Below are 288,358 nucleotides of genomic sequence, written 5' to 3' on the forward strand. Positions count from 1 at the left end.
ATTCAACGAAAGGAATTTTTTTTTTGATACAGTCCAGGCAAACTGCTCTTCGCTTGGATTGACGTGATATAGAAACTGATTTGAACGGATTCAGATTCTAGAGGGCCAATCGGACGGTGTATCTTTCAGATAATTCACCAAATTGTGTTTTTCTTAACCAAACTTTTGACAAACATTGAGTTCCCAGTTGTTCCATGGTTTTACAACCCTTTTACAGTATATCTGGAAATCAGATCCTATGTTGATAGTGAAACGTGGTTAAACAATGTGCTTTACCATTCAGCTCACCTGGAGGGGAGGACTGAACTCTTGGGACACTTGAGAAACTGGATGAGGGCACAAAGGAGTAAATAGAGGGAAACCTTGAAAGTTTCTTTCTTTCTTTTTTTTTTAAATATAATTTATTGTCAAATTGGTTTCCATACAACACCCAGTGCTCATCCCAACAAGTGCCCTCCTCCATGCCCATCACCCACCCCCCATCAACCCTCAGTTTGTTCTCAGTCCTTAAGAGTCTCTTATGGTTTGCCTCCCTCCCTCTCTGTAACTTTTTTTTCCCCCTTTCCCCTCCCTGAAAGTTTCTAATTTCAGGGAAGTATTATGTGGAACTCAATGAATCACAAATGTCATGTGTTACAAATTATATTCATTCATTCAGCACCTATTTATTGGATGTCCACTACATGCTAGATTCTATTCTGTGCATTGGAGATATAGCAGTGAGCAAAGCAGAAAAAATTCTCTGCCCTCATGGGTTTGGGGGGTGGGGAAACACGACAGATAAGATACATAAGTAACAGCCAAAAAAGATACACAAGTAACATATTCCAGGGCAATAAATGCTATGGAGAAATACAGATAAGGAAGAGGGATAAGAAGTGGGGGGGGGGGGAGGGGTAGCAGTGGTTTCTATTTTCAAAAACTTGGCCAGAGAAGGCCACATGGAGAAGATACTATTTAAAAAAAAAAAAAGACTTAAGAAGGTAAACTAAGTAGGTCTAATGTAGATATCTGTGAAAGAACACACCTGGCAGAGAAGATAGTGAATCAAAGGCCCTGGGGCAAGCATATTCTTGGCACGTATGAGGAGCCACAAGATCAATGTGTCCAGAGTGACCCAAAGCTGGTAGCAGGCAATGAAGTACAGAGGTGATGAGGTGGGGGTGGGAGGAGGGGAGTGAGAGGGTCCCATAGGGCTTTATACACCATTACAATGACTGACTTTTACTCTGGGAAACGTGGGAAGCCATGGGAGGGTTCTAAAGTAGAGCAGTGACATGGCCCAACTAATATTTTAGCAGATTCATTTGGCTGCTGTTTTAAAAATAGACTGCAGGGTGGCAAGGACAAAAGCAGGGAGACCAGTTAGCCAGCTACTGCATTTCCTGGGTGAGATTACACATTGTGTCCCAGCCATGTCATAATGGCATTTGGGATTAGCTCAAGTGGGGATCTTTCCATGTTGGAAGCTTGGTCATTTTACCCACTCGGGTCTGGGTGAAATCCCCGAAATCCATAACTCTTACAATTTATACAAAGAAATGCTCACTGACTTTAGACAAATTCAGATGTCATCACAAAAGGTGACATATGCTATCTGACACTTGCTTAACTTGGTGCTTGACACCCAGACCCACAAAACCAGCTTAGGTGAGCAGTGGGGACCCCAAGTAAAGTAAAGGCTGGATATTGTCAGAGAGCTGCATGGAACCACTGCTTGCGTAAAGAAAGTAATGATTTAACAACCAGAAGAGGAAGCTGAAAAAGGAAATGGAACCAGTGCCCAGAGTTTTATCTGCTTTGTCCATAAAAGGAAATTGGACATTTCGCAGAAACCTACTCTATACAGTTCACTTTGCTCTGACTCCACATAGATTTATGTTGTCTCATCCACTGTAAGCACAAGTCTGCCATGCAGTGCAATTTTTGTTTGTTTAAATTTCTGAAATTCCGAGATCCACACCAGTTGTCTGCTCATTTTATTTTATTTTTAACTATAGTGTGTTTTTATCATCCCTGTGCCTTTCAGAAAGCAATCATAAGGCTCTAGTATTGTAGGCTAGACAATGTAATGTGCTCTCTGATTTAACTTCAATCCATTTTCTCCTCAATGAGGAATATTTCTTAAAGCTAATGACTTAATGTATTGTTTACATACTAATAGTTACGCCCGGGTCGGCAGGATTTGGGAGACGCCCCAGGGTTGCTGCTGCCTCTTTCCATGTTTTAGATGCTGCTTCTCCATCTTGCACCCTTTTCCACCGACCTTGGACTTGCCTCAGAGACCTTCTCCAGAGACTTTCTCAGGCTCCAGAAACTCACCCCCAATTTCTGGGAGCAAGCATACTCAGTGAACCACCTTACTGTCCTAGGGTTCTTTCTATCCAGTATAATCTTAAATTCTTGCCTTTATGGGTGCCAGTTTTGGAAATAGGCCCACTGATAAAGAACGCTTAACCTCATTATGCATTTTTGGAAATTAGGTGAAAACTTATCATAGCAATAATCCTTTGGGTTCCTAACAACTATGAAGATTTAAACAACTGATAGATTTAATAATAATGAGTAACTTTATTAAAGTTCTCTTTTCTACATTAACCAAAGACTTTTTCATTCTAGATTTGTATATGGTTCCCTTACCTTTTCAAAAGTAACGTGACCTCTGTTTTTTCTCTCAGCCCCTGGGCTTCCCACTTGATTTAATGGCATTAACAGCTCATTGTCTAGAGCTCTGCAGCCCTCTTAAAGTTGATATTAATGTTCCTGGCCTTTGACCACGAATAATTAAATATGCTGCAAACGACTAAATTAGGAAGTATCTATAGGGGATGCCCCACAAGAATGATTCCTGGCAGGATTTGAGGAGCTAGTGGATGTTGTCACACAAGGAATGGTGGCAGCCGTGATGTTGATACCTTCCCATCAGGGTTTTCACTCACTGAGCCAAAAGGCCAGTAAATGCCCCACGTGGGGAAGAGCTCTAGACTCCTGTTCCTGGGTCACATCAGTCAAGAGAATTAAGGGCCTGGAACAAAGTCACAGCCATGTTTAGCCCCACTCCCTGCTTAGTGTTGTTACTGGTGACTTCACTATCAACAGAACACCTTCCTGGGCAGCCAGAGACCTCTCTGTCGCTGTCACCAAGGCCCTGTGGCCCCAGCTTCAGGCATGGTGTTGTACCTGCCCTGCTGGGAGTTGTGCAACTGCACAACAAGGGCAAGGAGCTCCTTGCACTTGGCAAGTACAAGCTGGGTGGTTAGCTCTTGCCTTTCCGCTCTAACTGGGACAACATGGATGTCCCTTCCCTGTTTGACAGTCTTCATTCTGCTATCCCAGGTGTCACCATCCGTTCCAAAGTCCCTTCAACTATTTCTCCAGATCTGCTAGAAATGAGTGCAAATGAGGTTGATGGCAGGCTATCCCCATTCTCTGAGACAAGGCTTTACAGAAAAAAAAAAAAAAAACAAAATTGAAAATCCTTAATCACATAATATAAGGAGGTTCTGTATCCAGGAAGCTAAAAGTATAAAATTCCTCATTATCATTTCAAGGGCACCAAATGGCCCTGGAAATTGGAAAAGTGATACAGAAATCACTGCTTCTCACAAGGCCATGGCCCTTCCCTAACGCAGGTTGGGGTCAGGGCAAATGGTAATTTGCCACTAACTTGTAACTCTGAGCTGCAATGTGCTAGATTTCAGCAGTGGGGTGGGGGGAAGGAAGGTTTCCCGTCCACGCCTCAATAATATGAGAGACTTGGGTCTAGGTACCCCCCTGCTCCCCGCACCCCTTCACTTTCTACCTTGGTGGCCTGATGAGCACCCCATCTGGACTAAGTTTTCCTGCACTCTGGACCTGGGGTGTGGATGGAGTGGGGGTGAAAAGGGCTAGTGAGGAAGGGAAAAGGGAGTGAAGTAGCAGGACGGGAGTGGGTTCTAGCATCCAGGATGTTCTGTGTGCAGTGCCCGGTCTCGGCCTGACCCCACCTCCCAGGGGCAGTGGCTGGCAGGCATGGCTGTTAGGTCATTGTTTCAACCATCGTCTGGCAGGATATGTATGAAAGGCAGTTTGGGGGTGTCAGTGAAATGGATGAGAGTGTACCTGTCTTGACATCGCAGCACTCTGGAGGTAGGTGTCTTCAGAAGGCTGCTGCAGAGAGGGAATGAGACTGTACAGGGAATTGGAGATAAAGATGTGAAATAATCATGGTGTGATCCACGAGACAACAATATGGCTTAACTGGTTTACCTCGTCTTGTAACCCAATGAAGAATAATTTCCATAACCCAATAAATGTTCTAATCATTAAAGTATTAAAGCCTGTATGTACTCTTCACTACTCTTAAAAAAAAATTTGAGGGGCGCCTGGGTGGCGCAGTCGGTTAAGCGTCCGACTTCAGCCAGGTCACGATCTCGCGGTCCGTGAGTTCGAGCCCCGCGTCGGGCTCTGGGCTGATGGCTCAGAGCCTGGAGCCTGTTTCAGATTCTGTGTCTCCCTCTCTCTCTGCCCCTCCCCCGTTCATGCTCTGTCTCTCTCTGTCCCAAAAATAAATAAACGTTGGAAAAAAAAAATAATTTGAGGCTAAGTACACAAATAACTGTGCTATAACAAAGAATGAACTGAGTGCTACAAGAGAGGTACACGGTGGCAGGAGAGAAAGTGTGTTATAAGTGGCTTTGGATCTTGGGAGGTCTCAGTACCTACTAGCTCTGTGGCTACCATGAGGCATTAACCTCTTAGTTTCCTCCTTAGTCAAGTAGGATTTAATAATCTCTATACAACAGAATATTTGTTAGGATCAGAGACAATATATGCAAAGTGCCTGCCACAGTGTCCCAAGTAGCCTGGCCCCTCTACAAATAACTGCTACCACTCTTACGAGAATTTTAAATCAAGCCGTGGATAAAACTTTTGTGTCCCACTTAAATATACCTTCCCTGAATGGGAGCATTCAGAGGAATGGGATCAAGGAATCCCAGAGTTCTAATCGAAAAGGCTTCAAGAGTTTCAGTTAACTTCGTGGAACACACGGCTCGGGTTGGGGACCAGGAGAGAACCTTGGATTTCTATTTGTCTCCGGAGCCACGGTATAGATGGTCAGTAGTTGAGGTCTACATTCGCACCAGCGTGCTAAGCATTTTACATGCACTTTCCCACATTATCTTCACAGTGGTCCTACAAAGCGTGTATCTGTCCCATTACACAGGTAAGAGAATGGAGAATAGAGGTCCAGCAGCTTGCCTAAGCCACCCCAGTGGTGGAATCGGGATTGGGGTTTAAGTCCAACCCTGCAGCCCAAACTCTCAGCCACTACCCTAAAGTCGGCCTCCAGCTACACTGAGCCCAAACAATCCTGCAAGAGGCCGCCTGGCTTCTCCACCGCCGCCCCTTTCAGCGGCTGCCTTACCCGCCGCGTCCCACTCTCTTCCCGCTCTCCCTTTCCTGATTACTTGTCGCTGGGGTTGATGTCACGTCCCCTACTTCCCTCAGATCCTCCCCCACCCCACCCCCCGGGGAAACCGCCCCGATTTACCTGCTGGGACAGGAATTTGGCAGGCTTGCCCGTTCCCTGCGCCCTGCCATCCCCTCATCCTGGGAGACCACTCCCCGCCCCCGGGTCTTCCATCTCCCGGGTCTCTCTTTCCACCCCAAGGCCGCTGGGAACTTCCCCGAATCCCACTCTAGGGCAAGTGCAGAGAGGGGAGGAGAGGAGAGGCGAGGGGTGTTGTGAGTGAGTGTGTGTGTGTGTGTGTGTGTGTGCGCGAGCGCGTGCTTGCGCGCGCTGGACCGGCGGGAGGGAAGAGGCGCCGTATCGCGCGGCTGCGTCACCCGCGCAGTTCAGAAATGGGGCTGACTGGGGTTTCATTGGGGGACGACGACACTTCAGCCTTCGCTGTTTCCCTGAGCCGCTGATTTTCCTGTCTCGCCTGCTAGCGCCCCACAGAATGGCCCTGCCTCGGTTCACTCCTTGCCTTTGTGTGCAACCCTGGGACAGGAAGAAGGGGTGATGGGGAGAAGGGCCAGGTGGCTTGGCCGCCCTCCTGTGCTCCGCGTGGTTTTCACTGTGTCCATTTCGCGAGGTGAAAGCGAGGGTGCAGATGAGGCGACGCTAGCGCGGGGCAGCGAAGGGCGGGCTGGCGGTGCCACCTGCTGAGAGCGCCGCGGGACGCGAGCGGCGGGCAGCACCACCTGCTATAAATAGGCTGCCGAGGACAGGGTGTGCGACCGCACATCCCGCCGCGAGGGCCTTCATCACGCGCGGGGCCCCGAGTCCCCGGAGCCCAGGCGGACGGCGGGCCAGGACCCTGCGTCGGGGCTGGCTGGGGCGGCGTCCCGACACCCCCGCCCCCCACCCTCCGGCCTGGCGGGCTGAGAATGGGCCGTCCCGCAGGGGAGAGGCACGGAGAGGAGGGAGGCCGCGGCGGACCCGCACTGCAGCAGCTGTTGCCCGCGTGGGACTCGCCTGTCCCGGCCGCGCCGCTCGCGCAGAGTCACAAGGCGCAGAGAGGAGGGAGGGAGCACCGCGTCCCCCTCTCAGGTCCCTGGGGACCGAGTTGGGAGATCCCGGCTTCTGCCCTCCCCTCGCCTCCCCCGCGCTCGCCCAGCCGGGGGAGGAGGAAACGCGAGCCGCGCGCAGACACCTCCCCCTCCTCCTCCTCTGCCGCCGCCGCCGCCGCCGGCGCAGCCCCCGCGCCACGGTGCCTGTTGCTGCGGCCGCCGCGGGACCCGCCGGGTCCTCAGCCCGGTGAAGAAGAGGCGGGAGCCGAGCGGAGGGGATCCCGGCCGGCCCCCCGCGGCGGAAAAGCGCAGCGGCCGGGCACGATGGGCGCCCCGCCCGCGCAGTCCGGCCCCACGCCGCCCCCGAGCACCTGCGCGCCCCGGAGGGGCCCCGGGCTCTGAGCGCGCCGCGGCACAGGTAGGTGCTTTCTGGGTCTCCCGCACCGCCCGCGGCATCTCGCCCCCCTCCCCCCGCACCCAGCGCCTGAGCGCCCCGGCCGGCGAAGCTGGAATTCAGCGGCCCAAGGGCGTTCTTGCTGTGCTTGCCGCACGGTGGGCTTCCGGGGTGGGTGGGGTTCATTGCCACCTCCTCGCCCCCTACTTGGACGAAAGTGAAACCTTGAAGTTCATAACCACCCAGGAGCTCCCACGGGCACCTTCCTCCTGCCCCCTTTCACTCCTGCTGGCTCGGTATCCACCCCTCCCGCCAAATATCTCTGGGGCTGTTGTGTTTGTAGGGTGACCGGATCAGGAGGAGAGTGGTCAAAGTGACCCCATATCATCCTTTAAAAGTTAAGGGTACTTTGCAGTAAGTAACTTTGGCAGCTCCACCGGAGCGCACAACATTTCTTTCTATGGGCACATCCTGTACTAGTCATTTTGAAACCCTGCTTAATTGTTTCTAGCAGCTTCCTGATCGGTCTGTGATTATGAGGCTCCTCAAACTTTAGCACACGCTGGTGTTGTTTTAAGAGATTGTTTCCTTTGAAATCCACCTAGAGGTGGCTTTACCTGTTGTTGTTATTTTATTTAAAATATGTTATTCTCTGAAAGTGGCTTAAAAAGGAAAAGAAATTGAAAGTAGTGATTGTTCCTCCCACCGAACAGTTTAATTTTCAGAATGCTTTACATTAATGCATATGTGTAGATGTCTCATTCTTCCTTTTAGATGGTTGGATGATTGCACTTATTAATATACTCAGACTTTAAAAGAGCATTTTGGGATGAACTGGTTTAAATGGCTCACGCCAAGAAACTCCGTTATCTCTACAAATCCAGACTTCAAAACTCTTGGCACTGTACTTAAGCTGAACTGCAGGGATCTTGACAGAAACCCCTTCCTCTGGAAAGCAGACTCTCATTCCCTTCCCAGTTTTGATGCAGTTGGTAAGAGTTGAAGCATAGCCACCCCTGGGTTTTGTTATATTTTCAGAGCCTGCTCTGGGTGGGAGGGGCAGAGGGTGGAAGACTGACTGGAGACCTGTGGTTAAGAGCCTGGGTATCCACCTTGCTAAATGACTCTCCTGTGTTTCTGGGCTCTTCATGTTCTATTACTCTGTTGGGTTAGGGATCCCCGAAGCAGCTAGACTTGTGATGCCTTCTCTTGCTTGGGGTGGAGGTGTTCCGCATGATCAGCTCTTTCCTGAGAATCCTGAAGATTGTCTAAAGGAATAAGAACATTGCATGAAACAGTTTGTATAAAAAAGGATTGACTGCTTTGCAAACAGGTGTTGTAACAACTGTTTGAAATGGAATGCTTATCACAGTCTTGAATCTCCCTGTTTCTCTTCTTTCTTTCTTTCTTTCTTTCTTTCTTTCTTTCTTTCTTTCTCTCTCTCTCTCTCTCTCTCTTTCTCTCTTTCTTTCTTTCTTTCTTTCTTTCTTTCTTTCTTTCTTTCTTTCTTTCTTTCTTTCTTTCTTTCTTTCTTTCTTTCTTTTTCTTCTTTCACCAAGTTACAGGGAAATTAGACCATAAAAAGGGCTTTCTCCTGAGATTTATCTGTAAGTAACCATTGGCATAGTATGAGCTCCTGGATTGTGGACACAGCTGTGAATTAAAGGGTGCATGTGAAATGTTTAGGGGATATTTTCCAAAGTGAACACAAGAGGAGTATCCTGAGACTATTAATTGAGTGCAAGGAGATGTAAAAGGGACTAAGTGTGGCTCACATCAGTAAATAAAATCATCAGGTGATAATTAAAATAAATGTCTTTACATTGATCTGTCCAGGCATTTGCAAACCAGTAAAATGGGGGGAAATTCGTTGGTGTAGTTATAGATTTTATTAACGTCAAATTAAAGTTTTGCAGATGGGACTCCTGCCATAGTCTACCACTGTCTTTCCCATTGAGAGCTCTGGGGATTTCCCTTTCACCATGATAGCATTTCTGGTTGGGTGCAATTGTATCAGTATTGGGATGACTTTTCTCCCCATGACATTGTTTGTCACAGTACTGGAGGCTATGAGGAAGGAGTGAGTGACTCTGAGGAAACTCAGCTTGCCTTTTCTCCCTGATTATCCACCTGTCAACAGACAGTCTTTGTCCTCCATTTCCCGAAAAGGCAGTCTCGACCCGAAAGGCTGCCTCACACTCAAATACATCCTGTTGGAGCCAGGTGTGGGTGGGCGCCTCCTTTCTGCCAGATCTTCTAGGACCTTCCAGGACGTACCGCGGGTAAGCAGTGCTGCGCCAAGCACCCCATTCACGCCAGCTTGTCCAATCATTATGGCGCCAGGAGTAGGGATGCCCGCTTGAGAGGATTCTGTCTTTGAATACGCCTTTAATTTTATCTTGTCAAAATGACAACTCCCTCAGGCCCCTTTTCCTCTTTTCATGGCGGCGTGTCTCGAAGTTCCCCAGCCTCTGTTCTTTACACTCCCCAGATGACCTAAGTCTGCTTATGTGTTGGCATGGTTTGCTTTACCCTTTTCCCTGTTTGCTGGGCTGCACTTCTTAAGTATAATAGCCACGTTAGTCCCAACATGTGACATGTTTTCCAGCCTTTTTCTTTTGTTGAACATTAGAATTTGGAGGATCAGAGTCTGTTCGTTAAAGTGACAGGGAGTCCCTTCGGGGGATAAGCAGTGTTGGGTTTGTAGCCCCCTGGTGATGGCAGAGGATTTAAGTTTTCAGAGCAGAACTGGTGCCTTACCGTTGCCTTTGCTAACTTTTATCTTCATTTTTTCTTTCCTAACCCCACATTCCCCACGTCTGGTTAAAAAGATTTTTTTAGAGACACGAAGGTTTCTATTTTCACAATTTTTGACATTTTCAAGCTGAGATTTCCATTTGATGGGTTCTTAGATTTTAAGGGCAAGTGTCGGTTTTCAGGTTTTGAATGTTTAGAAAAGAATTTGTCATATTTGGGCCATATGAAAAATCACGACACTTGGGTTTCAGTAAAGCTGTGCAGAATGTAGGAAATACGTTTTAGCACCAATAAAGGGGCGTTTAATTTTGAGTAGGCCTGTTTCCTTTGTGACAGGCAGAAGTATTTTTCTCTTAAAAAGAGCGTGTACTGGGACACCTAGCTGACTCGGTCAGAAGAGCATGTGACTCTTGATCTTGGGGTTGTGAGTTTGAGCCCCATGTTGGGCATAGAGATTACTTAAAAATAATATCTTACAAAAATAATATCTTGAAAAAAGAGAGTCTACTTATTTAACAATACATTATTTATGATCAGTAAATCTAAGCTTCCAAAGAAGGTAAGTACTTATGAGATTGTTGTCAAACTTAATGAATTTATACATGTAAAGTTCTTAGAACAGTGCCAGATACATGGTGAGCACACAATGCATATTACTTATTGCTATTATTATATCATACCTTATATAATATATTATTATAGTATACTTATTATATGATACCTTATGTATATAATACCTATATTATAACACAAGGTATAATTTTGACATTAGATTTGGATTAACGAGACCAAGCAAAATTTAGATAGAGAGATATTTTAGAGTTATTCCCTTCTAGAGATGTTTATATCACAAAGAACAGAAATTTGGGCATAAGACAAATCCTACCTTCACCATTAGCCAGGGGATCTTTATAGAAAATGGGGATGATAGGGGCGCCTGGGTGGCTCAGTCGGTTGAGCTACTGACTTCGGCTCAGGTCATGATCTCGCGGTCCGTGAGTTCGAGCCCCGCGTCGGGCTCTGTGCTGACTGCTCAGAGCCTGGAGCCTGTTTCAGATTCTGTGTCTCCCTTTCTCTGACCCTCCCCCATTCATGCTCTGTCTCTCTCTGTCTCAAAAATAAATAAACGTTAAAAAAAATGGGGATGATAAAACATACTTCTCAGAGTTGTAAGAATACAGAAGATCATATATGTAATGTCCCAGAAGAGGTGGTTGGTCAGTAAGTATTCCTCTAGCAAAGTGGTTAAGAGCAAGCACAAAGTCTGGAGTAGAAGAATCTGGGTTCAAAACTTGGTTCTGCCACTTGTTGCTAGTATGACCTTGGGCAACTGACCTTATTTCTCTGTGCCAGCAACTTCTGTCTCATCTCTTTAAGTTGGAGGTGATAATGGTAAAAGTCCATTAGAGTCCTTATTTACATATGATACTAATCGTCTTTATTGTCCGGGGTTGTTGTAAGAGCTAAATCAATTAACAGTCACACAGTAAGTGCTATTATGTGTTAACAATTATTATTATTGGGAGAATAAGTTGAAGCAGCCATGCCGGAGGGAAGTGTATGCATAATCCTTGAAGGCTGCTAGGACCCCCACTCTCACCCCTTCATCCTCTTCCGTAAAGTAGCAGAGAATACAAGAAGTGGCCATGGCATTCTAAAGGACTAGTCTAGTCTTAAATTGGCTCTGATTTATGTAGGAAGGAAGTCATTCAAAACATCAGTACTTTACGTGTCAATTTAGAAAGGTGCATACCGGGGCTGGAGCAGCCTTGGTGATGAAAAGGTTGGATCCGCCAGCTCCAGGAGCTCTGTGTGATGGCTCTGTGAAATCGCCTACCACTCAAAAGATCTTTGGAACTCAAGGGCAATTCCTAGGTAGCAGCACACTGCTCTGATTGGGTGGGATTCGGGGACAAATACTGGAGCCACGCCACAGTGATCTTACTGCATGAGATTAGAGTATTTGGGTAGCAGAATAATTCTGTTCAGCCGTGTTCCCACTCTATCTGGGGTGAAGAACAGAAAAACTAAATAACTGATTTGTAAGGGGAAATGAATAGCTATCTGGGACTCTGCCCATCCTAGGAGTCTCCGACAGCTACTCAGTCTTGGTTGGTTCCTAACTTGGCTTGGAGCTAGAAGCTTCAACATCTCTCCCTCTATCCCTCTCCTTCACCCTCCTCCCCTCCCACCAGCACACTGAGAAGGTAGGGGCTGAGTCTGCAGTGGCGGTGGCATTGCTAGCTTCTGGAAAGTTCCCCGTCATACCCCCTGTGGTTTGCTGGGAGGGCATGGAAAGGGGCTGGGAAAAGAGAGCGTTCCCAGTGGCGGCTTGCTCACTCCCACCATCTCTTTGCTCGCTTCCTGATCAATAAACCCTATTCTTTCTTCATGTACCTCCCCCACATTTGTATTCTTGACAGGAAGATGAAGCAGCTTTCTATCCCCACACAATGTCGGGACATTTGGTATTATACATTGTGAAAATTAGATTTACCAGATTTTAGAGATAGAAGACAACTTGAGGATGATCTTGTTCCATTCTCTTACAAGAATAAATTTGAGATTTGGAGGTTAAGTGACTTGCTTTCACAACTTCACGCTTGAAAGCATTTTCATGAGGAAACTGAGGTTCTTTGCAGTACTTGGATGGCAGTCAGTGATCGGATTGTCCTAATTCTGTCACCCAACTTGGACAAACCACTTAACTTCTCCAGAACCAAGTTTCCTCAGTTCAAATATAAGAGCTTAAAAGAGCTTAAAAGGACATTCCTAGCTCTCAGATTTTATAATTCTAAGTGCATGGGATGTTTGATATAGGATATTTGATCTAGGACTCACTAAGAAGATTATCACAACTGTTCTAATAAAAGAGTATCTTTGTGTTTGGGGTGCCCACCATGTTTATGGACTGTGGTAGGTAGGAGTGGTGTAGAATACAGATGGTCTCTGTAAGGGATAGAGCTTTTACATATGAATCTACGGACAAAAAAACGTAACTAGAAGTCCCCTGGAGTAACAGATCATAGTATTTCTTACTGAGGGTACGATGCACAATGAGGCACAAGAGAGCCCTCTTAGAATAGATGGTTCTATCTGGGAATTACAGTCACATGGCATGCAAATGATGTGGACTGATATGGTTTAAAACACGATCTAATATTATTTGAATAGTTCATCTGTTTCATGGAACTTTTTATTAAAAAGAAGTGCAATTACTCACCTAGTCTAAGTTATCATGAATCTTCTGTCAGCAGAATTTGAATTGATTATAAATAATTATCGTCATCTCTGGGGTAGAACTTATTTTTTTTAAGTTTTATTTATGTAAGGAATCTCTACACCCAATGTGGGGTTCGAACTCATGAGCCTGAGATCAAGAGTTCCATGCTCTTCCAGCTGAGCCAGCCAGCGCTCCCTGGGGTAGAACTTATTATGTGATAGTTTACAAATGGTCTTAAGGACCAATCTATGTTTTACAGGGAAACTAAGAATGTGCCATAGCTGGTTCAAAAATGAAGACTTTAAACATTCAAATAGTTTTGTCAATGACTTGGCAGAACTAATTTGGTGACTGATTATTTACTAAATGTTTGGAATGACTACATTGTGTACATTTTTTACACTAGGTGTATATTGCCTTACAAGAAAACTAAAAATAATTTTGTATATTGTTGCCACCATATTAAGAATTGCCTCATCTACACTAATTGATAGATCTCAGGTCTCTCCTTTGTAATAATTCTAGTACTTCTTTAAACATGTCTTGGGATTAGCGGCTGTCAACAGTTAGAACTTGAACCAGATTCAGTTACAAGAGTGAAGTCGAGCCAGACATTTAATCTCTCACCAGGTGAGAGAGAGAAAAAAGAAGAGAGAGAGAAAACATTTATGGGGTTATATGGACTTCAAGTCTGTTTTCATCAACAGAAGGTTTACTTTAAAAGAGAAGAGATAAGGGAATACATTTCCATGAACTATGTTAGAGCTCTAAAGTATGAGTTTATTTCTGAACTTTTGAACATTTAACATAAAAAACTAGCTCCAAACTGTGTTCAAACCCTATTACAAAAGTGCAATCATTGTATATGCATATATATCACATAGAAAGAGATAGAGTTAAAGAATAGACTTTAGTTCTATGTCAGAAAAGGTTTAGAATTTGAATATTGAATATTCTTAGCTCATACATAGCTGTCTTTTCTCTTATCTCCTCACATGGTGGAAGGGGGCAAGGGAGCACTCTGAGTCTCTATGAGGGCACCAATCCCATTTATAAGGGCTTCAGCCTCATGACCAAATCACCTCTCAAAGGCCTGATTTCCAAATTCTATCACATTGGGGATTACAATTTCAGCATTCAGTCTGTAGCAGTGACCCCTTGGCCTTTGGCTTGGCCAATGAAAGAGCGATGCTGTTTACAGAGACAGAGTTCATGGGAAGGAGGAGAAGTTCTGGGAAGGGGGGAGGTGAGACTGAGTCAGTTTAAAAATAGTAAATTGTGATTGAGGGGCCTCTCGGCTATTCAGATAGGAATATTGAATGGCCTGCCCTCATCTGGATCTCAGGAAGGAGGTTCAATGGGAGACAAACGCACGGGGCTCATCAATGCATATGTGATAGATGATGTTCTTGTGTAGCATTCAAGGGGATGGGTGGAGAATCAGGAACAAACTCTCCCACGCCCACCTGTGATGAGCACCTCAAGCTCTCCAGGTCTCAGTGACCCAGGTCATAACGGTGGCAATACTAGTAGTCTGTAACTGAGACTAAGGTTGGAGATGAAAGTTGTTGTAAAGATGGAATGAGATCACCCCTGCGATGTGCCTGGGTTGCAAAAGTAAGCTGTTAGCAGCAGCAGGAATGTTAGAATGTGGTTGTGGACACCAAGCCATTAGGTAAGACTGTCCAAAGAAAGCAGGTGGAATGAGGAGAGGGGATGGAGTCAAATGGGGAAAAAGCCATCAAGGAACCTGAAAAGAAGCAACCAGAGAAGTAAGATGAGAAACAGAAGGGTTTCAAGCAGGAAGGAGTGGTCCCCAATGAGAAATTCATCAGAAAGGACAAGACACTTAAGGACTATTTTGGCCCCTTTGGATTTCACAGCCAAAGGACACGGGTGACCTTAATGGGAGTAATTTCAATGCACAGGCAGTACATCTGGTCAAAATCCAGATTATAGATGGGCAGTAGGAAGTGGAGACAGTAAGTGTAGACTTTACTGTGAAGAAAGTTGTGTAGGGAAGGAGGAGTTGGGGCTGGAGGTTTGAGGTCAAGGGAAAATGTTTTTTGTGGGTTTTTTGTTGTTGGTGGTGGTTTTTTTTTAGATAGAGGAGACTTCATTCACTTGTTTATAATGTTACTGAGACTCTATTCTGAGCCAGACACTGCCAGGCACTGGGGACAACAATGGTGAATCAGATAGATGCAGTGTGTAGGTGCTCAGGGAGAACATGAGAGAAGAAGATCCAGCGAGCGGATGAGGAAGGATGACAATTGAGATCCTGTAGACAAGTCAGCTCTATACAGAAGGATTTTGTTACCAGTGGAACAAGAAGGCGTTAGCATACATCGAATGCGTTTGTTGAAAATCACCTGTAGGGAGGTGGGGGGGAAGCAGGTGAGAGACTTTGGGTCTCCTGGAAACAGCATCTTCTTTTTTTTTAATGTTTTTTTATGTTTTACTTTATTTTTGAGAGGTGGGGGAGGGGCAGAGAGAGAGGGAGACACAGAATCTGAAGCAGTTCCAGGCTCTGAGCTATCAGCACAGAGCCTGACGCGGGGCTTGAACCCACAAACACTGAGATCATGACCTGAGTCGAAGTCCGAGGGTTAATCGACTGAGCCACCCAGGTGCCCCTGGAAACAGCATCTTCTATTGATGAGGAGAGTGTGCACATGATGGCTTATAATACATGAATTAAATGAAACAAGATTTATGGCGATATTTGGAGCATAACTGGCACCAATTACATGTTAATGGAATTTGAATTCTTGTTCAGAACCTCTGGACTATGTCAGGGAGAGCCCTTTAAAACTTAAGCGGTATCATAATTGAAAAGGTCAGTTGTTGAAAACTGGTCTGGTTCAGTAGACTATGATAATGGTTAGCTGATATTTTTTCTCTCAAGATTACTTTTTTGGGGGGGTAGAATCACCACTACTGAATTTGATTATCTTTAAAAAATTCCTTTTAGGGACACCTGGCTGGCTCAGTCCATAGAGCATGTGACTCTTGATCTCGGGGGCTTGAGTTCAAGCCCCACATTGGGCATAGAGATTACTTTAAAAAAATTCCTTGAAATATATGTTGATAGAACAGGGTTTAAAAGTATCTGAGCAGGACTGTATTGCTTTCTGTCCTGCTTGCTTCTGCTGGCTCTATGAGGCTTTCGTTTCACAGGAGTTTCCCGGTGGGCTCTTTGTAACCCGTATTGAGTGTGACAGTTATGGCCTTCTCAGATTGTATATGAAGCACAATTTCAGGGCACCTCTTTCTAGGCAAAGCAGATTGTTCGTACTAATATCCGTTTCTGCCTGCGTTTGGGTTTCGGGCTTTTAAGTTCTTCTGAAATAATAACTCTCTGAAAGTAGCTGTTGCTGTGATTTCATTAAATTCTAATGCCTCTATTTTTCTCCCGCAGGATTCTGCCTCAGAAGCACATAAAGTAGATTGCTCGTTCTAAAGTAGAAAACAGTGGCAACGTTTTGCTGAGCTTCCAGACCTTTCCCAAAATGGAACCAATAACATTCACGGCGAGGAGACATCTGTTTCCTAACGAGGCCTCAGTGGACTTCGGCCTGCAGCTGGTCGGCTCCTTGCCTGTGCACGCTCTGACCACCATGCCGATGCTGCCGTGGGTCGTGGCTGAGGTGCGAAGGCTCAGCGGGCAGTCCTCCAAAAAGGAGCCTGGTACCAAGCAGGTCCGGCTTTGTGTTTCACCCTCCGGATTGAGATGTGAACCCGAGCCGGGCAGAAGTCAACAGTGGGATCCACTGATCTGTTCCAGCATCTTCGAGTGTAAGCCCCAGCATGTTCACAAACTGATCCACAACAGCCACGATCCAAGTTACTTTGCTTGTCTGATTAAGGACAATGCAGGCAGCCAGCAGAGTATCTGCTACGTGTTCAAGGCCGACGATCAAACAAAAGTAAGTGGAAGTGGGGGTGAAAACGATGAAGGGGTCGCAAGATGGGTTTTCATTGTTTGGGGGTCATGACACTTACTTTACATAGACTGGGATAAACACGATAACGCGGTGGTTATACATAGATTATTTCACCGGGTTTTTCGTTTGTGGGGATCATTTCTTTGCGGTTTTAAAGAACATTTGATAACAGATATCAAGAATTATAAATTTACGAGTTCAAAAATTCAACAGAGAACTCGGTCTCAACTTATAAATAAGAGCTGAAATGTTAGGCTTCAGATCATTTAAGGTATGTGCTCTAAAGCAGTGCTTCTCAAACAGAAATGTGCACATGAATCGCCTGGGACCTTGTTAAAATGCAAAGTTAGGTCCAGGAGGTCTGGGATGGACCGACCGTAAGACTGCATTTCTAACAAGCTGCCAGGTGATGCTGATGCTGCTTCTTTGCAGATTGCAGTTTGAGTAGCAAATTCTAGATCAGTGAGCTCCACATCGTTGACCCTATTAATAAAAATATATTTATTTAGAAGCTGTAGGGGCACCTGGGTAACTCATCGGTTAGGTGTCTGACTCTTGATTTCGGCTCAGGTCATGATCTCATGGTTCGTGAGTTTGAGCGCTGCGTCAGGCTCCGCACTGACAGCACAGAGCCTGCTGAGGATTCTCTCTCTCCCCCCTCTCTCTGCCCCTCCCCCGAGCGCTCTCTCTCGCTCTCTCTCTCGCACTCTCAGAAATAAATAAGTTAATTAAAAAAAAAAAGAAGCTGTGTAAGGATATATTAGCCAATTTCCCAAGGTATCACGTTCACTTAGGCAAAGACCATTGACAGGAATAGTGGATATGAATCCAAGTTTTGCTACTTTCGGGTTTTGTGTGTGTGTGTTTGCCAACTTTATGGCAACTGGTCAACTGGTTATTGTTATATCTCACAACGTGGCTGAGAAAAATGTCCTATGAGAAATGGTAACAATATCATCAGGTCTGTAACCTTCCTGTGTATTGGAGCTTGTGCTGTCGTTACGTCTTGCGGCCCTGTGCAGGACTCACTTAAAGTCACTTGTCCTTTTCGTGAGGGTTAGTTTAGGTAAAATTGAAAATCTAATCCCTACGGCCGCTTTCTCAGTTGGGCCCATATGAGCTGCACTTGGGTATAGCCTATGGAAAGCAAACAGGTGAGGGCCCCAGTGCTGACTAACCCCGTGAGCTGGGGAGTGTCCATGGCAGGCCTTGCATCCCTGTGTGGCTGTCTGCCACGCACACCGAATGAGGAGGCCGGTGTCAGTCATGTGCTAAATGTCAGGAAATAGAAATAGAAATGCTAATGTTTTTCTCCCTGCACCCTACTGGGTTTGGTTTTGTTTTGTTCTGTTTTGTGTGTGGTTTCTTTTGTTTGTCTTGCATTTTGGGGGGGGGGGAGCAGTTTCTGCACACCCTCCAGAGTGTAGAAACTTCCTTTAGAAATTAATATTCTTGGTGACTAAGTAGATTTGTAGAGATTCACTTTTGTTTGTTCACACCTTGGTTCTTTCACTCATTCGTTCGGTGAGTGCTGCTCCAGGGACCATGCAAGAGGGTATTAGTCCAGTTTGGAAGGAAGGCAGAAGGAGCGATTGGTAAATACCACGTGGCCGGTGCACGGGTCATGGTGGGCGACAGCACGGAACCTAACACGCCGGCATGTAATGAAGGTCTTTGTCAATAAAGGCTAATTTGCAGCTTAAATCCGCTATTTTACCCACAGAATTGGATATCTCCTTGTTAATAAATCATTTAATGTTATTGTCCATGCATTTCAGGTAGACAGGATGGCATTCCAGTACAGAGGTTCAGAGGGGACCAAATTCCAGTCCCATCTGCCACTTATAAATTGGGTGACCATAGGCAACACCAAGCCTGTTTTCTCATCTGTAAAATGGGGATAATTATTGTGTCTATCTCATCGAGTTGCTGGGGGGACCAAATGAGCTAGAAGAGGACCTTAGCCCTATGGCCATAAAAAATTTTCATTGAAGAAAGTTTTACCAGAAGCAGATTATATGCTCATTTCACTTCAAGTCTTAGGTAACGGGAAAAAGGAGACCGAGATGAGTGTCTTCAGTTCCCAAGATCCTGGTCATCCATGAGCAACATTTTTATAAACTAGATACTTTAAAAATGGGATAAATAAACTTAATGGTTCCTATTATTTGGGCAGACTCCAAAATGTAAATTGAAGGACTGAACAGCCTGTACCCCAGGCCAGTTCTATATAAGGACTGAATTTCCTTGGGGAGAGTTTTCTCATGGAGGAGTTGTTCAGCACTTCACACTTTTGACTCTTTCCCAAATTTTTTTACAGCCATCTGAGAACAGGCTTCTGGCCAGTCATTCAGGTACCTGATGGGAAGAAGAGATTTAGAACTAAATTCCGTAATTGGAGCTTCCAGTCTTGCTGAAAGTAGACAACTGGCCTGACTCCGTGTTCTGAAAAGCCATGGTAGAAATATGAATTAGTTCTTGAGTTATTTTTGGCTTGCATTCCCATTTTTCCAAACACAGATTGCCAGTACTCAGAGTAATAGACTGCTGTCACCCTGTTCCTTTTGTGAAAGGGTAATTTGTACCAGAGGTACCTCAATCAGTGATCCGCTTTTGTGGGAAACTGAATGGCAAGCGAGATTAGCCCTGATTCTCCATCTGGCCTGATAGCTTTTATGTTCTTGGGACACCTCTGGCACTGAATCTCATAGTAGAGGATTATCTGCTGTAGGATCACGTTAACCTATGTCATCGTTTCTCGTGATTTTTGGTAACATTTGCTCGGTGAAATAATTCTTGAGATCAAGGCCTCTTCTAAACAGACGAGATCACTTTCGGTTGTGCCTGCCAGGGGAGAGATATGTGCATTTACTGCCAGGGTCATAAGCACAAAACTACTATTTGAGAGAAAACCCTTTGAGAGCATATAAATTAGCTTGCTGAAGTGTGTCTAGGGAGAAGAGGCATATAAAGGAAACATTTTTAGAACACAAGATGAATATATATGAATACATATTAGAATGAATATATATTAGAATATAATCAACATGTTCCACAGAGAAATGCTTCTGCGATCAAAATGCGTTAGGGTAGCATGTCCAACTTTTTGATACGAGGACCCCGTTTCAGTCTTAAAAAATTGTTGAAGATCCCAAAGAGGATGAATGTGGTTTCTATTAATAACTACTGTGTTAGAAATTAAAACTGAGAAATGATAAAGGAACTAATTTCGTAAAAAGTAATAAGCCCCTTATGTGTTAGCATAAATAACAATTTTGTGGGGTACCTGGGTGGCTCAGTCGGTTAAGCATCCGGCTCTTGGTTTTGGTTTAGGTCATGATCTTGTGGCTTTGTGGGTTCAGGCCCCACATCGGGCTCAGTGCTAATAGTACAGAGCCTGCTTGGGATTCTCTCTCTTTTTCTGCCCCTCCTCTGCTCTCTCTATCCCTCTGTCTCTCAAAATAAATAAACTTAAAAAAAATACTATTTTTGTGAAAACTATATGGTTTCCAAAAATATTTAATGATAAGAGTGACATAGTTTTACTTCTTTTTTTTCCCCCCAAATCTTTTTTGTGTGGATTAATAGACAAACTACTGGATTCTCAGCTGCTTCTCCATTCATTCTGTTGTGATATGTTGTTTTGGTTGAGTATATAAAGAAAATTTGTCCTCATGCAGATATGTGGTAGGAAAATGGAAAAACATTTTATACCCTTCTTAGAAAATTGTGGATATATATGTTTTTAATGTTCTATTATTTTGGGGGGAGAGAGAAAGAGAGAGTGTGAGCGAAGGAGGGACAGAGAGAGAGGGAAACACAATCTGAAGCAGGCTGCAGGCTCTGAGCTGTCAGCACAGAGCCTGACGCGGGGATCGAACCCACAAACCATGAGATCATGACCTGAACGGAAGACGACACTAAACTGACTGAGCCACCCAGGCGCCCCCATGTGTTTTACTACTATACCAAAACTTGACAAGTGGTAATTTCTTACAGGTTAGATGCAATATGATATCTGAAACTGTATCAGAGCAGTTTTGTACTTTGTTATTTTAAAATCCATTGGTCTGTCCTGTACTTTAATGAATGTTTTAAGAATGTATGATTGTGTAACATCACGCATTGATTATTTGGAAGACATTGGTTCACTGAGTTATATAGACCATACTCTGAGAACCAGGCTTTTAGGAAAGCTGTCTTTTCTATTTCACTCTCGAGTTGTACATGAGTCCATTAAATCACCAAATTTATTGGGCCATAGATTACATTTTCTTCATAACATCCCTCAGAACACATGTGAACACCGTGGCATAGGTTCTGGGTTGAAGTATAGTTTTGAGATTGGGCCCATGGTAGGAAATGAAAACATCCATTCTGGAAAACAGGTGGTTGCAATGGATGACCCTCGCTAGGTCTTTCCCCCTCCACATCACAAAGAAATCAAGAATTCTGTCCAGTCTCAGCCCTTGAAAAAACATAGTCTAGGAAAATTGTCTCGAGATTCTTTCTTCCAGTTCTTCAGCTTTCTCTTCTATGAAAATCTGTACTCAGAAGAACATCAAATTCACCACTCACTTGAGTTTTACTTGAGATCATTCATTAGAATATTTTTATTTCTATCCTTTTCATTATTTATGGGCTGAAAAAACTCTGCTTCCTTGAAAGAGACTTTCCATCACTGAGTTACAGGTAGTGTAAGTACTGGGGCTTCTGAATGGTCTGTTGCTGTTTTATGTCAATAGGAAGAAAGAATGGATTTTGAGAGGGGAATGGTGGGGACTATGGAGATGGTAATAAATGGAGAAGTGTAGGTTGGTGTGCAGGTGAAGGGAGAGGACAGCTGGTGTGGGACCCACAGTAAGTGAGTGATTGGGTACATGAGAGCAGTTTTGCTGAGTGCCCACTGGTTTTTTGTTTGTTTGTTTGTTTTTCTGACTGATTTTCCTCCTCTATTAGAATATTTCCTGACTTTTCAAACACTGTTCTTGACTCTCCTCAGATTCTGATCTTCTGGATGCTGTGTCCTGTCTGGGCCCAGCATGGGTGTTTCATAATTGTGACGGGACACATATCATTAATGCGGGAGTGCTCATGGACTTCCCCTTCTCTACCCTGCCTCAGAGAATCTGCCAGAATCTTGCTAGCCTTATTCCTCACTCTTCCAAAGAGGAAGTGTTATTTCTTACTGCGAGACAGGCCAAGTTGATCTCCCGTAATAAAGTGCTAAAACTCTATGGGTGAGGAGGAGGGGGAAAGTGTGGGAAGGGAGCATGGGGTTGGGGGTAGAGTAATTGCATGAACTTATAGAAGTAGAAGTGTAGAAAAAGTAGACTTCTAGAAAGAAGTTTGCTTGTAGAAGAGGACTTTTTTGGGGTTAAGCATCCTACTCTTGATTTCGACTCAGGTCATGATCTCACAGTTGTGAGATTGAGCCCTGCTTCAGGCTCTGCACTTAGCATGGTGCCTGCTTGGGATCCTCGGTCTCCCTCTCTCTCTGCCCCTTGCTCCCTCAAAAATAAATACACTTAAAAAAAAAGAAGAAGACTTTATTAAATATTGCTGAGGAAGATGTATTTGAGAGGAGGTCAGTGTCCTTTGAGAGAATGGGTTTCCTTTCCTATGATTTTTGGCATCTAAACTGCATGTCTATTTTTTTTGAGAGACAGAGCACAAGCAGGGGAGGGGCAGAGAGAGAGAGGGAGACCCAGAATCTGAAGCAGGCTCCAGGCTCCAGGCTGTCAGCCCAGAGCCCGACACGGGGCTTGAACCCACAAACTGTGAGTTCATGACCCTGAGCCGGAGTCAGACACTTAACCAACTGAGCCATCCGGGTACCCCTAAACTGCATTTCTTGACTGTGACACATACCAGAGACTGAACCCCATGGGACTCCCTTACCACTAATATTAAGAATACTTAACTATTTGCAGACTTAAGAGCAATACATATTTCCTTTTAAAATTTCCAGCGAAGAACCAGTGTATTCTTCCATGATGCCCTGTGAGGATGTTGGCTCTCTCACTAACCCGTGGGTTTCAGAGCCACCTCACCCAGCCTGTCTGGATTAGCTTATGTTACATGTTCAGTGAAGAGGCGGTCTGCATTTTCTTTCCTGTGATTAGCAGGACTGAGACTTCAGTCCCCTATATAAAGGGCCAGAGTTGCTTTGGCTGAGTTTTATGATTTAGTCTAATACTTTGTCGGAATTTGACTTTTGACTGTAGCTTTGTTTTGGTTGCATTTTGTCCATTACTGATTTGTCTTCGTAATTCCCCATCTGCTTGGAGTTTCACGTTAATCGTTTAAAATCGGCCTCAGTGACTTCAGGATTTTCAGTCGAGTCCGGCTTCCATCGCGTCTCCAGCATGGCTATTGGATTTGCCAGCTCATGACTTTCTTTCTTTGCTAGAGTGACGATGGAAATTATGACACTGAGCTGGAGCGTTTTGTTCCTGAGGGTGATGATTCAACACAGGATTCCTTTCAAGATATTCCTATCTGTTGCCCTTCCTGTATTTGATTTTCAGAATTTCTAAATTTCAGACATTAGTCTTTTTTGCTCCTCAGGGGATGGTTCTGAGCAGGTTTTGTTGTGCAGATTTTGGAGGACTGTTTAATCTATGTTAAATTCCTGCCGGGCGTCTTTAATCCTCTTCTGGTTTATTATGTAAGGTTTCATTTGGGGTCCCACTCGGCAGCTATGACTCAGTGCGTGGTTGCCTGGAACAGTGTATCCGTCAGCTAATCAACACTTGACCGTCCGTCACGCTAGACAGAAGTCAGTTGCTGGGTGCAAAGGTTGGCAAGGATTCTTTTTCGTCTATAAAAAGAGTGTCCCGGACTGCATGAACTCCAAAGTATTTGTTGGAGGGGTTGGGTTCATGACACGGGATTGATTACATAATTTATTTTTGACTTTGAAAAATGAGTCTGAGGGCTTCAGAAGCATCCACCTTGTGATGGATGCTTAATTTTTTAAAAACTGTTTGTTTTTCAATGCATATCACTTTAGATAGCTTTGCATTTTCGCCATGTGCTTTGAGTTTGATAATTACTTTTTAATATAAACCTGTTCCTAAGAATAGAGTTTACAAGTATCTTGAACCTAAAGTTGACTGGTGTCTTAAAAGGATTTATTTATAGCCTAGACCTTTCCTGTCCAGTGCCGTAATCAGTAGCCATATGTGGCTTTTGAGCACTTGCAGTGTGGCTAGTCTGAATTGAGATGTGCTGTAAGTGTCAGAACATAGTGGATTTCAAAGACTTTCTTTGAAAAAAAGGACTTGAAATATCTCAATAATTCTCCATATTGATTACATGTTGAAATGATATTTTGAATACATCGGTTAAACAAAACATTATACTAGAATTAATTTCACCTGTTCATTTTACTTTCTTTCATATGCCTACTAGAAAATTTATAATTACATATGAGGCACCAGGAAGGCCCAGTCAGTTCAGCATCTGACTCTTGGTTTGGGCTCAAGTCATGATCTCACAGTTCGTGAGATTGAGCCCCGGATCGGGCTCTGTGCGGACAGTGTGGAGCCTGCTTGGGATTCTCTCTCTCTCTCTCTCTCTCTCTCTCTCTCTCTCATGCACACTCTCTCAACATAAATAAATAACATTAAAATTACATATGTAGCTTGTACCCTTTCTGCTAGTCAGCACTGGACTAGGCCAGCTACCTAGGAGTATTTCCAGAAATAATCTGAACATTCATCACAGAGTGACTCCAGAGTTTCCCCCTTTTCTTTGCTGCCTTCTTTTTTTAATGATATAATTTTGCTCAAAGTTCTTCTGAAAAAAAAATCATATTCAAAACTGTATCTATTTTTTTTTGAGGTGGTATCTTATCATAGTTTTTTTTTAATTTTTTATTTTTTAAAATTTACATCCAAATTAGCATCCAGTGCAACAATGATTTCAAGAGTAGATTCCTTAATGCCCCTTACCCATTTAGCTCATCTCCCCTCCCACAACCCCTCCAGCCACCCTCAGTTTGTTCTCCATATTTATGAGTCTCTTCTGTTTTGTCCCCCTCCCTGTTTTTATATTATTTTTGCTTCCCTTCCCTTATGTTCATCTGTTTTGCTCATAAAGTCCTCATATGAGTGAAGTCATATGATTTTTGTCTTTCTCTGACTGACCAACTTCACTTCGCATAATACCCTCCAGTTCCATCCACGTAGTTGCAAATGGCAAGACTTCATTCTTTTTGATTGCCGAGTAATACTCCATTGTATATATATCCCACATCTTCTTTATCCATTCATCTATCAATGGACAGTTGGGCTCTTTCCCTTCTTTGGCTATTGTTGATAGTACGGCTATAAACATGGGGGTGCGTGTGTCCCTTGGAAAAACTGTATCTATTTTTAACTCTAGATGTGTATTGCAATGAACAAGAGCCCTGTGAGCCATGAGTATGGGACATACTGGAAGAGATAAATCTCTTCTTTCTACTTTGTCTTTCTTTCTTCTTCTTCTTCTTCTTTTTTTTTTTAATACTTTTCCTGCCTCTGAATACTCACGCATCTGCTCCACTAATTGTTGCCTGTGAGCCTGAACCAACAACCAGAGCAGGCCACGTGTAGAGCTGGCCTGGCTCCGAGAGCCTCAGAAGAGGCCAGATGGCAGGTGGGGCTTTGGGGAGGAGCTAACACAGGACACGTGAGAGAAGAGGCGGCCTCGAGTGGTGCCATCACTGAGGTGGGACCCTGTGTCTGACCGAGCACTTTAAATGTGACTTCTTGACAACCCAGTCCTGCAGAAACACTCTTAGTTGCTTTAGTTCCGGGCAGTGTGTCAGAAGCCATGATTTCTTGTGGTCGAGTGATGTAGGTATTTGAAATGTTGCAGATGGAACATTAATCCATGCGCTGGAAGGCTCCCAACATGTCCTGTACTTGGCTGGGTGCTCTGGTACAAAATCAAGTAAGATAAGATTGCCCCCTCAAGAGGTATAAGGATGTTTTTCTGTTCTGATTGCTGCACTTCCAGGAGTTCGCAACATCTGTAAGTTATAGAAGACAACCTGGGGGGAGATCAGGAGGAGGTCTAGTGGAAGTGCCTGCAGTTATTTGAAAAGCTGACATATATATCCAAAAAGCAATAGACAAATTATAAATTGCTCTGGAGGGCAGAAGTAGGAACAGTAGACATTTGTAAAGAGACGGATCTTTGGCCCTTCCTAGTAATGATAGGCAACTAATTATGTTTAATTATTTTTAATGTTTATTTTTGAGAGAGAGAGAGACAGACAGGCAGATAGAGTATGAGCGCAGAGGGTCAGAGAGAGGGAGACACAGAATTGGAAACAGGCTCTAGGCTCCGAGCTGTCGGCACAGAGCCCGACATGGGGCTCGAACCCATGGACGGTGAGATCATTACCTGAGCCAACATTGGATGCTTAACCAACTGAGCCACCCAGGCGTCCCGATAGGCAACTAATTATTAAAGGGTCTGTATTGAGCAATGGATGTGGATGGATTTTGTCCCAAGGAGATTTCACCTGCAAGTCTGGTTCTTGCTCCTCCTCCGGTTTCTACACCTCCTGTTTACGAGGAATGTAGTCCTGACAGTGTTCACCTTTCCTTTCAGACAACTGACTGGCTCCTAAATCTATTTTACATTGCAGTGAAGTTGTTCCCTGTAGTGTCTGTTTGTCATAGCTCTGGCTTCTGGAAGGACTCCGAGTGAATGTATTTTCCATGGGACATTTGAATGGGTTTTAAAGACCCATTAGGAGTTTTCCAGGTGAATGAGTTGGGTACAGATCGAATGGACGTTCTAGGTAGAGGATACGGGGTGTGCCAAGCCACAGCAGGACAAGGGAATGTGGAGGCACCTGCTGTGGCTGGGGCTGCTGTGATTAGAGTTTTGCAAGTTGCAGGGTCTGAGATGAGACTGGGAGGAAAGGCTGGGGACAGATTTTATGGGGCTTTGTACACCATGCTGAGGGGGTTGGATATTCTTCTTGAGAAGGTTGCTATTTAGAGGCATTGATCAGGGAGAGTGAGGTGACTGGGCTTGTGTTTAGATTTTGGAGAGGAGGAAGGGTGGAGGAATGAGAGATGAAGCCGATCAGTGAGGAGGCTATTGCTGTAGTGAGCGGGAAAGCTCAAAGGATGTCTTGACCCAGGGAGCCTGGCTGGCTTGGTCGGCGAAGCTTGCAGCTCTTAATCTCAGGTCCTGAGTTTGAGTCCCACACTGGGCAGAGGGGTTATTCACACAAATAAATGAGAAGTGTCTTGATCCGTAAGTATGATGTGAAGGGACTTGTTCTGGTGGAACCAAGTTGATGTCTTCGATCATTTTCCCCCTCTGGAAAAATGAATAGTTTAAAATTTTTTTTATGTTTATTTATTTTTGAGAGAGAGACAGAGTGAGAGTGGGGGAGGGTCAGAGAGCGAGGGAGACACAGACTCTGAAGCAGGCTCCAGGCTCCGAGCTGTCAGCCCAGAACCTGACGCAGGGCTCAAACTCATAGACTGCGAGATCATGACCCACGCTGAAGTTGGACGCTTAACCGTCTGAGTGACCCAGGTGGCCCTGGAAAAATTAATAGTTTAATTTAATAGTTTATTGGTCTCTCCTGGACAAGAAAGTCACATTCTGATTTGCTGTCCTATTGATGCTGACCTGCCTGGTTCCTAAGGAATGATAAGAAGAGTAACATAGAAGTAAAATTTTGATCTGGTTGTGCTTAGACTTCTAAAAATATATATCCTCCTCTCTCCCATCTTAAAAACAAACCCTGCACTGACCCCATATCCCAATCCAACTTCCTGCAGTTACTGGCCCAATTTTCTGCTCCAGTTTTTTTTTTTTTTAAGTTTATTTATTTATTTTGAGTGAGAGAGGGGGAGAGAATCCCAAGCAGGCTCTGTGCTGTCAGCACACAACCTGACACGGGGCTCGAACTCATGAACCGTGAGATCATGACCTGAGCCAAAGTCAAGCGTCAGATGCCCAACCAACTGAGCCACCCAGGCGCGCCTTCTGCTCTGTTTGTTAAGAGCTGTCGTGGTGGTGCCTTCACTTTCACTCACCCATTTTCTCCTCTTACCAATTGGCCTTCTGTCCTGATCATTCTGCTAAAAGGCTCATATCAAGTCACCAGCCACCTCCAGCTTCTGAGATCTGGTGATCCCGTCACTGCTTCTGTCATCCAATTTCTCGGTAGCTTTTGGCATAGTTGGCAAGATAGCATTTCTTCTATCTTGAAACACTCTCTTCTCTTGGCTTTTGGAGAACTATACCCTTCTGTTTCCCTTTCACTTCAATAGTGGTTTCCACCCAGACCCCTGTGTTTGTTCTTCCTCTGCTTCTCAATTCTGAGTTTTGTTTTGTTTTAATACTTTATCTTTAAGAAATCTCTACATCCAATATGGGGCTTGAACTCACAACCCCAAGATCAAGAACCACATGCTCTACTGGTTGAGCCAGCCAGGCACCCCTCAATTCTGAGTTTTATGTTCCCTAAGTCTCAGTCTTCTACATTTCTCTTTTCGGTCCTCTTTCTGGATGAGCTCATCCAGTCTCATAGTGTTAAATATCACCTGTTTGGTGCCGACTCCCAAAAGTGAACCTATTGCTTCCAACTCGCTGATGACTTACAGACTTGTCTAACCAGCTGCCAACTTGACTTGTCTACGTGGCTGTTTCATAGGCATCTCAAACTCAACCTAGTTAAAAAAGAACTTTCCTCCCTACCAACCTGTTGCTTCCTCAGCCTTCTGCCGCTTGAATGTGGCAATGACAGTCGCTCCAGCCAAAATCTAGTTGTCTTTTTCCATTTTCTTCACATTCTCTTTTGAATTATTCAGGACCTGTCCCAAATCTGCCGCTTCTCTGATTCCATTGCTAACCCCTGAGCTCCAGGCCCCATCATCTCTCATCTGGACTGGTGTAGTACTTCCTAACTGTTCTCCCTGTTTCTGTCCTTGCTACTTTCTCCACCAGCCAGTCATCCAGAGAGAACCTGGAAGCACTTTTAGAAAACCTATGAATTCATGGCACTTCCCTGCCTAAAACCTCTCTTGTAACTTTCCCCTATGTATAAACTTGAATCCCGTGTCCTTGCTGGGGCGTACCATGTGGGCCTTGTTCCTCACATTCTTTCCAGTGCTGTCTGGAGCCCAGCCACCCTGGTGTTCGTATTCCTAAAACATGACAGCCCAATTCTTCACTCAGGGTCACTGCATTTATTGTTGCCTCTGCCTGGAAGATTCTGCTAGTTCCCTAGACCATGATGGAGTTGGTTTAAACCTTATCCTCTGGCCACCCCGTTAAAAGTACCCCCACACTAATCACTGTGACTTCATCTGCTTTTTATGTCTTCATAATACTTATTAGCATCTGAAATTATCTTGTTTGTTGATAGGCTTCCTTGTTTACCATCTCCTCACCTGCCTAAACTCCTAAGAGAACAGGACAGGGCCTCTGCCTATCTTGTTCATTGCCAGACCTGGGCACCCAGAACAGTGCCTGGCACATAATGGGAACTTCATGAATGAATGAAGTGAGTGAGTGAATGAATGGGGGAGTGAGTGAATGTTATCTTTTTGTGGTCATTCTTGGGGATGTGATTCTCCTTTCTGTTTTTGATTTTTTAACCCAATCTCCTCTGGAAACCCCATGTGCAGCCATATTTGTTTATTTTCCTGTTTCGCCTTTCCTCTCTCATGAGGACAGATTTCTCTTTGTTCAGTCAGGATTTTGTTCTCAGATACTGTCCCTCTCTCCCCAGCCCTCCTGAGCTTCTTTCCTCCCAGTCTTTGTTCATAAAATGGTATTCATTGGCTCTCAGCTCTTTGAAATCTGTGTAGTTCTCATCCTTGCTTTTTATGAACTCAAAATTTTCTTGGCATTTATTGGTCACTATTGTGGGAAAGATTTCATGAATATTGAGCAGTCTATTACTGAGGAACTTTTTCTTGTGTGTAAGGTAAATCCTTTTAGCAGTGACTTGAGCCCATTTTTTTGTAGAAGTCTTTGTTTTCCAGAATAAATAGTTTTTCCGATTATAGAGGCAATAATGTGAAATGTAAAAAAAAAAAAAAATTAAGACAAAAGTGTTAAAATTTAAAGATCCCCCTTAATCCTACCTCCTAGAGAGAAACTAATATGAACAGATTGGCATATATTCTTATTGATATTATTTTTTATTACATAAAAAATTTTTCTGTGTGGAATTAATTTATGTATTCATTTTGACCATTTCTTTTTTAAGTCTGTGCTCTTTGTCTCTCTACATATATACGTATATATATATATATATATATATATAATAGAAATGAATACACACACAGATACAACTATAAATGTAGATATACCTTAGACACTTTTCATGGCAGTTAAAATACATCTTTTGAGTGATTGCACAGTTGTATCAGCAAGGAAAAAGGAAGGGTTGGTTTCATAACTGTGGCACAGCCGCTCTTGGGTGACAGCATCATCTTTGGTTAGCTTTGATGAGCCATTGTCATTATAAAAAGAAAACATAGACAGGATGGGCTGCAAGTGACTCAGAGATGTCTAATCTGCTTAGCATAAGAAACAAACAAGATTTTGGAGCAACAAAAGCAAAAATAAGCAGTTGGGATCGCATCAAACTAAAAAGCTTCTGCACAGCAAAGGAAACCACTAACAACAAAATGGAAACCTGTGGACAGGGAGAAAGTATTTGCAAATCACATATCTGATGAGGGGTTAATATCTAGAAAATATAATGAACTCCTACAACTCAAGAGCAAAAAACCAATTTGATTAAAAAAATGGGTAGAGGAACTGAATAGACGATTTTCTAAAGAAGTCATACAAAAGGCCAACAACATGAAAAAGTACTCAATGTACAGGGAAGTACAAATCAAAACACAATCCTAAAGATGTCACCTCACACCTGTTAGCACGGCGATCATCAAAAAGACAAGAGATAACTAGTGTTGGCAAGGATGTGGCGAAAAGGGGTTCCTTGAACATTATTAGTGGGAATGTAAACTGGCACGGCCACTATAGAAAACATATGGAGGTTCACCAAAAAATTAAAAATAGAATTACCTGGGATCCAGCTATTCTACTTCTGGATATATATATACATATATATACATATACATACACATGTATGTGTGTATGTATATGTATATATATGTGTATATGTACATATGTGTGTATGTATGTATATATACGTATATGTATGTATATGTGTATATATATATATACACACACACACACACACACACACACACACACACATATATATATAAAATAAAAACAGGATCTCAAAGAGCTGTCTGCACTTCTGTGTTCATTGCAGGATTCTTCACAATAGCCAAGGCACGGAAGCAGCATGGAAACAACTAGGTCTCCATTGGGTAAATGGATGAAGAAGTTGTGAGATGTGTTGATAAAGAGTTGTGTGTGTGTGTGTGTGTATACATATATAATATGTAATGGAATATTACATATACAATATGCATCACATAATATATAATGCATAATATATAATATTATGCAGCCATGAGAAAGGAAATCCTGTCATTTGTGACAACATGGATGGACCTTGAGGCCATGATGCTAAGTGAAATTAAGTCAAACAGAGGAAGACAAATACCATATGATATATGATATCACTTAAAAAGCTAAAAGCATAGAAACAGAATAGAATGGTGGTTACAAGGGGCTGGGCGTAGAGGAAATGGGGAAATGGGGTCAAAGAGTATAAACTTCCAGTTATAAGGTAAGTTCTAGTGATCTAATGTATGGCATGGTGATTGCAGTTAATAACACTGTTGTGTACTTAAAAGATTCTAACGGAGTAGAACTTAAATGTTCTCACCCCTAAAGAAATGGTAATTATCTGGTGAGATGGAGGTATTAACTAATGGGATGCTATGCTTTTCTATGGTGGTGATCATTTTGCAATAGATAAGTGCATCAAATCAATACCTTGTACACCTTAAACTTACACAGTGTTAAATGTCAATGATATCTCTGTAATGCTGGGACAAAAAGATACACGAGAACAATGAAAAAATAAAGTGAAATAAAATAATAAAAGACAAGACAGGAACCACAAAGGGTTTGGAGAAAGCCAGGCCTCAATACCGAAGTATGGGAAGCTGAGGCCAATTTTCAGCGGAAGAATTGGGGGAATGGCCAAAGTCTTCTAAGAACAGGAGGTCAGATATTAGTTTTTAGTTAGCCGCAGTGGTATATTATGTTGCAGTAATATATCTCACTCCTCTCTCACCATGGCCTCTGCTTGCTGATATCCCCAAATAGCTATTAGCGTCTACTACACAAAGAGGTCGTGTGAATATCATTTGGGGAAATCAAAGGACAGCGGCTATGTGGTCTGTCTGCACAAAGTGAGCAGGGAAAGGATGAGTGATAAGAGTGATAGGAGGTAGGACAGGAAAGAGAGCCAGTGGTTGCTGGGGTCTGGAAGCTAGAACAGAGGGAGCAGAATGAGCCATGGACTCTCAAGAACCCCCTGGAGAGTTTGCGATGGATGCTGGCCTTCTCTTTCCCCACGAGAAGAGATTTTGATCCAATTGTTTAATCTCTCAAGTGACAGAATGGACCCTGCTGCTTATCTGGTCTATATATGGATGTACCATAATTTAGCCAGCCCTTATGAATAGTCATTTAGACTTTCCCTATTTTTATTATATAGTTTTTTCTGCAACAAAAACCTTGTGCAGCTTTGTATCTGCTTCTAAACAGAAATAGTTAATTCATAGAGATTAATAGAAACTATGCTGCCTCCTCAAAAAAAAAAATGTTTTTGGTGATCCCCTCAGCAGCAGTCATGGCTTGGAGCCCATAGCTGCCCTGTGCTACCTCTGTGATGCTAAATTTCAAACCAGAGATTACATTTTAATTATGATGGCATGTCTTGATGAGATTCAGAGCTTTGAAAAACAACTGGAGACAAGTCGCACATGCAAGTGAATAAATGTCACATCCATGTGATTTCCATTCTCAGAGCTTGATTTATGACACTTGGACTTCTGAAACCTGTTCTTGCCTTTCTCCTTCCACGGTATTATGGATTTTCTGAGGATTGCTTATAATAAATGAGGTCACTACCACTGACTTTTACAAGAGGAGATAAAGCTGTATATTCCATTTGTGCTTTATGAAGCAAGTAAAATTATATTAAACAAGATTTTATATTTTTCTTTCTTGGCTTTTATGTCTTCAATAGTGAATAAACCAATGTCATCGTGGAGTGGTTCTGGCGTCTTCTTTGTAAGGTTAGCCTACAGTTTTTGATCAGTATCCAAAACCCAGATGTACAAAAAGCATACTTCATCTATCAACTAATTGTAAATGACGCTTTTATTTTTATAAGTACACAATATATGCTATTTTAAAATTTCTTATTACATCCTCATATATATAACTTTTAAAAAATGTTAATTAGTATAATTCAACGTAATTGTCAAATAACTTTTCTTTTAAGGTTTTAGTTGATATTTTACTTGTAACAAAATGTCAAACAGGGAGAAAAGATGTGAAAGAAAATGATTCCTATCTAGACGCTTGAAGACTTATTCCTCACCCCCCACACATACACCTTTTTTTTAATAAGAAATGTGCATTTTAGAAATAAAAGGTTCAAAAGAAGAAACAGACCAAAGAATTTTGAGGCCATAGATTTTAATTTGATCAGACAGTTTCTATACAGTTAACTATACTGGGAAAAGAACATCTACTCCTATTTGAAACTCAAAATGTGATCACTAGTTAAAAATGCATTGCATATTTCTCAAAATAAATACAATAATGTAAATTCAGAATCTGCTATATCATCTGTTTCATAGTTGAGATATGTGAATTTCCTCCTCTTTTGACTCTTATCAGTGCTGAGTGATTACATTAAATTATCTATACGGACTTTTTTTTTTTTTTAAGTTTACTTATTTGTTTTGAGAGAAAGGTGGGGGGAGCAGGGAAGGGGAAGGGAGAGAGTATCCCAAGCAGGCTCTGCACTGTCAGTGCAGAGCCCAATACAGGGCTCAGACTCACGAACCATGAGATCATGACCTGAGCTGAAACCAAGAGTCAGATGCTTAACTGACTGAGCCACCCAGGTGCCCCATCTATACTGACTTTTGAAAGTTAACAAATCATTTTCATCACAAGCAGAATGGTCGTATTGAGCTTTGCTATGACTGGTGCGGATTGATTTCATTCAGGAAACATTACCTGAACATGTACTATATGTCAGACACTGTGCTAGGCCTAAGGGGTACAAAACTCAACCAACTGCCCATGCCCTTGAGGAACTTAGCGTCCAGGGGCCGTGAAAGGGGGGGTGAGAGTTTGGAGGACAGTCACAGACAGATGCTTCAGTATAACCTGGTAAGGGGTAGTGGGGATCAGTTGTATCCACGGCACTAGATGAACTCTCCTCCACCTGGGATTCCAGGAAGCTATCTTGGAGAAAATGATGTGTAATCTGAATCTTTAAAGAGGTATGAGAACCAGGTGAAGATACAAGGCGCAGAGCCATGGGAAGCGTGAGGTGGGGAATGGCCAAAAAGAGGAGGGAGGATGAATGAATAGGTTTTTGGCCTTAGTGGCTGGCTGAGATGGGGAATTGGAAGAATAAGGGTGGTGACTTTCATTTGGGGCTTGTGGGGTGTTGGAGTTGTTTGAGGGACACCCCGTGGGCTGAAGCTCAGATGAGTAGTCAGGACTGGAGATACATGAATGGAGCCTGTGCATGGTAGTTAAAACTATGAGAGTGGGTGACGACAGTAAGGAGAAAGGAACATTGGGGAGCATGGTGGGTATTTTAGGAGGTGGGCAGGGGAAAGGGAGTCCAAAAGGGAGTATCAAGACAGGAGGCCCATGAGATAGCAGTATCCCAACAGCCAAGACAATAGGGATTTTCAAGAATGAGGACAAGGACAGCAGTGTCAAGAACAGTAATGAAGTTTGGATGGCTAATAGCTTGACAAATGTTCCCTAGTTGTAGCCCTGTGGGTGCTCCCTACAGGGGGACCTTTGTTTCAGTGGAGTAGCAGTAGGTCAATGCTAGATGCCATCGAAGATGGCACATCAAAGACATTGAGATGCTGTTGTGACTTCTAACCCAACCCAGGAAAAAAATATGTGTGTACACACACACACACACACACACACACACACACACACACACACAGAGATAGATTGATAGACAAAATTTTCATTCTGTTTGACCTAATTTTTCTTCCTTTTTCTATTTTTATCTCAACGCCATTTGTTTTTTCTTTTTTTTTTTTTTTTTTTTTTTTTACCATCCCTACCTTTTGACTGTAAAAATAATGGCCACAACTAATTTGCATGGCTCTGGAACTTACAAAATGCTTTTACATACATCATTGTATTTGATATGCTCACCCACCTTTTGAGTTGATACTGTAAGTGATTTACAGTTACTTAGGGTGAAGGCTCACACACATGGGGTCCTGGATGCCTTGTAATTCAACCCCCCTTTTGATATTTAGGAAACTGAGGTTCAGAGAGACTTAGTGCCTTATGTCAAATGTCACCCCTCTCTGGAGGGTCCTAGCACCAGAGACCAGCCTCCTGATTTTCATTGCATGATTCTAATTATAGGGTGGGGACATTGGTGAGGTTCAGGCAACCGTGTTAGCATTCAGTACAAAAGAAGCTTTGACCCATCACCAGCTAAGATCCTGTACATTTAAACCATCTTCCCTCACTCTAATGCCATTTGCCTGTAGGCAACTAAACCAAAGACCCTCCAGCCTCATCTGTGTTAATTGCCTAAGCTTCCCTCACTGTGTTCCCGCTCATGTCCCCTACTATTGGAATTTGTTCTTTTTGCCTGGGCAGTATTCTGTTACTTAATCTATCAATAGCCTCTTCCTTTGATCCACTGGGAGTGACCCATGGCTAATTAGCATATTCTGTTACCTTGGCTTCAATGATTGGTTCAGGGGTGAGTTTATGATCCAAGCCAAGCAAGTCAGAGTCAATCTTGGAAAGACAGGCTCTCTGCTGGGGCTGCTGGGGACCACGTGGCCACTGCCTGGCAAGAGCCTGTGTGAATGAAGCCACCATGGAGGCAGCACAGTGATGGATGGGGTAGCTGGGCCCTGATGATGTCATCTCCGCACTGGGATCCAGCCTGCCTGGGAGCTGGAGCTCTCCCTGCACTTTCTGATGCAGGTGTCCAAGCCAGGAAAGTCCCCATTTATGCCTAATCCCTGTGGGTGGCAGTTGCAACCACAAGAACTTTAATAATTCTCTTCTTGTTTTCTTTTCTTTTCTTTTCTTTTCTTTTTTTTTTTTTAGCTCATTTGCCCCATGTCTTGACTTGACCCACTGGGTTTGATGGTTGCATTCTCTAGGATTTGCTTCAGACCTATCCTCTTACTCTGGGCTTTTTCAAAGAGGCTGCACTTGCTGGCTCCTGCCCCGTCCCCCCTGCCCCCTCCCCAAACCCTTTCCCGGGCTGTTTTTCTCATCACTGTGCTATGAGTCAGAGTTTATAAGTTTATGAGCAGCCTGTGCTTGGTATGAACTGATTATTGCTGTTATTAATAATGGCAGAAGAAATTCCTACCATTAATGCTGTACCGTTTTATTGTGGTAAAACACGTATCACGTAAAATTTATCATTTTAACCATTATTAGGCTACAGTCTGGTGGCATTAAGTACATCCGCTATGTTGTACAACTATCAGCACCGTCCATTTCCAGAACTTTTTCATCATCCCAAACAGGATGTACTCTGTACCCATTAAAAGTAACTCCCCATTTCCCTTCTCCCCAGACCTGGTAACCTCTATTCTACTTAGTGTCTCTGTGAATGTGCCTATTCTAGGTATCTTTTTAACTTTTTTATTTTATTTTATTTTAATGTTTATCCATCTCTGAGAGAAAGAGAGAGACAGAGCACAAGCGGGGGAGGGGCAGGGAGGGAGGGAGACACAGAACCCGAAGCAGGCTCCAGGCTCTGAGCTGTCAGCACAGAGCCCAAAGCGGGGCTCCAACCCACAGGCCGCAAGATCATGACCAGAGCCAAAATCAACTGACGTTCAAGTGACTGAGCCATCCAAGCACCCCTCTAGGTATCCTAAAGAAGGGAGATCCTGTAATATTGGTCCTTTTGTGTCTGGTTTATTTCACTTAGCAGAATGTTTTTAAAGTTCATGTTGTAGCATGTATCAGAATTTCTTTAAGGCTGAATGCATTCCATTGAGTGTTATAGACCGCATTTTGTTTATTTGTCCGTCACTTCGTGGGCATTTAGGTTGATTCCACCTTTTGACTATCGTGGACAATGCTGCTACGCACACTGACAGACAAGTGTGTGTTGAAATCCCTGCTTTCACTTCTTTGGGTTTATCCTGAGAAGTGAAATTGCTGGGTCAACCCTGCACTTTCTATGTGCCAGGCACTGCTGTGCTGTGTATTTTATGCTCGTTATTTTCTTTAAGTTTCTCAACGACTTTATGAGGCAGTGTTATTATTGTTACCACTTTACAGCTGAGGAAACTGAGGCTCAGGGAAATTAACATGCCCAAGGACACATCCTTTTCCATGAACAAGCCATGCGTGTTGGACTCCAGAGGCTACCCCTTTGTTATGTCAGAATGCTTGGCTGCTCTAAAGTCGGCCCTTTAGGCCTCCAAGAAACACGTGTCATACCCTGAGTGCCAGGTGCTGGGCTGCAAGCTGGAGGACCTAGCCGCGTGTTCATCGTGCCCACGGTGCTCTTTAGTGACTCGAGATGAAGGGCAGTCACTCCACAGCTTATAGCACAGACTGGAAGGTGCCTGGCCCGTCTCTCGTGATGCTGTCTTCTCTTCTCCATTTGCATTGCTGGGCTTTATTCTCGCCTAGCTGGTGACCAATTTGGCCAGCCCCTTTCAGAGCATGTACAGCTGCTTTCTTTTGTGAACCCAATCCTGTGTGTAGGTGGAGGGAACAAAGAAACAAGCTAAAAACAAATTTACATGTTTCTTGAGGTTAAAAAAAAAAAATGAGACATGACCATTGCAGATGGTTTGGGGGAAAAAATAGAAACATATAGCAAAGAAAATAGAAACTACCCTAAAATTATGCTATTTGGAGATCATTGTTTTTGATGAAAGTTTAAAATAAATGAACAAGATGCTATATTATCCTCTATTAGGAAAGATCAAAGTATTTTGGTATCCATTTACTCTGTAAAACTAAAGGGAGAAATTGGCCCTAAAAGTCCCCCCATCTACCTCTAATATGTTTAAATTACTCAATTCAGTTGCTGAAGATTTATGTCTTTCTGTTTGGAGGACATTCATCCTACAGAATTTGCCAGATGGTGCCCTGCGATGGCTGTATGATTATCCATCATCATTAGAAGGAAATGCTCTATAATCTGCCTACATTAACTTTAAACTGTTTCAAAGGCATGCGTGTGCTTGGGAAGAAAGGTACTACATGAGGAAAATGCACAGGGAGACCTTTCTAGAGAAGATGGGGAATTCTAGCAGTAAACAATATCTAAACTCTAATGCCAGAAGCAGAGAGAATGTAAATGACAGGTGACAGGATATACCCCAGGACATAGATTCCTTCCCTTTGTGCCCCCTATAGGATACCCTGTGCCCCCCATCCCTTAGGTCAGGTTGCTGTGCCTCCTTAATGCTTTAGCATTGCTCTTCAGGGCTGCTAAAGTCCTATGGCACCTTTGTCCGCATTAGAAAAAGTCATCCCTTCTTTCCTCTGAGAGGAGGCGGCCCTGCTCTACAACTTGGCCAGTGGAGCAGTGGTGAGTTCACTCTTCACTTGTTTTTCTTGGCCAGGCACCCTTGTTCGGTGAGCAACACATAAAACTACATAATGGTCCTGGCTCTGTCTTTTCTTTTTTTTTCTTTTTTAATTGAAGTCTAATTAACATACAGTATTCTATTAGTTTCAGGTGTACAATATAATGATTCAGCAATTCTATACATTCCTCAGTGCTCGTTGCATCCCCCATCCACCTCCCCTCTGGCAACCACCAATTTCTTCTCTGTATTAAGAGTCTGGTTTCTAGGGCGCCTGGGTGGCTCAGTGGGTTAAGCAACTGACTTCAGCTCAGGTCATGATCTCACGGTTTGTGGCTTTAAGCCCCGTGTTGGGCTCTGTGCTGACAGCTCAGAGCCCGGAGCCTGCTTCGGATTCTGTGTCTCCCTCTCTCTGTTCCTCCCCTGCTCATTCTCTGTCTCAAACATAAATAAATGTTAAAAAAAAATTAAAAAGAAAAGAATCTGGTTTCTTTTGTTTCTCTCTTCTTTCTTTCTTTCTTTCTTCCTTTCTTTCTGAGAGAGAGAGGGCGCAAGTGAGCAAGGGGAGAGAGAGAGAGGGAGTAAGAGAGAGAGAGAGAGAGAAGGCAAGAGAGAGAGAGAAGCAGGGGCTCACCCGGAGCAGGGCTTGGACTCACTTGATGTGGGACTCGAACTCACAAACAGTGAAATCACGACCTGAAATCACAACCTGAGCCGAAGTCAGATGCTTAACGACTGAGCCAGGCAGGCGCCCCATTTGTTTTATTTCTTAAATTCCACATATGAATGAAATCATATGGTATTTTTCTTTTTCTGCCTGACTTATTTCACTAAGCATTATACTCTCCAGCTCCATCCATGTTGTTGCGAATGGCAAGATCTCGTTCTTTTTGTGTTAGAATAATAAGTCCATTGTGCGTATGTATATCACACATCTTCTTTATCCATTCATCTCTTGATGGACACTTGCGTTGCTTCCGTATCTTGACTGTTGTAAATAATGCAACACGTGAAGCTTTATGCAATGTTCCTGGCTCTGCCTTTTTAAAAAAATTTTAATATTTATTCATTTTTGAGAGAGAGACAAAATGTGAGTGGGGGAGGGGCACAGAGAGAGGGAGACAAAGAGTCGGAAGCAGGCTCCAGGCTCCGACTTCTCAGCACAGAGCCCGACGTGGGGCTCGAACCCACGAACTGTGAGATCATGACCTGAGCCAAAGTCAGATGCTAAACCAACTGAGCCACCCAGAGCCACCTTGGCTCTGCCTTTTTGAGGCTTGCCTCTTTCTGGGGACATGGAGGCTGTATATAGTCTAGATGTAGGTGACACGGCTCCAGTTCTAGCCCTGGCAATGTGGTCCCCGATTCAATACGCATTTATTGAGCTCTGTCCAAGCCTAGTCCCCACGGAAAGCTACTTGGATCTGGACATCAATCCTGCCTTCTCTTTGGCCACTGCCACCACCAGCTCTGTTTTTTTAGAGGCTAGTATTTTCAACAAACTCCTCTAAGCCCTGGCTGAATTTACTTGAAGGAGTTTTGCCTCCAGGTGCTTGAATTATCATTTTGTAATTATTAGTAGCTATTCAGATTCACACAGACTCCTAATATAGTCAGGAACACATCAGCGAGATCTTCCAAAGCTATGGTTCCATCTAAAACTCTCTTCATTTCTAATTTTTTTTTTTTCATTTGAAGCTAGTTCACTCTCCTTCTGCTAAAACAAATTTTGTTTCTTCTTTGGGTCTCTGTTCTTAAATTTACCAGGGATATTTGGTCTCAAGTCTTTCATTCTTTTAAGCTACTCCTGAGGAGTCTCTCTTACAAATATTACTACTTAACTCGTATTTTCTTTGGTCTGGAGGGGCCCCATCCATGGTTCCAGCTTTAAGAGGCATCATTAGTTTTTGCTTTACCACAGTGATGTGTGTGTTAAAGCAAAACCAACAATCATATTGTCTTAGATGTGGTGGATGAATTTTTTGTGTTAGAAACAATCATTGTGCCACGATGCAAATGAAATGTAATTTTATGGAAATATGTGATACAGTGTGAAGCAGAGCTGCTTAGACACAAATCCGTAGGTTTTTATCTGGTTAATGCAACTTCAAAAATATTGGTGGCTTGAATTCAGGTCATTTTTGTCCCTTCTCCCAAACAGTAATGATTGATATATGACAAATGTGATTAAAAGCTGCACTCTAGAGCCACTTATCAGCTTAAAGACCTTAGAAAGTTACTGAATTTCTCTGTGCCTTAGTTTCCTTGTCTATTAGACGAGGATAAAAATAGTACCACTGTCTTGGGTTGTTGCAAGGATTAAATGAGTTGATATGTAGACTGCTAGAATAGGGCTAGCACATCGGTGGGTAATAATCGGTGGGTAAGTAGTAATACTACTGTGTAAGTATTAGCTAGTATATGAACAATACTGGATGAGGATCTTTTGGAAGTCAGACAAAATGTAGGTATGCATTTTTGTAGTGTAGTGTTACTTTTTAAATGTGTTGGCTAAGCTAATTGTGATTTCAACCGTGATAAATACCAAATGTTTAAATGTTCTAAAACAGAGAACTGTTTTATTTTTGCAATTCTGTTTTATTCTGCAAACTTTTGATAATTGAGTGACCCCAGGAGTTTTCCGCCTTAGATGGGAAACAGAGTTATCAGAGTCAAGGTAAGGGTAAGAAGAAGAATCTGAATGTTTCTTCTACATCCCATTGGGTTTTGTGTGTGTTTGTTGCTTTGACATCTGATTGTTGAATCTCTTCCTCTGTTACTTTTTGTAATCCCCCGTGGCCAGATACTCTGCTCTGTTTTGCTTCTTGCACAGTTTGTTTGGATTTTACTTTCTCTCTTCCTCACTGCAGTAAGGCAGCCAGCTCTCGCAGTGGGTACCGTTTAGAAAATTCAGATCTCAATTTTGCAGCTTGTCTGTGCACAATAAACAGTCAACCTGTGCCAATTTTTTTCCAGGCTCTTTTTCCAGGCAGAGGAAGGACAACTGGCCACGCTGGGCAGGAATGCCCTGTACTCTGCAGTGGGTGGCTAGGAGCTGAGCTAAAATACAAGAGAGCCAACCTCAATCTAATTTTTTCTTTCACAGATTTGGATATCATTACAACTGAAAAATTTGTGGTGGCCACTTAATTTGCCTTTTTACACTGTTGTAGTTGTTTTTTTTTAACAAGTTACTTCTTGAAATTCAAGGTCATACACACCATGAGCAGGGTTCCCTGAAACGTTGCAAGATCTTCCTGAAAGGTGTCTGGTCTGGGTTTGGGAACTGTGGGTAGGAAACAAGGAATTTACTTCTGCACTGCTAGTCTGAGCCCATTGATGTCTCCCTTTATCTGTTGGTGCTTTGAATTTGTCGTCATGAAAGTATAAATGGCTCAGTGTAAAACCACATATAGTAATTTGTGTCTTCTTGTTTGTTTTTTTTTTTTTTGATAATTTCATAAGTGACTAGTGGTATCTGTAGTTAAGGGATACCAGAACAATATATCTAGTCCAGCATTTATCTATTGATTTGGTTATTTTTAAATTAATTAATTAATTAATTAATTAATTTAGAGATAGAGAGAGAGAGCAGGGGAGGGGCAGAGAGAGAGAAAAAGAGACAATCCCAAGCAGGCTCTGCTCTGTCAGCGCAGAGCCTGGCACGGGACCCCATCTCATGAACCAAGAGATCATGACCTGAGCTGAAATCAAGAGTCAGACCTCCAACCGACTGAGCCACCCGGGCGCCCCTATCAGTTCAGTTCTTGAATCAGAGATGATCATAGGTGATTTACAAGCATATATGGAATATAACAATATCCTGTGTGTTAAAAGTTGGGTGACAGAGGAAAGAAACACAGTAAGGAGAAACTATGGAGTCAGAAAGACAAGTTAAAATACAATACTATAACATTATATTATACCAGTGGTTTCTAAATTTAGCATGCATTGACCTGGGTATTTGAGTATTTGTTAAGAATGCAGGTTCTTTGGCCTTGCCGCATGAACTCTGGCCCCTGCATTGCTAACACGCGCCTCCAGGCGATAATGACGGGCTGTGTAGGACCACCTCAAGCAGCACTGACCTGTCTACTTGCTGCAGATGGTAAGTACGGCTCCAAGCTTTCTGGCATTCAACATGAAAAGGGAAGGTTGCCTTTTCAGTGTGCAGAAGATACCATCTTTGGCTTAGGTATAAATAAAGGTTTAACTGTACTTATATTAACTTGGATATCTAAATAGAATCTTGACGTGCACAGGAATTTGGAAAGAATGTCTTCTCTTACCCTCCCTAACATATAGTATGTCAATGAGTCTATTGTATTCAACTAAATGGTATTAATTGACCTTTTAGGGGTATGTACCAAAGTCGCTTAGGGAGAATAGAAAAGATGGGAAAAAAAAGTGGGAATGGGGGGATGGAAAAATACAAAACAGGAAGAGGAGTGAGAGAATGAAAAATGCAGATGGCCACCAGTTTGGACAAGAGTTTGGTCTTAATTACAAAAGGTGAACCTACTGCCTACCCCATAACCCAGCGTTTTGCTTACTAAGAGAATACCTATGAATTTGTGCACACTAATGCCAGGAAACAGGAACAGAAACTTTATAGCTGCAGAGTTTGCAATAACTAAAAATTGGAAACACTCATCCACAGGAGAAGGGAGAAACCATGGAATACAATGGATTTCTAAACAGTGACAAAAATGAATCAACTACAGTTACGTGCAAAAACATGAATTAATTAAAAAAACAATGCTCAGGTGCCTGGGTGGCTCAGTCAGTTAAGTGTCTGATTCTTGATTTTGGCTCGGGTCATGATCTCACAGTTCGTGGGTTTGAGCCCTGTGTTGAGCTCTGTACTGACAGTGCAGAGCCTGCTTGGGATTCTCTGTCTCCTTCTCTCTTTTCCTCTCCCCTGCTCGCTCTCGATCTCTCTCTCTCAAAATAAATAAATAAACATTAAAAAAAAAATAATGCTGATCAGAGGAAGCCAGATTGAGGAAAATTCACATTGTATGATTCCGTTCGTATACATTTCAAATGGGGAAAAAAAAGAGCTGACCCTTTGTTTAAAGGTGCATAGTTGGAAGTCGGGAGTCATCACCTTTCTAGGGAAGGAAGGAACCGGGATCATGAAGGGGGCATACGGAGATCTTGGGCAGATGATGGTCATTCATTTCTTTTTCTTTTGCAGTTTTATTGAGATATAATTGACATAGAGCACTGTATAAGTTCAAGGGGAATGGGTATAATGATTTGACTTACATGTGTTGTGAAAGGATAACCACAGTAAGTTTAGTTAATATCCATCATCTCATATAGATATAGAAAAAGAAAAAGAAAACCAGTGTTTCTCCTGGGGTGAGATTTACACTTTTAACTTACATATATACTGTACAGCAGGGTTACCCATAGTCATCATGCCATATATTACATCCCGTTTATTTATTTATCCTATAACTGGAACTTTGTACCTTTTGATCACTTGCTTCCAAGTCCCCCTCCCCTCACCTCTGGCAACCAACCACAAATCTGATCTCTTTTTCTGTAAGTTTGTTTTGCTTTTGTTTTAGATTCCTCATATAAATGAGATCATGTAATATTTGTCTTTGGCTTATTTCATTTGGCATGGTGCCTTCAATGTCCATCCATATTGTCCCAAATGGCAGAATCTCCTCAGTTTTTGCAGCTAAATAATATTCCACTGTATGGATATACCACAACTTCTTTATCCATTCATCCACTGATGGATGCTAAGTTGTTTCCGTGTCTTGGCAATTGTGAATAATGCTATTAACATGGATGTGCAGCTATCTTCAACATAGTGTTTATATTTCCTTCAGATATATTTCTAGAGGTAGAACTGGATCATATGGTGGTTCTTGTTCATGTCCTGACTTGGCTGGTAGTTATACAGGTGTCTATTTTAATATAATTCGATAAGCTGCTTTTTGTACTTTTCTGTATGTGTGTTACTTTTCACAATAAAAAAGTTTTTTAAATGTGGAGGGAATGTTATCAACAGGTTCGTGGATAAACACATGGTGGTATATCCATACAATGAAATACTACTTTGCAACAAAAAAGAATGAACTATTGATACAAGCAACAAATCGATGGTCTCAAAATCATTACACTGAAGAAACCAGTTAAAAAGAGGGTATAATCTATTATTCTATTTACATACAATTCTAGGAAGTAGAAACTATTCTGTAGTGGCAGAAAGGTGCTCAATGCTTGCCTGGGAACTGGGCCAAGTAGGAATGAGAGAGAGAGTTTACTAAGGGCACAAGGAAATTTCAGGAGTGATGGAGATGTTCATTATCATAATGGTGGTGATGATTTTGCAGGTAGTTAGCAAGGCCCGAATTTATCAAAGTGTGTTTGTTAAATATATGCAGATTGTTGCCTGTCGATTATACCTCAATTAGGGTGTTAAAAAAATGTTGAGGGGAGACAAATAAGGTGTCAGAAATGCCAATGTAATGGAACAGTCCTGACCAAACCCTCTCACAGTGAAGTGTGAAAATCCTTCATGCCAAGGGGGAATGAGAAGTGGGCAGAGGGAGAGGGAGACACAGAGAGTCCCAAGCAGGCTCCACACTGTCAGCACAGAACCCTATGTGGAGTTCGAACTCACGAACCATGAGATCATGACCTAGCCAAAACCCAGGGTCAGACGCTCGACCGACTGAGCCACCCAGGTGCCCCACTCAGTTAAATTTAAATAAAATTATTTCTTAGAATCAGATCTAATTCAAACTAATGTGAAATTATAAGTGCCAAGTGTTTAGCTAATTAAATTGAGACTTTGAGTAATTAAACTTTTTAAAGGTAGGATAAACTAATTATTAATTCTTTCTTTAAAGATTTCTTTAAATCTTTCTTTAAAATGCTGAGCCTTGGGATGCCTGGGTGGCTCAGTCGGTTAGGTGTCTGACTTCGACTCAGGTCGTGATCTCGCGGTTCGTGAGTTGGAGTCCCGTGTCGGGCTCTGCGCTGACAGCTCAGAGCCTGGCTTCTGCTTCGGATTCTGTGTCTCCCTCTCTCTCTCTGCCCCTCCCCCAGTTGCACGCTCTCCCTCTCTTTCAGAAATAAATAAATATTAAAAAATTAAAATAAAATGCTGAGCTCTACAGTCAACACATTTCTAGGGGGACAGGTAGCACTTCTAAGCATCTTCTGAGATGCTCTAGGCATCCAAAGATTTGACACCGAATGAAATGAATACGTATTTTTTATTTTTCTGGAGGAGTATTGTCAGATATTAAAATAATAAATAATTATGTAAAACTATAATGAAAGGTTGAAAAGTGAAGGTACGTGCACAAGGTAAAAACTCGCCTCAACAGGTAGAGAAAATCACACTGGATTGTACTTTGAGTACTCTACCTGTCACATGCATACGGACAGAGAATGCATTCAGAGACTTGCTGGGATTGAGTCCATACAAGACAAGTGATGGCCACTGCCATGGTACTCTTTCGTGCCATTCTCCATAATAGGTACTTATGTATTTTGTTTGCAGTTGTCCCCCAAATTTATGGGAATGAAGCCTTGTTCTCCCCAGGCCCCCAAACCTTTTCTGTTGTCCTCATTCTCCTTTCTGTTCACCCTCATCCACACCAGATGTTCCTCAATCTCATCCTTCAGTAGAAAAGAACTTACTCTTCCTTGTGCCTCTTACCTCACTTCCTTTGTCCTAATGGTAGTATCTGAGCAGAATCAAGAAATAAACTGTGAAAAAATGAGTTGGATCTAAAAGCCTTATGGGGTGCCTGAGCAGCTCAGTTGGTTGAGCATCCAACTTCAGCTCAGGTCACGATCTCATGGTTCATGAGTGCGAGCCCCGCATCGGGCTCTCTGCTGTCATTGCAAAGCCTGCTTGGGATCCTCTGTCCCCCTCTCCCTGTACCCCTCCCCTGCTCGTGCTCTCTCTCTCTCTCAAAAATGAATAAACATTAAAAAAATAAATAAAAGCCTTGTATCTATTCCATTTTTCCCATCAGCTTCAGTTTGTAGGATTTTGACTAACAAATTTGGAATCATCTGAGAAACTTTTAAAACTCATCTGTCATTGTTTTTTCCCCAGTGGCAGCTAAAGATTGCATTCATGGGGTTTTGCCAGAATAAACAGTCTGAATCTTTAGTGAGATCTCTGAAACCCAACTCCCAGCCATTTCTACAGGATGGGTCAAGACGGGGCCTCTTGAGTTTGCCCTTTACAGAAATAGCTTCTCTATAACTGATTCCTGGCATGGTACATTGTGGAGCCCACTAAACTTAGAATATGCAATATGTTTTTCATTTTTGAGCTTTTAATCGACATGGGAAAATAAGAATTACCACCAGTGCTCCATAATTGTTACGTTTTAATGTATTCATTAGATTGGAGGTCATATGAAATCAGCTTTTACTGTTTTCATTGATACTTGGGGAAAATAATTTTACAGAACTTTCTGGATGGAAAACGGTACTAGAACATCAAAAGTGCAAATACTAGTAACCCTTATGAGCAAGCATTAATCTACTTTATAAAGCTGTTATTATAAGAGGGATTTGATTTGAGATTTCATGTCTCATGAATTGTGGCAGTGTAGAGCAGGAATGGCTCTGATGAGACATCAAGTCAAATTCCTTCATTTTACAGATAAAACCCTGAAGGTATGTGCTGCTAGGCAATGTCAGAGGTGGGACAGGGACCCAGGACTCCGGGCCTCCTACCCTTACAGAGCAATTCCTAAATCACTTTCACATGAAATATAACTTTAGAAGAGTTTATTCGAGCGCCCGGGTGGCTCAGTCAGTTAAGCGTCCGACTTCAGTTCGAGTCATGACCTCACGGCTCATGGGTTCGAGTCCCCAGTTGGCCTCTCTGTAGTCAGCACAGAGCCTGCTCTGGATCTTTTGTCCCCTCCTCTCTCTGCCCATCCCCCACTAGCACACGTGCACACACGCACACACTCTCAAAAATAAACAAACATTAAAAAAAGAGAAAAAAAAAGAGTTTATTCAATACACTTAAAGCTCAATAAATTTCAGAGTCGTAAAACTTCTGTTGGAACATTGTATTGTACTAGGTGTGATACCAGGTGGTTAACACACGGTGTATTAGAGGTCCCTGCGTGGCTCAGTGGGTAGAGCATGTGACTCTTCATCTCAGGGTCATGAGTTCAAGCCCCACATTAGGCGTAGAGCTTACATTAAAAAAACACACACACACGATAGGGGTGCCCGGGTGGCTCAATTGGTTAAGCCTCCGACTCTCGATTTCGGCTCAGGTTATGGTCTTAACAGTTTGTGAGTTCGAGCCCCGCCCTGCTGGTGCGGAGCCTGCTTGGGATTCTCTCTCTCCCTTTCTCCTTGCCCCTCCCCCCCTCGCTCTCTTTCAAAATAAATAAATAACCTTAAAAAAATACAGTATATCACCTACCATCTAACCAAAGATTGGAAAACTTTGACACAGCTATACACATGTGCACGTGCACACACAGACAGAATAATAGAAAATAAAGGCTCTGGAGAATTCGGCAAACCTACAACCCTTCTGGTACTGGCTGTGTTTCCTCAGGCCATTCTGTAAAGTCCTAAAACCCGAGTTTCACATTTGTGAAGTGAGGAGAAACAAATCACTCTTAGACTGCGAGGGACAGAGTGGACAGTATGTTAAGCGTTTGGCACACTGCCACCTGACGAGCTTTCTACACGTGTTCGTAGTAACAAGATGTACAAACTGTTGTCATTTGGAGGGAGGGGATGAAGGTATGTTGCTTCCCCTGTCATCTGTGCCCGCATGCTCCCTGTGAGGGTTGGTGCCCGTAGGCCCGAAAACTTATGCAAACGGCTTCTGACAAAGGGAAAAGGAGCAGAGTGAGCAGAGATAAAAGAAGGAGTTTGCCTCTGTCAGGATGGAAATGCCACAAAGGAGTCTGAGAAAGGCTAGTCTGCAGAAGTTTCTACAGAGACTGGGGCAGGAGTAGACTTTCTTTGTAGGCTCCACTTTACCTGCTGACCCTTTAATGTTGCTTTTCCTCAGGGTTACCTGCTTCTCTCCCCACCCGTATCAGCCAGAGTAGGCTTGATTTTGCCACAATAACCCATGATCCCCAAATCTCAGAGGCTTCTAACAATAAACACTTAATTACCACCATTGCTTGGTTGCTTGTAGTCTTTATTCTGAAACCCAGACCGACTGAGCGGCCTCTGTCTGGGATGTTGTTGCTTGTCATAGCAGGTGGAAAAGACCATGGAGGACCTTGAGCTGGACCTCAGAGCTGCACAGAAGGGAGGAGACACACATAATTTCCATTCGCGTGTCGTTGGTCCAAACAAGTAACGTGACCAAACGTGACATCAACAAGATGGTAAAATCTAAACTTCCCCAGGGAGGGGCAGTGAAGCTTTGTAACAGTAACAGTTCACTCCATGACTGTCCTGACCTCAGTGTCATCTCAACTATTCCTGTGGTCAGAGTGACTGTCTGTGTGATCCTAGATTCTGTTGTCTACCTCACATCTCTGCGCTGAAAGCCAGACCCACACACACAGCTGCAATCAGGCAGCTGTCCTTGGTCACTTTAATATGACCAAACTGAAGTCATTTCCTCTTTAGCATTTCATTTCTTTTTGGTTAATGACCCACTGTCCACCTGCCCACCCAAATCAGACACTTGGGTGTCATGTTTGACTTCTTCCCCTCCTTATTTACCCCATCTCCAGCCCAACCAGAAGGTCCTCTTGATTGTAACCAATAAATGTCTCTTTAATATTTCTGCTGCTTTTCATTTCTCCTACCCCTACTAGTTCAGGATATAGTCCTTCTATTCTGGACTACTTTGGTGAGCTCTTAAAAATCTCAATGGCTCCATGTTTCTCCTCTCCAATTCATTCCACCCAAGATCCGAGCGATCTTTCTGGTTTGCAGATCTGATGACATGCCCTTCTGTTGACCCCTCTGCATAAGCCCTTGCGTGGCTTGTGATTGAGAATAAAGCTGTGGAACACTAATACGATTCTTCGTCTGCCTCTCCAGTCTCTCCTAAACCATTATCCCACCCTTCACATCTGCTTACATTTCATGCCCCTACCACAATGAGCCCCTTCCATTTTCTCTAATGCGCCCTGCTCTCTCTTACTTCTAGAATACTGTGTGTGTTGTTCCTGCTGACTATTGGGCTCTATTTCTTCTTCAGCTGGCTATGTAGTTCATCCCTCAGATCTCAGCTCAAACATCACTTCCCCCAGGAAGCCTCCTCTGGCTCCTGCCTAAACTAGGTAAGATGTTCCTATTATGCATTTCTGTGTCACCATATTTCCTTTTCTGTGTCACAGATCACCAGCTTACAGCTTACTTTAGCTGTCTTTGCTCCTACACGGTGATCTCTAAGGGCAGTGACTGGTTCAACATTACATTTCCAACTCCTAGCAGAGTGCCTTGAATAGTCTAGGGGCTAGTAAGTGTTTATGGTACAAGAGTACATGGCCATTCATGGTGTCAAACAGCAGGGTTTGGCCTGAGCTCAAGAGCAAAGCCAGAAAGACATGAAAAGGTGTTTGCTTTCTTAATGTCAAGGCAAGCTGAGGAAGGCTAGCTGGGCTTAGGGCTAGAGGTACAGTATCAAAGTGAAAAAGACCTCTGGAGAAAGGTAAAGGAAAGCAGGGTCGGGAAGAAGTGAGATCCACTGGAATAGAAGCTTCTCAAGAGAATGGATTTTTGTTTTGTTCACTGCAAAATCCCTGTGCCTAGAACAGTGTTCAACACATATTAGCCAGTTAAGAATTACTTTATTGAATGAATGAATGAATGAATGAATGAACGAACAAATTGTGGATCAGGGTCCTTGGGTTCCAGAACCAACCGTGGCTGATGTAAGCAGAAAAGGAATTTAATAGAAGGACATAGGTCACTAACAGAATCAACGTAAAGACCAGAGAATCGAGCCTTGAAAATGAACAGCAACCAAGAAGAGGTGAGCAGGTGGAACCATGGCCAAGCTTCCATCACAGGAATACCTGCTAAGGAGCTGCCACTGGCACCGCTGCTGGCAGACACGGCTGTCCCTGGCCCTGCCACCACTGATCATTAGCTGTAGTGCCACTGGACTCTTAACGCCACTGCCCTCCTTGTGAGTCAGGTCTCACCGACCCTGTGACCTGACTTGACTCCTTCAAGATTCAAAGTCCCGGACAGCAATACCTGACAGGCTGAACCAAGGTTGACTGCCTGCTCAGTGGCTGCCAGAAAGAGGAAGAGAGTAAATATTTGTCCCCTGTCAGCAGAGGGGGCCATGTCACCACCTGTTTGAGATTCCTCCCTAAATGAGACATTCTGTGCAGGGCAGCCTAAAAAAAAAATCTTTTAAGTGTTCACTGTGGGAGGACCGGACAGAAAAATTGAGAACCAAGGAAAGTATTTTCTCATTTAAATTATTTAATTGTAAACATTCACTATTAAAAACACAATCAGTTCAGAAGTTTGTAAAGTATAAAATGTATGCTTCCTCCCTACTTCCCAAGCTCCATCTTGCTGCACGAAGTAACCCCCACTGTCAGATGGGAAGATGTTCTTACACACTTCTTCAAGAAGGTTCTTGGCTAAGAATTGTTTCTTTTAATGTTTGTTTGAGAGAGAGAGCAGGGGGCAGGCAGAGAGACAGGGAGAGAGAGAATCTCAAATAGGCTCCGCACTGCTAGGGCAGAGCCCAGTGCCGGGCTCTAACCCACAAACCATGAGATCGTGACCTGAGCCGAAATCAAGACTCAGATGCTCAACCAACTGAGCCACCCAGGTGCCCCAAGAATTGTTTCTTAAACCACACAGGGCTGGACTCCATAGCTATTACTGGGTGCTTGTAATTTACATATAGACCTTTACTGGCTGATGTTTTTTCCTTGGGAATCAAGTGGCTGCTTGGAGCCTCGTGCCTGGTGATGGCATCTGTCACTTTGATGAGTGAGCACAATTTGAATTCTGTTGGAGGGAACGTCCTCGCTCTGCCTTACTTGATTTCTGTTGCCAAGGAGACAAGTTCCTATTCAGGATGTCTCATGTAGAGAGTTCTCTAGATTATCTGAAATAATGCTTTGCTGGGATTTTTAAGAAATAAAGTTCTAGAATGAACCCATCTTCAACTAACCTCCAGTGAAGTTATTCTGGGGGTGTAGCTGTTAATTTTTCTGGCTGTGCTCGTGGCTGGCTGGTCCGTAGTACCCAGGAAGCAGCACTCAGGTGCCCCACTGTGGCTGGGCAGTGCAAACATCAGACTCTTTTCTTCGAGACCATTTCACATAGAGGGTTGCTCAGATAAGCAAGTTGAATTTTAACAAAGCAGAACTGGTTGTTAAAAGATCATATTTGTAAGAAATACATGAAACAAAGTTGGAAACTGAATAATATGCTTAAGTGAGGTTGGATATAATGTGTCTCGGGTTGTCACGTGGCTGACCCAAATCAGTGAGACTAGCCCCCAAATAAGTATCCAGGGTGGTATCCCATGGGGCCTTTCAAGAGCCTGGAAGCAAATCTAGTACTTTATTCCAGCCTGCTTTGCTCTCTTGTCACATGACTAGGTTTATGTCAACGGAAGACGTTGCGTATGTAGTTTCTGAATGGTGCCAGGTGCTGCTTCTCTACCGAAGAATGTTTGGTAATATTTGGTGTTTCCACATGGACGGGAGCAGATCTGCTAAGATTTAGATGAGCTCTCAGGATTCCCACCCAAAACCTTTATGTCTGAAATTCATGCAGTGTTAGTACCTAAACAGGTAGCAGTTCTGTTTTATACCCAGGCTAGATTTTAGGTCTTCCTGATAGAATCTAGTAAGCAGATATGGGTTGAGATTTTAAAATGTGGGTTAATTGAGATAATGCCAGTTTGGAATCTCAGCCAAAATAAAAGTCCACTTTTGGGGGCCATTTTGAGTGTTGATAACAGAGAACAGTCTTCGTTTAAAAATACCATGTCACAACAAATAATTACAGCAAAGCAGTGGTGAATATGACAGAAAGCCGTAATATTTTACAAAGAAACACTGGCTCTTTAAAAAATAAGGTACCGGGTCAAGTGGCAACATTTAAAAAGAAGTGCAAGCGATGAACTTTGATGTTTTCAATTGAAATTAAATTTAGTCCTTGCCTTGGTGTTCTTGACTGTTATACAAACAATCCTCAGTAGACAAGAAATATTGGGAAACTCAGTATCACATGCATCTGTTAAAATACTACCCTTGTTTTGTCTGAACAGGAAGTGAACAATTCTGCTGTGTCCCCAGAGAGAGGCTAGACCATGCCCGGGGCATTGAAGGGTCAGCAACTGCCCAAGGAAAAGAATTAGAGGCATCAGCTGCAGAAAAAGCAAGCTTCGCAGCGGTGGCCACGATGATGATTGTGGTGGCAGCATCAGGGGATCAGTGCTGCCTGGAGAGGGGGTTTGGGGCTGGAATCTGTGGCAGTGCTGATTCCAGTTTCCCTTTCAGTCTCTGGGCCAGAAGCCAGGTGCTCTACTGAGCATTACAAAATTTTGGTACAGTCACAGTTTTCTCCACGGAAATGAAAATACGTGTCCATGGAAGTCTGGAACACCAGGGCTCCTAGTGGCTCTATCTAGAATAGCCCCAAATGGAAAATAGTCCAGAAACTGAAAACGACCCAGATGTCCGTCAACAGGTAGTAAGTTGAGTGTTATTCACCAGTAAAAAGGATGCACGTGGTGATGTGGAAAGTCTCAAAATTTTTATGCTGAGTGAAACAAGTCCCCTACCCCCAGTGAAAATATGCTATATAATTCCATTTATGTAAAACTCTAGAAAATGCCAACTCATCTTTAGCAAAGAAAATAGATCAGTGGCTGCTTGTGGATGGGGTAGAGGGTGGCATGGATTACAAGGGGGCACATGGAAGGGCATCTGGGTGGCTCAGTCGATTAAGCGTCCAACTTCGGCTCGGGTCATGATCTCGTGGTTCATGAGTTTGAGCCCCACATTGGGCTCTGTGCTGACAGCTCAGAGCCTGGAGCCTGCTTTGGATTCTGTGTCTCCCTTTCTCTGCCCCTTCCCTGCTCACTCTCTCTCTCTTAAAAATAAACATTAAAAAAAACCCAAAACAATAGTAAAAGAATATCTGTTTTATAGATGAGGAAGCTAAAGCCTAGAGAGGGTAAGTAATTTGCCCAAGGTCACACAGCCAACTGGTAGTATGACCAGAATGCCATTGACTCCAAGACCTGAACCCCATAGTAGGAAAAGAAGTGTGAAGACAGAGCTAGAAGAATGAGTAGACCCAGAAAGAAAATTGCAAGAGGCAACATGCCAGTGAGGCAGCGAGGGGCAATAGAGAGCAAAGAGCACGGGAAGAACATCCGCTGAGAGCATCTCGTGGGCACTCTTTCTTATGTACAGGAGCCTGCCTTTTCTCTTTTCTCGTTCAGTTTTCGACTCACCATAAAATTCACCATTTCAAGTATATAACTCAGTGGTTTTTATTATAGTCACAGGGCTGTGCAATCAGCATCAGCTAGTTTTATTTTTTATTTTTAAAAAATGTTTAAATGTCTTATTTATTTTGAGAAAGAGATTTAGAGTGTAAGCGGGGGAGGAGCAGAGAGAAGGTGAGAATCCCAAGCAGGCTGCACACTCTCAGCGCAGAGCCCAATGTGGGGCTCGAACCCATGAGGTGTGAGATGATGACTTGAACCGAAATCAAGAGTCAGACCCTTAACCGACTGAGCCACCCAGGTGCTCCAGCATAAGCTAGTTTTTTTTTTTTTTTTTACAATTTTGGCAGCCCCACAAGAAACTCTGTACCTGTCAGCTGTCACTCTGTCTTCCCCTTCACCGCACTCAGTCCCCCCATCCCTAGAAACCACTAGTCTACTTTCTGTCCCTATAGTTTTGCCTCTTAGGATATTTCTTATAAGTGGAATCCTACAATGTGTGGCCTTTTGTGCCCGGCACCCCTCACGTAGCATAATGTTTTTACAGTTCATCTATCTTGTCGCATGTGTCAACACCTCATTCTTTTTCATGGATAAATAATATTCCACTGTACAAATGAGCCACATTCCGTTTATCTGATCATCAGCTGTTGGGCATTTGGACTGCTTCTACTCTTGGTGATTATAGATAATGCTGTCGTTCTCAATCAGTTTAAACAACTGATGGTGATTTTTAAGTGATATAGGGAGAGGCAGGTATCAATCATGGGCACACATACCATCCAAGCAGAAGCCTGTTTATTTGCAGGCTTCTGGTTTACCCTACGGTTAACAAAATACGTAGGGACTCTTCTGAAATATTTTCCCACGTGGTAAAGAATTTAGACTTAGGCTGTATGGGTTACAGTGATAGTGTTTCCTAATACTAATGTTTAGGGAGATTATTTGCAAAATAAGTGACAACATTTACTGGGCCCTTTTTAAAATTTTGCGAGTGTGTTTTCCAGTATAATTTTACACTCATCTCTGTGCTAACTAGGATTATTATTTTTGTTATGGAAGAGGCCTTGAGGCCCAGAGAAGTTGTACCTAGCACGTGCTGTTGATGTGTGGGAGGGATCTCTGACCCACCTCTGAGCTCACCTGCAGCTGTATGCAGATAGCTTCTCATTTTAGCCACCTCGTCTCTCTGCTTCTCAGCATGAGGCTCTCTCAGGAGCCACAGGGGTGAGCTCAGGTTGCCTGAGAGCAGCTTTGCAGGGCTGGGGATCTAGTGACCCCAGGGCAACCCTAAACTGATGAGGTAAATACCTACTCTGCTTCCCTTTTTTCTTCCGGATGTTCTATAGCAGGAATTAGCAAAGTTTTTCTCTTAAGGGCAGATAGTAAATATTTCCCACTTTACACGCCAAACGGTCTCTGTTGCAACTATTCAAATCTGCCCTTTCAGCAGAAAGCCCAGCCAGAAACCATGCTAAGGGAATGAGCCTGGCTAGGGGCCAGTTAAACTTTATTTACAGAAAGAGGTGGTGGGTCTGATTTGACCTGCTGGCTGAAGTGTGCTGACCCCTATTCTCCGTGATTCCTCTGATTCCCCAGTGGGGTTGAACCCCAGTTGCCCCCAGAGGTAACCCATTCATTACCACACGCTTTGGGCTTGTCTTTCTTTCCCGTGTTGTCACTTGCATATCCTCACTTGTGCTTCCTGGGATTTCTAACCAGACAAACGTCCTGCCCCCAGTTCCTTTTCTTAGGGCCTGTTTTGGGAGGAACCAAACTGAGAAGCCAGGACAACGCTACTCAATATGATCTTTTGACGGGCAAACCATGTAAAGAGGTCACTGGCTCTGGAGTGAGTCTGAGCTGCTGTTCTGTGCCTGAATGGCCCTGGGTGAATGAATGCTTTGACCTCCTTGTACTTTGGTTTCTTCATCTGTAAAATGGGTATTATCACAGAACCTACCACAAAGTGTTGTTAAGATTTTAGGTTAATCTTTGTAAGAGAGGGTGGAGGGCCTAATATAGTGCATTTAGATATTATAAAGCATAGCAACTTTTGCACAGTTTATCAAGTTGTTGTTGGGTTTTTTTTTATTCATGGAAAAGTGCCTTGATGGTCTCTTTGCAGGAAAACTTTATATTGAATTGATGGAAATATGTTATTTATCATGTGTGAGAATGGCTGACCAAGAGTATGCATTTATACCCAGTTTGGACCTTGCTTATTTGAAAATCTGTCGTCCATCATGTTTAAATTTTTTTAAAAAAAATTTTTTTTTTCAACGTTTATTTATTTTTGGGACAGAGAGAGGCAGAGCATGAACGGGCGAGGGGCAGAGAGAGAGGGAGACACAGAATCGGAAACAGGCTCCAGGCTCCGAGCCATCAGCCCAGAGCCCGACGCGGGGCTCGAACTCACAGACCGCAAGATCGTGACCTGGCTGAAGTCGGACGCTTAACCGACTGCGCCACCCAGGCGCCCCTGTCGTCCATCATGTTTAAACAACACAAAGCACAAAGACTCTATCTTTTAGAGCTATATGCTGAAATATTTATGGACGAAATAGTATGTCATGGATCATTTTTTAAATAATCTGTTGGAGAAAAGTAGGTGTGGATATAAGTTAAACAAGATTGGTCCTGAGTTGACAGTTGTTGAAGGTGGGTGGTGGGACCTAGGAGTTTATTATCATATTCTCTCTACTTTCCTGTTTGAAAATTTCCATAATTCTAAGTTTTTAAAAAAATCTAAAGTTTCAAAAAAATAAAAATAAAGTAAAAAATTAAAACCCCACGGTTTCAGGGGCACCCAGGTGGCTCAGTTGGCTGAGCATCCGACTTCGGCTCAGGTCATGATCTCACAGTCGTGAGTTCCAGCCCCGTGTCGGGCTCTGTGCTGACAGCTCGGAGCCTGGAGCCTGCTTCGGATTCTGTCTCCCTCTCTCTGCTTCTCCCCCCCTTGCGTGGACGTGCTCCCTGTCTCTGTCTCTCTCTCTCAAGAATAAATAAGCATTTAAAAAAATTAACAAAAAACCCCCACAGTTTCAGAATTTAAAAATAAAACCTTGCTGTTATAAGGACTGCACTGTAGGAGGGAAGAAGGGGGATTATCTCCAGCTAGAGTCTGGGTACCACTATACCCCAATTGTCAATATATCAGAAGTACAAGATCTTTCTTATTCTAATTTTTTTAATGTTTATTTATTTTTGAGAGAGAGACAGAGACAGAGCACAAGTGGGGGAGGGGCAGAGAGAGGGAGAGACAGAATCTGAAGCAGGCTTCAGGCTCTAAGCTGTCCACAGAGAGCCCAATGAGGGGCTCAAATTCATGGACCACGAGGTCATGACCTGAGCCTAAGTCTGCAGCTTAACTGACTGAGCCACCCAGGCTCCCCAGGGTCTTTCTCATTCTAAGTATACCCGTGACCCCCAGCAAGGGGGTGTCTTACATGGTCAGCAGCAAGGGAAGGGGCCTCACAACACTCAGGTGGAGAAGACAAGTCCCGGTAACACTCAGCAAGGATGGGAACGTGGACCTTATGGTCACAAATTAGCAAACTGCAAAAAGAATATCTGAAAAAGATGTCCAAGCAAATATTTTAAAGAGATCAGGGTATCCTCTCAGTAAAACGCTTAGGATCTACAAAGTGGTGATAGTATTTGCCCGGGAGCATAAAACACTGAAGATCTAGAAAAGGGTCACAGTCTTTGCCGAGAGGAGTAAGTCGTTAAGAGTTTTAGGTTTTAGGGGCGCCTGGTTGGCTCAGTCGGTTGGGCGTCCGACTTCGGCTCAGGTCACGATCTCGCGGTCCGTGAGTTCGAGCCCCGCGTCGGGCTCTGTGCTGACTGCTCAGAGCCTGGAGCCTGTTTCAGATTCTGTGTCTCCCTCTCTCTCTGACCCTCCCCCGTTCATGCTCTGTCTCTCTCTGTCTCAAAAATAAATAAACGTTAAAAAAAAAATAAAAAAAAAAAAGAGTTTTAGGTTTTAGAAAATTACCCTGAAGTTCAGTTGACAATGGACATGGGTTATACCATGGCCCCCACTCTGTGAGTGTAACCAATCTACAGATTAATGCCCAAGAGTCCTCAGGCTATACTGAGCCTTTCCCTTGACTGTAGTAACTCTCATTACTGTAGGAGACCTTGAAGGAGATGAAGGCAAAGGTGGGGAAGCCCAGCCAGAAAGCAGTGTTGAGCTACAGGTGTCGGCAAAGCCCAGGGGCTTCCAGTTCCAGTGGCCTTAGATGATTTCTTCTGAATCTTCATGCTGCTTTTTGAGATTGTGTTGTGGTCTTCAGATGGCTCAGAGTGTTTTCAGATTTTTAACCTTCACGGTATGTGATTTAAAGTTCTTGTGGCTTGAAGGTACCAGGGTGGCTCAGACGGTTAAGCCTCTGACTCTTGATTTCAGCTCAGGTCATGATCCCATGGTTTGTGAGATCGAACCCTGCATCGGGCTCTCTGATGACAGGGTAGAGGATGCTTGGGATTCTCTCTCTCCCTCTCTATCTCCCCCTCCCTCCTGCGCACGCGCTCTCTCTCTCTCTCTCTCTCTCTCTCAATAAATCAATAAACTTAAAATAAAATAAGATGAAATAATATAAAATAAAACTTCCATCTCTGGAGTCTTAGTTTTTCTGTTACCACTCATGTCCCTGTCATGTGCACAGATGATGTGATAGTTTTGAGTTGATCCGGGCTGCAGAAAAAGTGTGCTGATTTACGGTGGAAATCAAAGCAAATCCACTCACTTGACTGAGTTTGTGAAGTCTTCACCATGTGTTGACTGATGTGCAAGGTCTCTGACAGCTGTAGAAACTCATTACCCACACACATCTCCATTTCCTCTCTCACTCCAGCACACAGACACATTTTGCATTCAGGTCAGGTGATCTGATTCCTTTTCTGGCAAGTTTGGGATGAAAAGCATGAGTGCTGAATTTTGGAATAATATTTTAAAAGATACATGGGAACCCAGTGTGGTATGAAAAGCATGTTGTTAATTAATGAACTAGAATCAGGTAGGAATTCCTTAGATAAGAGAGGGGTAGTGTCTTTAATCTGGGAGTGATCATGAATAATTCCTCTGAGCACCGTTTTAAGCTGATACATATTAATATCAGACTTTAAAAAAAAAGTATCGGAGTGCTATGTGCAATTAGGGCTTAATCAAGGAGGGGCACATGCATGTCACGACTGGCAACAGAACACTGTTCACGTAGTTTGAAATTCCCACATTACTGTAGCAGAACATATCCATTACATAATATGATATATAAAATCTACTAGACTCCACGGGTTTGTATAATACCCGTGGCCGCAGGCTCAGATGGCAGTTCCTTTCCACAGGAGGGAAAGACGTGAGTATACGTGGTACGTGATACCATGCAAGGCTTTTATCCCTCACGACCATTAAAGCAATAAATAATATTATCCTTTTAGAGGTGAGGAAACTTAGCTCATCACAAGCATATACAGTAAAGGGAGAGGAGAGTTGAGATTCCAACATTGCCTGTCTGACTCCAAATTCCAATTTTTCTTTTACCCTATACTGCTCTTTTGTAAAAGTTCAGAACAGATTGTCTGATGTTTTTCTTTTCCTTCGTCATTACTTTTAAAAAGGTCACTTCTGACATTTGATTTACATTTCCGACAAGCTACATATCCGTTCTCTTCCTTCCTTTCTCTCTTCCTTCCTTTTTTCTTGCATTCATAAAAATGCAACAGATGATGGTTTTCCACGATGTCCTGTGGATGGTATGTTTTATTGAAAATGCCAGACCAAAAAATTTAAGTAGTCGCTGGTGGAATCCTGCACTGGAGATACGATTTCAGCTATAGTTCTGTGGTTTTAAAAATGCTATTTTTGCTGATCTGTACTCAGAACCACAGAAACAGATGGCCACATTTGCTGGATTTGCTGCTGGTTTTGTGCCCCTTTTCTCATATGGTGACCAAGTTTACTTTTAAAAACATATGCTGAGAATAATGACATTTTTCAGATTGAAGTTGTCTAGTAAAGAAGTATGCTTAAGAAACAGCCTATTAGATCATGGGTGCCTGGCTGGCTCAGTCAGCAGAGCATGTGACGCTTGATCTTGGGGTCATGAGTTCAAGCCCCACGTTGAGCACAGAGTTAGTAAAAAAAAAAGTCTGTAAGATCAACATAGTAGATTTGTCTCCTAGAAAACCCATTCTCTGACCTGTCCACCTTCCAACCCCAACCAATAAATGCCAAACTCCTTAGCTTGACTGTCAAGGGCCTTGACCATGAGGATTTTCATACTTTTCTAATTCCAAGATTTTGTACCCTATTCTCCAACAAAATGGAACTGTCTATTCTTCTTTTTAAAAAAAGATTTAAATTTTTAAAAATATTTACTTATTTTTGAGAGAGAGAGAAAGACAGAGCATGAGTGGGGGAGGGGCAGAGGGAAAGAGAGGGAGACACATAATCTGAAGCAGGCTCCAGGCTCTGAGCTGTCTGCGCAGAGCCCGACGTGGGGCTCGAACCCATGAACCATGAGATCATGGCCTGAGCCAGAGTTGGTTGCTTAACTGACTGAGCCACCCAGGCATCCCTTAAAAAAGAATTTAGTTTTAGGTCATCTCTACACTCAATGTGGGGCTCGAACCTACAACCCCAAGATCAAGGGTCGCGTCCTCCACTGGCTGAGCCAGCCAGGTGCCCTGTTTATGCTCTTGAAATAGCCAAGCTTTCCTCTTTTTTGCTCATTGCTGTTTCTTTTATCTGGAGAAGTTCTTCTCTTCCTTAATCTACGAGAAGCATTCCATCTCTCTCAGCTCAAATGCCATCTCCTCCAGAAAGCTTTCCTGGATTCGATTTGCTTTCGCATCTCTACACCCCACTAGTCTTTGTTTATCCCTTCTTTAGGACACTTAAACTACATTTTTTACTTTATTTCTGCACAGATTCAGAGTACCATTTAGCCCATTTAAGGGATGAATGTGCCAAAACACTTGGGAAGATGGCAATTAGCAATAGTTTCTGCTAATGGCATAATGGGGCAAGGTTGTAGACAGGTGCCTACAGATTTTTTTTTTTTTTTAAGAAGAAGAAAAGCAATTCATTGAATGCCTGTAGATTGGTGTGCGTGGCCTGTTTTGCCAGTCTTCCCACTCTCTGTGCCTTCCACCTGGCATTTTACATATTTACATGGACTGCCTGACCCCTAATGGTAACTGAATTCACAAGCTCCGTGTAGCAGTTAAATTAATCATGTGATAGACCAGATCCAAATCATGGCTCTGTCACTCATTTGAATGGCCTTTTGTATTTGAGGTGGTCCTTTTGCAAATAAACAGATTTTTCTTTTCTTCTCTTTTCTCTTTTTCCTTTTCTTTCTTTCATACAAACTTAAATGCAGACATACCCATGGCTATCGGTTAAAGTTCCTGGAATGATTTGGAGAACAAGCATATTTATCTTTGAACTGAAAGGACTCTCGGTAAAACTGCCTTCAACTTAGAAACAGAAGTGACCCTTTACTGCTGTGCATCAAGATATTGGACTCGGTTGGAGTGGGGTTGGCAAATGTGTGCAGTTGTTACAACACCCCAGGACCCTGTGCCCATGGCAAACATCATTAGTACTCATACTGCCCAGGACACGACTACTGAGTCTAGCAGATCCTTACGACTCTACTCACCACTGTGTGGTGTATTTCTACTCCCAACAGAACAATGCTGGTAAAAGAGGTATATTTGGCATCTTGCAGCTGCTTTAGTCACAAGGGGAGGACTTGAATTTACTGGAGGTTAGTAGGAAGTGAGATCATGTATGCAAAAGTACGTTATAAATTAGGAAAGGCTATGGAGGCAGCTGCTGTTTTCTTTATTGGTTGCTCTGCACTTGAGCTATGTGGTTTTCGATCATTTCAAAATGCCTGAAAAATCAACAGTCAAGGCATGTAAGTTCATGATCACAACAATGATCTCTACCATGATGAACATTCTATTTGAATATAAGGTGGATCGTGTTCCTTCTTATTTCCCTTCCGCTATTCCCTGGTTCTACACTCCTTCCGTGCGAAGGCTCCCACTTTTTGAAATATGTGAACAAGATTTGCTCCTTTTTAGGATATATGAACAAGATTTGCTCCTGCAGAGAAACAGGAGACAGGAAATAGCAAAGGATAAAAGAGAAGAGGCCAGGGTCAGGTCAAGAGTTTCCCACGCCTTCTCCCCAGTCTAGCACAAACCAGATGAAAGCCTTCAGGAGATCCTAGACGTGAAAGGCGGTAATCAAGAGAAGATTGAGAGTTAAGTGGAATGCTGAAAAAAGAGGAAACACATTTGCAGCTTGGACTAACATTGATCTTAAAATGTCTGAATGGTTAAATAGTATTTATGAACTCTCATTTTGCTTCTAACGTCTTATTGCTTAAGGCAACGTATGCCCATGCCTTCGATTCTGTACAAAGCTTTTTTGGACTCACAGACATCTGATGTCCATCTAGATGACCTGTGAGGCTTTAGGAGTTCCTCTGTGGTTGATGAATTCCAGGATATAGTGATTTTTCTAGATCAAGAGTTGGTATTTATCATGCATGTTAGTAGTTTGCTGTGGCTACTGACAGTGGGTGGTAGTTATGTCTCTGAATGTCTTATTCCATAAAAAGCCAACTGGATGTGGCTATTTGAGAACCATCTGAGGCAGCCAGAGGCCAGGGGTTCCAGATTCCTTCCCCGTCAAAGGATGCTCAGAAGTAACCTCCAGAAAAGATAAAGTCTCAGTGTCAGGCTGCCATTCAGTTCCTTAGAGAAGAGTCATGATCATGTGACCTTCTCTCCCCCTCACACTTCCCACTGGAGAGTGTTTATTAAGTTTAAAAACTCAAGACAAATCATGAAATGTTTGAGAAGTAATTGTAGGCAGTTCCTTACTCATGTTTTTTAAAACCTAGAGGTCATTCTTGATTCTTTTGTCTCACTTATACCATACTTTCTATCCTTTTGCAAGCCCTGTTGGCTCTTTTTCCAAAACATATCTTTAATCCGTCAGCTCCTACGTAATTTTCACTGTAAGCCCCAGCCTAATTCAAGCCACCACAATAGCCTCCTAACTGGAGAACTGGTCTCTTGTTCCTCCCATCCTCCCCAAGTATTCCATTCTCCATATGGTGGTCAGAGTGACCAGAATAAAGGATTGAGCCATGTGATTCCTTTCCTTAAACCCACCAATATTCCCGATTACATTTAGGATAAAGTTCAGCTCCTTACCACAGCCTTCAGGGCTTTGGCTGGTCTGTCCCTTGCTTATGTCTCTAGCTTTATCTTGAGCCACTTTCTACTCACTCTCTGTGTTGTATTCACAGAGATATTTTTTCCCTTCCATTCTCAGAGCCTTTGCGCATGCTTTTCTCCTGACTTGTGACATGGCTACCTCATTCAGGTCTCAGTTTTAGCATTAATTGAGGTCTTTATTGACTACACATTCTAAAGTAAGTCTCTTGCCCACAAGACTTTCTCTCTCACATTATCTTGTTCCTTCCTTCATAGCACTTAGCACTTTGTAATTATGTGTTTCGTTGGTTTCCTTACTTGCTTAATGTCTGTCTGCTTCACCAGACTGTGAGCCCCATGAGGGACAGGGACCATGACTGTTGTTCACCATGATGTCCTAGTACTTACTCTTCCCCTGGAGCTGACTGTACAGTGGGTTCTCCACATAAGTACTCTTTGTCTTGGCTCATTGGACACACAGGCCAATGAAGAGTTTCTATAACATGTGGGCATAAGCCCCAACCCATCCATTGCCTTCTTCAATGAAGGAACTGGATCTCTTCTCATATTGTGTGAATGCTAGGGCCCTGTTCTCCTGTAAGGTTCATATCTCTGTGTTTTGAACTTAGGCCAAGCATCACTAGTGTATCTTATGACAAGACAAAGTATTGCTGGGGTCAGAATCTTTGCATCTTAACCCTGCATTCCTCTACTCATAAACCTTAGGCAGGCTGTTTAACTTCTCAGATTTTACCTCTTCAAGCTGTCGTTAGAGACCTCAAACGTGTCTAAATTTTGTTTTAATGTCTAATGTTTACATTTATGTGAAATTCTTAGCTTAATGCCTGGTACATAGTATAGAAGCTCAGTAGATATTTGTTGAGTGAATAAACATGAATAATTTAGTCTCTCAGACTTCAGCTTCATTACTTGTAAATAAAGAGGTTTGGCTAGATGATAGCTTTCTAGTCTCTTAGCCTATGGATTTAGTTATGAGGGTGTTGGACGTTATGATAATTTGTTGTTATGTGATTATAGATTTTTTTTCAGGATTGTTATAAACAATGATAAAAAGTCAAATTCTATACTGAAATAAATCAAACGAATTAAACCACAAATTGGACAAAAAAATATTTTAAAAAGCACGCTAGTCCAACAGTAAGCTGGTCTTTGATTTAGTGTGCCTGTGGTCAGAACTGGGCTCGCAGCTTCTCTGAAGGTCTTTCAACGTTTCCAGGGCAGTGATTAATCATTTAGTATAGGTATCTCCTACACGAAATGAACATGAACTCTTCATTTCAGATATCTCTTTGCATATCCCCAAGGGCAGAAGATATGAAACCATTAAGAAAACACAAACCAGGGGCGCCTGGGTGGCTCAGTTGAAGTGTCTGCCTTCAGCTCAAGTCATGATCTCATGGGTCCAAGCCCCTCATAAGGCTCTGTGCTAACAGCGCAGAGCCTGCTTGGGATTCTCTCTCCTCTCCCTCTCTCTGCCCCTACCCTGCTTGTGCCCTCTCTCTCTCTCTCAAAATAAATAAATAAACTTAAAAAATTTAAAAAGAAAAAAGAAAATACAAACCAGGGGCATCAGCCTGGCTCAGTAGGTAGCATGTGCCAGCTACTCCGGGTTGTGAGTTCAAGCCCCCTGTTGCAAAGATAGGCAACAGTCTAGCAACCAGTCAAGGGCAGATTAAAGTAAGAAAATAACATCACACTCATTAGAATGTTGAAATTTAAGAGCTTGATAACATCAGGATTGGCAAGGATGTGAAGCAACAGGAACCCATGCACGAGGGTGTAAGTCTAAATTGGCACAGTGATTCTGCAGAGGAGTACGGCCATGTGCAGCAGAGTTGAAGATGTGGACACCTGTAGCCCGGCAGTTCCACTTTTAGGCATGTGTGGTGGACATGTGCACAAGGAGACAAGGAAGAGGTGTTGTTCTTATGGTTAAAAAAAAAAAAAAAAAAAAAAGGAAAGGGGCGCCTGGGTGGCTCAGTCAGTTAAGCCTCTGACTTCGGCTCAGGTCATGATCTCACGGCTCAAACAGCTGTGAGTTCGAGTCCCGCATCTGGCTCTGTGCCGACGGCTGAGAGCCTGGAGCCTGCTTCAGATTCTGTGTCTCCCTCTCTCTCTGCTCCTGCCCCGCTCACACACTGTCTCTCTCAATCTCTCTTTCTCTCTCTCTCAAATATAAACATTAAAAAAATTGAAAAAAATTTTTTTCAATGTTTATTTAGTGTTTGAGAGAGACAGAGCACGAGTGGCGGAGGGGTAGAGAGTGAGCGAGAAACAGAAACGGAGGCAGGCCCCAGGCTCCGAGCTGTCAGCACAGAGCCCGACGCAGGGCTGGAACTCATAGACGGCGAGATCCTGACCTGAGCCAAAGTCAGACGCTCAACTGACTAAGCCACCCAGGTGCCCCCCCAAAATGTTTTTTTTAAAAAAGGAAAAATTCTATATCCATGAAAATTGGAGTAGGGGCGCTTCGTGGCTCAGTCTTTTAAGCATCTGACTCTTGATCTCAACTCAAGTCTTGATCTCAGGGTCGTGAGTTCAAGCCCCATGTTGGGCTCCATTCTGGGCGTGAAGCCTACTTTAAAGAAAAAACGGAACAGATATGGGATAGTCATACAATTTATTACAACTGAATTTCAGTCAGCAGTTAAAATACACCATGTTGAGGGGCGCCTGGGTGGCGCAGTCGGTTAAGCGTCCGACTTCAGCCAGGTCACGATCTCGCGGTCCGTGAGTTTGAGCCCCGCGTCGGGCTCTGTGCTGACGGCTCAGAGCCTGGAGCCTGTTTCCGATTCTGTGTCTCCCTCTCTCTCTGCCCCTCCCCCGTTCATGCTCTGTCTCTCTCTGTCCCAAAAATAAATAAACGTTGGAAAAAAAAAATACACCATGTTGAATATAAAAAAGAAACTGCCAAAAATATAGTATACACTGTGATACCATATAGGAACAAATTGAAAAGCACAAAATGCGAGTTAATAAAGTTTGTGGATTACTATTCATGGGGATAATATATAAAAACAGAGAGGGGGGGCGCCTGGGTGGCGCAGTCGGTTAAGCGTCCGACTTCAGCCAGGTCACGATCTCGCCGTCCGTGAGTTCGAGCCCCGCATCGGGCTCTGGGCTGATGGCTCGGAGCCTGGAGCCTGTTTCCGATTCTGTGTCTCCCTCTCTCTCTGCCCCTCCCCCGTTCACGCTCTGTCTCTCTCTGTCCCAAAAAATAAATAAACGTAGAAAAAAAAATTTTTTAAAAAAAACAGAGAGGGAAGATAGACCTAGCACTAGATGGTGGGTACTCCTGGGCCTGTAGGGAGATCTCTATAAGTAACATTTTATTTCTCTTAAAAAAAATACATTTATGTACCTATGTGCAAATATTTAAAACTGTTAAAACTGGGTAGAAGGTACATGAGTATCTGTCATATTATTCTATTTGATTTTTTGGAAAATTTTTTTTTTCTTTTTAAAAAAACATTTTTTTAAATGTTTATTTCTTTTTGAGAGGGAGACAGAGTGCAAGTGGGGGAGGGGCAGAGAGTGAGGGAGACAAAGAATCTGAAGCAGGCTCCAGGCTCTGAGTTGGCAGCACAGAACCTGACATGGGGCTTGAACTCATGAACCATGGGATCATGACCCGAGCTGAAGTCAGATGCTTAACCGACTGAGCCACCCAGGCGCCTCTGGAAATATTTTATAATTAAAAAAACAACAAACAAACAAACAAACAAAACTTAGAAAACAAGAATGTTGGATGTAATAAAAAGTCCAGCATCAGATTCTGCTCTTTTGTAGATTAGGGATAATCTCACTCGTTTTTCCTTTTGTGGCTAACTTCTGCTTGACTTTGTGTGCATCTTTAAGCCTCAGGCCCTCTGGGTGGGTTTACAGGCAGCAGCGTTGGGTTCCAGGCCCTCTCTGCGTGCTTTCATAGCACCCTCTTTTCCTTCTTGCGACACTCCTCACCCGGCTGTGCAGTTTCCTGTTTACTTGCTGCGCGGGCCCACTGGAGCCTAGCACGCGCCTCTGGGGGCAGGTGGCTTATTTGCTGTAGCATCTCCAGGGACTGCTGTGCACTGTTGTACAACAGATACTTACTAAGAGACAAAGAATTCATGGATGCTTCCATGGTTTAAGTTCCCTGCTGTGCACACAGGGGGCCACAGGTGGATGCCTGAAATCACCAACTACATATACTGTATATCAGCTATGAATTGAAACTATACAGCAACATTTCTAGCAACATTTGCGTGCACCGTGCTTGGCTTGGCCCGCCCTTAGCCCTTGTACCACAACATCGCAGTTGGAGAGGAGGAACAGAGTGATGGGCTGCTTCCTGTGAGGAAACCTTGTCTTAGACCCACTGACTCCTGTAACTGAGTCAGGCTGTCATTAAACTTTGGCAGGAGACATACCCCATTCAGCCAATTTTCTGGCACTGTGAGGTCAGGGTCTTTCATTCCGTTAGCCAGGCCACCTCTTCCTAGGGAGGATCACTGCTGCCACCTGCCCCACACCCAGGAGCCCCAGCCCCTGCTTTGTCCCTGGTCAGGTTCCAGTTGGGTTGGGCTTGCCAGTCCCCAGGGTGGCCTCAGCGGGGAGTCTGCTGGAGGCCTCATTTCCTTCTTACTAGCCCCCAGCCAGCTGTAGCCTCGGGAAGCGCCCTGCTTCTTCAGTCCCAGAGAGGACTTGCTTCCTTTTCTTTTTCTTCCTCTCTTTCGATTATTCATTAGAATCTGCTCCTATTTCAAGCCCACCCCCATGTAGCCTAGCTGCCATTGGCTCATCCCCCAGCCCCACGAAAGCAGAAGTTCCCCCCCCCCCCCCCCGACAAAGCCAGCTGTTGGTTGGAAGGTGGTGGGTGTCTTCAGAACGTTTCTTGACTAGAATAGATCCCTGAAGTCTTAGAGCACGAAGCCCAGTGTTAATAGCACTGAGGACCATTTGCTTTCTTGCACCGTGGACAGAGCCTCAGCTCTACCCAGGCTCGACCTTGGGTGAGGTATTTTGCCTTTCTGACCCTCAGCTTCTTTGTCTGCCAAATAGAATAAATAGTATCTTTGCCGCAGACTTTTGAGATGATAATTAGGGGCTACGTGATAAAGTGGTTAAGTTGACAGTGTTTGGGCCTGAAGCCTGGTTCTGCCCCTGCAGTTTCCCTATCCAAAATCTGGCCATCCTGGTCCGTCTGCACATTGGAAATGCTCAGAACAACGGCTGGCCTGTAATGAGTGCTTTCCAAAGGTTTGCTGTTTTAAGCACTGTCTGGTAGATAGTAAGCACTCAATACACATTATGTTCTATTACTATTATTTTTACCTTAGTTCCTTAGGATTACTGTAAAAAAAACACCACAGTCCGAGTGGCTTGTGAACAACAGAAATTTATGTCTCACAGTTCTGGAGGCTGAGAAATTCAAGATCAAGGTGCTGGTAGATCCAGTGTCTGGTGAGGACCACTTCCCGGTTCATAGATGGCCGTCTTCTCCTGTCTCCTCACATGGTGGGAGAGGCAAGGGGCTCTGTGGACACCAATCCTATTCCCCATGGCTCCACCCTCATGACCTAATTACTTCCAAAGACCCCACCTCCAACTACCATTACGTCGAGGACTCAGTGTTAACATCTGAATTTGGGGAGGCTATGAACCTGAAGCCTACAGCATTTTGTCCCTGCCCCCCCCCCAATTCATGTGTTTCTCACATGCAAAACACATTTATTCCATTCCCAAACCCCCCAAAGTCTTCACTTGCTCCAGCATCAACTCAAAAATCTAAAGTCCAGCATTTCATCTAAAGGTCATCTAAATCAGATGTGGGTGAGACTGGAGATATGATTCATGCTGACATACATGGAGACAAATTCCTCTCTAAGCTGTGAATGTGTGAAACCAAACAAATTATGTGCTTCCAAAACACAGTGATGAAACAGGCATAGAATAAATGTTCCTATTCAAAAAAAAAAAAAAAAATCCGAACTACAAGGCAAAACTCCATCAGATCTTAAGGCTTAAGAAAAATCGTCTTGGCCTTGATTCTCTGCCTTCCAGACCCACTGGGACAGGAGTCCCACCTTCTGGACACACTGGGATGGAGGTCCTGACCCTGCAGTTTTGCAGGGCAGTGGTTGGGCCCACAAGACTTTGGGGTTATTGTAAGGATTGATGAGATAATATATGAAAATACTTGGCATGCAACAGATGTTCAGTAGATGTTGTTTCCCTCCTTCCTGACCCTTGATCTTGGAGAAGGGGTACTGCAGACAGGAGGCAGGGGACCCACCCTACCACTGAGCTGTAGGCACTCATTCTTGCAAGCTTCTCCCCTGAGGTAAGGAACCAACTCTAGGTTTCCTGAAAAGTTCCAAGGGCTGCTTTGGCATCCTTGCAACATCAGGACCTTGAGATTGGTAAGCAGGTTTGTTTAATTCTGCCTTGACCCTGAGCTAAGGCTTCCAGGCACGAACCCATCACGGGCATTTAATTTAGCACTTATTTCATAGCGTTCCCAAGGGAAGCTTGGAAGGGACCTTGGAGATCTTGAGTGTAACCTCTGAAATGTACAAGGTGGAAATGGGCCCAGAGATGCGACATGAGCTGCCTGAGATCACACAGCCAGTTTCGAGTAGGTAGAAGCTGGCGGTGCACATTGGACGCCCATCCCTGTGTCCCTCCTCGGCGGTCTCTGGAGATGTGTTGCCTCCACAGAGAGAAAGACTCCAAAGGACTGTGTTCAGATCAGTCAGATCACTTTAGATGAATTCTGAGCCTCCTCTGACTTATCAGACTGATTTATCTTCACTTTACCCTGAGCATGGCCTCTGTCAAGTCTGGAAAATCCCAGGTGAAGAGGGCAGTGTCTCAGACCTCCCTACGTTAGAAGCATTGGAGAAATCAAAGGAGACTCGAACATCAAGGGGAAAGGGAAGCCATTCCCTTCTTGTACCTTCTCGTCCCTAACACCTCCTGTCAAAGCCAGCAGAAATTGTTTCCAATTATGTACCTGCTTTAGCTGTGTATAGAGACTGGGAGGCAGATGGGTTGTTTTAGAACCTACGTATTACTTTGCTAAGCTGTGAACCCAGAGGGACCCTTTATCTTCAAGTTCCGAGAGGGGCATTTACCCAGCAATGTGGCTCTTGGGTCTCAACTTCTGGGAAATGTGCTTGCTCTGTGCACCTAAAAATTGCACTGAGCATAACCAGCACTCTCCTCTGGGTGAAAAGCAAGCGTACATGGCTCGGTGGACGTTTTGGAGGTATCTATCTCAAGCTATAGCGAGGAAACAGATGTGAATTGTTTTGCGTGACTATAGAGGTATGTGGCTCTGTACCAGGCACAAGTTACCAACATGGGAGAGACATTGTTCTGCTTTTTAGGTGCTTGCTGTGCAGTTCCAAAACTATTGTGATCCAAAAATACCAACATATACAAATTTAGGCTTTGAAAAGAGTGAGAGCGTTTACAAGAAGAGTATCCATTGTGTTTCAAACCTGATGCTTTTGTTTAAGACCTCATTTTTCTAGAATAGTTTTAGATTCACAGCAAAAAGTGAGCACAGACTATAGAGATTTCCCCTACACCCAGCCTCCACACATAAATAGCCTCTGCCATTATCGGCATCCGCCAGCAGGGTAATACATTTATTACAACTGGTGAATCTGTATGGACACAACATGATCACCCAAAGTCCATAGTTTACATCAGGACTCACTCTTGGTGTTGTATAGTCTGTGGGTTTGGAAAAATGTAGAATGACATGTATCCATCATTATAACAGCATAACAAGTAATTTTCACTGCCCTAAAAATCCTCTGTGCTCTACCTATTCATCTCCCTCTTCCCATTCCCAACCGCTTGACAACCACTGATCTTTCACTGGTTCCATAGTTCTACGTTTTCCAGAATGTCATATAGTTGGAATTATATAGTATGTAGCCTTTTCAGATTGGCCTCTTTCCTTTAGTAATGTGCATTTACAGTTCCTCCATGTATTTCCATGGTCTGGCAGTTCATTTCTTTCTAGCACTAAATAATATTCTATTATCTGGATGGACCACAGTTTATTTATCCATTCACTTACAGAAGGACATCTTGGTTGCTTCTGGGCTTTGGTAACTAAATAAAGCTGTTGCAAACATCTGTGTGCAGGTTTTTGTATGGACATAAGTTTTCAACTACTTTGGCTAAATACCAAGAAGCACGATTGCTGGATTCAAAGTTGATGACTTTAAAGAACTAGATGATAGTGGGTAAATAGAAATTGTTTTAGAAGTGGGAAATCACGCTAATTAGAGGTAAACCAAGCCACTTTTTTTTTTTTTTTTTTAGGAAATTGTAATCTATGAAATAAGGGAGAAAGGGGAGTTTTGGTCCAATTTTTATTCACTAATGGATTTGGGAATTAATATTTTTCAGTCTCATTTTTTAGGAGAAACATAACTTTCAGTTTAGAAAAAGTTATTTTTTGGTGAAATTAATGCTGTGCAAGGTGGTGTTTTTAATGTTTTTATTATAAATTATAATAAAAATATCTGAGCTTAAAGCTGAGCGTCCGTGTTTAGTTATAAGATGTCAAAAATCTTATGACTAAATTTTCAGTGTTTTCTTTTATGAGCTAATTGCTGCTGGGTTTTTCCATGATTTTGAAACGTGTGTGTACAGTATTTTTGAAAAAAGATTATTTGCTTAAACTTTATAGACTGAGCTAAAGTTAGAAAAACATTGTTTCTATTTTTGGAATGTCTTACCAACTAGAAAATGAACAAAATGACCATACATATTAAGCAAAAATACTGAGGTGGGAACAGATATTAAAATAGCAAATATAGGAGCGCCTGGATGGCTCAGTCTGTTGATGTTAGACTTTGGCTCAGGTCATGATCTCATGGTTCATGGGTTCGAGCCCCACGTCGGGCTCTGTGCTGACAGCTCAGAGCCTGGAGCCTGCTTCAGATTCTTTGTCTCCCTCGCTCTCTGTCCTTCCCCCGCTCACACACTGTCTCTCTCTCTCTCAAATATAAACATTTAAAAAAATAGCAAATATATGTTTGCTGTTATTCTGGCTAACAAGAAACTATAACCTGATAACGGAAATCAAAACAAAATTAGAGACCTAAATTTAAACGTTGATATGGATGCATTAAAGTAGAATGTTATTTAGCTAATAACCTGAATTTATTATCTACCTTCAAATAAGTCTTCACCAAATTTATCTTTCCTCTTCCCTCCCTCACCAATTTATGGAGCATCGTTTGTTCTGAAGCTGGTCTTCGGGTGCTTGGGCTTGCCACCCAAAGACTCCATTTTGAATTTAGCATGATTTAAAATGTGACTGCATGTATGTGCTTGAGAGAAAGTGAGAGATGTAGACAGAAGGCGTGGGATGGGTGGGAAGAGGAATGGAATAGTAGTAGTGGGAATGAACAGGGTTTATTGCTGAAGTAGGAATTTCTGAGGTGCCTGAAAGTGTGTGCGTGCCTTCCAAGTCTCTGGCCAGCGAGAATTGTACGAATTTACCAGAGAAACTTGGAATCATTCACAGTGTGCCTTAGAGTTAAGGTAACAAATGGAGCGCAGTCATGCTGCTAGACTTAGCAACTCATAAAAAGGGAGAAGCAAATATTGAGAATTGGGGAGGCCCACTCATTCTGGAATTAGTTTTGGCTAACACACAATCTCCACTTTGATCTCAACTGTTTGTCCTGTCTATAAACTCAGTCATGAACTTGAGACCTCCAGCCCATCATTTCTGTTTTATTTTTGCATTTGTACCATATACTATATTAGGGTTCTCCAGAGAGACAGAACCAATAGGATATAGGTATATGTAAGAGGAGATTTATTACAGGAATTGGGTCATACGGTTACGGAGGCCGACAAGTTCCACCATCTGCTGTCGGCAAAGCTGGAGAACCAGGAAGGCTGGTGGAGTGGGTGTGAGTTTGGGGGCTGATAGTGTAAGTCCTGGTCTGAAGGAGAAGATGCAAGAACCAGAGCACTGATGCCCATAGGCAAGGGAAGATGAATGTCTCAGCTCAAGTAGAGAGCACCAATTCGCCCTTCCTCAGCTTTTTGTCCTATTCCTGCCCTCCACAATTGGATGATACCAACCCGATGTGCTGTGCGTGAGAGCTCTCTTCTTTAGTAAGTCTACCTATTCAAATGCTAATCTCTTCCAGAGACGTCTTCACAGATATATCCAGAAATAATCTTTACCAGCCAACTGAGCATCCCTTAGCCCTTTTAAGTGGACACATAAAATTAATCATATCATTAACCAACAGCAATCCCTGCTGGCACTACTCTTCCTACTACTGCTACTACTACTATAGCTAATGTTTCTTGAGCACCTACTATATGCAAGGATTCAGGCTGAAATGCTTCATTTGCATCTCATTTAATCCTAAAACTAGCCCTCTTTGCCTGGCTGGCTCAGTCAGTACAGCATGAGACTCTTGATCCAGGGGTAAGTTCAAGCCCCACGTTGGGTGTAGAGATTACTTTAAAAAAAAAAAAAAAGATCCTAAAACTAGCCCTCTACAGCATGGGCTCCATTAATATAAAGCTTCATGGAATCAACTTACCTGAAGTCATTTAACCATTGTCACATAGGATTTAAAAAATTGCGACAGAATTCACATACCATGAAATTTAAGTTTTTTTTTTTTTTTTAATTTTTTTTTTTTTCCAACGTTTATTTATTTTTAAGACAGAGAGAGACAGAGCATGAACGGGGGAGGGGCAGAGAGAGGGGGAGACACAGAATCGGAAGCAGGCCCCAGGCTCTGAGCCATCAGCCCAGAGCCCGACGCGGGGCTCGAACTCACGGACCGCGAGATCGTGACCTGGCTGAAGTCGGACGCCTAACCGACTGCGCCACCCAGGCGCCCCGAAATTTAAGTTTTTTAGTATATTTAGTATAGTGAATATACTAAAAATTCCAAAATATTTTCATCATCCCAAAGAGAAACCCTATACTCATTAGCAATCACTCCCCATTTTTCCCTCCTTCCAATTCCTGGAAACCATGAATCTACTTTCTGCCTCTATGGATTTGCCTATTCTGGATATATATTATAAATGGAATCATACAATATGTTCTCTTTTGTGTCTGGCTTCTTTCACTTAGCGTAATGTTTTCAAGGTCCATTTACACCTAGCATGTATCAGCACACTACTTTTTATGACAATTGTGTGGGATACATTTTGTTTCTCCATTCATCAGTTGATGGACTCTTGGGTTGTTTCTATTTTATAGAGCTGTTATGAATACTAGTACTGTGAACATTCATGAGCAAGTTTTTTCATGGCATATGTTTTCAGTTCATACAGAGGGATTTTGTTGCCTGATTTTTTTGGACTTGATAGTATCCTCAGCAAATATTTTTTTTGGAAACAAAGTTTTATGCCAGACAGGGATAACTGCACACCTCCAAACTAAAATTTACTAAAAATTCTTTTTACAATGTGAGCTCTGTTTTCTGCCTTATCTTAGTAAGGCTTGATTTCCAGAGATAAGCACCAATTTTTTATGCTTCTGTCCAGCTGATCCTTCTTCCTAGAAAGCCCACTCCCTCATCACCATCTGTGAAAGTTGTAGAGTCTTGGGGCACCTGGCTGGTTCAGTCAGTAGAACATGTGGCTCTTGATTCTGGGTCATGACTTCGAACCCCTCATTGAGTGTAGAGATTACTTAAAAAAAGAAAAAAAATGTCCTGTCACCTTCCAGCCAGGAAGCTCGTGCTTCCTTTGCAGCCTGAAGTTACCTTTCGTTTTTTTTTCTGGGAACTCCGTGGAGCTTTACCTGGGCCTCTCCCATGGTGTTCCCTTTCCAATCTTACCAGCCACCCTCTATCTCCCTTGAGGTCAAGATTCAGGCTTTGTCACATTTCTATTCCTTGCCAAGACTTGTGTTGCTTTACACAATAGGTGATGAATATCCTAGAACTGAATCACTCCCTGATTAGTTGCCGTGATATTGTGATTTATAATAAGAAACATACATTTGATCTCTGTCCCCTTTCCTGGCACAGAGCTCCTAAAACCTTTGGAATTTCCTGTGAAGAGAGCAATGAAGGTGTCCTTTTGTTATGTTAATCAAGAGACTTTTGGAAGCCCCGTGGTCACCTAAGAAAGGAGACTGGTTGCCAGGGAATCAACCACAGGATTAGAGAGTAGGGACATTCAGTCCTACCCCCTGACCTCTGGGGGGATGGGGGGGGAGAGGGGCTGAAGTTTGAGTTTCGTCACTAGTGGCCAATGATTTAATTGATCATGCTTCGGTAATGAGGCCTGCATTAAAAATCCAAATGACAGGGTTCGGAGAGCTTCTGAGTTTGGTGAACACTTAGAGATGGCAGGACACTGGCACTCTCAGAGAGTGTGCGAGTGCACTTTCTCCACACTTTGCCCTAGGCCTCTCTGACGTCTGGCTGTTCCTGAGTTACAGCCTTCTATAATAAACCAGTTATCTAGTAAGTAAAATGTTCTGAGTTCTGTGAGCCGCTCTAACATAGGACTTGAACTCGAGGAGGGGCATGGGAGAACCTGTGGCCGGCTGGTCAGAAGCCCAGGTGACAACTTGGCCTTGTGATTGCCTTATGGGAAGTGTGTGTGGGGGCCGCAGTCTTGTGGGACTGAGCCCTTAACTTCAGGTTGATGGTGTCAGAATGGAGTTGAATTGTAGGGTACCCAGCTGGTGTCAGAGAATTGCTTGATGGTGTGTGTGGGTGGGGGGAGAACCCATATTGTCATTGGTATCAGGATCATAGTTGCCGAGTGGTTCTGATTCACTTGAAACCAAATTGAGTTTCCTCCTATTACGGCTGCCCTATTTTTAGCCAGGTCTTATGGGGGAGGAATGGGTCGTCAGAGTGAGGTCAGGCTTTTGTAGGCTTCCCCCTTTCTGCCTCCACCTCTGAGCTGGTGGAGCACAGCCGAGGAGGTTCATCTCCTCTGGAATTCTCAGAGGAGACTCTGCGGTCCTTGCCTCTTGCTTCTCCTCAAAGGAAGTACATGGCAGAAGAGTGGGAGCAGTGTAGGGGTTATTTCGGAGGGTTCTGGTCAGACTTAGAAGGGAAGCAACTCTACCAGTTTCTAGGTCTCCCCCCCACCATCTCTTTTCAAGTCCTCCTGTAATGTCTCAGGAAAACTGAGATTAAATCATCCTTTTAAAGTTACTTAGAGGGGCACCTGGGTGACTCAGGTGGTTGAACGTCTGACCTCTGCTCAGGTCACGATCTCGCAGTTTTTGAGTTTGAGCCCCCATGTTGGGCTCCTAGCTCCCTGCTGTCAGCGTGGAGCCTGCTTCAGATCCTCTGTCTACCCCCCCCCCCCAGCGCTTCCCCCGCTTGTGTTCACTCTGTCTCTCTCCTTCGAAAATAAATATTAAAAAAGTTACTTAGACAGCAGTCTTGAAAAAAAAAAATAGGGGTGCTGGATGGCTCAGGCAGTTAAGTGTTCAACTTGTCATCTTGGCTTAGGTCATGATCTGGGGGTTTGTGGGATCAAGCCCTAAGTGGGGCTCTGTGCTAAAAGCACAGAACCTGCTTGGGATTCTCTCTCTGCCCTTCCCCTGCCTGCACTGTCTCTCAAAATATATAAAATAAACATTAAAGAAAAAAAGAACAGTCTTGGATTTTCTATAAATCATTTGTTTAGATCTCAGAAGTCCTATTTGGATATATATTTTTTAAAATTGTTGGGGCGCCTGGGTGGCGCAGTCGGTTAAGCGTCCGACTTCAGCCAGGTCACGATCTCGCGGTCCGGGAGTTCGAGCCCCGCGTCAGGCTCTGGGCTGATGGCTCAGAGCCTGGAGCCTGTTTCCGATTCTGTGTCTCCCTCTCTCTCTGCCCCTCCCCCGTTCATGCTCTGTCTCTCTCTGTCCCAAAAATAAATAAACGTTGAAAAAAAAATTAAAAAAAATAAAATAAAATAAAATTGTTATTTATTCAATTCATTCATGCAAGTAATCTCTACATCCGACGTGGGACACACATGTTCTTCCAAGCTTTCAGCAAAGCTAAAGGTCAACACCAGTATTGACCTCTGGCTGAATTCATTTGGGTGACCCATTTTTGCTTGGCTGGGTGGAGTTAATAATTGGGTGTCCCTTCTCCAAGATGCCACAGCTCATTCAGTCCTAATTGTCTCACACCTGGCTTTCTTCACACATTTATGTGAGCTGCCTGCCCTTTGACATCTCTGAGGATCTGACCCTACCCCCAATTTATCTGCCCTTCTCTCCCCCCCCCCTTCCCCCCGCCGGGCACCACAGGTAACTGTGATAGATAGGGCTGGGAATCATCAGCACCTTTGAGTAATGATTCGTCTGTCATAGGGGTTCTCAATTCTGACGGAGAGACAATCACCAGGGAGCTGTTAAAAATAACCAATGTCTGGGAGCACCTTGGGGGTTTAGTCGGTTAAGCTTCTGAGCTCAGGTCATGATCTCATGGTTTGTGAGTTCAAGCCCAGCATTGCCCTCTCTGCTGTCAGCACAGATCCGGCTTTGGGTCCTCTGTCCTTCTCTCTCTGCCCCTCCCCTGCTCTTTCTCTCAAAAATAAACATTTAAAAAAACAACAACAACAAACCAGTGCCTGGGATAGCTATAGTCCTTCCCTGTGGGAATATACAGTTTCTTGGGGGGAAGGATACTTTTTTTTTCAGATGGTGGTATTTTAATGAAAATTGTTTTATTTGAATTTGGAACCAGTAGCTTGTCTGATGTTAATGGTTTCCCTTTTGTGAAATTCCAAATTATAACAGAATTTTTTCTTGCAGTGTGACTGGCAAGCTCCATGCTGGCAGTGAATTAAAATAAGACCTTTCTCCTCTATTTCTTAAACTATATGCAGAGCTCTGCATTTTACGGTCTATCAAGTCTATTCAATGGAAAGGCCCTTATGTTCCCATATTCCCATGAAATGAGTGATTTTGCCCAGTCAAGGATCAGGCAGAGATCTGGGGCAGAGGGAGACCTCTGTGTGTCTAAAGGATATATAAGCTTTAGGCAAGTCCAAACCAGGTTCTGAGAAGCCTCCACCCAGAAGTGCATATTTGGAGAATTGGATCCAGGTTGAAACAATGAAGACTTGATGTCCCTTTTTTCACCTGCCAGCACACTTTCCCGTTGTAAGTGTTACATCCAGGATTTGGTCTGACTTTTTCTTTTTTTGCAACAAGTGTATGATTTTATCTCCTAAATTTAATCTAATTTCTTTTAGATCTCCTGCCCAATTTGCAGAAAATTTATCTTGGTCAGAAGTAACTCAGGTTTCTTTCATCAATTTCAGGTTCCTTTCGTCCTTTCAACCCTAGAGTTGCTTCTAAATTCTGGGGTGTTTTTATAGAGCTCAGTCTGGAGATTGGAGTGACAGAGTATGGTGATGACTGTCATGGGCCCAGCTTGTCCCACCTGGTCCTCAGCTGCCCATCCAGTCCCATCAAACTGTGTTGCTGCCTAGGAATCTTCCAGGTCTCTCTCTACCTGAGCTAGTGCATACCATTCCCAGGACACCAGACAATTTTAGCTGTTCTCTCTAGGGGCTGTTGGCCAGAAACCCATTTTAAGCCTCACGTCAATGACTCTCACATACTAGTGCATCCCAAACTTGAACGTGCACACTAGACATATGGAATCAAGGTAAAATCAAAGTTCTGACTCCGTAGGTCTGGATTAGGGCAGAGCCTGAGATTCTGCATTTCTAACAACTTGCCAGATGGTGTCTAGGCTGCTGGTTCTTTGAGTAGCAAGGTTGTGGAGGACAGAAGGGCTCTTGGTGTAATGGACTTGTCAGACTCAATCTCTTCTATTTGGAGGAAGTGATTTGATAACAGGGAAGGATTTGGTTAAATGGCTGCCAATGCACTCCCTTTTTCTAGCTTTTCATTGTTTTCATTTTGTTCTTTTTTTAGTAATCTCTACACCCAATGTGGGGCTTGAACTCATGACCCTGAGATTAAGAGCAGCATGCTCTTCCAACTGAGCCAGCCAGGTACCCTGATTTTTTTCTTTTTTTTAAAGTAAACTCTACCCACAATGTGGGGCTCAAACTCACAACCCCAAGATCAAGAGTTGCATGCTCTTCCAGCTGAGCCAGCCAGGTGCCCTATCTCCTAATTTCTTAGGGAATAATAATCACTGTTTAAAAGAATGAAGGAACAGCACTTCCTTAAGATGCTCTTAGGACCTTTTTTACCCAGGTAGGCTCTGTTAGAATGCTGTCACTCTTGGCTTTCCCCATGCACTCTATCTGGAAGGAGAAACAAGAGGATGACATGTCCCTCACCCCCATGATCCTCTCTTCTTGGCAGTCATACCCGTGTGTAATACCCCTTGTCTTGTGTGTGGACTAATTTCCTTACATTTAATGAAGAAAATACAGCGGAAGTTTTGGGCTGTCACTTCCGAGATCAGTTTCTAAAACAACTGATTTCCTTCTTGGACACATGCTGTTTCTCAGATCATTTGTACTTGGGGGGATGCGAACTGACATTTTATGAGCAGCCCTATAGGGAGGACCACATGATGCAGCAAGAAACCCAAGCCCTTGGGGCACCTGGGTGGCTCAGTCAGCTGAGTGTCTGACTTTGGCTCAGGTCATAAGCCGGTTCACCAGTTCAAGCCCCATGTCAGGCTCTGTGCTGACAGCTCAGAGCCTGGAGCCTGCTTCAGATGCTGTGTCTCCCTCTCTCCCTGCCCCACCTCTGCTCACACTGTCTCTCTCTCTCTCTCTCTCTCTCTCTCTCAAAATAAACATTGAGAGAAAGAAAGAAAGAAAGAAAGAAAGAAAGAAAGAAAGAAAGAAAGAAAGAAAGAAAAGAAAAGAAAGAAAAGAAATCGAAGGCCTGAGTCCAACAGCCTGTATGGAACAAACTATGGGAGTGAGCTTGGAAGGGGATCGATCCTTCAGTCCCGCTCCAGTTTTGGGATGGCCTCGGCCTCAGCTAAGGCTTGAACTCAACAAGAGAGACCTGAGCTAGAGCACCCAGCTAAGATGCTCTGGATTTCTGACCCCCAGAAACCGGTGTTTTAAGCTTCTCAGTTTTGGGATAATTTGTTACACAGCAATGGATAATATACCCACCTGACTCAGATGCCAGACGTTTGGAGACCGTCCAAACCGTTTGACTAAAATGTTCTATTGGCCTATCATGAAAATAATGCACAATATGACAAAAGGAAAGAGAAGCACAGTTCTCCGTCTGGGGTTGCTATTTGGCCCGATTCACACAGTGAGTGGCTCAACATGACTTACATTTACACGCTGGCTACTAGACCTTTGCCCTTTTTCTTTTTTTCTCCCAATGTGGAACTCTGGGGTGTCTTGAGTTAGAAACTCAGCTTTAACCTTTGTAGCTATAAACTGACTACACTGTCTTATCGTCTTGCCTTGGGAGAGAAGAAAACCGGTGAAGTCACCATTTCTCACGTGGCTGAAACCTGCCGGCTGGCAGGAGCTTCGTTTCCTACCCCCACCCCGAGTCTCAATAGCTTAGTTTCCTGACTCCAAGAAAACCACCTTTGATTATATAAAGGTATTAGGGGCTAGGGAAACACTAGTCCTTTTGTTACCCGCCATCTCGAGCGCTTAGAAAGAAACGCTGTGGGGGTGGGGGCAACCCCGGTTAAGTTGGGCGGGCTTTCTCAACTCTGGGACTTGTATCCAACCTGAGCGAGAGGACTTCCCGGTTCTCCGAAAGTTGTGCGAAAAGGACGTCCGAGGCGTGTGGGTTTCCTCCTCCCGGAGCTGCGCAGCCGGGGACAGCCGGGAGGTGCGCGACCCCCGCGCGTCCCAACTTCCCGCCGCGAGCCCAGCGTGGGGGGGTGGGGTGGGGGTGGGCGGGGTCGGCCGCGCTCCGTCCCCTCCCCCTCCGTCCCCTCCCCTTCCCCGCGCTCTCCCCACCCACTTCCCTTTCTCGGCCGCCCGGGCAGCCTTGCGGGCGCGACCTCTCGGAGCAGTGACGAGCGGGGAGGAGCCCGCGCCGCCGCCGCCGCCGGAGCCATGCCCGCGCCCCGCCGCGCCCTGAGCCCGCCCCCGGCTGTCCGCCGTCCCACGGGCCGGCGGCGGGAGTGAGCGGGAGCGACGGGCGAGGAGCCGCCTCCCGGCCCGCGATGTCACCATTGTTCAGCTGGGTGGCCAAGGTAGGCGGCGTCGGGGCAGCGTCGGGCCGGCGCCCGTTACCGTAGCGGACGGCTCTGGGAGCCGGCGTCCCGGCGGGCGCGGTTCTGGGGACGTTTGTAACCGTCGAGCCGCGGGGGGTCCGGAGCGCGGGAGGAGCGCCTGCGACGGGGGGTGGGGGGGGTCTGACCGTGCCGAGACCGCCGGCGGCGGGGGACGCCCCGCTGACTGGGGACAGCGACCGGAGAGTGGCGGGCGCGGCTGGGGTCGTTCCCCCGGCGGTTCTCATTCATTAGTTGGCCTAACGGGCTAGGTGGCGTCACGCCCATTTGACGGGTGGGGAGAGCGAGGCTCGGCGCCGGACCCAGGTGTCCGCACCTGGCGGCCGGCTGCCTCTCTTCCCTCGCAGCCCACCACGCGCCGCGGATTCTCCGCCGGGTGTTTCCCCCGCGGCGGGAGCTTGGGTGGCATCCTCCTTGCCACCGGCTTGTGCTTGTTTGCCTGGGTTAGGGCGCCGAGGATGCCGAAAAGCTGGACTTGGTGCACACGGAGGGTGTCCGTCCTTTGTTTTAAACTCCCTGATTTCAGAGGGTTCGGTGGTCTGAGTTTTGAATGCAAAATGTTTACCTTCTATTTCCATGAAGTTTTATTTTCAGAACATTAGCGCCTTCAGAATAACTGAGCGTTGCAAACCCCTGCCAATTTCACTATCGCTAAAACGAAGGGATGGGAGTAGATTTCTAGAGTTCCCACCAGTTTGCGAACATAGAATTATTTTAATACCCTGGCGGAGTACCAGCCGTTTAGGTGTTTTTGAGTGATGGATCCCTCTCAGCTTCTAAAAGGCCGGCAGGACAACTGGGCACCTTTCTCACACTCCAGGGATTCCTCTTAGCCCTTAGCAGGGCTCACTCTTGGAGTTTGACAGGTTGAGTAATAAACTCTTATTGAGAGAATCTGTTAGCCATTATGTGACCCTTTACAAATAATAATTAGGTGGTTGTTATATCTTCTAGTTATGTAGTGCTTTTAGAGTGCTGGTTTTATAAATAAATACCTGTTTGTGAGCCACATAAGGCTTTGCCTGTCATTTAAGTGGTAATAAAATGGAGACACAGAAACCAGATTAGTTATTAGGCACTGTATCCTATCTTCTCATTCTCACCAGAATTTTCACTTCCTGAAACACAGCTGTGATAAAATGAAATGACTTTCAACAAAGTTTTGAGCCCTTGTAGTTTTGTGCTGAATAAAAGAATGATAAAGTCCAGATTTTTTGGTTTGAAGTGATACCTTATTGGCTTTTATAAATAATGCTAAATTAAAAAAAATGTTACATAGTTTAAAAAGTAATTCAGGGTGTGTTGTCTGATTATATTTTATTTATTTTAGGTTGAGGATTCGAGTCCACCTTTTATACTGTTTGACTTTGTACCACAAGGCCAAAGGGAGACAAACCAAAAAAACAAAAAACAAAACAAAAACTTACTATATATTTTTTTACTCCAAAATTGGTAAGAAGTAAATCTAAAACAACAACGACAACAACAACAAAAACCAAAAAGAAAAACCTATCAACAAACTTATTCTTGGTACCGTTTTATAGTTTTGTTTACTTTTCCAAAACATTTAATAAAGATGCTTTTCACTATAGGAGTGAGGTGGACTTTTGTTCACGTTGACCTATGAGATGATAGTGAAAACACCAGACTAAAGCTTTACTTAAAACATTAAGGACTTTTACAAGGATTGTCAGCTTTCTCCAACTGGCAGTACTTTTGAAAAGGTGATGTAAATGAACTGTATATTGTAACTTCCTGTAAATTCTGAAGCGTGTTATTCCAGAGTTATTTAAACTACAGAACAACAGCAAAACTGTGAAATGTTTTTGGAGCAAATTTATCAGTTGTCAGCAGAAAGTGTAGCTATTTTATGTTTCATGTCTTCTACATGGTGTACTCTCATAAATTGCATCCTGAAATTGATTCTTATAGACAATATGTTGTGAGTTTTTAGAATGTGAAACTATCTGAAATCATTTCTTGGGGTTATAGATTGTACGAGTGAGTTTCTTTGGAACCTCTTTGGTTTACTGTTAAGAAATAAAGACATTAACACAGTTGGCATTATAAACCAGGGAATGTTTTAAAAGCAGAAACAAGAGGTGCAAATAAGACAATGTGTATAATCCCAGAGTACATTTATATTTGATTTTAGAATGACTCTTCAAGAACACACAGCTGACTATGAACACACACTTCACACAAACACTTGCACATCTAATTACTTTTCTGTCTTGACCTTTGCAGACTGTGTCTCGATACCTGGTAGGGAAAGAGAAGGGGAGTAGACATCACTTGATGCAGGTGGATACCTGAACGGGAGTTTGTTTTTCTTGGGTGCTGCATTAATATTGTATGAATATTGAATATGTGGAGTGAGCAGTTTCATGGTATAGGAATACAGCCCAAACAGGGAAGAATTTTATGTTAAGGAAGGAAAAATTAAGACGTACTTTCTGTTAAATTGGACATGACATGGAGCAGGGGTGCAGGTGTGCATTGTATTACCAGTGGGGCAGGTTTTATAGAGGTGTGGTTTCTTGATTAGTCTTTCATTGGGGCACAAGAGTTTTTATGTAGATTACAAAGAAAACCTAATTTCTCAAGAATCGTGATGTTTATACTAAACCCACAGATGTCCTCAGCAACCTGGCAGTTTTGAGTGTTTCTGCTCACTGCTTCTGTGTCTCCCATGCAGCAGCTAGCGAAAACTACAGAACTGTCGGGTAATTTTCTGAATTTATCTGAATTTGCACCTGCCTTAAAGGTAATGGCTAAGATTATTGCTAGTGTCTCAAAGCAGTGGGTTTTAAATGTATGTGTTACTCTGTCAGATAACATGGAAAATGGGACCTAAATATATCCGGATTTGCTGTGTTCTCAAATTCATGTATGCAGTTTCATATAGTTCATGCCTTGTGTTATTTCCCAGTGCTCATTATGCAGGGGATGTTTATTGGGTACCTTCTGTGTACCAGGTACTGTTCATACCCTGGAGGAGTGAGTTCAGTTTGCACAAATAGGTCTATCCTTTTTATTTTTAACCTTTTTTTTTTTAAAGTTTATTTATGCTGAGAGAGAGAGAGAGAGAGAGAGAGCGAGAGCATATACAGAGAGAGAGAGAGAGGAGGAGAGAGAATCTCAAGCAGGCTCCGCACTGTCAGTGCAGAGCCCAGCACCAGGCTGGAACTCATGAACGATGAGATCATGACCTGAGCCGAAACGAAGTGCCAGACATTTAACTGACTGAGCCACCCAGGTGACCGTAAGTTTATCCTTTAAAAAGTGTGCACACTGGAGTTGCCTGGCTGGCTCAGCGGGTAGAGCATGTGACTACTGATCTTAGGGTTGTGAGTTCGAGCTCCACGTTGGGTATAGAGATTACTTTAAAATAAAATCTCAAAAAAAAAAAAAAAGCGTGCACGCTGAAACTCTATAAGCCAGATATTTAAAAATACATTAGGTAAGGAATCCTTCTGTAAAATAGTCACTAATTAATATTTTATGTGAAACCAGGTTTTTCATATTTTGGCCTTGCTGAAAACCTAGGGGTGTACCTATTATTCATTCAGCAAGTCATTTAACAAATGTGTCCAACACAGATATTTATTGAACACGTAGTATGTGCCAGGTACTGTTTGAGGAGTTGAGGGTTTAGCAATGACTGAGGCAGACCAGGCTCCCGTTTTCATGGAGCTCGAATAAGAGGTGGGAGAGACTGCAGAGCAGCAAGCACATAGGTAAACAAGGCCATTCCAGATGGTGCTAAGTGCTGGGGAGAAAAGTAAGCAACGTGGTCTGGTAGAGAGTGACTAGGGGCTGGGGTGGCAAGGAGGTAGCAGTTCATCTGGGGAGTGAGGGTGCTGAGCACATTCCAGGCAGAGGGGACAGCAGGTACCAAGCCTGGGGGTGGCCCAGGTGGGCTCGTTAAAGCAGTGGGAAGAAGGCAGGAGTGACTGGAATACAGTGAGCTGGGGCCCAGTGGGAGAGCGGTAACCAGGCCCGGGCCCTTTAGGGCTCTGTAAACACAGAATGGGGTTTGTATCTGCGTTTAAGCGCAGTGGGAAGCATTTAGGGGGCGTCAACCAGAGGGGTGACATAGGCTAAGGTACGCTTCAGGCGGAAGCAGAGGGTGGCCATAGTGGTAGCTTCTGTAGTAGGGAAAGGACGCCTGTGGATACATAATTGTTCTTTATCTTCTGAAATGAGCTTGTTCGTCTGATCTTGGAGCAAATGATGAGAAACTCCTTGCTTCTGTGTGGAATGCAGCTTGTCCTTGGTTAGCTGCGGCTTACCATGGCTTTGAGGCCCACTTGTGTCCCGATGCGGGCCTTGCTTGTTTAGCTTTGTGGTTTCCTGCCCCCCGGCCCAGCCCACCTTGGGTGCCTCTGACCAGTCGGGCTTGCCTGTTCACTGGCACAGGGTGGCCTTCCTGTAAGGAAGCCACTGGCTGTGAGGGGGCAGGTCTGCTTTCTTGGGTACAGTCAGCTCGGTGTTGGCTTGTCCTAGGTTAATGTGATGGATTCTTTAAAACTATAAGATGTTTTTCCTTCGGTAGACTTCTATTACGTTTAATTAGTGGATGTTTGAGTTTAATAAAGAGGGAAGACCTTGTCAGAGTCAGACCATTCCTTGAATTTGAAACATTTGCTGCCTCTGCTAAGTGAAGCTGGTGTCGTCACCCCGACCAAGGCTTTGGCCGGGCTCCTGTGGGGCTCGTTTGTCTGCTGGGGGCAGGAGCCCCTCTTTGGGAGCTCTGGTTGTTCAGTGACAGTACCTTGGGCACAGGTTGGTTTTATTAAAAGGGAATGGAGAAAAGCAGGAATAGAATCCCGCCTCATCCACAGCAGAATAGTGAGCCCAGAGTGGATCTCATAATGACAAAAAACAGGTTTTTTCCTCCCCGCTAAACAAATTCGCTAAACTGATTTTAACCAGTGTATGTCTCTGCCTTGGTCTTCCATTTCTGACTCTAAACCCTTCGCATCTTTCACTACCTCCCTGAAACATCTGTGATTGTTCATTCATTCCTTGGATGAATATATCAAAGGGGAGGTGAATATATAGAAAAAAATAGCCCTTAAGGCATTTCCTCTGTCTTGTGGTAGCTCCTCTTGGTAGAGGAGGGTAGACCACTAGCTATGGGGGTGCGGGACTGGGTGGGGAGGGCGGCTGTAGGGAGTGGCTGCTGCTCTGGCCTGAAGCAGGCGGAGGAGTTCTGGGGGGGGAGGGGGGGGCGCGCACGCCCTGCCAAATGGCCGGAGCAGCAGGCACGGAGCCCTGGAGCCACAGTGGAGGAACCTCAGCCCCAGGATGGTCAGGCTGGCCGCAGAATGTGTTGTAGGGATCTGTAGAGGATGAAACTGGACAGGTGGGCAGTGGCCAAGAGGGCACATGGCATACAGACCCAGGGCTGGCATTTTATCCTGATGGCAGTGGGGACCCCCTAGGGACCAAAGCTGATCTTTCCCCAAACTCTTGTAGCCACATAGTCCAGTCTGTATGATGCCTTGTGTTGTGGTTATTTTGTCTCCTTCACTAGCCTGTAGACTCTATGAAAACAGGCGTGGTGTTGCCTTACATACCAGTGCATACCAATCACTTGGGCATCTTGTTAAAATATAATTCTGCTCTAGTGGGTCTAGATGGAACCCAGGATTCTGCATTTCTCACGGGCTCCCCGGTAATGCTGATGCTGCTGGCCTGGGGACCACACTTTGTAGCCAAGTTGTCTGTTATACCTACCGTTAGACACAGGAGTTGCTTACAGTTGTTGGAATAAATGCCAGGATTTCAGATTAGTCACTTGTATCTGGGAGGATAGTAGTGGAAATAGAATCCCATGAAATAAAACAACAAAAAGAATTAACCTTGAAATAAAGTGTCTGGCAAATAGGAGTGGAAGGAAAAATTTGCACTGCGTACTCTTGTACCTTTTAAAAATTTAAACATTTTATGTGTTAACTATTCATTTTATCAGATTTAAAAAATACTTTGGCCTTTCATCTTTTTCAGTGTATTGAACTTTGCCTCAAAGACCATTAGGATATTATAATAGACTAGGAATCAGATTATTGTTGAAAAATTGACTCCATTGCCCTCCTATCTTTTCTCTTAAAAAAAAATTTTTTTTTTAATGTTTATTTTTTTTTGAGAGAGAGAGACAGAGCATGAGCAGGGGAGGGGCAGAGAGAGGGAGACACAGAATCCGAAGCAGGCTCTAGGCTCTGTGCTGATAGCAGCGAGCTGGTTGTGGGGCTCCAACTCACAAACCATGAGATCATGACCTGAGTCGAAGTCAGACGCTCAACTGACTGAGCTACCCAGGTGCCCCTTCTTTTTTTAAATAGACTTATTATTATTTTTTTAGAGAGTATATAGGGGGCAGAGTGGTGGCGGGGAGAGAATCCTAAGCAGGCTCCACACTCAGCACAGAGCCCCACACAAGGCTCCATCCCACAACCCTGGGATCATGACCTGAGCCATAATCAAAGAGTCAGACACTCAACTGACTGAACCACCTTGGTGCTTCTGGACTTCCATATTTAAAAGCAATTTTTAGGTTCACAGCAAAATGGAGCAGAAGGTACAGAGAGTTCCCATATACTCTGATCCCACACATGCATAGCCTTTCCTATTATCAGTATCCCCAACCACTTGTTAGAGCTGATGCACCTGCATTGACACATTATCTCCTCAAGTCCAAGATCATGCTATAGTTTATTCTTGGTGTTGGACATTCTGTGTGTCTGGACAAATGTATAATGGTATGTGTTTTTACTATCATACAGAATAACTTCACTGCCCTAAAAAACCACTGTGATCTGACTTTTAACACATCTTGTCCTCTCTCCCCAATCCCTGTCAATCACAGATCTTTATAGTTTTGCCCGTTCCAGAATGTGCTATAATTGGAATCATGAAATGCATCCATTTCACATTGGCTTCTTTCACACACGTAGTAACATACATTTAAGTTTCTTCTGTATCTTTTCACGGCTAGATTATTTCTTTTTAGCTCTGAACAGTATTCCATTGTCCAGAGTACGTCTTAGCTGCTTCCAAGTTTTGGCAGTTGTGAATAAAGCTGTAAACATTTTTGTGCAGGTTTATGTACAGACAGCCGTAAGTTTTCAGCTCCCTTCGGTAAACATCACAAGGAGAGTGATTGCTGGATTATATGGTAAGCGTACGTTTAGTTTTGTAAAACGCTGCCAACCTGTCTTCCAGACGGGGGTACCATTTTTGCCTTCCCACCAGCAGTGAATGGCAGTTCTTGTTGCTCTGTATCTTCGTTTAACATTTGGTGTTGTTATTGTTCCAGATTGTGGCCATTCTAACAGGTGTGTAATGGTATCTTGGTTGCTTTAATTTGCATTCCCCTGATGGCATAATGTAGAGGCCCCCCTTCCTTTTGATTGTTAACTTTTAGGCAGTAGAAATAAAAAATTTTCCTTTTGAATTTTACTTCATAATATATGGTGGTATTCAGGTACACGTACAAAGGTTATAGAAAGACAAAAATTTAAATGGTTATATTTGTGTATGTATACTTAAGTAGCTTTAATTTTCCCATTATTTCTATTGCTTCTGACTTTGCTGTTGGTAGAATGAATCAGCCACTGACATTTTTTTAGATTTAAAAGAAAGACATGATGGAAAAGAATTTCCTTAGGTTTTTTTCTTTTTAACGTTTATTTATTTTGAGAGAGGCAGAGTGTGTGGATGGGGGAGGGACAGAGAGAGAGGGAGAGAGAGACCTAGTCCTTGCTGACAGTATGGATGGTGTCCCGACTCAGGGGGCTTAATCTCCCAAACTGTGAGATCATGACCTGAGCTGAAATCAAGAGTCGGATGCTCCACTGACTGAGTCACCCCGGCACCCCGGATTTCCTTAGTTTTTATGTACTTTGGTACTTCGTTTGCAAATTATTTTTATGTTGGTCGTGTGTTATAATGATTAGACTTCTAGGCCTTGTTCATTTACTTTGGTTGAGCTTAGCTGAGTTAATTTGGAGCCTTTCTCGCCTATAAAATAATAATGTAGTCTGGATTAATCTTTTTAAAGATCCTGTTCTAAAACTGAACAATGTCAAAATTGCATAGGAAATTGTGAAGATCATCTGCAAGTATAAACTCTTTGAAACATGGTCGAGTTTGCAGTTTGTCAGTGGTTTTTGTGCAAGAGTGGCTTAGGCACGTGGACCCAGAGACAGGCCCAGCCTTAGAGCGGCTTGCAGCCTAGCAGAGAGAGGTCCACCTGTGAAGGTAATTTAATGTAACAGTACAGATGTGTGCACAGGGAGTCACTCGGCTGGGGATTCGGGGAAATGTTTTAGAGGATATGAGGTCTGAAGTAAGTCTTTAAGGAAAGATGATTGAGGCGTAGGTCGTTGATGTGTGGGGGGTTATGAAAAAGAATTGCTAGGATATGCTTGTGGTAGTTTTCCAGCATGTCTTGGAATCATTCAGGGTTGCTTTCCAACTCTGTTGCCTGTTTTTGAAACCAATGATTTTTAACCTTGGGGAAGGCAGTCACTTTAAACAAATGCCCAGATACAGGAGGTTCTGAAATAAGAGCAGCCCTCTTCCTTCACCCTGGCATGCCCTAGGGCTTACACACCCCTGTCAGTAATGGAGGCTGGTGAGGTGGTCATTCTGTTGCAACCAGAATATTATTTCGTCTTCCCTTTTCTCCATGAGGAAGCCGAGACCCAGAGCCAGGAAGTAACTTAGTTTGAACAAGATCACATAGCTCATTGTGGCAGAACTTAAACCCAAGATCTTGGACCCCTGGATTTTGCACACCTTGTTGATGTTGCCCTGCCGATTTGTTCGCACTTTTGTCCTTAAGGTATTTTGCTAAAATCAAAAGTATGTATGTCTGTCAATATATTGTATTTTAGAATACCTTATTTAATCACCGAGTCTTTAGATGTGTATTTCACAGTAGGTCCCAGTACCCGCAGAGGAATGGACAAAGGAAGTGTGAAGGTGAGCAGTCTGCTGGAGTGGGTGGAGATCCTCTGACTTGTGAAGGGTGTTCTAAATCCTCCACGGCCTGGGAGGCTGGCCCAGTTGTGTGAACTGTGGGTAGGAAGAACCCAGGGCCTGAGGATTTGAAGAGAGTGGAAGTTGCCCAAGTCCAGTGTGGCGACACAGCTCCCTGGTGCTGGGCTCCAGTGACCTGCTCATTCACTTAGTGCTCTGTTTCCTGGAGGGTGTCCTGTGGGAGAGAGTGTAGGTGCGTATAATAGGTCTCTTCTCTAATACGGGAGATTGACTTTGTTCAGAGAAACATCATTTGCAAAGCGGAATTAACAGGGGAGAAGACTACATTAGTGTTAATGCAGCCGTAGAAAGGAAGAGATGATTGCGTTTTTGAGCACTTAATATGTGCCAGCTGTTGTGTTGGGAGTAGTCCCCTTCTAAATCATCGTGGAGTAGGGGTGTTATTTCCTCCTCCTTTTACTTTGGGGAAATAGTATGAAGAAACTGAAGTTCAGAGAGGTTAGGTAATTTGTCAGAGCTGTTAAGATTAATGCTTGAATTGTTTGGCTGTAAATTCACATTTTATCTGTTATACCTGTGAGATCTCTGTAATAAAGGGATTACAGCACATGTTCAAGATATGGAACAGAGTTGGTCAGAACTTAAAATATTTTGTCACACCAAGGATTTGAATTTTTCTTCCTCCTTAGATGAGAGGCATAAAATGTACAACTAATTTGCTTTTAAAAATAAGTGTATAAGGGGCACCTGGGTGGCTCCGTCGGTTAAGGGTCTGACTCTCGGTTTAGGCTCAGGTCATGATCTCACGGTTTCATGAGTTTGAGCCCCGCTTCTAGCTCTGTGCTGATGGGTGTCAAGCCTGCTTGGGATTCTCTCTCTTCTCCCTTGTCTCTGCCTCTCCCCCACTCATGTTGTCTCTGTCTCTCTCTAAAAAAAATAAACTTAATAAAAAAAGTAAATAAAAATAGGTGTATAAGATTGAAGTTACATGAGATGCAGAACAAATTTTTTAAAGCCCTGAATTTCATGATGTTCTTGGTTAGAGAGGGAAGACAACAGGAAATAAGAGGAAAATCACTGGCAGAAAGATTGAACATGGGTCAAGATTGGCAGGGAGGCTAGGGGCAATTAAATGACAGACCGAAAGAGGTCAGCTTTGAGGTGACCATAGCTTGATTTTTAATTTTCTTGTCAAGTGGTGGACTTTAGAGTATTGTCACTTATTATCTGATATTCTCCTCAAAGCACCACGGAAGCATGTTTTCAGCCTCTCTGGGAAGTTCTCTTTGTGTTTAGAGACTATTTTGAATAGGCTGTCCAGAGAATCTTATCACAGTGGACATTTTTTTCAACCTTAGAATATACACAAGACTGGAAGTTAAAGACTGGAGTTGGAGGTCTCAGTTTGCCCCGAGTTTGCTGTTTAACTGTGGCTAGATGCCATGGGAGTGGTGATCACTGCCCTTTGCCATCAGGTGGTCATGTTTGGGCATCAAATGAGATGATGTAAGTGATGTAAACTGTTGAAGCAGTTTTTAGGATAAGCTTACCTAGGAAGAGGGTTGGGTGTACATTTCCATTAAATTTCCTGACTTATACTTCAAGTTATACTTCAGTCCTTCATCTGTAAAATGAGAACATTGTGTTGAATGATTGCTGTAATTGTTCTCAATTTGGACTCTATGTCTGTATTACTGCAGGTTGGGCCAATCATCTTAGATTGTCTGCCTCTGATAAGGAAGAGAGGTCCCGTGGAGCTACTGGCCTGGGACAGATAGAGCCCTTCTCCACCTTTACCAGTGGAGGTGTGACCGCAGACAAGTCCCTTCTCTGTAAGGAAGAATGTGTTCATCCACAAATGGGGATGGTAGCTGTCCTCCGGGCTGCGGAGGATTTACCCACATCGTGTACTTAGAACAATGCCTGGCTCAGATTAAGCACTTACTAGGGGTGAAACATCGCCATCCTCATCATTTGAAGTCAGAGGTGGAGACGACATTTGTGGTTGCTTAGTTCTGTTCCCCCTTGTTTGAAGATGAGAAATTGAGCCCTCCAGAGGTGACGTGGCTCTCCCAAAGTCCCATCTAAGATTAAGGTGTTCTGACTTTTTAGCCCAGAGTTCTTTGTGTCACCTTGTACTCGCTATGATATTTAGGTTCTTTCTGTTGTTGTATCACATTCTTCATGAATTAAACATAAACCTTGGTTTAGTAGTACGGAACAGGAGCAAAATGCTATTGTCAGGTCACAGATCAGATAAGCGGAAAATGGGGCAGAGAGAATTACACAGGCCTCTGCCACCAACCCCCCCCCCCCCGTCCCCTCCGTGTGACCTTGATGAAGGTCACAACTTCGCCTTGATTTCTCCTTCCCTAAAATAGAGGTGGGGGGCAGCTGACTGGCTACTTCTGAGGTCCTTTTTCTCTCTCAAAATACTGTGAAGAGTTTCTTCACTGCCTGGGCTGTAAGTCCAGGAAATAGTGTGCCAACTAAAGATGTAGATTCTCCAGTTTTGGAAAACTTTAAAAATAGGAAGGAAGTTTATTTGTTTAGCAGAGTTCATAATTGTAGGCCTGCCGAAGGCAGAGAATTGGCCAAATGGTATTTTGCGGAAGTTCTTTCTACAGGGTGGACCCGGAGGAAATCAGTCATTAGGTGAAAATAAACTGTAAGATCTGTGAGACAATATTTGCTTAGAGATATTTACATAGGTCTATTGTGAAGGTCACTATTGTGTCAGGTTTTTTTCTTTTATGTGTAAGTTTCCAAAGTTAAAATATTAGAGGTTTCATTGTAAAAATTGACTTTAGAAACACAAACCAAAAGCCCGATTATGAGTAATAACTTTGTGGCCCTTTGTGCATTGATTATTCATTAATTGTATGAGTATGAAATACTGCCAATACTTGTACAGGGGTTATAACTCTCTTGCAGTTCCAGAAATAGTCGTATTACTGAATTTCTAGGTGAATGTGAGGGATTCTCTGCCCTTATTTGAAGATATGTGAAGGAACTATCTAGGAATTTATATTACACTGCAGTTTTAGTAAAAGCAGCTCTTTGAGTCTGTACCACCCAGGATTTGTTAGCCGAAAGAGCATCATACTAAGGTTTGATGTCGTTATTTCGGTAGTGTTGAAACTAGCTGAGATTGGGAACTCTGGCTGTTTTCCCCTGAGGAGGGAGTTCAGTGTGCTAGACCACCAGAGCATACAGGTCTGTATTAATTGTTTTGAAGTCGCCACACCATTTTGGGTAGTCTTGTGCTACTTCCAGACATCTTGGCCAAGAAATTCAGCTTCTTCAAGTTCGTTGTTGGTCATGATACATTAATTGTGCATCTTCTCTGTGCCGGGCACTTGGACACGGATGCAAGGGGAGAAAGATGTGATTCGTGCCCTTGTGGAGGTGAAGACTGTGTTCGAAGGTGCTTACACCATAGGCCTGCAATAAAGCGGGCTGAGGGAAATGTAAAACCTCTGAGTAGCCTTTGGTACACGGAAGTAATTTTTCACACACAGTAAATCCCACCTGACAATCTCATTGTTGTTTTTAATCAGCAGGGATAGTCAGGACTGATTGTACACTTTTAACTTGAATGTTGTCTTTCTAAAAAAAAAAAAAAATAGTTTTCAGTTTGGAAGCCAGTAATGTAGTTTGGATGTGGGTGTTAAGGAGGTCTACAGTGCCCTGGAGTACCTCTCTGCAGATTTTGGGGGGCTTTTTAGATCTAATAATTTTTTGCTTTGATCCTGATTGAATAAATAGAGGCAGGGGAGCCTACTTGGCCCTTGTATGTGGGGGAGAGGATAAGTCTTCCCTCAAAGCCCTTCATGCAGACCCCAGAATGGGCACCAAAGCCTTCATTTTCACACACAGTGCCTGCTGTTAAACGTGCAAGTGCAAACTGAATAAAGCTTGTGAGTCTCAGAGACTAGAAATGTGGGCACTAGCTGGTGCTCTGTTGTTTTGTTTTTGGGTTGTGTGTGTGTGTGTGTGTGTATGTGTGTGTTTATTTTTTAATTTAATGGGCTTAGAGGCTTTAGTCTAATAAGGAAATTTCAAACCAGACTTTATTTCCTCCTAGTTAAAAACAGATCATGGGGACCTGGTGCGGCCTAGAAAAAGAGTCCTGAATGGGGTGGTCCAGTTCTGCCCAGCCTGATGACCAGATGCCAGTCGTTTCGGCTCTGTGAGGCTTTGTTTCCTGATAGAATTGAATACGTTGAGTACATGGTTTGAGGGTCCCATCCAGGGGATGAGAACATTGAGATGGAAGAAGCTTCATTAAGCCAAGGCATGAGTAGAAATCCAAATGAGCAGAAGCCCAGGATAGGTTTGAGTGGAGTTGCATGAACCCCCATGCCCCCCATCCTTGGTGAACTCACAGGAGGAGATGATCAGAGCCTCCCCATGGAGGGTTCTAAAGGCCTGGCCACAGTGTTGGTATTTGGTAGAGATTAGAGAGAAGCCCTGGCAGGTTTGTGAGTGGTAGGCTGACGCCATCAGGGCTGTCCGTGGGGAGGGGGATGGATGGGCATCTATCCTGGGAGAGGCTGGGCAGAGCTGAGCGTTGGGGCTCCTGCTGTGGCCTGGCAGATCCTTGGGGGTGCGTACAGGCTTTGGCCAATGCTTGAGGTTTGGGGCTCATAGTGATAGAACACACACTCTGATGGCTGATGGCAGGTAGAGGGAGTAGAGAGAAGAGTGGAAGACACTTCCCCAAACTGGTTACCTGGAACGCATTTGGGTAACAAGTAAAGAGAGGGGCCTATTTTAGGGCAAAGACATGAGCTTGGTTTGGATGCTTTAACGTCATGGTGCCTGAAGTCTGGGGATCCTTAGGGGTAATTGAAAATTTGAGTCAAGTTGAGGAAAGAATTCAGAGCTAAAATGTAGATTAAGAAATTATCTTTGTTGGTTTTGGGGCAGTGGTTTGAGATCCCTGGAGAGAGATAAAGAGTAGAGAGAAAAGTAGAAGACCATATGGAGTCGTCCCCAGGATATCTGAGAAATGGAAGTGCATTTCACTAAATACTTCTAAAGGAGCTAATTACATCAAGAAGATTTCATTACCCCATTCCTTCCTTTAGGGCTTATTTTTATTCTTTTCCTCTTGTAAATCAAGATGAAGTCTCACTTTTGAAAATACCAGGATTCAGAGACGACAGTTCCCACTGGGTAGGTGGAATTCTTGTTCCTTGATTGTAGAATTAATCTGCAGTAGAGCAGAGTTAAGTTTTAGCAAGTCACTGAAGCTTCTCGACACACATTAGCCATTCCCTTGGCATGGGAAAAACAACGGAGCTTTGAATACATTCCTAGCAGCAGCTCTTGGCTGGAGCAGCCTGTCTTTATCTCTTGTCAGCCTTGGTTTCAGTGTTGGCTCTCTAGGAATGTTCCTGATTGTAAAATATCTCCTCTCATGAAGATGAAGTCAGCCCCCACCCCCACACGTGAGGGAGGCTGAGCCCGAGAAGGAACTGTGCTTTCAAACTCCTGCTTGGTGGGAACCACTGACTACTCAGCACAACCTCAAAGGTGGAAGCAGGTGCCTGTCTTTAAATAAGGCCCTAGACTCGAGGAATTGAAAGTCTGACTCTGAGCACTGGGGACTTGCCCCCTCTGTCTGTGTTCAAGTCTTCTCCAGGGATGCTCAGTATCCATATCATCGCACATAGCTCTAACTGAAAGATTTTTATATTCTGAGCAGAAATCTTCCTCGCCTTGTGTCTCACCCCTTTCCCTTCCCCTTTATGGTGGGAGGGCACTAATGCCTCTCTCTAACCTGCGACAGATTTGAAAAGGCAGTGACCTGCTTCCCGTCTTCCCCTTCCCACACCGAAAGCCCTGGTCTCCATTCATGGAATTTCAGGTACCTAGTGACTCTTACTGCTGCTGCTTTTAGAGTCTGCTAAAACCGAAAATGAAACCTCAGTGTGGCCCAGTCTGCGGGAGGATGGTGAGGCTATGACTCCCCTCTTAATGGAAAGATGACATTTCTCCTAATGCTGTAGGCTTTTTGTTCCTTTTCATTCTTTTGGTATCCAGGCCATTCTGCTGGATTATCCTGGGCTTATGATCAACTAAAATCCTTAAATCTTTTTCACATGAACTTTTGGCAAGCTGGGTCTGCCCCACGGATACTTACTTACCTGCCTGAGGTATTTGGGGATTTTTGTTAGTTTTGCGATTTACAAATACTACAGACTTTACATATGTTCTTGATGTTGGGATTTTTTGGTTTTCATTCTATATTCTAATTTATTTTTATAGAATAGTAGAATTTTGGAACCGGAAGTGATTTTGAGGGTACTGCAGTTCATTCCCTTCACTATGACACCTGAGTAAACCTTTAGCCTTAGGAACACTGGCGTGGACATTTGGTGAGGTGCTAGGATGAGATCAGATTTTCTTTCTCACACTCTAGGAGGGTAGGGTGAGTCAGGGAGGGTGAGAAATGTTAGCCGAGGGCTAACATTCACTGGTTATGAATTCAGGCCTGGGCTGCTTTATTCTGTGTGCAATTTTACTCTCTCTTTTTTGTCTTGTGTGTTTGTTTTATTGATTTCCTTCATCTCTTTAAAGCAGGAAGAAAGTGTTAAAACATGTACTCTCCTTTTGCGGTATTTTGCTGGGATACAATCTGAGTTTTGTAAACATTTATTGACGTTATCCACGTTTATAACTTCTGAGAAAGCCAAGGAGCAACAAATAGTATTGTTGGTATTTTACAAGGTGAAAATATGTTAAATGGAAAGTAGATTAGACCATTTCTAACTAATATCCTTTACTGGCCAAAGTTCTGATTTGCCTGTTGATCAAGATACAAGAAAAGGAACCATTCCTTGGTGAAGAGAGTTTATTTCATGGTAAAATGAGTTGAGAGAAAAGTCCTGTTTCCACCACTGATCTGAATGAAGTTCAGGGTTTTAGAACATATGTGATAGGTTTTATTCAAGAATGTAATCAGTGTTCTAAAAGCTAGTGTGGTATGTTTAAAAACTGTAAATAACTGATTTATTTATGATACACCAGATTGTGATTGGGTCTGGCAGTCATGCATTAGTGACTTTAAATTTCTAACATTTGCTTGGCAATTACCATGGACCTCCCCGATGCTGGTGACAGGGCTATGACTAGACTGCTGTGTATGGTTGTGCAAGTTACATACTGCAGAAGGGCAGAGCCTGAGATCCAGCCCATACCTGGCTTACCGAAGTCTACCACACATGGGCTTTCGGATGAGAGGTGGAGGAGGAGAGATTTGGCTTTGAATAGTTTGAATGGTGCCTTTAAAAAGGCACCGTAGGGGCACCTGGGTGGCTCAGTCAGTTAAGCGTCTGACTTTAGCTCAGATCATGATCTCACGGTTTGTGAGTTCAAACCCCGTGTTGGGCTCTGTGCTGACAGCTCAGAGCCTGGATCCTGCTTCAGATTCTGTGTCTCCCTCTGTCTGCCTCTCCCCTACTCATGCTCACGCTCGCGCTCTCTCTCTCTCTCTCTCTCTCTCTCTCTCTCTCAAGAATAAACACTAAGAAAAAAGGCACTGTAAATGTGAGGGGTAGCCCTATGCTATCAAAAACTTTGTGTTTGAAAAAAAATTACTACTGTTGTCAAGGTGATTTGTACTGTATCCACAAATGTCATAATTTGAATTACATTCATTTTACTGCGGTTCCTAGGAAGTAGCAAGAATTTTTATCTGGTTCACAAGGTTAATGGTTATCTAAACTCAAGTTTGAACTGTCAGCTTCATAAAATAGACCAGTTCTTACTATTAACACAATTTTGATTTAAACTAAAATTTTTGTCTTAAGTAATCACCTAGGCATATAAAAGGACAGTCTTCTGAATATTGCTTTTTAGACTGCCATCTAAAGTTTTTAGTTTCTATAGACGTTGATGTTTGTTTTTCAGATTGTATTTCATGACTTAAAGACTTTTTGTATGTTAATATAGTTGAAGCATTTGGGGCCACTTAGAATTGTATGCCATTTCCCTTGTACTGTTGAAATAATTTTTCATCATATATTTAAAGATTTTTTTCCACTCTAAATCATTTCGTCTCTGGAAGGCCTCACCTAATAACAGTAGACCATAATCTCTAAAATTCCTTAAAGTTTAAGAAAAATGTACCTTTTAAAAAATGAAAAATAGGGGCACCTGGGCGGCTCAGTTGGTTAATTGTGGACTCTCAGTTTCAGCTGAGGTCATGACTTCAGGGTTTCCTGGGTTAGAGCCAGGTCAGGTTCTGTGCTGACAGTGGGGAGCCTGCTTGGGATTCCGTCTCCCTCTCTCTGCCCCTTCCCCACCTGTGCTGTCTCTGTCTCTCAAAATAAACAAACTTAAAAAAAATTAAAAAGTGAAAAATAACCGTTAAGATTACAAAAGCAATACAGTACATGAAAATTGTAGAACAGTAACCTACTGATAAGCAAAGGTAACAAACCACCGCATTCCTGCTACCCAGAGACTACAGACCACAGCAGCCCCTTCCAGATCTTTTTAAATTGTGTTATCTCTTTGGCTGGAAATAAGTAGACATAGCAGCTCTTGAACACACGCTGCATTTTGTTCAGCCTGTGGGAACTTGTGGCCAGAGTGCCCCGGGGACTGAGGGTCAGTGGGCGGGGACCCCAGCTGAGCCGCGGGCACACCCGGCTTTGTGGCCCACACCCTTCCCACTGCTGGTTGGGCTAGAAAACGTCCTTGAAAAGAGCGAGAACTCGTGAATAAATACTGGATTGTAATCGCTGCTCAGGTTTCTGGGGGTTTCTGAGTCTGTGGGTGGATGGATCTGCTTGGTCTCAGCTCTCCCAGTATTACCTTCTGGATGTGGTCCATTTCCCCTCTTCTTGCACGTGTGCAGCCAGAGCGCAGCCACTGCCACCAGGAGGCGGGTGCTTCTCCCTCCTGGGTTCTTCATCACATATCATGGGGGGGGGGTATTTATCATGGGGATGGGGCGGGCCCTGGGTAACTCCCTCAGCATCCTCCTGCCCGTTGTCCTCCCCTCCAGCTCTGTCCCCCCAAGCCACCTCCCTCACAGGGCCCTGTGGTCCCCTGGAGGGCACACGGGCCCAGCCCCACCTGCCGGGCCCTGGAGCTTGCGGGCTGGCCTGGGCTAGCCGGGTTCAGGGTGGCTCCTTTGGGCCGCATCTCTGACCCGCCTCCTGCCCCGCTGCCCCTCCAGCAGTGGGTGCCTCTGCTCTGTTCACCTGCTGAGTGAGGCTCCTGTTGCTCCCACGGCCTCCCTCACCTTGCTTCCTACAGAGTGTCATGTCTCCGTCCCCAGATGGTGCCACATTGGTGTGCAGCCCCAGCACCGGCACAGATCCCATCCAGAAGAGTCTGCCTTTCTGTAAAACGGAAATGTTTTTCTCAGAGGCGTGGGGTGAGCATTCAGTGAGAGTATCTGTGTAAAGCACGGTGTCTGGCAGTTAGCCCCCATAGGTGGTGGTGGTGCCTGAGATGCTGTATTAACTCCATGTAAGTGGAGGTGTCAGAAGTTTGGTTTTTCCTTCTGACAGTGTGCAGTTGGTTATATAAAATACTGGGGTCATACTTTCTCTACCTGATTTTAGGTAAGGCTAGAAAATAAAGCCCTTATTGTTTCATTTCAGTTTAGAGTTCACCTACAGCACTTTGGTGTATTTTCAAGTAAATATATTTAAATTGAGTTTAATTAGTATTGCAGTATCCACTTTGCACATTAAGGTGGAGAAACAGAAAACTGCCATTTATTTGCCTCTTGCATTCAAGTTGTGTGTTAAGTAAATGCTCGGACAAGGTCTGCAGGGTCCACATGATGAGTTAGACACCCTTCCACCCCCTAACCAAAGTGTGGTGTGGGAGACAGACTCAGTGTTGTGACCTAGGTGACAGTAGAGGGCCAGGTGCCATGGGAACCTGGGGAAGGGAGCAGAGGAGAGGTTTGAACTGGATCTGGAAGAATGGGCAGATGGTAGTGGAGAGTGGATGGAAGGACATTCTAGAATAAAGGCTTCTCTGCCTGTCTGAGGTTGTCACATGTGAGCTGCAGCCCAAATAAGTTTCCTGAAATGAGGATTCAGAGGCATTTGTCACATTTTCCCTCTTCTCCCAATGGTAGGGATAATATAAAATTTAGAGTAGAAAATAATTTTCCATCTGATATTAAACTGAATTGTCATATTCAGGGACTAGCTGGGCAGTAAATCACATTAGACTTAAATTGGATCTGGGTAATCTTTGAAAAGGGTTGTAATCTTTTTATACTGATGAAGAATGTACATTATGTAGAAATTAATTCTGTAACTCTAACTATGGACACTTGAGTTTTACCCAGTTAGAATTTGCTTTCCATATTGATGGCCCCTTGCCGTTTTAGTTTCTCTTTGTAGATTCTGATGGCTATGGCTTCTGGTGGAGCTTCCCCATCGCCAGTTGGATTTATGTTTGCACTGGAATGGCGTGCTGGTGTTGTTGCATTATTCATATATACAGTGCAAACACACTACAGCCCCGAGACAGATGCCTGGTGGTGGTGGTGATCTTGTCTTTGAGTTAGTTGTAGGTAGCTGGTTTCCCTTACCCGCTGGGCTTCCAGTAGTCCAAGAGCCCTTAACCTGGGATCTGAGGGGAGGCTGTCCATGAACTGGGGAAAAAATTACATCTTTATTTTTACTAACTTCTTTCTAACTCAAATTTAACATTTTATTCAATTATTAACACAGTCATCAGATCCAGTAGCGTTAGCAGCTCCTGTGATGGTAACATCGACAAAACCAGTTATTTTCATATGGCATTATAATAGTTACACATTTCTAAAAAATACTCTGGATGCTTATCATTACTTTGAATTACAGCATTTATTTGACTTGCCTCTAGATCTTGTCAAATATGGGAATAAGCACATACTATATCATAATTATTTGGATTATTCCCTTTTAGTGTAATTAAGTTCTTTTGTATTCCCTTGTGTTCTATTTTGTACATGTAAAAACTTTTTCCTGAGAAGGGCCCATAGGCTTCACCATGCGGTCAAGACAGAAATTTAGGAGCCTCTCCTTCAGGGTGAATGCATTTGAGAGAAGAGCCTGCCAGCATTGGCTTTGGGAGGTGAGTTGGGAATGTGAGATGTTGATGGAAAGCTGGGGTGCCGGCTCTCACCCAGGACGCCTACTAATCCCATTACAGTCTTGCCTGTTGCTTTAGCCCACGGCAGTACACAGCTCAGCACGACTACAGCCCTCGTGCCATACACATAACCTCATCGCAGCAACGAAAAGGTTAAACTTCATTCTCTGTGGTCTTTGAAAAGAAGTGCACTCAATGATTCCCATCTGAAAATTCCCATCTGAAAATAAAAATAGCTTAGGCGTTTAAAGGGATTGGCCTTCAGCTGTCTAGAAAAATCTTATGATCCAAAAGGACTTAGTCCCGCTGTTTCCGGTTTACTATTTTTGCAGCATTTGTCCTCTGCAAATACTTGTTGCATGCATACGCTCGTACATCGTGTTAGAGATATTACAGAGTTATCATGGTTCTCTTCTAAGATCTGCTTGAGATAGTTCTCATCACTTTAAAACCTTGAAGTCCCTAAATTTTTATTTTCAATTGCCACCATACATTAAGCATTTATTGAGTACTTGCTCTGTGCCAGGCACCATCCCAGGCACTTTGGGCTGCATCAGTGAGCAAAACAGACAATAATTCACTCTTGGAGCAGACATTCAGGCATTTGGTGTCCTATGCTCCAAAGTTTGCAGGCCTGTCCTGAACGCCAGAAAAACTGCTTGCCACCCACAGACCTGTGTGCTTTGTAGGTCGCAGTTTCCACGCTGTTCCTGTGGGTTGTTGTGCTCCCTCAGGTCTGGCTAAAGGAGGGGAAGCTCCATTTGAAATGGAATTCAGCTCCATTTGAATCAGAGCATTCCTGCTTTTACACATGTGGGATTGCTGGAAGGTTGGAGGGTGGGGTGAGGTGGGGGAGAGTTGTGTTGCCTACTGGATGTTTGGAAAGATCAAATTTTTAATGTGTTTGGCATTATCTGTTGCTGGCTGGTATAGAATAAATCTTCGTCAGCTCTGTACTGAAAGGCCCTTGGCATAATAGCAAGCCCATTTCCTTTAGGTACTGTTGCTTTAGTTAAAAGTTTTTTCAGTTGGCTTAATACAACCATTTATTATGCATGCGATTTTGTGGGTAAGGGATTTGGGAGGGCTCCGCTGGGCTGTTTGTCTGCCTGGCTTCCTGTGGGGCAGCGAGGCACCCTCACTTCCAAGGTGGCGTCTTTGCTCAGGTGTCTGGTGTCTCAGTGGTCCTGTACTTCTCTTACTGTCCAGCTGGGGCTTCAAACCCCAGGGCTGCTTCAAGTGGCTCGGGCTCCTCAGGTACTGTCACTTTCATGGGGAGCTGACCTTTTCTTTGTAAACATGGCAACGGCTAGCAATTATTGGGAGTGAATGTGTGCCAGGCTTTATACTAACAACTGTTCCATTCATTGTTTAATTTTATCCTCAAAACAACCTCCAATTAGCTGGCAGTACCTCATTGTGATAGAAGAAGAGTCCGAGGTTCTAAGAAGTGGGTGACCTGCCGAGACATGCACCTGAAGCTGCCGAGGTTGGGGGGCCCTATTTCAGCATTCCACTTACAGAATTGCCCTTAGGATCTGGCAGTGTAGCAGGTGCATGGCTGCAGCTGGGGCAGGAGTTAGGGCTGACTCTCTCCTCAGCCTTGTGACCTGCAGCTGTGAGAGTTTATCTCTGTCTTTTTAGGGGTTATTCTGTTTCGCTTTCCGCTCCTAAAGAGCCCTTTCCCTCCAGTGGAATGCTTCTCTCTGGTCTAGTAAGCAGTACTGGGTTCCTTCTCATCGTTTCCACCTCTCCTGCGCCCCCACTCACCTCCCGCTCACAACATGCACACAAACACCCAGCTACTCAAACAACAGCTAGAGCTCCAGGCAGTTTATGCAGAGGTTGGGATGTTCATCACACATTTGCCAAAATGACGTATTATTGAGCAGAGTTTGTGACAGCTGACAGAGGGACATTGGAATTGGATCCTGAGTAGGTTTAAATTTGCGTGTGTTTCTGTGTGTACAGCGTTTGCAGTGAATGGAATTGATGCTGAGGTTATCAGAAAGGAATGAGATGCTTCTCTGAGGGATGGCACGTCAGTGCAATATGTCCATGACGGTAGAAGTTAGTTGCACAACACTGATCCTGTGCTCACGTTTGTTTGTTTGTTTGTTTGTTTGTTTTTGGTAAAGGAAATTAGCATTCAGCGTGCTCAAAGAACCACCTCCTGTCAGAAAAAAAACAAGCTGTTAACTGTGGATATTTCTGGGTTTGGGATTATACGGGCAACTTTAAGTGTTGCTGTATTTTCTTTTACATGGATGTGTATTAAACTTACTGGAAATAAAAGATGACTGCGGAATACATCCTGCTGCTGTGTTCAAAAAGGAGGCTGTATTACTGAGAAGTGGTTTTTCATGGTTTTTGAGGTTGGCCCTTTCACACCTCAGCCTGGCCAGGTCGGCGATGGGGCCCAGCCCTGCCCTCAGCCCTTGGAAGGTGCAAGGTGTTCCTCTTCTCTGTTCCTTCTTCTCAGTAGGAGCCTGCTGATCTCCCAGTGGCTCACTTAGACCTCCGTGTAATACGTATGTGCATACTTTGTAAATTTCTCCTCTTTTTCGGTCCTGTTTCTGGTCCTTTTGTGTGTTATATATGAAGACCTCCGTGTAATACGTGTGTGCATACCTTGTAAATTTCTCTTTTTCGGTCCTGTTTCTGGTCCTTTTGTGTATCACATATGATTGCAGTCCTTTCTCGTTCAGCATGGCAGGGCGTGGAGAGGCATGGGAGTAATGTGTAATCAAGTCATTCACACGTGAAACCTACTTTGGCTCTTTCTGAACATTTTTTGATGTGATCTAAAATTTTACACATTCCCTTTTTTTATAGAGAAAAAAATGAGTCAGTTGGACTCCCTGAGCGTCTTTGGTGGCTGCTTTTATTCTAAGGGCAGAATTTTGGTAAATATTTGGTAAAGAATTTGGTAAAGCTTCAGCTTTAAATCTTCCTATTTGCTCTTAATAATTTGAAGTGCACTCCGTACTGAGAATTTGCATTTCTCTATCTTCCTACCCTCCTTAGCACCTCTCATGTAGTGTTGATGTTCTACTCGGTTTGGTCATTTGTGTATTTTTTATCCCCTCTGTCTAGATTGTAGGTTCCCTGAAGAATAGGATCTATGCGATTCATCCTTGTATTCACCATAGAATTTGGCATAGATTTTTATCTGGTAGGAGTGTGAACAGGACTCTTAGTTGCAGATGACAGACACCCAGTGTAAAATGGCATAATCTAAAATTTATTGTCATAAGAATCCCAGTGGATTGCTTCAGGTATGGCTGGATCCAAGTCCTCAAACATCAGAACCATCATTCTCTCTTGCATTTTCTGCCTCCTTGTCTCTGTTTCGCCTCCTCTGGAACTGTCTAGCATGGCTCTACTTGTGGTGGCACCAGCAATTCCAGGCTTAGTCCTCAGAATTCTAAGTCCAAAAGCAGGATTCCTCAACCTGGGCAATACTTCATTTGGGGGAGGATAGTTCCTTGTTGTGGGGCTGTCCTGTGCCTGGTAGGATGCACAGCAGCGTCCCTGGCCTCTACCTATCAGGTGCTGGTTATGTTACCCTCCGGTTGTGACAAACCAGTGTCTCCAGACATTGCCAAATGTCTCCTGGGGGGCTTGTGGTGGGTAGAATTGCCCCTGATTGGAGAACCACTGGTCTAGAGCCACAGCATGTTTTTGTTTTTGTTTTTGTTTTTTTCATACCAGTTCCTTAAAATGCGTGGGCCTAGTCCTGGTCTGGATTGGGTGACCAACCCTGAACTAATTATATGGTGGGGTGGGGTGATAGAATATGCTGGTTGGTTTGGTCTGGGGTTGCCAGTCCACTCATGAGGTGGGACTGGGACCTAACCGTGGGAATGAGAGGGAGTCAAGGTACTACTTATTATTAGGGGAGAGGGCACTGGATTCTGTGTAGGCAAAACAAACTCCCAAATCAAAAAAAACAAAAACAAAAAAACATGTGGACCACTGCAGGAACTGGGAAGTCTTTTTGAATTGAGAATGAAGTCTTGGGTAGTAAGAGGATGTGTCTTGGCATCAGGCAGGTGCTGTCCTGACTCTTCAGCTCATTAGCAGGGTAACTTTGGGCTAGTTTTTTTACCCTTTCTCAATCAAATTCTATTGTGCTTGTGAAAATACTATTTTTTCATAAAATTCCATTGATGTTATATGAACAGAATTATACATAAGTCGTGTACTCGGGGCCTTCAAAGTTTGAAAAATCTTGTACAGTCAGCACCTGGATGAAGAAACCAAACAGTCCAGAAGCCCACAGGCCCACTCCCTGTCACTCCTCTAGAGATGATCACTATCCTGTCCTCTGTCTTCATAGTTTAGTTTTGCCTGTTTTTGAAATTTTGCAAAAGTGAAATTCTGCCATGTGCTTCTGTTATACCTGTTGTTTTCACTCAACATGACCATTATGAATATTTACCTATGTTGTTACACATAGAATAGCTTGTTCATTCTCCCTCTACGTGTTTTTGATTATATGAATATAGCATATTTGTCATTGCTGTAGCTGGGCAATGTTTTGTCTCTAGTTTCTGACCGTTAGTAATGCTGGGACCATCCTTGCACTCATCTGTTGGTGAGTCAGGATGCATCTCTGCTTGGGGTGCCCTGGGCTGGGGTATCGGCTCCTGCACTAGGGCTTTAACTGCTTTTAACTGTCCTGAGATTCTCAAGGACTTTTGTTTTGAGGTATAAATGGGAACAGGTGGAAAGGCTCGTGGGTCTGTTGCCTGGTAGAGGGTCCATATCTCCTGTAAGTGTTTCATCTAAGATTGATTTGGACATGAAAAGACAATACATGGGCACTTGCTAGCTTGAAAATCAGTTTTAATAAGTTCAATGTATTTGGTCGTGGATGATTTTAGGTAGAAGCAAACTGTAGTGGTGCCCAGTCCTGTAGCTGATTTTGCTGTTTTGTTTATAAATATACACTATATGACCAAATGTTTCTTTATTCATGATCTTGTCAGTGGCAGAATTTCCAAAGGGCATCATTTATAAAAACTGATTGTGGCATTCATCCTGGAGAAGGAACCGGAGCTTTGTTTAATGTTTTCTCTCAGTACATTTACATGTTTATAGTTCCTGCCTTGTAGAAAAGGGATCTCAGTGTCCCTTTTCAAAGATTATATGACATACATATTAACATTGGGTGATTGCTGTGATTAACTGCTAGTTTATTATATTTGTGAGTGTTTCTTAATCTTTGAGAGATTAAGTTAGTAAACTTTGATCAGAATTATAGAGTAGCATTTCTTATAGGACATTAACACATATGCATTTAAAGAGCTGAGACCTTGGAGATGTGGTGAATTTATTTGCAAATCAAATTTGTCCTTAAATGGTATAAATGGCTGGTCAAATACCTGTGTGGCGATTTTTTTGTTTGTCTTCACTAGTTTGTTCATGTCTGCTACAAGCATGGTATGGGGCTGTGCTGGTGGTCTGCTTCAATGCTGCTAAAGCACACAGCTCCCCTAGGACCTTAATAGTCCATAGGTTTTGGGTATGATGGTGCGGGGGACAGGGTGAGGAGCGAGCATTCCTTTCCTTGGGACATGAGGAAGGACGGTGACAGATACATCAGGGATTCTGCCCATCAGAGCTGCCCAGTGCTTCTGAACACTGCAGGTGCCGGGGCCCCACCTCCAAACAGGCTGCTTCATCCAGGCTGGGGTGGGTCTAGACATTGTTTTTTGTTTTTTTTTTTTTAAATCCTGAGTTGAGAACCAATGCCTCAGCTGAAGAGGACTGGATTTTGAGGCCTTCTGTTCCCCAAGTTGAGCATTCAGTGATTTACTGCAATGATCTACCATTATTTATGCTAGCCAATCAAGACTTTTAAATATCGTTTTAGAAAATTTACAAAATAATTGCACAATCTAACAGTGATCCCTTCTCTTACTCTTCCTTGCTTACCTTTTCCACCCTCTTTCCTCAGCCCCTGCAGCCATTAAATCATTTATGTTGGTTTTAGTCTCATTGTTTTAAACATTTGTAGAAACTTGTTGGTTTGGTCAAAAGGTTGTAGTGAACCTTTCAAATGATTATTTTGGAGTAGGATGCTGGGTTTTGTGTTTGCAGAGACTTCTTTTCATGGGGTTTGAAAGCTAAGAGTTTGTCCAGTTTGCCATTTCAGAACTAGAGAAGCCGAATACTACTTCTGTTTTACACAGGAGGAAAGATCAAGACCCAACGGACAGAAGGATGGGATGAATGAGGTGGGTGGCCCCGTGTTAGGGGCCATCGGTCATTAGCATTTCTTACGTGCCAGCTGCTTCCTCAGTCAGCTAATGAGCAAGTCTGATCTCTCAGGAAGACCGAACCCATGAGTCTGACCTTTGGGCTAATTGTAAGCATAAAGCAGGAGCTGGGGCCTTCACCGTGAGGCTCCATGACCGACAGGCAGATAAGAGAGGCCTCTACTCAGGACCGGCCTTGTCTAGCACACATTCAGCCGCTTTGCTCATGTTTGTATTCTAGCATCTGTCACATTGTACTGGAGATCATATATTTAGAGTGTCTCTTACTTCCTAGACTGTGAGCCTCTCAGGTCAGGAGGAGTCCTGTCTTATTCATTGTTGGAGTGTATTCACATCTCTGTGTTGACTCTAGTCTCAACAGGCCAAGCTGTTGGACAATATGAGTGTTCACGTATGTCTTACCCGGATGTTGTGAGACAGGTGTTTTATTCTCTTTAAATAATTTAAGTAATGAGCACTCGTAAGAAGATATTTTCTTAAGTATTTTGTATAAAATTCAAGGCATATATGCTAGAGGAAATACTTGGTTTAATTTAGTTTTCTTCCCCTATTTACCTTCTTTCTGACCAACAAATACAAAAAAACACTCATTACCAACAAAATTGAAACACAAGTCTGTTCCTTCTGGAAAATAATTATGCAGAATAATTTTCCCTTAGCATGTTGTTTTAACTTTTTGCAGTGAGAGGACATTTCATCCAAGGGACAAAGCACAGTGTGGCCTGCTGTATTTTTGCAGTTTGGGAAGGATTTAATGTTAAATAATAGGAAAAATTGCTAGAATTTTAAACACAAATATGGGCTTCTTCAGATTCAGTTAATACTTATTTGTTACTAGTTGGCAGCAAAACACCAGGTATAAATGTAATGTAAAATGATTTTTCATTCCAAATATTGTTTTAGAAGCTCTTTCCTAAGTCCTTGTGAATAAAATTGCACTTGCTATGTGTTTATCATCCTTTAAAATCCCTAAATCCTTACCAAACCAGTTGACCCAAATGTTTAAATGAGGACTTTATTTACGGAAGTGAATGTTTCTAACTGTCTTATACTATGGTTTTCTGGTGACTTCTAAAACAATACTCCCTTAAGCCTGCTGCAGAAACCATATATATATGTAGTGTTACCGTGTGAATTCTGCATTTGTTACTGTGAATTCAGGAGAAAGTTGTTGTGGTTGTGAAATAAGGTGCAGATTTACTTTAAGAAGGAGCTTTAGTATAAACTCAAATAGGCTGACAGAAGAGCAGTTTAAGAAATTTTATATCTAAACAGGGCCTTTTTTTTCATTGTTGGGGAATCATTTTAATTAACCTTTTTTGTTGTTGTGATTCCCAGTGTAAAAGGAAATAAAATCTCAAACCATTATTGAATTTATTGCAGTATGATGCTTTTCAGATTCTTGTTTTTACTGTAGTTAGTTTTGATTTACTCTGCTGCTGATCTGCGGTCAGAAATGACGTAGATATTACAGCTGTGGCTACGCCAAAAAAAGTATTTTTTAGATTGTATCAATGGAAGTAAACCCCACTGGCCTGGTGTATTTGCCCTAAAAGGGTCACTGTGTTTGTGGTCAATATTGTAATTTGAAGTATATGTTCTGATAGCCTGAAGTTTTATCTTGAGACCCTTTTCAGTTAAGTTTGTTTATTTTGGGGGTTAGAATTGGCATCCCCCATTTATTTACTTTTACGTATCCCCAGCCACTGCTGACTCTCCATGGCCTCCTCTCCCTCGGTTGACATCTCCGATGTCATCCTTGACGGCTTCCCTTTCTCCTCCTCTGTCTTCACTCCCTCAGTTTCTTTGCATCTGAGACATCCGTGTAGCCTACGGTCCCATCCTTGCCTTCTTCCTTTGCTTCCCCTTTTTCTGTTCCCAGGGTGTCAGCCGCCGCTTGTACGTGAGCTGTTGACGTCCCAGTCTACGTGTCCTGTCTTGGACTCCAGGCCCACTTGCCCAACTGCCCACTAGATGCCTTTACTCTCACGCCCTCCTGCTGTCACTCAGCCTGTAGGGAAGCCAAGCTCCTTCTGTCTCCTTCAACCTCCTCCTGTGTTCGCAGCCTGAGGCAGTCTCTCCAAGCCACCTGCTGTCTTTCATGCCCTCAACTCCCCCACCCAGATAGCTGCCGATTCTTGTGTGTGCGGTCTTCCAGAATCCTTTACCCGGCCTTGCTCTCGACTCCCATCTGCGTTCAGGCCCCCAGCAGACCCCATCTCAGGACTGTACACGTTCTGGCTAAAGATCCTTGGGCCCCACTCCCTGCCTGGGCAGGACTGGCTTGCTTCTGGACCCCTACCTCCTGGCGTCGAGTGATACCTAGAAAAAGGTTTGGAAATAAAATGAGGTACATGACTCAGTTCCCTCCTGTAACAATTAACAGTGTAGGTGGGTCCAGGACAGAGTCAAAAAGGATGGAGAATTCATGATTCATCGCAAGTGGATGTTGTGCCTTCATTTCTCGAAAAGCGGTGCTCCAGGCCTGTTCTGGTAAAGTGAACCACGGATTTACAAACTTACACACAAGTGGAGCCCATTTTTTATTTAAAAAGTCTCCTATCTTACTTACGGTGATTTTGAAACATTCGATTTGTAAGTGTTCACAATGTATTGCTGTATTATGCTGTATTATGTTTGACAGTATTCTGTCAAATATTCTGAGATGGTTAGGCTCTTGTCAGGATCACAGTGATTCTTTTTAACCCAGTCCTCTCCTTCATACTCGTATTGCAACTCACCGGAGCAAGGAGGAGGGCTCTGGTCCTGGACTTAAAGCCCGCCTCGAGAGGATGGTGATTACTGTGTAGGAGCGAATGGCGGTCGGAAAAACTTCCACAGCCTCAACCCTGACCGAGGTTGTGATGAGCTCCTCAGCCTCTTCTGAGCTTGTGAAGTGAGGGACCCCTGTCAGGTTCTCCACTCGGTGTCTTACTTGTGTCTGTGTTGTTTGCTACCGAGTCACTGTAAGTTCATGAGACTTCACACATTTTCTCTGTCCTTTGATTATATAATGAAAAATGCCACCACCTCAGAGGCAGTGGAAGGTCCAGCGTACAGAAATGAAGTTATTCTAACAAGCCTCAGAAGGCTGTGTAAGCTTTGACTTTTCTGTTCAGAGAGTAAGTTTAACAATGGGAAAGATTCATGTGACTCCTGACAAAATAATTTCATACACTTGCTCAGAAATGCGGCGAGGTTTTTTTACTGCAGGAATTGGCTGTTTTCCTTTGAAAATTCTTTGCCAAAATAACTTTGCCTGAAAAATCTTATAAGCTTTGTTTGTTTGTTTGTTTTGAGAGAAACTGAGGCAGTTTTTGCCAAGGGCCTGTAGTGACACGTTGGCAAAGGTGTGAATGGAACCTGGGCTTCCTGCCTCTCAGTCCTGTCATCTTTCACATTAACCGTCTCCAGGCTTCCGTGTGCTATGCGATTTGGCAGTAGTGGCCTGTGCTACAGCACAAGCACATACTCGGTGCAAATAGAGGCTTGACCTATGCTGCAGTGTTGGCTTATTTAGTATTGTTTGGCTCTTATGCTTCAGGAATCAATTTTTAAAATATAGAATATACCTAGATATATTTGAACTCCTTGCATGATAAAATACCTTGGAAGGGTATATCATAATCTTTATGGCAGAGATTCCGTCTTTAAGATGTGCTTGATATGAAATCACAAAGAAAAGTCTTTGGAGCCATTGGGCCTTAACGGGATATAAGCATACATTCTAAACCTGCAGGTATCTCCCTTTATTGTATGTGCTGATCTTTGACCTGACTTGTCACAGGCTTTTTGTTGTTGCTGTTCTTTCCTCTATAATGTTGTTGGAAGACATTGAGCCTATGGGTATTGGGCCTTAAATTGAATTTTCTTACATAGAAAAAAGGGAAAAAAAATTGCTTTGGGGTTTAGGTCATAACAAAAACTAGGTCCTTCCTTAGCAAGATTGAATTCATGCCCGTCTTGTGTTAGTGTCGTGGCCGTACTTCATCTAAGTGACCACACAGGTGCTTACTGTGGTCGCAGATTTATACCTGCTGCTGCTTTGAAGGCTCTTGCTGGCAGCTCACGATGAGAGGATGTTGCCGTAGGAATGATGATAGCACATGAGACCCTTTTGTTCGTTCTCTTGATCGTGACTCTGCACTGAACCCAGAGGCTTGGAGTCTCCGTGGGAAGAGGCCCCAGTGTGTCGCCGTGATAATGATACAGCCTTGGTTACTCACTCCTTGGTTAAAACCTTCTAGCTCTGCAGTCAGCACTGCTCAACTGCGAGGAAGTATGGGACCGAGTAGTACATTGTCAGCTGTCTTTGAAGAAAATAACGGTGTTGTGATTTGAAGAAGTGCTTGATAAGATAATTGCCGTCCTCACTTGTCATGGTCATCCCACCCATTTATTGCGGAAGACACTCCAAGGTCTACCACCCTGAAATGCAGGAGAACGTTTTGGTGGAGCCACATCGGAGACAGATCTCTTTGGGAGGTGACAGCTGCCGCAGAGAGGACTGTGGCTTTGAAGAGGGACTAAGCCACGTTTGACTCCACGGCCACACTGGGTTGTGTGTCCGTGGGCTCGTCACTCAACCTTGTGGAGTGTTGTGGGCATGTCAGTCCCTTAGCGTAGGCCCTGGCACATAAGAGGTGCTTCCTCAGTATTGTTCCTCTTTTCCTCTCTGAAAGTTGTGCGTCTCGTGGGAAGACATTTCCAGTCCCGGATTCCCCACGGATCCTACATCAGTACCATGGAGTATGCAGTGGAGTGGCTGTGGAGAGCATAGCGTTGGTTCCTCGCATATTCCTGCCGTGTGTGTGTGTGTGTGTGTGTGTGTGTGTGTGTGTACACACACGTGCGTGCACACCAGCGTGGGCATACCTACTACCGCATGTTCCAAGTAACACTCTTCCTTTCTTGGCAGGTGCCTGAGATCATCAGCTCCATCCGACAGGCCGGGAAGATTGCCCGCCAGGAGGAGCTGCATTGCCCGTCTGAGTTCGATGAGACGTTTGCCAAGAAGTTTGAGGTGCTCTTCTGTGGCCGGGTGACAGTGGCTCACAAGAAGGCCCCTCCGGCCCTGATCGACGAGTGCATCGAGAAGTTCAATCACGTCAGCTGCAGCAGGAAAGCCGAATTTGACTTGGTCTCCCAGGATTCTGAAACCCCAAATCCTGTGGGAGGGCTTTCCTTCACGGATAAGTTCCGATCTGTGCTCCAGCCGGTGGGGAATGGGGAGCAGGGCGGGAGGCCCATGCGCAAATCCTTCTCCCAGCCCGGCCTGCGCTCTTTGGCCTTTAAGAAGGAATTTCAAGATGGAAGCCTTCGAAGTAGTAGTCTCTTCAGGTCCTTTGAGGAAAACGACATTGAGAACCACCTAATTAGCGGGCACAATATTGTGCAGCCGACAGATATTGAGGAAAATCGGACTATGCTCTTCACGGTAAAATATCATCAAGCCCCGGGCTCATCCCCAGTGTGAGATACACGTTCAAAAGAAATCTTTATGGAGAATGGATTCTTAGTAAATTGCTTTTGGATTTATGTGTGAATCTATCTAATTTTAGAGCAAATAATCCTTTTCTCAGGATAAAATCCTTTAGTTTTAGACCTTTAAAATCATTGTTGGAGGGGCGCCTGGGTGGCTCAGTTGGTTGAGCATCTCATTTTGGCTCAGGTCATGATCTCACATTTTGTGAGTTCGAGCCCCATGTCCGGCACTGTGCTGACGGCTCAGAGCCTGCTTCGGATTCTATGTCTCCCTCTCTCTCTGCCCCTCCTCTGTGCTCTCTCTCTCTCTCTCTCTCTCTCTCTCAAAACAAACATTAAAAAAGATACATATAAAATTATAGTTGGAAACCTAAAGAGAATCAATCATTTTTTTGTTTTAAGTTTATTTGAGAGATAGAGCACAAGTGGGGAAAGAGCAGAGAGAGAGAGAGAGAGAGAGACGGGGAGAGAGAGAGAATCCCAAGCAGGCTCTGCACCACCAGCACAGAGCCCAGTGTAGGGCTTGAACTCATGAACCATGAGATCATGACCTGAGCCAAAATCGAACGCTTAACCGACTGGTATGTTCTTATCTCTACCCACTCCCCACCCTCTTGGTTGAAAGGTACCTTTTCAATGGAAGGAACAGGTGACACATGTAAGAGACTCCAAAAGGATTTTTTTTAAATCTACATTAATTGCAAGAAATATATTTCAACAAAATCTTTTAATTGGAAATTACTCCCTCTTTACTGTTTCTGTTAAATTATAAAATATTTATCCTTTGTTAATCAGAGTAATTGGTTTGGGGAGAACATGATATTTAAAATTTATACCCGAACTGAAATAATAGTTTAGCCAACTGCTTACTCCCTTGTTTTCTGGAAGAGGTTTAGTAAACTAATAGACAAGTACCAGAAAAGGAAATGGATAGGGAAGCTGTCCTCGCCTTGGGATTCCTGGGTTCCATGCTGCTCTGGGCTCTTCTGTATGGGCTTGCCCTCCTTGGGAGTGTCTGGGTCTGAGCTGACCGGACTTGGGGCTGTCCCAGCAGGGAGCTGGCCTCTGATGGTACAGGGAACTGATTGTTCTCAGCCCCCTTCTAGAATGTCACGGCTGATATTCTAGTGAGAACAAAATTACCATAAGTGTAATGTTTTTGTGCCTAACTCAGCGCAGTGAGATGGCCGACAGGTAAGGAGGCTGCCACTTAGGCTAATGGGTTGTTGGATGTAAGCAGGTTTAAGATGAAGACGATGTGTCAGTGGGTAAATAGGGCTGTTTTCATTGTTAACCAGTGTACTGAAAAGAGCTGTGTTGGCATTCAGGCTTTTGCATTTTAGTCTGTGATCTGTATTTAAAAAGATAGTGGTGTCATTGTGAAAGCCACTCAGCGCATGTATTTTCAAGTACTTAGTGTGTGACTGCTGTGTGTAGGGTCCCTTTCAGAATGCTAGAAGTCACAGCAGTGAATAGGGCAGGCATGGTCTCTGCCCACACGGAAGTTAGATTCCAGTAAGGGGGACTGACAACCGATTGTACAAGTAATGGCCTCATTACAGTTGTGATAAATGCCACAAAGGAGAAAGAAGTGGAGGATGCTGTGAGAATATCTGAGGATTCCAGGAAGGCTGCTTGGAGGAAGTGATTTTCCACTGAGCAGAGGTTCAGTGTGGCCAACTAGATACTCTTCTAGTAGGAGTATCGTGAATTCAGGGAGCAGCAAATGAGAAGGCCCTTGAGGCAGGGATGGGTTGTGGCAACACAGTCCTCTGCTATAATGGCGTTTATTGTGCTGACCCAAAGCTGTAAGGCAGTGTTAACATATGCTAATACTCTAACTTTATTTTTTTAAATTTGTTTAAGTTTATTTATTTATTTTGAGAGAGAGAGAGAGCGCGCGAGCGTGTGCGTGAGTGAACTGTGGAGGGGCAGAGGGAGACAGGGAGAGAGAGAATCCTAACCTGAGGATCCTAATCCTGACCTGAGACTAAGTCAGATGCTTAACCAACTGAGCCACCCAGGAGGCCCTAATGCTCTAACTTTAAAAAGTCAAGTAAGTGGTATTTGAACGCCTAACAAATAGTATGTACTCAACCATGGTAGCTTATTTTAACAGTAATTCTAAAAGACTTTGCAGTTAAAAAAAAAAATGTCATTAGAAAGTGTTTTGGAAGTTTCAAAAGAGAACCCTTTCTGGAAGATTTGCTTTTATAGACACCTCACTTCTTACAAAGGGGAGATGTGGCATCTGAGGTTTGGTTGCTAACTTTTGGATATTTGGTTCTTTCATCTCAAAGAAGACTGCTTTAGGGGCGCCTGGGTGGCTCAGTCAGCTAAGCGTCCGACTTCGGCTCAGGTCACGATCTCACGGTTTGTGAGTTCAAGCCCCGCGTCGGGCTCTGTGCCGACAGTTCAGAGCCTGGAGCCTGCTTCCGATTCTGTGTCTCCCTCTCTCTCTGCCCCTCCCCCACTCATGGCTCTGCCTCTCTCTCTCTCTGTTTCTCTCAAAGATAAATAAACATTAAAAAAAAAAAGAAGACCACTGCCTTACACAGGTGGATGTACTCACACACGTGAGGTGCTGCCTGAAATCCCCAGGGTAAACCGGAGCCCCGGGAGCTGTTCATCCTCTGCAGTGAACTTGCAACTTGAACTTGCAGTGAACTTGAACCTTAGAAGGAAGAGCTTGCCCCTCTTCTTCTGCATTTCCATAGGTCACAACACGAGAATGTTTGTATGATAAATTTGAGTTCAATTTTCATGAAAAACTGGTTTCTTTTTTTTGTCTTTTAAGATTGGCCAGTCTGAAGTTTACCTCATCAGTCCTGACACCAAAAAAATAGCATTGGAGAAAAACTTTAAGGAAATATCCTTTTGCTCTCAGGTAAATGGAGATGGGTTATTGGTTCATTGGCGTTTGAATTTTTTTTTTTTTTTAAATTTTTTTTTTTCAACGTTTATTTTTGGGACAGAGAGAGACAGAGCATGAACGGGGGAGGGGCAGAGAGAGAGGGAGACACAGAATTGGAAACTGGCTCCAGGCTCCGAGCCATCAGCCCAGAGCCTGACGCGGGGCTCGAACTCCCGGACTGCGAGATCGTGACCTGGCTGAAGTCGGACGCTTAACCGACTGCGCCACCCAGGCGCCCCTGGCATTTGAATTTTTAATGAATTCTTTTATTATCTGTCATTCAACAGAGGTGCTAAAAGGTTGCAAGATGTACACTTTCTGGGTGTACTTGATTTGTGATCTTGCATTTCTTCTTCGATTTGGTGTATTAAGGCAAAATTTACATATAACTTTGAAGTTAAGTTTGCTGTCAGCAACGGTAATCTGGAGAGAATACATCATCTACTTTTCTTTTTTCAATTATTGGTGGTAACGTTCTGTAGTCACAATTTCCAGATGTGTGTGTGCGTGTTTTACTATATGTATTCATATATATACATGTAAATGTTTTTAAATAGGTGCTCATTTCTACTGTATAAAAATTCTTCACTTCTTTTGGGTGCCAGTCATTATTTCTTCTTCTTTGAATTAGTGATTATCTTTAAGGATGTTTTCCTCAGAATACAATGCCTACTTGATTCTTTCTTGATAGTCTCCCTAGGCATGTTTCATAGAGAGATTCTGGAGAATCAGTTATAATAAGCTATGTCAGTTGTACTCAGGATCTTCCTAACAAATATGAGGTCATTTAAAGTCACTGTTTGGCTATTTTTTAAAAAGTCCGGCTTCTCATTTCCTCACTTCCATTTTCTCATAACTAGATGTAACAAAAATCTCATTGCTGATTTATAACATGATCTACATAAAAAAAATTTCTCTTTTGAACCCTTTTCCCAAAATGTGAAAATAAAGAATGTTCCTTTTGTAGTTGGATAGGGAACCATTTGCAAAAGAAATTTTTCCAAATCCTCTTTCCCAGAGAATTAATGCCTGGCATGTGTTTATCTTGCCGTTGGGGAGCATTGATTGAGATACGTCAGTGATTGCCCATTTATTGGAAAATGTTCAGCCTGAGATTATCCACAGAATTTAATCTCAGTTTGCTGCTATTTCTATTGAAATGTTAATGTTTAAGGTTTGCTTTTTTGTATGACAGTTTTATCATTTCCTAAAGGATGCAGCTTACAAGTTGACATGACGATCCGAACTTCACGTTCATAGCACTTGTATCTCTGCATGCTGGTGCTTTCTGGAGATACTCACGTATTAATAATTATGCTCTAGGTCTTATCTGTATCAAGGTGCCTCTTAGCTGATACTTTCAGAACAAGTTTACATATTTATTCAGAAGAGCTCTTGAGAAACAATAGCGTACAACCCTGGCCTTAATATCTTACATTTAAAAGCCTCTCTACTCTCTGTGTGTACGCTTTGTGACTCATTCTTAATACCAGTGAAGTACTTGTGTTTTAGGAGTACAAATGTGTGTTAAAACTTTTTTTTTAACCTCTGTGACTGTGTTTGCATGTGTGTGTGTGCACATGTAGTTGTGTTTCTTCATTAATCTCTTATCTACTTTGGATTTTTGAAGTAGTTTTTCTTTAATACCTAAGAAAAGTTCTCCTCTTTCTGTGTCCACTTTTCTGCACTTCCTTTTAGTACTAAAATGAACAGTAAAAACTCTGGTTTTCAGTTGTTCTTGTATTATAGGGGTAATCAGAATAACATTTTAGGAGAACACTGTTAATCTTCATATTTGAGAGATGTTTTTAGATATTTAAAATATCTGAGAAAATCGTCTGGAACCACAAAAGGCCCCAAAGAGCCAAGGCAATCTTGAGAACAACAAAGCTGGAGGTATCACAATTCCATATATTAAGACAGACAACAGACTTGTAGTAATCAAAACAGTATGGTCCTGCCACAAAAATGGACCCATGGATCAGTGAAACAGAATAGAAAGCCCAGAAATAAACCCATAATCGTATGGTCAATTAGTCTGTGACAAAGGAGGCAAGAGTATACAGTGGGGAAAAGGCCATCTGCTCAACAGTCGCCCTGGGAGAACTGGACAGCTACATGCAAGAGAAGGACACTGGACCACTTGCTTATATGATACACAAAAATAAACTCAAAATGGAACAAAGGCCCTAAATGTGAGGCATGAAACCATGAAACTCCTAGAAGAAAACATAGGCAGTAATTTCTTTGACATTGGCTATTGCAGAATTTTCCAGGTATCTCCTCCAGCAAGAGAAACAAAAGCAAAAATAAACTTTTGGCATTAAACCAAAATAAAAAGCTTTTACATAGGGAGACCAACAACAAAATGAAAAAAGCAGCTTACTGAATGAGAGACGATATTTGCAAATGATATATCCCGTGAGGAGTTAATATGCAGAATAGGTAAAATACTTAACACAACTCAACACCAGAAAAACAAATAATCTAATTGAAAAACAGGCAGAGGAGCTGAAAAGACATTTTCCCAAAGAAGATATACAGAGATCCAACAGGCACATGAAAAGATGCTCAGTATCACAGTCATCAGGGAAATGCAAATCAGAATCTCAGTGAGCTATCCCCTTATACCTGTTAGAATGGCTAAAATAAAAAAGACAAGAAACAAGTGTTGGCAAGGATGTGGACAAAAAGAAACCCTTGGTACCCTGCTGGTGGGAATGTAAATTGGTGCAGCCATGGTGGAAAACAGTATGGAGGTTCCGCAAAACATTAAAAATAGAACTACCATGTGATCCAGTAATTCCACTACTGGGTATTTATCCAAAGAAACAAAAACACTAATTCAAAAAGATAGGTGTATTCCTATTTTTATTGCAGCTTTATTTATATAGTAGCTAAGATATGGAAGCAATCCAAGTGCGCATAAATGAATGGATAAAGAAGATGTGTACACACACACACACACACTCTGGAATATTACACAGCAATGAAAAGGATGGAGCTCTTGCCATTTGTGACAACATGGATGGACCTAGAGGGTATTATGCTGAGGGAAAGAAGTCCAAGAAAAACAAATACCACATGACTTGACTTATATGTGGAATCTAAAAAACAAATGAGTAAACAAAAAGCAGAACTAGACCCAAATATGCAGAGAACAAACTGATGATTGCCAGAGGGGAGAGGAGTCGGGGATACAGGCTTTCGGTTGTGGAATGCATAAGTCCCAGGCATGGAAGGTACAGCTTAGGGAGTATAGTCAGGGGTATCCTAATCACACTGGATGGTGACAGATGGTAGCTACACTGGTGGTGAGCATAGCATAACATGCAGACTGATCCAATTCCTGCATCGTACACCTGACACTAATGTAACGTTTGGTATCAACTGTGCTTCAGAAAATCTGAGAAACTAATTTTATAGTGCTCCGGTCAGTCAGACTGTGCTGTGTCAGTCTTAAGTTGCCCTCTGACAGTTGTGCGTCTTGTGGATACAGCTCAACGTTCCTTCCTCTTTTCCCTGCCTTCAACAGGGTATTAGACACGTGGACCATTTTGGGTTTATCTGCCGAGAGGCTTCAGGGGGCGGAGGCTTTCATTTCGTCTGTTACGTGTTTCAGTGCACAAATGAGGCTCTGGTAAGTGCGACTGAGAGTTCTCCCCTGGAAACCTTATTCATGTGGAATTTCAACCTCACTGATTTTTTTCTTCCCTTAGCAAACCATATAGCTTCATCAGTGTGTCATTATTTGGCTTCAGTTATTCATCATGACTATTAAACAATTAGCTAGTATACATACAAGACTTATTTGGGCATGTGTCTTCAATTTTCATTGTTTTTGTGGAATCTGCTCACTTTGCCCTCTGGCCCAGCGTTAAAAAATGTCATTTTGGATTTTTGGTCCAGAGGAGTTGGCTTTTTTGTCAGTATTTAATTTATGGTTTTAGTTTTTACCTTAGCTCATTTAAGCGTTTTGAACATCTAGGTAGTGTTTTTAAGACTATAATCCTAGCAGATATTACGATAATGACTATGTTTGTCAGTGATTAGTGGTCCCCCCCAAATCTTCAAATACTCAGTCTTTGCAGAGTCCTGAAATCTCAGCCCACTCATCTTTTTTTTTAAGTTATTTATTTATTTTGAGTTTATTTATTTTTTAAGTTATGTCTTTATTTATTCATCCATTCATCCTTCTATCCATCCATCTATCCCCTCCTCCCTGCGGAGGAGGAGCAGAGAAAGAGAGAATCCCAAGCAGGCTCTGCAGTGTCATCACAGAACCTGACGTGAGGCTCCAAATCACAAACTATGAGATCATGCCCTGAGCCAAGTGGGAGGCTTAACCAACTGAGCCACCCAGGCACCCCTCAGCCCCACTCATCTTTTTGTTGTTGTTGTTTATTTTTGAGAGAGAGTGTGAACAGGGGAGGGGCAGAGGGAGAGACAAAATCTGAAGCAGGCTCCAGGCTGTCAGCGCAGAGCCTGACGTGGGGCTTGAACCCACAAACTGTGAGATCATGACCTGAGCCAAAGTCCGACGCTCAACCGACTGTGCCACCCAGGGGCCCCAGCTCCACTCATCTTAAATGGGCTTTTTGCTATCTTCTCTCTGATCAGGTTGATGAGATTATGATGACCCTGAAGCAGGCTTTCACTGTGGCTGCGGTGCAGCAGACGGCTAAAACACCTGCCCAGCTGTGTGAGGGCTGCCCCTTGCAGGGCCTGCACAAGCTGTGTGAGCGGATAGAGGGTGAGTAGGGGCCCCCTTCAAGCCTTAACATTTCGGGACTTAAAGGTCCCAGGAAAACCTTAGGCAAGCTGCATTCCTTGAAAGGTTCTGCCTGAGGCTCATGTTAGTTACAGGGATTACAGGTGAACTGTCAGTATGCCGAGGGTGTCTTCTGTACTGTGCTAGGTGCTCAGGATTTGAAGATAAACATCCACATCCCTGTCTACCATCGCCCCTCTAAGGGGCTCTGAGTAGAGAGCCAGAAGCTGCATACCGGCTGCATGGCATTTATCAAGGTTGTGCGTGATCAGCCCTATTGGCTGCTATGAAGAGATGTAGTTAAGATATGAGCTGAAGAATTTCCACCGAGTGTTTCAATTACAAGGTCATCAGTAACCTCTGCCAGAACAGTTTTCATGGAGTGAAGGGGGCAGAAGGAGGGTTGCAGTTGAGCCGAAGGGAAAGAGTAAAAAGGACTGAGTGTGGACGATAGTTTCTAGAAATTTGGTGTCAGGAGAAACTGTGGTAAATGTTACCATTTGCAGCTGATATTTGTTGAGCATTTAAGGTGTGCCAGGCACTGTGCGAGGTGCTGTAACTTGCACTGTTACCAATTTGATCTTTAGTGCATCGTGGGAGGAAAGGGGATTGGTCATATGCACATTTTAGGGGGAAGTAAATCAAGAATGAGTGAAGTGTAGGGGTAAACTAGTGTGTGAGTCCAGGAGTCCTCCTGCGAGGGAAAGCCCTCCCTGTTACCTGCCCCTCAGCTGCACCCCAGGAGAAGGCTGTGCCGGGGGGGGGGCGGCTGACCCAGCTTTGTGCAGCTGGGGAGGTTTCATCACATCCAGAGCCACAAGGGCCGGGTGGGTCAGAGTGGAACAGACGAGACCTTTCCTGAACGAGAGAGGGAATCTTCCTCAGGTGGGAAGAGAGATGCTCCGTTTCTGGGCCTGCGGTGAGGGGGAGGCGAGGGGCAGGGAACAAGGTAAGCCTGTGATGATGATCCTCTGAGGGAACCTGCCATTGAAGTGGTTCATTTCCTCTCTCTCCTTGCTTTTGCACTTTTTTCCATTTATAGGAGGATTTTTAAAACTTTGTGTGCGATTCTGAGGGGAGTCACAGGATTTAAATGGCCTATGTTTTTGTAAGCATCAAAACAGATGTGATAATTTCCTATGTCTCTAGAATACTTCTTTGTTTTATTTTTATTTTTATTTTTATTTTTGAGAGAGAGCATGATCCGGGGAAAAGGGGCAGAGGGGGAGAGAGAGAGAATCCCAAGCAGGCTCCACACTCAGCGCAGAGCCTGATGCGGGGCTTGATCCCACAACGCTGGGATCATGACCTGAGCCGAAATCAAGCATCAGACACTCAACCGACTGAGCCACCCAGGCGCCCCTAGAATACTCCTAATAAGCGTTACTTGTGTAGAGAAGAACACAATTGCTATTTGGATTTCATTTCCCTTTTTGCATAATTGTGGTGAAAGTACATGTGATATAAAACTGACCATTTTAGCCTTTTTAAAGCATACAGTTCAGTGGCATTGAGTAGATCCACGTTGTTATGTGGTCATTGCCGACTTCTGTCTGGAGCTTTGTAATCTTTCCAAGTGGAGAATCAACTCAAGTGTAACTCCCTCTGCCCCTCCCCTGGTCCCTGGCCACCACCACTCTACTTCTGTCTCTGTGAATGTGATGGCCCTAGTGCGTCATCTAAGTGGACTCATGCTTCCTTTGGCGACTGGCTTATTTAGCATAACGTCTCCTAGGTGTGTTCACGTTGTAGTGTGTGTCAGGATTTTATATCATTTTAAGGCTGACTAGTAATACATTTTGTGTTTATACCACATTTATCTATTCATCTGTCCATAGACGTTTGAGTTGTTTTCACCTTTTGGCTGTTGTGAGTGATGTCGCTCTCAAGTTGGTGTGCAAGTATCTGTTCACGTTCCTGCTTTCAATTCTTTTGGGAATATACCCACATGTGGAATTGCTGGATCATATGGTAATTGCACATTTAATTTTTTGAGGAACCGCCGTTATATTTTCCACAGTGGCTGCACCGTCGTGCACTCCCATTAGTAGTGCACAGGGTTCCAGTTTCTGCCCATCCTTGCCCACGCGTGTTACTTTCTTTAGGATAACCATCCAGTGGGTGTGAAGTGGTATTTGACTTCCCTTTTTAAGTGAGATGGATTGACAGTTATCATCTTAAGTTTCAAAGATTCGTTTATGGACATTATAGTGCTCTTTAAAATAAATCAAAATGATTAATATTTTCAACTATGCTTTCCTAGTTGCTACTGTTTGCTGACATTATGCAAAATAGGGCTGGAAATGAGAAAAGTTGTGCTTTACCTGGAGATCTCATCTGAAAGGATCCCTAACCCTTCCCTTAGTGGTTGTCAAGATAAGGTAAACGATGACAGAAATGTCCCTTGAGAGCTTATTAAGAAGCCAACAAGGACTCTGGCCCTGAAGATAAAGCAGACCGAGATCTGCAGGAGCTGGAAGGATTCCAGAGTTCCACCTGATAAATCTTTTTGTGGTCTGGCCTAGCTTTCAGAAAGTGAGAGCTGAAAAGTTCCACCAAGGTGGGGATTTTGCTGCTGTAGTGTTGGAATTATTATTAAATTCGTCTTTTTTACCTGATAAAATCCAAGCAAAGCAGAGAGCTCTGCTCATGTAAAAACATCCTCAGTAGCACAGGTAGAAGGCTGGGAGGCTGTGTAGTGCCCACCCTGATGGGAAGCATTTCTTAAGTATAGATGACACAGCGTTACAGGCATCCTTAGGCGGGAGATGCTTTTAGGAACACTTGGAAGCCCGTGCTTTTTGCTATATTGTGTTCCTAGTAAGTAGAATGAAGCGGTTTATTAAAGCTCCTTGTAGGTTCCCGTAAGAGTAGTTCTCATAGGAAGTCAGGCTCTGGCCGAGCACTCTGTACACGGACCAGTGACGTGGCCACAAGAAGAAGGACTTAAAAGGCTGCTTTCTTGATCGGTTGAAATCGTCAGTCTGTGCCCCGGGATTTCGACAAGAATACGTACACTGTGCACAGCAACCACGGCGGACGCGCCGCTCACATCGTGTAAGCGGGTCTGGGTTGGAACTCCACACAAGTCCTAGTGGTGCGGATCTAGCATTTTGTGCATTTTAAAGTTGAGCGGAGTGTTTTGGGAATTGCTAGACTGAATTGTGTGTTCACCGAAAAGGAAAAAAGGTTGAACTGAGGTTTTCCTTTGCTGTCCAGGTTTGCCTCTGGCAAAGCAAAGTCATTCATCAGACCTCCCTTAATAAGAGCCTTTTCTGCGTCAGCAGTGTGAAGGTGGCCTCACTAACAACCAGGCCGGGGGGATCGTAGCTTTCGAATGCCCTGGACTCTGGTTCCCTGTTTCTGTGTTGTTCCTCGTGTCCCTTTTCCCCGGTAAAGCCTTGTAGCATCGTGTCGAGGGTGCCACGTTCGTGCTGCTGGAACCACCCGGGGCAGCGCAAGGTGTTGAGAAGCCCTGTGGAAAGTGTGCTTGTGAACATGGGGTAGACAGCCAGGCACTGGGGCCTGTGTGCGTGAGAAACCTCACCTCTGGTTTGATGTGGGGCATGCACTGAGGCATCCTGGAGGCAAGGATAAAACTTGTTAAGGCATCTCTTCATACCTGCCGAATGTGAATAGTCTGTGTTGCTGCCCAGTTGTTAGAAGTGTGGACTTAGTCTCTCATATAATTAGTTGAATTCTTCGTGGAGCCCAGGGGTTCCCTCTGCGTGTGAGTGTCTCATCGGACAATCCACGTTTTTCCAAAATAGGATGCTTACATTGTGTCCAAGGCCTGCAGGGAGGGCTTTTGGTTAGTGATGACTGCTTATTTTACTCCTAAGTTTAAACACCGTTTTGATTCAACATTTAAGTAGTTACAGCACAGTAAAAGCATCTCTGTGTTCTCAGCTTGCCGGAAGAACACCTGAATTGTGCCCTGACGAAACCCATCTGTCTTTTCTATACTCTCACCTTCCTCTGAATTCACTTTGGTATCGAAGCTACTTGTGTGTCAAGCAACTTGACTCTTTGGGCAAAGGGAGGCAGTGGAGAGTTTGAAGAGTTGCTTGTGGAGGCAAAAAACATGGTTCAGAGTCTGACTCTGTCCCCGACCTAGCCAATGGCCCAGGGCAAAATACTGGACTTTCCTGTGCCTTGGTTTCTTCATTTATGCATTGGGATTACTAAACATGGTACCCACTTCAGGGAGTATTTTGAGGAAGGTGATACACGTAATGTTGAGCATAGTGGCCTGGCAATCACTTAAGAAACCTTGGCTTTTATTTTTAGACTATTTTCTTGGCAGAAAAAGGGGGGGGTGGTGTTGCTGGGAGGAAGGACATCCTGGAAGCTGAGAGAGCCCTGCAGTTTGAGGAACAGCTTCCACCAGAGCTGTCGGAGGCGGGGAGGGGAGTGGGGGGAGGGGCTCTGCGTCCAGCTGCAGTGGGGGGGTCGGGGGGGGGGGAGGGAGGGCAGCTACTAATTGGCCTTCTGACTTTTGACAAGTCGCCTAGCTCCTCTAGACCTCAGCAGATGCCTCTTAAAACAGAAGCTTGATTTCTGACGTTTCAGAGGTGTCCTCTCCCAGCCATCCTTAGCTGTGTAGATGCATTCACAGTGTTCTCCGGAGTGCGTGGCCTTGGCCGGGCACCTGCCGGGTGCCCAGCCTCAGGAGGAGGGGAGAGAGTTGCAGCAGGCGGGTGAGGCGAGGGCTGCCCTTGGAATCAAAGTAACGGGCGGCAGTTCTCCCACGGTGGTTAGGTCAGCCTGTTTCCAGATCTTCTCAGCATGTGTGACATTGATCTCTGGCACCAAGAAAAGGCAAAATAGAATCTAAGCCATGTATGTGTGGAGAAAGCACTTTGTGAAGTATCAGATTCTCACTGGCACTGAAATTGTGACTTTGTCACTTTTCCTCCTAATCCTCTGTGATGGTCATCTGATGGTCTTACGACTGTTACTAAGGCAGTGGTGATAAAATGAAAGTTGTTAGCCACATGAATAATCCATTTTATTGGGAAGGAGTCTACCAAGGAAGAGGAAAATGTTTCACACGGACCGTAGTTGTTTTCCCTTGAGAAGAATCATCAGGGTTTATGTATAATGACTCACAAGAATTTATTTTCTGAGGACAAGATTCTGATTGTGTGAGGTGTGTTAACATGGTCTGGTGGAGAAAAAAGTAATTTGGAACCACACAGATGCAAGGTAGAATCCAACGTGGTGGTCTTGGGAAATCACATAAGCCTCTGGGTCTCGGTTTTCTTAACTGTACAATGGGGATAACTAAGTCCTCTTCACGGATTGTTCCAGTGTTACATAATACGGGCCTAATGTTTACGACAGTGCCTGGCACATGAGGGCTCAGCTAAAAAATGTCCGTTGTCCCCATTGGCGTCATTAACATTGTTACCAAGTAGAATGTCTGTAAAATGTCAAAAGCTTGAAGTAGGTGGGTCAGAACATAAAGAGCTCGAGTATGGAAGTTTTACTCTGCCTTAGAACTTGTACTTAGAGTGTTTTCTTGTATCTCTTCTTAATAGGAATGAATTCTTCCAAAACCAAACTAGAACTCCAGAAACACCTGACGACGTTGACTAATCAGGAGCAAGCAACTATTTTTGAGGAGGTTCAGGTAAAGTACCAGTTTTTCATTTCTAGACTGAAGGAAAAGGTAAGCAACTTACCTGAGAGATGTTACTTATGAAAAATCGCAAACCAGAGCTGTCACAGCTCCGAGGAAGTGGCCCTGAGTTCCTCTTGCTTTAAAGTTAAGCCCCACTCAGAGGTGGGGGATGGGGTGGGAGGTAGGTGAGGGGGGTGGGGGCAGGTCAGATGGCAGACTGACACCAGGTCTTGGTTTCCACAGTGAATGAAACTAACCCAGAAAGAGTACTCCCTTAAAAATATTTTAGAATAAAGAAGGGAAATTCTAGAGTGGAAAGAGCCTCAGCCCAGGGGACAGAAGACCTGGACTCTGGTCCCCAAGCTCTACAAGAGTTTCTCTGCTCTACAAGAAACTCCTGCCAGCCCCTTCCTGCTCGGGGTTTCAGCCCCGAAGTGTGGGAGTCGGCAGAGACGTTATTTTGTACGTGAACTTGGTCATTAACCGTTCCTCCCCTCTTAGTCAGTGTTGGACACAAATTTAGATGATGTTATCTACTTAGAGCTATATATCAAACCTAACTGTAAAAAAAAAAATGCAAAAAAAGCCAGCTCGTCAGTTTTCTGTTAAACCTGGAAACTCGCTCTTGTCCTTGCGCGTAGATGCGGCGTCTCTCCGGGAAACCGTGCTGTGTGTGCTGGCATGCCCGTAGTGTGTTCGTTCTGAATCTTTAATGAGTTCATCAAAAATTTCCTGTCTGCTTTAGCTGAGGGGCATTTTCAATGGTTTCCTGGCACTTTTGTAGGGAGGAAGGCACATCAGAACAAAGGATAAATATTTTTGTGTGGGGAGCAGAGTGAAAGGGCCTTGCAGAGCAGTCAGTAAACCAATCCAGAAGGCCCGTAGCTCTGGGTTCCAGGTTCTGTCTGTCTCTACACTGGCTGCAGGACTCCACCCACCAGGCCCATGATCTGTTTTCTGTTAGCGTGAAGAGTTAGAAGACTGTCTTTTTCTCTTTAATCCCATTAGAATTCTCTTCATCACCCTTGTTCTCCCGTGGTAGGATTGGCACATGTTTGTAGAAGGAAAGCACGGGAAGGTTTTTTACTTTCATAAATAGCTTAGAATGTAATTTTCACAATTTCCACTTGCCTTTAAATTTTGTTTTCTTTTGAATCGACTTGAGACATGCCATTTTTTTTTTAATTTTTTTTTTTAACGTTTTATTTATTTTTGAGACAGGGAGAGACAGAGCATGAACGGGGGAGGGTCAGAGAGAGAGGGAGACACAGAATCTGAAACAGGCTCCAGGTTCTGAGCTGTCATGTCAGCACAGAGCCCGACGCGGGGCTCGAACTCACAGACAGTGAGATCGTGACCTGAGCCGAAGTCGGACGCTTAACCGACTGAGCCACCCAGGCGCCCCATGCCATTTTTTTTTTTAAATGTATGTTTGTTTTTGAGAGAGAAACTGAATGGGAGGTGGGGGAGGGGGACAGGGACAGAGGATCTGCTATGTCAGTGCAGAGCCTGACGTGGGGCTTGAACTTCTGCACCATGAAATCATGACCTGAGCTGAAGTCTGACGCTTAACTGAGTAAGCCACCCAGGTGCCCCCTTGTTTTTACGTAAAGGATCTTTAGAGTTCTAAGTACACAGTACTCAGAAAAACTTAGTGTGATTTGTACTTGGAATTCATAATGGACAGTTTGCTTCCGACTGTTAATGCATTTACAGTGGAAGCCGGGCCTTTTCCTCTGGTGTTGGTCCATCCACTTGCTGGTCTGCTGCTATCAAAGCCACTTCAGGGAATGTCTTTGCAGCAAGCTTAGAAGATGCACATTCCTCCCCCAATGTGAGTTTTATTTGTTATTTAGACAGCACCATGTAGCACTTTATTACCTATGCTGATTCATCTGACCAAAACCAGTGCGATTAACCAGCATAGGTAATAAAATATTGTCCAGCAATGAGAAATTCCTAACGGATGTGATTCTGAGATTCTCTTTGGCCCGTGTCAGTTTTTAGACACCCAGTACATATGGAAAAGAGATTTTAGAGACGAGTGGAGACAAGGTTTATTTATTTTTAAAAATGCCTGTAGTTAATATCTTGGGGCCCCCATGTGTTGTTCTAGAAGGCTCTGTAAGTTGATTAGCTTAAAGACCAAAGGAAGGTCACTGTTGTGAAAAGCCAGCTCTTACTATGTCCTCCATCGTCATAAGTGTGGCTTTTCCTTGAATGATACAAATTTGACATGGATCTCTTCCTCTAATGGCCTGAAGGTTTCATTGAATTATTTCCAATGACCATTCTTGATTCTGAAATGACATTTTATAAACCAAGTCATCGATTTCTTTTTAGGTAGCAGTGCCAGCTAATGTGTTTGAAAATTGTACATTTCAGAACGATCATAACAAAAAAAGGTGGCTTTTCAATGTCAGGATCCCTTTTGTAAACAGAGTGGTTAATACGTTCCTTTGTACCGTCTTTCCTGGAGGGTAATTTTGTTTCTGAAGAACTCTCCAAGGGCAAATTTTCGTAAGACAAATGGAATTACGATTGAAATTAGTGGCACATGATTATGTAGTTGTTAAAGCATACATAATCAGTGTTTTTGTAAATAAATGCTTAATGCAAAGAAAGAAGTGCAGAGCACACAGGACATGAAGAGCAAGCCATCAGTAATGGCCGTGATGCGGGAGATGGTCGCTGCTGCAGGGAGCTGACCGTGAGCGCGCTGAGAGAGCTTTGTGCCCCCTGAGTGTGCTGGCCCGTTAACCCTTTGTAAGAAGACTCATGACATGGAGAGCCACTTTTTAATTTATGAGCTCATGAAACAGGTCGTATAATTTTCCCGCATATCTTCCTGAGCGGGGGGCCCATGGGGTCTTGCCGTCTTCCCATGCTGCCCTGCTGCTGGCTGAGTGAGCCGGATCAGGCAGTCCCCCAGAGGGCTTTCAAGACGAAGTAGGGCAAGGAAGGGAAGTGCCTCAAAAGCCCAAGTCTTCTCATCTGAGTGAGTGTATTTCAGGGAGTGGCTGAGTTAATGCTGAGTAGGTAAGTCGAGTAGGTTCCTACTCAGAGATGTCATTTAATGGATTAAAGAACATGATTTTTCACAAGTTTTAAAGAGGAATGGAAGAACTTTTTCTCTACTTTGTAAAGAATATCAACTTCTTTGGATTTTCCACGGCTTTAAAATGATTTCATTTAAGATTTGATTGTAACTTTATGAAAAGATGTCAGAATGTAGCGTCCCAAGTGAGCACTACCATTTTAAGGAGTACCCTCAGAAGACCACAGACTTTCTCAGCATCGTGGTGTTCATTAGTGAGTGTTGGAAATTCAGTGACTTTTACCACCAGTTCATAGGCCCTCTCGTAGAAATAAGGTCAAGAAGCATGTAGCAGAATTGGCTTGGTTATTTTTGACAGTCAGTTGTTTTGTATTTAATGAAATATAACTGTAGAAAAACACAAATCGGTGGTGTGTGTACTTCAGTGAATTGTGCTACGATGAATACACCTGTGCAGCCGGCACCAGGATAAAGACATAGAGCGTTTCCAGCCCCTCAGAATCCCCCCTGAGTATTGTCCCCAGGTACCTACTGTCCTCACTTCTGACACTGCAGATTGGTTTTGTCGAAACTAAGTTAATTTTTGACTACAAAGTGATGTCACCCGGCTCAATTCCCCGTCATTTTCCTCAGGCTTGTCTCTCTGACTAATGAAGTTTGGTAAAATTAAATCACCTGTGGAAAGTAACGATTTGCCACGGTGGAGGGTGGTGAAGTCACATGAGACGTATTAAGGAGCAGGCACCTTGCTAATCATTTTCACTCAATAGAAGAGTAGCCCATAATCATGTTTCAATTATTTTAAGGAAGGACTTATTTCTTGACCTTGTAGGGCATCGTGAACAGTGGCTTCCCTCTGTGGTGGTTAACGAGCCCCGGGACGCAGTCTCCGGCCCTTGGTTTCAGTTTTTAATGGGCAGTGACTGTGTTTGTACATTGTGCTCAGCTGTCTCATGTTCTGTCCCTTTGAACAAATTCTTGTGTATTTTGAGGGAAAAAAGTTTCCTTGTTACTCATTTTTAAGCCTTTATTGATACTTTTGATATAAGCTATTGCACAGAATTTCTCTAAGAAAAATACACTTTTTCTTGTTGAGAACAGCTTCAAATATTTAACCAAAGATATGGAAGAAGAAATGGTTCCACTTCTTGGCTGTCTGTTCAGAGGCTTCTCATAATTCCTGTCTGCTCCTCTTTCGTGGACTTTTTCTAAAAAAAATAAGACTTTATTATTATTATTATTATTATTATTATTATTTTGTTGCAGCAGTTTTAGTTTTATAGAAGAAGTGGGTAGAAAATATCGAGTTCCCATATGACCCCTCACACCCCAGCCCTAACCCCGGGCCAGTTTTCCCTGTTGTTAATATCTTGTCCTAGTGTGGTACATTTGTTAATACTGATTAGTCCATATGGATACATTATTATTAACTGAAGTCCTTAGTTGACATGACGGTTAACTTTTAGTGTTGTTACGTTCTGTGCGTTCTAACAAATGTATAATAGCATGTATCCATCATTATAGGGTTATACAGAATTGTTTTTCACCACCCTAGAAATCCTCTGCTCCATTAGTTCATTCCTCCCCCGCCCCCCCTCCAGTCCCCAGGCATCCACTGATCTTTGGCTGCCTCCATGGTTTTGCCTTACCCAGAATGTCATCCAGTTGTCATACGGTGTGCTGGAGATTGGCTTTCACGTAACAACATGCATTTAAAGTTCCTCCGTGTTTTTTCATGGCTCCCTAGCTCTTTTTATTTTAGTGCTGAATAGTGTTCCATTTTATGGATGTATCACACTTTGTTTATTCACTGTTGAAGGACGTCTGGGTTGCTTGTAAGTTTCGGCAATAATAAATAAAGCTGCTATAAACATTGGTGTGCAGGTTTTAGTGTGGGCATAAATTTTCATCTCGTTTGGGTAAATACTAAGCAGTGTGATTTCTGGATTGCATGGTAAGAACATGCTTAGTTTTTTATGAGAAGCTGTCGAACTGGTTCGCAGAGTGGCTGTATCATTTTGCCTTCCCACTGGCAATCAATGAGTTCCTCTTGCGTCCTGGGCTTATGGACCATGGGTCATCTTCTTGGGGTATAAAGTTGAGATTGTGGTGCTTGACTGTGCCTTTCCTTTGGTGAAGATCTGATGGAACTTTCTTTGGAAAAATCCAGTTGATTCGTAAAACATGTACAACTTCATAACATGAAGGTTCATGACTTGGAATTGAGATTGAGAGCATCTGTTCTAGCTTCCAAGGTATTTAATCCTTAAATCTGAAATTTAAAAGAACAGGAAGTCCTCAGTGAAAACAACCCCTTCTAATCATTTGCTATCTTTTCCTTGAGTTACAGGAACAACTTATCATTTTAAATGATCTTTTTCTTAAGAGGGAGTACCAGAAGGTCTGGGTTAGTGTTACCTTTGCTTCTAAAAGCTATGGCACAAAGGGTAAAAACATTGTTTCTCGGTTAACTTGGGGAGGAGTTTGCCAAGAGTGTAGCTGACCCAGACTGGATGCTTGTATGTTTGATTCATGTATTACACCCCAACTTTGTTTTGAAGGGCAGGCTAGAAGTTTGGGATGGAGGGAGAGAGGAGGAGCGGGAAAATGGATAATCGTTGTTATGAAAAATACATATTTTCAAGGTTTATAGACTAGATGCTTTGTGTGTCTTCAGAATAAGTCAGGTTTTTCTTCATATTCAGAGAAACAAATACACTAAATTAGATGGTCTTTAAAAACTGAACACAGATATTTCAGATCCAGAGAATTTGGGACCTTGGAGTTTATTTTGTGCATAATCTTCATTTGAACAGATGAGGAAGCTAATCACTTGCCTGTGGTCACACTTCTAGGCAGTACCTAGAACCTGCATATCCTGATTTCTAGTCCGGTATGCTTTGCTACTACCTATACAAAGAATTAAAGGGGTAGGGAGAACGTTCTTAAAAAAGAAAGGGGAAAAAGAAATCCATGCCATAAAATACTGTGTTCAAGTTCACGCCTTGTTGGGCTTGCAAGAAGGGATTCACGGTGAACATCACATTTGATGCATATGGAACCATGACCCTGGATACAGTTGCTGTTTTCCTTTCCAGTTCCCTAACCATGAAAGGTTTATGAACATGTAGCCCTTACAGCTCCGACCTCTGGATGTTTACACAGTTTTTACTCTTTTCTTGTTTTCAAGACTATTTATTTCTTAAATATTTCCACTGTGCCTCTGTCCGATGTGAAATATTTATTTTCGGTATGAGGACATCAGAGGTCAAAAGTGAATCGGGCTCACTGGCTCCATTGTTCTTTTTAGGAAGTGTCTCCCTGTCTAGCTAGGATCATTGGTGCCCCCTGGTGAGATGATTGGGTAAAAGCACCCATTGATGGATGGGAGGAAGCTGTTTGTATTTTCAAAGGCGTGGTTTAGCCGTTTTGTTAACAGTTAAAAATAAATGTGATATATTGTTTTTGTTTTTTTTTTAAGAAATTGCGACCAAGGAATGAGCAGCGAGAGAATGAATTGATTATTTCTTTCCTGAGGTGTTTATATGAAGAGAAACAAAAAGTTCACACCCATGTTGGGGAGATAAAGCAGGTATGGCTTTTTTTTTTTTTCCTCTTCTTTTAATTTTACCAGGATGCTGTGTGAAACAAAATCTTGAGGTTTTTTTCTCACGTTCTGAAACTTTTTCTCCCTGTATCTTATTTTTATTTCTTGCACATATGAGGGAAATTTGGGAATACTGAGACCGTGCTTAGAGGAGGTGTCGGCCTCGTGGTGGGAGTGGGGCAGGCGCCTCCACAGGAGGGCTGGTATAGAGCTTCCGGGATGAAATTTAAGAGTAGGTACTGCTGGGGCGCCTGGGTGGCTCAGTCGGTTAAGCGGCCGACTTCAGCTCAGGTCATGATTTCACGGTCCGTGAGTTCGAGCCCCATGTCGGGCTCTGGGCTGATGGCTCAGAGCCTGGAGCCTGCTTCCAATTCTGTGTCTCCCTCTCTCTCTGCCCCTCCCCCGTTCATGCTCTGTCTCTCTCTGTCTCAAAAATAAATAAACGTTAAAAAAAAAATTAAAAAAAAAAAGAGTAGGTACTGCTACAACAGGCTACTTGACCTGCAGGGAGGGAGCCAGTCTCTGTCACCTCCCCTTTCTCCCTGGTAAAATGGGAATGACGTTGCAGGGTCGCCTTCAGAATCCTGTAAAGTCCCTGGAGGGTCTTTGTGACATAAATGCTACGTGAATGCAGGGAGAACACTTCTGACAAATTAGGTTATGACGTTAGAGACCCTGGCGTGTGTGCTCTTCAGATCTAGAACTTGCATTGATTCCATTTCACCTGAGGGAGGTCCAGAATCTGCCTGCCTTCCTCTCCTGGCCACAAGCATCATTTAGCTTTTCTGTCTCGGGGTGCTGGGTCAGAAGCTGGGGCTTCCTGCAGGTCTCTGTCTTTGAAGCGCTCCAAGTCTGGGATTCCGTACACATGGTGCCCCAGACCATTTTCCTATGTCTTTTGGACTCTATGTAAGTCAATTCCTGATAACTGTTATAGCTTTAGATGTGCATTTTGTATTAAAGTCCCTTGTGAGCCAGAAAATCTAGAGAAAAATCACTGAAGGATGTTCAAAACATCCTTCATTTCCCAAAAGTATATTGCTTTTTAAAAAAAACAAACCCTTAACCGACACGTCCGAAAGGCGCTTTAAGGCTCAGTGGCCTGCCCCCTCCCTTGCCCTCTTCCCTATGACACCCCTGCCTTTGTGGCACCCTAACTGTGATGCAGTTTCACGCGGACCCACACATGGCAGCTGTCCCCAGATTTCTACCTTCCAGTTGGCTCTGGCAATCAGGTACCTTTCCTGAGCTCACAGGGCTTACGTACAGTGGCTGACATTGTTTTTAATCTCCTCGGCCGACTGTAGCATCTCTTGGCAGGGACCCCGACACCAGTGCACTGTGCGTGTGTGTCTGGCCTTCGTGTGTTGACACTCCTCCCTTCCCAAGACGGGAAGTCTTGGGAGTTCTGTGCCCCTCCGGTTCACTCAGGTGGGCCACCCAGCCTAAGCTCACAGTTAATTCTCTACTTTTTTTCAACCTGTTTCTCGTCTCGCTTTCATTCCTTTTTTTTTTTTTGGTGCCATTAATAGTTTTTCCCTAACTTGTTCCAACAGGAAATTGATAATTTTGAAATAATTTATAACTGCTAGAGGGGAATGAAGCATTTATGGTGGATGGAAAGTTTTGACCTAAGTACAGACTCATATTTAGGGAACAGAGTAGTGTCTTTTTGATTTGGGCATAGTTGAGTGCAGAGGAGACATGTAATTAATTTTATTTCCATTTGGAAACATCAGAGAATTGAATATAAAAAGCAGAACTGTCAGCACTTTGTGTAGAGGATTCTGAACATTCTGTTATCCCATGCCCTCACATCTGTGCCTGTAAAGATGTTGCCCTGATTCCCAGTTGTGGTTGGGTCTCCCCCAGACCGGACACCCTCTTGGGCTCTGAGGATCAGGCTTTTCAGAACAGCAGCTGCTTTTAGATGAATCAGATGAAGCTCTGAGACTTACCAGGACATTCCTGGTCTCTTTATGCTACGGAGTACTCTAACTACATGGATTTCATTACATTCTTGTTGCACCTAAAAATCCCCTTACCCTTTGAAAACATGTCATGACTTGACCTAGAGAGGAGTAGAACCATGGCTTTGACAATGAACTGCTCTGACCACCGGACTTCAAAAAAGTGGACGGAGAGAGACACTGAGCACAGGCTCAAGGCTGCACTTCGTTAGAGCCAGTGATCTGTTTGTGCTTTTCAGTGACTAAAGTGATAGTGTTGGATAGCTGCCAGAGGACTCGGTTTCATAAAGTAGAAAACAAACTGAATGAGCTTTTGTTCTTATGGAAAAAGTAGAATCAGTTTGGGCAAAGACCTGTAAAGTAATAAAGTTAGAAGGTGTTGCATTTTAGTCGATGAACATATTATTTCCACTTGTATATATAGAGCTGGTGCAAAAAACTTACAGTATTCACTCATCTGACACTTAATGAATGTTTGCCATGTACCAGACAAGGTTCTGATTTTTTGCATGAATGATTCCATTTCTTCTTCAGCTCTTTTGAGGCGGGTGGTCTAATACCGTTGTTAGGGATGGGGACGTGGGAACAGAAGTCAAGCAGCGTGTTAGGGAATGGCGGAGCCATTGTGTCTGAGGTCCAAGGACATTATCATAATCATGATGCTTTTTAGGAGCTTACCTAACAAAGTTAAATGTTCTATAAGTACTCACTGATTTGCCCGGGTCCATTTTCCAGTAGAGTTTTTTCTGACATTTTATTTTGAAAGATTTCAGACACGCAGGAAAGTTGAAAGAAACAGTGAACATTCACATACCCACCATCCAGATTATACCGTTTGTAGCATTTTGTAATATTTACTTTCCCGTATGTCTATCTATTATATCACCTTGTTTTTGATGACTTTTAAAGTAAATTTCTGATATTAGTACTCTTTATTCCCAAATACCTTAGCCCGTAGCTACATTTTTAACTGTACTCAGTATTTGTTCACAAGTTTTTGGAGATTTAGATCTTGTAAGTTGCACAGATCTTGAGTGTACCATTTGTGGAGTTTTGAGGTCTTCATACAATGAGGTGGCCCAGACTCCCATCAAGGTGGATGGCAGAATGTACCCCCGGACCTCTTTTCTAGTCCTCACTACTCCCTGCAGACAACCATGGTTTTGATTATTTTTACCATAGACTAATCTTGCCTGTTGTAGGACTTTAATGGATGGAATCATACAGTACGTGCTTTATTGTTTCTGGCTTCTTCCACTTCACCTGATGTCCCTGCTCGTCATCCACGTTGTTGTGTGCATCAGCGCTTCCCTTTCCTTCCTTGTGCCAACACGACAGCTTTTGTCCATCCTCCTTTTGACGGACGCTCAAGCCCCTTCTAGGTGCTAGTTGTGACGAATAAGGCCGCTAGTAGGTACGTTGTGGCGCCATAGGTTGGTGGGTTCTGACCTGAGAACTTAGTGTAGCCACAGAATTTAAAACTTGGCTCCAGACTCTCATGCCCAGAGCTCGCCCATGTGTCGTGGGTTGGGCCGTGTGAGAGGACCGGCGGTGAGTCCAGGACAGGCCCCCGAGGGTCCTGTGTGGCTCCCTCCCTTTGCACTGGAGGCTGCCTCAAGTGTGGACGGCTCCTTCTTGGTAAATGATCGCACAGGACCAGCTGCAGTGAGTCAGGCACCTGCCCGTGGTGCCTCATGTTTGGCGGGCACTTAGTCACTATTGGGTGAGGGGGTCTGTTCCCTCAGGCACGTGTTTCCCATGGGCCTGCCTGGTGCTCACTGCTCATTCACTCATTCTTCGGTGAGCAAGCATGAAGTGTCCAGAGCGTGCTCAGTATACCCTGTGAAAACACAAAGATAAGTGATGGTCTCCCCTGAGGGAAGTCCTAAGCTGGTCGTCATTCTTTTAATGCACATTCTAATTCTTACGGAAGTAAAACGCTGATGAGTAGACAAAGCCAAAAGGTAGCTCTTATCAGAACCTTTCTTTCTCATTTATGCCTCATTAAAAACGTGGCAGTCATAGGTGAATTAGGATTTCATTGTTTGAAACAAGACATGAAATCTTTGACCAGCAAATAACTGAATAAAATAAAAAAAAAAAAGCTTGATGACGTAGGAATCAGGGGAAGACAAATTAAGAGACCATCTCTATCCGCCAAGTCGGTAGAAATTCAAAAATCCCCTAATACCATGTAAAAGTGAACTCTCATGTACTGGGACTATGAATTAGTACCATTTAGGGGAGAAAAAATTGACAGTATCTGGTACATGTGAAGACACACAGACGTAGAGACCCAGCAAGGACATTTCTAAGTACTTCCCTTGCAAAACCTTTCACATGAGTGGTAAGGAGCTCTGTTCAAGAGAGATAAGCACAGTCTCCTTTGTAAAAACAGAAGGGAATCTGTGTTTAACCACAGGAACATGAACGCATTGTGTTGTCATACGGTGAACTGCTACACTCTGACTAAAGTGAGTGAATCAGAACATTTGTCAACGTGGATAAATCTCAAAAACAGCTTTGAAAGAGAAAAGGTCATTATGGAAGAGTATGTACAGGATGATACATTCATGTAAAGCTTCCACTATATGTAAACCATCATATATGTTTTATGGATACATATGTATATATAAAGTTATAAAAAATGAGTTGATGGACACCAGACTCAGGAGAGGGCTTATTTGTGCAGATGAAAAATGGAGAGTGGCTCCAGGAGGCTTCAGAGATGTCTGTCATGTTTTCTATTAGACGTAGAAAACACTAGCTAATAATCACAATTGCTGACATTTACAGAGTATCAGGCATGTTCTGAGTGCTCTCATGTTCATTAATTCATCTAATGCTCGTGAGCACTCTGTGAGGAGAGCTCCCTGTGTGTCCTCAGTCTGCAGGTGGATGACCCGAGGGGGCAGCGGGTAATTACCTGTCCAAGGCCACAGAGCTAGGAAGCGGCAGAGGACCATCTCACCCGGGCAGAGCTCCAGAGCCCGCTCTCCTCACTCTTCTCGACACCTGCATGTTCACTTGGCCAGAGCTGGGGGTGGGGGTGGGATTTGTTGTATTAGTCTGTACACTTTGCTGCATGCTTTGAATGTGTAACAACAAAGAATGGTCGGAGTTTAGAGTATTGGAGGATGGGCTCGTTCATGTGGTTTTCTTAAAAAAAAAAATCATTGTCTAGCAGAAAGCAATCAGGCAAGACTCCATAGAGGTAGGAAGCAATTTAATGTAGAGGTTTTTTATAGTTTTTTTTTTTTTAATATACCTCTTTGTTAATGAGTAACATTAAACCTCATTTAGCGGTTGGCATCCAAATGCCATTACGTTGTCAGCTTCATCTTGTGGTCAGTTAGGGGGACAAGCTTGGGCACAGAGGGAAAGGGTGACAGACACAGTTAGGAGGGAGACAGGAAGAAGTGGAGGAGACAGAGCTCTACAGAAAGCAACGAGGGGATTAATTTAGGGTGATGGAGTGGATTCTTCAGGTGATAAAATTTATTTTGTTTCAACCTCTGAGATGCCCCCAAAGATAAATTATAATGTACTTTGAAGAGCTAATAATGGCCACCTTTGTACCAGAAACTCTGCTCAATGCTTTATATGATTTACCTGTTTTAATCTCACAACACAGCATTATGATTAGATCTTCAGGTGGGTCTGAGTTGACAGAGGATTCTAGAAACGAAGGCTAGGAGAGAGAAAGTAACTTGTACAAGGCCAGTTAGTGAGTGACACGTCTCTGATCTGACCGCAGAGCCTGAGCTCTCGAACTTTGTTAATTGAGTGGTTTCCAAGCACCTTACGTCCTTTCATTTGGAGCGGTCAGAGCAACTCTTCGAGGCAAACTAGTTCCTGGACCTGCAGCCATGCTGTGGAGGAGCAGATGAGGGCACAGGATCAGAATCATGGCCTGGGGGCAAAAAGATGCATCCTGGAGACTTATCATTCCTGAAGGAAGGAAGGAAGGAAGGGAGGGAGGGAGGGAGGGAGGGAGGAAGGAAGGAAGGAAGGAAGGAAGGAAGGAAGGAAGGAAGGAAGGAAGCTGTAAGTGACTTAACTTTTCATGGTTTCACTTTTTAGACATCACAGATTGCAGCGGAGAATATTGGAAGTGAGTTACCACCTAGTGCCACTCGACTGAGGCTGGATATGCTGAAAAACAAAGCAAAGAGATCTTTAACAGAGTCTTTAGAAAGTATTTTGTCCCGGGTAAGTAGCATAATCTCTCCTAATTTAAGTGAAAATCACTTTTAAAGAGAACATAAGATTCAGTTCTTTGCCTTTTTAAATAAAATTTTGTTTGTTTGTTTGTTTATTTATTTATTTATTTAGTAAGTAAGGAAGGAAGTAATTTGTACACCCAGCGTGGGGCTCAAACTTGACCCCAAGATCAAGTCACATGTTCTACCCACTGAGCCAGATAGGCGCCCCTTAAATCTTTGCTTTTGTGCCATGAGTGTTTGCTATAAAATCTAGGAGGGTAAAAGCTTTTTAATGTCTTCTCCGTCTTACAGCAATGTTACCGACACTTTTTAACTTGGTTTAGGTTAAAACCAATTCTCTTATACTCCATGGTATTTTTTGTTTCCCAAAAGGATGTTCTTCATTGGCCGGCCTCTGTGAAGGGCACAGAGTACGGTAAAGTGTGGGTCCAGTTCTCCCTAGTGCCACCAGGCACAGCCTAGAAAACCATTTACCATCGGCTGCTGCTGGTATGTGTCTGGAACTCTCTGTGGCGGGTCAGTGAACTGTGGCTCTTGGGCCAAACGCCACCCACCTCCTGTTTTTGTAAATAAAGTTTTGGAACCCAGCCACATCCATTCATTTACCTGTTTCCTTAGTTTGCTTTTGTGCAGAGTTGAGTAGTTGCCACAAAGCCTAAGATAAGAGATTTATTGTGTGGCTCTTTAAAACAGAAAAGTTTGCAGACTGCAGCTCTACAGGAAGAACGAAGTATACGTATATACCAATGTGGGAGTTCCTTAAGAAATTACCTGCTGTGTTCCCCACCCCAACGGGTGCAGATAACCTTTCACGGCACTCCTGAGAAAGCAGAGTTTGATTTTCTTTCAACATTTCACACCATTCTGGAGCTTGCAGTATCTTATAGTTTTGTTTCTGTTTTTGTTTTTTTAATTTCATGACACAATCCATTTAAGTCATACTTGTTTTTGAAAGAAAACTGAATTTTATTTTGTTTGAAGATATTTCTGAGCATTTTGCAGCATCCTTAGAGATAATTCAAAAACATCCATTTACAAAACCAGGTGGCCACCTTTGGGAGCCCCCCAAGTAGAATGTTGTCTGATTGTCACACAGCAGGCAGGTTGTGACAGCTCGTGACTCGGGAGAGAGGTGTTGAGTGTGCTTGCTCTAGCGCTTGCTTTTCTTCACAGATTCTCTCTTCTTCCTGCCCATCATCCCTGCCAAATGACTAATCCACGAGGTGCTCAAGAACATTTAGGTTGATGTGTTGTTAAGAAAAAAAAAAAGACAGCAGTGTTGGTTATCTTAATGCACGTATGTGCTCAGCAACATTTCTCACTAGATGCATTTTTCCTGAGATGCTTAGCTAGACCATGCTGCTTCTAGCTGATGTCTTTGCAAAAGCCTAAGGGAGCGTAACTTGACTGCTTTTCTTTATGTAACTTGACTGCTTTTCTTTTTGTAGGGTAATAAAGCCAGAGGCCTACAGGAACATTCTGCCAGTCTGGATCTGGACAGCTCCTTGTCTAGCACATTAAGTAACACCAGCAAAGTAAGCACATTTCCCTCTATGTGACATGGTTCATGCTCATCTGTCACCTGCAGAGCCTACAAAGGGAATGAAGGAAGCCTCCTGTCTTTAATCATGAAAAGTTTGGTGCCTGCAGACTTCTTGGTGCAGGGGGAGGGCTGGTCTTGCAATTCTGTAACTTAGAAGTTTCACATAACAAAGCAGATGGCCATTCTGTAAGCAAAGAAGCAAAGTGACAATTTAATTTTATTTTATTTTAATCCTTTTTAGTGTTTATTTTTGAAAGAGAGGAGACAGAGTGCAGGCGGGGGAGGAGCAGAGAGAGAGGGAGACACAGAATCTGAAGCAGGCTCCAGGCTCTGAGCCATCAGCACAGAGCCTGAGCGGGTCTCAAGCTCATGAGCCTGAGCGGGTCTCAAGCTCATAAACCGCGGGATCAGGACATGAGCTGAAGTCGGATGCTTAATGGACTGAGCCACCCAGGCGCCCCAACAAGATGTCAATTTTAGACCATTAAGAGATAATTTATCACAACGCAGCCAATGGACTTCTTTCCCTGTGTTGAAAATAATTGAAATTGGGAACACCTCAAGAGTGGGTCTGGGAGTTCATGAAATATGGAACCTGAATTCCTGAACGAACTTTACCCTTGGGCTAGCTCTGTGATTATAATGAAATACTACTGTTTTCATAAATAGCTGAGCTCCACCCCTCGGGTCTGTCACCAAGCACGGCTTTGTGATAGTGAGCAAGCCTGTGGTTCTGTTCAGCAACAAACCTGTGTCTCTGTCCTTGTGTTAATTTCTTACTTTCTAGACATTTAAGCATTTTCAGCTTTTTTAACCACCAGAAAGTGAATTTGGGGTTTGTGCTAGGGAGGCCAGCTTTCCTTCTGCTACCAGAGCTCTGACAGATGCAAATGAGAGGGAAGTTTTGTGGAGGCCAGCTCCTGACCACAGGAACTCTTAAGTTCTTCTGAGTTTCCTCCTGGGCATGTTGCTTTCAAAGTTTTTAGACCATAGCCAACAGCAAGAAACTCATTTAATGTAGCAAAATGATTCACAAACATACATACACACTTATACCCAAAATTAAAATTTCACAAAACAATATTTGCTGTAGACAACCTGATACATAATGTTATTTTCAGTTGTTTTTTTTTACTTTAAAAATGTCTATTGCTTGGGACAAAAAGTCTATTACTTGAGAAACACTGCCTTGAAAGGGTGCTTCTCAGATTCTCAGGTGCACCTTTAATGGGGTTCTGGTGAAAATGCAGATTCTGATTCAGTAGACCTGTGTGGGGCCTGAGATGCTGCATTTCTGACAAGCTCCGAGGTCTGTGCACCGCTCTCCCCCCTGGGGAGCGAGGCCCTGGACACCAGTCTTCTGAATATGATTTTCTGAGTTAAAATCTAGTGGGACAGAGCATCATCTGACCTCCATCCACCACATACTGGTTCTACCCCACAGTTTATTTCAAGTTTGGAAATGGTATGGTTTATCTGCTGTATACAGATGAGTGGGACAAAGCCCCTGCCCTGAGGAACTTATCTGGGAGATGACAGATACTCAACACCAGCATCAAGCAGAATATAGTAGGAGCCCTGAGAGTTTCGAATAAGACAGGGTGGTTACTTAGCAGTCCCGGGAACAAGTGGAAGGGAAGTTATTTTGATCAACGGAAGCACAGAAAGCACGGGAGCAGGAGCAGTGGTGCTTTTGAATTTCATTTTCAAGTATAGGCATTCTACCTGTGGCAGTGGACAGGGAGAAGCATTCCAGACCAGTGCAAGTAAAGATAACCGTGACGTTCATGTCACTCCAGTGACTTTTCCAGGAAGTCTTATTGTTTGTTTTGTATTCTTCTCCAAAGCCCAGATCTAGGAACACACATGTAACTTGAATTTCTAGGTAATCTTAAGAGAAACACAACTTTCAGAAGCCACCTGTTTGAGTTGTGTGTGGGAGGATCTTTATGTGTACTTCTTTACATCTTTTTTTATCCTGAGATTGAGAAACTATTGTAAAGATACTTTTTTTATGTAATTGGATCTTAACCCAGAAATTGATCATCTAAGAGTTGAGGAACATCCGAGTAGCCCTTTTAGGTGTAAGATTAAGCTGAGGATTAGCTCTTTCCTGTAATTTGGAGGGATATTAATAAAAGTTGAGATGAACAGCCTTGCATAATGGAGGTTGTTTGCAATGATGTATTGTCTTAGACAAAATTTTATTATTTAAAAAAAAATTTTTTTTTAACGTTTATCTATTTTTGAGACAGAGAGAGACAGAGTATGAACGGGGGAGGGTCAGAGAGAGGGAGACACAGAATCTGAAACAGGCTCCAGGCTCTGAGCTGTCTGCGCAGAGCCCGATGTGGGGCTCGAACTCTCGGACCGCGAGATCATGACCTGAGCCGAAGTCGGCCGCTTAACCGACTGAGCCACCCAGGTGCCCCTTAGACAAAATTTTAAATCCTTAAAAGGATCTTTGGAACTACAGGGTCTTAAAGAATGGAAAATTTCTGCCATGCTTAAAGGTAATTAATATTTCATAGTATGTTGGGAATTAAGTTTTTCCTGTCTATTTCCTTGAGAATTAAATGTATATAATCTCTCCCCTCAATAAACATATATTTCTAAAAATGAAAATCTTTAGTGCCTACCGTTTGAAAGGTACGCCACTGTATATCAAGTGAACACATAGAATTTAGATTCTCCAGTCCATCATGACATGCATTCATTTCATTTTACTTTTTTCATGTTGATTTATCTCTTCTAGCAGTTTCCTCAGGGGCAAACTGGCATACCTCCCCTTATTTTACATTTTTTGACTGGAAAAGAATATATTGGCCACCAACCATGTCTTGGGTGCCGCACTAAGTGTAGGATTGCCTGAGTAGTAGTTCATCTCTTTGAAAAAGTATGAATCTTGAAAGACAATGGTATTAAAATATTGTCATGATTCCTAATAGATGTGTGAGTTACCCACTCAGTAGGTCCACTGAATTCCTGGTACAGTAACTTATATTTGTATAACATTTTACAGCAAACTCTCACTTATATTATCTTGCTTACCTCTTGAAACCCAGTGAGATAAATCTTCGTTCTACCCTTTTATAGATGAGAAAAATTTAGGTACAGAAAGAAGTTAAATGATTCGCCCTGAATCGTGGCAAGAAGTGCCTAAGGAGAGATTTTTCATATTGTGAGAATAATATAGGATATAGTTTTTAACCTCAGGATTACCAAGTTGAATGTCAACATTAGATCAAAATCAGAGAGCCTTAAAATGCAGGTATAAAATACACATACTCGGCAGAGATAAAGAACTTCTTGATTTGTTTAAACTGGGCAGACAAGTTCTACAAGACTCCACATGCTTCTTGAAAGCACAGTAGAGTCCTTTACAGGGAGACGGGATTATTTACTGCTTTGCTCACAACAGTCCCTCCGTCAGCTTGCATTGGGGCAGTCTCCCTAGTGGTCCAGCAGCCTAATAACATTTTGTCTCTGATGAGCTGGCACTTAATGAGCCTTCATTTCCTTCTATTTTTGGTGGCCTCTAGGTGGCATTATAGTCAGATGTGCTTATATATCAAAATGTTTTCCTGCCACTGGGATGAGAGGTTTGTAAGTCTCGCAGATTCCCTGTGATGTGTCTGACCTGCTGTCCCCCCGCCACCAGGAGCCATCTGGGTGTGACAGAGAGGCCGTGCCCGCCTCTGACAGCTCCTTCAGGCTCCTTGGCTCCTCGGATGACCTGTCCAGTGACTCGGAGAGCCGGCCCGCTGAAGAGCCTGCCCCACTGACGCCCCAGCAGGGCTTCAGAAGGCGGGCGAACACCCTGAGTCACTTCCCTGTGCAATGCGAGGAGCCTCCAGAACCGGCACAGGGGTCTCCAGGGGTCGCCCAGAGGAAACTTATGAGGTATCACTCAGTGAGCACAGAGACGCCTCATGAACGAAAGTAAGATTTGTTTAAAAATGTAAATCTGTTTTTACAAAAATAGCTGGGGCATATCTGTTATTAACCAGGTATGTGCAGCCCAGGTATGTTTATTGGGTGAGAGAGAGACTTGAGTCAGGTTCTGCTCTTGGCTTAAAAAGCCAAAGCCTGAAGGCGTGTTCTGTTCCTCCCCCACCTTCCTCCCATGGGAAACGTGTAGACGTAAAAGACCCTTATTGTTCAAGTAGCAAGTACAGGGATCAGGAGGAAGCAGGTAAAAACGGAGCAGAAATGGCCCTCTAAGCGCATAGTAATCACGGCTCCAGCACCGTGAGAGGCAGGAGTACTGGAGCTTAGCTGCTGGCTGTGACGGAAAATGGCCAAGGGGCGAGCAGGTGAGTCCACTCATTTGTAAACCTGGAACATTTCTGTGGTGGGAGGGAGAGGCAGCGTTCAGTTCCCAGCAGAGCGCGAGAGGCGGTGTGGATGCCTCTGCAGACGCACAGTGTTGGGTTCTGGGTGTCGCTCTGTCCCGACCGGGCAGGCCTTGTGACCTGGGCAAATTCGCTTAGCTTCTGTGGGTGACACAATTGGAACAGAGGCTTTCTGAAATCTTCCGTGGGAGGGTTCTAGATTTTGCTAACCAGATTTACTAATTTCAATAATTTGGCTGTCATGAGTGTTTCGATTTCCTGGTGATAGAGATGGGTAAGCAATGTGGTAGTAGAAATTCTCCTGGTTCCTTCTGGGGTCCCTTGGCAATTAATTTGGCCTTGTAACTGTCAGAGACCATAGATGGTCATAGAGTTTAAAAATCTTTAAAAAACTAAAAATCTTTTAAAATCCTTCACTTCATAATATATGTAAGGGCCACACCTACATGTAGTTGCTGCCCTCCCTGGACTGATGTGTGTCCATGGGGTCATGCACGGGTAATGCAGAGTCAGAGTCTGTACAGAGGTGTTTGAAATGTTAGGAGTACAGAAATGAAACAGTATTTGAAGGACATAGCAGAGTCTCTCGGCTTTTTTCCAGTCGGCCATTGAGAATAGTTATGATGGTTTTTGAGAACTTGGCTGCATATATGACCCCAAAGAAGGAGGCACAGCAGAAGGTAGTATTTAACATAGGACATTTTAGAGACAAGCATAGTTGGAGGGTGTATGGGGTTCTTGTCATCTTCTTAAAACCCTGTATACCCATTACTTCTGCCCCCTGCTGCCTTCCCAGCCCTCTTTCTGGCATTTTCAGCGATCATGGAAACATCCTTGTCCAGAGATTCCTAGTTCTCTTGCTAAGCCTGCAGTTTTCACACGAGCCGAGGTGGTAGGAAATGTGTGTCCCTGACAGTACATTTCCCTGCTCCCCCAAGAATGCAGCTTCCTGATGCGTCTTGCTGGCCAGAGGTGAGGAGACGATGGAGAAGTGCCCGCCTCCCCCTGCCCCCCCACAGCAGACCCGTTTTGCTTTCTGCTCCCTTGTGAACTCTTCCCTCATTTACACACGAGAAATGAGACACTGAACTCAAGGCCAGTTATTGTTCATTTTAAAGAGAAATGTATTTTAAAAACTCTGGAGTTTGTTTTGCTTTCCTTTGCTTTTGGTTTAAATAAAAAACAAACAAAAAAAATTGCTGTCAGTTCCTCAAAAGGGAACAGAGGAAAAAGTACTGTTGGGTGCGCACATTTTTGAGGAATGGTCAAGAATGCTCCTTTTTTTTTTTTTTTTCTTTAAACTGAGAACTACCTTTGCCAACGAGACAGTGGACTCAGAAGAGGAGTGAAGAGCAGCCCTCTGGCTCCGTGACAGCTGGTGTTTACATATGGGGACACCGGCAGCCTAGCCCGTTCTTGCCTGATCCCTCTGTGTCTGCCCGTCTGCCCCCCTCCGCCCCCCCCCCCCCCCCCGCCCCACCGGTGTCCCCTCCTCTTCCCGCTAATCGCCCTGCTTTCTCTCTAATTGCTATTTAGTGTGAATCATCCACCCGTTGGCGAGTCTAAAAGTTGCTCAGGTCAGTCTTCAGCTCCTGCTCCTCCACCTCGTCTTAACCCCTCTGCCTCCTCGCCAAATTTTTTTAAGTACCTAAAGCATAGCTCGAGCGGAGAACAAAGTGGGAATGCTGTGCCAAAGAGGTGAGCACACTCACACGGCAAGTTCAGTGTGGTTTGTCTTCCCGGGAGGTTCACACAGAGAGGATGAGCTGCATGGCATGCGGGAGAGAACCCGGGGCCACTGCATCTGTGCGCGCGCGCGCGTGTGTGTGTGTGTGTGTGTGTGTGTGCGCACGCGCTGGTCTGTTTTTGATTTTATTTTCAGTCTGTCATCCGAACTGGCTTAATTTACCATGGATTACTTAATTTACCATGGATTAGTTACTATTGCCAGGTCTTGATGTCAAGCCATTTCTAATATACTTATTTTCACCTACTCCTGCCCTGCTGTACACACATAGACACACACAATCAGCAACTGCATTTGATCGTATGTACTGGGGTTTGTGCCAAATCAGAAACTTCATCATTAATTTAGGAAAGTTATTTTTTTCCAGTTTAAAGGAAAAGTCATTTTGGGAGATGGACTGATTTTTTACGTTTTATTGTATTCTGGTAAGAATGCTTAACATGAGATGCTCTTAGTGCATTTTTAGAGTGCACAGCCCAGCATTGCTAACCACAGGCACTGTGTCGTACAGCAGATCTCTAGAGCTTATCCACGCGCATGGCTGAATGGACTGATGTTCTCAAAGGCACTCGTAGATTCCACTCATTTAAATAGAATTTTATTGACTGAATACAAAAGTTAAATCTCATTTGTAAACTTAAATTTCTTACCTGATTTAATTTTCTTAGCGTGAGAACTGAAGTGTTTATTTTGAAGCTTATATTTTATACTTCTTGTGTTTGTATCTCTTTATGCTAAACTCTCTTCGCAACCAAACTCTCAGCATCTCCTACCGTAATGCCCTGCGGAAAAAACTTCGTTCTTCTTCCTCTGTGCCAAACTTTCTAAAATTTCTGGCTCCTGTAGATGAAAATAACACCTCTGATTTTATGAGCACAAAAAGGTAGGGTTTAATTTAGATATATCAAGCCTGGGTACAAGTGTTGAACTATTGATATACAGGGATTTTTCAGCTGTTTTTTTTGACACTTAAATCATTTTAGCTAAAGGATTGTTATCTTCTTTCTTATGCTTTCTTACCGAATGTCACTTGAAAAAAAGTCAACTTGTTCTCCAGTTTTGACTAGGACTAGTTTATTAATGCATTGTTTTCGGAAGGCTCAAGAAAGTCTCAACCGGTTCTCTCAGTGGTAGCAGTGTTTCTGGATGGTGAGCATATGGCTGCGGCAGATGAGTCAGGATGTCTGATCTGTGAGCTATGGTGACTGCTTAGCTGCAGGTGGAAGTCACCAGGCTCCCCACGGTATCCTGCAAAGGGGAAGAAAATCACTGACTAGACTACAAGTGTTGTGTTGATAAACATACTTTTTTTGTACTTTTAAAAATATAAACATTAAGATTGTTGTCGTTGTCAAGTAACCGTGTAATCGCTGCCTGGATTGGCTTGTGTAATTGAACTTTACTCATGTTTGTGGCCATCTGTGGAGGTACACACCTGTGCCGAGAAAACACTCCCATCCGCAGCCCAGGGGGGAAGGTGGTCCTGGTGCCAGTGCCCCTGTCAGCACTTTCTCTTTTCTCAAGTGGCACCAAGAAAGGAAATGGGAAGCTAATGATCTGTGGAGCGTATTTCTTAATGCCTTTTACAGGGGAAATGAATTAAGGGCATGTAATCTTGCTCTTTTCATGAAATGCATCCTCTGAGAAAGCAGTGCCTTCGGAGCGTTAACCCCCTGTGGGCTTGATTCAACGTCCGTGATTATCTGATTATGTCCTCTTATACGAAGATAATTTATAATGTAGTGTTTTGTTTAAGAACAAAAAGTCAAGCTAAAATACCCGATTATATCTCCCCGTCAGTCATAAAGCCATCATCTTGTGCTTTCAGGGACTTTGACTCCGAAGCTAACCACCTAGGTGATGTCCGCGGGACCCCCGTGAAGACGCGGAGACACTCCTGGCGGCAGCAGATATTCCTCCGAGTGGCGACCCCACAGAAAGCGTGCGATTCTCCCAGCAGATACGAAGGTACCGTACACCCTGGAAACAAACCGGGTGGATGCTGGCGTGCGTCACAGCAGTGCGTTCGGTGAAAGGAGAGCTGAAGTGAGATTTCAAGTCAGAATTCTCCCGAGTTTAAAGCTGCCTCGCTAAGAAGCTCAAATGACAAGGCCTGCCGCTGTTTGCAGGGGATCCTCAGGTTCCAGGGAAGTCTGTGAGCGGACCCGGCAGCTTGCGGCACCTTGTGTGGAAAAGGGCACCTCTGCTGAGCTGCGCCAACCGCTCACCCGGGGCACGTGGGGATGTGGAGGGTCTCGGCCCTGTTTTCAGAAGACTCAAGAAAGTCTCAACCGGTTCTCTCAGTGGTAGCAGTGTTTCTGGATGGTGAGCATATGGCTGTGGCAGATGGGTCAGGATGTCTGATCTGTGAGCTGTAGTGACTGCTTAGCTGCAGGTGGAAGTCCTTGATGCCCCACTTGCCTCCTTCCCTTGCCCCCGCGTTCCCTGGCTGCAGTCCGAGTGTCGGTGTAGCACAGCCTGGCTGCAGGGGTGCTCCCCGACCCGGCACTCCGGTTCCCCTCGGAACCTCCGTGCCTCTTCCGTTGCTGCCTCTCGGTCTGGAGTCGGGGGAAGACCGTCTTGTGCCCTCCCATTCCGCCTGTGTCTCCCAGGCAGAGTGTGCTGGGACTGTCTGTCTCTGGGCCTTCCTATGTTGAGTTACAATGTAAAAAACGAGTTTAAATCCAGTTCTAAACTTAAAGCTTTTTCTCGACCCAGATTTTTCAACAGCAGGTATTTCTTTTCTGTAATGTTCTTTAATCAGAAAGCTTTTGTTTTCTTTAGAAAAGCAAAGCAAAACAGTAGACTTTAAAAGATTACTTGAGTTTCTCAGACCACGTGTAGCACAGATTCATTCTTGTCCCTTGATGCACTTCTGTGCATCTGTTAAGAAGCAGCACAGGCTGCCCTGAGAGTTTCCAGAGTACTTTCCACACTGCTGCCCTGGGGGAGGACCCCTGCCCACTCCTCATGCCCCTTGCCCTCTGCCCTCTTTCTTGCTGCTTCCCACTCTTCCTCCTTCCCCTACCCTCACCTCAGAGCTCTCCTTAATATGTAATTTAAAAAACACATTCTCTGCTAATTTTTTTTGAAGTTTATTTATTTTGAGAGAGAGAGAGAGAGAAAGAGTGCACATGCAAGTTAGGGAGGAGCAGAGAGAGAAGGAGAGAGAATCCTAGGCCAGCTCTACACTCTCAGCACAGAGCCTGACACGGGGCTCGATCTCATGAACCATGAGATCATGACCTGAACTGAAATCAAGAGTCGGACATTTAACCAACTGAGCCACTTAGGCGCCCCTCCTTTGCCAAATTAAACAAGAGCCTGGTTTGGGCTCTGCCAGCTTTGTGATATAAATCCTATAACTTCACTTACCTTGAGTCATAAAATGGTTAGAGTGAATGTTGGCTTTTCCAGGCTCATGGGATGACAATAAATTATAAGTGCAAAAGTACTTTGGAAACCTAAAGACATACAAATGTGAAGTGATACAGTTATTTTTGTTAACCGTTATTGAGATTGGAGCACTGGTGTTAAGCTTCCTATACTGTTGTTTCCCAGCAGGAGCAAGATTAAAGGAACGCTGGAAAGACTGGCCTTATAAATGCAGTGAGATTTTTTTAAGTCATTAAATGGAGTTATTTCAGTGTGTATCGGTTTAGAAGGTTGAAAGGGTTCATTTTCATTTTTGTAGATTGTCTGGTAAAGTCCAACAGCCAGATGGTGTGACCTAGTTCCCTCTATACGTTTCTGAGCCAAAGGGGTCTGCTGGGCTGGTAGCTGTGGAAAACACCAGGCTTGTAAAGTGCGCAGCCTAGGGGGCTGTACTCCTCGTGGGCGCTTTGACCGCTGAGGAAATGCACTGAGCTCTGCAGGCCCCGCCCCGGGACAGCTTGCTCTCTGCCTGTGTGAGGAAGTGTGGCGAGTTCCCAGATGGACACTGGTGTCTCCCAGTCGGGGTCTGAGGAACTGGAGTCAGAAGGTTAGTCAGTGCTGGCAAATGTTTGCTTCTCTGGGGGGACCCCAAGGTCAAATGGGCGAGTGGAATGAGCCATGGGCAGCACAGGAGAACATGGGCCTTGTGTGGCCCAGCAGGTAGAAGCACCAGCCCCGCCGTGGGTGTCCAGCTTCTCTTTTTGGAAGCTTCTGTTTTTAATTGGTTAAGCCTGGAGATACTGTACAAAACGGATGTTTCACCCCAAACTGCATTCTTGTTTGTGGCGTTTGCAGTTGACAGGGTTCCTTGATGAATTCTGGACTAGCCAACACTGTTGGGCAAAAGTTTGTAGTGAATGGATGGGATGATGGATTGTTCCGCCAGAGGCTGGAGTGCTGAGCAGATCCCCCCAGTACCCCGAAGCCTGGGCAGCATGGTCTTCCAGGACCTGAGAACAGGGCTGATGCTCTCAGATGGTATTTTTCATCACCCCCACTGGACACAGTGCTCAGGAGTACCTGAAGTCCACCTGGCAGGCTGCTGAGGGTCGCTCGCAAATTGCTGGAGAGCAGAGACCTCCCCTGTCAGCATGGGAGGGCCTGGGGTGGCCGTGAAGGTGCACTTAGGGAAGGAATTTAGAGCTCATTGAAGGACGTCTTCCGAGGGCTGGAGCAAAGTGGCCTCACTTAAATCCCAGCTTTTCCCCTTAAGAGCCGTGAACTGGAAGCTGTTGAAACTTGTCCCCTGTGATACAGGATTAATTATGCCTGTTACCACACTGACTGATGTGAGGGAGCATGATGTTTCTACTGACAGTTTTTTAAAATGTTTGTTTATTCTGAGAGAGAGCCAGAGTGCATGAGTATGAGTAGGGGAGGGGTAGAGAGGGAGAGAGAGAATCCCAAGCAGGCTTCATGCTGTCAGCGCAGAGCCCTACGCAGGGCTCAGTCTCAGGAACAGTGAGATCATGACCTGAGCTGAGATCAAGAGTTGGATGCTTAACTGACTGAGCCACCCAGGTGCTTTCAGAATTCGTAGATTAGAAAGAAAATCAGTGAAGCGAAGGTTTCCAGTGTAAAGTTCCCTCCTGTGGTGTGGAAGGTCCCTCTGGTACTCTGGGCCCCCTGCTTCTCCTGCCTCAGCCCCTCCACATGGGGGCGCCGTGGGGCCTTCCTGCTGCGTGGAGCCCCTGGGGAAGCTGCCTTGCCGAATGGTAGGGGTTTGGATTTCTCTTAACTGCCAGCGTGAGCGGGATGGCCTTGCCTCACTCTTCCCCTGCCTCAATGGAGAGGCCCACCCACCACTGAGCTCTCTTCCCCCCAGGTCCTCGCAGCGCCCTGTGAGGGGTTGGGGAGGGCGGGGAAGAAGGGTCAGGGACTGGAGGGAGACCCAGGAGGGGGCGCTGAGCTGTGATTTGTGGCTGAAACAACAGAACAGCAGTAACACCAGCAGTGGGATTTCGAGGTTTCAGAATAGCGCCCCAGTATCGTAGTGGCTGTGCCTCACGGGGATTGTGGAGACAGGCCTGTGGTGATGTATTTAATGTATTGAAATGTGCAACAGTAATGGGTTTAAAACTCTTGGTGCTGGGTGGCTGGGAGCGTAGTAAGGCCATGGCAGCCTGCCCTGTTTTAGAACAGTTCTGAATTTTCAGATGAACTTCTTGGATTGAGCCACATCCTGCTCCCTGTCCTTCCATCCCTGGTCTCTGCGGCCACACGGAACATACTTGTACTTCCTGTTCTTCAGATGGTAGGGGGTCATGGAGACCACTGCTTCCTCTACAGCTCTTCCCCAGCCTAACTGCCCTCATTCCTTGGTGCTCATACGGGTGACTGCTGAGTCCTGTCCAGCCCAAGTCCTGTCCTCTGAGCGCACACTGCCCCTGCTGCGGGGCCCTGCACCCCCTGGGGGCTCCTGCTGGCTCGGCCAGGCCCTCCCCTGCGCCTCCTCCTTCCTTTGAGTGGCCATTCAGTGTTTTCTTAATGTGGCCTCCCCTACAGAATCTGTTTCTGCTTTAAGTAATTGACTCACATTCCTGGCTCTTACTAGATCTTGTCCTTTGGGGCATTAGCTGTTATTTAAAAATTGGGCTGATTTCTCTCGGTGCACTCGAAAGAGGTTTTTTTTAAAAAGCTGTTTCCCAAGCACCTTGTACCTGTGAAGTGCTAGAGCACTGGTTTTGGCCAGTCCTTTTGGAAATTTTTTCTTTAATTCTTTTTTTTTTTTTTTAACGTTTTATTTATTTTTTGAGAGAGAGAGAGAGTGCGTGTGCTCAAGTGGAGGAGGGACAGAGGATCTTAAGCGGGCTCTGTGCTGCTAGGCTGGCGATGGAGCCACTCAGGTCCTCCTTTTGGGATGGTTCTGAAGCTTGATTCTCGTGATGAGTACGTTGTCCAGAGCAATGTGAAGTTGGCGGGCCATGCCCTCTGGGCTTTTAAGTACTGAACACAGCAGAGCCCTGCGTGCACGCTGCTCCTGCCCTGCCTGCCCAGTCCATACTCATCACTGAGTCTTCCCCAGCTATGGAGCGACTGTCCATTTTCTGCCCTCTCCTGCAGGAAGGGTCCTGAGAGGCCCCCATGCAATGCCAGGTGAGCGCCACGATACATTGGCCACCTGGTTGCTCTGATGGAGGCTTCGGCGGGGGCCCCTCATTCTTGCCACCCATGCCCCACCTGAGGACTTTGCATAGCTGTTCCCTCGGTCTGGAATGCTCTTCCCCGATATTCTCATGATTCACTCCCTCCTCTGCTTCAGATCGTTGCTTAACATTGGCTTTTCAACAAGGCCTCTCCTGGCCACTCTGTTTCACACTGCACCTTCCCCTCCTACCACCAGACATTCCTGACCTCCTTATCCTGACTTTCCCGGAGCACTTATCTACTTGTAGAGTGCTTTGGCAGTCACTTATTCATGATTTCTATCATTGGTTTCTCTAGCCCTTGTGGGTTTGATGACTTTTAAAGGAAGGCAAGTAAATTGCTCAGATTTTTACAAACTTAGTACTTGTTCATTAGTGATTTCTTACCAGCCTCTCCCTTCCTCCTCTATAGGAACTTGTCCTTTATGTTCTTTTTTTAGAATTAAATACTGTATGAATTTTTGGGTTGTATTGTAGGTACTTTATATGAAAGAGGAAGAGAGGAGAGAGAGAATAAAAGCATTTAGGACTCTGAATTGGTATAATAGTAATCACTTATGCCGTCATCAATGGCAAGTGCTTTATATGAATTATTTCATTCCCCGTCAACCTTATGAAGGTTGGCATTTTTATTACACCTGTTTCACAGATGAGGGAGCAGATGCTTGGAGTGGCTTAAATCACTTTCCCCAAACCGCAGAGCTAGTGGGAGACAGAGGCAGGACTAGAGCACGTGGGTCTATGCCCCAAAGCTCATGCTGTGAACTGCACACAAGCCTGGCTGCGGTTGGGGATGCACAGCATCACTCCTGGGTATGCCCCCTCTTCGGGAGTGAGCTCCCCTGCAGGCATCTGCCCTGGACATCTATTCTGTCTCTCCACGGGTCTCCCTGTCTGTCCACGAGGCACCCACGTGTTTCTGAGTGTTTTAATGTATGGACTCGCCTTTGGTCAGCCATCTCGTCTTCCATGTCCATATTGGGTCTGGAGTATACAGGGGACGGGGAGAGATTTCTCAGTATATGTCTGTGAATTTTCTTCTCCCAGATAAGGCATCTTCATCCTCTGCCACTGTCTGCTCCCTATCTTTGGGGTACAGCGATGCCACCACTTTCTGCTTGGACCCCTTGTAGCTCTCTGTGTGTTCCCTTGCAGCTGGGACTCCTCCAGATCCTCAGACACCTTATAGCCCCAAGGTTGCTGCTTTGGATAGACTGTCCCTGCAGACTGTGTGTTGCTAGAGGTGGCTTGTGGCCTCTGTTCCTGCCTTTCCCTGGGGGCTGGACCCGTGGGCAGCCCGGCTGTCTGCAGCAGGTGGCCACTGTGAGCTCATTCCCTGACTTGGGCATGGCGAACATAAAAATGTGTTTGCAGGGAGCCCTGAATGGTGCCTTTTAAAATGTTTCAGATGCTCAGAGTGACCGCCTGTGACTATTTTGTGTTTATATTCTGGCAGTGCAAACTTAAATGGACAGGAAACCTTTTTAGCCTTTTTTTCGAGCTGAAAAAGTGAGGCAGATATTTGTACCGTCCTGCCCATTTCATCCCACTTACAAAATACTAATAAAGCACCAGTGACTTACAAACCGTTTGCATAGTGTTAAGGATACAAGGGAAGGAGAAATAGAATTTCCTGTAACTTTGGGGTTCTCATTTTTTAATACATGGGCTAAAACCTGGAGAAGATGGGTGTTAGTGAGGAATGTGGCTCTAACTAACTATAGTGCTAAAAGAGAGGAAACTACAAAGGCAGTGTGGACAGAGATGGAGACAGAACTGGACAAATGCTGCCTCCAACAATATCAGCCTGCCATTTACTCAGGGTGTTTCACTGTCTATATATAAAATATCTGTGAAATAATTAGGTTGCAAGAATCTGAATTTTGTTTTGGAGACCCATCTGGAGTAGGTAGGCAATTTCTATTTAGAAATTTACCCACCCATGTCTAGGAGGCCCAGCACAAATGTTCCCAAATCCCAGACTTTTATTTTCGTAATTCTTGTAGGAGTCCCTGCCTGACTTTAGCAAAGTCTAGGAGGGATGGTTTCCATTCTGAACTTCAGAGAGGCAGGTCAGGTGTATGAATGCATTGAAGGGAAACCATAAGTGGGGGAACCACCAATTCGTACTTGAAGACTTGGCAAGGCAAATGTTTTTGTAATGAAACAAACACAGGTACATCATAAAATAGAATACAGAAAGCTGCCTGGTTGCTTAAATTTAATTCAAAATTCTTCAGTGATGCTTTAAGTTTGTGGTGACCACTTACGGCTACTGCCCCAGAAACCCCAGGAAAGCACGTGCTCTCTCCTCCGTGTTCTGAGTTCTTTGGTTGAGGAGTTGGTGAGATGCTGAGCTTATAAAAGGTCCCCACTTGGTAGACTATAAACTCCACAGATGTGGTATCACGGGGATGCTGTCAAATCTGCCACAGGGCAAAGCTGCTGAGGGTTGCGAGTGTTTCGGGCTGAATTTGTCGGGCACGGCTGAGCGCAGACATAATTGTTCTGAGGGGGTGGTGGTGCTGAGGTCTGGATGGCAGCCTTCTTATTTTTAGAGCCTTCCCACAGGTGATCCCACCACGGGCCTGAACTGAAGATAAAGCGGGGGAGCTGCTCTCATCCCCGCAAAGTCATGAATGAACCTGTATATTGAATGGCTTCCTCTGGACATGGTCTCGAATGTTCATGTGCTTAGGATCCTCTGAGGTGTTTGTACAGAGACAGGTTCTGGTCCTGGAGGTCCATATGGATCCGGAGGGTCTCCCTTCCTAACAGGCTCCCCAGGGATGCTGATGGTGCTGGTCCACTCTGGGTAGCAAGGGCTTAGAACGAGCAACCACGGGAAATCCAGCCCAAACCTTCTAGACCTAGAATGGGGGCTCCCGTGCCTCTTCCTGCTATTGTGCGTCACTGACGCTGCCCTAAGGAGTCGCCCACGAGTCTCAGACCTCCAGGAAATCTGGGTCACCAGTGACATTTTTGAGGAGGTTTGTGTTGCCTGGAGAAGAAACGAGTTTGTGTGGGAAAAATGCAGTGGTAAACATGTGCTAAAAGGGGTAAGACAAATTTGATATGTGCCAAATGAAACCAAGCATATGGCTCTCTGCCTCTTTCCTGCCACCTCAGTTTCCAGGGATGCTTTGTGTCTTGGGTGGCCCCCAGGGCACAGAGACCGTGCAGGTGTTTTCTTAGCAGTGGGCTCTGACCTAATTGTCAGGCCTGCAAAAAATACAGAAAGTCAACTTCCGACCAGGTACTTGGTAGTAGAAACACTGCGTGGTTTTGCCTCATTGTGTATCATACAAGAGATAATTTTTTCGTGTTAAATATTTTTTTAGGTAACTCTTGACTCTGGAAAGAGGAAAAATCGTCTGAATTACCTCTGTGTGCAAAGGAACAATTTTGGTGTTAGTCTGATACCTTTCATTGAAGCTTTTCAGATTACATTGTGTGTTGACAGACTTGACCACCAGTAGAAGCCATCAGGCTTTGCATGCCTTGTTTAAAAGAGAAAATAGGAAAACCCATCTAATCTAGATAAGATTTATTGATTGGAAACCCATAAACAGTCCAGTGAAACTACTGTTCAAAGAGTTTTGTGTTTGACTGTAGCTGTGTCTAGTTGATGATAAGCTTAAGTCTGTTGGGTTAGATGTAAACAGTAATGGCAAGACTAAGGAATATAATCTAAATCTTTATAATGATTACTTTATGTCATGAAAATATAGAAACTATTGTATAACTATGATTTATTTGTGTTGTACATTGCCAAATTTTCAAGAATTTATATACCATTAGTAAATTTTAATGGATCGTGTAAGCGGAACGACTACAGGTAAAACTTTACTGAAAATATGAGCATCATAGTGACATCTGTATGACCTTTTGTTACGATCCCTGGTTCTTAGCTTTCACTGTGTGCACCAAAGTCACTTGGGGAGATTTTAAAATATGGGTTGCACCTGCCCCTCTGCATTCTGCCTCACCTCACGAGTCAGTTGCGTATGGAGCCTGGACATGAATTCTTAAAAACAAAAAAACAAAACAAAACAAAAACCCCAAAACTCCCCACAAAGGATTTTGATTGCTGTCCCAGTTATTACTGGTCTAGACTTCAGAGGGTGACTTGAGGTGCTGTCACCACTTGGTGGCAGTGTTGTTCCCTGTGTCTTTATGGTCCTACATTCTTTCCAAGCTCAAAAATCCCTTTTCTTCCCTGTGATTTTGTTTTTGGCCTTGTTTTTGTTACAGTACGTATCTTCCTTGCTCATTTACAGCTTATTTGAATGGAGAGCCACCTTCTGAAATTGAGATGTTTTTCTTTTTCTACAGAGTTTTAGGGCGTGGGTAAAATAAGAAAGAAAAAAAATAGTATCTGATTTCCAGAGTCCCATGGTTCTTTAAAATAGTTACTAATTTACTCTCCATATAACTTTGCTTTTCTGTAGTGAATAAAGACCAGGTTCAAGATAAAATATTGTAAGCCAGAAATCTGATTGTTCATGGATTCCTGTAGTTTGAAGCTACTAGAATTTTTCCCCTTTATTGTGCTTCTTGGCACGTCATTACTGACGTTGGGAAGCCATAGTGAATGGCAAGATTTTGCCTGAGTTTGCTGTTTTTGTGCATGATAACAATTGCAAGTTAGCTCTGACGGAGCTTTTCCTAATTAACCATTGGTGTTTAAACAGTCGGTCCTTAACACTTGGTGCAAAGCCTAGAGCTAAGGTTGATGAGACAAACATACCATCTCAGCCTCTGCTGCTTGGTAGGGAGGCTGCGGTACGCAGAGGGCCAAGGGCCTGGGCACTGGAGGCCCTGGGGTCTGAAGGCCTGGCTCTGAGTCCCTGCTTCCAGCACCCTAGCTGGCAGAGATTTCCCCCTCAGGGCTAATCTTACTCCAGAGCCTGTGCCTGTGTGCCTGCAGGATTGAAGTCCAAAGTGGAAGATCTTGATTTGTCACCTTTCAGTCTTCATCTGTAGGTGTTAGGGAGCCATTGAAGTTTATAGAGCAAGGGAATGGTAAGAAGTTTGAAAATACTTCCAGGGGAGTAAAATGTGTAGACCTATCTGAACATGAAACAGCCTCGAAATCAGGGCAGGACTAGGGTGAGGCAAGCAGGTGAGCTGCGTGCAAAATTCAAGGAGGCACTCACTGTCACGGTCCCGCAGGTACAGGCCCTGCACCTACACAGTCCTAAGAATGAGCATCTCCTTGAATCTTGCACCTGAGGTGCCTGCCTCCCTCATAATCCTCTTGGCCCTTCTCACGGTTATGCGGTTTACCCTACAGCCTGTTCGTGTGACCTGGACAGCTCTCCCAGGCAGGTTAGCTTAGCCCTGAGGACGCATTTGGCAGGAAGGGTTTGCTTTGTCTAAAAAACAGCTTTATTGCACTATAATTCATATGCTGTACAATTCACCCATTTAAAGTGTACAATTCATCGTTTTTATCCCTACACTCATGGAGTTGTACAACCATTAGCACCATCTAATTTTAAAATGTTTTAGTCCGCCCAGAAGGAAGCCCATGGCTGCCACTTCCATGCGTCCCACGCCTCCTTCAAACCTGAGACAACTGCTCATCTGTTTTCTGTGTCTCTAGACTGCCTGTTGGGAATGTGTCATAGATGTGGAATCACATGCTCCGTGGTCCTTTGTGGCTTTCTTCATTTAGCGTGTTCTCAAGGTTCATCGTGTTGTAGTACATATTAGTGCTTCGTTCCTTTTCATGGTCCGTTAATATTCCCTTGTATGGATGCGCCACATTTTGTTTGTCTGCTTACCAGCTGGGGGGGGTGTTTGGGTTCTTCCCACCTGTTGGCTGTTAGCAACAGTGCTGCTGTGAACATTCAGGGATGTGTTTTTGTGTGGATGCATGGTAAGGGTTTTTATGGATGAGCTGGTGTGAACCCGTCCTTCTCTGGGAGGGGCTTTGAGTTGTCACCTGTGATTCTGACCATTAGGATTGTTAGGCCAGTGGGGGCCAGTGGGGGCCAGTGGGATTTGATGCCCCAGGAGCAGGCTTCTCTCCTGGCTGGCCTTGTTAACCTTTCTTCTGCTTCAGCCTGAGTGAGAGGGTGCGGGGGACTCTGGTGTTGCCCCCAGCAGCACCTGGAAAGGTGAGGGATCAGGGGAGCCTCTATCATCCCCTCCCAGGAGCCATCAGAGGGCCACAGGTTAGTGGTATTGACCCAAGACTACATTTCCTTTAGCTGTTCTCAAAATGAACGTGCTCAAGACCCCCTTGGAGGACTCAACACACATTACTGTTGCTCAGGTCTAACGCTTCTGGTTCCGGAGATGTAGTTCTTGGGGGAGCCTGAGAATTTGCATTTTTTACGGGTTCCCAGGTGATGCCGATGCTGTGGGTTTAGTGACCACACTTTGAAGCCCTCCGAATCTCACCGTGTAGTGGTTGATAGGCAAGGGTTCATCCTATTCTAATTTAAACTCCAACCAAAAAAGCCCTCAGTGGTTCTTAGTAAAATGAAGAGAAGATTGAGAATTAGAAATGTGTTCAATGGCAGATTATGAAACAACCAACAGATCTTTTTTTTTTTTTTTGCTATAAAGGTAATCAAATATTAATACTAGCCATTATAATTCTCCTTATCGTGTATTAAACACGTGGTGTTTGCGTTCTTACGCAGCTGGGTGGTAATTCTCACAGTGACTGTGCTGTAGGTGGCACTGCCCGCTACCTGGGAGGTGAGGCTGGAAATGCTGGGCAATATGGCCACAGTGCCCACGGCACTTGGTTCACACAGCTACGAAGCAAGCCGTGTTGGTTCTAAATCCAGGCTCTTAAACTCAGTGATGAACCGTTGCGTTTTAGGAATATTTGCTTAAATCTGTGTGTGTGATAGGTGAAAGCAATTCTTAGTTTGGAAGGACTCTAAAATTCACCGTTAGCCCCTAATAAAGCACCCAGTTTAGGCATTATTGTATCATATTTTTCAAAAACAGAATTAGAATCTTCCTGGTTGAATAGTTTCTGTTAATCTCACTTATTTAAATGAAGGGACGTGTATCTCCTAGAGGTGGCAAAGCCGTACGTCCCCACTGGACATGAGCTGGCTGCTCCAGAATTACAGCTGTTGGCGCACTTGGTGAGTTCTTGATTTTGTAAAATCTGGAAATAAAGCCAAAGGACGCGTTAAAATACTTTCTAAATGGATTTTTTTCCTCAAGTAAATTTGTTTTATGACTTTCGTATGAATGAAAATGTTTGCGGAATGGATACTGACAAGATTTTAAACCTCACTTATTGATCTAGAAATGCTACATTATGGTCTTCTATAATTCTGAAAATAATTTGTAGTACTAAACTGTGCATTTTGTACTTGAGAGAGCATAGGTTTTTCACAGGAAGTTGAAGTATTATGGTTCATTTCCTGACCAGGTGTGTTAGCTTGAGAACTTTCGACTAAGGACAGTTCTGGTGATGAGAGATTGTAGTCTTACCTCAGTGGGTTCGGGTTTTAGATTTTTTTTTTTTTTTTTTGCAGCGTCACCTTTCCCCAAACAGTTACTGAGGGGAAGTTTTTCTTTTTCTTCCTGGCTCTGGCCTTGTGCTGGGGGGCTGGGGCTGGGGCGGGTCATGGAGGCAGTTGACTTGTTCAGCCTTGCAAGGCTTCAGACTGAGGAACTTAGGGGTCGGAGGTGGGAGTACCTGCCTTAACAAAGTGGTCTTTCTTCCTATTACTGTTTGCAAAACGTGCTCATCATTCTCCCCTAGAGAAATCTGTACGTATTGCATTCTGGAACTTTTCTTCCACTATTCCCAACACTGCAGTGTGTCCTATCAGGTGTAGGTCCCAGTGCAGAACCGGGTGCGCGCAGTTAGACCAGAGGTTTTACTGGCTCGTAGTAAAGTCACTGGGCTGCCATTCATTTGTTGGCGGTTCCTCCTCATCTCCTACTGCCCGATTTCTCTGCCCTGCCAGTTGCACATTTTTTTTAGCTCCTCACTTCTCGGTGCCATTTATTGTCATTTAGGGACCGTCTGACCGAATGTATTAGAAATCTTGCTACTCTGGCATAACTGAGGAGGGACTGATTTTTTTCACACACACATACACACAAAAGCAGTATGGGTAATGTTAGAACAAGGCTAGTTCACTGGCTCCATGATCTTACCAGTGATCTGGGATCCTTCCTGTTTCATCCTCCTGCATGGCTCATGGTCACAAGATGGCTGCCCCACCTTCAGCTTCCCCTGTGTTTCCAAGCTGAGTGAAGAGGGAACCAACAAGGAGGAAAAAGGTGATCCCTCTATATCAAGAGAGCAAGGCTGTTGCAGAAATCCCAAGTAGAGCCCCACTTGGTCTCATTATCTGAACTGTGTCAGGGGCCACTCATCACCACGAGGGAGGCTGGGAGACGTTGAATTATGCCTGAGCATGTTGCTACCTTATGCAATATCCCCTGTTGTAAGGACGAAGGGGAGAGTGGGTATGGGGTGGGGAGCCAGGGGGATGGTGGCACTGCCCGTGCACAGTGCTTCACTGCTCACTCGTGTGCTGTGCTTCTTGCAGCCATGATTTCTCATGGATGGTGTCCTTTGCCCAGAATGCTCCTCTCACTCTCTTGTCCCCTCTGCACCCAACATACTGCACCTCAGCACTGATAGACTCTCCATCTCCTTCCAGGCCACTTCAGTGTCCCTGTCTCTTCCTCTTTCTCTTGGACATAATCAGCCTCTCCTTCTCTGATGCTTGTCCCTGCTGGAGAGCTACTTTGTGTTCGGGTTATCTATCTGGACCTCTAGATCTGTGCTGGTAATTGCCACTAGCCACATAAAGCTGGTTAACCTTAAATGTTGACTAATTGCCCTTAAATACGGTACAAAATTTAGTTCCTCACTCTAGCCCCACTTCAAGTGCTCTAGAGCCACATGTGGCCAGTGGCTGGCTTTAGGACATTTCCCTCCGTCAAATTCTCTTGGCCTGCACTTGACTGCTCTAGATGATGAGCTCTTTGAGGGCTCATTTTGCCCTGACTCCATCGCTCAGAACCGCAAGTGCAGCGTTGAGGTTGGTGCTTGTGTTGTGTCGTCTCCTAACTGAAATCGTAAACTTTGGGCAGGGGTTATAGACATTCCACAACCAACATGGCTTCTAAAAATATTGTTACTGGATACGTAAGAGGTATTGAGTCCACTGCTTTTAAGGAATCATAAAAGCACATGCGGACTTTGAAAGTCACGTTTCAAATTTCTCATTTAGAGATGAAGAAACGGAGACTCAGAGAAGGAAAGGGACCTCCGTAAGGTCATATAGGCAGTCGGTGGTAAGAGGACTCGACTCTTGGTTGTCATAGCTGCATTCGCTTCTGCGTCCGTGAAACCAGCCCTGATTATCACCAACCTGCTCTCCCTAATTATGTTCTATTCTTGCCGATCCACCAGCTTCTAGTTTCTTGAGAGAGGAAGTTGTTTGCAGCGCTCAGCTGTCCTCAGATGCCCACTGTGTATAGGCGGCGCTCAGGGAATGCTCAGGAAACAGATGAGCCTTAGTCAGTCAATGATGGTTTTGTTGCAAGAAACAGAAAATGAGTCAAGCAAGCTTAATCAGAAGGAGGCTTTTAGAAATCAAAATAAGGGCAAGAGCTGGAAACTAGAAGTTGTAAGGAACCAAGGAAGTCTCTCTGGCTCCCTCTCTTTGGGGCCATGTAATTTTTCTTCTTTCGTCTGGCTTCCTCTTTATTCTACACACCAGCTTTCCCAGCTGGCTCATCACTCTGTAGGGTCACACCAGCCTCCACGTCTGTATGACCTCTTAGCTCCAGAGGCATCCAGTCACCTAACTGCCAATCTGCTTTACCCCCAGACCTTTGGGAGCTGATTGGCCCAACTCACGGAGGCTCCTCCAAGGAGGGATGGGAGAGAGGCGTGGTGCCAGCATGGCAGAGGGGACCTACTCAAGTTTGTATCCAGCCGTGAGGGAAGAGGGTGGGGCCTGCGCTGGGAGGGGAGGCATAGCCTGCAGCTACCACAAATCCGTGTATTCTTGTTAACTATGTTGTTTACCAACCAAAGGGAGAACCATGAAACCGACTGGAGCTCACTAGCTTTTTTACAGTTGATGGCTGTCTGGAAGTAGGTGAAATTGTGTCTGGCAGGTATATTTCTTATTACTAGAAGCACTTGGAAAGAAGTTGGTGACCTTCTGTCAAAAATTCCTCTGCTGAGGGTGCCTGGGTGGCTCAGTAGGTTAAGCGTCCTTGGATTTCAGCTCAGGTCATGATCTTGTGGTCGTGAGATCGAGCCCCTCATTGGGCTCCTCGCTGGCAGTGCAGAGCCTGCTTCAGATTCTCTTTCTCTTTCCCTCCCCCACCCCCCTAAAAAATAAATACACATTAAAAAAAAAAGATGTTTAAAATATATTTAGTCTCATAGAGGGTTATAATGGAAACACATTCCTGTCACAAATCATGATAGTAACAAGTGTTCAGATTCATTGGAAATGGGCCTGGTTATAAAATCATTTCTCTCTCGTGGACTTGAACTACAGATGCTCATTTGGTGATTTTTTTCCCCTCTCCTTTTTCTTCTATGGAATTATTAAACTTGGCATAACTAGTAATAAAATGACAGCCTTAATTTGGAGAAATCTAGCCTAAAAGTTAGAGATACAGCCCTTCTTTTTTTTAATGTTTATTTATTTTTTTTTTAGAGAGAGTGAGAGAGAGAGCAAGAGTGAGCGAGTGAGCGGGGGAGGGGCAGAGAGAGAGGGAGACAGAATCCAAAGCAAGCTCCAGGCTCTGAGCTGTCGACACAGAGCCCAGTGTGGGGCTCAAAGCTACGAACTGTCAGATCGTGACCTGAGCTTAACTGACTGAGCCACCCAGGCACCTCATAACCCATCTTTGAAGGGTGTTCTTGTTGCCCTCCAGCCACTGTCATCTTTGGTGTCTCAGATGCCTTTGCCTCCTGAGGGCCACTCGCTACCTGCTTGCCGTCCCAAGAAGAGTTGCACAGTTGTCTCAAAGCACTTTGATGCGTAATGATCTTTGAGATTCCAAATTTCTCTGGTTCCAGCAGAAATAAAATTGCAATACGTTATGCTTATTGTTTCAGAGAATGGTTTGAACATTAATTAAAAAATAAATGAAAGTTAAGAAAGTTAAAAGCCCATGGAACCTTTTTCTCTGTAGCTTCAAAGATCCTACATTTTGTCTTCGTGGATTGCTCTGGCTGTACAACTAAAAACCTTTTTTCTTTGAATTGTAATTGATAGATTAGTCCAAGTCAGTATGTTCTGTTTCTAAATGAACATAGTTTGTTAAAGTTTAAACTCTGGTTGAAGTCATTCTAAGGTTCCCCACAGTATGTTTTATTGTTTCTGAAGAAGTCACATCAGTGATAATAGAAAAAGCAAACATATCATGGTGTCTTTTTTTAAATTTCATCTTATTTTTACTTTTATTTATTTATTTTTTAATATTTTAGTTAACATACAGTGCACTGTTGGTTTTAGGAGTAGAATTCAGTGATTCATCATGTAATGTGCAACACCCAGTGCTCATCACTAGTGCCCTCCTTAATCCTTAAATCACCCATCTAGCCCATCCTCCTGCCCACTTCCCTCCAGCAACTCTCAGTTTGTTCTCTGTTGTTAAGAGTCTCTTGTGGTTTGTTTCCCTTTCTTCACTCCACCCCCCCTCCCAACCTGGAAATAAGGGGGGGGGGGTGGGGGGAAGCCTGATCCCAAAAAGAAAAGGAAAGGAAAGGGAAAGAACAAGATCCATTTGGTGAATATAATTCGGTGTCGGTATGCATTACAAAGTGATCACTGCCAAAAGTTTGGTTACCATCCGTCACCATACAGTTGCCCCCTTTGCCCATTTTGCCCACCCCAGCCTCCTTCCCTTCTGATAACCATCACTCTGGAAGTCTGGTTTGGTTGGTTGGTTGGTTGGTTGGTTGGTTGGTTGGTTTTAGATTCCATATGAGTGAAGTCATTCTGTTTCTCTTCTTCTGACTTATTTCACTTAACATAGTACCCTCAGGGTTCATCCATGTTGTCAGAAATGGCAAGATTTCATTCTTTTTTATGGCTGAGTAGTATTCCACTGTGTGCATGTACCACCTACTCCATATTCCTTCATCTATCAGTGGACACTTAGGTTGTTTCCTTTTCATGGCTATTGTAAATAATGCTACTATGAACATAGGAGCACATCTCTTTTCAAATGAGTGTTTTTGTATTCTTTAGATAAGTACCTAGAAGTGGAAGAGTTGGACCGTAGGGTAGTTCTATTTTTAACTTTTTGAAGAACCTCCATATGCTTTTTCCATAGTGGCTGCACCAGCTTATATTCCCACCAACAGTGTACTGAGGGATCCCTTTCCTCCACACCTTCATCAGTACTTTTTATTTTTTGTCTTCTTAAGAATCCTTCTAACTTCTGTGAGGTGATAGCTCATTGTGACGATTTACATTTCCATGGTGATTAGTGACGAGCATCTTTGCATGTCCCCCTTGGCCATGTGTATGTCATCTTTAGAAAATTGTCTTTTTAGATCCTCTGCCTATTTAAAAAAAATTTTTTTTAATGTTTATTATTTTTGAGAGAGAGAGAGACAGAGAACAAGCAGGGGAGAGACAGAGAGAGAGGGAGACACAGAATTAGAAGCAGGCTCCAGGCTCTGAACTGTCAGCACAGAGCCCAATGTGGGGCTCAAACTCACAGACTGGGAGATGGTGAGCTGAGCTGAATAAAGTTGGCCACTTAACTGACTGAGCCACCCAGGCGCCCTTCTGCCTATTTTTTAATTGGATTGTGTTCTGTTGTTAGGTTGTATGAGTTTTTTCTGTATTTTGAGTGTTAACACCTTGTTGGATATGTGATTTACGAATATCTTCCAGAGAAGATATTTAGTAGGTTGCCTCTTCGTTTTGATAACAGTTTCCTTCACGGTACAGAAGCTTTTTATTTTGATGCCATCCCATTTGTTTGTTTTTGCTTTTGTTTGCCTCTTCTTTGGAGTCAGAGCCGGAAAAATATCGCCAAGACCAATGTCAAGGAGCTTACTGCCTAAGTTTTCTTCTGAGAATCTTATGGTTTCAAGTCTTACATTCAAGTCTTTAATCCATTCAAGTTAATTTTTGTATATGGTGTAAGAAAGCGGTCTACTTTCATCCTTTAAAAAAAATTTTTTTTTAACGTTTATTTATTATTGAGAGAGCGAGACAGAGCATGAGCATGGGAGGGGCAGAGAGAGGAGGAGACACAGAATTCGAAGGAGGCTTCAGGCTCTGAGCTGCCAGCACAGAGCCCAACGCAGGGCTCAAACCCACCAACTGCGAGATCATGACCTGAGCCGAAGTCAGACGCCCGACCCACTGAGCCACCCAGTCACCCCTACTTTCATCCTTTTTAAATGTTTGTTTATTTTTGAGACAGAGAGAGAGAGTGTGTGTGAGCGAGCACGAGTGGGGAAGAGGCAGAGAAGAGGGAGACAGAGGATCTAAAGCGGGCTCTGTGCTGACAGCAGAGAGCCTGACATGGGGCTCGAACTTCGGAAGTGTGAGATCATGACCTGAGCCGAAGTCAGACACTTAACCAAATGAGCCACCCAGGCGCCCCTGGTTTCATCCTTTGCATGTGGCTGTCCAGTTTTACCAACACATGGTGTCTATTTTTAGTGGTATAATGACCCAGGTCATTGCCCCTGGATGCTTCTCAAAAAAGCCCTGGAGGCTTTTTGCCTTTTCTGGTTGCCCATATTAACATAAACTGGTTCTCCGCCACAGTGCCTGGTTGTCCTGCCCTCAGTGTGTCACAATAACTCCTTTGGTTGTAACCGGTAACCGTTTTACCTGCTGTGGGTCAGAAATGGTTTCATAATCATCCTTTTGCTACTTCATAATTTTGGGGATAGTACAAGTCTGTCTCCGTAGTCTTTGGCACGTATATCTGTATTGGTTCTTGCCCAAGATGGTGGATTTGGATGTTGGGGTTCAAGGCTTTTTCACATGTTAAATACCTCTGTTTCATGCTCCTGTTACGGTACCCTGAGTCTGTGGAGCTCAGTAAAGTCTCTTGGATATAGTGGACAACTTATATGATCTGGAGCTTTGCATGTTAGAAAGAAAAGGGATTCTTTACCCAGTGCCTCATTTTACAGATGAGAAGACTGGATCTCAAGGACCATATAAACCACAGGGCCTTCATCTGCATTGTATTTAGGAATACCCAGTGTTGGCCAACCGCAAGGCAGCAGGTGCTTAGGGGCTGTGGAGGTGGGTGGGTCTGGGTGTGGAGTGCCAGCGCTGCCGCCCCCCCAACCCTGGGACTTTGGGCCTGCTGCCTTATCTCAGTCTCCTCCTTTGTAACATGGGGTGGGCAGTAACTGTCCCCTTCCATGAGAGGCAGCATTGCATAATGAACGAAAGCTCAGGCCCGAATAAGGCAAAAGTGCATGGCCTTGGAAAACCTCAGACCCAGGGAGAGACACGTGTTTGTATGGCAGAGAGACAGAGCTTGGGAATGTTCTGACTTCATGTTTTGAATTGGAGTGACCTTTGGGAGGATATCCTGGAATGTCAGATCTTCATCTACATCAAGACTCTTTCCTTGCACACCCACCTTTTCTGAGTTGCCAGAGTTTTAAAAATGGGCCCTTGGAGCTTTTTTCATCGCCTCATTCCAACCTGTGGTCCTCGGTTTTCTTTGTCATGAGGAGAAATAGACTGAAATTCGGTGCTAGTTGATAGCTCCCATAGTAATGAATATTTTTGCAAATGGCTTCGGCTTCATTCTGCTTGAGAGGAAAAGGGTCCTGCAGAGTTGCAGGAAGGCATGATCAACTGGAGAATCAGTGCGCAGCACTTTGGTTAACAGCATGGATTTAAAAAAATATTTAAAAAATTTTAGTTGTAAAAAAAACACATAAAAGTTACCATCTTCACCATTTTTAAGGGTATAGCTCAGTAGTGTTAAGTAAATTTACATTTTTGTGCAGTAGTTCTGCAGAACTAAAACTGAAACTCGATACCCGTTAAACACTAACTCTTTCATTGCCACCCCCCACCCCCACCCCCGCCCTTCCCCACCAACCACGATTCTACTTTCTGTTTTCTAGGAGTTTGACTACCTTAGCTACTTCGTGTAAGTGGAATCGGTATGGTATTTGTCTTTTTGTGATGGCTTATTTCACTTAATATTGTGCCCTCAAGGTTCATCCAGCATGTGACCGGATTTCCTTCCTTTTTAAGGCTGGATAATATTCCTGTGTGTGTGTGTGTGTGTGTGTGTGTGTGTGTGTGTGTGTGTGTACTACATTTTGTTTATTCACATGTCAGTGGATATTTAGGTTGTTTCTACCTTTTGGCTGTTGTGAATAATGATGCAGTGAACATGGGTGAGCAAGTAACTGCCTGAGATCTTGCTTTCAGTTCCTTTCCATACGTACCTACAGCTGGAATCATGGGATCACGTGGTCGTCCTGTTTGTAATTGGGAGGAGCTGCCAGACTGCTCTACAGCAGCTGCCCCACTGACATTCCTACTAGCACTCACAAGTGCCCCAGCTTCTCCACGTCCTCACCAGTAGTTGTGTTCTGGGGTTTCTTAAAGTGGCCATCCTAATGGGTAAAAGGTGATATCTCTATTGCGGCTTTGATTTGCATTCCTTTAATGAATAGTGGTGGCGAGCATCCTTTCATATGCTTATTGGTCATTCGTAGATCATTTTTGGAGAAATGTCTTTTCAAGTCCTTTGCCTATTTTGTAATGGAGTTGTTTGTTCTTTTGTTGTTGTTGAGTTGAAGAGTATGGATCTTTAGGTCAGACTGGGTCTGGGCTTAAGTCCTGTCTCCTCCATTTATGAGCCGTTAGCCAAGGGCACTTGCCACAGAGTCCTCTGCTGTCTCTCGGGTGTGGTCATAGCACCCACCTCATGGAATCCGGGATGTTAGGACAACCAGAGAGAAAGTATCAAAGAGACGGAGGCTACATAAAAGAGCGTAGACAGTCTGTTCCTAATAGGTTTCGAAGGAAACAGAAACAGCTGCCTTCTCAGTCCCCACCACAGATGGCAGCCATCCTTTAATTCCATCCCCCACCACCTTCCCTTTTATCATCACTGGACTGTAGGACAAGCAAAGGGATGTTCTTGGGCAATCAGAGACTCGGGCATATAGAGGACATGCACGTTGCCAAAAAGAACCTCTGTGAGCCTCCTGGGCAGGGTGCCGGTGGTTTGCACAATAGCTTCAGCTTGTCGGCAGAGTGTATGTCATCACTTGAAGTCACAGCCAGAGGAACCTGGGTCCTGCTCCCGCCCCACCCCAGGTGCACACCTGTGGTGACAGGACCCACCTTGCCGAGCCACACCGTGCTCTGGATTCACAGGTAGAAAAGCCACACGGAGGCCAAGAGTGCTGACAGACACAGGGAGTGGTTTCTCTTCAGTCCCTTAATGGGGAGAGACAAAAGACCAGAATTATTGCCAAGAAATGTCCTAGATGTTGCACTCTTTAAAATCATCCCAGCAGCTTTCCAGATGTCCAGGGGTTGACAAGTGCAGAGAGTTGAGACCTGGCCGGCTAAGCACACGGTTCCCAGGCTCTCCGAGGGTCAATTCCCGCCGTGCTGACATTCTTCGGAATTTAAGATGCCGCTTTGGGGCCGTGTGCACAGCACCTGGTATCCTGTGTTGTGCCAAGATGTTTAGAAAAGTGTCCATCCTTGAGAGTGGAGATACGTGAGTCTTTAGCAAATTACTTTCGTTCGTTTCAGTCAGAGCAGCCAATATTTCACATTTGTTTTGTCCCGTGCACACATAATACCTCTTACTTCTTATGAATTCCAAATGGAAGCTCAGAATCCTGGGATGTGCCATGTTCAGTTATGGTCAGGAGAGACTTTCAAAAGGAAACGTTACTTCTTTAATGAGTTTTTGGGGTGAAGTCAGCTCTGGTAATGTTTAAAAAATTTGCTTACTACAGAAACAGTTTTCAGAGAACATTCGAACTTGACACATCCACTTTAACTCATAAACCAGATTGGTTGAAGTCTGTTAAGGTTTTGAATGAACATCAAGGTACTGACTTCTAAGAGATGGAAGCCGTCTCAGCAATCACACAGTTTGTTTCCATTTTCTCATGGAGGACAAAGCCCAAAGTTTTACACAGCAAAAGCCCAAGCTTCCCAGCTTCCCAGCAGTCATGGACACCCGAAAAGAGTGCTGCTTTCTGAGCTGGCTTCCTTCAGGATATGGGCCCTTATAAGGAAGGCTGTGAGGCCGGGGTTTTCCAGGTGGAAAGGTCACATTTCCACATATAGCCCACTGAGCACTGTGTCAAGTCGGGGGAAGAACCGGGGTCGCTGCCGTAAACTTCTTGTTTCACAGTGTGGACTTCCCCATCCCCTCTCCCCAGCGAAGCACAAAAGTATTTCCTAACTTTTAAGTCATGGGCTTCCTTTCATGGAGTCTGACCTTAGATCATATCCAGATAAGCATTGTGTAATGGGATGGGTGGGGTTCGAGTTTTTAGCCACAGATGCACGAGAGGAGGAGGGGAGGGGAGGGCAGCAAAGTTTGTAGCTGGGGCTAAGTCACAGTCCTCCTGCAGGGCTGTCCTGCGTGCAAAGCCCCATCGAGGTTTCCTTGCTGCCTGTGCAGGTCACCTGTGTGTGCCTCTGGGACCTTTCCTTCCTCTCTTCTGCCTCTTTGGTCATAGATTTCATCCTTACAATCCCCACAGTCCCCTCTCCTGAACTCACCGCCCCCCTCCCCCCATGTTGTTTTGTTTTAAGTTTATTTATTTTTGAGAGAGAGAGACAGAGACAGAGAGACAGAGAGAGAGAGAGATACGGGGCTCAAACCCATGAACCATGAGATCCTGGCCTGAGCTGAAGGCAGACGCTTAACCGACTGAGCCACCCAGGTGCCCCTCTCCTGAGCCGCTTTACGTGACAGGGCTTCCCGTTCCCACCACTTCCCACCAAAGGTCTCCCAGCTCTTCTCTGGGCATTAGGGGACTGTGATGTGACCTCATTTTATATTATTTCTGGCTAAATAGCTCCAAATACTCCTCTCCAGAGGGGAGTCCTAAGTGTGCCTGCCCACCTTGATCCCTTTCTATGGGGCTGGGGTCACGATCGCACCGTCTCCTGTGTCTTGCTCCTGCTTGGTGTGTGCCAGGCACTTCAGATGCTCATGCCCCGTTGTGATGCTGCTTTCAGAGGGAGGCGGGTTGTGGACCGAAGAGAGATCGTGCCATGCGGACAAAAACCCAGAACTATAGTCAAATTCCTGCAGATAGAAGGCACTTTTATATGTGCAGCGCACATCCAAGAAAAGACCCGAGGGAAACGTGAATATATTAAAAGAAGTTACCTTTGGGAGGTGGGATTATAGTCGTCTTCATCTTCTTCTGTCCTATTTTTCGGTATTTCCAGTTGCCCTGTAATAAGTTAGCATACTTTTTACAGGGCACCATTTGCTGCCCTTCAGGGTCCCGTCTGCACGGACGCAGCAGCTTTTCCTCTGCCTCTCAGCATGGCCCTTTCTCTATATGCCTCGGACTTTTATCTCACATCATCAGGGTACAGTGATACGGGTTTTAACCAAAGTCCAAAATTTGCGTGCAAAATGCAGTCCCTACCCCTGGCACACTGAGGTAGATTTATTGTGTTATTTAACATGTAAATGTTCTGAGTGCACAGCTGTATGTGAAGCACTGTACCAAGAATCGGGCTGAAAGTGGATTGGGGCTGGATAAAGGGGTGTGCAAGCACAGTAAGGGAGACATGACAGATACCAAGGGAGAAGAGAGGAGGAGAAGGGCTGAGTGCAAATATAGCCAAGTTCAAGGTTCTGAATTGGAAAGCTGCACTGCTGAGGGGAAGAGCCTTCCCGACCCCTCCCCGGAGGGTTTTGCTGTGGTCTTGTAGTGATGAAACGCTCTTTTGTGCCGTAAACACCAACAATTTGGGGTCTACCACTTTGTCGGGATAAAATGGTCTTTTTCCATGCCAAACTTAATAAAATATTATTTAGGTACAAATTAAATACATTAAATCCACCTGTTTATATTGTAAATGTCTGTGTGGCAGAAACTGTATCTTGATTTTTTGATTCCTTCACAAAACTTTAATGTTTTTCACCTTGAATGTACAGTTGACCCTGACCAATATGGGGTTGAACCACACAGTCACTTCTCAGATTTCCTTTCAAGGAATACAGCACAGTGCTATAAATGTATCCTCTCTTCCTTAAGAGTTTCTTAACCCTTTCTTTTCTCTCCCTTTATCATAAGAATACAGTATATAATTTAATACAGATAACAAAATGTGTGTTAAATCAACCATTTATGCTATCAGTAAGGCTTCCAGTCACCAGCAGCCTCTTAGTAGTTGAGTTTTGAGGGAGTCAAAAGTTGTGTGTGGATTTTCGACTGCATGGGCGTCATTCCCTTAGCTCCTGCATTGTTCCAGGATCAGCTGTTTTCTGTGATTTTATGTCAACAGACTGTTTGTCTCATGTCCTGAGGCTGTGGAATTGTTCTGTTTTTCTTCATCATCGTACGAGTGTTCAAGTGACTTTCACTGGAAACTGGGCTTATCACCCACACACCGGAATAGGACGCCAGGCAGCCTGGGGATGTGGAGGCACGTTTGTTCGGTGCCTGGTTGGCGCCCTGGAACAGGTTGGGTTGGAAGTACCATATGCGGTCTTCTTCCTTCGGGGGTAAGTCAGGTTGTCCTGCATTGACAAGGAAGCAGGCTGGGTGAGGGAGTGGGAGTCCACTTCTAAGCCCTGTCCCGTGACCTGGGTTATACGAGATGCCACGACATGAAATGTACAAGGTGGTCACCTGGCAGCACAAGCCAGTTGCCACGCTGATGTCAGTAGCACGTGCTGTGGGTTCAGGAGGAAGGGTGGCTCTGAGCTGGAGTGCCTCGGTGCCTCTGCCAAGCAGCTCCTCCTTGCTGGCCTCCAGGTCTCCCCTCCCCCTGCAAAAAAAAAAAAAAAAAAATGTTCTGACTTTTGCCAGTCCATCAAGACTCAAAACACCATCCCATCCTGTTCTTCCAGTCATAATAAAACCTTGTTACCTGTACCTTGAAAACTTTTTTCTTGGCTACTGACTGAACTTTTTAATTTTTTAAAAAAATGTTTATTTTGAGAGAGAGAGAGAGAGAGAGAGAGAGAGAGTGAGTGAGAGAGAGAGAGTGAGTGAGTGAGTCCTAAGCAGGCTCTACACTGTCAGTGTAGTTTGACAAGGGGCTCCATCTCACAAACCTCCAGATCATGACCTGAGCTGAAATCAAAGTCAGACGCTTAACCAACTGAGCCACCAAGGTGCTCCCTGACTGAACTCTATTTATTTGTTTGTTTTTGAGAGAGTTAGCACAGAGAGAGAGAATCCTAAACAGGCTGCCAGTGCAGAGCCCGATGCAGGGCTCATACTCAGTGGAACTTGAGATCATAACCTGAACCGAAATCAAGAGTTGGAGGCTTAACCTTCTGAGTCACTCCAGTGGCCCTGACTGAACTCTTTTTAAAGGAAAGTTTTTAGAGGCCCTAAAAACATGAAATCCAACTGCTCTGCCGAACTGGAGGGAAGGGGTAGTTCAGAAAGACGCTGGCTCCTGCTATGGATTGAATGTGTCCCCTGAAAATTCACGTGTTGACTCCCCCAGTACTTAATGTGTTGGTATTTGGAGGTGGGGCTTTTGGGAGGCAGTTAGGTTTAGATGAGGCCGTGAGGGTCGCGCTTCTGTGATGGGACCAATGGCTTACTTATAAGTGAGAGGAGGAGGAGACCATGTGAGGGCCCGACAGGAAGGAGGCAAGCCAGGAAGAGGGCCTTCCCCAAGGGCCCGATCGTGCCGGCACCCTGAATTTGGACTTTCAGCCTCCAGAACAGCAGGTAGCAGATGTTTGTTGCCATGGCCGCTCAGCCGGTGCTGTGTTGTTTAGCGGCTGAGCCGAGACTGCTGCACCCCCACCACTGCCCTGGCCCCTGCACGGGCTTTGCTGTCAGCTCCACGGGGTGTAGTTGGAGAGCTCTCCTTCCACAGTTAGCCTCTAACCCGTACCAGGTCTAACTCTGACCCCCCAGTACCCTGTGCTGTGGTTGGGAGGAGGCGGAGGGATTTCCTCTCCAGGCTTCCAGTAGGAACAGTTGCAGAGCACCCCCTCCCACCCTCCGACCCGAGACTGAGCACATCTTCCTTGCAGGGCATGGGGCAGGGACTGTCCTCTTTGGGGGAGGCTCACAGGGAGAAGGTACTGGAAGCCGTGCTGTAAACAGATGAGCTGCTTTTCTGCAGATGGTCAAATATCACGAATTGAGAAGTCGCGATCTTAGCTTTTAGTAGTATATTTTTCTGTTTCTGCTGGGTGACTCATCAGCCTATGTTTCTGACTATTTCTGTTCATATCTGGAAGTTTTCTGGAAGGAAATTTATTATCACGGTAATAGTGTGGGTAGTTGATCTGGGTCAGCAGTGGGGGAGGGGGATGACTTTCTGAATGCATTTCTTGAGAAACTGGTATTTTATTTTGAACCATTACCTTTGACAAAAGTTAAAATGAGGTTTGACTGACGTTTGAAAATCAAGATATGTTGTATCTAAAATTTTTGTTTAATGGTCAGGTTATCCATAATGGATAGAGTCCTTAATTAATTTGAAATAATCTATTTAAAAGGTAAATCCGTTTCCTTGTGTCATATAATGTGAAGCCACCAATTAAGGTAAAGGTACAACTTAAACTAAGTGGCTAAAAAAATGCTGAATGCCAGAGGCCAGACATCCTTGAACTTCAATGTGTGTAGAATTCTAGACGTTAAATCCCAGATCACTGGGTCCCACTCTGGAAATCGTGAACCAGTAGGTCTAAGGTGGGGCCGAGAATTTACAGTTCTGCCAAGCAGTCAAATGATACGGTTGCTGCTGTTGTGGAGACCACACTCAGATCTGGTCCCATAGACGGAACCCCTGGCCTAGATTCTGTGGATGGTGACTGTGTGTGCTGTTGTGAGAAAGGGTCGGGGAGACATTTGTCCTCTGTACCCACAGTGAAGTCCAAGCAGGTGGTCTTGGCCGGCAGTCGTCATGGATGTCAGTGATGAATGTCGGATGGCCTGACACTTTTTAAAGGCTCCGTCTGGCCGAGATCAGAGGGCTAAGTGTGGGTGGCAGAGTGCCTCCCCACATTAAATGCCCACTGGCTCTCTGAAACAGAACCCAGCAGCTTGTAATTTTTTCACTTCCCTGGAGCTGGTGTCAGGATGGCGGTATTGCTTACTAGCACAGGCGGCCGCTCACCCTTGGACCTGACTCATTTCTTGCCATCTGCGTGAACTCCCCCTCCCCAACATACACACTTTCCCAGGGGCATGGGGAATTACCTGAAATTCTCAAATTCATCGTGACGTTTTCATTCCTGCCCTTCGTGTGGAGTGACCTTCCCGCTCTGGCAGTTGACCTTTCTGGTCATGCTTCGGCACCTAGGGCTTGACTGCTGCCTCCAATGCTGTCCCTTCCCCCGCCCCCTTGAAGGGTCAGATTGGGATCATCTCTCCTGGAGGTCGGTCTTCCATGGTGGCCCTCTGCACTTTACCCTATGTGGGCTATTCTCCTATGGGCCCTTTCTCACACTGGCCTGTCACGGTGGCCTACTCTGCTCCTTCCTTGGGGACAGAGGTTGGTTTCATTTCATTGTTCTTGGGATAAAAAGATTGGTCACAGGAGTGATTAACACCTTCTTTGTAATGTTTGTTATAAAGCTTTATAAATAAAGTTATATGTATACATATCAGGTATCTGTACTCATGTGTAGATGTATAAAGTTTATGTAAAATTTTATTATAGTTTTTGCAATTTAAGACTAAAACTGTTGAGAAGAGCTGAGGCTGACACTTGAACCAGAACTGTGGGTTCCACGCAAGTTGCTCGTTTCTCCTTCTGTGCACGTGTGTCCTTGTCCCCTCCATCCAGATTGTCCCTCTTTTATTTCTTTCCCTTCTGCTTCGTCTTTCCCTAAGATGCTCCATGCTGCTTGATCTCCTGCTTCCCTGAGCTCCTCTTGAATTTATTGTCTGTGCTCAGGACCGTCATCATCAACCCCAGGGATGCCATTCTCAGAATTATGGGAGCTCGGCTGAGGTTTGCCACATAAAGGTCTGGCAGGGCAGGGAGTGGCAGGAGGAGTCTCCCCAGAGGGTGCGACCTTGGAGCCGAGCTTTGAAGGAGGAGGGAGTCAGCCAGACAAAGAAAGGCCAACAGGGCATCCCAGCCATTGTAAGGGTGGCCATCCCTCTCCAGCGCTTCCCTGCCTCACATGCACGGGTCCTGGACACACTAAGGCAGTGACCAGGAGCCCCCTATTGTTGGGGGGAGCCCCTGGGACGATACTGTTCTTTCCCTCGTAGAATAAGTGTCTGTCTTCCCCACTGTTCTTCAGGAAACCGGATTTCCCCAGCCCTAGTCTGATTGTGGAGAAGTCTAAGCAAAAGAAGGATTTTGCCAGGTTTGGAGTAAAATAGATACTGTTGATAATAGAAATTCAGTATTACCCCTGGCCAAGTACGATGTTATGTGTTCACAAGGATTTTTCATTTAGTCTGTGCAACAAAGCTGTGGGAGGTGGATGCTGTTATTTTCTGTGATTTATGGTTGAGGAAACTGAGGCACAGGGAGTCAAGGGGCTTCTTTCCTGGGTAGTAAGTGGCAGCACCGATGCCATAAGGTGCCTTCTCTTTCTGCTCTCTGCATTCATTCCCAGCATGTTGAGCCCCTGGAGTCTGAGTTCTAGTCCTGGCTCCACCAGCTAATCAGTTCTGTATCTCGGGCCGTGCCATTGAGGGGGTTAAAAACAGACCTCGCTTACCAGGTGGTTATGAGGATGAAATCACTGGGTACTTACAGTGCCTGGCACACGGTAACTGCTCAAACCAATGTGAGTCTGTATGTCTTTGAGCCTCAGTTTCCCCATCTGGGAAGGGGGTTGTTGAGCTAAGTCATCTCATAGCACCCCTTTCAGCCCTGAGTTTGTGTTCCTGTGAACTTGACCGTTTCCCCCTCATCGTCCAGAAGAAGGCGGGAAGCAAGCAAGGGTGTCTAGGGCAGTCGTCATGCAGTGGCTGCTGGCGGACAGTCCCAGGACACCCCTCCGGCTGGCACTGACCTTTCGTGCTGGTGCTGGTGTTTTTCCACTCAGAGGGGTCTCAGAAAATCGCAAGAACCACAATTTGAAATCCAGCGTTCTATAAGTGGTAATAGGAGAGAGCAAACTACGACCAAGCTCAGTGTTCTGTATTCCGACAGGCTGGATATATGTTCCTCTTTATAGTCTTATTGACTTCAATCCAGAAACAAGAGCCCTGACCTTCAGCCCCTTTGAAAAGTATCCGTGTCATTCCCCTTGCAGATGCAAAAACAAATGCTATTTATTTCAAAGGATAATTTTATCTCCTGCATTAAATATAAAAATTCATCTACAGCATTTTCTTGGTTCTTTTCAAGCTCATGTGGGCCTTAACTTTCGTCGCTGCCACCTCCCCGCCACCTGGGTGCTGTGTGCCTCTGCTCTCAGAGCTCAGCCCGGAAGGGGGAGGCCAGGGGTGCGGTGGCCTGTCCAGGAGGAGCCCCCTGTCCGCCTTGAGCCCTGGACCCTCCACCTGGCTCTCTTCCCTGGATTTTCTACCACCATGCCGCCTTCACTGCTGCTCCTTGGAGCTGTCCTCACAGTTCCTGAGCGGGTGGATTCATTCAGGGCTTTTGGCTTCCTCGACTCCCAAGTCCTCTTCATAGAGTCTTGGAGACTTCCCCCCACAGAGTTAATACGGAAGGGTGTAGAGCCAGAGGCCTGCAGGATCCTTGCTTCTGTTTCTAGTTTCTGCATATCTTGTCTGCTGCTTTTTTATAATGTGTGTGTGCCCGACTTCTCAGCACACAGCCTCCCTCCCCTGCAGTGCATCTCAGGCTGAGAGTTAGGCTCACTGTTGGGTCTTCAGAGCTCCCTCGGCCCCAGCAGTTTGCACATGGTTTTTTACAGTAGCCCTTTGTTTTTCTGATCCACTAAGCTGTGCATCCCCTGACAGCCGTGGTACCTTCCCCTGCTGAAGAATGCATACATGAAATACACTGTCCTTAAAAACTGGAAAAACCTCAAATCTTCCGTTATTTCCGGGTCCTTACTGATTAATACATTAACCATCCAATGCTTTCTGTAATCTAGGCTCAACCCTTCTTGTCTTGTTGTCACATACACACCATCTGCTCATTGGCCGAAATGGGTCATTGGTTGAGTAGTCGCTGGTCACCTGTACACGTTGTTTCTGCCACCCCGTTTGCCTGAAATGGCTCCCGTCCTTTCCACCTGTGTGACTTTTCCTGTCCTTCAAGAACCACCACCGCTTCCAGAAAGCTGATCCTGATGATGGTGGCAGGAAGAATGTTGGTTGCCATTTTATGGAATGCTTGCTCTGTGCCAGGCATAGGTACGTATTTAACGCTCACACTGCTCCAGAGACCTAGACAGCATTATGCAGATTTGTAGTTGAAACAGGCGTATAGCATCAGACCACATGTTTGAGGTTGAGAAGCTAGGTTAGTGGCAGAGCTAGGATTTGCCTCCCGGACATGTGCCCCCAGAGCTCACGCTCTACCTGACAAACAGGAGAGATCATTTCTTTTGCTAAATTTCTCAAACACTTTCTCTGTCTTTCCTAGCAGTCATGTACTTCTCCCAGTCACCCTGTTGAAACTTGAGGGACTGTGTCCCATTCATATCCGCCACGTAGCAGGTGGCAAAAAACTTAGAAACATTTCTTTACGCCAAATGTTGTCTTTTTTTTTTAAATCCTGTTTTCTTACTGGTAGACCATTATATAATGTGACTGGAGAAAACGATGAAATCCTTTTTATTGTTACTATTTTCCATAAAATATCCAAAGAAGTCATGGTAGGGTTTAGAGCAGCCTTGGGTAAATGACCTCTTTTGTTCGGTGACTGTCTCATGTGCACCTGCTGTGTCAGCCCGCACAGGCAGAGCAGGGAACATGGAAGCCTCTGCCCCCCGGGCAGCTGCCTCCTGTCCAAGGAGCGGTAAAGCAGCTCGTGCTTTGTAAACAGTTTGACAGCATTCATGGAGGACTGCCTGTTCCTTTCTTAAATCTACACGGTTCTTTTACTTTGTTTTTTTAAGACGTTTTCTTCAGCTGTTGGTAACAACAGATGCTGCAGACGCTAATCCCTGTTGTTGTTAACTTTTCTCCAGAGGCTTAACATTCAGTTGTAATTCTCATTTCCAAGGCCTATTCACGTTGTTAAAACAGAGGATTCAGAAACACTGGGATTTTAAACATTTCTTTTTCTTTTGGTGTGGCAGATCAGGAGTTTTGAGATGGAGAGAGTTATAAAGTGCTCTGTTGATGGGGTAACAGAAAAATCCAGAATACTGGAGAATAAGGGCCCATCTCTTCATGTTCTTCCTGGAGCTCCCCTGTCTTACAAGGCACTTAATGTGTGATTTAATGTTCTGTCTGTAAAAGGAGGAGAGCTGCAGCGCAAGCCCGACAACAGCGTCTTCTGCAAGTAGCAGCGAGGAGCCCTGCCTTCCATGCTTTACTGAGTCGGGAGCTGGGCAGATGCGAGGCTGTATGCGTGCGTGGTCCTTTCTCCCTTCCCCTGCCCTGTCACGGCCTCGGCTGTGTGCATACCGATGGTGCGCACACATCTGTGTGCAGAGAGAGAGTAAAGAATGTGGCAGTGCGGTTGCAGGAGAACAGTTTGGCAGCTAAAATATTGACACACCAACATAAATCATATTTGTGACTCTGTTGAGAAGGTCACAGCAAGGATTTCAGTAGAGGTGATTGTCTCTCAAGGCCTCTGAAATGTAGCTGGTTTTGAAATTCTCAGAACCCATACAAACCCATCGTTTCTGCAAATCTCTATGATTTAAGCATGCTACATCCTGTCATTATAGGACATGTCAAAATAGTAAAGTGTAATCCTTTGCTAGCGTGTTATTGTGGCCCTTGGTTTTGTGGCCTTGCAGACTTCATAAGTATGTCTGTCAGTGCCTGTGGGCGCCACAGTTGGGGCAGTCAGGGGCGAATCTCATTTCTCACATTTGGTACCGAGGGACTGTCACCCAAAAGGTGTAAGTGTTTACAGAGGTTTTCAAAGAGGGACCGCCAGACTGGCCTGGGGGTGGAAGAGCCCCCCCCGGGCCAGCCTCGACCGTACTCCTCCCTGTCAGCCCCTGTGCAGCAGCGGGTCAGCGAGAGTGTGGGTCAGGAAAGGAAGCCAGATCCCCAGTGTTGTTCTAAAGAATGTTAGAAACATCAAAGGAACCTCTCTTAGACCGTCTAGCATATCCCATCCCAGGTACATATAAGTGATTCAGTAAATACTGGTGAAAATGGGTTAGGAATTATCCAAGTTAAAATAATGCACATACTGGGGCACCTGGGTGGTTCAGTCAGTTAAGTGTCTGACTCTTGATTTTGGCTCAGGTCATGATCTCATGGTTTGTGAGATCAAGCCCTGTGTTGGGCTCTGCTTTGACAGTGAGGAGCCTGCTTGGGATTCTCTCTCTCCCTCGCTTTCTCTCTCTCTCTCTCAAACTAAATAAACTTCAAAAAAATAATGCACATATTTATTATTAGAACAAGGCTCTCAGCTGACTGTCCAACATCTTAATATTATTCTTGCCCTGACCCTGTCACTCCACTCAACCCCATGCATGTGAATACACATGGACTGTACCTCAAGCACATGTGTGCATGCACCCATGAGAAAAGACTGTTAGAAAGCTATGCCCTTGACCCAAATCTAGATCTTTTTGCATTGATAAGAAAACAGCCCACTAGGATTAATTATACAGGCCAGATTTAGAACAAAGGATAATATGTTTAAAAATTGTTAATTATAAACTATAACATCAGTAATTGTCACCACATAAAAAGAATTTGGGTGAGGGGGAATATATTTTTACCCATTCCCAGGGTTTAGGAGAGGATTAAGTGATGGGGAGTTATACTCTGCATGGAGTTCTTGCTGAGGATGATTTTGTTTTCCTTCTCCTCCCCACGTGTGACAGTTGGCAGTGTCAGGGCGTTTTTGATGGTCACTCCTGGGGTGGGCAAATACTACTGTCCTCTGGTGTGTAGAGCCTAGGGAGCCTGCTAAATCCTCTAAAATGCAGAGAACAGTCCCCTGTGACAAAGAATTATCCAGCCCAAAATGTCAATCGTGCTGAGGCTGCGAAAAGCCTGCTGTCAGCTGTTAGGTTTATTTGGTGACCTTTACAGTGGATTAGCTTTTATTTCGTGAATTCAGAGGTGAAATTAACACTAGGACTGGTCATTTTTCTTTGTATGCTGCGCTTGGCCTTGGCACCCCGGCTGAGGCCAGGACAAGCCGTGGGCATGTGTGAACGCCTCGATTCACCCAGTCGATGACAACAGTGCCTGCACGAAGTTTTAGCTGCTAGTGGTAGCAGCGAAGGGAGATGAGCTGATGTGCCCAGTACAGGGGGCTGTGGGAGGGAGGGCCAGGGGTAAAGCTGCCTTGTGGAGAAGGAGCTCTGAGAGCCAGCGGTGGCGGCATCGCCTGGGAACTTGAACTGCATTGTTCGGCAGAGTTTCAGCGGCCAAGATGGTAAAAGAAAAAAGGGAAGACAAGAGCTCAAATGGAGGAGTTGAGGCTGCAGAATAAGATGAAATAAGAACACCGACTTGAATTCCTTCTGAAAAATGCAAACTCTCGGCCTCCCCAAAGATCTGCTAAACCAGAATCTGGGTTTTAGCAAGATCCCATCTTCTTCTGGAAGTCAGAAGAGCCCTGGGTGAATGTTCTGTACTTCACATCGTGGCCCTGACTCTTGCCAGCCATGCGGCCTGGCCCAGGTTACAAAACTTCACTGCACCTTAGTTATTCTGGCTGTAAAATGGGGATGACAGTGTCACCTGGTTCGTGAGGTGGTTGTGAGACCCAGACGTGCGTATTTGTGTTGAGGACTCAATGGTAAATGCTTACCAGGCTGAGCCGTGACGGATAATAAGAAAACTAAGCTCAAGGCGAGCACATTAGGGAGGCAGTGCATGTCCTCATCGCCAGGCAATGCCTGTACTCCTTGCAGATCTACTTCTTTGGAAGAAGAAAGTAGCAAACACTGGAGCTTCAAAAGACTCTGGTTTTTGTCAGCAACCCAACTGGCAGAGACTGATGGACCTGGGGACCAAATAGCCGAAACTCCCAGACGTGTTCCATCAAGTCCAGCCTGGGCTATGCTCTGTTCATTACCTTGCAGGGTCTGAAAGTCAGTAGGACTGTGCAAGATGCTCCGGAGGAGAAAGGCGTTGAAGAGGGGAGGGCAGGTTGGAGGCAGGAATGAGCCCTTGACTGATTAGCGGGGTTTGAGAATGGGAAAGAATTTCTAGACTGACTGCTCCTCGTGCTCCGTCACGCAGGTGGGTCCCTGGCTGCCTGCTCTGTGCACGTGAAATCATGTGTGGCGAGCCTGTCCCCCCTCCCTGCCCCGCCTGCCCCCCCCCTCCCGCCCCACAGTGAGTCCGTCTCCCAGCAATCACCTTTTGGAAACAAGACCCTTGCCAGCCAGTGGGCGTATAAATCCTTCAATATGAGACAAAACACAACTTGAATCACCACCGCATTGTTCAGCGGAGTTTCATCGGCCAAGATGGTAAAAGGAAAAAGGGAAGACAAGAGCTCAAATGGAAGAGTTGAGGCTGCAGAACAAGATGAAATAAGAACACCGACTAGAATTCCTTCTGAAAAAGGAAGAGCTTGAGCTATGTTGTGTTCAGGAACGACTAACGCTAACAGCTGTCGGGGGGGATTGGTTTGTTTTCTCAGTGTTTTGCAGAACATTTTTCAATCTCTGATTTACATCATCACAGGTTTGCATTATTTTTCCTCAGTTTTTTAATTATGAAAATTATTCATTGTCACAAATGTAGGAAATACAGAGAAAAACAGCAAGCACACCCAGACATCGTACCCATCTAGTTGTTCTTTTAGTCAATAGCTGTGTGCCAGGCACCTGCTGGGTGTCAGGGACTATGCCGGATGCCAGGGAAACCCTCAGGGACAAGGTGGCCTTGTCTTGCTTTCTTAGAGCTTACAGTTGAGTGGCTAAAATCTTGATGTGTTTCCTTCCAATATTTTTTTGTGTGCCCTTAATGACTATGTAATAGCAAATAAAGCTAATATTCACTGTATTCTTACTGTGTGTTCACCCCTGTTTCAGTTAGTGTATGTGATATGTATTAACTCAATCCCTGTAACAGTTCTGTGAGGGAGGTGCTGTTATTCCTGCCCGGCAGATTGGGAAGCCGAGGCATAAAGAGGTTAAGCAGCTTGAAGATCACAAAATCAAAAAATGTGGAGTCTTGATTAAAACCCAAACAGCTTGGCTCCAGAGCCTGACCTTGTAATCAATGAACTATACTGCTTCTCATAATATTTATAAGATTGAGATCATTCTGTACAGACAAGTGTGATTCCTGCTTTTATACTGACCATTACACGTGAGCACCCTTCTATAAGAACAAATGTGCACAGACTACCTCCAAGAGAAGAATTTTAATGTATTCATTCGTTTAATAGGATCATAAATAAACAGATAGAAATGTGATGATAAGTATTTAAATGCTTACAGAGATCACAGAGCATTCTTAATGCTTATCATAAATTATTTTAATCCAGTAACTTTAAGAGGAGTTAAGATGGACAAGTGACTTTAGGAAATGAAATGTTTTGTAGCTTATGTTTGATTTCATAGATTTCATAGCAGCAAATCAAACCCAACCTTAGCCAAAGATAATGAGAAGTCAACGCTAACAGCTGTTCTGGAAATTAATCGTCATGTGGCATTGTGTTGGAGCACTGGAACACTGGAAGAGACTGAATGTTGTGATCTGGGTGGTTGTGAGATTTGAGTTGTCTGAATGGCTTTTCACAGCATGTGTTAAGACCATGGTTTTATTTAGATTCAGTTTAGACTGACATTCCCACGAATCCTTCGCCTCAGGTGAGGTCCGCTCACACAGGAGCTTTTGCTCTTCTCCACTAGTTTCAAAGTGAGCAGGTGGGGCATTCTTTCCGCTGGTCTGTAAGGTATCTGTGAGTTATAACAACCTTGTGTAGCAGTGGGGTCTGCAGTTGAGAAAGATACACATGCGTGAAATGTGAAGAGATTTCAACTAATAACTAGAAATTTGGAAACTGGTGACATAGGAAACCTGAATTATAGAGATATCTAGCAGAAGGCGTGAACTTCCAAATCAGGCAGACATCGGTTGCGATCCCAACACACCTGTGTATTCACTGCCTGATCCTGGGCAAGTTACTTTGCTTGGCTGAGCCTTAGTTTTCTCTTCAGGCTAATTAATCCCTGCCTCTGGCGTTGTCATCAGGATTAAATGAGTCTGTCTGTATAAAACTCCTGGCGTGGTGCCCAGCACTTGGTAGAGGATCCGTTAATGGTCACTGTTATTATTGGCTATTAAATATGCTTTCATCTTCTTCCAAAATACCTAGCCTTGTAACATAGTGGTTAAGAATGCACATGGAGGCCAGACTCCTTGGGCCCCCAGTCCTGGCTCTGTACTTCCAGGCTGTGTGACAGTTGGCAAGTGTCAAATGTGCTTCAGTTTGCTTTTCTTTAAAACTGAATAATTACAGTAGCTACATTTGAGGGTGGTTGAGTGTTAAATAAACTAGTATCCATAAAGCCCCCAGGACGATCTGGTACAGAGTGAGCACTCTAGAGCGTTTGCTGTTACCAATAATACAGTCACTAACTCAGAAGAAAATAGAAATATTACACCTTTGAAAGTAGGTATCTTGGAACATTTCTTCAGCTCCTACAACTTTTGCTTACTGTTTGATGTATACTTTGATGGTTGTAGCTCGCACCCAATTTATTTCAATGCATATTAAAACTTGAATTTTAAATCTGGTGATACCATTTCATAATATGCGAGCGAGCAGAATTTTCTGATCTGACACTATGTTTAAATATAAGTCTTACTGTTCTGAAATGTCCTTTTCTGTCCCCAGATTACTCTGAGCTGGGAGAGCTACCGCCACGATCTCCTTTAGAACCGGTTTGTGAAGATGGGCCCGCTGGCCCTGTCCCAGAGGAGAGGAAAAGGACATCTCGTGAGCTTCGAGAGTTATGGCAAAAGGCTATTCTACAGCAGATCCTGCTGCTCAGAATGGAGAAGGAAAATCAGAAGCTGCAAGGTTGGTTTGCCATATTTTTTAGAACGAACAGGGCTGATAATCTTAATTTGTCTTGGCTCTGAAGTGAATCGCATCACACATAAGAATGCCATCTTTAAAAAAACAAACCAAGATGCTCTAACATACGTACATACGTACATATATACAAAATATCTGTTTACTTTTTCAAAGTGGAGTTAGTGCTTTTTACTTTCTGGAGGCTTCATGATAACCTCACCCAGTGCATTAAATTATTCCTGGATGGTCGTTTGCGGCATAACATCTGGAACTTCCAAGAGACAACCCTCAAATGTAAGCTTCAACTCTCTGAAGAGTGTTTTTTTTGTTTTGTTTTCTCTTTCCCTCCTTACTTTGTCCCCAGCCACAGTCTGTGCTGGGTGGTAGGTGTGAACTAATCCTGCACAAATCAGTGAAGTTCATAACCTCACTCTATGTGCCTTTTGAGTGGGTTGCAGGTAACCTAAAGCAAAGAGGACGAAGCTTCAGCATTAGCTGAGTTCTAACTGAACAAGATCGAGATGTTTTATAGACAGACTCTTTTAATGCTGCCGACAGCTTTCCAGAAGGCAGGTGTTAGCCTGAAGAGGAAACTGAGGCTCACATCAGCCAAGTTCTTGCCTGGGGTTATGTCAGTATCAAAATACAACTTGAACTTTGAAAGTTTAGATTTTGTTCATTTCCTGTTTTCTTTACTATTGCTTGAACCAAAAAATATTATCTTCATAGCAGCTAAGTGAAGTGGGTGGTATGGTGGAAAGAACGTGGGTCCTGGAGTATAGAGAGCTGACTGGATATAAAATACTGGGCATTTTGATGGGGAAATCTGAACGTACTCTTTCCAAAGGAGGCTGTGCGGGCGGTTCACTTGTGCCGCCACGGCCCAGAGCAGTTTGGCAGTTAGAGCACATTTCATTGAATTTACTCCTTGGCCGCAGATGTTCGTCTTCTATCTTGATGTCTGCATATAGAGCTGAAGGTTATTAAGGCACCAAATCTCGTAAGGTTCATAGTCCACCAGCGCATGTCATCTTTGACCAAAAACACGAAGTCAGATACAAAGTAATAAGACCTTTGAATATGAAAGTAGTTGAGCATTTGGCGTGGGCTACTTACAGGTGCTGTGGGCTGTCCCTGTACCCAGTATTGAGGCTGAGAGACCCTCGAGGTGCTGTGGGAAAGGGTGCAACCGTGAGGGGAGTTTACTGCAGTGATTGCTAAGATTTCTTCCAACTTGGTTTTTCTACCATTTTCTTGGGTGTTCTTGAAGGCAATTCTAAAAGCAGATGCTTGAAAGAGACTTGACAGTGATCACATCACTGAAGGTACATCAGCTACATGACTGCTTTGGAGCACAGGACTCATATTCATGCATATATTGGGTTGGGGTCTTTGTTGAAAAGCAGAGAGGCAGTTCAGTTCATCATGTAGGCCATAAGTCCTGACACTTCTCCGGGCCAGTCTGCTTGCAAATGACAGCCATGGAAAATCAGGGCGTAGCTGTAAAATGGGCATGGCACCGGCTGGCTTCTTGGGACGTTGGGGGGCATCATGGCTGCCATCGAAGTGACTGATCAGTGTGCCACGAGAGCAAAGCTTCTGTGAAGCTGTGTAAATGATGATTACAGACAAGAGTGAACAGGGAAGTGTTCCCTAAGGTGACCTGGAACACCTGGCCAGGTGTTGCATCAAGTTCACTGGGCCTTGCCAACATCTTGCCACCGCTTCCTCATTCCATCTGGCGGTGGTCCATCCTGTGAGGTCTTGCATTCTTGCTATTTGCATTAATTTCTCTTTTTGTCTCTATAAAGTTCAACATATGTGTTCACCATTGTGGTGAAAGCACAATAAATTGTTTAATTCAGAAAGCATTGACTGTTTCTGTGAGTACGGTACCTATATTGCTGAGACACTTCATCATCAATAAGAGCCTGACCGTGAATTGCCTAAAAAAACATTTTGTAAGCTTTGTTGGGGTGGGATGGGGGCAGAACTTTCTCATTAAATACAGAAGCAAGATTTGACATGAACCAACCAGGAGTATACCATGTACTAGAGAGACAGTCATTCTGCTACACTGTTTGTTTGTTTGTTTAACTTCTTTTTAAAGGAAAGTTAAATTGTAGCTGGGTGTGGGATATGGTTCCTGTAATTGATCTAGTGTTTAAGCTAGATTGCATGCTGTTTGAGAAAGAAATGAGAAGAACATGTGTGAGGAGGTTCTTCCATGGTTAATTAAGCCTATTTCCTAGATTTAAAAAAATTTTTTTAATGTTCATTTATTTTTGAGGCAGAGACAGAGCATCAGTGGGGGAGGGGCAGAGAGAGAGAGAGAGAGAGAGAGAGAGAGAGAGAGAATCCAAAGCAGACTCCAGGCTCCCGAGCTGTCAGCACAGAGCCTGACATGGGGCTCGAACTCACGGACCTCGAGATCATGACCTGAGCTAAAGTCAGATGCTTAACCGACTGAGCCACTAGGCGCCCCATCCTAGATTTTGAATATGTGGATTAAGTATCTGTTACTATTCGGGAAGCATTGCATCTGAGCAGGAACCAAACCACATCATCTAAATTCTCTTCAGTCCCTTATAGGCGGGACTATATTGAAAGCTGAATTCTAATTTCCCCAGATAACTTTTAATGGTTCTGGGACCAAAATACATTGCTTGTCTCCCAAGCCAGCAGTCTCCACCATGTCCCCCTGCAAGGCCATTCCTCCCCTATTACAAATGAAGATGTGAGAAGCCCAATGCAGGACAGGATGTGTGGTTCAGTACAACCATGGTTTGGGGTCAGAACACTATTGCTTATCTCACTGACTGATGTAATTCAAAATTTCATGCTTCAGATTAAAGTGTTACACTATATCTGCATAATGGTATGATAACACATTGAATTTTGTATTTTAACTGAAATGTAATTGTAAGCCAACTTTGGCTTAGGTCATGATCTTGCAGATCATGAGTTTGAGCCCCGTGTCAGGCTCTGTGCTCAAAGCTCGGAGCCTGGAGCCTGCTTCAGATTCTGTGTCTCCCTCTCTTTCCCTCTGCCCCTCTCCCACTCATGCTCTGTCTCTCTGTGTCTCTCAAAAATAAATAAAAACATTTAAAAAATTAAAAAAAAAAAGAGGTGATGGTAGTTGGAAGAACATTTTATTTGTGAAGGCAGTCACTAGCGATGCAGGATTGGGGACAGGCAGCTACAGCCCACCCTGTGTAAGAGACATAAATCAGACCTGAACGTCATTAGTCCGAAGTCTGAGTAGGCTCATACATTCATGGTAGATGGTAATAAATGTTTTAGATGAATCTTCTGTAAGGTTACGTTTGCTCTCATGTAGTCCTAGTGTCCCATAGCCCCAGAAATACTCAATTGTGGGTTTGTAGACCCTTATTTAATATTTTAAACGGTTTGGTCTTGTGCATAAAGGCCTTGTCTGGGAGCTTTGACATTTGTTGCAAGCGTGTAGCATCCATTTTGCTTAATAAGACATTTTGGAGGCTCTGGATTTTAGGCAGCAATGTTAGGACACTCAAACTGCAGGATGGTGCTTAGGCCAACAGTAAAATACATGGATTAAGCCTTTTCAGCGGAATCTTCTGGCTAGATGTTATTGTCCTGTTGAGTTCAGAGAAGGCTCCTTGCATAGCTTGCTGGGCTCTTTAGTGCAGCCAGACAGGCTCACAGCAGAGCTCACTGTCAGAGAAATGTCCCTTGGCACTGAGAGCCCAGTGCTACCTGCAGTCACTGGCCAGCAAGGCTAGCCCTGAACCTGCTTTGCCACAAGGTGGTTTAATGGGACCTTAAAAAAAATGTATTCTTCAAAGTGAGAAGGAAAAGAATAAAGATGGTAGGTAGAAAATCGCAAGAGAGGCAGCACCAGGCCTGGAGTCACTTGACTACCCACCAGCCAGTAAATAACTTAGGGCAAGCCCTATACTTGCTCTGAACTTCAGTTTCTGTGTCCATGAAGTGAGAGGCTGGATGAGGGACGTGTTCAGCAGCATCTTTTCTTGCATTTGTACTTGAAGGCAGTAATCAAGTCCATTAAGCACATAATCCATGCATCACATGAATAAGGTCTTACCATTAGGGTAGTGTTAACTAGATTAACTGAGTTAGTCTTTGCTCAATTTCTGACACGGAAAAAGAAAATATTTTATTTCATGTTATCAGCACTTAGTTTGTAAAGCAGCATTTTAGACCTTTCCTTATTTGTCTTTATATTTTTGATAATTTGTGAGCACTTGCTGATTAGCAGAAATTTTTGGATGCTTGGTATATTTCATCTCACTGAATCCTCACAAGAATAACTCAATGAGGTAGCTGTAATTCCCGTTTTAAAAATAATAGGCACTGGAGTTCAGTGTAGTGGTTGGACCTGGAGGAAGGTATGGGGGGGGGAGGGGGACTTTGGGTCCTGCTCCAGCACCTCCGACTTCTGTGGCCCCTCCTCTACTCCTGAATCAAGTGGGGATGGGGGTGGGGAGAGCATGTGGACTTTCAGGGGGCTGAGGGAGGACACACTTGGAGGGGCGGGGGTGGAGGGAGCACCAGGACCTTCAGGGAGCTGGGGGAGGACACACTTGGGGGCGGGGAGAGCATGTGGACTCTCAGGGGGCTTGGGGAAGACACACTTATGTGATGTCTGCGTTGACTTAGCAGTGTCTCTAGGACTACGAATGGCTGTATGCCAGTAAACTTAACTGTTGAGATGCAATAGACAAATTGCATGAGAGGTACAGTTTACCAAAACTGAAATGAGAAGAAAAAGATCTGAATGGCCCTGTATCTGTTAAAGAGATCACATTTGTGTTGAAAATCTTTCACTCGAAAAAACTCCAGGCCTGGAAAGTTCCCCTGGGTTCTGTCAAACATTTCAGGCCCCTGATAGATACATGCCTAGTCGCAGAAAAAAGATGTGTAACCATAAGCCCCATAGTGCAATGGAGAAGGGCAAGGGCCCCAGGCCCGCCCCACCTCCTGCTCAGGGACCTGGGAGTTGCTGGTCAGCCTCTCGGCCTTGGTTTTCTCAACCAGCACCCTGCCTCAGAGAGTCATTAAGATTAACTGCTGCTGAATATAAAGTACTTAGGACATAGCATTTGTTTATTATTATCATAAAGACCATAGTTGATCGTCTCTGCAGAGGCCTGTGTACTGGCTCATTTAGCTGGGCAATGCTATGTGTTGTCAAGATCTGAGACCTCAGGTGGGATGGATTTGGGGGCTCACGACATCACCACTGTGTTGAAATAGAATATCATGGTTTTAGGTGGGAGTGAAGTTGTCAGAGTTAATCCTGAGAATCATCAATTTAAACTTTTCCTTTATCAATTCCCTGCCTCTCCCCCCGCCCAACCCCAGTTTGGTAATCCAGGTATAATTCTTAAGGCAGTTTAAGCTGAATAAAGTTGGTGGGAAATAACAACTACCGTCGTACATTTGGGGCGATGTCATATGAAAGGGAAGATTTATTCTGTTGAGCTGCAGGAAGCAGAAACATGACAAGGTAGAGGCTACCTAAGAAGGTTTGGCTCTAAATAGGGAGGAACTGTCCTTGGAGAGGCTCTCCTGGTTCAGATGAAGAAATTGTGTTCATCTCTAACCATGCCAGGCACCAGGAATCTTAACGCATAGCTCCTGTCCTTAAGATGTTTGCAGTTTAGTAGGGTAGCTGTGAAGATTGATAGAACTGGACAGGTATGGGATATATTTTAGTAGTGGAGCCAACAGGTTTCTTGGGGCAGGGCGGGGCGTTGTGCAGGGGTCAGAGAAATAAATCAAGGACACCTACTAGGCATACTCAGCTTTTTCTAAGGTAAGGAAAATGAGGTGGCGCAGGAACAGTGACTTTAGTCTGGACCTGTCAGCTTGGCTGTAACTGCTCACCATTTCAGTAGCGATGCTAGATGCTAGGAAATGAAGACTTGTAGCCATAGCATTCTCTAACACTCTTGCATGATCTCTTCTAGCCTCTGAAAGCGATTTGCTGAACAAGCGCCTAAAGCTTGATTATGAAGAAATCACTCCTTGTCTTAAAGAAGTGACCACAGTGTGGGAAAAGATGCTTAGCACTCCAGGAAGATCAAAAATTAAGTTTGACATGGAAAAAATGCATTCGGCTGTTGGGCAAGGTAAGCTTTATGGGGAATCCATCCCTCCATCCTTACCTCCCACTGATGTTGGGAAGAGGTATGGAATAAAAAAACATTAAAGCCCAATTTTGGTGGCTGTTTCTCTCGTAGTTACCACACCTTTCTGTAGTCTGTTTCCACATATCTTAATTTGTGTGAGTTTCATCACCTTTCATGATTCCTCTTAATTAATTAAAATGCCCAGAAGCCTAGGAAGCAGGAAGAAGATAGGAAAACAGGGCTTAGTTGCCTACAAACTGGGTAATGATGACATATCTAAGTTAGATGGTAAAGCAAAAACTGATTGCACGGCTTCTCTAGGGAAACAACACAGTTTTATGCACAGACTTCGGACAGGTCGTCCCAGGTTTAGATCCCAGCCCTACTGATTTGCCAGGTGATCTTAGGCGAGTGACTTAGCCTCTCTGAGTTCCACTTTCCCTGTTTGTGAGGTGTGGGCGATGACAGTGATTGCTGTGAGCAGTAAAAAAGCTGATACCTGGAAGCACACTGCACATCCCTGCTACCCTGGAGGGCCCGGGTGGGTAGGCGGTGTTTGTGGGTTTTTAGTGTGGTGTACTGACAGTGTGCCAGTCCACACTGCTACTGGCCTAAGAATAGGACTTGGGACTAAACATTTAGAAACTTTTCCAGTAATTTGACAAGGGTGATCCAAAAAAAAAAAAAAAAAAAAGTGGACTTGTCTTTTATCAGTCTTTTTTTTCTGTTTCATTTTTATATAAATTCATTTTTACTGTATTTTATAAAAGTATCAGCAGTGGATTGGAACATTTTAAAAGAAAACAAAAACTGGTTCTTCACAAATAGTTTGAGTAGCTCCATTTTACAGCTTAACTTTTTTTTTTAAATTTTTTTTTTTCAATGTTTTTTTATTTATTTTTGGGACAGAGAGAGACAGAGCATGAACGGGGGAGGGGCAGAGAGAGAGGGAGACACAGAATCGGAAACAGGCTCCAGGCTCCGAGCCATCAGCCCAGAGCCTGACGCGGGGCTCGAACTCACAGACCGCGAGATCGTGACCTGGCTGAAGTCGGACGCTTAACCGACTGCGCCACCCAGGCGCCCCTTTACAGCTTAACTTTGATGATTATTAGTGTTCAAGTAAAACAACCATTTCTTTTAAATAAATGTATATTAGCATCTGCCGGCAAGATCAGAGACCTTTGGAGTCTAATTTTAGTGGTTATCAAGCTCTGGTCAGTTTAGTCAAGAATAACCAAGAATTCAGACAAAGCAGTTCAAATATGTATGAAGCTTAGTTTTCTTCTGTGGACTTTGTTAGCAGCTCAGCGGAAGAAGTTACACAGTGTTACTTATCTCAAGAGAGTGAGTGGGCCAAAGCATTTACTCCTACTGTAGTCTGTGGGCATTATTTAACCTTTATCTGAACTTGACTGTGTCACTTTCAGTAATAATATGTAGTGATTGCTAGTTACGACTTTCCCCTTTCTATGGATAAGGAAACATGACTCTGTTGTAATGGGCCCAGGGCCTGTTCACACACCCATCTCCTGGAGTTCTCACCACCACACAGCACTACCTGTGGTTGGACCTGCCTCGGCAGTGCTCTCCTCAGAGAGCAGAAGTGTGGCGGGTGGTGAGGACTCAGACTCTTAATTGGCCAGCGGCTTCCCGTGTGACCTTTGGCAGGTGTCCTCGCCCTCTTGGGCTCCAGCCTTCTGGCAGCTAGAGTGAGAGGCATAGACCCTACAGAGGGTCTCACAACTCTCTTCCAGTTCTCACGTTCTTTTGCCCCTAGTGATTGCTGGAGGCTTACCATTGCACCAAGTGGCCCCAGATTGCCGTTTGGAAAAGGGAGAAAGCAGAGAAAAGAAGGACTCTGTTCTTTCCCTTTTCACTATTGACTATATGATGGTCTTCAGGTGGCTTTGCTTGTACAAAAGGTAAATCGCATGGGTCTGTGACAGCTGTTCTGAATGTTTGAGTTTCTTAGAAACCGGCACCTGGAGATACTGGTTTTCGTTATGTATTTGACAAGAGGGAACTGATGGAAACACTCCAGGCATCTGGAACCTGTGTAGTGAACTTTGGGATAGGTGATTATACAGTTTGTAAACTGAGATGAGCTGAGGCTAACCCTCTTGTGTCCACTGACATGGTCATATCATACCTTCTGTGGTGGAAACTCTAACTGCACAAGGGGCTTTTTCAGTTATTCGGCTGGTTTTAACACATAAGATGTAATGACTCCAAACAAATGCCCACAGTCCATCTTGTAGCTCAGAATAAAAAAACGAGATTAAGGGGGGGTCAGAACCACCCCTTTGGCTTCTTAGGTAGAGGCCAAGTTACTACAGAGACTTTGAAAGAGAAGATAGTCCCTGTGTAGGTGATGAGGCCCTTCCTCTTAATGGTCTGAGGACCCCTAAGTGATGGAAAAAGGGATTTATAAGCCTTCCAAGTTAAAATTGGATCAGAGCAGCAGGATTAGTTTGTCAGCTTAGGAGAAGGAAGAATAATTCTGTAGAGCTTTAAATAACTCAAAGCTTAGTTTGGGTTTAAATGATTTCACTGAAGATAGCAAGGTAGAGCTTTGTGAACCGGAGTATACTTTTCTAGGATTGAGATTGCGAAGAGGGCACCTCAGCAGTTGGCAGTTCAGGCCAGATGCAAACACTGCTTACCTGTGATCTAGCAATGCCACATGTAGAAACCTGTTCTAGAAATTAACCAGCCAAAAATGTACTGCAGTAGGAAGAATGCATATTATGGCGTTGTGTAGCCAGTAGCTAAAACAGAACCAGAAACTCCTGCCATGTGACTGCCCTGTGCCATAGTCTTCGAAAATGACACAGTAGATTTGTATTTACTGGTGTAAGAGATGTGTGAGATAAGTAAATGAAAAAAAAATACTGTATGGTCTCATGTACAGTTGTATATTTCTGTATGCACATAGTGTGTGACACATGCATGACACAATTGCACATATCCGAGTAATAGGATGACCATACATCCGGTTTACCTGGCACAGCCCTGGTTTACAGCTTGTCCCAGTGAAATAATAAATAGTCTTCCTCTCTGCTTTCAAATGCTTCCTGCTTTGGCGTGGTGAATTATGTGTTCACTCTAGTTATGAGTGAGTGGTTTTTCACTTTCTTTATACCTTTTGCATTTTTAGAAGGGCTTTTTTTTTTTTAAGTGGTGAGCACAAATTACTCTTGAAGTCAGTAAAAATAAAAAGGTATTTATATTCAGGGGGAGAGTGGCCTCCTGTCCACCCGGAACCCTGCCTGCAGGCCCAGGGTACGAGTGGAGGCAAAACTGAGCATGGGGAAGGCTGTTCCAGTCCTTCTCAGCAAAAACATTGGCTCCAATTCGCACGACTCTTTGTTTTTAAATCACAAAACCTAAGCTCTCTTAAATACGAGAATATGTGGTACTGTCCAATGACACAAGCGATATTCTCTTCTTCCAAAAAATAAACGTCTGATAAGATAATGGGAATGATTTAGTAATAAGAGGAAATTGGTTATCTCATACCTTGGGAAAATATCCCAGTTTGAAAATAATAGTTTGTGAAAAAGCCCCACTATAAATCACTTAACATGGTGACTGTTTTTCAGGCCACATTTACTTCTATTATAGTTTGAAATGTTAAGGGCTTGTGTGCGTGTGTGTACACACACACACACACACACACACACACACACACACAATGATATTCTTCGAAGCAGGGAGAGAAGAATGGAGTAATCTAAAAAGGCAGATGTCAGGGTGTGTTAGTTTCCTGTTGCTTCCGTAACAAATTATTACAAAATTGATGGCTAAAACAGAAATTTTCTTCTCACACTCCTGGAGGCTAGAAGTCTGGGGTCAGGGTGTGGGCAGGGACGCACTGGGCATCCCTTGGCTTGTGGCTGCGTCACTGTGCTCTCTGTCTCCATGATCACATTGCCTGCTCTTCTCGTCTTCTCTGTGTCTCTTGTAATGACACACGTCATTGGATAGAGGGCCCACTTGCATCATAAGGATGCTGATCTCATTTTCAGACCTTAATTATGTCTACAAAGACTCTTTTTCCAAATCATGTTCACAGGTTCCAGGGGTTAGGATGCAGACACACATCTTTGGGGGCCACCATTCAACCCACTACACAGGATCATGAGATTAATGCCAAGACCAGCATTTAGAGAGGGTGTAAGTTGTGGTCACAGTGAAGTGTGGCCCTGTATTTCTCCCACAGGCTCGCCTTTTTTGTTTTCTTTTACAACTGGGCTGTGTAAGGGAAAAGTCAAATTGCTTACCGTACCCAGGATATTTCTAGGAGATGGCTGAGTGATTGTTCTAAATAGTTCCTTGTGGATCTGGTAATAAATGAAATTGACCACTATCTGGTTCAGATCCACAAATGATGATTTCATTATTAACCGCCAGGCAAGAACACAAAATACATGTTCTCTGGTCCCCACCCGAGTAGCAGCTTGCTGACTGCTCTGACAGAGACGACAGTCCCTCCCTCTGCTCTGCTCCTACCCAGCTGGGTGATCTCGGCTGAGGGACCTGTTCCTGTGGGCTTCAGCTTCCTTGTCTTTACCAGGAAGGGTCATCATCCAGTGTCCCTCAGCGGGTCGTGGGGACGACGACGACGCAGTACTTAGGATGGCGACAGCACCTGGCAACCTCGTGCTGGTCTAACCTGCCGCGGCTGTCTTGCCAAGGGTACAGACTTCCGTCAGATGTGGCCAGTGGAAAACCAGGAAAACTGTCTTCCTGGGCAGACGCTCTGATGAGCAGGAAAGTGTTCAAAGCGGTCCCATTTTTTCGTGGAAGGAAGGAGACCTCAGTCCCTCAATCAGAGGCTCCTTTTCTCTCCAGAGGACTCCTGTCAGAGATGAGACAGATCTGGTGTCTTACTCTGCAGGCTCCCTTGTCTCCCCATTTCTACATTCGGGCCTTGTAACAGCTTAATGGTGAACCAAAAAGTTCTGAATCAAAACCGTCAATATTCCTGCAAAGTTTGCCTTAAATGACATCATTGGCTTTAAGAGAACTTCTCCTAGTTTCAGAGGACATTTTTAATCACGTTGCATAGTCAAATCAGTTGTACTGAAAATGTGGAATAGAGGCTCTCCGGTGGCTTTTCTTGTTTTCCCGTCCCAGTTGAATGCTGCCCGAGGCACGTTTGTGTGGACGGCGGCCAGTCCGGCCTCTTGTCCCTTTCTTAGCCCACCTTGTAGACGGTGTCTAATCCGTATTCCCCAATTAGGCTGCCCCCTCCCCAGCTCAAAAACATTCCGGGGTTCCCCAGAGCTGCCACATAAAGTGCAGGTAGCTTGCCTTTTACTTCGCCTCTAATAAATCCCTTCCCCCTTCCCACTGCCACCTGCCCCCACCACACATGCGCCCTGCACCTGAGGCAGAGAAACACGGAGAGTTTTCTTCCTCCGACGTGTCTTCTCTCTCCCTTACCCTTCCCACAGTCTTACATCTTGGCACAAGTGAAGGATTCTGTGAAATCTTGCCATCCTTCGTCTGAACCCTCGTATGAGACAACATTTTGCATTGTAGTTTTACAAGCCTGGGAGTCTTTCCCTCGAACATTAATTGGCACCAGATGGGGGCTCGTATTCATCAGCTTATCCACCCCCCCCCCAAGTGTAGCACAGTCCGAACATCATATATATTTGAAAGCCGTAAGGAAAGTGCGAGGGGCCAGCGGAGGGGTGGGGAGGACGGGGGTGTGGAGGAAGGAAGGAAGGGGAGCAGGTAGGACAAAATTTTAGTTGTTTCCTTTCCCTTTCGACGCTGCTAATTCATATGAAACAAGAGGTTATCAGTGGAGTGAAACCTAACTCATTTTTATTATTATGTTGTACTCTGAGCATAAAATCTCTCTGTTTCCTGCCCCTTCTCCTGAAGGTGTGCCACGTCATCACCGGGGGGAGATCTGGAAATTCCTAGCAGAGCAGCACCACCTCAAACACCAGTTTCCCAGTAAGCAGCAGCCAAAGGACACGCCATACAAAGAACTCTTGAAACGGCTCACCTCCCAACAGCACGCGATTCTTATTGACCTCGGTAAGTCTGCATTTGGTTCGACATGAAAATGGAAGGTCCACTCACTTGAAAAGTCTGGAGAGACTGTCTGAGTTATTTAGTGATCCGCCTTTAGGTTTAGCAATCAAAATTTACTGCTGAGACGTTCAATTGGAAAAGCCCTGGAGTAATCACAGCTGCCTGGAGTCATGTACTTGAAAGTGTATAAAAAGTCTCTCTCTCTGTTGTTGACTCCGCTCCGCACGAAGGCTCTGCTCGTGATCATCGTTCAGTTCAGTAATTCAGATACTGATAGGCAGTTTTATCGTCAACCAAAGGAACGTCCTGGAAAACAGAAGTGTCCATACCAAGGCTTGGTCTAATCACAGGAGCCGCCCCCTGGTCTTTACTAATTACAAACAGCACTTATGAGAAAAATTGTGGAAAGCAGTTTGTGGGTGGGTTGTGGGCCATTTTGTTTTGGAAACGGGGTGACACCTGGTCTCTTGAACAGTGTTAAAAAATGCTAAGACGGACACAGTGTATTGGCTGTATCCGCAGGTGCCCCGGTGAAGGACTCATGGAATTGGGATGTAGCTGTGGTATATGAAAGGGCCCCTGACCTGTCCGTGGCCGTGGGTGCAGGTGGGGTGCATCTTCTTCTGGCCCCACGTGGCAGGAGCTCGGCCCTGTGGCTTTTAGAGGACATGGTCCTGCTTCCGGAACGTCCATCCCGGCTGCTGCTGCCACCAAGGGCACCCGAGGGTCCGTCTGTGCTTTGGGCCCCGCAGTGGCCGTGCAGTAGCCGGGAGGCGAGGATATTTCCCAGTAATCTGGGGTGTGATCTAGATCAGACAGCATCGAGTCTTATCTGTCTGGCCACAGAGCAGATTAAAAGGTCAACTGCATAAAAGTTCTTCATTAGGTCCGAGCTCAGATGTCACCTCTGAGAAACTGTGCCTTCAGACGCCGAGGTGCTGCTGCTAAGCCTCTCTGTCCCGTTCCATGATACTTACACATTCATTATTGTTCCAATTACTGTTGTTACTTAAAGCTACTATGTAACTTTACCTTGAGCCAAATGCTGTGTAAAGTTACTTAACTCGCCTTCTTTAGTTTTCACACCAGGACCAGCTACCTATTGTTCTATCTCTGTTGAGAGTTGAGAAGATTGAAACACTGAGAGACCTTAAGTAACTTGCTTAAAGTAACACAGCTGGTGTGCTGCTGAGCAGTGTGGCTGCAGGGTCTGTGCCCTCTACCCCTCCCTCCCCAGCCAGTGTCCTCAGTGAATGGGCAGCGCCTTCCTACTGCCCTTCTCTGTCTAATGCCGTGCTCTGTGGGCTGGACTGGGGCTGATGTACCTTCCTACCCCCAGCTTCTGGGACAGAGCCCGTCACATAGTAGGTGCTGAGAAGTCTGAGCTGCTGAACAGGAGCCACCACACTGGCATGCCACTCTCACATGACCCCCGTAACGGCCCTGGGAAATGGGCCCCGTATCCTCTTAAGAAATGAGGAAACTGAGGCACAGAGAGGTCTGCTCTCGACCATAGACACACAGTTAACTGGCAGGACCTCACCCCCCTGTGGCTGTGTGCCACAGTAAGGCCCCTCTGTCCTGAGGCCCTCTGAGCCCAGGATCCCCATGTGTTCCCGTGGAAATGGCTGGCCGGGTGAAGGGAGATGCTGACGGACCATGATGACTCCGTGGGGACAGTGTACAAGGCGTGGGGCTGGAGCCCGTTTGGCCCACTGACCTCAAGGAAAGCAGTTTTGTGACCTGGCAGCTGTTTGCTGATGTGATGAGTAACAGAAAAATGACACTGTGTTCCTATCACATGAAATGAAATGAAAAATAAATCGAGAGTAGGAGGTGGAAGGGGGTGGGAGGCACAGCCGTTTTCTGCATCTGCCCCCCACTCCACGGTGGGGTGGGAGGAGGAGGCGGGACCATGTTCTCCCTTCTTCAGTAAAGATGTTCCCTTCTCTGTCTCCTGGTGCTCTCCTGTACTCACTTTTCTGCAGATGGGGAAGAGAAGGCCAGGTCAGCTCAAGGGACTGGGGTGGGGGTGCCGCCCCTGCTGTGAGCCCACTGCAGCCTGTCCTCCGGTCAGCACTGGGCTCGTGAGAGTTGAGACGCTGCCTTTTCTCGTTCACGGGCCGGGCCAGGCTGTACTCACATCCTCTGGTCCCTGTCTGTCTCCCAGCACCCCCTTGCACCCCCCAGAGGCCGGCTGCAGCCACCCTCCCCGACCGCACTGGCTGCCTCTCCGCCTCACCTCTTTCCCAGTCCTGGCCTGGCCTCTACTGCGGGCCCTCCGAATGCACGCCCGAGGCCTGAAAAAGCTCTTTGCAGCAGTGCGTCTTCAAGAAACCTCTGTGCGTGTCTCCGGGTTTTATCCAGGGAGCCTTCCAGAGCCAGACTGCTCCCCTGACTTGAGCTGGGAAGACCACCCAGCGGTGGGCCCCGGCGTGCAGCCCACGGGCTCTGCTCAGTCGGGTTTCAGGGAGCGCTCACGCGGGAGTTCTAGCAGACTTTGCCACTGCTTCCCCCTCACTCCTCGCCAAGGGGCAGCGTGTGCCCACCTAGTTGTTTAGTCTATACTCTCTATTTAGTCTGCACTGTGGCTAACGCGAGGCCTAGTAAAGGTGTGCAGTGCTGCCCAAAAACAAATCCGTATTTCAGTTTTTCCTGGAAGGCGGCATCTTTATCCTGGCCACAACAGAATGCCTGTTGATTGGGGTATTTTGGAACTTCATGGGTTTTTGTTTTCCTGCCGCTTGCTTTATTTTCTGAAATGAGCTGCTAATGTAATCAGCTTTTTATACGATTTTTCCCTGCAAAGAGTAAGAATAATAGGTAGTCAGGCAGTTTCATAGTTTATAAAACATATTGCTTAGCCTTGTCAGGTTTCAACTTTACACAACACTATGTGAATGTGGACACATATTATTTCCACTTTAGAGATGATAAACGAAGCCCAGAGAGGTCGTGTGCTTTGTCCCAGTTACAAGCTGCTCAGTGGCAGAAAGTTCTGGAACCTAGGTCATCTTAGTGTCTGTATCGTGTCCCTTCCAGGACACTCTGTAGCTTCTGTCTTTCTTGGATCTGCCTCCCACCTGCCAACACAGCTTCCCCACCTTAGGGATGACCACACCCAGCCCAGGGAAAATAGAGCAGAGGATGCTTAGCGAATCATTCTTAGTTCAGGAACCTGCCCCAGCCTCTTAAGCCTGGTTCCACCTACAGTGATTCGTGCTGCCCCCAGCTAATTGCAGCTTTTCTCTTCTCTGGCTCTCCCTACTGAGTAGACCACATGACAACCAACATCCTGCCTTCTGGCTGTGCCTCTCACTCTGGTCACGGCCACACTTAAAAGCTGCCGGTGACAGTGAGCAGCTAGCTGGAGACCCCCTTCACGCTCCCTTCCTCGGTCTTCTACCATTTCAGGGCTCCTGTCCCTGGCATCCCAGCCTGGATACCTTTCAGCACTCAGAACGTGCACCTATGAGGCTCTCCATCCTCTCCCCTGATAGGAGGGATTTAGCCAGAACAAAATGTGAACAGGTAATCCGAGAACACAGATAGAAACTGCTCCCGATCCTCCCCCACATCAATTACTTGTTTTATTAATCTGTGTTCTATAGGTTAGTAAAGCGGTGGCATAGCTTATATACTCCACAGAGGTCTAGTGAGTCTTTGGTGACCAGTAATAGTATTTTTGAGGGACTTCGAGTCTTTTTTTTTTTTTTTTGAGAGAGAGAGAGAGAGAGAGAGAGAATATCCCAAGCAGTCTCCATGCTCTCAGCACAGAGCCCAACATGGGGCTCAGTCCCACCAACCATGAGATCATGACCTGAGCTGAAATCAAGAGTCAGATGCTTAACCAACTGAGCCACCCAGGTGCCCCTGATGGACTTCTAGAGACCCTTCATCAGTGACACCTACACGGGGTTAGCCATGCCCATGCTGCAGCGAGAGGCAAAGGCAGGTATCCACGGACATGGTGGGGTCCACAATCCAGCATGGGAGCTGTCGTACTGATTTTTGCTTCCACTTAACATATTGTAACCAAAGGTGTAAAGCCTGCCTGGTATCTTGAAGAAAAGGAGCTGTAATCCAAGTGTTATAAAAAAGAATTTTCTCCTTGCTTTTTTAGAATCCATAAAAGATGAGGAGGAGAAGAGCCTCCAGAGTGAAGGATGAGCCGAGAGTGTTTAAGAAGACTAAATATAGAAGGGCAGACAGGGTTTTCCCTTCTCCTTCCCTCTTTGGTATTTGCCTCACTTGGCCGTGCCACAAAAGCTGAGTGCTGTGCGCTTTGGATAGGAAATGGGGTTGTTCGTTAGCAGAGGATGGGTGCTGGTAGCCGTTTCATTTTTGGGTTGAAGTCCTGTGTGAGAAGCTAAAAAGCGTTAATGGCAAAACCCAGAAAAGTAGCTACAATTTGTTGCACAGCAGTCTTGCTCTGTAACACTCCTCTGTGTCCAGTTGGGGACTTGGGCAGGATGGAGGTCAGATGAACAGTCACAGCTCAACAGTCACAGCACCAACGGCTACATGCATAATTTCAGCAGGTCTGTCCTTGGCTCTGGTATTATCAAGACCACATTATGGGAACGTATTGATCCCCGAAATAGCATATTGATCACTCTTGAACCTCAGAGTGACAGGACTAAATGTGGATGTGATACAGCGGGGTGGCTTCATGTCTCCCTCTATTCTTCAAGCCAGTCACCGGTGTGCTGGCAAACAGCTCCCCCAAACCCCTCAAAAGGAGGCCTGATGATAGAATTTGCAGATTTCCACAGTGTAGATGGGCTAATTTTAAGCCACCCACTTGAGGTCACTGATTGTGGAATTTACCAGAGATGTGCACAGACACGGGAGGAGCCAGTTCCAACGGTCACTGGACCCAGCCAAATGTTTCCTAAAAATAATCTGCATACAGAAGATGCACTCTGTATGCACTCTCCCCACTCTGCCCCCGTGCCATTCAGTAGTCATTCCACAGATGCCTCTTGAGCACCTGGTACATTCCATGCCTTCTCAGAAAGACACATTCTAGCGGGAAAGACCAACGTGAAACAACCGATGACCAAATTATTTCATTAAAATTGTGAGGAGTTGCGCAGAGCATATCTTTTCTCCAGTATTTCTCAAATTCGGCTCAGAGCTAAAACGCGACCATTTCAGAAGACCTTGGGATCACAGCTGTCATCAGGGAAGGAGCCTTGGAGATCATTCAGTTGTTAGGGTTACTGTTCCTTGTGCAGATGAGGAAGCTGAGAGGCAGAGGGTCACGTCAGAGTGCTGGTTTGCCAGTACCACCCCCTGGAGACACAGGAGTCGCCAGGTCCCTTGTGGAAGCAGCGAAGAAAGAAACTTGTCAATTGCAGACCGAATAACTTTGCAGGTGGCCTGGTGTGTGAGAGATCACTGGCCTCCCGTAGCAGCTGCAGTGAAGTAAACCAATGCTGAGGGGCTCATGGGTCTCCCCAGGATTAAGTCAAGTGAGCTGTGGAGAGAGTTGGGCAGGACACTCTTGACACTGGAATGGTATTTCTCCCGGAACCAGGCACGGGTCACCTGAGGATCCCTTGAAGGCCTTGTGAGAAACACACATTCCTGAGGTCACCGTCCCCGATGGGCCACTGAAGAAGACTTTTCTAGATGAGGGCCGGGAGTGTGCATGTTTACAAGTGCTTGGGTGATTCAGATGTCATTAGTGTTTGGAAACTGCTGGGAGAAAGCCCATCTTCACCCTCAAAGTGACAGAGAAGGAAAGATTCATCCTGGAAAACCATCCCTTAGCAGGGTCAACACTTAGACTGTTGAGCACTACATGAAATTAAGTTGTAGGTCATTTAGAAATACGTCTGAATTGTGGGACTCCTTCTAGGTCTTTCCAGCACGCGTCACCACGTAGACGTATGAGACACAAAATCATTCCATGTCTTTTTAATACAAATAAGGAGTTTCTTTCTGTTCATATTTGACTCTGGTCACTCAGCAGTCTCCTCGCTCTATATGTGAGGGACACCCTGCCCTAGAGAGAAATCTGAAGGCCTACGTTTCTCTACTTCATAGCAGATGATAAAATGGTGTTTAAAGAGGCAGGTACTGTAGCCTGATGCATGTGCAGGAAGGAAGGGCTTCACAGTTTTTACCCCGTTTCCCTCAGGGTTGGCAGGAGCAAGGTACTTTTCCCAAGCCGGAGTCTTTCTTTCAGTGCTCAGTATGCTGTTCCTGGGCAGGCGGGTGGGTGGGCAGGCGGGTGCAGCTTCTACCCTTCTCACTGAGTCAGACCCTTCTTCTAGAATCTGCACAGACTTTGAACAAACATGCATGGTAAGCAGCCTTTTACTTGTAGTTAATAATGTGCGTAGTGAGCAGTGAGGTCCAAGGGGCTAAACAAGTCCTGATGTGTGCACTGCCCAAGACTCCAGTCACCAGCGGCAGATTAACATGCAGATACGTGGTCTTTATAAAATGCAGGGCTCTTTCCTGGCGCTGACTTAGTACCTTCTAAATGGGGTTGGAGGGTTGCAGCACTCAGTACCAGATTACGTGAATGCAGATGCAGATTCTCCAGGAACGTTTTTAATCGGCCTGGTCCATTTTCTGCTCACCAGGCTCGCCTCCTCCCTTCCCTCCCTCTCCTGGGTGTGTACTCAAGAGCGTGGGTGAGCTGCGGTGTTCTTTTAAAAGAACCATGATAAACACATACCTATAAACATACCATTATGAACAATGCATTTTCCAAAATAAAAGAAATTTGGAGGCACTGTTTTACGTTTTAACGTCTGGATAAATAGAATTAACTGATTCTCATTTTTGTTTCTGCATTCAATCTGTTGCGTTTATGTTGTTTGAAATATATGAAGACAAAGCCAACCTTGCATAGATAGATATATAGCTGGAAAAGGGAGGAAGGACCACATGGACCCTTGAAAGACCGACCATACATTGAGAACTATTGACCTAGAAACATGTAAAGTAGGGAAACAGCGTCCCCCCAAATAGAATTCAGTACATAGACTGCACTACAAAGTCAGATGGGCAGTCCTTCTTCTTGTCCCTTTAGTCAAGAGCTTAAGACCAGAAGCTTGTGACTGTCCCTACTTAGGAGTCAGTGCGGTGGCCTCTCTTGCTGTGCCTAGTCCCAGACGCTGTGAGACAGGAAATGGCATTGAGAATGGCATTGGGAACACTGGGACGTTTGTTGCAGCTCAGTCAGGTTTGTGTGGACAGGTTTCTTGCATAAAGAAAATCAGTGACAGCTTCTGACACTGCAGCATGGGAGACTAGACCAGTCTGGGTAATTCCTGAAGATCTGGAAGTTTGGGGCTCACTGGTGTTTTGGTGAATCTAGATGGTGATGCTGTTTATTCCTATTTTTATTTGGAATTGTTATCAGCGTTCAGTTCCACGTGTTGATGAAATTCTAAATTCCATGGAAATCAGTTGCTAGGCCTGTACTTTGCCTCAGAAGTTTGTTAGAACATGAGGTTTTTAAACTTAGATGGAACCTTATAGTCAGTAGAGAAAAAGTTGTGCCTCTACCTTGAAAGAGAAGTTGTGCATTTTTGCTACAGAGCTGTTGTGTGTATGCTTTTTTTTTTTTTTTCCTCCTGTCTTGGTTGGAAGCTGGGTTTTTGTATGTTTTTCGTGTGGCAGATCTGAGGACCATTGCCCATGCTTGAGCACCATTAATTGCACCCACTTGTGTGGGGCATTGAACGTGTGTGTACTCCCAGCCCCACAAAGTATGCATTCTGCCCTTTAAAGAAGAGGAAAATGTGTGTCAGACGGGTTTGGTGGTCCATTCCGAGCTACACATGCTGCGGTTGGAATTGTGGGCTACTCCTCTGCACTTGACCACGCTGCCTCGTGGACAGATCCACATAGGAACATTTTCTCTCCATTCATCAGAGCTCATCTGTCATGTTTTATGTAAGACACTCAGCTAAGTTCTACATTGTGGTTGTATTGTTTTGTTTTTTTCTCCACTATTAAAAATGGGAAGGATGACACCTCTTGTTGAGGTTGCATGGGTGAATTAAGACTGAGCCTGAGAACCAAGTTCTGTCCGTCCCGGTCCAAGATGTGCACCCTACCCCACACACGTGTTACCTTTCCTTTCCTTTCCTTCCCTTTTTGTGAAGTTTCCGAGGGCCTAAAATAAAACCTAATTGTTCCTCACAAGTGGCCCCTAGCTTTCTACTTCCTACCTGGTCCCTTCTGTATGGGTAATTACCCTGTTTTCACTTTCATAAAAGTGAGTCCTCCAGGGGAACCTGTGTGGCTCAGTCAGTAAGTGTCTGACTCTTGATTTTGGCTCAGGTCATGATTTCACGGTTCATGAGATTGAGCCCCATGTTGTGCTCTTTGCAAATAGTGTGGAGACTGCTTGGGATATATTCTCTCTCTCTCTCTCTCTCTCTCTCTCTCTCTCTCTCTCTCTTTAAATAAATAAATAAATAAATACATACATACATACATACATAAATACATAAATAAATTTAAAAACATTTTTAAAAGTGAGTCCTCCGGGAACAAGGTTGAATAGTGAATAGCGCTTGCTAAGCCAAATTCAAGCATTTGGAAGCAGAAGGGTACTTTCTCTTAAAAATATTCTGTGATGTATTTTCTCACCTAATTTGTTGTAAATTGTGATAGAAATTAACACAGGTCTATAGTCCTAGACCTGTAATTCCAAAACCCAAAAGGCTGATGAAAACCAAAAGTTTTTCTGTAACTCCTTTTTTGGCAGAACGTCATGAGTCCCGGACTCTTTGGAGGCAAAGTTTGACTCAAACTGCCATGAGGCCTTTCATAGACTTTGCTGTTCTCCTTAGTGTGGCTTTGCATTAGTATCGCTGCAGTATCGTAAGTGTGATGACGCTGCGATCCTCAGCCCCTCTTACTAGGGTTATGTAACATACAACCTATGTGTCACCTTTCTAAAATTCAGACTCTGAATTGTGAAATGCATTTCCTTCAAGGGTTTTGGTTGAGCGACTGCAGAACTATACTGAGTTGGTTCCGTTTATGAGGTTCTCCAAGCTTTATAGGTCCCAATAGGAATTTGCCCCACCCTCTACCCTGTCTGCTCTTCCTGATTAGTTCTTCATTTTGATGACTCACCTGGTTTCCCAGGCTAGAAACGCTGCGGCCTGCTCTCCACTCTCTCCTCAGTCTAAGCCTGTCCCGAGAGTAAGTCCAGAGTCCAGTGCTGGTCACACTGCCCCACCACTGCTCTCCCGGGTAAGGGCCTGTGACCGCTCCCTGGCTTGTGTCCGGGCTGACGTCCTCTGGCCCTTGCCTGCCCTGGGTTGTTTTGCAGGCCGGCTCCTGGAGTTTTCTTTAGCGAGGAATCATGTCTCTGACCCCTCAGTGACCTGCTGACTCCATGGCCCTCACATGGCCCATGGGCTAAGCCTGCTTTCCAAGCCCTTTGCTTACAGGCCCTGCTCTTAACTCTCCCGTCCTCTCTCCCGATGGGCCAACCCCAGACCTGGGGGTCCTGCTTGTGTGATTGCTGCTGCCTGCGTGCTTTCCCCACCGGCCTGCTTGGTTCACACCTGTTTCCCCTGCTTGGTCACTTCCTCCAAACAGCCTTCCTGGACTCCTGGCCTGGGCCTGGGTCAGGCCTCTTGGCTTTCGGGCTCATCTCTATAAACTGTCCTTCTGTGCCTGTCCTTCCAGTGCTCGCTGTCCCCATGCGATGGCAGAGAACCGCTAGTATCTTCAGTCATGTGAAATCGTCTCTCTCAGGTGACAGCCTCATGAACCAGGGCCACGACCTCCTGTCCTCAGCACCCTGTGTAAGACCTGTGGTCACTGAATATTGAGTTTTCTGGATTTATCCCCCCTTTTTTTTCCCCTACCAGACTGTGAGTCTCTTAAGGGCCAAAAAAAAAAAAAAAAAAGGTGCATCTTTCAGTTCTGTGGCACAGTTCCTGTCCCCAGGGGAGCACCGAGGCCGGGCTGGGGGAAGGATTCTGTTGGCGTGCTCACATGAGGACTTTGGAAAGCCCACATCTAGCTTGCGTGTTCTTTGGTGCACGAAGCAGGCCTAACGTGTGCTGCTGCTTGAACAGACCTTTCCCATGAATAACCGTCGTCGTCAGAACCCAGGCTCGGTGGTCACGTGGGGCATCCCGCCCCCGTGGCGGGTATTTATTCGGTGCCAGCTATGTGTGGCGTCACAGCAGGCACGCACACCCTCTTGTGTCTAATCCTCACGGCAGCCCCATCGAGTGCAGTCACACTCCCTCCTTCCGGGCGAGAAGGGGAGGCTCTCAGGGATCCACCGAGTGCCCAAGGTCACACAGCTGGAACAAATGGAGACAACAGTGCCTGGTACAAGGGACTGTGTGAAAATGCTGAGTGAGAAGTAAAGCAGAAAACACTAACCGAGTTGGAGGAGCTGGGACTCCCCAGGGGAATGCTTTGCTGAGGCGGCAGAGGACTTGAAGTCTCCATGAAAAAAAGGAAGGCAGGACTTTGGCTCTCCTGGCAACTCGTGCTGTGAGCTGGGGACACTGTGCGTGGTAATAGCTATTTTTCCCCTATTCCCATACCTTTTCCTTTGACATCTATGGTGTGAGAACTCTGTCTCCGGAGTTAGGGACCGGAGTTCAGATCCTCGGTTGGCCACTTAATAGCTGGGTGATTTTACTGAAGGGCCTTCACCCACCGCGTTTTTCTCAGTAAAATGCGGGTAATGTTACTGCCTGCATGGTGGTAAAACGCTCCGTGGAGTATTATCAGTGTGATGTATGGGCTTCTAAGATAAGTCCTGTCCCCACGTAGAGTGTGTGGATGGCTTTTTGAAGTTTCCTAAGTCAGAGACCCACAGTCCAGAGGTGTTTGCATATGTACTTCAGATGCTATCCAAGTGTGCATCTGAGGGCTTGTTCTTAGCAGAGGAGATGCTACGTGGAAGTTTTTCTTGGTGAAATTGGATAACATTCCAGATCTGTAGTTGATCAGAAAGTGTTCGGGCCTTGCCACCAGCAACTGCGGAGCAGAGCTTGAGGCCAACGCCCTTTGGGTCCTGCGGTCCATGGAGCCTCGGTGTGACACCATTGGTGGCCTGGCTCTGCCGTCAGACTGTCCCGGGACCCTCCTCCAGCTGGACCTTTTCCAAGAGGTGCTTGTTGGAAGCCTGAAGATAGAGCATGAGAAGTTCTCATGTGGTTCTTTTTTTCACGTCAGCGTGCTGATAAAGGTCATGTGTTGGGCGGAATTTGGCCTAAGGTTTGCTTTCTCGTAACATACTGTTTGGTGGCAAAGCTGCGGGGAAGGCGGCTGGAGCAATCCCTGAAGCTTCCTAGGGGGCTGCCTGCCTCAAACAGGGTGTACAGTTTGCAGGGCCCGTTGCGAAATGAAAATGCAGAATCGCTTGTCCAAAAATTATTAAGAATTTCAAGACAGTGGAACAGCAGAGCATTAAACCCAGCACGAGACCCTTCTAAGCACACAGCCATTGCGATCACACGGGACACGATGCCTGTGAATGCCCCGCCCCAAATCTGATAATTGTTGAGTGCTCTAATTGCCAGAAGTCACTCCCTGGCTTGCTGGGCTCATCTTAGTAGGAGTCTTTGCAAGGATTAAATGAGAAATGTCCACCATTGATAGATGAATGGATAAATACGTGGTACATATACATGGAATATTATTCAGCGACAAAAAAGACTAGGATCTTGCCATTTACAACATGGATGGACCCAGAGGGTATAATGTTAACTGAAATAAGAGAAAGACAAAGACCACATGCTTTCACTTACATATGGAATCTAAAAAACAAAAATGAGCAAACAAAAAAAAACCCAGAAACCGACTCATAAATACAAAGACACCAGTGTTTGCTAGAGGGGAGGGGTGTCAGGGTGGATGAAATAGGTGAAGGGGATTCAGAAGGGGTATAAATGTCCAGTTATGAAATAAGTCACAGAGATGAAAAGTACAGCACAGGAAAGGTAGTCAGTACCATAATAACGTCGTCTGGTGACTACACTTCCCGTGTTGAATATTGAGTAAGGTACAGAATTGTCAAATCTGTACACCTGAAACTGATATAACACTGTATGTCAACTGTGATCATAAAAGTAAGTTTAAAAATGCCCCCTCTACACACAGGCCATTTAGTGCTGGCTCTTGTTTCTGTGAGGGGTAGCATCTAACACGAGAGGGCAACCCGACTAGCAGAAGCGCCAGCACGGACAGATTGAAAGGTGACCGATCTTCCCTGGCGTTCCTGCATGCCACATGAGGTCTGTGTGTTCCGCCTCCTGTACCTGTTTGAGACCCAGAGGAGGTTGGAGGGAGGGGTGCATGCTGGGCTGGGGCAGGGGCAGGGGCATGCGCAAGATACGCAGAGGTGGGAAGAGCCCCGTCCGCTTCGAAGCAGGTGGGGGAAACGGAGTGAAGAGCTTCCTGTCTACTTTTGCCCTGATCCCTTTGAGAATCCAGGGAAAGCGATACACTCACAGTGTCGATACAACGGGCACGTGCGTTACTGAGCACTTGCAATACAGCAGCTCCAAACTGAGATGTGCTGTCAGTACAAGGAGTACAACTTGGTTTCAGAGGCTTCGTATGAAAAAAAGGAACGCAGAATGTCTCGGTAATTTGTGTATTGATTACCTGTTGAAATAATATTTGTTTATGTTGGGTTAAACAAACAGTCTTAAAATTAATTTTACCTGTTGCTTTTTAATATGGCTGAAGAAAAATTTTTAATTACATGTGTGCCTGTCACTACAGTTGTTACATGCTGTAGACTAGGAAAATGCACAGGAGGCATAGTACACCCTCTCATGCTCTCACACACACTTGCAGGGCTGCGCGCAGCCCAGGGAGGTTCAGAGCCTCCGAACACCGCCTCCCTGCTCCCTGGCCATGCCCTGGAGTAGAGGATGAGGCGGGGAGAGTAGGTGAGGAGGTGTGCAGAGCTCCCAGGCTGGGGGGGTAGGATTTGTTCTTTGAGCACCGGGGGCTATTGATTGCTTTCCAGCAGTGGGAGGCGACGTGTTCAGGGTGTGTTTGGGGACGATTTGTTGGGGGAAGAGGTAGAGCAGGCACTGAATGAATGCAGGACAAGAGATCAGGAAAGTAGTTAGGCCGCGGCTGTCCTCTTAAGTCAAGTTCAGACAACCCGATCTGGATTAGTTAAGTGCTTTCTCATGAGCCTGAGGAAGAACACATAAATGCATCCTCCCTTTGCTGAGGCTAAATAAGGTGAACAATGAACTTGTGGCCTAGATGCACCTTCTGCCTTTACTGATCCAGACGAGGCTGTAATTCTCACCTGGGTCCAAGGTTGGCCCTAGGCTTGGCTCTAGAGGTTTCCTCTCTCAATCAAGTACTTTTCTCCCTGGGGGCACATTTCCCTGTCATGCGCATTCCAGAAGGAGGAGGGTGAGGTGGTATTTGACAGGTATCAGCCACAAAAGCCTACAGGACAAAAGAAGTCCTTAAACCTTATCTGAATACCAGCTTTTTATGAAAATAATCAGGATGTTGAGGGTTTGGGTTGTTTTTTTGTTTTTTTTTCTTTTTCTTTCTGGAAGGTAACTGTTTTGTGTAAAAGAAAACACCTGCTGCTTCTCGGTCTGTTTCAAAGTGCTGCTTGTGGTTTAAGAGTACAGAAACATGCATGTGGCGTGAAGCATTTGCAGGCAGAACATGGAAAAGCTGGTCGGGGCGTGTCCATAGAAAGGCGAGGCCTGTGGCTGCAGGTGGGTGAGGTGGGACAAGCTGGTAACAGAGCCACAGCTGTCCCCTCCTCGTGAGAGTGAGTAGAGGTACGTTCAGAGGATCGACAGTTTAATTTTTGTTGTACATTGAAATCCAGATAACTGCAGGACCAAAGGTGGTTCTCATTTCTTTCACCTGAAGCACCGTCAAAGAAGGCACGGATCATTGCCGATTTTTTAATTGCTAACGTTACTCTAAGAGCAACCACCTACTCTTGTTGACAGAGCTGGTTTGTAATCCACCTTCCAAAGATCTGTTCTTTAACCTGAAGCACATCGGATTTCTGGTTCAATAAGCTTGCTTTCTTTTCTTTCTTTTCTTTTTGTTGATTATTATAACTAACGTGTATTATTTTTGCAGGGCGAACCTTTCCAACACATCCGTACTTCTCGGCGCAGCTGGGGGCGGGCCAGCTCTCACTTTACAACATTCTGAAGGCCTACTCGCTTCTCGACCAGGAAGTGGGGTACTGCCAGGGCCTCAGCTTTGTAGCGGGCATCTTGCTGCTTCACATGGGTGAGGAAGAGGCATTTCACATGCTCAAGTTCCTGATGTTTGAAATGGGACTGCGGAAACAGTACCGGCCGGACATGATTATTTTACAGGTAGAGAGCGCTCCTTATGCGTATGCCGGAGACAAATGCCAAAAATGTTTACGATCCCTTTCCAGGTCTCTGTGAGGAACTTTCCCCACCGTCCATTAACACCGGAGTAGCTGTCATTGCCGGCCACTGCCCGTGTGCTAGGCGTTTCATATTGCCCTTCTCCCCTCAGCAGCCCTCAGGGAGACGCTATTCATCAGCTCAATTTATAGATGGGAAGACTGAGGCTCAGGTTACCCAGCTAGCGAGTGGCGGAGTTGGGGTTTAAAGCCGGCCCTGTCTGACTCCGGGCCCTCCCTTTACCCTCCATCACACCCCCTTCGGGGGATCTGATTTCTGCCTCCCACTGTGTCAGCCACTTCTTCTGCCAGGGATCCCCCTCAGCACACCCAGGCTTCAGCTCAAATACCGAATCCTGCTAGAAGCTCTTCCTGACCACCTGATGTTGTGTCCCGCACTTCACCCCTCCCCAGGCATGTGTACTGTGTTATGCTGCCTCGTTTCTTTTGCCATGAAGCACTCTCTGCCTGAAAGTATCTATCTTGTTTCCTTACTTGTTGACCTGTGTATCTTCTGACTTCTCTTAAAACATACCATGAGAAGGGAGGGATCTTACCTGTCTTGGAGCTTCATCCCTAGTTCCTAGAACAGTGCCTGGGATGAAGTAGGCACCCGGTCGGTATTTGTTGAATGGACAAGTGGCAGGGGGCAGGCCAGAGCAAAAGAAAACCAAACAGCGGTGTGTGTAAGTGCTGCCACTGCAACCTTTCAGAGGTAGGGAGAGCTCCGGGCCCTGCTGTGGGACTATTCCGAAACGTTGGAGCACATGCATACACGTTCACTTACCAGCAAGTTCTCGGATATCAGAGCCTTAGAAAGTATTTTTTGGACAGGATACGTGAGAGCCAAGGACTCTTTGAGAGCACCAAATTGGGTGCTTAAAAATGCTTTCACCTCCACCTGTGAATACGAACCACGTGAACATAAAATTCCTACAAAACAAAGCTATTTCACTAAAAAATTTGGACCCACAGAAGACTGTCCACAGCTACAGTCAGGTTCTTTCTATGTGCTCCCCATTAGCTTCAATATAGGCGCATCTCCCATCTGAGAGAGCAGAATTTTCAAGTTAATTTAGCATTGTAGCACACGGCCATCTTTGGGCTGGGGGCCTTAGTGACTCGATTCCTTTCGATCCAAAAAAGCCACAGCTACTACTGAAGATGGCTGCGTGGTCTGGGCCTCTGGAAACACTTGTTTTTGCCAGTTTGGAAAGTATGTGTCCAACCTATAGCATCTCATTGGGGTTCTGACCCTTTCCAGATTGTTTCTTTGGGCTCAGCCATCACGAACTGCAGAAATCTGGGCTGACGCTAGGACCCCTGTGAGCCGTGGGACCCATCATAGGCTTCCTGCCAGAACCATAGCAGTCTCTGAAGAGGGGACCCTTTGGAAAAGTTATTTTCTCCATCTTGAGATAAACACTTGTCTTCCTATTTTAACTTGCCTGGGATCTGTGTATATTTCAGGGGGCAGTCGGCGTCTAGAGTGAATTTACTAAGTGAGCGGGTGTAATAGAGCCTTTCCACAGTGCCATCATGTGCCCCCCTTTGCTCTTAGCAGAGAGGCTGGCTTTACCTTTCGGATTCCCCTGGGTTTGAGTTTTGCTAGGAATGTATATTTATAAGAGAGTTTGAAATGTTCCCAGCAGACAGATGTTTCGATTCTCTTAGCCAAGGAACACAGGGAAAGGTAGAAAGAAAGGCAGTGGTAGGAGGGGCCCGGGTGTAAGTGTGCTGGGCCACATCTGGCCAGGACCTCGCAGGCACTGGGCACCCAGGACGTGCCTGTTGGATAAGAGTAGTGGAGATCAGTGGTTATCACAATCCAAATAGAGTGTTTGACACCGTGATAAATCTCTCACAGCCTGAGTGGGATGAGTAACTGAACACACGTAGCAGGAATCTGATTGTGACACCTGTGCATGTGTGTCCCCGCAGATCCAGATGTACCAGCTCTCGAGGCTTCTTCATGATTACCACAGAGACCTCTACAATCACCTCGAGGAGCATGAGATCGGCCCGAGCCTCTATGCCGCCCCCTGGTTTCTCACTGTGTTTGCCTCACAGTTCCCTCTGGGATTTGTAGCCAGAGTCTTCGGTAAGTGTGTGTAATCTGTTTGCCTGAACCAGCCTTCTCCTGTCAGATGGGAAACATTTAGTCTTGTCCTGTGGGGAGTCTCGTCGTTTGTATACCTGCATCTTCTACAAGAATGGGGTGATTTGATGCTCTGAATCTAGTCAGCGTTGGGTTTTGTGGATTGCAAGACCTGCTTCACCTCTGATACTTACCTGGTGGGGTTTAGACCCACTCTTCTCACTGCCAGCCGTCCCCAGAGCAGACGTCTTAAAGACGTGGCCAGGGAGCCCCATGCTTGTATTCCAGGCGTGTGTCTCTCGTGAATCATCTTCCGCAACCCCTCTGACCTGCGGTTCTGTTCGTTGATGGCTCCTTGAAACTTTTTGTCCCATGACTTCTGGGCTCCTGTTCTTTTCTACATTCCCTTGGCATCTCTTCCTCCCATGTCTCTTCTTCCCTGCCCTTGGCTCTGCATTTCCTTTGTCCACTCACTGTGGAAACCCCTCCCTGCTGCACCTCACGTGGCCCCCGCCTCATCTTCCCAGAGCCCCCAGCCCTTCACCACTGTGCCCACTGGGACCGCAGGCAGCTCACATTTCAGACATCTCCTACTTTCTTGATTTACTTTTTGAGAAGATTGTCTCTGTCAAAGTTAAACGGTTATTCACATGCAAAGTCTCCAAGTGGCCTTGAGATGGCAGGGGTAATAATCACATCTGCTCAGGCTCAGGAGCCCAGTGACCCCTGTGAGCCTGGGCAGCTCTCAGACACTGGGTTTTCCCTGCTTCAGAGTGAAAGAACTATTTTGAGAATTCAGGTTCTTTTTAATTTTCTTCTCTTACTGCGGAGGTTATTAAAAAATTGATAATCCTCACACATCGAGTGTTTTAAAAGTGTCACTGATGGGCGCGTGGGTGACTCAGTCGGTTAAGCATCCTACGTCATGATCTCATGGTTCGTGCGTTCGAGCCCCACATCAGGCTCTCAGCTACCAGCTCACGGAGCCCACTGCAGATCCTCTGTCTCCCTCTCTCTGCCCCTCCACTCCTCTCTCTCTCTCTCAAAAATAAATAAAACTTTTGAAAAATTATAAAAAATAAAGTGTCACTGATGTTCAGTCACTTGATAGCTTAAAAATCTGTAGTCTTCTCATACTCTTTCAGATTTGCTTCTAGAATTAGAGACCATCTCAAAGGGAATGTCCAAAAACATTGCGAGAGCACTCCTTTGGCATGCTTGGGAAAGACAACTTGTAGATGCAAATTCTAGATGCCTGAAATTTGCTTTTTAACATCGGTAGGCATTGAGTTGGTCTTTGCTCCTCTTTTCCCCAGGGTACTAGATTTTGATTCTTACTCCTATCCACAAGGACTTCTAAAGACTTTACCATTTGGCTTTACTAGAAGAATCCATGTTCTGAAAATATTTTCTACCTGCATCCCCTTTTGCATAACTCCCTCCCCAAACTGATTCTTATTTTATGTCCCTTAAAAAAAAATCATTGGAACGAAAGAGATACTAAAAAAAAAAAAAAAAAAAAAAAAAATCTCTCCTGGTTAAATAAATCATTAGTGAGATTTCATGAACTATTTATATTTATACCATAGTTTAAAAAGAAGATAATTAAAAGCCTCAATTAAAAAAAAAACAACACCTCAGAATTGTCTGCTTAGTTTACTAATGAAAGAGTCACCGAAACCATACAATCTCTAGCTGTAGGCTGTAGTCTTTCTTGCCAAAAATGTCTATATTTTCTTTTTACTTTTCTTACTCTGGAACTTAAAAGAAAATCATTAGTGCACTTTAGTTTTTCTCCTGATTTTTTCAAACAGGAGAGAAGATTGAAATAGGTGGGAGTGGGGGTGGGGAGAGTTGATGTTAATGGTTTGAAAATAGCTCAAGAACCGAATTACACCATTTGTGAGAAACCATTGCATTCCGCCAAGGGGATTTGGATGGGAGGGTCAGCACTGAGTTCTTCCCCCACTGCCCCGCACCCCCACTTGCAAGTAGTTCTGGGGTACCCTGGCCAGAGAACTGTGTCTGGAAAAGTCTTCCTTTAGGCTGCTTAGGTAAGAGGACAGCAAACAAACCGATTCGGAAACAGCCCTCCCACTGGAGAATATTCACATCTCTAAAGCTCATTCTGACGACTTCATAAATTAGAAGCTAAAGCCATCAAAAGCAGGGTATTTATATTACGTAATCAGTGGTGAGTCTCAGAGGCTCTTATACATTATGCATAATGATGCCAGTGTCTGTAACTCCTGGATCCCACAGACCCCTGCCGTACTAAGTGGGTGCATGTCCGGCTGGCTGAGGCTCCCCAGATTGTAGTTAGGAAGTGGGAACTTGAGGCAGGACTGTGTTATGTCATTTTGCAACAACTGTTGGGGTTTTTGTTTTTGTTTTGCACAGTCTGTTCCATTTATCAGTACTTAAAACCAAACCGTTTTATTATTAGTAGGTTCCATAGAAAGGTTTTTTAGAAACCACTTCTGTACTTAGCGTCGGTCGGCGACTTAAACCGTGTTTGTTTAGCTCCGTGACGCTCGATAGCTTAGTTTTAATTGCCCAAACCTGCCATTCATACGCTCTAGTCTTTTTTGGCCTGAAGCCCATTTCATTGTAAGCCTTTAGGCCTGAATAAACCATAATAACAAATGGACCTTTGTCAACTATTCACCATTTCATATGTAAGTACAGGATTCTCAGCTTGGGGACAGCATAGCTCGTATGTTAATTAACAGGTTGCTTCACATTAAGTATATGCTCTTTGGAGGCACACCAGCCAGCGATGCATGTGCCTGAACCTTCACATGGTAATCACACTTCCTGAATGTCTGTCTTCTGATGGGGTGTCCCATAAGGTAAAATAGCCTCCTCCTGTATGTTTCCAGTTTGGGTGTAGAGGGGGCTTGGGAGAGCTGTTTACTCTGTTCACCTTCAAATCACATCTACCTTTGTAAAAAAAAAAAAAAAAAAAAAAAAATCTGAGAAACAGGACCGGCTCGCGCCTGCTGGAGGCGGCGGCTGTGGTGCTCAGCTCCTGGTGTTTGCTGAGGGAGACACTGCCAAGTAGATGAGGGAGGAGGTGGGAGTGTAAAAATGAAGGGTTTGCAAAAAAAAAAAAAAAAAAACACAGAAGCCACCTGTACTACAGGGAAGGACTCAGAGAGGCTTTAGGACTAAGATAGATTTAGGAAAACAAGATGGTTTAAATGGCCAGGGAAAAAAAAAGCTCCCCAGGGAACATGACACAGAGTTAAGGAAGTGAGTTTTTGTCAAATCTGCTTGTGCTGTGTCTGCCGTCATCCTTCATTTTCCCCCCACCTGGTCCTGGGAGGAAGGTAGGGCTCTCATACCTGGAGGACTCCAGGCTCCCAGGGGAAAGTCAAGGAGAGGGATTGCCCTTGACAAAAAGACAAAGGTGGCTGGAAAAGAAATGCAGGAGAAGTTGGCTTACTGGCCACACGCTTTGCATTGATGGTTTCCCCCTGTAGGAAACTGCATCTTTATATCACGGGGGGGTTTCAAATAGAGTTCCAACACATGTTAACACAATAACAGGGAAGTGTCTTCAAAGGAAAGTAGTAGCTATTTGCCTTGTTCTCCACGAATAATTGGCAAAGTGGTGGAGTCAGCCGAAATTCAGGCCCCCTTTACTTCCTGCCTGATAAAACCCTTTGCCTGCTTCTGGGTGGCTCGAAACAGGAGAGAAGGGAAGTTGGCTGCAGTGTGGTGAGCGGGGCTTCTGTGGGGCTGCTGGGTGGCTCTCACAGCTCACTTTCTTGAGCACCGATTTTCAGATGCAGGAAATTAATTCACTTTTCAAGGAGATTATTGTTTTTGGATTTTTTTTTTTGTTTGAAATTTCCAGAATGGGGGTGCCTGGGTGGCTCAGTTGGTTAAGCCAACTGATCTCACGGTCAGTGAGTTCAAGCCCTGTGTTGGGCTCTGTGCTGACATCTCGGAGCCTGGAGCCTGCTTTGGATTCTGTGTCTCCCTCTCTGTCCCTCCTCTGCTCATGCTGTCTGTCTCTCTAAATAAATAAATTAAATGAATAAATAAATAAATATTTTAAAAATAATAATAATAAAAACAAAAATTTCCAGAATGTAAATATGTAAAGATTGGAAGATGAACAAAAATGAAAGTAATTCTTTACTGTTATTTAAAAATTATTTAATTTGGGGGGGTGCCTGGTTGGCTCAGTCAGCTGAGTGTCTGACTTCGGCTCAGGTCATGATCTCAAGGATCATGAGTTCCAGCCCTGCATCGGGCTGTCTGCTGTCAGCACAGAGCCCGCTTTTGGATCCTCTGACTCCCCTCTCTCTGCCCCTCCCCCACTCGTTCCACTCTCTCCCTCTCTCTCTCTCTCTCTCAAAAATAAATGAACATTAAAAAATGTTTTAAAAAAGTGCCTCCCCCAACTTTTTGTTTTGCTTTGTTTTCTTCATATAGTCCAGAAAAGTCTAAGTTTATAATGCTAGGGAGCACTCTCCTAAGTAGATTTGTTATAAAAAACCAAGATCCTAGGAGAACAAAATTTGGAAGACCCGATGTCAACCTTAAGAGACCACAGATATGGGGCACCGGGGGGGCTCAGCCTGTTGAGAGTCTCTTCGGTTGAGGTCATGATCTCACGGTTTGTGGGATGGAGTCCTACATCGGGCTCTGCGCTCACAGTGCAAAGCCTGCTTGGGATTCTCCCTCTCTCTCTGCCCCTCCCCTGCCCGTGCTCACTTGCTCACTCTCTCAAAATAAATAAACATTAAAGGAAAAAAGATTGCTGATATTGATTGCATATTTGATAATGGTCCTAAAACTTCACCAATAATTATGTATCTTAATTGGCTTAGATGCAGCACTCTATCTAACTTTAAGGTACGTGTCTCTCAGAGGCTAAAGGCACTAAGCTGTGGCATTCGGTCCGGTGCCATAGTCCTTTTCTAGGACCTTGCACAGAATGGCTTGGTATTCTGATAGATGCTGTCAATTTTTGTTCGGCTATAAATGTTGATATATTGAAAGGAGGTCTCGCTGGCTAAACCACAGAAGCTTCACCTTTACCTTGTTTTGTTTTGGGGGAAATGTCATTTCTGTTTAAAAATACATCTCAGTTATTGTGCTATTTTAGATCTTTTTTATTTTCTATAGTGGTGAATTACACGGTTAGACTGTGTATTTTGTAAAGCAGACATTTCACAAGAATATTCTTCCACAGGGCGGTCTCGATACCCGTAATACTTCCCCTAAGAAGCTCACATTTCAAAGATCCCATCAGTTCGCTAATTTATCTTCCCAGCCTCTACAGCCACACCTAAGAAGGAGGCAGCCCTCCGTCCTTTCCAGCTTCCTGGGGCCTCCCGAGCCATGAGCACTGCGATGTTTGTGGAAACAGTGTGCCTCTGAGCTCTGTGAGAGAGCGGGGCGGACCTCGGCGGGTGGCACGCACCCTGGCACCGAGTCTGCTTCTGTAGTTGAGGCCTCGGTGAAGGTCACAGAGCATCTCCAGGGCTCACCCGGCCGGCTGGCACCTAGGTGTGCCCTGTGCACAGACCTCTCCGATTCAGACATCTTCCCTGTGTGTGCGGCAGCTTCCAGCCTCTCCTGTTTCTTGATGGCTTTTTTGTGCTATCGCACTGAGCCACCTAGAGACACCCAGCGAGGCTGGGGACTCCTCCTCTCACCTGCTAATGCCTTCCCCAACTTGATGGGATGGACAACTTCTTTGTCTCTTCCATTGTCCTGCAGCACCACCACCCCCCCGCCCCCCAAATTGACAGGTGGCCTTTAATTAGATTTTTGGCTCTCATCATTAAAGTTGTATTTTTTTCTTGTATTGTTAACTCCAGTTGTTAGATAACTTGCCTGAATATAGTCACCGAACAGTTTGTTGGTAGGGCTGTATGTTTTATTCTCAGAACAATTTGACTCTTTCTCGAGTGGGTTCAGCTTTTGAGGAGGGGGTGCCAGGCCTGGACTGGCTGCTCGCCCAGTTCCCCGGGCCACTTGCCCTCCCTCGCACCATGTACAGCCCATGTAGGGGTTGCTAACATGTGCCAGCTGTTCTAAGAAAAAGCTATGACAAGAACTAGAAAATAACTCTGACAAAGTTCTTTGAATTTCTCTGAACAAAGATGGTTTTCACTCCATTATTATGCTAAAATGTAGTGTATTGCAAGTATTTAATAATGTACTTTTGCAACTCTGCAGACATTTTATAGATTTTAGAGATCTTTTAATTCTTTATTTCAAAACAGGAAAGAGGAGCATTTTTAAAAATTTCTCATGTTTTATATCTAAAAATCTTTCAGTTTTACCCATAAAAATGTGTTTTAGTAACTCCTTTAAAATCCAGAGCATTTCTAGAAAAAGAGTGATAAAAAGTTTTCTTTTTCTCAGTTTAACTTCTGAAGCATGTTTGAATTTAATGTTTTTAGAACAACAACAAAAAAGATTTATCTTAACCTATGACAAAATCTTAGCAGTATGTTTATTTATATTTCTTCTATTATTTGCAATATTGTCTTGACAACCTTATCTGAAACATCAGGCACTTAAAAAGGAAATAAAGTTTGCAATTTGGACTTACGTTTCCCACCATCCTGCTCTGATGTGTGGAAAAGAAAATGCAATGTTAGTTCATCAGAAACTGGTCTGCTTTAACTTTCTGCATTTCTGTGTTTCCCCAGATATGATCTTTCTTCAGGGATCAGAGGTCATATTTAAAGTGGCATTAAGTCTGTTGGGAAGCCATAAGCCCTTGATTCTGCAACATGAAAACCTAGAAACCATAGTTGACTTTATAAAAAACACCCTTCCCAACCTGGGCTTGGTGCAAATGGAAAAGACCATCAGTCAGGTATGATTCGATCCGACCTTCAGGCTTAAGCCATCCTGGATACGGAGAGCTTAATTTTCTTTTGATCGGGACCTATTTCCTACCACTTTGTATCCTGGGCAGTATCTTGTGTGATGCCCAGCATGTGGGAAACACATGTGTACACATACGAAACACATAGCCGGATGTGTGTTCAGTGATGCGGTGCGTGAATGTGACGGGGGTACGCCACATGGAAACACGGTGACGGTGACGGTGTTCAGGTGCAATAACCGCAAGCCACCAGTAGTTTCTTGTAATCGAGAGGCTTCACCCCTAGTTGTTTGTTCTTCTGAAACACATGTGCTATTCAATGTAGGCTCTTATGCATGCTTTGATTTTTTCTGCTGCGTGGTATTATTTGGAATTCTCTAAAAACAACCCTTTGATAGCAAAGTTGTGATAGAGAATATATATTCTAGAAGTTTGTTCCATGATGTGGTTTTTAAGATAGAAGTCAGTTCCCCATCTGTGACCTCAGCACTTGTTGTAGATAGCCGAACCATGAGGTGAGGGTGGATTGAGCCAGAATTACACCAAGGCCAGTTGTTAAACGGTCTGGGCTAGGGGCGGGAGCAGATTTTGACTGTGTATAAAGAAGAATCTACTAGTAATGATTGTTGACTCTGAAGGACTGAGCTGTTTGGCAGAGGGTACATCACCACTGGAAGTGTCCAGAGGCCGGATGGCTTAGAAAATGCTCTGGAAGGGATTTCTGCATCAGGGCCAATAGTCAGGCCCCTTCTAAGCCTAGAACTTATCTCACCTGCTCAAAATACGATGAAAACATAGAGCAGTCAGGTAAAAACAAGTAGTGAAACAAAGCTATTTTTTTCAAACAAATCTTTATTCTGAGGATGTCTGATAGTCCCAGAGAAACGCTGCGACCCCAGTGGATTGCACCCACATGGCGTGTTTGTGGTCTCATTGGCTGCTCCTCCTTCAGTAAAGCAGCAGTCCTGACCTGGGGTGGGGGTGGGGGCAGGTGGCAGCCGTGTGGCTCTGGGTCTCCACACGTTTCCTGGGCCTGTGTGAGAGGGCACTCCCTGCCTTTCCACTCTGCATTTCCGTTTTTAGTTAATTGATAGGCTCTGCATCTCTCTGTATTTTGCTTCCCTGGCACGTTTCTCTCCATGTGAATAGCTTTGGCTTGTTCGGGCCCTACTTTCTGCCAGATTCTGTGTGAATCTGCATATACACATGATCTCATTTAATCATGACCAAATTCCTGAGAGGATAGATGGACTTAACCCATGAGGATCTCAGGGCCTGGAGAGGTAAACTCACTGGCCCACAGTCGCCCTGCCGCAAAGCAGGACGGGAGGGTTTCTCTTGCCTCCAGGTGGTTTAGTAGCTACTTAACACCGCCAAGTGTCTCCGGGTGTCATTTAATTACAGAATTTTTCTCTATTTCACCAGTGTGTTAATACTGAATTCTCAGCTCTTTTGATTCTTTAACTTTTGGCATTCATGTGCACGGATGGACTCCCTGTTAGAGCTTTCATTGCATATATGTCTACTTTATGGCTGCTGGGGCATAAAGCCTTGGCTACCTAAAGTCTGTGCCAGTGAATGCCTTCACTTTGCACCTGGCTCCTGGCTCTAAGACAGGCAGTCTCAACTGACATTCAGTTTACCTCCTAGATATTGAGCCCCAGAAAAGAATCCCATTTTTCCTCCTTTTCTGTAAAGAATATTTATTCACAGTATCAAGTTCTCTCTAAATGTTGAAAGAATAGAAATGGACATAGCATGGAGAGAGAACAGTGTGTGTGTGTGTGTGTGTGTGTGTGTGTGTGTGTGTGTGTTTGTGTGTGAGAGAGTGTGAGAGATACGTTCTAGGCAACTGTCTTGAACTTGGCATCCTTTATTCTGTTGACTCCTTGGCAACCCTGGGGCATGTTTTATAACCCCCATTTTTATAGGTGGGGAAACTGGGCATAGAAAGAGTAACATGCCCAATTCTCTGTATACAGTGGCAAAGCCAAGAATGTGAGGTGTCTCTGACACTAGAGCCCATCCTGTGCAGAAAATAAACATGTAATCCAGTAATTTTAAGTGTGGTAAGAGCCACAGTAGTGCCTGTGCAAGGGCTTATGGGAGCTGGGCCTCGAGCTGGTGGAGTGAACATTGCTGATTGAGAATTGGGGGAGTTGAATTCAACTGGGCCCAAAGAATCAGCTAAGAACAGAGGTCACACATTTTCTGTCGTGGGCCATGTAGGGAATCTTTCGGGCTTTGTGAGCCAGAAGGTCTCTGTTGCAGTCACTAGTCACTCTGTGTTTGAGGCACAAAGTCAACCAGATAATATGTACATGAATGAAGTGACTATGTTGCAGTAAAACTTTATGAAAACATGCAGTGGGACAGATGCAGTCCACAGGCCGCACTTTGCTGATGCCTGATCACAGGCAGGGGAGTGAGAATAGAAATTCTAGATGCCTCTGCAGTGAGCTTTGAAGGGGAGGGCACTTGGGGATTGGGAGCAGCAGGGCAGACAACACAAAATCTGTTTCTGGGCCCGGATTTTCAACCTGCCAGAAGTCTTGACGGGAAGCTGTTAGAATGCCAGGCAGCTCACTGCCCCTCACCTCCAGAGGGTGCTCTGGTTTCAAATCCTACGCAGAGGTGAGGCCTGAGGTACAGTGTGACTCCTGCAGCCTCAGAGGACCCCCAAGCTCAAATCTTGGAGGTCCACAGAGTGGAAGTGAAAGACCTATTCACTGCACATGACAGAGCATTCGGTCCTGTGTACGAATGGGCAGAGTCTGGGTGGTCCTCTGTGATGGCTAATGGCTCCATCTCATTACATACCTTTTCTACAGGTGGCCTCAGCTTGAGCCCCTGGGATGCAGCCTGCATCCGGGACATGGTGGGGAAGGCCGCTAAGGATAGGGTTCTGTAGCTTTGGCTTAGTTTGGGTTGGCGGGGACCAGCCACGGCAGGGCAGGTCCAGAGTGGACAGTGTCCAGGGCAGAAGGACAAGGGTCTCTAAAGTCTCTGTGGCAGTTCCTCAGTGTGACTTAACTGTCTGTCATATGCGAACTATAAAAATCCTCTGACCCAAGAAGGGGGAAACCCTGGGGATAAACAGAAGCGAAGAGGAGGAGGTCCGGTTTGTATGCTTGTCACGGTGAGTGCCGCCTGCCTTTGCAGCCTCATTGCTGTGCAGGGAAGAACAACAGAGTTGGAGAGGGACTTTGGGAGACAGAGCAAACAGCCTGTTTTCAACATCCTTTGGGCTACATTCACAGTGTGGCCCCAGACCAGCACTGTGTGTCATTGTATCATGTAGGAACTTGTTAGAAACGCGGAATCTGGGACCTCACCCCAGACCTGCTGAGTCAGAATCTGCATTTTAACAAGATCCCCAGGGTATTCACACACACTGGAACATTTGAAAAGCTCTGCTATGGGCAACTTCATTAAAAACACACTAGACAATTCCCTGTTCTAGTTGAGCTTGTAGGATAGAAACCAGAATCTTAACAAGGTCCCTTTTGTTCAGAAGACGCTCCTCAAAATCACCGTGTTGAGGCCGCCCCTTCTGCACCGGGAGGGGCCTTCACCGCTTGGGCAGTTTACTGTTGAAAATGAGTACTTTTTAAAAGGCCAATCAGTGCCATACCAAAAGGGTGGGGTACAGTGAGGAGGAATATTTTACCACTGGTATTGTTAAGAATTGCTTGCATGTGGTGATAATAAAAAGCAGACCAGTTTTTAGTTGGGTTTATTATTTTTAAATTCACTACAGGCACTGTACTCCCTGACTGCCAATACCGGGCACACTGCCCCACCCTCCAGCCCTTGGTATGCCACTGAGACGGACAGACAGACAGCTGTGGGGAGCGAAGGGTTCTGGAGGTGGGGAAGGTGGAAAGTATGTGGCTGGTTCTGCAGACATCAGGGTTAATGGCTTCATTCTACCGAGTGTCCACAGACTGCAAAGAGAAACTCGCTGGGTCTCCAATAGCAAATGAGCCAAGAACATAAACAGACAATTCACTAAAAAGGAGATACATCTAATAAGCAAATATCTGCGAAAATATTTCGCGTCATGCATAATTTAAAAAACATGTAACGCTCTACCTACTAGATTAACAAAATGAAAAATTTTAAGGCCAGTAGCCAGTGCGGAGGGCATACTGTATCTGGCACATTGGTATGTTGTTAATGGCATTGTGCGTTGATGATTCCCATTTGGGAAGCAATTTGGCAATGTGTATCACAAGCCGGTAAAATATTCATACCCTTTGACTCAGTAATCCCATTTCTTGGAATGTATCCTTAGGAAATAATCCAAAATATGGGAAAAGCCATATGTACAAGGATGTTCAGGGTTGTTATTTAAAACAACAGAAACTTTGCGAGTAACTAGATATCCAGTGCTTGATGAATGGGTCCACGTGGTTATGACATGTTGAGCACGTAGAATAACAAAGCCATTGGTAATTACAGAAATGCAGAATCTAGAGCAACTTGAAAAAGCACTGTTCGAGGACCTGGGCTCTCCTTTCTCCACCAGTCACACACTGCAATGGTTTGAGATCAATTCTAGGGCGTAACTGCAGAATCAAGGGCTCTAAGTGTTTCAGCCGCCAGGAGATAATGGTGCAGTTAAGCGGCAGTGATTACGACCCAGGATGGCTCCTGGGGATTGATGGAGTCCTGAAAGAGTTTACAGCTTTGGGCCCAGCTGTGAGCCATTAACCTTAGCAGGTCGTCAATCTGCATTAAAGGCCACAGGTTTTGTTCCCAGGTTTTCCAGATTAGTAGCTCATTTAAAAAATCTCTGGAAGAAAAAAAGTGTGGGTATGACATTTATTCTGCCTCATATTTATAATTATACACAGTGCCACAGCAATCTCGGTTTTAATGTTTGTGGTTTTTACTCTGAGCTATTCAGAGGTTCCGTGATGCGGCGTCCTTTGCGATTTTGCTGAAGCACAGGGTTGAATGTGAAGCATGTGGAAGCAGCTTCCTTAGCTAAGCCAGCACCTGCTCACCTTGCCAGCATGTGCCGGGCACCTCCACGAGTTGTCTCACGTAACTCCCGCAGCGATGCCGGGAGGTGGGTGCTGTCACCCCCATGTCAGAGGCCAGGAACTGAGGCCGGGAGAGGTCATTCAGGGCGTCGCCAGTGGAGCCCTGCTTCAAGGGGCTGGGTCCGTTTTCTTGACTGCAACATGGAGACGATAATCCCTGCTGACCTCACAGGTACTCTGAGGGACAACAGAGACTCTGACCAGCGCAGCAGACTTTCACACACATACATGCCACGAACACGCCGTGTATTAGTTTCTCAGCGTAGAATGACTTTTGTGCCTAATTGGTACTGTCCACTGAATTAAACTGAAAAGCAGGAAGCTAAAAAACTAAATCACAAGGAAGAGAAGATTGTTGGGAATGGTGTGAAAGTAAACCTAGATTTCGAAAATTGCTTTCAGGGAAGGTAGGATTCATCTGTGTTTGAATGCTGATAGGGTGCCATCAGGGGAAATGAGTTTTCATTGATTTTAACTATGTTGGCGTTTCTTAAGGAAAGACAGTGAAGAGTCCTTTTGTGCCCTTCTAAAGTCTAACTTTGTCCTCTAAATGTGTGTTCTGATGGTGCTGGCCATCTGTGGTCCCAACGTGACTAAAGGCTCAGAGCTGCACACACAGTCATGTTGGAACGTCACTTGTGTGCTGAGAGGCACGGCCCGTGGGGCGATCCCACAGCAAAGGCTGGGAAGAGAGGACGCGCCTTGGGCGGCCGCAGCGTCTGCCTCCTGACCCCCTCTTGAGCCCAGCTTCCATGCAGCTCACTCATCAAGAGAAAGTACAAACTTGAACAACTCACTTGCGCACTTTGGGGCTGCTGTTCACACGGGTGTGTTTTGATCACTGTCACTATTCTAGGCAGGAAGGCAGTGTTTCACATGCACTCATCTGTGTGGGCGGCATTTGGGGTTTGGCTCATTTCTGCATATCTTGTGTGCAAAGGAGGGTTTTTAGTAAACAGTTCCATTACTTAGCTGTTCTTGTAACTCTAAAAAACCCAACTGAACTATAATTAAACTTTGACTCGGTGACTGGGCAAATAGGGCTATGATTCTTTTGTTTTGTTTTTTTCCTCTCTCTTTGACCCATAGCTGACGTATCTAACATAATAGAATTTTCAGAGAAAAAGGAAATAAGTACTGAAATAAGAACTAAAAATATATTTTTATAAGCCTTGTGAAAAATAAAGTTTTGGCTTCTGGAAAATGAGTATCAGAGACCCACACTTGTTGTTACCTTGGGTTTATTTCTAAATGCTGCTTTTATTTTTTCTTCCCAAGTAAAATTGTTACCTTACTAATGCAGAGGGTTTTCCTTTTTTTTTTTTTTTATGACTAATCGTAAGAACCAGGCATAGAGTGGGTACTTAGTGGATGCTTGTCGACATGGTTGCATGTGTGTGCACGTGTATTTTTCTCATTTTCAGTGCCTGATGACTTTTTTGTGTATAACAGGTGTTTGAGATGGATATCTCTAAGCAGTTACAAGCCTATGAAGTCGAGTACCATGTGCTTCAAGAAGAACTTATCGATTCCTCTCCTCTCAGTGACAACCAAAGAATGGACAAATTAGAGAAGACCAACAGCAGCTTGCGCAAACAGAACCTTGACCTACTGGAGCAACTGCAGGTGAGCACGTGTATAAAGCAGCTTCCTGAGCCTGGAAAGCACGGTAGATCATTAGCGCGCCAAAGCGCCAGCCGGCTGGGTTTTCCCACGACCACAGGACCTCTCTCCCTCCCCTGGTCTGTTTATAGTTGGGATCAAAGGTACCCCAGGAGAATTGGGCCTTTTTATTAGGAAGCAGACAGATTATCCTGTGCTGGGGTCAGACAGTCCTGGAACTTTCTGAGAGGCTGTCTCTGCACTTGATCCTTTTAGGAGAGAGGGACAGCGACGACCTTGGGTCCAGGATGCCGAGGGACTCTTCGCTGAATGCCAGCGATTGTGCTTTGAGTAATAACCAGAGAAAGGCTTGGGCTTCTGTGAGTGAAACCAGCTAGGTCGTGGAGAGCAGTAACGCAGAAATCTACCTACAAAATAAACCAGAGCATGTGGTCATGATTTGGGAGTCTGTACTTCAAGTATTGGATTAATGAAGGACACTCTTCTTCCCTCTAGAAGCTTCCATTTTAGCATGGATAAATGTGCATGAGGACATACGGCGGAAAGGCAAACAGACGATGCGTACCGAAGGGTGAAATGGGCCAGGCCAGGGGTTGCAGTCCAGAAAGCCAGTTCTTGCTAGGTCCAGTGTTGTCCCTGCCCAGACTGCCACAAGGCACGCACTGCTGACCTGCTGTGTCCCGATTCCTTCATCTGTACGACATAGACGGAATCCCTAACTGCTTAGCACAGCCCCTTTACCAATCAAATGGGACAAAGTAACCACATGGTGTACTTTTTTAGAGCCATAAATGGGTGGTAATGCTATTAATACTAAGGAATTGTTTGGGGGGGGGTATTTTAAAATTTTTTTGAGCTGTTGGAAAGGCAAATACATATTTTTCCCCAAAGTGTGTACCTTATGGTGTTCCTGGGCTGTCCTTATAATAAGCTTTCCATCCTGACCTAAGCCTCTTATTTTTCTCCATAGAAAGTTGCCGCTTTGCAGACACAGGCTTGGCAGTGATATGAGAAAGGCCAGCGTTTGAGAGCTTAATAAATCAACCCTTGTCCAAAATGCATTCCTCCCAGCAGGGATTTACCCCAGGAGACCCCGGTGGCTATTTACTGTAGAGGAACAAAGAAAAATGCTTTAGGGAAACCAGTCCTAACTACCAGGCACATTCTGAAATTTGGCTGCTTTTTCTCCCCCTAAGACTGAGATGTCCTAACCAAAAATGTGCTTGCATACAGTGTCTCCAGGGTGTCTCAGCTGTAACCTGACGGGAGGCTCCAGGGGATAAAGAGCCTTATCTGGCCTGTAATGGTCTGCAGCTGAAGTGGTGATTTTAAGTGACTTCCAAACAAACAGTATGTCTCTGAAATAGAACCTGCTGGAATGTTTCTGACAAAGCTCAGATTTGCATTTGAAGCATTCAGCTCCTTAAGATAGGCAGTACGGAAATAAAAAGATTCAGTTTATTGGGCTAATGCCCATGTGATCTTTTTTGTGGTGAAGGGTGCACGTAATTTCACCTTGCCTCTGTGATACTATACCCCTTTCGTGACAAGAGGAAGCTGTGAAAAGTTGTTGAGATCTCTAAATTCCTCAAGAAAGGCATCAGGCTGTCATGCCTGACACCCTCCTTGGAATGGTCTTTCTTTGAGCAAGTGGCTCTGCACTTCTGGGGGTATCATTCAAGACTGCAGAGGTGCCCGCCCCCCAGCATTTGGGGTCCTTGCCTTGCTGGCGTGCCAGGGGCCACCAAGGTTCAGAAGACGCTGCTGTCCAAGAGTTGGGGCAGGGATTGCGGTGTTTGGGGGTGCTTGAAGATCGTTTTTCCGTTGCCATGTGTGAGTCACGTGGGTTTACTGTCGTGCAGCCAGACTACACATACTCTGTAAGACTCGCACCTCCTTTCCTTTTTTTTTTTTTTTTAAACAGTTTTCAGAGTCCAAGCGTAGGTGTGGATAGGTGTTCAGTATAATAGTTTTTGACCATAAATCTTTGGGGTTTTTTGCCAGAGTATCAAAATTGACCTGTTTTCTAGCTTTGCTCTGTTCATATAGTTTCCAGACATACCAAGGTCCCATTTATTTTCTTGGTAAACATTTGATGTTATCTAGCTGCTGGAGAGCAAAGTGTTCAACCCGCTTTGTCCAGCAGCACATACAAGACGATTGCGTTAGTATACAAATGGTGCCAGATGATAATGGATGCACGTTTGTTATACTAGGCCGCTATGAGTCATCGAGTGCCAGTGAACTAGGTGCTGTGGGAGGCCAGACCCATGTGCAGGAAGAGACGTGCTTCCTTCCATGAAAGTGCTTCAGTCTCACTGAGGAGACCGACATTCACGTAGAACATAAAGGGTCAGGCAGAACTGCTCACCGCTAACTGGGTGGCACACTTGGGAATGCCGTGGGCCTGAAGAACGAGGTGGACCTGTCCCAGGCCTTGACTTTGGGTGGGAATGTGAGGATCGCAGAGTACTCCTTGCAGGTGCGCACTGAGCGTGAGCACCTGCCCAGTAAGCAGACAGACTTAGGCTCTCAGTCCTTACTCCTTTCTATTTTGAGTGTTTCAGCGGCACAGCCAGAGCTAGACTTTGAGTCGTGAGTTGTCTGTCTGGCACAAGTGTTGTCTTGTTCAAAAACCTGTTTCCCTTGTTTTGAAAATGAGAGAAAAAAAAAAAATACATGTGCCATTTTCCCCACCCAAAATAAACGGGAGCGTGTGCGGGGCTGGGCTGAGAGCAGCAGCTTAGGGACCTCGTAACCTGAGCACGGCAGGATGTAGCTGTGAGCTGAGGGGTGGGCCGGGAAGGCCTCAGGGACGGCAGCAGGTGAAGGCCGGACTTCCTGTGGTTTTCTCAGGAAGCCCCTCAGTGCCGGAGAAGCCGGCCCTGCTGGATTGGGAAGAGGAGGTACAGTAGTTAGAAGCACCTGGGAAGTTCTGCCTCGCTGACACTGGGTGCCAGGTGCCGAGGATGCAGACTGGGTGCGAGTGAGGACACCGCTGATCTTGGTGGTGCTGACCGGTCAGTGAGACCTTGTAACAGATGCTCGGACCTTCTGAGCGCTCCGCACGTGTTCTGGGGGAAATGCCCCTGTTCCTGGATGTGCTGGTGTCTGGTTCCTGTCAGGAAGACAGAGAGGGTTTTGGATTCAAGGACTGGTGCTGCTGGGGCCTTCACATGGAAACCGTTTGATCATCAGGGTGAAATCGGTCTACGTATGAGTATGTGTATCCGTACAAATAGGCCAGGCCGTGCTGCAGTAATAAAGAAAGCTCGACATCTCAGTGGCTTGGCACAGCAGGAGTCTTTTTGTCCCCGAAACTCCACCTCTTGTTCACGAAGCGTTCTTTGCCCATATCAGACCGTCTTCCCTATCATCAGTGATGGGGATCAGGCTCCCTTTGCGCCGTGAAGCCACCGTCTCCGAGTCACCACAGCAGGGGAAGAAAATGCTGGAGGCTCGCAGAGTGGCCCAGGCTTCCTGCAAGGGGACCTGGGAAATGTAGTTTTCCTGTGTGCCCAGAAGAACTGATGACAAACACATAGACTTATCTCTGTCCAAATAGGCCTCTGAGGTGTCCCCAAGGCCAGACAGCAGAGCATTCGGTGGATCCCCTCATGTTATCACTGGGCAGTCCACATTCTGTTCTTCTGTTCCCCAGGTGGCAAACAGTAGGATCCAGAGCCTGGAGGCCACCGTTGAGAAGCTTCTGAGCAGCGAAAGCAAGCTGAAGCAGGCCACCCTCGCCCTGGAGCTGGAGCAGGCCGCCCTGCTGCAGGTGGTGGGGGAGCTTCGGAGGCAGACGGCGGCAGAGCCGAGCGGCCCAGAGCCTGACCTCGCACGGCCCGGGCCCACCGGGGACTGACCGCACAGGAGACGGCTCCCGAGGAGACACTGTGGTCCTGCCCCAACACTGTCCAGGCCTTAACTGAGAGGGACAGAAGATGCTGGAGGGAGAGAACGAGGCACGACGCATGCTTCTCAGGGAGGAGACTGGCTTGCCAGTCTGCAGACTGGCCTGAACTAAAACTTGCAAGTCATGGGGATGGATGTCCCGGTGTTTCTGTTGTCGTTTAGGTTGTATTTCGTCCTTCTCCAGTCCTGATTACTGTACCCGGTAGGTTTAGATGGCATGGACGTGAATAAATGCACCTTTCTGTTTCTGTGTTGTTTCCTCTTTCAGTATCACTGTGCTTGCAGAGAGCATTTAGTGCTGTGAAGTTCACGAGCCGGAAGGAAGGGCTAGAGAGGAGTCCTCTGACACAGATGTGGGCCCGTCGCTCTTCCACAGCAGGTTCGTGGGCCTGCAGCCTCCACGTCACCGGCGGGCTGTGTGGCTCGCCCTTGTCTGTCCTGGCTATGGAAGCCCCAGATAACTATTAGGACATCTTGAATTTATCACTGTCCTTGGTATTTGATGAAGTTTGCCTTTTAAAAAAATTAGTTTTCACTTTTTGCTTCGTTCTTAAGTATCAGGTCACTATAGATAAATGTTTTATGGGCAGATCACCAGTTTTTAGGCTCAAACCAAGTGTTACTAGCGAGCGGCCTGCATTTGTAGACTCTGAGATGTTTATTTCTTTGCGGGTTTTCATCGCCATTTATAGCCGTGTATTTATTTTTGCTGTTGTATGATACAGCGCAGCTGTGTGTCCCTCTGAGTCTCCACCCTTGGGAATCGTATACCCTGCAGGAGTAGCTGGGCACGTCGGGATTTTCATGGGTGCCAGAGATTCTGGGACTTTCAAAAAAGCAATCAGCCCAAAATTGTAATCAAATACATGGCAGCTGAGAGAAGTTTTCCAGAGGTAGGAGGTGTGTTTTTTTAATTTTTTTTGTTTAATGTTTTCATTTATTTTTGAGACAGAGCATGAGCAGGGGAGGGGCAGAGAGAGAGGGAGACACAGAACCTGGACGCTTAACTGACTGAGCCACCCAGGCACCCCAGAGGTGTGTTTTGAATGTAACTCACAGTCCCTTCCCTCGGGATGATGAGGGCCCTGTGCCTTCAACAAGCAGAGACCGCTCACGGTTGGCGTGGCTTCATCTGGTCACCGTGCGAGGCCTCTTCACTAGCGCTCTCAGAACGGGCTGTCAGGTGAGAGAGGAGCTCTGTGGGCACATATCCCTTTGTGAGGGCAGGGTCACTCTGGTCTTTGGCATCGTAGCCCTTCTACCCCTTCTAGTCCACAGAGGCTTCTAGTGACTCTCTCAGTGGTAGGCGTCTCTTTAAGCCTGAGGTGAAAGGAAGGATTTTCATATTGGAGATCATCGTAGATCTCCCCAGACATCTCAAAGGGTGACAAACATGCTGTCCCCAGTGCCTAACAGTTGGCTGACACTGGGGACTGTCCTGTTCCCGTATCAAGGGATAGCAGTTCTCCTCACAAACCAAGATGACCAGCCCAGGAGCCTCTGTCCCAAGTCATTCCACCAGATAGAACTTCGAGGAGTTAACATTTGAGGGCTTCTTTCCACATATTTTATTGTTCAAATATTTAATAATGTTGAATTTTGGACGTCTTATTCCTCAAAAACATGGACTCTGCATTCAATAAAAAACAAGACAACAACAAATCCATGCCCACGCTTTGTCTGTTTTATTTGTAAACTTTGGATTTTTGCTTTTCAGCCTGGGCGAAAAAATGCCTGGTGAGCACCAGTGGGTCAAAGTGGGAATGATCACCTAACCGGAAGTGAAATCATTTGAGGTTTTGGTATTGGCCTCTTTTGTTTTCCAGTATTGTGAACCAAGTGCTCGTTATATTGTAGCACCTCTACACCAGCGTGAGTAGTAACAGGAACAGGAATGAGTTGCAGGTGCCAGCCAGTGCTGTTGTGAGATTGCACTGGGCAGACAGAACACAGGCCTGTGGATACAGATTGGACAGAGTCTCAGCCAGAAACATCTGCAGAGCCAATTCACGTTACCGCGTGAGGATTTGTGGAAGCAAATTCTTAAACCAAGTAAATGTCATGTTCTGTTTTTCCCCAACACCCAGCTAGATGCTCACATGTGTGTACTTGAAGGTTGTCTTTCTTTTGATGCCATTTATGTTCTCTTGGACTTGGGGCATCGTGAGCCCTCAGAAACACACGATTTATAGAGCACTCAGTCTCGGGTGGCTCTTAGGAGTTACATATGGTAGAATAACAGTGTCCGTCGTTCGGTTTGGTTGGTGAATCAGGAAAGAAGAGTTGCCCCAAGCTCCATGGGCTACAGGATCGTTACAGGAATCCCACCAAACACTGCTGTGTGCGGAGCTGGAGAAAAGAAGGTGCAGAGGGAGGTACTTGAATCGGGGGGGGTCACCAGTTGGTCCATCTGAGAAAAGCAACACGCACTCAGGTGTCGGACTGGGCCTGGCCAGGGTGGGACGCGGGAGCTCTCTGGGGCTCTCTTCTGCCACACGAGGAATGGCTGTATCTGCAGGCAGGTGTCTAGTATGGGCCTGGGGCCACTCTAGGTCAACACCCAAGGTCAACACTTGAGAAGCAGAGGTGGAGCAGAAGACTGCCAGGCACCCCTGTGTCTGTCTGTCACTTTTAGCTATGATGACCTTCAGAGAAAAATGGCCCTCGCTTCACTTTTGCCTTCCAGATCTCACACATGCATGCCTTTAAGCCGTGTCTGACTTAGAACCACTAGGGAAGGGGGCCCTGGAAAAGGTAGCTCGGGCTTAACGAAGTTGACCTGGTATAAACTGCCACAGTTAATTGTGGAATCCACCTGATTCGAAAGATCGCATGTATGTGTGGGCATTTTACAAAGGCCCTCCATCCAAGTATCTATGATTAGTGATCCATAGAGTTCAGATTCATAGGTTGATTATGACTGTGGAAGTCACTGGTGGTGTCATCTCGGGAGACTAAAAAGTACAGCAGATCACTGCTGGCATCCGGGACGGCCACCCCCTTCATCTGCTGGCCTCTGTCAAGTGTTACCAAATGGTCCTACGGATTAAGATCCAGAAAGTCTATGTGGTATAAAATAATTTACAGGCCACATTGTCTGCCCCTGACATCGCTGTAAGGGTTTGGAATAGCTCAAAATAATCTTGGCCTGAGAAAGCCAGAGGGAAGCTTCTACTTCATACTAGAAAACCACTTTTCACCTCATAGAGGAAAAAACTATGTGAGGTGAAGAGAGGTTTTCAAAATCACCTCATTGTCAGCTGCAGGATCAGAATGGATCCCCAGTCTCCTGACTGCTTAATAGTCAACACCTTTAATTCCAGTGGTTTCTGGGAATCGTTTCTGGTGACATCAAGCAAGATCCGGAGCCACAAAGATCTGCTTCATTTTCTTTTTTTAATGTTTGTTTATTTTTGAGACAGAGACACAGCATGAGCAGAGAAGGGGCAGAGAGAGAGGGAGACAGAATGTGAAGCAGGCTCCAGGCTCTGAGCTGTCAGCACAGAGCCCGACGCGGGGCTCGAACTCACGAACTGTGAGATCATGACCTGAGCCGAAGTCGGACGCTTAACCAACTGAGCCACCCAGGCGCCCCAGATGTGCTTCATTTTCACGAGGATGATCTGTATTAGTTAGGAGCCCAAATCAGGTTCTCTCCTAAGATGCAGGGTCTTCAGGGGGCCTTGATTTTTCATGAGTTAAAACCAAGGGGGTTGGGTGGGGGGAGTTCTCCAGCTGACTCCTGTCTGTGGGCTTGTAGGCTGAGGAATCCTCCTTCACCAGCGTCTAAATTAGGTAGAGTGTTTGCTCCCAATAGTCATTTCTTTTTTATCTTCAGACTTTTGAAAACCCTTGCATTGTAACGTTTTTAAAACAACAGAGAATTGCCTTTGGTTTTATAGAAGTGAAACTTACCAGTTATGTAAAGGGTTTCACTGCCATCTTTGGAAAGGGTTAGAACAATTAGGGAATTGGAAGAGCTGTGGAACGGCCACAAGGGACTGTTCTTTGGACAATTTGAAACTGGTAACAAAAGATGAATATCCTTGGTCTCCAGACTGCATACTATCTGCCTGTATATCTCTAAACTGAGTAACCAACTATGTTGGTTGTAAACCCTTACTGGGAAAGTTTGAATTTACACCACTATATGCATATTAAAACATTTTGTATGTTAGTAAGTTTTATCATAAAATAGAAATTTTAAATGAGGTGAAACAAAATAGTTTAAAAATATTAATGATTAAGATGTTGATATCCAGTGTTTCTAAGGAAAGCAATGAACACCTGGTCATTTCAAATATGGCTTTAAGATTGTGATTCAGTAATGCAGTAATGTTAGCTTCCAAGTTCAGCCCACTTTGTTGGTTTTATTATATTTTTTAATGTTTATTTTTGAGAGACAGCACACACAAGCAGGGGAAGGGCAGAGAGAGGGGGAGAGAAGATCTGAAGCAGGCTCTGCACTGAAGCAGAGAGCCCAACACGAGGCTCAAACTCACGAACCGTGAGGTCATGACCTGAGCCTAAATTGGACGCTTAACTGACTGAGCCCCCCGGGCGCCCCTGGTTGTTGGTTTTAATGCAGTGTCGAGGGTGGAAAAAAGATGGCTTCCAAATTCTAAGTGGAGGAAGGGCACTGCTGGTCACGTTAAGTCATGATGCTCGTTAATTCACTTTTATTCACCGATTATGCAAAGGTGTTTGTTGAAATCTGGCTAGTAAATTTCCATTCCATCTTCTCTCATGGCAGACTAATGCAAACTAATTGAAACATGTTACAAATTTTATGTTTTTTAACCAAGGACTTTAAAGCACTCAAACTCTTCACTTGGAAAGTTTTGAGCAAGTTATAAAAGCATCTCCAAGACTGTTTGAGCAACGTTTACATGGTTCTTGGCCAAGAGCTGACCTAAGCCCAGCAACACTTCCAAACATCCTTTTCTGAAAGGCCCTTTCCACAGGACGTGTCTGTAGTCTTGCCTTGGTTCCCCCACTTGGAGCCCTCTGCCCTCAGTAATGGTGCAAGGGTGGAGTAGGTTCTGGTGTGCAACTCTGTAGCTAGCTGCCCGCTCTCCTGCCTGCTGCCTGCTGTAGACACATGGTCTCACTGCCCGCCCCTTTCCCGCAGCCCCTCGGGATCCCAGAGGTTCTGGAGGGGAGCAGAGAGGAGCTGAATGGCGAGCATTAAAAATAGCGCCAGTGACTCACCGCATTTTATTGCTGCAGTGCCCTTTCCTCAGAACCACCAAGATAGCCTGGACAATCTGACAGGGTGAGGGGAACAACTTTCTGACAATCTTTCGCCCAGTCGGATTCCTCTGCTTTTCCTCACCCTTCTGGCTATTTCCTTCTGCCCCTGTCTTTGTCTTATTCCATATTTAGATCTATGTTGACCAATTTCTGTGTTGACCAACTTTGGGTGTCTTCTTCCCGCTCCCGTAGACATCTCTTATTCCTAAAACCCTGTGTTTCTCATTTCTTCCAACTGTTGGAGAAGCTGACTCTGATTACTGTTCAACTCTGGCTTTGGCTCTCAGCACCCTCCAGGATGGCATCCCGAGGCGCCATCTTGAGGAATCTGCAGATGATGATGTAGCATATTAGGCAAGTAGAGGCAAGCTTGCTTGAGGTAGGGAGGGTGGGGGGGGGTCTGTTTCATGTCATCAAATGTCTGCCCACCTTAGGTCTTCCTGTACTTGCTACCAAGGATATGACATGATCCATTTTCCTTCCGTTGAGGTACATGACAGTCAACTTTATTGCTAAGTTTCATATGCTCCAATCATCTAAATGGCTTGGTTATTAGAAAGGACAAAATGAATTTTTTCACTCAGGATCCTTCTCTTTTCCCCCATATGCTTCTGTGATCATTCCCAGGATCACTTTCATCTGCTGTCTTCCCACAGTGAAGAGAATTGGACCGGCCTGCCTCTCAGGCCCCACCTCTGCAACTCTGATACCTCCCTTGCTTGCCTACCTTCACTCTTCCCAGCAAATGGTTGTGGTTTCCCCTCCTATGGTCACTCTGATTAAGGTCCTGGGACTACAAGGTAAGTGTCTGCCATCACTGAGCTTTTGCTTAGCTGGGGAGATAGGTAATTAAAATAAACAAAAATCGATGACGGGTGGCAGCTGCCCGCATAGAATGGTCAGAGTAGGCTCCGCTGAGGAGCTGGTATTCAAGGTGAGATCTGAAGGGTCCGAAAAGGACGGAGCTGAGGAGCAGGTGGGTGAGAGTGTTCTGGGCAGCTTGATGTTAGAAGATGGAAGAGTACTTTCCAAACGATACAGAATTCTCTCCTAACCTTGCATCTTGTACCAAGAGATCTCTTTCTTAAAATCCCAACACACTTTTTTTTTTAAGTTTATTTATTTTGAGAGAGAGTACAAATGTGTACGGTTGCACCCACATGCATGGGGGAAGGGCAAAGAGAGAGGGAGGAAGAGAGAGAATCCCAAGCAGGCTTCATGCTGTCAGTGCAGAGCCTCATGCAGGGTTTGACTGAACCCACAGACCATGAGGTCATGACCTGAGGAGAAACCAAGTTGGACACTTAACCGACTCAGCCACCCAGGTGCCCCCCAACACCCTTTGAATGCCACCTCTTTTTCAGATGGCAAGGAAATACCAATATTTTTCAAGATAAAAATCCCATTACTCTGTAGTCCCATAAAGATAAATGATAAAATATTGGTCCCACTGGCTGTTTCAAGTGCCCCAGGGGGATCTGCTATTCTTGACTTTGCATCGAGCTACAAGGAGGAATGAACTGGTGAAATGGCATCGCGATGGACACCTACCTGACAGAGTGACCTCTTTATTTCAGTTCGTGCTCATCTCATTGCAGATCTCACAGCCTGTGGACACGGCCATATCGGCTTCATGCCGGGATGATCATCAGCAAGGGGAAACTCGTGGGGAGAAGACACTTCTTAGAGTTAGGTGTGATTTCATGGCATGAAAGCCCCAAAGGGAAGGTGAATCAAGAGACTGTGGAACTCTCCAAAGGTAAATCCTGACTGCCCACATCACATCCCGGGGTACTGAGGAAATGTGAGCAAAGAATTGCTCAATCGCAATGTTCTCTTGGAACGAGTGGAGGATGGTGGATAAAGTGCTGGAAACAGGAATGCAGAAATCTTTGTAGAATTCTAAAAGTAGCCATAATACCTTTTTTTTTTTTTTTTAAGAAGGGAGGAAGCGGATGGTGTAAATTATGGTTTGTTGAGACCTGCGAAGCTCTTGTCTGCCTGAATCATGAGATTATTCTTGCAGACCTTCCTTTAATCCTCAGTGTCTTCTTTAAAGAGCCCCAGGGCTTCTCAGGTTCGTCCCCTGAGCACTGTTTGTGTGTAATCCATTGTCAGCTGTGCGACTGAGCATCGCATTGACATTTCCAGCACACTCAAAGCCAAATCGGTGACCCTTCCGTTAGCAAATGTGCAAGCATTTTGTTCTGACCCGTGACTCATTTTGACCCTTTACTCCAGTCTTACTTTACTCCAGTTATTTCATGCTTTCTCATATTGCTAATATCTTTGTAAGTCATTGTAAAGCGTTTGAGGAACAAGATGGAGCCTGGAAAATATAAATAGAAACAACATGTAGCGGTTAAGAGTACAGGCCCCAGAGTCAGCTGGAATCCAACCCCCCTTCCGTATCTGTAAACTAGAAACAATAATAGCTATCTTGTAGGATTATTTGAATACTTATGAAGAATACTGAGCACTGTCACTGAGACAAAGTTAAGCAATACATATGTAGCTATCATTCCCTTACGATTATATAACTAAATGGATCCAATCCTGCGAGCTTGAAATTGACCCCAGCCAAAATTCCTCATCAGATTGTAAACATATTTAAAAGATGATCTTTAAAATTAGTATGATTCCCTAAGACCATGTCATACTAGGCCAATATAATTTTATGTATTTTTTTAATTGTGATGACTGACTATAAGAGGGAAAGCTGTAGGAAAACATACCTTGATACCAGCAAAGCTTTTAACATCTCACAATAGCTTAAATAAGTTAAAGCTTATTTAACTTATTAAAGCTTAAATAACTTAAAGTTGCATGGACAGAGGACAGTTCAATTAGGTTGATTAAACCCATTAAACCAGTAAGACCTCTAGATGGTCGTTCTCAGCCGTGGTTACACTTTGGAGATTTTTTTTTTTTTTTTTCTTTTTCAAGTACCGGTGCCTGTGGGTACTCCAGGTTGACAAACTCAGCCTCTCTGAGGTGGGGCATGGGCATTGTGTTTTGTTTTGTTTTTGCTTTTTAAGCTCCCCTCTGATTTTAAAGTTTAACCAAAATTGAGAACTACTGCTGTGATTATATGGCTTGAAGGGAGACTAAAAGCCAAGGGTTTAATCACCCTATCTGGATTTTGTCCTTAGCCTGCCCGGTCCACATTTGTCTCAGTGACCTACAGAAGGACCAAGGGGGCATAACCTGTCAGATGCATGGATGCCACAAAGCAAATGCAGTGAATGACATGACAGACTCTGATTGATGTTGACAAGCTGACCCATGACCTGATTTGAGCAAAATGCACTTTTAAACGTCAGGTTCTAAGTTCATGTGCAGGGCAGTGGGTCCCAGAGCGTAATCCCCAGAACAATAGCATCGGTGTCATCCGACAACTTGTTAAAAATGTAAATTCTCAGGCTCTACCCCAATCTACTAATTTAGAAACTGTAGAGGGTGGAGCTGGCAGTCTTTTTGGAAATCTTTCTAGGGAATTCTGATGCCTGCTAAAGCTTGAGAACCACTTGTGTCGGGGGAGAAAATCTCAATGGACCAAGTGGGAGACACCTGTGATTGAAACAACGCTGCGAAGAGAGTCTCTTTTTTTCTTAGTGATCTATTATCTCTTTCTTCGTGATCTTTTATTCTCACTTGCCAATTGCCATGAAGACCTCCCATACTTTGTGGCTCATGCCACTTGCTTATCTCTTTGTACCTCATATCATGATATAAACTTGTTCATTGACAATCTAAATAATTCTAGGGACAAATAGAAATGTAGAATATGATGATATATGAGTGTAGAATATGATGATATAATAGCTATAAGAGAGCAGTCACCATATTGCCGGGCACTATTAGGAGCCCTTTAGGTGAATATTAATTCATTTAATGAGGAAAGACACAGTCAAGATTTGATCTATTGCAACCGTAGAATGATGGCCATTTTTGGTGGGTTAGAGTGGAAGGGTGGGCTCAGTTAACTTCCAGTGTTTCTGCTCGGTCTCTAGCTGTGCTATGTGCCTGAGGAGGTTTTGGGTAAATAGTAAAGAAGATTAAGAATGAACGGATCACCAGGATTTAAAATTTAAACCCCTCTCCCTCATTCCTTCCCCATTCTCTGAAAAAGGGCAGGTGAGGGGGAGAAGAAAAATCTGTCTCAACACATTTGAGGGAATAGAAGAAGGCAAAAAAGTAGGGGGTGGGACCCTGCAAGGCAGACAATTGGCCCTGTTCCAAGGAACATGGACAGACATGCACCTGTCCAAGGCCACGTGGGAATGGGGTGGAGAGGGTGAAAACATGTTTCCAGCAGTGGAACCCAAGCACGTCCCCCCTCCTCCAGCTCCTGGAGGACTCGCAGGTTGTTCAGCCACAAGGGGTGGTACAGACCACAGACACCCAGACTACCTGTGCGGCTTTTTCTTGAGAGAGAATCGCTTAGAGCCAGCCAAGAGTTGCCTCAAAGAACTGTCATATCTCAAGGCATATTTCTTAACGTAGAAGGAGCAGGCCCATTCCAGCAAGATGCCTGGAATAAATTTTTCTGTGGCTGTGGCCAGACTTTTAACTGTTTCCTAGATTTGGAGGGCTCCAGGAAGCAGCGTCCCAAAGTGCTCTGGGGCACACACCATTTTGGATTTTGCTCCTCTGGGAGATTAAAACTCGGTTAGCATGTGTTAAGGATGCTAAGTCTTCTGGAAGATGTGATATTGTGATTAATAATCAGAAATACATAGATTTTTTTCCTTCATCCGGGTTCCTGGCACAGAACTCCTCAGACCATTGGAACTTCCTGTGTTGGGAGCAATAAAGGTGTCATGTGTTATGTTAATGAGGTGACTTTTGGAAAGCACCTGAGACTGGCTGTTGCCACTGGAGCCAACCATGTGATTAGAGAATTGGAACTTTAGGTCCCACCCCCTGACCTCCTGGGAGGGAAGAGGCCTCCTCCTCAGGTTGGATCAGTCACCAATGGCCAATGATTTCATCAATCATACCTATGAAAAGAAGCCTCTATAAAAACCCTGAAGGACAGGGTTCAGAGAGTTTCTGGGTTGGTGGACACATGGAGATTCTGGAAGAGTGGCATGCCCAGAGAAGATCATGGGAGCTCCACGCCCCCTCCCTACACCTTTCCCATCTCTCCCACCTGGCTAATCCTAATTTATATATAGCCTTTTGTAATAAATCAGTAGTAAGCAAACTAAAACTGGTTTCCTAAGTTCTGTGAGTGGCTCTGGCAAATTAACTGACACCAAGGAGGGGGTCATGAGAACTTTGATCTACAGCCAACAGGTCAGAAGCGCGGTGACAACCTGAATGTGTGATGGGCATCTGAAGGAGGATGGAGGAGAGGGGGGGATGGTCTTGTGGGATCGAGCCCTTAATCTATGGGATCTGACACTATTTCCAGGTCGATAGTTCTAAATCAAGTGAATTGTAGGACACCCAGCTGGCGTCTAAGAATTGAAACCTTGTGTCCATTTTTCCAATACGTGGTCCTTCCAAAACATTTCCCCACGTTGTCGCTGTGGTAAAAGCACACAACAGAAACATACAAAATAAAAGCAAAGTCCTCCAAAGTCCCTTCTACGCACGTGCTACAACCTAAGGGTAATCACTCTTACTATTTTATCATTTATTCTTCCAAAAATTAATATGTGTATCACAGGAAACGTGTATGTGAGTGTTTGTGGAAGCATTTTAGGTTGTAAAAACCTGAGGGAGAGGGGGTACGTGCCTCTGTCTTCTAGTGGGTAGAGGACAGAGTCGCTACTAAATGTCCTATAGTATGAAAAACAGCCCTCACGACAAAGAATTATCGACCCAGGGTCAACACCCAGGGTCAACGCTGCTGATGTTGAGAAACTCTGCTCTAGGGTAGAGTGGTTTTGAAACCTGACTGCATTAGAATCCCCTGGAGGTTTGTTAGAACACAGATTGCTGGGCCCCACCCCCAAAGTTTCTAATTCAGTAGGTCTGGAGAGGGGCCCCACAATTTGCATTTCTATAAGTTTCCAGGGGATGCTGATGTGGCAGGTCTAGGACCACACTTGATGAACCTTGCCCCGGGGACCTTCCGTGTGGGGCCTTCCCCTTGTCCTCATGGACAAGGTGGGCTCACCAGCACCTGCCCTGGGTGCCGCCAGAAGGAAGGGATAAAAGCCCACTCTGTGACTGCCCAACCAAGAAGTAGCAGAAGTAGCAGAAATCATTTCCACTCACAGCCCGTTGGCGAGAACCCCACAGAGAAGCCACACCCAGTTGCATGAGAGACTGGAAGATGTGAGTTCTAGCACACCGTTCATGAGCCCCGAGAAGACAGCCGGGGGGGTGGGGGGCTAAAAGGAGGGAGAGAGGATGGATGTTGAGGACAGTTTGTTGGAAGGCACAACGCGATCTGCACCCCACCCCAGCTCTCTGTCATCTCCCTTCCCTCCTGTCCCCTCACTTGCTCTTCCCTAGACACACCCAGCTCTCTGCTCTGCGGCCAGCAGGCTCCCCGCGTGGCATTTGTGTTCCCTGTTCCCTCTGCCTCGGAAGCTCCTCTCCCAGTCACTTGGCTTGTTCTCTCACTTGGTTCTGGTCCCAGCTCAAATGTTCCTCCTCAGAGTGGCTGGCCCCGGCCACCCCGACGGGTAACCCCCCTCCTCTGCCCCACTTGCCCCTCTGGTCTTTCTCCCCTTACCCCACTTTCCCCTGTCCATGTCGGTGCTGTCAGCAGCATGTTGCATATTTATTTGCTTCTCTCTTTGCCCCTGTCACAGGAAAGCAAGGTTTATGAGGGCAAGGCCTGTCTTCTTCACTTTTATATCCTGGAACAGCTCCTGGCACAGAAGAGGCGCTTAAATCTTTGCTGAACAAGTGAAACCTTCCGTTTTTGATAGGCACTGCCAGATGGCTCTTCAAATAGATTTTTGGGTTTAAGTTCTAAATTCGCGAGTCGGTTCAACCCTCATTAATGTGGAATATTTTCTTTGGGCTTCTTGTGTCCAATGTTTTTGCAAATCATGGCCCTGAAATATTCATCACTGGTTCCTCTGCCTCACTGGGGCGTCCTCATCAGCCCAGGTCCTGGAAGCTACATTTCCCAGCTGGGGTGTGAGCCAGAAGAAACAAAGTGGGCTGGCAGTAAATCTTCCTAACTAGGCAACACTATTTCTCAAAGGAACATGTGATAGTCACACCCATTTAATGTAAGAGTCCAATCAAGGGAGAGGCATTGATTCAGCTGATTTAGCCCCCATCAGAAAAATCGTCCCCTATCTAAACTATCTTGATTTACAAGATTCTTAATGGCCCAAAAGTGCTGTATCAGCTTAAGCTGATCTAAGAAAATAAACATTTCATAACTGTGATAATATAAGTGCCTCCAGACACAGAACAGCTCAGCCCCAATGGATGGTTCTTATAAATAAACCAGGCAATAGCACACTACAGAAATAACCAGAATTTCTGTGACTTCATGGGGAGCCAAATGGAAATGCCCTTGCCAAGTGAATGCTAAAGTCATCTCATAGTCAAAATATGGTCAGGCCCTAGATGGGAGCCAGACATTTTGCTCCAACGAGAGCCATTTCTCAAGTGGAAGCTGGTTAACTTGAGCCCTCAAAATAGAATTTTTATGCTTTGAGTTTAGGGAAAGGGGACGTACTACAAGAAAATGAGTTCATCTAAGGGGTCTGGTTAAAACCAGACAGAAACAAGACGCCAGCCGCAGGCCTGGAACCAGCTTTGACGCGGTGGCTTATGTGTTGTAGGCCGACAGCCCATGCGTCTGGATTCACCGTGCCCCGCAGCCCAGCAGGGTCCTGTGTGATTACAAGCAGGCCAGGCCCTGGTCCACGAGGCAGAGATTTTCAGCATCGCTGGTTAAAATAAAAACAGCTTCCTGTTGATCAGAAGAGGCCAGTTATCGGAAGAATCTCATTTCCTGAACATTTCAATTTTTGAGATTTTACGGTGATAAGAAGAAAGCAAATTAATTTTCAAGGGTGTGTGCTGTGGCAATTTCTCTGGGAAATTACATTTTCTGGGACGAGGTGTCCATGTGGTCATCTTTGGATGGACATAGAAGTATCCCAGACAAAATCGGGGACACCTCCCCGCCCCCCCCGCCACCTTTGCCCACTGGCTCGATTCTGGGACAACTGGTGCCTCTGTGAGGGCTGGGCTGCACTGAGGCCAGGTTGGCCAGAAGAGATCATTTGGTTCAGACTGCCCCCATAATCTTCCCTGCAGCATAGGTGGTGATTTTTCTTACTCCCCAGATTCCAGATCCTCTCAGTAACTAGCTTGGCAGTCTACACGATGGGCAGTAACAGAGAGGAGTGAATGCGTCAGAAAGTGAGGCCAACCCGAGGCTTGGGAAGGCCCTAGGTGGGTGGGGACCTGTGCAAACCCATGCGTGGTCACCTCTGTGGCTTCAGGACTAGCAGGCACCAGCCACAAAGTCCCATCTTGGTCCCATTCAGAGTCTTCTAGAAGGTTCTAGCATTTTCTGCACAAGGCAAGCACAAGCACCATAATCCTGTGGTTTAATGGGGTGAGCACAGCTGATGCTGGGGCAGCTTCCCCCTCAGGGAGGGCCTTCCTCCATATTCACTGGTAGGATCAGACCTCAGTGAGCTCAGGTCCTCAGAGCACAAAAAGAAATTATTTTTCATCTAACGTGTTTGGAAACTATTCCTCGTACAGAAGCACACAGAGCCTTCAAAGGCCACAGACCTAACACTGTTTCGGACACTCTGGAAGCCAAAGGAGCTTTTCCAGATTTTGAGGCTGTGTGTAAAGATTCTCCTACAGCTGGTGGTTCAAAGATTCTCCCCTTTCAATCTTTCCTCTTTCGGCTTCTTCCCTCATCAGATCCCTTTATTCCCCAACTGTGACAGCCTGGTCTCAGCCAAAAGCCTCACTCCAGCTGTGAACTTGGAGGGAGGTGCAGAAACCATGTCCTCTGAAAGCAGAAGTCCCGGGGTCCCATTGCCCTCCAGATCTCTGGGGGGCCAGTGGCTTTTATGTTTTGTTCACAGTGTCCATGACCCATCCCCACCCTGACACTAATACCCACACTGTCAGGGGTTCCAGGAGAAGACAGAAGAGAAGCATGACGCTTGGAGCCTTGACGTCCTGTCTCTGACGCCATCTCTGACTGCCGGCTCTCTTGCCAGCCTCCCTACACTGGCATTAACACTCTGCTCTTCTCCAGATGCCATCGAAGACCTGAGCTGGAGACCACGCCAAACAATTCCACGGCAAATCCAGCCGGCGCTCTGGGACTGTGCTGTGCGATCCGGGCTCCACTGGCCACGTGCGCAGACTGAGCACTTGAAACGTAGCTACTGTGCATGGAGATAAGTATAAAATACACAGCGGACTTCAGACACTCAGCATAAAAAGAGAATGTAAAATGTCTCATAATGTTTATATTGATCACATTTTGAAATGATGCTATTTTTTATATACAGGGTTAAATAAAATATATTAAAATGAACTTCATCATTTGTTGCTTTTTACTTTTTTTTAAACCTTTTTAAAAAAAAAATGTTTATTTAGACAGAGAGAGGGAGAGAAAGAGCATGCTCAAGTAGGGGAGGGACAGAGAGGGAGAGAGAGAATCCCAAGCAGGCTCCATGCTGTCACTACAGAGCCTGATGTGGGGTTTGATCTCACGAACTGTGAGATCATGACCTGAGCCGAAATGAAGAGTCAGATGCTTAACCGACTGACCCACCCAGGCGCCTCTCTTCCTCTCTTCTTTTTTTTTTCTTTCTTTCTTTCTTTCTTTCTTTCTTTCTTTCTTTCTTTCTTTCTTTTGTTCTTTCTTTCTTTTTCTTTCTTTCTTTCTCTTTCTTTCTATCATCTTTTTTCTCTCTCTTCCTTCTTTCTTTTCTTTCTCTCTATCATCTTTCTGTCTCTCTATGGTCTTTCTCTTTCTTTTTTTCTCTTTCTTTTTTCTCTTCCTTCCTTCCTTCCTTTCTATTACCTTTCTCTCTCTTTCTCTCATCTTTCTTTCCCTCTTTTCTTTTTTCTTTTCCTTTCTCTTTTCTTTTCTTTTCCTTTCTTTTCTTTTCTTTTCTTTCAGTAGGCTTTGTGTCCAGTGCAGAGCCCAATGTGGGGCCTGAACCCTTGAATCAAGACCTGAGCTGAGATCAAGAGTTGAACACTCAACCAACTGAGCCACCCAGGGGCCCCCTGTTTCTTTTACTTTTATTCACATGGCTACTAGAAAACTTAAAATGACCGGCATGGTCTGCATTCCATTCCCACAGGATGACGCCACACTAGAAATTCTGGAAGGAACCCCAGGGTGGTCTGAGGGTCAGGAAAGTTCCTGAATGGGGGAGCGGAGGAGCGGATTTCACCAGAGAAGGAGGAAAGAGCTTTATGTTTGGGGGGGTGGGGGGGGGGGAACTATTCTAACTCCCTAGCAGACCAGTGGGCAGGGGCAGGAGGAAGCCACCTGGATCTCATCAGGTGCCTGTTTCAGGTGACTTGTGTGCTCAGGCCAGCCTTCGGTCACCCACAGCACATGGAACTGGGAAGCTGGGATGTGATCTGTCTCCAAGCCCTTCAGCCCTCCGGGAGGAGAGGGCCCTGAGTTTGCCCTACAAGTCACTGGTCCAGACAGTGGCTAACACGGAAGCATTTTTGCATGTGGGCGAAAAGTCCAAGAGTGACAGCGGCTGTTTCAGTGCTGCGGCACTTTCCTCAGCCCTGACTGTTTGGTTTTCTCAACAATCCTACTCAGTTGGTTTAATTACTGCCAGTGTTTCCCAAATAAGAGTCGTCCAGGGGTTCCTAACAGGCATGAGGTCATGCCAGGTAAGAGGGGAAGCCAGGACTTGCCCCCTGCCCCTGCCTCTGCACTCTGAGCACCAAGCTCCATGGTGTTCCAGCCTCTGCTGGGACCTGGGCCCCACCCCAGCGGCCCGCCCCGCCTCGCCCCGCCCTGCAGCTGGCCGCTGGCCGGGCGGGCTTTCCTGGACTCTGCTGTCTGCTCCTGATCCAACAGGTACAGCCCGGAGTCCCTGCCCAGCACCCGGCCCTGGGCCCCAGGCTGTGGAATGTAGGAGAAGCATCCAACAGCCCGCACTCCCAATTTCCTGCCGGCTGGGGCAGTGCCGCTTGGGTGAGAGGGACGGCGGAGGCACCGGCTGCCTCCGCACCCTCGCCCTGCGGTCCCCCAGCCGCTCACTCAGGCTTTGCTCCCCTCGGGGCTTGCGGGGCCTCTGCCTTTCGTCCGGCCCTCTGTTTTCTGTTTCGCCCTGGCAGGTTCCATCTGGCACTTAGATCTTATAAATAGCCGCAGCTAGGGTGTGACTCGGGTGGAGACGTGGAGCTGGTACTCCACCCTGAAGGGGAAAAAAGCTCATTTAATTCATTTCTGCACTTGGAAGCCTCTCCCTTTTCGAACGCCAATTAGGCGGCAGCTGCTGGGGACTTTTTTCCTCCCCTTATCCCAAGATGGCCGTCTGATTTTCGGCGCCTGTTGACTTAAGCTCTTACAGGAGGTTGGGTGGGGCGGGCGTGGTAGGACCGCGGCCGCTCTGAAGTGGGCTGGCCGAGTTTTGCTGACTTTCCGCGAGAGCCTGTGGGTGGGAGCGGGTGAGGTTCCACAGAGGACCCAGCCCTCGTCTGTTTCTTCCAGGACGCTGGGGTTTGGGGTAAGGAGAGGACTTCCCTGGGAGGGGGAGATTCGGCTGGCCAACGCCTCGGGAAGCCCCCCGGACTAGCGCCCTAACCAGATTCCCCGCCGAAGGGCTCTGGGCCTCTTGTCTCCTGTAGGATTTGGGGCTCTGCACCACGCATCTGGCATCCATCCTGTGCTGCCTTGTGGTTTATGTTGGCTCTAAAGAGCCGTGTCCTCATCAGTGTTAGTGGGGGTTACAGTGCCCGCCCAGAGTTCTCGGGCGGGTGGCTTGGTTCAATGCACGGAAAGCATTTGGCACGGAGCCTGGCACACAGTGAGGGCGCACAGATGCCAGCTCTCGCCAGCTTCCGTATTAGGTTGAGACACAGAGCCAGATAAACGCTCAAAGAACAGTTCCTGAAGGCTTGCAAGCAACTTATAGGAAGACCAAAAATAAACTGGAGGGTTTCCAGGTATCAGCCAAATGTTAATATCTTAAGTGATTTTTAAAAATGAAAGTATTAGATAATAAAATGTAGACTGCATATCAATACATAATGAAAGCATCACAAGGTAAAATAATGACACAGAAGCAGAGCAAGGGGGTATGTCAGCAGACAAAAAATGAGAAACACCCAAACAACACTCACCCTCCAGGGATCATTGCTATTGTGAAAACTCCTTGATGTGTGACCTTTTGGCTCCTTTTCTATACATATATTAATTTGCATGTGTGTGTGTGTGTGTGTGTGTGTGTGTGTGTGTGTCCGGGCAGGCAGGAGAGGAGGTTCTGATGCAGTCAGCGGAAGGAGTTCTTTGGATTTCCGTGGATGTGCCTGGGGCTTGTGTGACTGAACGGGGGAGACACAGGCCTGGGGTGTGCAGGGAGCCCCACAGAGAGAACAGGGATGGCGAGAGAGGGATGTCATGGCCTTTGTCCTCAACCCTCCTTGGAATCAGGCTTGAGCATTCTCCAAGGAGATGGGTAGGAGCCATCGTCTAAAGGGACTGCCCTCACGAAAGACTGGGAGACTCTGGGCTTAGGCCTCAGCACCCAAATGACAAGCTGTCCAACAGAGCTGGGGAGGCGGTCTCAGCACTGCCAGCAATGGGCGGTCTCTTTACGGCTCTGTTTGGTGGCCCTCAACGATGGTGACTCACTGAAGACAAACCCGATGGAGAGCTCTGTGTGGCTCCTGTGGCCAAGACACTGAGGCCCCTTCAGAACTGCCTGGAAGTAACAGGGAGGGTTCAAAGAGGGGCTCAGGTCCTTCTGATTGGCAAGGGGAGCTCGGAGTCATTGGAATTTGGGTGTAAATGTGGATATGATGTCATTATTAGATAATATTCAGTCATTTGTATCATTTCATAAGTAGCTCCTGCATGGTTAAATTAGGATGAAAACATTGCCTTGATTTGATTATTTTTTTATTCGAGTATAATTAACATACAGTGTTATATTAGTTTCAGGTGTACGATATAGTGATTCAACAGTTCTCTACATTTCTCAGTGCTCATCATGATGAGTGTTTTCTTAATCCCCTTCATCTATTTCACCCGTCGCCCCCACCCACCTCCCCTTTATGGTAACCATCAGTTTGTTCTTTAGATTTCAGAGTCTGTTTTTTCTTTGTTTCCAGAGAGTCCATTCCAGCATCTATTAAACAAGAATAAGAAGGAAAGATTCGAAGCAATATCCCAGTACTCTTTAGATTCTATCAACTGTGAGACACTATGGATTTTCAAAGACGGCTGACTGCCTTTCATGCTTCTGAACTCCGCCCTTCCTTGGCATGATGGAGAAGGAAAATGAACTCAAGACCCACCTAGTACAGCATCTTAAATCTAATTAGGTACCCAAACAAGCGAATTATTTGAACTCAACTCATCCCAAGTTGCAAAAGTGGGCCAAGTCTCTTGGCTCCTAGGACTATAGCTTTGCCTCCTTCAGGAGCTAGAGAGCTGATGCTCAGGAGAACTGCAGGTATGCGCCAGGCCCCGGGAAGAAGCACACCCTCCTATGTAATGCGAAGGCCACGGTCCAGACTTCGTTCTCCCCAGGTCTCAGGGTAAGTGCAACAGCGGAGGAAAATCTAACTACAGAAGCGCGAAACCTCTTTCCGAGTGATAATGCTGCCTAGCAGGGTGCCTTGGGAGAGCTCATTTGTACGGTACGTCCCTTCTGTACACAGGGCCTGTGAGTCATGCTCCTTAGGGAAGATCAGAGGAGAGAAAGCCTAGTGGCTGGCAGGTGCCTTAGGTCCTTCAGATAGGTCCTTGTCTCGGGGCCCCTGTGACCTGTGAAGATCTTCAGGGGTCAAACCTCTTATTCTCTCTTCTCTGGGCCCCCTCTTCCCAACTGGAAAGAGTATCACCGTCTCCTCAGAGCACCATTTAATTTCCTCTTCATAGACTAAGCCTTTATCAGATGTCACGATGTTTTGCACCGAGGCATCAATGTCACTGTTCAGAGAGACAGTATTTTGAAACCTGAAGACAGAGAAGAGCGTGGAATAGCTGCAGATACAGACAGTTGATTTCATTCATTCATTCATTCATTCATTCATTCATTCATTTTTCCCTTGAGTGCTTAGAGAAACACTTAAATCCTCTGTCTCCTCTGCTGCTGCGTTGCTCAAGCCAACATGCTCTCTGAGCTGGACCAGTGCAGTACTTTCTGAATAGTTCTATTTGCTCCCATTCTTTTTTTTTTAAATATTTTTAGGGACGCCTGGGTGGCGCAGTCGGTTAAGCGTCCGACTTCAGCCAGGTCACGATCTCGCGGTCCGTGAGTTCGAGCCCCGCGTCAGGCTCTGGGCTGATGGCTCGGAGCCTGGAGCCTGTTTCCGATTCTGTGTCTCCCTCTCTCTCTGCCCCTCCCCCGTTCATGCTCTGTCTCTCTCTGTCCCAAAAAAAATAAACGTTGAAAAAAAAATATTTTTAAAAGTCTATTTCTTTTTTCAAAATGTTTTTTTTCAATTTATTTTTGAGAGAGAGACACAGAACGAGCAAGCGAGGGGCAGAGAAAAGGAGACAGAATCCAAAGCAGCCTCCAGGTCTGAGCTGTCAGTACAGAGCCTGACTCAGGGCTTGAACCCACAAACTGGGAGATATGACCTGAGCCGAGGTTGGACGCTTAACCAACTGAGCCACCCAGGTGCCCCTAAAGTTTATCTGTTTGTTTATTTCTTTTTTTTTTTTTTTAGTTTATTTATTTTTTTTTTAGAAAGTGACAGAGCACAAGCAAGGGTGGGCAGAGAGAGAGGGAGACACAGAATCGGAAGCAGGCTCCAGGCTCTGAGCTGTCAGCACAGAGCCCAACACAGGGCTCGAACTCACAGACCGTGAGATCACGACGTGAGCCGAAGTCGGACGCTTAACCGACTGAGCCACCCAGGCGCCCCATGTATTTATTTCTAAGTTACCCCTATACCCAGTGTGGGTCTTGAACTCATGATCCCAAGATCAAGGGTCACATGCTCCTCTGACTGAGCCAGCCAGGTGCCCCTGTTTACCTCCATTCTTGACTTTCTCCAACTATTCTCATCAAGGTGATCTTTAAAATTAAAACAAAAACAAAAACAAATTTCATCTTGTCTCTCTGGATCCCTGCTGAAAGTCACTGACTGGCTTTTTCACTTCCCTCCATTCTCCAGGCTACTGCCTCCTCTCAGGGTCAGCTCCCCCTCCTTTCTGTGCTGCAGTGACCTTGCCTCTCTTTCAGATCCTCAAATCTGCACGAGCCTCCCCTCTGGCTCCAGAACCTTTGCCTGGACTCACCCCTCCCTTTCCCTCTTCATGTAAAATGAACTCCTTTACTTCAAATCTCAGTTCAAACCTCGCTTCCTCAGAAAGCCTTTCACAGCCTCCAGGCTTAAACAACTTCCTTGAAATACGTTCTCTTAACACTTGGTGATGTGTTTCATATCACTTAACCAGAGTGGGTGCCTGTATGTTTTTCTGGGTGGTTATTTGATACTGACGGGCGTTAGTCTGTCTCCCCCAGTAAATTATAATTGCATGAAGATTGGGTCTGTGCCTGTTCCCTCTTCATTATACTCTCAGAGCCTAGCACAGAGCCCATCGCAAGAGTGTTCAATAAATGTTTGTCAGATACTTGTCAGATACGTAGACTTGGCTCCCGCGAGTTTGTCATCAGCTAGGAGAGAAACATCCCAACTTCTCCTCCAAAGCCCTCTTCTAACGTCATCTTCATTGTGATGCTTCCCTGCCCATTTCCCTTTCCTCGCCTCCCTGGGCAAGAGAAAGCCCCTCCAGCATGTGCCCCAGCCTACTCCGTGTTGCTTAGTAACCCCACATTGGGCTTTCAGAAGACGGGCCTGCCCTCATCCATACTGTCAACTGGACAGCTCCCCCTGGATGCCTGTATCCCTTTGTTCGGGATGCTGTAACAAAGTACCACAAACTGCTTAAAGCAACAGAAGTTTATTTTCTCACAGTTCTGGAAGCTAGAAGTCAAAAATCAAGGTGTTGCCAGGGCCACGCTCTCTCTGAAACACAGAGGAGAGTCTTTCCTTGCCTCTTGTAGATTTTGATGTTTTCTGGCAATCCTTGGTGTTTCTTGGCTTGTAGGTACATCACACCAATCTCTACCTCCGTGGTCACCTAGCTGTCTTCTTATAAGGACACCAGTCACATTAGACGAAGGGTCTACTCTCCTCCAGATGACCTCATCCTAATAGTAACCAATTAGATCTATAACTACCCTATTTCTAAATAAGATCACATTTTGAGCTCTTGTGGGGGGGGGTGACCTGAACATATTAAAAAAATTTTTTTTTAAGTTTATTGATTTGGAGAGAGAGGGAGAGGCAGAGAGAGAGAGAAGGAGAGGCAGAGAGAGAGAGAGAAAAAGAATCCCAAGTAGGCTCCATACTGTCAGCAGAGAGCCCAACGCAGGACTCAAACTCATGAACTTTGAAGATCACGACCTGAGCCGAAATCAAGAGTTGGACGCTTAACTGACTGAGCCACCCAGGTGCCCCACTGAACATATCTTTTTTTAAAGTTTTTATTTGATTATTTTGAAGTTTATTTATTTATTTATTTTGAGAGAGCGGTGGGGGTGGGGGGCAGAGAAAGAAGGAGAGGATCCCAAGCAGGCCCACGCTGATAGCGTGGAGCTCGACTTCGGGCTCAGTGTCACAAACCGTGAGATCATGACCTGAGCTGAAATCAATAATCAGACACTTAGTCTACTGAGCCACCCAGGCGCCCCAAGCATATATTTTTGAGAGACATAATTCAGCTCATAACAAACACATTATGTAACTCAAATTCAGGTCCCAAATCGCCCTCAGTGTCTTTCCCCCCAAGCCCATTCATCCTCCTGTATTCCTTATCTTAACGGGTGGCACCGAGATTCATCTAGAGCAGAATAGAAAGTCATCTTATTTTTCTCCTTCTTCCATATTGAATCAGTCATGAAGTTCTACTGACTGTCTCTTTAACGTTTTTCATATTCATCCCCAGTGACTCTATTTTAGTTCCTCCATCATCTTTAACCCGGACAATTGTGGGAATCAAACTGGCCTTTCCATCTCCTGTCTCAATCCTTTTCTAATTCATCCTGCATGCTGCTTCATGAGGGATGCACTTAAAATGCAAAACGACTGTGATACTATGTTTAAAACTCTTCAAAAGCTTTGCTTTGCACATACGGTGGTCCAAACTCTTACACAAGGCACACAAGATTCCATCATCTTACCCCTACCTTTCTTTTTTTTTTTTTTTAAGTTTATATATTTATTTTGAGAGAAAGAGAGACGGAGGGAGAGAGAAAGCACGAGTGGGGGAGGAGCAGAGAGAGACAGAGAGAGAGAATCCCAAGCAGGCTCTGCATTGTCAGTGCTGAGCCTGATGCAGGGCTCGAACTCACAAACCGTGAGATCATGACCCGAGCCACAGTCAAGAGTCTGTCGCTTAACCAAATGAGCCACCCGGGTGCCCCTTCCCCCTACCTTTCTTAACTCAACTTTTGCTACTGCCTATCTGCACTCTCTTCTCTAATCATTTTGAACTATTCGGTTTCCTAAATGTAGGAAATGGTTTCCTGTCTTTGAGCTTGTAGCAGAGACGTTTGCCACACTCACAGAACAGCCACGTGTCCCTGTACAGTTCACAACCTGATGAAACAGGTGATTAGTTCTGGCCAATGAGTGGGAATGGAAATTATCTCTGTCACCTCTGTGCTGAGGAATTCACCTTCGATGTGTTACCTTCCAGCTTTCTGTTCCCTGCAGGGCCAGCTTGGAAGCCACATGTTCTGGATGGTAGGGCTATTAGAGCGTATGGACTCTGCTCGTTTCGGGCCTCAGAGGACTGTGTAGAGCAGAGCCTTGCCTATTACTCCTCCTACCCACCTCCGAACCAGCTGACTAGCCTTGGACGTGACTCGAGTGAAAAATAAATCTTAGTTATATTTAGCTACCAAGGCTTCAGGGTCATTTTGTTACCATGGCATAACTTAGGCCATCCTGACTCATGCAAGGGGTTCCCTCCACCTGGAAAAGTCTTACTGATCCTTCTAGCCCGATGCTGTTCTCTTTTGTGAAACTGATCTGACCCATTGCCACTGCACTTTGTCTATAATGCCAACGTGGTCCTTATCACCTGTTATCACAATCATTCAATACCCAGTGAATCATGAAATAGTAGACGGTGTGTGCCTCGAGGGCAGGGTCTGTGTGCTGGTCAGCTGTCAGGTTTTTATCTCCAGCACCCCACAGGGTGTTGGGCATAAAGGGGGTACCCAATCCAATAAATAATGAATGAATGAATGAATGAATGACCTGACTGCATGTAATCTGTCAGTAGAGAGTGATGGGGAAGGCCTCAAGGAACATGAAAACACCTCTATGATATATATCCCTGAGGCTTCAGTGAGTGAAAGGATTATAGACGATAAAACTATCGTGTGCAATCAGGAAGTTTAAAAGGGAGTCCAAAAAGTACTTTTAACTCATGAGTGAGTACACTAGAGTGGAATAAAAATGCACTTTCTTATTGGCAGACACTGATGATTTAGGGGGTGCCCCAGGTGGCTCAGTTGGTTGAGCAGTCGACTTCGGCTCAGGTCATGATCTCGCAGTTTGTGAGTTTGAGCCCTGAATGGGGAGGATCGCGGCTGTTGGTGGAGAGCCCGCTTCAGAGCCTCTGTCTCCCTCTCTCTCTCAAAAATAAATAAACATTTTTTTTTTAAAAAGAAAGTGACGATTTAGGAAATAGCATTGCATGTTTTTGACACAGCCAGAATGACTGTCAAATTAAAATTGTGTATAACTGGCTCACTGGAAGAGCATGAAACAGGGATTGTGAACCAAATGGAACTCTTCCCCTCTTTCTCTCTCTCTCCATCTGTCTATCATCTCTCGCCCCTAGGAGCAGTAGGGGCAGATCCAAGTTTTGTGGGGGCCCCCATTGTCTCCTTCAATTTTATTCAATGGCGGCAGCAGCCCTCTCCCTCCAATGATGACTTGGGCCAGTGAACTTGCTGTTGTGCTCAGATAATACAATACTCCTTTGAGTTGCAAAGAAGTAGCCTGCCTTCGGACCTTAACATTCTAAGGCCCAGGTAATAGTTAAAACTCTGAAACTGATTTAGCCTGAAATCTTTTCTTCTCCCTTGGCTCAGACCCGCCTCATCCTGGAAGCCTGCCCTGGGAAAGGGGGCATGGCCCTTCTCCTCGCCTCCCCCTCTGCTCACCTCCTCCCCCTTGCTAGCTGCTGCTTCCCTCCGTGCTTGGAATGAAGCCCAGAAAGGGGAGAGGTAAGGGAATAAGATCGTTCTCACGTGGCTGGGTGGCCTAAGCCCTTTGGGCCGGCAGCTGGCCTCCATGGGGTGGCCTGGCAGATGATTAAAGCTGGCCCTGTCACGGGCTCTGCAGAGGCCTCCAGCTGGGCCCCCCGTCTCCTGTGGTTCCCTTGACCCAGGCTGAAGGTCTCTATCCCTCTGGGTGGTCTCATATGACTCCTTCCCCAGCTCCTGGGATTCCGGAGGTATAACGGCCAGCCCCTTTCTGCTGAGGTCTTCTGTTCATGCCTACAGGCCCCAAGACCACCCCACAGTGCCCCACACCTGCGCCCTTTCCCACGGGGACCACATCTGGTCTTGGGACACTCCCCTTGCTCTGCCACCAAAGTAGTATCTGCCACTGACGTTTAAATGTCTCTCACGCCGTTCCGTGTGCTTTAACATGTGTTATCTCAGTGAACGCTCATAACCACCTACGACGTGGGTAGATCTGGCAGGCCACGTCCGTGAGTGTTTATTTAACAACTTCTGCCTTAAGTTCTGCTGTCACAAAACACTGCAGGCACCTTTCATCTGTCACTGATTTTGATTACAGACCTAGGAATGCAGAGATTGAGGCTTTCCCTTAGCTTGACCGTAAACTCACCGCGAGTCTCAGGGCCGATCGGTAATATCTCTGGAATGGACTCATCAACACCAAGGTTCCTTCTTACCCTAAAATTCTGTGACTTAAGAACTCATTCTAGGATAGGGAATTGCATGTAGGTGTTCAGGGTAGGAGGTAAGAAAAGGCTAGTTGGGACCTAGGGCATGGAGAAGCCTGGACAGTGTGGATACAAGTAGCCCTGAAAAGTCTCGAGCATATTTAAGTTCTGACAAAATGATCATTAAAATGTCTCAAGACCGGGGCGCCTGGGTGGCGCAGTCGGTTAAGCGTCCGACTTCAGCCAGGTCACGATCTCGCGGTCCGTGAGTTCGAGCCCCGCGTCAGGCTCTGGGCTGATGGCTCAGAGCCTGGAGCCTGTTTCCGATTCTGTGTCTCCCTCTCTCTCTGCCCCTCCCCCGTTCATGCTCTTTCTCTGTCCCAAAAATAAATAAAAACGTTGAAAAAAAAAATTTTAAATGTCTCAAGACCTAGGTGTCTATCGTTTCTTTTACAATCCTAATGAGAGATCTCAGTAAAAAGAGAGGTTTTCACTCTTGGTTTCGGCTCAGGTCCTGATCTCATGGTTTGTGAGATCGAGCCCCACGTCGGGCTCTGTGCACTGACAGTGAGGAGCCTGCTTAGGATTCTGTCTCCCTCCCTCTCTGCCTTCCTCCCCTTGTGCTCCCTTTCTCTCTCTCTCTCAAATAAATAAATAAACTTAGAGAAAAACAATTTTAAGAAAAGAGTATAAAATTCAGCATGAAAATGAATATTGATTTGGAATGAAAAGAAAAAGTCCCCCGAAGTCTCCTCATTAGCTTTATAGTGAATCTGCTTCAAAGCGAAGGCGGCTTGGTCTGTCTTGTTCAAAGCTGTGTCCTCTGGACTTAGAACAGTGTCCGGCACATAGTAGGTGCTCAAGAAATACTTGTAGAATCAGAGGGTGATTGACACTAGAGAACTGGTTAAAGGAGAGAGCAAGAAGAGGTAGGAAGCGTTTCCGTAACTTGCCCCTAAACGCAATCAGTAATCACGAGAACTGGATTTGAACGTGGGTGTCTCTCCCCTCCTCTCTGGGTTGGTGACTGCACAGCTAGACTCTGTCCCCAGCCTCCCTTGCAGTCGGGGTGATGTGACCATATGACAAAATTCTTGCAAGTTAAAGGTGAGCAGACATCAAGGTGCTACGTTGTGGCTTGAGCCTTAAGATGATGGGTACGCCTCCTCCCCACACCCCCTTTCTACCTGCTGGCTAAAATCTGGATATGGGGCTGATTCGGTTTGACAAGAACACGGAGGGGTTGGCAGAGTCACCACTTGGAAAAAACCATGGTTCCCGAATGATCACAAAGAAACAGAGCTCCTCCACTGACCTGCACAGTTCACATCAGGATTGTGCCTTGACGGACAAATAACCCTCTTTGTTCTGTAAGCCATGGTGTTTTGAGACCTCTCCGTTTTAGCATCACACTTGTACCATTTTTCGAACGCAGGCCCTTGGCATCACACTGTACTTTCTCCGAGCAACACTGCCAGAAACGGGGAGAGGGGTTCATTTGCAGTCTGCCTGACAGACGCCTTGTGTTTTTCTCGTGGCTGTCCCTCACGCTTCCTTCCCTGGGAATGAATATAACCGTGGCCAGCTATGTGTCCGGTACTGTCCTGAGAACCTTCCACGAAAAGACTTATAGTGCAGACAGTACTATGATGTCCATTTTACAGCTGAGGAAACTGAGGTGCAGAGAGGTTAAGCAACACAGCTAGGGAGAGAGCTGGGATTTGGACCCGTGCGGGTCGCTTCCACTGCTTACGCGGCCAGTCGCCTTGGCATGTTCTTCTGACCCCCTTGCTTCGTTTCTTTTGCTGTCCTCCCATCCTTCAGATCCATTCAATTCTCCCATTGTGAGTAGGCCAACAGAAACACCAGCTGGCCATAAATAAAAAGCAGTTTCTGCCTCCTTCTCTCTGTCAACGGTTCCACTTTTTACATCTCTTTGGTGTCTTCATACAGTGTTGGGAACTCTTGGGTCTGGGGAGTGCCATCAGCCAGCATTACATCAGGCACACCAGGCACAGTGAAGAGAGCCCCGAATCAGAAGCTGGAGTTTCCATCTCTTGGCCTGGCTCTGCCGTGGCTTTGTGCGCAGCCTTGACCGTGGCACTCCTCTCCGTAAAGTGACAGGCATGGACGGTCTCTAAGGTTCCTCATTGCTCTGAAATCCATAACCTGTGAGTCTTTCCTTCCTTGGTCCACCGTCTGTCCTCTGGCAGTGCCGGCCCATTTGCAGAAGGGAGCAGGGAGCAGCCCTGTGTTTGAGATCTTGAAGGACACCTCGCGGTGCCACTGGAGTCGGAGACGCAAAAGGAAAAGATGAGGGTAAGTCGGACTCTGTCAGTTTCCCGGCAGTCCAGCCATCTTCAGGCTCAAAGGTCTCCCGCGTACACAGGTGCAAATGAAATAATATTCGAGAGTAAGAATGGGGACAAGGAAGCTTCCAGGCTTGGAGAGGGAACATGAACCCACTGGCCAGTGAAATGATCCCCAGATCATTCCAGAATCCCAGTTTGCCTGCAAGCGGGGACAGCGTGCCCTCCAGGAGACTAACAGATAAATGTAGCTCCAGTGCCTATGAACTTCTGTCAGTCGTGGCAAAACACGGATCTGCTAAAAGAGTCTGGGAAAGAAGAATCTGAAGATGCGTGAATGAGTAAACAAAATAAGGGGCAAGGCAGTTTCCCTCCTGTGAACATCTTGAGCAATCAGACAGCTCTCCAAGATGGCGTGGGATGAATCTCCCCGTCACTACTCCATGCTGAATTGGTCATGGCTTGAACATGTGTAGGTTATGGGAAAACTTTGAGTCTGGCTCTCTGCTGAAATCAAACTTTTCCTCCTCCCTGATTTTTACCGTAGTCACTCTTCTGGAAATTACTTGCACGTGGTTGATAGAGTATCAGTTTGGGGCTAAGAAAATGGCAGCCAGGACCCATTTGGTCATATGATGAGCAGTAACAGGAAAAAACAGGGAAGAGATAAAACCTAAAACTGGGTGGGCCTCTGCCAAGGGGAGGATGTCTAGTGCCCTTTTGCTTTCTCAACAAAATTACGAAATTATGCGCTTTGACTCGTGTGGCTAAGCAGATGTTCTCTTTGCTGCGAATCTATTAGCTCCTTGCTTACTCTGCCGAGTGGGTGGTGCAAAAAAAGATGAGCTGCAAAGAAGGAGCCGGCAGTGACAGGAAAGGACACGGGGCGTGAGAGATTAGGAGCTGAGGGACAGCGACCCTGAATTGAGACGAAAGGGGCTTCTGAAGGAGCAAGCCTGCAGCATGTTTAGTTAACGTCTTTCCAACAAAGGAGAAATTTTGTGCAGCCACAGATCATTTGCAATTCAAAGAGCAAGAGGCAAACCGAGTCGAGAACATACTTTGTTTGGAAAGGCATTCATAGTATCCATGCCCCAAATACCTCCCACCCAAGGGAAGTCGTCCGGTGCATTTGAGAGCTTTTCGCTGACTTGGGGCCCTCAGTGCCGCCATTTTCCCTCTTTCTCCCTCTCTCCCTTTCCTCTTCCCCCTTCCATACTGGTTGCCTGTCTGTCACTTCAATTCAGTCCAGCCATCTGGAACCTTCCCTACTAGATAATATCTCCACCTCAAATTAAAAAATGGCCCTTTCCTACTTGATCAGAGCCCTGGTATCTGGATGGTTGAGGAAGATTGCTGAATGGCGGTGTGAGGTGGAGATTTCCTGGGGATTTCAATCACCTTGCTCCCCCTCTACCCTTCATGATAAAGGCTAATCAGGAGGGGAATGAAAACAACACGCAATCTTACGAGAAATGAGGAATGGGCCAGATGCAACCCACAGAGGCTGGCTGAGATTTCAATTTTCTTACTGTAATGAAAACTGCATTTCCATGAACCGTTGCTGTAGAAATTACTTACCGGCGGTCACCTGTGATAGCATCACCCCACGGCTCACGTGGTGGGCACGGATGCCGCCAGGGACGGTTGCTGAAGCGCCTTCTCGTGATCACCTTCCACGCGGTCCTCAGGATGCCGCAGATGGGCGGAGGCGGCGCTTTCGTGTGGGAAACAAGGCCCGATCCGTAATATGATGGTGATTTAAAACAGTAGTTCCTTCTCCTACCCTTTTCCTGTGACCTTTCCTTCACGGTTCGAATCTGTGATTTCCTGCTGGGGTCCTGCAGGATGCCAGATGGAGGTCAACCGTAATAAGTGATGGCATTACGTTCAGGTACCTGCTACGTGCCAGGCAGTGAGCTGGTGCTTCTTTTACGTTCTCCCTCATCATTTCCATTATCCTGTGCACCAAAGATTGTCCTCCAGTGCTCTCCTTTCCTTTCTTCCTTAATAATATAATTATACATTTTTTTTTCTTTAAACGAGGCACATGAATTCCTACAAGAAGACCACATAGCCCAGCCTCCCCTGTGGCTACGTGTGCCCATGAGGTCATTGTGTTGGAAGCAGAAGTGTTCTGTGAGGTTCTGAGGAAGTGTCCCTAAACAGGAAGAAACATGCCCCTTTTTGTCTCTTCTTTTCTATGCCAGTTGGAACGTGGATGTGATGGCTGGATGTGAACAGCCTTCTTAGACCATGAGGTGGAAACCACTTGTTGAGCATGGTAAAGCAACGAGAAGGAGCTAGAGTCGCTGATGATTGTGGAGGAGAATTTTGAGGGTTTTGGTGACCTGATCTGATCCTGTCCTACCAAAAGCACCCAGTAAGAAAGTCGTAGAATGAGGTGTTGGGGAATATGGGCTCTGGGGTCAGACACACCCGGATTAAAATCCTACCTCTCCTACACTTATCAGCTCCATGATCTTAGGCAAATTACTTAACTGTTCTATGTCTGATTCTTCATTTGCAAAATCAGTATAAGTAAAAAGTAAGCAAAAGGGATTTGGGGAAAAATCTTTAAAAATTTTCAGCATAGTGCCTGGCACATGGTCAGTGCATGACAGAGGATAGATAGTATTATTCTAATATTATAGATGAGGAAACAAACTTCAGCAAAGTTAGGAAACTTCTCCAAGGCCATGACCACAGATAAATAACTGAGAGTATTAGATCCGGAAGCTCCCAAGTTTTCCATGATATTGACCACCATGGATGCCCAGATGTCACCATGAAAAACAAGGGAAAAAAATTGAACTCTTTTTTATACTTTCTAGTGAACACATGTACACATACGCGCACGCACACACACACACACACACACACACACTACACACTTTAGGTAGTTCAGTGCATTCTTCGAATGTAAAATGAGCAGTTTTACAAAAGAATCTACCAAAATGGAAACGTTTGTTTGAACTAACATGTACTAATATCACTAGGTACAAAGTTTCCAGCAAGCTGTGCTACTGTCTGCTGACCCCTCAGGGTCACCTGCTGGTGATCAGTCCCCTGTGACATGGTCACATTCTGCATTTCCTTGTGTCCACACCGAGCTCAAGCTCATTTTTCAATTTGCAGATGAGTTGAGCTCAGAATATCAGTCCTTAGTATGTCAAGCCTGTGCAGTGGTGTCCTTCCGATCCAGACTTTCTGTCAGACCAGGGCTAAGGTTTGGATGGGATTGTTTTATAGCAACTGTGAGCTTCTAACAGTGAGGGTGGCTCCGTGGCCTATAAGTCAAAGTGGATGATTTGAGAAGGCTGTGAACTCTATCAAGGCAGGGACTGTGTCTGTTTTGTTCACTGATGTATCTCTACTCAGAAGGACTTAATCACTATGTACTGAATCGTGTTTGGATGAATGAGGGCTCTCAGGATCACCATGCAATAAACCATCATGGCTGAATCAAACCACCAAACTGATGCTCACTGGACTTCCCCATGGGGCCCAAGTATGGGGGTCGCTTGTCCAGCACCCAATCCTACCATTCCAATTGTACTCCTTCTGTCTTTTAGGGAGCTTCCCACCATGGGCTGCTTTGGGGAGGGCAGATGGTGGAGGGAAGTGCCTGCTCTTATAAATCAAAGTGGTCAGATCCTCTCTCTGGGAGCTTTGAATTCAAACAACTGTTGCAAGGATGTAAGATGATTGGAGGCTGTTCACTGCAGGACCTGGGTGGAGTGTAGACCATATGCTTCTGCTCTGAGTTTTGCTGTGTCTCCTTCAACCTTGCCTTTACCAGCTCCCTTAGTCCTGCCCACATTCCCACCTTTGACTTCAAACCTCCCACAGATTCTGATGTGTCTTAAAGTCATTGAATAATCCCCAGCCCCTTTGTTTCTTAAAATAGCTTTCAAGCAAAATTGCAAGAGGGATTTTGCTGCTAATCTTGGTCTTCACTGATAGACCTAAAGCTTATCTGGTAAATTTCCAAATAGCAACTTGGGAGAAGTTGTGCAGTCAAGGCCAATATTTTTCAATTTGAAATATGGAGACTGAAGTAATTGGAGAAGGTGACAGTGACTATTTTTGAGATGATTATTAGGAGCAACTCTTTGGCACTGAAAAAGTTGGATAGAAGTGAGTTGAAAACTGGCTCCATGGCTAAATATGGTGCCAAACACCTAATTTTACAATTGTCGGTGAATTTTTTCTCATCAACAAAGAATGTACTTTGGCACGTTTCTCTCCCACCCTCACAGGATGGTCATCGCTGTGCTCTTCACATGTTGTGAGAATTCTGGGTCATTTTCTCAAGTTTGGAATTGTGGATGTGGCCGTTTCCAGACAGAAAACAGTGGAATCCTGGAAAGAGTCAAACAATCAACTGTGATTTTGTACTTCGATCCAGATGAATTAAGCAAACAGATCCTTTGGGTTTTACACATCTATGAAATATCAGGCCCTCGTGTTCTCCTTTTGGGGTGTTCTTCCTCGAAAAGAATGCACTTTCACTATTTAAATCATATCAGTAAATAGTCATATTGTGTCTTATGGTTTTTTGGTCCTTCTGTCTTAAAAAGAATGATTTCAAGAATGAAGTTTCACATGCCGATTTGAATAGTCTAATTTTTGTTGGAATAATTAGTTCCCTTCCTTCTCATCTTTTTCTGAACCCACTGGAAAAAAAAAAAGACAAAGGAGAGAGGCAGAGAGACACCAAAATAACATCTTTCCTATTGGTAAAGCTGACATTGGAGAAAGTGGAATATATCTGTGGCCAAATGGACTTCCTAATCCTGAGTCCACGTGCTGGCTGCACCAGCCGATCTGGTCAGAGGCAGAAGCAGACCACTGCTGGCCTCCACACACGGTAAGCGTGGAGAGCTTTACTGCTGTGCTTGCCATGGGTTTGACAGCCATCTAGAGCATGTTTTCTCTGCTATTTCCTAAAAGGAAGAAGGGGCTGGGCTGTGCATGCTTGGTTTCTTCCCACAGATTCCTCAATTAGGTAAGTCCCTCTGCTGTCCAGGGGAGGGGTGAAGAAGGGCTCCAGGGAGATACTCTGCTAATGGGGTTCATGCTGCTGGGGAAAGAGCTCCTGAGTGGGAAGAAGCACCCTCCCTAAGAAAGTCTTCAATGACAAAATCTATTGTAGTAGGCATTTTTTATTTACCAGTTTTGATTTCTAACCCCCTCTCCTCCTCAGGTCTCGTTGAACATTCTAATTTGAGCAAGAGAAAAAAACTGCATAGTAAAAAGAACACTGGAGACCTGGGTCCTGGTTGGGCTGGTGGGTAAGTCAAAGGGGCTCTCCGGGTCTTGCCTTCCTGCAGTCTGAGAGTGTAGGAGAGGTTGGTCCTTGCTAAAGCCAGTCCTACGGTCTGCCTCCCATACCTTTCCTTCCGGGAACCTTGCCTTCTCTTGAATTTTCAACTTCTTTTCTCCTCAACTGGGTTCCTTCCATGTGCTTTTAGACATTTACAGATCTTTCCCACTTAAAGACAATATCCTCACTTGACACCTGCCCTTTCTAGCAGCTTCCTTATCTCTGTGTCTTCTTTTTTTAATAGAAAAACTTCTTTAAAATGTTATCAGAATGGGCTGCCTCCTTCATCTACTGCTCAAAGTTACCTGGCTTCTGTCTTCTAGCCTTATAATACCTCCCAAATGATTCTCACGAAGGTGGCCAATAATGTGCAGCTCAATCCAGTGGACATTTTGGTTCTTATTGTACTTGATTTCTCAGCATTATTGACACTGCTGACTGGTCCCTGCTTTTCAGAAATCTCATTTCCCTTTGTTTTCCTGACCTAACACTTTCTTGGTTATCTGCTTCTGAAGGCGAATTTTCTTCTAGTCAGCTAGATCTTGGAGTTCTGCAATACCCAGGTCCTCTCTAGATTTCTCTTTATTTTCTTTCAAAGAATGGTTAGACAGTATATTTATCCAACACATTTTTATAGGCCCTTATTATGTGGTAGGCACTATCTTAGGCGTGGAAAATTCATGCCTAAGAAGTTATTCCGTGGAAAAAAATATTCCATGCTCTGATGGAACTCCCACATTCTAGTGAGAGAAGAAAATCAATCAATCAATAGGAAAATAAGTATATATCAGGTAGTGATAAGAGCTATGATGAAAAATAAGTTGAGGCGAGGGAATGCATATGTGTGTGGGAGGAGGTGAAACTATAGTTATATGGAAGGGGAGGGCAGAGTTCTGAAAGAACTGCGGGACTAATTTTGGTATCAGAAGAACACTGCCGTCATGCGATGGGTTAGGAAGTGTTCCCCTCTACCATATTTTGGAGGAGATTGAGAAGGATTGGTATTAAATTTTCTTTAAATATTTAGTAGAATTCACCTGTGAAGACATCCGGTCCTGAACTTTCTTCCAATGGGAGGTTTTGATTACCGATTCACTCTCTTTACTTGTAATAGGTCTGTTGTGGTTTCTATTTCTTCTTGAGTCAATTTAGGTAATTGGTGTGTTTCTAAGAATTTGCTATTTCATGTAGATTATCTGATTTGCTGGGGTACAGTTGTTCACTGTATTCTCTCCTCATAATTGTTATTTCTTTCAAGTTGATTGTAATGTCACCACTTGCATTTCATTTTATTTCTTTTTTTTTTTCCTCAGTCTACCTAAAGGTTTGTCAGGTTCTGAAGTGCATGACTGAACCATAGAGTTATCTAGTGGCAGAGCATTCTAGGCAAGAAGACAAATAATATGAGCCAACATTTACTGAGAACTTTTCTGTGCATCAGACATTTATTCCAAGTGCTTTCCCAGATAGTAAGTGTAGTAATTCATTGTCATCATCGTCATTGTCTTCGTCTCACTTTCTAGATGACAAAACAAGGGCATAGAAAGAGGTGAATGGATTGTGGAGATCCCATGTCTAACGGGGTAGAGCCATGATTTGTGGCAACAGTCTGACTCTGGGACCCCATATCTACCTCCACACTCTTTTTTTTTTTTTTAAGTTTACTTTGAAAGAGACAGAGATGGTATGAGTAGGGGAGGGCCAGAGAGAGAGGGAGAGAGAGGGAGACTCTCAAGCAGGCTCCGCACTGTCAGTGTACAGCCAAAGGCAGGGCTCGAACCCATGAAACCATGAGATCATGACCTGAGCTGAAACTGAGAGTCGGATGCTTAACCAATTGAGCCACCCAGGCGCCCCACTACCTACACATTCTTACCTTACCTAGTCTATGAGTCCAGTGATAAGAATTATTATCAGAACTGATATCAAAACAAAGAAAAAAACACAAAGCCTCATCTCCTAGGTCTCAGTATATCATTTTTCTTTTGTGAGAAAGATATGAGAAATGTGTCCTTTCCAGCTCGGAATAAGAATGGTACAATAATTTCACCACCTAATTTTACTCCCCAGCTGGTTCCAGGATATTAATAACTAGAGCTGGACCATTCCTGCTACATTTTGGTTTTCTTAAAAATCTCCAGCTATTTTCTAATATATGCCATTTTATAAAATATATTTTTCCCAAGTATTTTTTTCCTTCCCAGGGAAACAAAAGTATGTTTTCACAGCACACAATCCATATGCTTCTGATTTACTTTTACTCAAATCTCAAAAATGTTGCTTTATAAGAGCTATTTTATTCCTCTTCAAAGTGACTTGAATAAAAGTTTCTTAACATGTTCTTCCTCTTGAACACTACGTGGTATTTTGCTAGGGAAAGAATATTCTGTTATCACCATAACTTGATTGGTTCAAAACCAAAAGCCAAAGCTTCTTAAAAGGCCCTGGAAAAACATGCTTCCCCATGCATAACTAAATCATGGGATGATTCAGAACCTCTAGGCAACTAATGGTATAGGTTAAGGGTGATGATGGTTCCAAAGAGACAGAAAAGTTTTTAATCATTGGCAATTCCTATGCACCCCACAGTGGAATTGTATTTTTTCTTCTCTGTATACAAAAAAAAGTGGTGAGTGGGAGAAGAAATTTCTCTTGTCAGCTTGAGCTTTAAAAAGAAGAAGGAAGTATGGGGTGAGTGGATGTTTTTAAGCTCAGGCATATGTTAGAGGGGGAGGAAATGAGACTGAGTGAGAAACAAAGTGCTGACGCTGAAGATCCTCCATGGCCTCAGAATGACCCAGGAATCTCACCAGTTCCTATAACAAATGCCACATGCTAAGAGCAAGTTTTGTCAAGGAAGCACTGGCACTGAGTGGAGTCAGCAGAATTAGGAGTGGTGCCAACCAGGGCTCCTGTGTAAGGGGAGAACTTAATTTCCATCCAGCCATCCAACCATCCATCCCTCCCTCCCTCCCTCCCTCCCTATTTCCCTCCCTTCCTTCCTCTATCCTTCCCTCCTTTCTTCCTTCCCTCCCTCCATTTCTCCATCCATCCATCCCTTCATCCATCCATCCCTTCTTCCATCCATCCATCCTTCCATCCATCCATCCATCCATCCATTCCTCCCTATTTCCCTCCCTCTCTTCCTCTATCCTTCCCTCCCTCCTTCCATCCATCCATCCATCCATCCATCCGTTTCCCCAACCATCCATCCATCCCTCCCTCCCTCCCTATTTCCCTCCCTCTCTTCCTCTATCCTTCCCTCCTTTCTTCCTTCCCTCCCTCCATTTCTCCATCCATCCATCCCTTCATCCATCCATCCCTTCTTCCATCCATCCATCCATCCATCCATCCATCCATTCCTCCCTATTTCCCTCCCTCTCTTCCTCTATCCTTCCCTCCATCCATCCATCCATCCATCCATCCATTTCCCCAACCATCCATCCATCCATCCCTCTACCCATCCCAGAAACACTGAGGAAGGAAGGCAGGAAGGGTAGAAGGGAATGGAAATTAAATTCCACTGATCACTTGCTATGCCAATAATGACAAACAGGCTTAATCTCAGAACAACGCTGATGGATTGGTAGTGTTTGTCTGGAATGCTGTATTGAGAATGATTCTGAGTTCTGATCTGTCTTCTGTAGCAAGGAGTATTGGGATCGATTCAGGGATATTGGCTACGAGCATGACTGGGGCAAAGGTCCGCAGTTACACACATACTCAGAACCACCATACTGTGCCACACTCCAGCTCAGGGCTAGTTAGGGGAGGAGACAAAGGACATTTCTCCTGATACTCACCGAGGGTGGTTGGGAGAGCAGAGCTGGCCATGGTTAGGGGGCAAGGGTGGGATTTGGGAGATGAGGGCTTGGCCTGGGCAGTCCCTGTCATTCTGTCTGGAAAAGCATTAACGATTTGGATGCTAGTGAACCTTTTTCTGCTCTGAGTCCTGCCGTGTTTTACACCGTGTCCTGATCCCTTAGGTCCCGGTTACTGTGCCCAATAAGTGAAAGCTTTCCTGGGTCATCCGCTGAAATGCTGGGAAGTCCAAAGAGGTGAGGAGCATAGCTTTGCCAGTGAGACTGTCCCGGAGTTCAACCCCCCACCACTGAGAAGCACCTTGCACTCCCAGAAGCCTTCCCAGGCTCAGTTTTCTCATCTGTAAAACAAAAAAACACCCACCCCTACAGGACTTCAGTGAGCATTAAAATATGATATAAAGGGCTTGGCCTCTAGTAACACTTTCTAAATAATTCATATTTTATAAAAATGCTCTCGGCTTTAATTTGGCTTCAGGCTTTTGATAAGACAATAATATTTATTATACACTTAGTAGGTATGAAAGGGAACAGAAAGAGGTCTGAAGTCTAGGGTGACAGGTAAGACACACACAGAATAGAAAACTGTGGGATCAGGGACAAGTGGCTTATTTCTACCCGACATCTGGAAGAGGTGGAGAATCTGAATAGGGTGTACATTTGAGGACAAACAGCAAAGTGACTTCCCTTTTCCTAGCTATGAATTTGGGATATTCCTCTCTTTTCCTGTTTGGGCTTTTGTGTTCCTCAGAGAGGAGACCTCTAATTCTGAGAAGTGGGCAAGAGGAGGTCAAACTACTGCTCACAAAACAATGACTCAAAACCCTGAGTCTTTTCCGGATTTACCTACATTTAAAAACCAAAAATCCTTTGCCCCCCCTCAGGCCTGCTGGAGGAACAGGGGCTCCTGTGGCTTTCTGGCAAAGGCAGTCAGGGTGTGAGGAAACCAGAAGGAACCAAAACACAATGAGAAACCCCGTTCAGCCGACCACGGAAAAGTCCTCTTTGTTGTTTGAAATTTTTATCTTGTTTGTGGCAAATCTAATGATTCAGTAACGACCACAGCTGTGTTGGGGCCCACGAATTTCCTCAGAGGCTTCCCCCCACCCCCACCCCCCACTTGAGAGCAGGAACAAGGCCAGCTGGGTAGGCCACCCTCCTCCAGCTCTCTTCCCAGTCTCTGCAATGTGTTTGGGACAAGCAGCGCTTGGGGCCGCCCGTCCGGAGATTTTATCCGACTTCTCCCCAATCTAATTCCGTGGGGGAGGAAGCGAAGTAAAACTGGCTGTTTTAGTTTCATGGACGATGCATTTCTGGGCATGAGGTTCAGCTCTCTGTATCCTGCTGTTGAAGTAAGTTTGAGAGAGTCAAATCCTTTCTCACTGTGGTCCTCACTGTGGTAATGACAGAGAGTCACAGAGAAGATTCCGGTTTCCCAGACCCCGCCTGGGGGGGGGGGGCAGCTGGCACCTGCCGGCAACCGCCTGCTTGCCTCTGATTTCCCTGGGTCAGCATCTCCCTACTGTGTGCGCTGAGCCAAGGAGCAGCAACAAGAAGGAACGACAAGGCAAGGTGGCCGCCGAGTGGCTCGGGGTTCTGCATGATCTCAGCGCGCAGCTGCAGCTGGCGTGGGTGCGGCTCCCGTGGGGAGGCCCTGGGGGCTCGGTCTCACTGGCATGCTAATGTCCCTTCCTGCCTCACATGTCTCATCTGGGAAATGAAGGCATGGGGGTGTGTATGTGCGGGGGTGGGGAGGGTGGGGAGCTGTGCATTCATTCATTCATTCATTCATGGATCTGTTTGTTTATTCATCCACATAACTTTTTTTTTTTCCCCACACATTGATTCTGTGCTAGGTGCTGGGGATGCAGAAATGAGTAAGATTGGGCTCCTGCCCTCCTGGGATCACAGTCTTATGGGCAGGATAGGTAAATACGCAAATAAACCCAGAAAAGTCATCTGCGTGATAACAGGAGTGTAAGGTGCCCAGCCCTGTTTAGAAATGTCGAGATAGCTCAACGGAAAGGATGAGTGAAGGATGCCAAAAGCGTGGAAGAGTATTCCAGAGGGAAGCCTAGATCTTGCAAAAGAACTTTGCCGGAGAACGATAGCAAGGCCGAAAGATCTTTCAGGGAGGGAAAGGCAGAGAAGGCAGTGGCGACTCTCCAGTTCTCAGTAACCACCTGAGATTTCCAGTTTATCGAGTCAAAGGAATTTTTCCTTCCTCTGAATTTTGAGAACCATTCCGGCCCTTCTCAGACTCTCCCAACTGTTTAAATACCACAGATGGGGCCGCTGACACTTGTTACCAGGTCAGGCATGGAGAGATCTCTTGTTGTATTTTTCACACAGACCCTTGATGGAGCCTGAAGACTTTATGGAGACGGCTGTGATTCTTACGTTCTGTGGGGTCAAGGGCTCCTCGGAGAATGGGAAGAAAGTGATAAATCATCTCCCCAGAAAATACACATCATTTCCGTAAATTTTCAGGCGTTTCCAGAATCATCCCCCCCGCCCAACCCACTCATATGTTCCAGGTAAAGAACTTCCCTCCTAGCCTTGAGCCATGGATCAGGGGACTGGCGTGACCCAGTGCAGACACTGAGTTTTGTGGCTATCTGACCTGATGTGGGCATTCAGCTTGGACATTCTTGAGAAAGCAACACCCCAAGGCAGACCCTGGGCTGGCATGCAGTGTAGACAAGTGCACTTTGCTCAGACTTGCAGCCCAGTGGTCTGGGACCTGGCAAAAGCAGGGAGGCAAGTTAGCTGCCCACTCACGAGCAGTGATCTGCGGAGGTCAGAGATGGACTGAGGTCGGTGACAGGCAGAGGTGGGTGATGGGCGGAGGTCAGTGAACAGCAAATGTGTTTTGTCAGGCTCCCCAGCAATTACACTGAAGTGTGTCCCCGTCTGGGTACTTTCTTTTGACTTGAGTTGGCGAATTGGGTAGGAGGGATGGTGGTGATGCCAAGGCCATTCTCAGACGGGATAGAGCAAAGGCAGATGAGCAAGGAGACCACAGGAGCTGTTGTAGCTCAGGTACCGACAGAGCTTTGAAAGGAAACAGAATCCTTTGTCAGAGGACCTCAGCAGCCCCATACTAGGGTGAAGCAAGAGGAGTTTTCCATGGGTGCACGATGTCAGGGGGGAGTGCCCAAAACTCAGTAATTAAGATAACTAATATTTTGATGCACTTTTAAAAGGTCAAAATTAATGCAAACATCCACGATGAAAAGAATTTCAAAAAAAAATTTTTTTTAATTTTTTAATGCTTATTTAGTTTTTAGAGAGAGAGAGACAGAGCATGAGTGCAGGTGGGGCAGAGAGAGAGAGAGAGAGAGAGAGACATACACAGAATCCGAAGCAGGCTCCAGGCTCTGAGCTGTCAGCACAGAGCCAGACGTGGAGCTTGAACTCACAGACCGTGAGATCATGACCTGAGTCGAAGTCAGACACAACCAACTGAGCCACCCAGGCGTCCCAAGGATTTCAAAATTTTAAATGCAGATGAGATGCAACCCTTGCATGGATGGGATGCCTCCTACCTCACCTTAATCCCAGCCCTAGGCTCTGGAACCAAGAAATGCATGCCTTTAAAGTCCCAAACTTGTATTCGAGTAAGACTTTGAGTTTCATGAAGTTAGTGCCTAGACAGTGGTGAGTTGTTTCTTGTAGTTGTCTAGGAGTGGTTCCCAGACAGCGTGAACGCTGGTCGGTCCTCCTGTACCTGCAGCCCGACAGCGAGCCCACCTTTGCCCAAGGAATATTGTTGGCAGTGACCCAAATATGCCACCAGGTGGCACTCTTGCTTTGCTCCATCCAGGTGCCCCTGCAATGGGGATTCTTAGCCAAGCTAAAGAGATTTAAACTAGTTGCTAAACTGTTGCCAGTTGTTTTCTGAAAGGCCAGAAAGAATCCGGAGCAAGAATGAGGGTAAGCGGAGAGGCCAAATGAAGAGGATTGGAGGGATCGCCTGGAGAGCCAGGAGCCAGGTACAGCCTGATTAGTAACAATAGGCCGGACTGCTTTTCAGCAGGTGAGAAAAACGAGAATTTTAAACCATCTTTTGTTCTCCTGTGCAGTATAAACACACGTGACATGGGAGAGAAAAGGGGGATTAATGGTTTTCTGTGAAGCAAAGCCTGGTGGGAAGAGCTCTGATGCTGGCTCCACCACCGGCTAGCTGTGATCTTGGACAGATAACTGGACTTTGCAAGCCTGAAATTCTTCATCTTTAAATGGGGATCACTGTAGCCGCCACCCCCCCCCCGGGGGGATCATTAGAAGATCAAATAAACTGATGTGCAGGAGGCCTTGGACATGGTGCCTGGTACCCAGAAAATGTTCAACAAAAGAGAGGTGCTATGATGGACATCTAGGCAAAGCCTGAACGGCTAGATTTTGTGCCCCCCTCCCCGCCCCGGCCCTCCCTCCCTCTGGCTGTTATTGATTAAGAGATGACCTCAGAGTGACCCGGAGAAATAACTTGATAATGAACCATGGCTTTAGCAGAGTCAACCAGAAGAATTTCCCACCTGGATTGAGTTTCACAGGTGTGATTTTTGAACCAGGAAATCAAGCTGCGTTCCCTGGCAAAACTGTCTCACCCTTGGAGACCGGGGAAACGTCTGACCACCGGGTGACTGGCCCCGCTTAAGCTGTGCATTGTTGCAGAATGGTTCCTGTTTATCGAGGCTTACTTTGTGTCAGTCACTTCACTAAGCACTTTGCACCCACTGTTTCATTTATGCCTTAATACCACCTGGAGAAGTAACTGAGTCCATTTTACAGACAAGGAAATGTAGGTTTAGCGAGACTTAGTACCTTATCGAGGCTCCTTCTGACAGTAATTGGTTTAAACTTAGGTCTATCTGACTTCTAAATCAATCCATCTATCATCTGTCTGGCTACCTATCTACCATCTGTCTAATGGCCTCTCATCTGTCTATTTGATGTGTTAAATACAAACCACTTTGATCTACTAATTAAGACAAGTTCCTTCGAAACCTCGAGACTCTAGGGAAGTCTTTTTTGACCTCAGTTCAAGCTTCTCTTTTGAAAATATAGAGATGTATTCATGGCTGGAGTTGTGCAGCTACATCATCCATAACACATACACGTGATCTTCTGAGAAGCATGTTGTTACTCAGAGGCCCCGTAACCTAGGTTAGGAGCCACTCTTGTGTTGGCCACACTTCCGGGGGTTCTGGGAGAGAGAATGGTGTGCTGTGTCCTCTCCCTTGGGAGGACAGACAATGCCACTCTCCGTTCTGCGTCGAGCTCCCTCTGCTGCCACGAACAAACCTAGTTGACCAGAACGGTCTCACTTCTCAATGGGAAGCTGTTGGGTGAGAGAGGAAGTGTCAGAACATCAGATCAGCCTGACTTGGTTGCGAGAGACGGCAGAGGAGCAAATCTGCCTTCCCGAAGGAAAAACATCACCGGCCATCGGTGGAGGGAATTTGGCTTTTGGTTCCTAACTGGAGAAGACAGCTACCTGTCAAATGGCGTGGAGTCGACTGGGGAGCCAATGTGGCTATGTTCCCACTTAGCGATGTTTGGTTTTCTCTCCAGAAATGTACTTTATTTCCTCTAAATTCGTATTGTAGCTCATCTCAGATTAATAAAGTTTTCTCTATTAAAGGAGGCCCTTAGAGAGTCTACTTTATTACATTAAATGGGTTTTAATTAGTCAGAGAATGAGTTCTTCTCTCAGACTTAAAAAAATGTGTTGTCAAATATTCCAGTGGAAATATGGTTGGCTTTATTTATTTAGTAACTTTGAAAAGACAGTCACTTCCTGTTTATATTATCAGAAATTAATTCAGTCTTGGGGTACCTGGGTGGCTCAGTTGGTTGAGTGTCCAACTCTTGGTTTCGGCTCAGGTTGTGATCTCCCCATTCGTGAGTTCAAGTGCCGCATCGGACTCTGTGCTGGCAGCTGGGAGCCTGCTTGGGATTGTCTCTCTCCCTCTTTCTCTGCCCCTCCCCGCCCCCCTGCCCCCCCCCCGTCTCTCTCAAAATAAATACATAAAAACTTAAAAAAATCCCCCCAAAAAAGAAATTAATTCAGTCTTAAATGTCATTGAGGTTTATGGATTAAAAGAGAGGAAAAAATAATGTTTTCCATTTTTTAAAAAAGGTATACATTATTTATTTATTATTTAAAACATTCTTTAATGTTTATTTATTTTTGAGAAAGAGAGAGAGAGTGGGGGAGGGGCAGACAGAGAGGGAGAGAGAGGATCCAAGCAGGCTCTGCTCTGTCAGCACAGAGCTTGATGTGGGGCTCGAACTCATGAACGGTGAGATCATGACCTGAGCTGACGTTGGACACTTAACCGACTAAGCCACCCAGGCACCCCAATAATGTTTTTCTTTTGCACATAAATCTTTTTTTATTAAAATAAAAATAAGCTAAAGTAGTATAATAAAATATGAAATGACCACAATCTCTTAGGGAAGTGGATGTATTGAGAGACGTTTTGACGTGTTGAGGCTGGAGGAAAGGGCCCACTATTTTTCATTGCTTCATCCTCAGGCGTCTGTGGTCAACAGGCGGTCTGTGCTCAGCATTGGGTCAACAGGCGGTCTGTGCTCAGCACTTGTTTACTGAGTGGAAATAAGGTCCAGCACGCGGACTCCCTGAGATGGAGAGGGCCAGTCTTGTATCAGCCCTGGCTCCCTCTTTAGAAGGCACGGCACAGGAGCCTGGCTTCCGGGTAGGGGGAGTAGAGAACACTGGCCCCATCCCCCCTCCGTATCCATGTGGACGGGAGAGGAGGGTAAGAATCTGCTGAGCTGCAGGGCAGAGTGGAGTGGAGGCCCTTCTATTGAGTACCCATGAGAGCGCATCAGAGCTCTGTTCGGTGCTTTATTTATTCTTCTTCCGCTGAATGCCCACAAGGAGGTTGTGAAGACACTCCCATCCTTCATCACCTGCACAAGGGAAGGACCTGGGGTTCACATCTGGGACTTTGGAATGGAAGCTCTTTCTAGGAGGCCGAGCTTCCTCTCTGCAGTCGGGGTCCATGCGGGAACAAGGGCTCCACCTGGATGGTACTAGGTGTTCGAACTCTTTGAACAAATTTGAACGAGGGCATTTCTAAGGCACTAGAGGACAAGTAGTTGACTGGGCAGGCAACTCACCAGAGAGCCAGGAAATGAGCCGACTTGAAACTGAGCAATTTCATGTTTGAATTTTTTTTTTTTCCTCTACGTCTACCCACTGAAAAATCCTAGGGCAGGAGGGGACCTAAGAAAAGTGTCAAGATGAAAGCTAGTAATGTCTTTCTTTTGCATTTATTTATTCTTTTTGAAAGAACCTTATCTAAAGCTCCCTACATCTGCTTATGTCTTATATAGGAAGATGTGTGTCCCAACTCTTCAATTAGAGAACCATCTCCATAACTCAAAAGAGCCAAAGGACTCCACTCTGAGGTTCTATTTACATCTTCGAAAAGAAAAATTCATGGCTAAGTTCAATACCCATTCTCCTTTCACCGACCCTAATTAAATTTCCATTTGTCTTTTTGTCTGGCATGCATGACCCTGAAAACTACTGAGTGGCCGAGCTGAGATGCTCATTTCCTGCCCTCTCACTGCATCCCTGCAATCTGTGAGCTCTGTTTATCCTGGTCCCTGCATAGGAATCGGGCAAAGAAGATCAATCTCTGTGCCCAGGAAAGGGTTAGGCAGGAGAATTCAGTAGAACAGCCATGAAGATTGTGTTTGGGATGAGATAGATGTGAGGGACAGAGTCCTCTCCCTTGAGAGACTCAGCAGCTGGTGGGAGGTGTACAAGCCATTGTTGTCCAGGAACCCCTGGGCCACCCCGTGGGTTCCTCTAGGGGGGCCTGATTAAGGCCCCCCTGAAGCTTCCTTTTGTATCTGGAAACTGTCCCTATGAATCCAGCTCCTGGCCAACTTCTAATTCTAAGAATTTTCTCCTTGCCAGGGAGACCTCAGATTTTTAATCGATTAAAGAGAAAGGCTCCTTTGATACGAAAAAGGAGAGCATCGCAGTTGCTAGGTGATTTAATTCAATTACCTGTCCTGCTGCTGACAGGCTGAAATGAGCAAGGGAGAGAACTGAGTGCAGGAATGGACACAAACCAGTTACTTTCTCAGTAGCTATCAGCTGGTCAGGATGGTCACTGAGATTTACGATGCTTCCTGCGGCAGTGTGAACCCCGTTAAACAAAACAAAATGATTTCTTTGAGTTTCCAAATAGTTTCCAAAGCTTTCCAGCAATTTCGCTACCTAGAGAGATTCTGGTTTTTTGTTTGTTTTAAAGTCCACTTGGAACATTTGTGTATGGAACTTCTGTTTGCTGTTTTGGAGGAAACTCCCGGTGTGGGCTTGCTAGGGCTACTGGAACAAAGTCCCACAAACTGCGGGCTGGAGGTCCGAGATCAAGGTGTCAGCGGACTTGGGTCCTGCTGTGGGTGCTGAGGGAAGGATCTCATCCTGGCCTCTCCCCTGACTTCTGGCGGTGTGTTGGCAATCCTTGGTGTTCCCTGCATTACAGAGGCATCACCCCGATCTCTGCCTCCATGTTCACATGATCTCTCCCTGTGTGTGGGACTGTGTCCAAATTTCCCCTTTTTATAAGGGCACCAGTCATACTGCTTTAGGGGCCCACCCTACTCTGGTGTGACCTCATCTTAACTAATTATATCTGCAGTGACCGTATTTCCAATTGAGGCCACATTTTGAAGCGCAAGGGGTTAGGACTTCAGCAAATGAATTCTGATTGGGGAGGGAGGTGGGGGGCACAGTTCAACCTCTAAGTCCGCCTGAGGCACCTCCCCCCTGCTGGCTGGAATCAGAGGTGTGGGCATGCATTCACCCGCTTGCTTCTGGTGCAGGAACTCGCAGCCCTGGGTGCAAACTTGGAATCACCTGGGAAGCTTTAAAAAAAAAACAGCAAAATGAGGGGTGCCTGGGTGGCTCAGTTGGTGAGGCAACTGACTTCGGCTCAGGTCACGATCCTGCATTTTGTGAGTTTGAGCCCCACGTCAGGCTCTGTGCTCACAGTTCAGAGCCTGGAGCCTGCTTCAGATTCTGTGTCTCCCCCTCTCTCTACCCCTCCCCTGCTCACACTCTGTGTCTCTCTGTCTCTCAATAATAAATAAACGTTAAAAAAAATTAAAAAAAAAAAAACCAGCAAAACCAGATACCCAACAGGATCTCCCGTAACACGTGAAAAGCCTGGGAAAATACTATTTGGTGGGGCTCCTGTCTATGAAACAAGTTGATTATAAAACATATTGCAGGAGTGTCTGCATGGCTCAGTCAGTTAAGCGTCCGATTCTTGGTTTGGGCTCAAGTCACGATCTCATGGTTTTGTGAGTTCAAGCTCCGCTTTGGGCTCTGCGCTGGCAGCACGGAGCCTGCTTGGGATTTTCTCTCTCTCCCTCTCTCTCTCTGTCCCTCCCTGACTCGCACTGTCTCTCTCTCAAAATAAATAAATAAACTTTAAAAAATATTGCAAAACTCATGGGCCCACGTGAGTGATTTGTTAAAAAATATTAGAATAACAGGTACAGAAAAGCTGTTTATATGTTTATTGTCGGGTATAAAACAAGTCGATTACAAAATGTATTATAAAATTCATAGGCCCACGTGAGGTATAGTGATTTACTGAAGAAAAATGAGAATTATGGATTGAAGAACTACTTTAGGTATTAATTATCAGTGTCCAGTCATTGCACCCGAAGATTCTTTGTAGGGTCCAGACACACTTTTTTTCTCGTTCTTTTTGTTGTCTAACACCGCATTCCTGGGTAACTGCATACCTCCCAGCACTGGAAGAGAACAGCACTGTCATCCCAATGCCGGGGCTCCTCGAAGCCAATCTGTATTGAAATGGAATAGATCCTTAACACCATTTAAGGTTGCTCCTTTCTTACTGGCAAGCTGTCGCATCATAGCATTTCGGGTGAAGGTTCCGGCCCCCCCTTGACCCTCTCGAAGGCTGGACCCCTGCTTCCCTCTTGATGATAAGCACGAAACACAGGTGTTCCCCCGTACGCAAGAAAGTGTGAAGGCTAACGTTTCTCTTTGGTGACGTTAAATTTGTCATTTGCAATTTTCCAGCACAAATGTTAAATTATCTTCCACGGTGTTCTGAACCCTTTGGGTGGTGATCATCGCCTTCCTAGAATGTGATCTCTTTCAGTGGGGACCACAGCCTGGCTGCCCAGGGCCACCAGCCCAGAGGGTAATGGCCTGCGGCAAGAGTGAGCAGAACTGTCCCATTCCCGCAAAAAACATCCACCGTCATCAGGCGTGGCTGAAGACAGGGACAGCACGAGGTCACTACCAGCAGGAGACAAAGAGAGGAATCTGACCAGCAGCCTCCTTTGGCATCGAGGAGGAACAGCCTGGAAAGCCACCTGCGGACCCTGCCCTGGGGTGGTTGTTCGTCCTATGTGTCAGCCAGGGGGCGGCGGGGGGGCTCACAGGGCCAGGCTTGCTCCCCATACCCCTCCGTGCTGTGGACCCAACGGTCTGAACGGGGAGGGGCAAGAACCACGCATGTGGGGCCCACACGTGCAACTCGATAAGGGTGGATGGCGGGTAAACCAGAGCCCCAACCAGGCTGCGTGTTTGATGGGAGTTGTCCCCCCCCCCCATCAGGTGTTAGCACCACTGGCAGCCAGTGCATCAGGCAGGAGTGACCCAGGCTTCCCTCCTGGAACCACTCAGGCCACAGGCGTCCTGGCAACGACAAAATCATGAGACATTGAGCTCTGAGAGCATCTGTTTCCTGGTCCCTGCTCGGGGCACCCAGGGGACAGCCCCGACAGCCCCTGTGGGTCCAGGCATCCACATAGGACTTAGGAGATTGCAAGGAAATTGCCCCAGAATGCAGACCTAGGGGGTGCTGACTTCCTCCCCAGGTTTAAGGGCCACATGGATACCCACACCCAAGCCGCAGAGATTCTGATCTACTGGGCTGGAGACTGGACTCCTCCACCATATGTATAAAAAACCCCCTCAGGTGATTATAATGTGTGGCCAAGGTTGAGAACCACCAGGATCCGGCCCACTGATTCGCAAACTGGTGGCACATTGGAATCACCCTAGAGGTTTAATAAATTCTAACGCCTGGACGCCACTCTGGCTTAATTGGTCTGGAGTGTTAACCTGGCATGGGGATTAGGGAATCATTACCTTTCATCTGAGGTGGCATTTTAAAACCTCCAATGGCGGGGGCGCCTGGGTGGCTCGGTCGGTTAAGCGTCGACTTCGGCTCAGGTCATGATCTCATCTTGGGTTTAAGCCCCGCGTTGGGCTCTGTGCTGACAGCTCAGAGCCTGGAGCCTGCTTCGGATTCTGTGTCTCCCTGTCTCTCTGCCCCTCCCCTGCTCGCACTCTGCCTCTCTGTTTCAAAAATAAACAACATTTAAAAAAAATTTTAAACCTCAAATGGTGGCCTGCATCTAATTGGCGATCAGTGCAAATTCAGCCTGGGATTGCTCTAAATCCTGATTTTTTTTGGATAGAATCCACTTTGTCTGCTCTGTCATTGCTGACTGGTTCCCAGTGGCTTTTCCTCCTCTGGTATTTTCCTCAAGTCAATCAACATGGCAGACAGCCATGGCAGACAGAAAGGGAAGTAGGACAAACTTACTTGAAGAAGAGTTTTTGGAAGACACTGTAACTGTGGTCAAACTCAGTCAACAGGCGTAAATATGAGTATGAAAAATCACTTGTGTATTCAAAGCTCTAGTCTCCAACCATCTTTAAAAAATATTTTTTTTTTTTAATTTTTTTTTTTTCAACGTTTATTTATTTTTGGGACAGAGAGAGACAGAGCATGAACGGGGGAGGGGCAGAGAGAGAGGGAGACACAGAATCGGAAACAGGCTCCAGGCTCTGAGCCATCAGCCCAGAGCCCGACGCGGGGCTCGAACTCACGGACCGCGAGATCGTGACCTGGCTGAAGTCGGACGCTTAACCGACTGCGCCACCCAGGCGCCCCTAAAAAATATTTTTTTAATGTTTACTTATTTTTTTGAGGAAGAGAGAGACAGAGTGGGGGAGGGGCAGAGAGAGCGAGAGGGAGAGGGAGACACAGAATCTGAAGCAGGCTCCAGGCTCTAAGCTGTCAGCACAGAGCCTCACGTGGGGCTTGAACTCATGGACCATGAGATCATGACCTGAGCCGAAGTGGGACACTTAACCAACTGAGCCACCCAGGCGCCCCTCTGATCATCTTTTAGTCTTTGTAGTTGTTAGGCTGGATAAAGACTGCCTTTCTCTCAACCCAAAAGGTCAACAGGAAGCTTCTTTTTCCATGGAGGATAAATTTTATTTGACAGTGTATGTTTGGAAGGTCAATCTTACTGACTGAAAGTTGAAAACATTATTTTAATATCAAAACATGTGAGACTGTTACAAACCATACTACACAAAGTATACAGTTTTAAAAAATGAAAATAAATATCTAAGAAATTTCATGCTACCTGAAACTAATCTAATGTTATAAGTCAATTATATTTATTATATTTTGATAAAAAAAAAATTCAGGGACGCCTAGGTGGCTTAGTCAGTTAAGCGTCCAACTCTTGGTTTTGGCTCAGGTCATGATTTCACGGTTCGTGAGTTCAAGCCCCGAGTCGGGCTCTGTGCTGACAGTGCGAAGCCTGCTTGGGATTCTTGGTCTGTCTCTGTCTCTCAAAAATAAGTAAAATTTTAAAAAATCATAAAAAAAGAGATTTCATGTTTGTACTAGATGCTTCGGAATACCCCTCAGTTATGTCAATCTGCAGTTATGAATTAATTATTTGTTAGACAAGTTTGAAACCCATTGAAACAAGGAAGTTCAACCTGTTTTTCTATGATTTCAATCACTTTTAATATGCTTTCCCCTGCCGGGGTTGCTCTTGCCTTACTAGGCTGGTAAGTTGGTAAGATGAACTCCTATTTTTGCCTCAAAACCCCATCAGGTCTCCCATCCTCTGGCACACCTTTTTTCCCTACCCGTTAGCACCACTTTCTCTGTATCGTGCAGAATCCGTATCTCTACCTTTGTACTTATTCCATGTTAGCGTAACCTACTTGTTCATGTGTGTATTTCATCTTTAAGACTGGATACCCTTTGAGGGCAGGAATGATTTTGATTCACTTCTTTTCCCAGTGCTTTGCACTGGGCCTGACAGAGAGCAGTAAGAGTTTGTTGATTAAAGAGTTTGTTGATTAAAAGCAATGTTTTTGTGGTTTTTTTTTTTGATTTCTTAAAAAACAACTGAAGAATCTCAAATGCTCCAAGTTGCTGCTACTTAAAATACAAAAGGAGATTGTTAGTGTTTTGGTTTTTTTTTTTTTCTGAGTCAGCTGTGTGACTCTGACTGTGTTCAGAAAACATAGGAGTTGCCCTGGCAGGGGGCTCGGGGAGGGATTGTCACTAGATCCTGACCCCTTGGCGGGAGGGAGAGAGGAGGACATTGGGGGGGGCAATCCAGCAGCTGGCCCAGCTGTAGGGCCTGCTCCCTCCTCCCTCCTCCCAGGCTCTTTGAACAGCTCTGTACTTACAGCCACTTGCACAAGCCCTGGCACTGTTTGCCTCTAGTTAGGGTCAGAGGCCTTATAGGAATGGCATGATTCTACTTCCTTAAATAGCGACTTGGGAATGAAATGAGTAATCATGTCTTTAATTAGCCATACCCCAGAGGCCAGGAGGGGGCTGGTAAATGGTGGGCCCCCAGCCAAGATCAGCATTGTGCTGCTGGTACTCAGTCCAGGCAGACTTAGCGCCATGTTTGATTTGCCTCTCTCCCCCGACTCGTCCTGTCAGCCCATCCTCCATTCTGCCATCATTTCAGCCTGATGGGCTGCTCAAGGTTGACAGAAGGGAAGAAAGGAGGAAAAAACCTAACTTTTTCTGAGCATCTCACATGCACCAGGCTCTGGGCCACATGCTGGGAACGGTAAAGCGGAAGACCCGAGAAGCACGAGGGTGGAACCGGATAAAAGCGTAATCCACGCGGTCCGGCCCCCGTGTCAGAGAAAGAGGGTCCCAGTGACCAAGAGGTATTTCAGAATAACATAAGTCCTTTACTTATATTTTCAAGTTCTGTAAATGGAATCCATATGGATTCCCGAGCTACCCTGATACAACCTCTTCCCTTCTCTGTCCACCTGCTCGCAGCCTGAGTCTCCCCGGGGCACTCTTTCTTCAACCCCACCCCCACCCCACCAGAAAAGTGCCCTGATCCACGCCAGTTTCCTTTCCTACCTTTGAGAAAACATCTTTCTGTCCCTAGTCCACATGCCTCTCATCTCTTCGAAACCTTCTTCTTTCCTTCTGTCTCTTCATTTTTCTGTCTGAGCCTTTGGGTCTGTACCACGGAAAAGAAAGATTCTGGCAAGGGAGACCTCTATCCCTGGAGAGTGACAGAACAGTAGCAACCAAGCGGGAAGGGTCTTTTAAGCCACTAAGGAAGGAGAGCACAGGCTGGGAATATCTAGAGGTTGATCATCTCTCTGCTGCCACTCAGGTGCATAAACAATACGGAAGTGTGCATGCGGTGTGGCGAGCATAGAGAAAGTAATGACAGCTCTCCCTGGGGTGCCGAGGGATCGCCTCCCAAAGCAGCCCTGAGATGAGTGTTGAAGGCACACCAGGAGCTCACCATGAGGTCAAGGAGGAAGGGATTCCCATTCAGAGGAATAATAGGGATGAAGCCACTTTGGATACATCAAGAGAAGGTTGGGGGAGCCTGTGTGGCTCAGTCCGTTAAGCCTCAGACTTCGGCTCAGGTCATGATCTTGAGGTTCGTAGGTTTGAGCCCCCTGTGGGACTCTGGGCTGACAGCTCAGAGCCTGGAGCCTGCTTCACATTCTGTGTCTCCCTCTTCTATGCCCCTCCCCTACTCATGCTGGGTCTCTCTCTCTCTCTCTCTCTCTGAAAAATAAATAAACACTAAAAAATAAAAAAAACCCAAAACCAGAAGGTTGACTCCCTCAGTAGACTGTGTTAGGCCCCCACTCTATTTTCTAGGTCTTGACCTCAGGCTTTCTAGAAGTGTAATGATGGGCAGGGTCCCTTCCTTTTGGGTATTTATACTGAAATCTCAGATCCCCAACAGGGACCTGATGAAGGGTATGTTAATGAACTGGTAGGGCAAGGCGGGCACATGTCCCTGTCTTTCCCAAGGCAAGAGAACGCAAATGCAGCCATTTGTGGTTGGGAGGTAAATTTACTCTCCTGAGGCAGAAGAGAACACCTCGGGCAGGTCTGGGCTGCACAGGGCAGGGCCGACTTTGCCCAGACCAACTTTGGGACAGTTAGGAATGAAGTGGAAAGACTATCAACAAGCCTTTCTCTGCAAGTCCTTTCAGCTTCCCTCAGTCCCCTGTCCGTGAGACGTGTATTCTGAAGTGTCATTCAGCTCGGGCTCAACCTGTTCACCCCCTCTACCTCTCACTTCTCGCACGTTTGTGCTTCTGGGATTTGAAAGACCACGTTGTGCTGGAATTGTGTTTTCAGCTGTGAGTCATAGGAATGCGTTTGCTGGTACTAACCTGGCACCCAGAATTCTACAGCGTAATCTCTGGAGACACAAAGTAGGGCCCCCAGACCAAGAGCGTCACCTGGGAACTTGCTAGAAGTGAAGCCGCTGGGGCTCCCTCCCAGACCTACGGCACCAGCGGGATGGTGCAGGAGAACACAAGGGGGGGGGGGCGGTGTTTGAACAAGCCCTGTGGGCATGCTCTAGTTTTGCGGGGGAGGGTTTTTGCTCGAGGGTTGTTTAGTGTCCTGGTGCTAACTGGTGTTGACTAGGACTGAGTCCCCAGGTTTGTAGGGGTTCTGAGGCCCCAGAAAACGCAGTTTTCCTAAGGGCCTCTTCTAAGAATGCGTACAAAAGCACTCTCTGCCCTTCTCCATGAGCACGGAGCGCTTGACAAAATGCCAGACATGTTGCATCAGAGGCCAAATTCTGACTTCTCGGCAGGCAAATGAACCTTTGCTCTTCAACGGTGGGAGGAGCGCGGGCTTCCACCAGGATGTAACCAGGGCTCCCGAGGGCTGCAGGCGACCCCCAACGCAGGGGCCCCTGCCGCAGGCAACCCCCCCCCCACCACAGGGGCCCCGGATGCAGGCGACCCCCCACCACAGGTGACCCTCTCCCCCCCCCCCCCACCGCAGGCGACCCCCACCGCAGGCGGCCCTCACTGCAGGGGCCCCCACCGCAGGTGTTCCAGTCCTGGGCATGAGGAACACATCTCTCCCTTCAGTGCCTGCGATAGGACCACCCCTGCCCCTTCCCCTTCCACTTCTCAGAAGCTGCCATGCCTAATTCTGCAGCTCCCCTTGGAGCTGAGCAAGAGGAAATGGACTGTAACAGAAGAAGAGAAATTCAAATTCCCTGGAAGGGACTTTCTGAGGGCAAGCCTGGAACGGATTTTCAGGGCAGGTTGCACAATCTTTTTTGGACATCTCTCGTAGGGGCCGAGAAATATAGTACCTAAAGCTGGGGCCTAAACTAGGTCCAGTCCTGGCTTTCTGTGATTTAGCTCTGTGATCTTGGGGAAATTACTTAGCCTCTCAGCACCTTCATTATTCTTGGTCATAAATTGGGAGTCATAACAGCAAGACACTCATAGATGAATGGGAGGATTAAATTAGATAATACATCCTAAGTCAGTACTAAGTCAGTACTCAGTACCTGGTCTGTAAGCAGGTATTAAGTACCAGCTATTAGCTATTGTCAGTGCCATTAGGTGCATGCCTGCTGGAAGAATGACAGCCGGAACGCCACCGAAAATATATTCCACTGCTACCGTGGATTCCCTTATGTTCTGAACAATGAGATTACCGGGGAGTGGTCCTATTTCTTAAGGCTTAATGAAGCTCTGGGCAGTTATTTTTCACAGTGGTTTTCTATTTCTGGAATGTCTTCTCTTTTCTGGTCTGTTGTCATCCAGCCTACGCTGTTAGTGGGGAATCAGAGTGACTTAAATCGCTCCCCTGGACGGAGGCAGGAAACAATTAAAAAGAAATGGGAAAAGAGGCTCCTTGGGTAGAGTTACAAGGCTTAACACCAGGTAGCATTTCCTGACAAGACTCAGCTTGGAATCTCTTAGCAACTTGGAAGAGTGAGTCCTCACATCTGCCTGACCCCTCCCTCCATGCATTCCTAGCAGCCAGAACTTTGTCAGTGTTGATGTCTGATAGAGGCTCACTTCCTTGGCTGAGCTGCTTACGGGGAGAGAAACTGGCTTTTCTCACTCACACTTGTACTCCTGGGCAAAGGCACCCTGGGCAGCAACACGTCCGACCCGGGGCCATGTAATCACCTGGAGATCTGTATTCTTCCTATGCTTTTATATTCACATAACGTAGGCGGTTTCTCCCTACTGTTGATGGCGGGCAGTTTTTGGTGAGGCTGTTAAGAGACGCCAGGGCAGGGGCAAAGGGTAAGGGGTAGGAACGTCTGCAGAGTAACTTGGGATTCACTCCCTGCAGCATCCTTCAGTCTGCCGGGGAATAGGACGGAAAACCCAGCAGCAGTGACCTGGAACGCATGCTTTCGGTTTTGCCCAAGTGGCCTGATTTTCCCTGGGGATGAATCATCTGGTTCCTGCAACAGACACCCCCCCCCCCACAGCCCACCTCCCCTGCAGGGACCTCCGGGTCACCTTGATGGCTGGACATTCCTCTGTGGCTGTCACTAGAACTTCTGCTTGTGGCTGAGTTTTTAACCACCATTTAAAAACAGGAACTCACAAAACAGATGAACTGGGGAAATGGATGATTATTTGTATTTGCTATATATAGGAAAGAGTCAGTTTATAACAGAATTATTTTTATATGCTCTTTTTTTCCAGAGCTCAGAACAGCCATCCAATCTAATGATGCCTCTAAGCATTTATTTTTATAGTATCTCCTCTCTCCCTCCTTGGGGTCACACATGAGCTCTTCCCGACTCTTCTACCACGTATATGACCTTTCCTAGTGCCTGGCTCTGAGCTCAGCACTCAGCAAGGTCCCGCGACTGATCCTGACTGCTGGTGATCCTGAGGCGTGAGCTAGGGGAGCCATCCGGGTGTCTTGGAGTGTCAGCCATGCTGCTAGAAGAAGGAATCCTTCTTCCTCCAAGGTAGCCTGGCAATCAGAGGGCGAAGCAGGTGTGTTCACCCCACCTGGCCTTCCCCTGTCCTGGCTGGAATAGTCTGTGCAACGTTGGAAACAGCCTGGGGGTGCTCTGCACGGGCCTGCCTACGTGACCCCATTCCTCTGTGACTTGGAAACAGGCAAAGCGTGAAGCATGAAAATATATGGGCTGCAAGGAAGAGGGCTCTGCGCATTACTGCCGTTTGACTTTCCACCTCTCGGATTAAGTCTGATTTATTTGGCTGTGATGGAGTCTTATGTCTGTAACGAAGGGGGTTGTTTAAAAATGAGGCGTAATCTCTGAGCCTTGTGAGGGTCCAGCTGTCAGCATGGACTGCTCAGCCAGGGGTTCTATGCAGTCTGGGCTTGGTGCCCACAGTCCCTCTTCAGCTTTATTCCCAGGATGTCCCCATCACACCCATTTTGCACCTTCTCTTGAACAGGGCCCCCGCGGTTGTGCCTCTGGAGTCTTTGCTCGCACTGTTTATCTAAGCAGGAAGCCCTTGCCCTCTGTCCAGATTGCCAGCCCCTGGAGGGGACAGAAAGTTCTTTTTCTTTACATCTCCAGCGCCTTAAGATGATGCTTGGCACAGCGAAGAAACTCGATAGATGCCTATTAAATGGGTGGATGGATGGATGGTTGTTTCTCATCTCACCTGTCCTGCCTGCCCTGCAGGTAGGGAAATTTATCGAGTGCTTATCGTGTGCCAGGCTCTAGTCTAGGCACTTGGGATACATCAAAACGCAAAAATCTCCGCCCCTTAAGGAGAGACCTTACATTCTAGTGGGGATGACAGATAAAAAACAATAAGTAAGTAATGTGGCAATAAGTTCCCTGGGAAAGCAGGAAGAGCAGGAGAAGGGAGGCAGGAAGCGTGTGAGGTGGGGCAGACTGTCGTATTAAATAGGGTGGTGAGGGCAGGCCTCAGCTGGGATGAATGGGTCCCCACCTGAACAGTCACAGAACTTTATCTGAACCTATCCTCTGGCATTTTGCATATTCTTTGTACGTGTGTATTTACACACACACATTAATACATGCACTTACACATACATACACATCTGTACATACATGTCGGACACGTATGTTGGCTCTCTCACTAAGCTGTCAGCGTCCAGAAGTGGCTTTTATGCCTGATTAGTATTTATATCCTTTTCAGCATCTAACACATAAAAGTGCTCCATAAAAAGTGGTCAGATGAATGCGTGCTTAAT

The 288,358-nt window shown here is 45.2% G+C and overlaps 1 protein-coding gene and 1 long non-coding RNA gene across 9 annotated transcripts; both read left to right on the forward strand.

Annotated features, from left to right (window-relative positions):
* The first annotated feature begins 16,293 nt into the window (after positions 1-16,293).
* Positions 16,294-232,429, forward strand: TBC1D1 (TBC1 domain family member 1). 7 transcript variants are annotated; one of them, XM_047090943.1, is made up of 21 exons: positions 16,294-16,801; positions 112,825-113,343; positions 116,188-116,277; positions 119,840-119,944; positions 120,925-121,057; positions 126,619-126,710; positions 133,241-133,351; positions 139,420-139,548; positions 141,011-141,097; positions 144,767-145,047; positions 146,997-147,158; positions 147,971-148,090; positions 149,036-149,175; positions 185,858-186,043; positions 192,016-192,177; positions 198,079-198,237; positions 212,332-212,576; positions 214,574-214,733; positions 221,411-221,580; positions 228,096-228,269; positions 231,928-232,429. In XM_047090943.1, exons 1-21 carry the CDS (start codon positions 16,385-16,387, stop codon positions 232,129-232,131), a joined length of 3,846 nt encoding a protein of 1,281 aa, XP_046946899.1. In that variant the 5' UTR covers positions 16,294-16,384; the 3' UTR covers positions 232,132-232,429. The 7 variants fall into 7 exon arrangements, with proteins under 7 accessions (XP_046946899.1, XP_046946900.1, XP_046946901.1 ...); XM_047090948.1 differs by lacking the exon at positions 16,294-16,801 and adding an exon at positions 81,297-81,447; XM_047090944.1 differs by lacking the exon at positions 147,971-148,090.
* Positions 232,430-249,004: 16,575 nt separating this feature from the next.
* Positions 249,005-264,402, forward strand: LOC124521349 (uncharacterized). Of its 2 annotated transcripts, none has more exons than XR_006964452.1 (3): positions 249,005-249,106; positions 250,713-251,141; positions 264,122-264,402. It is a non-coding gene; the product is annotated as an uncharacterized LOC124521349 (long non-coding RNA). The 2 variants fall into 2 exon arrangements; XR_006964453.1 differs by lacking the exon at positions 264,122-264,402 and adding an exon at positions 259,764-259,872.
* Positions 264,403-288,358: the final 23,956 nt, after the last annotated feature.

This window comes from Lynx rufus, unplaced genomic scaffold, assembly GCF_022079265.1.
Source record: "Lynx rufus isolate CCGP_SWC_20201006 ecotype Redwood Valley unplaced genomic scaffold, mLynRuf1.p SCAF_3, whole genome shotgun sequence".
In the NCBI taxonomy this organism is placed as follows: Eukaryota; Metazoa; Chordata; class Mammalia; order Carnivora; family Felidae; genus Lynx; species Lynx rufus.

Coding starts and splice junctions, on each gene's coding strand:
- TBC1D1 (XM_047090943.1), top strand. CDS start 16,385: ATGGAACCAATAACATTCACGGCGAGGAGACATCTGTTTCCTAACGAG. Junction 119,945..120,924: donor AGTGCACAAATGAGGCTCTG/GTAAGTGCGACT, acceptor CTCTCTGATCAG/GTTGATGAGATTATGATGAC. Junction 186,044..192,015: donor GGAAAATCAGAAGCTGCAAG/GTTGGTTTGCCA, acceptor GATCTCTTCTAG/CCTCTGAAAGCGATTTGCTG.